Source organism: Centruroides vittatus, unplaced genomic scaffold, assembly GCF_030686945.1.
Source record: "Centruroides vittatus isolate TY-2023 unplaced genomic scaffold, ASM3068694v2 contig_2273, whole genome shotgun sequence".
In the NCBI taxonomy this organism is placed as follows: domain Eukaryota; kingdom Metazoa; phylum Arthropoda; class Arachnida; order Scorpiones; family Buthidae; genus Centruroides; species Centruroides vittatus.
In genome coordinates, this window is record NW_027121419.1 from 2,685 (window position 1) to 291,042 (window position 288,358).

Genomic DNA, 288,358 nt, shown 5'->3' on the forward strand with positions numbered 1-288,358 from the left:
TCCGACATATCCACGACAGGTCGCCTTGAAAAATCTTGGGAAGTTACTCGCTTCGACTCGATCCCGATCGTCCAGAGTGGTAGGTGGATGCTAAACAATAGCGAGGTTGCGGTCGAAGTTTTCAACGCGAAAACGTGAACGTCGGACGTTCACGTTTTCGCGTTGAAAACTTCGGCTGCATCTTCGCTAATCTCAGCCATCTGGCCGTCTAGAGATTATTTAGTGTATTTTATTCAGTCATATAAACAAGGATTTTACTTTCAAATTATTTTTTGGCCGAGTGGATAAAACCACTGAACTAGTAGTTAGTCGTGGGTTCGCGCCTGGCCAACAGTGGAGTTTTCCGGGTTTTCTTCACGTTAGTAATATCCTAAATAGGGGCCAGTTTCCCATAAAAGACTCCCGGGAAGCACTCCCCCTCGGAAGATCGCCCTTGTGTCGCATTGCCGTACATCAATAAAACCAATCTAATTACCTTATTCTGCAGATCGCACTAAACAAAATGATTTTTCATTTTATTTCTTTATCCAAATGGATTCAATTCCAAATAAAAATTGCTATCGAAAATTCCATTTGGAATTTACATGAAGAGATTGGAAATATTTTTGGCCAACTATTAAGAACTCTAACGAACAACTTACAAAAATATCATTGAGTAGAATTCATAGGAAATCTTTGAGTACGAAGATCAAAGATGACGTGAAGAATAACACTCGGATCAGGATTTTTCCTTAATATCCTCTTTTAGTTCTTTCCCCGTGGATACTAAGAGAACCTTATTAGCAAACTCGTTATGGCTTCGTCCAGGCCCACAGTGCGGCGGCCGGGGTATTTTTTTTTTTTTTTTTTAACTCTTTTCCGCCCTGTGGGCACTAAGAGGGCCTCTTTTAGAAGGCCCATTATGGGTTCGGCCAGGCCCACAATGGGGCGACCGGGTAGTGAGATTCACGGCGGGATCCGACAAATCCGTATCCTGGCAAGTTTGAATGGGTAGAAAAATCTCAGGAATTTTTTGTCCCGTTTAAACTTGATCTCATTTTCCCTGCCACCCTAAGCACTCGGCCATCTGATTCTCAGCCTTTCTATTTTTGTTTAATCTTCCTTGTACGCGCTAAGTGAGACTATTTGGGAATGAGAGGGGCCGGAGCAAGAGTTTCATAAACCTGGGTAGTTTTTGATGGTAGATTAGCTCGTTCGCTTGCGACGTTCTGCTTACGAGTGGTTTACACATTGACCAAATGAATAAAACTACTGAACACTGGTCGCAGGTTTGCGCCTTACCTGACCACGGTTTTCTTCACGTGTCTAACACCCAAATAGAGGTCAGATTTCTGTAGAAAGTTCTCCCAGGAGGCACCCTCCCTTGTCAGATCGCTCCAGGTGTTATATTGTCTTACTCACCAATTACCCTTTAAGAATGTTTTCAAAAAAAGTAATCATAAAAGCTGTTTTTTTTTAAAGTTGACTCTTAATTAATTATACTTACAGATTTTCTTAAAATACATTTAAAAATCGGTTTAAACAAATTTGTATTACTTTTTCAGAATTCCAAGTGGTTAGACCGAGATTACTCTTCAATAACTTGTATACGATTTTTCATATGATCGCATTAGTGATGAGCATAATTTACATGATATTTGTTGTGGAAATTCCCGATTATCCTCTTAACCCACTTCAGCAACATCGCGACGAGAATCTCGAAGAAATTATGACGTTTTTGGACGAAACCCGTGACAAATTCTCTTCACCCAACGAACTAAATTCTTTCTTCAAACAAATAAAGCATTAATATATTGTTATAATTTTAATTATAAAACTAACATTATTTTTTATTAAATTGTTATAAATTAAAAATATGATTATTAATGTAACCAATCTTCTAAATTCAGCCATTTTGCTATAAACCATATAAACATTAGTGCCATAAATTATTTTATGTAATATAAATATTATTAAATATTTTTATATAACGATTAATTTGTTACATGTTTTTCATGCCAGAATTTATCACCGACACAAGAAACGAAAATTATTGTATAAAATTAAATTGTTGAAATTCAAATTTGAAAACAAATAAGGAGCGGCACCCACAAGTCTTCATTGCACAGTTATTTTAAGAATTTAATGTATACAATACTCTGGTAACCCGTTAAACCAGAACTCGCGACTACCGAACACTGATAGTGGTCGTGGGTTCGCATCTGACTAACGGGGGCCACATGGTTGTACTGTATTTCATGTCTGACACGTAAATAGTTTCCCATAGAAAGTCTTCCGGAAGGCAGATTATTTGTGTAAGGTGACCAGACGTCCCGCTTTTGGCGGAACAGTCCCGATTTTTAACAATTTGTCCCGCGTCCCGCGGTATCTTAAAAAAAGTCCCGAGTTTTGGAAAACTTAATTTTTTGTCAATTATGTGTCATAAATTTATGTCTTATGTTTAAGATTCGTAAAGACCATTTTGTATCACACGTATCAGTACCAAGGTGTGCGTGAGCATCCGAAATAAAGAATGCTGCGCCGACAAAACTCTTTGTGTTCGTGGTAAAGACCGACAGAAAATGGTTTGAGGCACGCAGATGCCGCAACGGAGTAGCGCGTGTTCACAGGCTGTCCAAACGAGCAAACATTTTGTTCGTTGCATGTTACACAGCGCAAAGCTCTCGTCTGTTGCGGCCTTAGAAAACTAGCGACTAGCGAGAATAAGCACATCGGTTTGAATCTTTCGTTGCTAGCGGTTGGGCTGGGGTTCATTTTGGTTTCGACAGCATTATATAATAAAAAATTATAATAATAAAGTGACACTTAAGGAAATTCAGAGGAAAAGTAATACAAGTTAGTATTATTATTACCGTATTTTACGGACTATAGGACGCACTTTTTTCTTCGAAAAATTGCCTCCAAAATTCAGGTGCCTCTTATAGTCCCTAGCGTCTTATAGTCCGTAAAATACGGTATTTAGAAAGAAATACAGAAGGATTAAGGTTAAGAGTCGTCTTAGGACTCTAATAAAATGTGTTGCTTTATATGGTTATAACGGTCCGTGTTACTCATCGTAACGTCGGTCGTAATAGGAAGGGGGGAAGGTGGTCTTTTTCGTTTCCACTGACCTTTTGACACGTTCCCACTACGTCGTAAAAATTCTACATCATTATTAATTTTAATTATTAATCTCCTACCCTCACATAATCGATACGGCAGGACTAGGAGATGTAAACGAGCAGGATAATAAGGAGTTACAGCAGCTTTCTGGCGAGAGCCTTACCAACGATGACCTTCAAGAACTGGCAGAACTAGGAATTCATGTAGAACTGGAAAACAAAGATTCTGAAAACGAAGAACCCAAAAAATTTCTCTACAGATTTCCTTAGTAAGTTTGGTAACGATAACCAAAATCGTTGATCAAACTGTAGCGAATGATCCAGATTTTGCAACCCGCGGCCCTCGGGCCGCATGCGGCCCGTAGTAATATTTTTTGCTGCCCGCCGTGACATAAAATATGAATAAATATATCAATTTCCCAGCTTAATGAGATATTCAACAAAAATTCAAACGTTATTTTCTACAACTTATATTTGTGAAAAGTTTTTTTGCAATGAATTTAGTAAAAATTAAAACAAGAAACCGACTAACAGACACATGGAAACGAATTTAAAACTAGCAGTGACAAATATTTGGCTAAATATTTCCGATATATTACGTTTAGATCAGTGCCAGAAGCTATATTAAGTATACCTATGCTAATTTATAATTATATATGAATAAAGAATTGTGATTTACCGACAGTACCCCCTCTTTTCTCTTGTGTGCGGCCCGCGTCAGTTCAAAAGTTTCGAAATACGGCCCTTACGTAGAAAAAGGTTGCCCATCCCTGCTGTAGCGAATGATCCAGATTTTGAAAGGAGTGCAAAAGATAAAAGGGGCGTTTTTGTGCGATCTTCTGCTACCGACATTTGCTTAAGGAAAGAAAAAGCGACAAATGAACCTTTACGACTTATATTGCAAAAAAAAAAAAAAAACAAAACAAAACAAGAATTTCAGAAAAGTCTGGACCTTCGTCACAACTTTACATTTCTGTCTGCATGTTTATGTGTTATTTAACATATATTATTATAAAAAATTAATATAAAAATAACTTAAAGTAAAGTTTGTTTATTTTTGGTCGCGTGTTCTCCTATCCCTATTTACTTTATGTTAAAATGACCTCGTTTAACACTGTTTCGTTTAGCGCTTTGTCGTCTGTTTTTTTAACTCTTTCCACCCTGTGGGCACTAAGAGGGCCTCTTTCTGCAAGCCATTATGGGTTCGGCCAGGCCCACAATGGTCGACCGGGTGGTGAGGGACGGGGCCCGACATATCCGGACGGACCACCCCCCGAAAAATTTCTGGGGATTTTTCGACCCGTCGGGATCGAACCCGGGTCCCCAGAGCGGTAGGCTGCACCTTGACCTCTCGACCATCCGGCCTTTCACTTTGTCGTCTAGAAACGCATCCCCCGCGTTAAGCGGGGTCTTACTGTATTTCATTATTTTGAAACAAACTATGTTCTATACATTAATGCATTAAAAATCGTAGAATACGCGCTGTCCTTACCAGGAACTAATGCCGCGACTGAAAGCGTTTTTTCTACAGTAAATAAAGTGTGGACATCTGATAAATCACAATTAAGTATTGAGACTTTGAAAACCATATTATATGTGAAATATAATTTAACAAATTCTTGCGAAAAATTTCATGTCATTTTAAAATTTAGTCTTTTATGTAAGAAAGTGGTGTAAAGTTGCAAAACAGAGCTTTCTATATTGATTTTAATCATACATTTTTATGGATGAGGCCTGACATTTATTACGGGCCTTATTTCATTTCACTTGAGCCTTGATTACATAATCACAAAGAAGCTTATAAATTTCGTGATGTTATATTATATTGTTTTAACAATATTTAAATTACTTCCTTAAACATTTAAGGAAATCATTTAATAATATAAACATAATTGAACATATTGTATAATAACGGCCGACTCCCAACAATTACACACCCTGTAAACGGCGGCCATTTTTTTTTTCATTTTAAACACGTGTTCATACCCGATGTTCGTAAAAACATTGCTTAAACTGTTTTCGCGCGCCCGCTAATTTTGTGTTCGTATTACCGGTAATAAATTAGAGGACTAATATTTTTCCAATTAGTAACAAAGAAATTAAAAGTTTACAGAAATATCTCCAGCAAAAAATTCGCGAAGACCGATCCAAATCTGTCTGTAGTCAAAATTGTTGTGCATGTGCGCTTGTGCAAAATAAAACTGCATCGGCCAGGAATCGAACCCGGGCCGCCCGCGTGCATTCTACCACTGAACCACCGATGCTTGAATAACAAACTTTCAAATTATACATTTATAATGTCATCGACCTGTATCCGCAACCGGTTTTCCTCTTCTGTTGAGAAAAGGAAACGATATTCTATCCGCTTATAATAAGATTACTTTAATATAACAACCGGTTAAATTACATATTGGTGTTATACCAGCGCTTCAGTCATGCTAGGACGTACCAGGGCGGTGCCTTAGTACTTTTTTTATAAGCAGGATGAAGCTTTTTACTTTGTGAACATCTAGGTTGGACTTTAGACTGTGTACTTCGGCCAAAAAACTGAGAAAATTACTTCTTGCACAGCTTTTTGCGCTGATTATGAATATGTAAATCATTTTTGGCTCATTTAAGCCGTTTTGTAGTTATTGCACCACAAAGTTGCGCTCTGCCTATACAGAACTCCATAGACGGTGGCGATTCAATCTCGGGGCGCCGGTTAGAATCCTGACACTTTTTAATTCACGAATACACCAGTGTTGCACGATATCATTTGCACACTAATGGATTACGAACTTCCACGTTAATGGATGTAATGAGAAACATCAAAGAAGCACAAACAAAAGAGAACATCACTTTTAAATGAATTAAAAATCTAGCCACGAGTTACCTAATTATCCTGGCTATTATGAGATTTTATCATAAAAACTGTTTATAGTATTAATTGTAATAAAATGGAAAAACGCTTAATTTTGAGGGTAGAGATGAGTTTTATAAAAACAATTTTTAATTGTTAAAAAGTAGTAAAATCCTTATTAAGTCCGACCCCTCTCTAGATATGACGCATGATTCCCCCCTGTATCTCTTCATCCTCTCGATCTTTAATTAACATCGAAATTTAATAACACCAATGCTCCTTTATACAAGCTACCGTGCCAAATTTCATTTCTTAATCATTACTCCATCCTGAGATATTAAACGAAATAGACCCGAACACAAACATACATACATATCTAAAAACCCTTTTCCGCTTTCTTGACTTTTTTGGGTTCAGGAGATCTCAAAACATGGAGATTTGCAAAAATTCGAAGGGTCAAATTTGATATGATTCCAATACTTTAACTTGTTATGTATACATAACAGCCGAGAAAGTATAAGCAAAATAAGTATAGACTTGCTAATGCCAGAAACAGAAGCATCAATATAAGAATACAGTACCTGAGCAACCTTATTATTTGTCCATGGATAGCTGCGAACTATTTTGGGCCGGCTTTAGGGCCGTGCCGTGCTATGATGCAGAGAGGCGGCATTTCGAAGACTTGCATCATACTGAGAAAATCTACCGCACAATCCTGGCCGGCTTGTCCATTAACCTGGATTTAAGTTCTTGCAGGAAGTATCTACAGTCTGTCTATGGAAAGAATCAACTTGAGAGCGTGATATTCCTTCAGCTAAAACAATCAGCATATTCCCTAATGATATCAGCACTTAATACGTCGGGCAATTTGCAAATTTCATTTTATTTTCTCTCACTAGAAGGCATAACGACTTTTTCGTTAATTACGTTAATATTTTATAGCGTTAATACCAGAACGTGATGCTCTCATAATACTGTTTATAATGGTGGTTACGTGTTTAACAAACGAAAAAAAACCGGAAGTGACGTTCCACAACTAAGCGATTAATGGCTGATGCTCATTGGTTAATACCCAAGTCCATTCTTTCCTTAGACAGACTATTCGCTTGTGCCAACGATAGATCTGACACCTAGCAGTATTAGCGCAAACTACATAATGGCGGCTACTATGGGTATAAAGTAGTTTGTCAGAATAGAAAGTGTCACCCTATCTAATATAGGCCATCGTCTGGTTTAATATTATAACTGTTTCAAAATGGAACATACCGTTTTCGAATATTTTACACATTTAAAATTCAAAAAAATAATTTAACTTTAAAATAAATTGAAAGAAATGTGCATATTAAATAAATAAATAAACAAATAAAACAGAAAACAAAGCTAAGTAGAAAGAAATGATTTAAGGGTTTTTAAGTGCCATTCTTTTTTCTATTACAGTATATATTTCCACACTGTTGGTAGCTCATTAGCAGCCATAGCATTTAGGCAACGGTTTTTCATTTTACTTTTATAAATTTCCACCTTTTTCATCTCCAACACGATGGAGAGTGCACCGTTTAAATGACTTTAGCCTCTTCCCATTTTACAATCGTTCCTTCAGTCTGTACTATAATTGATAATATTGTGTTGTTGTGTCGTTTGTCAACGTTGTATCAGATGCTTTTTCTTATAAAAATCGAGAATGATCTATAAAAGAGCACCTAATATCTGTAGCTTGCTACGGAACGATAAAGACAACGTAAAAAAGGAAGATAAAGCTGGGGTATATAAAATTCCATTTGAAAATCAACAGTTAGGAATCGAAAAAGATTATGTGGGTGTGACTAGAAGAAACCTGGCTGTACGTCTGCGAGAACATACATACAATTTCGACAAAGGACACGACACTATTAGCAATTATGGCACAGACTGAAGGAACGATTGTAAAATGGGAAGAGGCTAAAGTCATTTAAACGGTGCACTCTCCATCCATTGCGTTGGAGATGGAAAAAGTGGAAATTTATAAAAGTAAAATGAAAAATCGTTGCCTATATGCTATGGATGCTAATGCGCTTCCAACAGCGTGGAAATACATAATAGAAAAAAAGAATGGCACTTAAAAACCCTTAAATCATTTCTTTCTACTTAGCTTTGTTTTCTGTTTTATTTGTTTATTTATTTATTTAATATACACACTTCTTTCAATTTATTTTAAAGTTAAATTATTTTTTTGAATTTTAAATATGTAAAATATTCGAAAACGGTACGTTCCATTTTGAAACATTTATAATATTAAACCTGATGATGGCCTATACTAGATAGAATGAAAACATTCGTATAAAAGAATTTTAAGCTCAGAAAATTAGCTGTGGTGAAACTGAAGTGAATTGTTTGCTGAGAAAGAGCTGGATAGATGTGAAGTTATCAGTTTTAGTATTTCCTCTCCTTCTGTAAGACATCTTTTTCGATCAGCCACATATTCTAAAATGTCACAAAGTGTAATCATCGTGACTTAAACAACTACGAAATCAACTAGGATTAATGTCGGATACAAATGCGAATAAAACGTGTTGACTACAAAGAGAAAAGTTATTAAAAAGAAAACACACAAGTAACTCTCGTACATTGTCAAGCACGCTATACCCTTTGTGGCAGCCATTTTGGTCGACTCATACGCCACCTATATTTACTGGCACAAGCGAATAGCGTGTAAGAAAATGGCGTCTTAACACAACAACTTAAATTCACTTTAATTCCTAAATCCCTAATGTTAGTATTAGACAAGTAAAGAAAACCCGGAAAAACTCCACGCTCAGGGCCGGATTAACCCACTTTGGGTCCCTAGACATTTTCTTCTTACCGGGTCCCCTTCCTCTCCCACAAGAAATAGAGCACACAAAAAATATAAAACAATAAATAAAGCAAGACTAAATAATGTGAAAAACTAAAACAAATCTTAAATTTTTATTAATAAAATATATTTAATATACAACAATAAATTTTAGTTTTTCTAGAAAAGTTTGAACAGTTTGTTTATAAATTTAAAAAAATTGAAATTTATTTTTATTAAATGTCTAACAAAAGTTGTTATACAATAACAATATTACCTTAAAATATTGTTTAATTTAACCTTTTTGGTTAATATTTAAATAATGTAATATTTCACCCATGAAAGGTAAATTGAATAATGAAAAAGATAATTTAAGTAAAGGCCAACATAGTTTTAAAAAAGTAAGTATATAAATATGAATAAACTTTATTTAAAAATTCAGAAAAGTAAACTATCTTGTTTATAAATCTTTTCAAACTAGACAGTTTGACCGGGCCCTTCAAAATACCGGGCCCTAGACATTTGTCTATGCGATGATACGGCCCTATCCACGCGACTGGCTTAAATCTACATTCTCTTTGAAATTTCTTTATTCAGAGTAACAAATTTAATCAAAATTTTCAGTAAATTTTCGATTTAGCGCCATCGTTTGTTTGATTTGGCTCTAAAGTGTAATAATACTTAAGAAGCGCTATATCGAGGTTTGACAGTACACATATATTCACACAAATTGTTTTGTTTTGATGAGATAAGACAGCTTAGCAAGTGGGAAATCTGCCAATGGTAAGGTTCTCATGGAAGACTTTTTATAGGAAATTGGCTCCTATTTAGGTACTAGACATGAAAATTTGGAAAATTCTATGTAGCTATACACCATATAAATCTGTTGCCACTCAATTTTAACGTAATGTAATCTGAAACCAATTCCGCCTTTATATTAATTATATGTTATTTAAAAAATTCTACATGTATGTTGCATTCGGAACCAAATTCATTCCTAGCGTAGTCAAATTTGAGGACCAGAATTTCATCCCAAAAATTGACTGTACCTGTGGTGTGCTTAAACATGCGAAACATCCAAAAGGCATTCCCTTGGAAGGTCGTTACTGCATGCATTCCCTTATTCCATCAGTTCAGTCTTGATTAATAACGAATTAAATCATCTTCACAGTGTTGTCTCGAGAATTGTAACATTTCTTTATTAGATAAACCAGCAACGAGTTGCTCAACTTTCCCAGTAACATTTAAATACGAGAATTACTCTCTTTTTTTCTTGTTAGATCAAACATTTCTTTATACGGACGCGACGTTTCCACGTCTTTATACCAATGCACGTAATCATTTTATAAAATTCCTTTATAACGCGTTGTTTCGGCTTTTTCGGGTCCACACAAGGATATACACGGAAACTTTAAAAACAACATATAATTGAAAATAGATTCATGCCATACGTCTTGAATTAGGCCCGACAGCTCAGGATTTCTATGTTTTACGCAGAAAATTGAGACTGAAGAAAATGAAAATTCAGAAAAATTTCAGATTACTCAAAGAAAGAGAACGGAAAATTTTTTATTCGATCAAAAATATGTCTGGTTTTTTTTATTCATTTAAAACAACGATTAAATTGTTGTATTTTCAATATTTTAATGATCAATTTTATCATTTTAATATTTCGCCTCCACGATAAACTGTACAGTACAATACGACCCGATACCGATTAACAATAAATAATGATCCCTTGAAGTTATCCGTGTCATTTAAACTTATATAAATAAAATATAATATTTTATTTCTAAAAAATCTAAACTTTGTACAAATTATAAGAGTAAACGCCGATCGACGTCATTCATGACGTCATTGTTGCAATGCAATGTTTAAACAATTCTTGTAAGATTAACAATGAAATTAAACCATTGTTTAACTCGTCCTCATCGAATCTTCTTTAAACAATTTCCGTCAATTAAAATCATTCCATTCTATGTTCTTTTGGAAAGATTAGGATAAAATATAAGAAGAAATAAGGAAAAAAACAAAATCCAAAATAGAAATGAGGAATTCGAAAAATGCCAATGAAAACAGAGATCAGAGAATTTCAAGAAAGACGAAAACAAATTATTTACAAATTCGAACGGGCAACGAAATTGGCAAATTCGAGAAAGGTCAGAATACAATTAATCACGTGAGTCATTTTATTTTACTTCACGGTTTAAGTAGAGTGACATACGGACGGGAGTCGGGACGCGCTATCGCCTCTCGCTGCGACTGAATGGGGACATATTCCCGACGGGAGTCGGAACTCTAATATCGACCCTCGCTGCGTTGAACGGGGCGATGTTCCGACGGGAGTCGGGACGCGCTATCGCCTCTCGCTGCGACTGAATGGGGACATATTCCCGACGGGAGTCGGGGCTCTAATATCGACCCTCGCTGCGTTGAACGGGGCGATGTTCCGACGGGAGTCGGGACGCGCTATCGCCTCTCGCTGCGACTGAATGGGGAGATATTCCCGACGGGAGTCGGGGCTCAATATCGACCCTCGCTGCGTTGAACGGGGCGATGTTCCGACGGGAGTCGGGACGCGCTATCGCCTCTCGCTGCGACTGAATGGGGACATATTCCCGACGGGAGTCGGGAGCTCAATATCGACCCTCGCTGCGTTGAACGGGGCGATGTTCCGACGGGAGTCGGGACGCGCTATCGCCTCTCGCTGCGACTGAATGGGGACATATTCCCGACGGGAGTCGGGGCTCTAATATCGACCCTCGCTGCGTTGAACGGGGCGATGTTCCGACGGGAGTCGGGACGCGCTATCGCCTCTCGCTGCGACTGAATGGGGACATATTCCCGACGGGAGTCGGGGCTCAATATCGACCCTCGCTGCGTTGAACGGGGCGATGTTCCGACGGGAGTCGGGACGCGCTATCGCCTCTCGCTGCGACTGAATGGGGACATATTCCCGACGGGAGTCGGGGCTCAATATCGACCCTCGCTGCGTTGAACGGGGCGATGTTCCGACGGGAGTCGGGACGCGCTATCGCCTCTCGCTGCGACTGAATGGGGACATATTCCCGACGGGAGTCGGGGCTCTAATATCGACCCTCGCTGCGTTGAACGGGGCGATGTTCCGACGGGAGTCGGGACGCGCTATCGCCTCTCGCTGCGACTGAATGGAGACATATTCCCGACGGGAGTCGGGGCTCTAATATCGACCCTCGCTGCGTTGAACGGGGCGATGTTCCGACGGGAGTCGGGACGCGCTATCGCCTCTCGCTGCGACTGAATGGAGACATATTCCCGACGGGAGTCGGGGCTCTAATATCGACCCTCGCTGCGTTGAACGGGGCGATGTTCCGACGGGAGTCGGGACGCGCTATCGCCTCTCGCTGCGACTGAATGGGGACATATTCCCGACGGGAGTCGGGGCTCTAATATCGACCCTCGCTGCGTTGAACGGGGCGATGTTCCGACGGGAGTCGGGACGCGCTATCGCCTCTCGCTGCGACTGAATGGGGACATATTCCCGACGGGAGTCGGGGCTCTAATATCGACCCTCGCTGCGTTGAACGGGGCGATGTTCCGACGGGAGTCGGGACGCGCTATCGCCTCTCGCTGCGACTGAATGGAGACATATTCCCGACGGGAGTCGGGGCTCTAATATCGACCCTCGCTGCGTTGAACGGGGCGATGTTCCGACGGGAGTCGGGACGCGCTATCGCCTCTCGCTGCGACTGAATGGAGACATATTCCCGACGGGAGTCGGGGCTCTAATATCGACCCTCGCTGCGTTGAACGGGGCGATGTTCCGACGGGAGTCGGGACGCGCTATCGCCTCTCGCTGCGACTGAATGGGGACATATTCCCGACGGGAGTCGGGGCTCTAATATCGACCCTCGCTGCGTTGAACGGGGCGATGTTCCGACGGGAGTCGGGACGCGCTATCGCCTCTCGCTGCGACTGAATGGGGACATATTCCCGACGGGAGTCGGGGCTCTAATATCGACCCTCGCTGCGTTGAACGGGGCGATGTTCCGACGGGAGTCGGGACGCGCTATCGCCTCTCGCTGCGACTGAATGGAGACATATTCCCGACGGGAGTCGGGGCTCTAATATCGACCCTCGCTGCGTTGAACGGGGCGATGTTCCGACGGGAGTCGGGACGCGCTATCGCCTCTCGCTGCGACTGAATGGAGACATATTCCCGACGGGAGTCGGGGCTCTAATATCGACCCTCGCTGCGTTGAACGGGGCGATGTTCCGACGGGAGTCGGGACGCGCTATCGCCTCTCGCTGCGACTGAATGGAGACATATTCCCGACGGGAGTCGGGGCTCTAATATCGACCCTCGCTGCGTTGAACGGGGCGATGTTCCGACGGGAGTCGGGACGCGCTATCGCCTCTCGCTGCGACTGAATGGGGACATATTCCCGACGGGAGTCGGGGCTCTAATATCGACCCTCGCTGCGTTGAACGGGGCGATGTTCCGACGGGAGTCGGGACGCGCTATCGCCTCTCGCTGCGACTGAATGGAGACATATTCCCGACGGGAGTCGGGGCTCTAATATCGACCCTCGCTGCGTTGAACGGGGCGATGTTCCGACGGGAGTCGGGACGCGCTATCGCCTCTCGCTGCGACTGAATGGAGACATATTCCCGACGGGAGTCGGGGCTCTAATATCGACCCTCGCTGCGTTGAACGGGGCGATGTTCCGACGGGAGTCGGGACGCGCTATCGCCTCTCGCTGCGACTGAATGGGGACATATTCCCGACGGGAGTCGGGGCTCTAATATCGACCCTCGCTGCGTTGAACGGGGCGATGTTCCGACGGGAGTCGGGACGCGCTATCGCCTCTCGCTGCGACTGAATGGGGACATATTCCCGACGGGAGTCGGGGCTCTAATATCGACCCTCGCTGCGTTGAACGGGGCGATGTTCCGACGGGAGTCGGGACGCGCTATCGCCTCTCGCTGCGACTGAATGGAGACATATTCCCGACGGGAGTCGGGGCTCTAATATCGACCCTCGCTGCGTTGAACGGGGCGATGTTCCGACGGGAGTCGGGACGCGCTATCGCCTCTCGCTGCGACTGAATGGAGACATATTCCCGACGGGAGTCGGGGCTCTAATATCGACCCTCGCTGCGTTGAACGGGGCGATGTTCCGACGGGAGTCGGGACGCGCTATCGCCTCTCGCTGCGACTGAATGGGGACATATTCCCGACGGGAGTCGGGGCTCTAATATCGACCCTCGCTGCGTTGAACGGGGCGATGTTCCGACGGGAGTCGGGACGCGCTATCGCCTCTCGCTGCGACTGAATGGGGACATATTCCCGACGGGAGTCGGGGCTCTAATATCGACCCTCGCTGCGTTGAACGGGGCGATGTTCCGACGGGAGTCGGGACGCGCTATCGCCTCTCGCTGCGACTGAATGGGGACATATTCCCGACGGGAGTCGGGGCTCTAATATCGACCCTCGCTGCGTTGAACGGGGCGATGTTCCGACGGGAGTCGGGACGCGCTATCGCCTCTCGCTGCGACTGAATGGGGACATATTCCCGACGGGAGTCGGGGCTCTAATATCGACCCTCGCTGCGTTGAACGGGGCGATGTTCCGACGGGAGTCGGGACGCGCTATCGCCTCTCGCTGCGACTGAATGGGGACATATTCCCGACGGGAGTCGGGGCTCTAATATCGACCCTCGCTGCGTTGAACGGGGCGATGTTCCGACGGGAGTCGGGACGCGCTATCGCCTCTCGCTGCGACTGAATGGAGACATATTCCCGACGGGAGTCGGGGCTCTAATATCGACCCTCGCTGCGTTGAACGGGGCGATGTTCCGACGGGAGTCGGGACGCGCTATCGCCTCTCGCTGCGACTGAATGGGGACATATTCCCGACGGGAGTCGGGGCTCTAATATCGACCCTCGCTGCGTTGAACGGGGCGATGTTCCGACGGGAGTCGGGACGCGCTATCGCCTCTCGCTGCGACTGAATGGAGACATATTCCCGACGGGAGTCGGGGCTCTAATATCGACCCTCGCTGCGTTGAACGGGGCGATGTTCCGACGGGAGTCGGGACGCGCTATCGCCTCTCGCTGCGACTGAATGGGGACATATTCCCGACGGGAGTCGGGGCTCTAATATCGACCCTCGCTGCGTTGAACGGGGCGATGTTCCGACGGGAGTCGGGACGCGCTATCGCCTCTCGCTGCGACTGAATGGAACTATTCCCGACGGGAGTCGGGCTCTCATATCGACCCTCGCTGCGTTGAACGGGCGATGTTCGACGGGAGTCGACCGCTATCCCTTCGCTGCGACTGACTGGGGACATATTCCCGACGGAGTCGGGGCTCTAATATCGACCCTCGCTGCGTTGAACGGGGCGATGTTCCGACGGGAGTCGGGACGCGCTATCGCCTCTCGCTGCGACTGAATGGAGACATATTCCCGACGGGAGTCGGGGCTCATATCGACCCTCGCTGCGTTGAACGGGCGATGTCGCGGGGTCGGGACGCGCTATCGACCTCTCGCTGCGACTGAATGAGACATATTCCGACGGGAGCGGGCTTTATCGCCCTCGCTGCGTTGTCGGGCGTGTTCCGACGGGATCGGGACGCGCTATCGCCTCTCGCTGCGACTGAATGGAGACATATTCCGACGGAGTCGGGGCTCTAATATCGACCCTCGCTGCGTTTGAACGGGGCGATGTTCCGACGGGAGTCGGGACGCCGCTATCGCCTCTCGCTGCGACTGAATGGAGACATATTCCCGACGGGAGTCGGGCTCTAATATCGACCCTCGCTGCGTTCTTTCCTTTCTTCTCTTTCGCTTGTTTGATATGGAGATTATAGCCTTTGCGGCTCTTTCTCCGCCGACGTGCCAGTTGCTAAGCGAAACGACCAGTGAGGCCAATGTAGCGCTCCAGTGCCGCCACGTGGTGACTAGGAGTGATGGAGGCCGGCGGCCAGTAGATAGGCGTCAGCTTGCGCACCAGAGACATGTTAAGGGTTATCGTGTTGCCTAGGTTTTTGCGGGCTAAGGCATATTTAGGGTAGTGTAGCCAGTAATGAAGAGTTGTTTCCGCCGCGCCACAATGGGGGCACCCCGGAGAGTCGTGAAGGTGTCGTGAGTGAAGGAAGGCATTTAGCGCGGCCGTCTCGGTCCGGAGCCGGGTCAATAGCGTCTCCGCGTGGCGAGACGACGCGCAACTGTAGCTCCAGGGGGCGAACGGGCGAAGGTGGTCCCGGCCTTTGCTGCGGAGCGCCGCTGACCAGGCATCCGTCAGGGTGGCGATGGTGGTGTCCCGTATGGCCCGGGTGAGGTCCCGTGGCGTGAGGGGTTTCCAGATGGATCCACTGAACGGGTCGCATGGCCCGGTGTCCAACGATGATGATGGGCGCCGTGTGGGCGCAGACGAGAGCTGCGAGATCGATGATGATGGGTGGTGAAGAGAACGAGACGTTGGCCATAGCTTGGATGACCGAGCGGCTGTCAGAAAAGATAACGGTGGGTTTGGCAAGCGGGGCGCTGATGTGGATTGCGCGCAGGATGCCCTGGGCTTCTGCCCCGAAGACGCTACAGTAGTTGTGCAGGGACCAGGCCTCTGTTTTGTTGGTGTTAGAAAAGACAACGCCAATGGCGGTCCGCGTACTGGTTTTGGATGCATCCGCGCCTAGACAGAGCAAGCCCGGCCATTTTGCGGCGACTGTCTCCCGGAAACGGACGCTCGTGACGACTGGTGGGTCGGTGGATGAAGTGGGGTAGTCGTCTAGACTGATGTGTGGATGGACGCTGGCAGTGCTTGGTGGCACGCAGCGCTGGCGATAAATAAGTGACGTCATTTGGCCTTCCCGACGGTATCGGGATATGACCCGGTGTACGTATGGTTCTTGGTGTCGGCGCCAACGATAAAAGTCCAAACTTGAGGCGTTTTGGTAGAGGTCATGTAGTGGGCTGAAACTGCCCCTCGAAATTTGAGCCGCCGCATGGGAGAGTGTTCTGAAGCGTAGCCTCGTGCGTAGCGGCACATAACCAGTCTCTGTGTAGAGGGATAAGAGAGGGGTCGTCCTGGGCACGCCCAGCGCCGTTCGTAATGCAGCGTGGAGCGGTTTTTCAATGCGATTTATGGCTGTGGGCGGGGCGCCATCCAGAAGCGGCGCCCCGAACTCCGCCATAGGACTGAGAACCGTATTTCGCTGCGTTGAACGACAGCAATGTAATAAAAAAAATTTACTCATCTGAGAAATATGCGAAAGAATAAAGAGTTTTTAAAGATTTATGATAGTATATATATTTATTTTATTTGGAAATTTTACAGAGGCCACCTGTCCACAGTGTTTTTTTTTTTTAAATAAAAAAATAAAAAATAAAAATCTAAAAATAAAAAAAATACATGCTAAAATCTAAAAAGATATAATACAATACAATTTTTTCGAAATTTGATAATAAAATTTTGTTACTGTAGAACTATTTTTTTCAACAAGACAACCATTTTCCCTGTCAATTTTGTCCTGCATCACAAATGTTAGAACCTGATCTATGTGTTTCATACCTTACCTATTTGTTTCATGGCGTTATTCCATGAAAATAAGCTTAAACCAAATGGACTTGTTATATCAGGACAAGCCTGAGGCACAGTTCGGTGTTGTTTATGACAGATTATGGGAATCTGTATCGGATCCCACGACTTTATTGAAGAAGTGCCGCCATCTTGCCGGCATTTCTCAGTTATCTTCCAAATTTGGAAAGCGTTACTATAAAAAAATTAATAAAGTATAGTGAATATTTCAATATTAATTGAATTTAAAGCACGAACCGTTTGAATGCCTACAAGGCGAAAAAGGTTAAAATAAATAAATAAATATTCAAAATCGTCATTTTTAGCGCTCCGCTTAGGGGAATCCAAGATGGAATTCGGACGAGCAACCTCGGGAATCTTTTATATGCGGTCTATTCTGGATATTTTTCCCCGTCCCAATCCGCAGGCCACCTCCATTGTAAGCCTGCCGACGAGTTTTAACCAAGACAGTTAAAAAAAGATCTTATAGTGCCCACAGAACGAAAAGAGATTTCGTCTTTTAACTAATTTTCTTTTCAACCATGTATTACAAAAAAAAATATTTATCTATTTATAGGAATAATTATAAAGTTAATTAAATTTCTCGAGAGACTTTTCTTCAAAGCTATTCATATACATAATTGCTAAATAATTATCATCATAACAGTTAATCGATTATTGTTATTATATAATTATTAAACAGCAATTAAGCAAGACCAAAAAAAATACAAAACACAAATATTTTTAATTCCTATCCTTATATAAATATTCAAAAATACATTTAAATAAATAATAAAATATATCTATTCAAATATAACTAAATTAACTTTGGCGTACATTTATAATTTATCTGCCAAATTCCTCATTTTGGGCTATTACGCTACGATTTCCAGGGGGCGTTTCTCAGTAATCCGTCTTTTATTATAATAATGTAGTTAAATGTCCGATCCATTGTCAAATAGATTAGTAAGCAATAATTATGTGAAATGATATAGGATATACAAAACGACTGCATTTATAAAAAGTAAAGCGAAAGAGCGCAAAGAGAATACCTTTTAATACTTCGTATAAAGTAGAATCGAATTAAAAGATTTCATTGGAGTTAAACATGGCCTTCACACAGCATAGTGTAAACTGTAGTCTGGATGACATAGACTTGACAAGTCTCAAGGTAATATATTCGATAGGCGTTAATCAATGAGAAGATTGTAATAAATTTAATAAAAACCTGTTCTATCTTTTAATACGGGAAACTGTCAATGATGCTTTTATTAAATAATTAATAAAAATGATGCTTTGTTAATCTTTAATTCTATTGATGTACAAGCTTTAATGATTTGAATTTCTTGGGTTTTTTTTTGTTAATGGCTCTCCCTCTCACTCTTCTCTTTCTCTGCCTCATTGCTAGCCTGGAAAGTAAACTCTTATGACTTATTTTCGGTTATATTTACAGATAAAATGTGGAAAAATAATTTCATAAATTGAAAAATTGAGAATATATTAACATTATACAATTGAAAATTCTTTTTTTTAATAATACTTCAAATTGTTGGGCTGCAATTTTCAGAGATTGTGGGCATAAATTCTGTCTTTAATCTACAATGGAGTTAGACGAAAGTCGAGACCAGATGCAGAACGTCCCAATTAACTGTGTACGAACTTACGGTTTGGACCTGAAGTTGCATTATTTGATTAAAAAATTTTTTCCTCGAATGAAGGTTAAATGGATGACTGGCGTGACTCTGTTGTTAATGGGAAAAGTATGATGTAAGGGGGAGAGATGCTACTTAAATTGAGAACGTTGCAATGGAGAACTGCAACCCGGCATTATTACAGTGTCATCCTAAATATTTGCTTGTTTGGTAAAATTGGGTTTTAATACGGCTGCGTAATTGAACTGGTTGTGCAGTCGTTTTGAATGAATTAGGCTGTCATTTGTTTTCTTATCCGGCTGCGTTAAAGCCCCTTTACTTGGAATGTGTCTGTTTTTCTTTGGAAAAAACTGACGTTTGGCAGTTTAGTTGTTTGAATTACTCATTATGAGATTAATCGTCCAATCTGACAACTCAACTTTAAATGTGTTTGGTACTTCTATGCAAGTACGTGAAAGGAAATATATGTGATTTTAATTTGGCTAACATAAAAGTAGACGTTACTCGAAGATGGCAAAAATGAAACTAAATGAGGAAAAATGCTGATGGTTGGCAGCTCTGACAATATTTAAATATTGCATTATCCTTGCATTTATGAGCTTATCAAGAATTTTAATAGCGTTTGTGAAATTTTTTTAAACAATTTGAAGTGTCTTATTTTTTTTTCTTTATACATTTAAATGTATAACAAAAAGTTGTATTATAATAATAGATAATGAGATAGCTTGATGCAGAAAAAATATATTAAAATTTATTATTTTTTACTAGAATTTAGTCATTGTTGAATATGTGAGAAGAGAAATGAATAATCACTTTTATTTTCTTATTTCTAACAAACATTCAAAAATGTCTAAAGAATATTAAGTCAGAAATGTATTTATTTAAACATTTTTGAATGTTTGTTGTAAATAAGTGGAGTATGTCTACTATAATATTTAAGATTGGTAAGCTTACAATTGGATTGGCTATCAAGATATTGTATACAAAGAACAGTTGATTTCATTTACTACTATTATAGTTCTGATCAATTACTATGAAACTAATAATGTATTAATATTACTTAATAAATACTTTGCTAAAATTAAAAAAAGGATTTGTCAATTAACTATATCTTTGTATTTAAGTATCTAAGTTATTTAGATCTGAATTATTTGAAAATTATTTTACTGATTTGGATAGAGGAGGAGAATGTTTTTCACTGGTGCAAAAGTAGTAATGGATAAAATTTAATATAATGGTTACAGATTGTAAAAACAATATATTTTTATAAAAAGCTTTACAAACAACCATTTTAAGACAATTGCGACAATCCTCTGACGTTCCTTTGTAGGCTATGTTATTTGTAGATTGATAATGTAACTATTTAACTGGATATGCATTCTTATATTTTACAAGTATTAAAAGAGTAGGTCATTTCAAATAGCTTAAACATGGTCATTAAAAAATTGTGATAGTTTTGTTTTAAAATAACACATTGTTACCTTTTTTTAATGATTTTTAGATTAATAAATATTTTAGGAAATTTTCTTTTTGTGAAGATTAGCTTGCAATTGACTTTTAGCATGTTTTACACAAATTTTAATATAAGCACATTTAGTTATACCTGTTGTGTTTATTTAAAATGCTCAATGGAATTATAAAATATACAGCTTTCATTTAGCATGCTATCTACTGGGATTTCCTGTATGAAGGTTGACATATGTTAGTGCTCATGATGCTTTTTTTGTATTGATTCATTCATCTGCTCACAGCCCTCCATCAATTAACAATATGGATAGACTATCCTGATGAATAAAACAAGATGAAACAATACAAACTTGTTGTTTAGACTAATTATTGATTCATTTGATTCTATTAAATTGGAATATTAATAATTTATAATTGTTCTAATATCTTTAACACTTTAATAATTAAATAATGTTTATAAAGCCAACATGCTAAGTGAATTACTAATAGTGTATGTATATATAAATAGCTATAATCTTCAATATGTAATGAAGTGTTGTTATACAGTATTAACTATAGAAACTTATTATCATTTGGCCTACATCATCATCAAACATAAACATATTATGTTTGATGATGATGTATATATTTATATATAACCCCAGTATATTATGATAAAAATTAAACATTTGAGCTTAAAGTAAAATAATTTTGTGAACTATCATACATTATTGTTTAATTTTAACAAAATATTTTGTGTTACCTATATATTATGCTATGTATAGTAAATAATAAATTGTATAATAATAGTTCTCTAATGAAAGATATATGTTATTGTATAACATTGTAAAATGTTGCAGATAATTTTTAAATTTCATAAATTTGCAATTTTTTATTTTTAAATATGGAAGAACTTGGACAAGTGAATTTTGACATCTTTTACGTTTACAAATATTTTTTTGTAAAGATATTGATGATAGAATTGAAACTAATAAAAATCTGAATTTGGTAGATGGATAAGAACATCTGAAACAAATTCAAATAATATTTTAATATTTTTAATGTCGTTAAAGGAATGTGTGGTTTGATGTAAATCATTTTCCAATTCAAGAACTGCCTGATTTTTGTATACAAATAATATTTCATACATTTATTATTTAATCTGTTTAAATTATTATCAAAATTCACACCTAAATGCTAATTCCAGCAGAAATGAACAATAAACTTTAATGTTCAGCTTCTTTTAGAGTTTTAACATTAAAGTTTATTGTTCATTTCTGCTGGAATTAGCGTTTAGGTGTGAATTTTGTTAGTATAGTTCCAGTTTATATGTACTAATTGTTTTGTCTTAAATTATTATAACTGTATTTAAGGTAAATAGTTATAAATTATACCTCTTCAATTAAACTGAGTCTATCAGATCTTTATAAAACTGCATCAATTTATATATAAATTGATGCAGTTTTATAAAGATCGAACATACACTTTTAAAAGTACGTGTTAGTGAATGTAACGTCAAATGAATTAGATTGGAGGGATGAAGAGAGCAATGCAACATTTGGGCAATCTGCCAAAAGGTGTGCCTCCTGGAAAGACTTTCTATAGAAAACCATCTCCTGTTTAGGTGTTAGACACGAAAAAAAACCCAGAAAACACCACACTGTTCACCAGGTTTAGTAGTTTCATCCATATGGTCACTGATAGACTCAGTTTAATTGAAGACATATAATCTATAACTGTTTACCTTAAATACAGTTATAATAATTTAAACAGATTGAGTAATAAATGTATGAAATATTATTTGTATATTTAAAAATATATATATATATGTATGTGTTATTTTTAAGTATATATATATATATGTTATTTTTTTGTAATCAAAATTCTGATGGCATTGATGACTATTGATCCTGTTGCAATATGTTATGTGAATAAGATATATATTTTTAAAAATTAGTATTAATGAAAATGCTAGGAAAAAAATATATCAAATAAGCTAATTTAGTTATTTCTTAATATTATAATTTACATTTTGTCATATTTGTTTGAGTCATTTATTTTCATCTTATAGATGATGATAGTGTATGGCTTTCTCTTCTAATAACAGAAATTTGAGTGGTATAACAGATTTTAGACTAGCATTTTACTTGCTTCATAATTAGAAATAGAATAACGTAAGTAGCATGTTCTGAAAACGTTTGTTGGAAGAGTAAAACAGTGCTGAAATAGTGAGTTAAGGTCTTGTTATTTCTGTGTTTAAATAGCACAATGTCAGTCTGTTTAAATAAATTATCGAAAAATATGAGTATAAACATCTTAAAGCCCCGATGTATTAATATTACACCAAACAATTGCCATAATTAATTAGTCTATTTTTTGCTACAGTTAATAACTAGAAATTAAATTACAATTAATTAATTTCTAGTTATTAATTGTAGCAAATGTAGGTGTAGAAAAATATGAGTTTTTAATAAGAGCTAATATAGTTTTTATGTATTTTACTTTTTTAACTATGTAGTTTGTTTTATGTATACTGGTTGATTACTTTTATATATTTGTTTTGTAGTGGTGGGAGGATATCGTGTCTCTTTCATGACTTTTCCTGTCTTTTGTAATAATAAATAATCTTCATAATGAGGAAAATGCTGTAATAGTGCATTTGTAAGCAGCAATTATAACATTTCTCTTCGTGACCTATGAATAAAAATGCTATAATGTTGTTTACAAAAGCTTTGTTTACAATATATTTTGTGTATACTTTCTATAAATTATATATGCACTAGCCTATATATAGGTAAAATAAATTTATTCACTTGCAGCATCATAAAAGTATAATTTTTTCAGAATTTAAATAAAACTTTCTTTTAACTCATCAAAAACCAAATCGCAATTCATCTAAACCAAATTTGGTATATATAATACAAGCTATATAAACTGTATATGTAACTTAGAGCAAACCATAGTCAAATATATGTAAAAGCTAGATGATTTTTTTATTAAGCTAATTATTAATTTATGAATTACAAAATTGATTAATTCTACTCTGAAAGTGATCAAACTTCAGGCTATATTGTGGTATTCAGGATAAATTTTTTATATTCTGTACTGATCAAAACAATTAAGGGAGCAAGAGATGTTGCATAGAAAATCATTTTGAATGTCAAATGATGATACGTAAGATACAGTAAAATGTATTGTAATACGTGAAATATGCATTTGAATAAGTTTCCCGCCCTATTTTCATTTATTGTTGGAGGAACACGTGCCGAAGTCACACGCTCCTTCTGTTTCCAGTGTACTTATTAACAAAAACCAAAAGTATGTTAAAATTTATAACTATTAAACAGAAAATGCTTTCAAGACTAATTCCATCTTCAGTTACTCACATTGAATCTTTAGAACGATTTAGTACATTAAAAATTCAGTACAATAATTGTTTTTTTTTTTTTTTTTAATTATGTTGAGTTAACTGTTTCTAAATTGAGTTTAAAATATTTAAAAATATTTGTGGGAGTTTATTTAATTTTTTTTTTTTTTTTGTATATCTACAATAACTATTTATATTTTTATAATTTGTTTTATATAATATTTATAATATATAATTTATATATTTAGTAAATATTCTGACATTTTAAAGACTTTTTTTATTTCTAGCTGATTATCATTGTATGTATTCGTGTTGGAATTTTTATAAAATAATTTATTATTTTGGCTTTAAGGATAAGTGGAATTCCATATTAATTTTTAGTTATTTTGTATTAATTTATCAATAATTTTGTAAGGAAACCATCATCTTAACAGTTAATTCTCACGGAAAAATAAAACAAGTATTTAATGGTAAAAATAGAGAAGTCAAATCGATTAAATTTTAAATATTTTTGAAGTAGAATAACACTTCAGCTTCACAACTTTACAAAATTGAATAAAAGAGTCTGAAAATGTTAGTCTCCATGGCAACAAGTATGCAGAAATGTCCATAAAGAAAATTTATTAGTCATCTTTTGTCATTACATCATCATCCTAGACTTTTTGTTGGCATTCGAAGTTATTTTGAATTTTTTCCTATTCCTCTTTTTAAGTAACTTCTTATTGTCATTTCATTCTCTTTTATTTTCCTTTTACTGTTTTACATCAAATCATCTTTCTCTTTCTCTGTCGTCCTTCCCTGCAATCATTCAACCATTTTATCATTCTGTATATTCTGTTGGTTTTGTCATTTTTTGAAAGTATATAAGACATTTCTTAAAAATATCTCAGTAATTCTCATTGTCATTCTATTATTTAAATCAGATTATAGATGACGTAGAAAAAATTGCAGACGTTAAGAGTGGGATGGAAATATTCAAAAACGAAATAATCATTAAGAAAAAGAACATTTTTAATGAAGAGATGTGTTACTTTATTCTTTTCAACCTTATTTATTATTTGGGTTTTTCTTTAAGTATTCATATAAATGTACGTCTTTTCATTCACGTAACATTATTTATCTGTAAACAAATGCATAATAGAAGCTCATTACCGTTTAGTATTTGTTTAAGTATTCTTGTTCTTCTTAGTCGTATTCTATTTATATTTATACATCTTCTCTTTATAAATTGTTTTTTTTTCCTTTTTTCTTTTATATATCTCTTTAATTAATAATTACTGTACTTAGAGTTTTTAATGTTTTTTTTACCTTAATTTTCTGTAAGTACAATTCTATAATTATGTATTTTAATATATCGTATAATTCTTTTTATCGTAAGCATTCAATAGTATTATTAATAAAAATATAAAAACATTTCAATTATTTTTGTAGTCATTTACGTAATTTCAAAAACGCAAATCAAGATCTACCTTAATTTTGTTAATTGTATATCTATTGCCTTATGCTACATTAAATATTTTTCAATCAAAATAAAGACAATTATTCTTCATTTTTTGTTAATGTTTATGAACAAATTTTCTATTTTTTTTATAATAATAATAATAGTTTTCGGTGATTAAAATTTTTTTTTTAACTTCAAAGCTGATATTTTAAATAGTTTCATAAAGTTAAACTAACCACAGAAAATATTATGTTTGAATATTAAATTTTATTTTTACTTACATTAATTAAGGAAAATTAATTAATTAAATATCTAAATTTATATATTGAATAAGCTGTGTTCCTTTAACATTTTAGAATTTTTTATATACTAATACTGTATATAATTTTGATAAAATCAACAATGTAATATTTACATTTTACTGTTTACCAGTTTTACACATTTTAACGGGTGGAATAAGTTAAATCTTACACAGAAAATCAAACATTAGATAATTTTTTATTGCCGTAGTTTTTGATTTTGTGTCTTATACCTGTATTTGTACACGATGTATGTCAATACACGTATGCATACAGAATGCTAAATTGAATCTGGCAGTGCGAAAATTTGTAAAAATTATTAATTAATATAAAATCGATGTTTAAATTTTTATATTTTTAATTATACCTATAAATTAAACATGACGTATTTATAAATAAATATTTTCAGATATTTTACTGCTTCTATTTGTAAAAATAGCAAAACGACAGAATATCTTAAAAGCAATCTAGTCAAGTAATAATCTTTTCCGAGATAGTATCAAAATATCTACTGACTCTGCAGTTAAGTTTATCATCAAAGTTCATGTATTGATCAGTCACTTTTTCAGGATAAAAGCTTCTGAAAAACATGATTTATCTTCAGATCTAAGAAATATTCATCGTCGAGAATGTGTGGTAGAATATTCAATAGGTCTGATTACTATCTCTGCTAACACAGAAGAAAATGACAATTTTAATATATTGAAGATAGAAATATTTGTGCTTGTTGATAAATTTTGTAACCATTTATTGTTTCTTTTTAATAAAAAAATGTAAGATCAGATTATAATGTCTACAGTGAAATAAAATTATACGGTATAATAAAAACATTATAACCAATACATTAGTTATGTTGATATGTGATGTTTCACAAACAGAAAATACAGATAGTAGTACCAGAAAAACACCTATAGTAGTGCTCTATTATAGATTTATATTGCATCTGAATGTTATAATGCAGAAATTATTTAAAATTGGACAGAAATCTTGACTCACTTTTATGATATAATAATTAGATTATTCCTGTTTATGACAATCTTTGTGTAAAAAAGATTATTCTGATTGACAAGGATGTTTATGTTTTATATGGAAGGAACAAGAATGAATAATAAAGATTGATTAGATAATAAGAAGAGGTGGATTTATAATAAATACATTTGTTAAATATATATACAAAAATAAACATCTCAAAGCCTGATGTTATTAATCAAAGCCGAACAATCACTGTAATGAATCTGGCTATTTTTATGCTACTATTAATAAGTAATTTGGTACTAGAGGTAGATATTAGGTGCCATCTCAGAATATTCTAAATTATTTAATAAAAATATTAATTACACGTATACCTCGAGTTACGTTGTTCTCGATTATACGTCGTTCATCAAAAAAGTATATGGAAAATAAAAATCAAGTTTAAGTCATTTTATTCGACTTTACATCCGTCCGCCACAAATATTAAAGCCGTAATATCACTAGAAAAGCGTTAAAAGCACATAAAATCATATTAAAATATGTACATTTACAGTAAATGTTAATATAATCATCATAAATCCTAGAGAACGAAACACGAAAACATCTGTGTTTCTGTGTTGTCGTCTTATTTAACGGTCTTTAAGTGCTCATTATTGGCGTTTTCCACCGTAGCTTCGACTTACGTCATAACTACACAAGTAAATTCGACTTACGTCGCCTCTCCTGGAACCAATTACCGACATAAGGTGAGGTATACCTGTATAATTATTAAATTTAACAAGAGATTGTATCTAGCACCTATCTCTAGTACCAAATGACTTAGATTATTTTTCCACCACTATTCATAATTAAATTCTAATTCATTAGATCATTTGGCCTTGATATATACAAAAATTTACACTACTGCATTCTAATTTGTCATATTGTTTCTCTTGAATTTTTCACTTCAATTTACTGTAAACTGGATCTGTTTTATAATAGTTGATGATATTTAACTCTGCATTTTCTAATTTTGAGAAAGAAAATTAAAATTGGCATTATTCAGATTCAAAATGAATTTGTAGTAGATTTTTGAGAGGGATGAATCATTTATGTATTATATTGATTAGCATCTTCACTACATAACTAATAGTTAGCATGTAAAGATGACAAACATTATTACAAAATATGTTTCTATAAATTTCCGCTGTCATCCATCCGTCTTTCCTTAATCTCAGAACAGGTTTGGTAGATGAAATTTGAGACTAGATGTGAAAATCTTAGGGGCAAGAGGCCCCAGTTAGCTATATACAGGGTGGTGCAAAAGTAGGTATACAGTTGTTGTTATGGAAAAAACATACAGGGAGAAAATAGGAAGAAAAAACATTTATTTTTATGTACAAATTAAATCACAAATAAGGAATACGAACTAATAAAAGATAATGAAAATAATAATAATGAACACCAAACATTTGTATTTCTCAGATTCTCAACTTTATACCTACTTTTGTACCTCCCTGTATATGCAAACCAGAAGTCACATTATTTCAATTCAGAACTTTTCCCCTGAAAGCAGTTAATAGATGACTGGCATGACTGTATTGTTAAAGGAAAAGTATGATGTACAGGGGCAAGCCACTAATTTGAGGAGGAGAGCATATATTTTAAATTAAATAAAAATATAATTAAAAACTGTAGCTTGGCAATGTGACGATGTTACAATAAATAATTGTTTGTTATTGTATTTAAAAGCTTTTCTATCATAATATAAATGAAAAATAATATATTTCTTACAAACTTAACAAAAAAAATTGTAATAAGTTTATTAATTCAAACACACTTTTATGTAGTTGCTTTAAGGAGTACAATTTCTATTCGATGAAATATTTTCAAGGAGTAAATCTCTTCATATTCAGAATCAAATATTTTAAGATAATTGCGATTATATTCAGTTGTAGAACACGTTAATTATAAATCATGTATTATTATAAACTTGAAAACTAAATTTGCTAGTGCACTACACTATAAAATTCCAGCATAAAAACTCAATCGCAAGCATTTTTAACCTTATTTAAAGGTCATCTTCAGGCTATGTAGATTTGAATAAGCAGTTTGATAATCTGAATCTATGTAGCCTAAAGATGGCCTTTAAATAAGGTTGAAAATGTTTGATTTTAAGTTTTTATGATGGAATCATGTTATAGTGTGCTAGTGTGAATTAATTCTATAGCTATCATTATTGATTTTTATTATTTTCTTTTTTTGTATAAGTATGGACACCTTGAAGACAATGTTCCCTGTAATTTTTTTTGTAGATGAGCAGAACATATACTTCTCTGAGCAAAAAAAAATTTGCTTAGCATATATATATATATATATATATAAAATCTAATTTTTTTCTATAAAAATTAAAATAATTAATTATAAAGTAGAGATTAAAATTCATTTTAAAACATATTTCCATACAAAATATTATCTTTTGTCAATGATTTAATGTATTTAATCGAAATATACATAACAATAATCATGTTGCAGACAGAGTGAGAAATAAGTAAACAATACAAATCAGTGTGTGTGACGCACGGCGCACAAATTCTCGTGTGCAGCAACAATTTCAGCAGTGTGCGGCCGCGCAGCTTAGAGGGAACATTGCTTGAAGATAACCCGTGGTTTTAAAATTTATCAAACACAGTGTGAATTAGTGACATTTGATTTTTTATTAATATTTATGCTAATAAGTATAAAAATATATTAAGAAAGCTTAAATTTGGCATAAATTGCTTTTCCAGACAGAGAATTTTCAAAAATTTGTTTTTAATTAAATACACATTACTTGTTGGGAGATGATTATAGATATTTCCCAATGTGATTAGTTTTTAACATTAAAATTAATTTATACTTAAATTTATCTATTTTTAGAAGGTTTGGCAACAATAGAAATCAAAGAAAATATTTCTCTGAAGACTGAATTTTCATTTTTAGTAGGAGAGAATTTCAAAAGAAACTCACTTTTTGTATTATTTTATTTAAAAAAAAACTTTTTGTAAACTTGAAATGCTCATTGAAACGTGTTTAACTTTTATTTATGGAGACTTGATGTATGCTTACGTTTCCAAGAATGTGGCTCCAATATAAAAAAAAGCGTGTACTGTTAAACTTACTATAATCGAAAAAGATCAGTTTTGATACATGTTAAAAATACATTTTGTTCTCTTGAGGAAAACAAATTTTTTAAAATAAGTCTTGTGTTTAAATTTTTTAACATATATGCATTATTGTTCTATCCGAAGTCTATGTATTATCGTCTATTATTACCTTCCTGGCTGTTATATATAACAGAGAGAAATGAATGGCAATTGATCAAAACGTGACCCTTCCAAGATTTTTATATTTTTGGGCTCGGAACACCTTGAAATGTCGAGAAATGCAAAAAATTTGAGTTTTTTCTGTATGTTTGGATTGTGTATGTGGGTGCCACAGTTTTGTTCACTCCCTTTGAAGATTAATAACTCCTGTGCTTTTTGTCAAGAATTTCTGAAATTTTTCAGTGAGGCTTGTTTATTGGGGGATTGTTGCTATTCTCTACTGTAAAATTCCACTAAACCAATTGGTTTAGTGGAATTTTAGATGATTACAAATACTTGGTGTGGTCTTTGTCATAGATGGTATCTATTGTAAAATATTTGCATAAATATTACTGAGGAGGAATCGACAAACGTTAGATCCGAAATGCATATAAATAAAACATCTGGAAATTAAAATTGTTTGAGTAATTCTTTAACTTCAGTAAAAAGTCAGATTAGAAGGACATAACAATTTGTTTATTAGTTCAAAAAAACCCTTTTAGGTAAGGTTAGATAAGTAACTAGTTATTATTTGTTTTGTAGTACTCATTTGATGTTCATTGTTAATAAAATATTTAAGTATTTATTTATGAAAATTTTGATTTTTTTAAGCAAATTATACTAGAAATGGAAGCTGGGGTTTTTTCGCTCCTCTTTACTATGTGGACACTAAGAAGGCCTTTTTTTAGCAAATCCATTATGAGTTTGGCCAGGGCCACAGTGGACAGCCTGATGGTGAGGGATGGGGCCTGATGTATCCAAATGGACCAGCACCTAAAAAATTCCTGCGGTTTTTTGACTCGTCCGGGGTTCCTTTGGAGTGGTAAGCTGGCTGCCATTTTAGCAGCTTGGCCATCCAGCTGTCCCTTTCTATGAATCAGTAATAAGAAAATAATTTAAAAATATGCCTGCAATAAATAAGAAAAATATGCCTACATTTTGTATATTTTATCTATATAATATTAATTGAAAGAGTGAGTAAGATTGTTTAACTTAGTTTGAGTAAATGGCGTGGGCTAAAAATATGCTTCAGATATCAAATTAAAGCTCTTGTCCTATTGATGATGCTTACAAGATATTGTACATTTTACCTATTTCATTTTCTGTTAAAGTTTGTTATAGATAAATATCTATCCACTGTAGTTTATGGGTTAATTTTGCACTATTTTCTTAAGTTTTCAGAAAACATTTATTTGAATAAAACTGGTATTTCAGATGTTAATTTGTAAATCTACAAACAAACAAAAAATATAAAAGGTTTATATCGTATTAATTGTGTCTTAATTAAGTTTGTATTCTGTTAAAGTTTACAAATAACGATCCGAAAAATTTTAAATTTATTTTATTGGACATTTTAATTTCGTTGATATAGCAAGATCAGAAAATCTTTTTTGACGCTATTTTAGTTAAATCGAACAGAAAATATAATAAGTCCAACTTACATTTCCTAGTATTATATATTCTTTCCATTGTTGGCAACTACTACAAAAGTATAAACAAATCTGGATTATAAAAGATCATCGGGGATAAAGTTTGATAAAACTTTTATATTGGTTCGGGCTTTTGTTATAATAGCATAGCATCAGATATAAAATGTAATAATTATTTGGGTTATATTGTCTAGTTATTCTGTGAGAAGTTAATACTTATGTAGAGAGAGATATGTTCTTAAAGTGCAATACAAATGTCTTTCAAAATCAAAAATATTAATTTTTCCTCACTTACATTCAATTAAATAATAGTGAAGTTTTGTACGGGATGTCCAAAAAGTTACTATGCGGTGAAAAATTTGTAATGACGATAAAGTTATATGGACGGCATTGCATACAAGACCGTAAGTTGTATGTCATGCATTTTTACCTAGTGGTTTTTGGCATTACTGTTTGCTCCTATACATTCTGGTTCTTTGTCAAATGCATAATCTCCTGTGGAATCTGGCCCGCTAGGCCTCCAGACCTCACTCTTCCAGATTTTGGAGCTTCCAGGGATATTTCTGGCATTTGCTACAGGAAAAATTGCAATATTGTATGTAAAACTTTTACTTAAAGCTTTCCACTGAACAGTAACTTTTCAGACACCCTGTATTTTTGACAACTTCAATAGATAAGAGGTTTATTCTAGATGAAATGAATAGTTACTGTTTATTGCTGACATATTTACTTAATGTTATATCAGAAATTTGTGTACTGTTTGCTAAGATTGGCTGTTTTTTTTAATAAATAATTGTTTAACAGTATTTATATAATGTCATTGAAAAAAAATAGTGTAATGCCTGTTGTTTGATTCTACCTCTTTAAATGGGAAAATAAATTTTTGCTCTAAAAGTCATATTCGTATTAACAACAACTACCGTATTTTACGGACTATAAGACGCATTTTTTTCTTCGAAAAATTGCCTCCAAAATTCAGGTGCGTCTTATAGTCCCTAGCGTCTTATAGTTCGTAAAATACGGTAGTAGTTTTTGAAAAAATTAATAACATATAAAAATAATACATGAAATCATAATTACAGTATATTGCATTTGACAAAAAATTCAAATGGTATTTGAAAACAGATAATTATTTATTCTTTCAGAAACAGTTTTTCATCAAGATGTTAATGCATAAAGCTTTAAGCTTTGTTCCTATCTAGGAAATTTGAAATAATCAAACAATGCTGTGAAAAGAAAGAAATTGTAAGGTTATTGTTGAATAACTACTTTAAAAAGATTGACAGTAGATAGCATATAATTTTGGAGAAGAGAGAGAGGTGGAGAATGATGCGATAGTCATCTCATCATTCTTCTCCACTCTCTCTTCTCGAAAATTATTGCTATGAAGATCATTTATTGAAGAGAGTTTATTTAAATTAATGAATTATATTAAGATTTATTTAAATTGAAATATATCTTTGGATATTAAGAGCTAGAATAGTAATTCTGATTAAATTTATTTTTCCTTCTTTTTTAATGTGTGTTCTTGTATAAAGAATTGTGTGGTGTAATTTTATTATAAATTGATTGCATTTAGGCAACTTCTTAATAAACAATAATAATTCTTCAAGCTATTTTTTTTAAAAATAAACATTGAACTTTTATGATAAGCTGTAATTTATTTGCTTTTTTAGTTTACTTGAAGTATATTTAATGTATTGTATATTTATTTTGGTTTAATGTTTAAAAATGTAGAGTTAGGATAGTTTAGATGCATAATGTTTAAGTACGTTGGATTTTTCCTCCCGTTTGTGTAATGTAGGATGATTTTAAGAAGTACGGCATCTGTTTATCATATTAGATGGATGCATTTTTGATTCAATGCATAGATTTTTTCTCTTTTTCCTGTTTAACTTTGATCCATTTGCAAATGATAACCAATAATTATCTTGGAGATTGTATGAAACTAAAACTATATTGAGAAATTGTTAAGGAATTAACAGATTTATTCAAAAATTGGCCCTGTAAAGATAATATTTATAATTACTTCTGATAATTAATTTATTATTGTCTTCAAGCATTCCTAGAAAAATAGAAGAAGAAAAATTCAAGTTTAGAAGAGGTTAGAAAACTTTTTACATAAAATTGTAAAAGTCAAATGTACTGTACTGTACATCATCTGCAATTTCATTATCATGAGTGATTAAACAAAAAGGTTACTTTCAAGGAGTAAACATACAATTCATGAGCTATTCATGTTTGTTACCACCCTAATACATGTTAATAGAAACATTTAAATCTTTAGAAGTTATTTACTATAGTTTCAAAAGATAACATCCAAATCCCCTTCCATGTTACAAAGTGTATTTCTGTTTTTGATTACCTTGGATTACAATAAAGGTAAAGAATTTCATAATATTCTCAAAGTTTTGTAAACTTTTAAACTGACTCTGTAGATAAACATTAACATTAAGGCTTAAGCATGTTTGATAGACTAAGAAATGCAGGATTCCCCCAGAATAGGAAAGCAGGAGTCTTTCAAATTCTGCTTTTTTGCTCCTGCTGTTTGCATCAGAACTGTTTTTTCACCTGCCTGATTGACTAGTGTCACTTGGCATATCAAAGACGACAGGAGTTTTGTCAACATTGCCCATTGCCTTTAAGTCCTAGCTGTCTCTCTTTCTTAAGCTGAGGACTTGTTTCTGAAATGTGAGCAGTTTCTCTTTGTAGGTGTCAGGAAGCTGCTGTGTCATTGAATTTCGACACTGAATCACAAGCTCATGTCACTTCCTTCCTGCTGCTCGATTTCCATTTTCTTGTGCATAATGCACCACTTGCAATTTAAACTTTGCTGTGTAACTCATTCTTACTCGACCCATGTTTAACACTCACTGAACAAGCACTCAACAATAAGCATTAACCATCACTTCATCCCTGTTTGAAATTTGCAGTGTTGCAATATTTCTGTATACCTATGTCTCTACTCTCGTCCCTCAGCAGAATTCTAAGATTTTTATCGTTTTCATAAACAGGGCATGGCTTATATATGCATGCGGTCTATACATGTATAAATACGGTATTATTACGCTCAGTTAACAAAAAATTTGTAATAGTTGCTATGTTAGTACAGTGGGCCCTGTTCATCTGGATTATAAAATATATCTGTCTCAGAAAGATAGACCTATGGACCTATACTATATGGAAAACCTATAAAAGCAAAAAAAGCAAACTCTTAAGTGCATTCTTGTGTGAGTGTAATTCTACAGTTTGCAAGAATAGACTTATTTTCTATGAATTGGTATATGATGTTCATTGTCATGCTTTCCATGGGAGTGTTCTTTGAGTTTACTTAATATCTTGTTGAATCTTTTCTAATCTTTTAAGATTTTCAGTTATAAAAAATTGCTGCCTTCCCGTTGAATAAAAATGATGTATTTATCATGGCAGTCAATGCGTTAGTTATTAAGTTTGTTGTTTGTAACCTTGCGAGTTATTATTTACTTGACACCCCGTCTGTTGTTTTTCTGAGTTTTCATCACTTTCAATCTTTTGTGAAGTAAACATCATGAAAATAATGTCTAAAAGAAAGTGGTTGTTATGACGGAGAAGAAATTAGAAATGTAAAATGTGTAAACTGTATTATTTGTCATCAGTGAATTTTTTGGATTATCTGGATTTTTGGTCATCTAAATTGGGCCTGGTCCCATTTGTGCTAGATAAACAGGTTTTGCTGTATTTATTTTTATGTTATGACTTTTTACTACATATTTACATATAATGTGATGACTCATGATCTTTATTTTGGCAATATTTTGATATAAATATTCTTCATTTAGATACGTAATGTGATTTATTTAATATATAAATAAAACTCACTCACTCCAGCCTGTAACTGGTGTGAAAAATAAACAAACAAATTCGAAGTAACACAGGCTCCAGTAAATGAGTTTTATTTATATATTATACACACCCCGGTGTGCACGAGGAAGGTGTTTTATTTAATTTATAATTTTTATATCTGTTTATAAAATATCTTTTATTGATTCAATAATTATTTTATCAAAGGATCCTGCTGGGATTTTTGAACTAATCGAAGTCGTTGGAAATGGTACTTATGGACAAGTATACAAGGTTTGTCATTTATTTAATAGATTAACATTATAATAATACGACTAAAGGTAATTACCATATTTGTTGGCATATAAGATGCACCTCATTTTCCAAAGGCATTTTTTAAAATAGTTTAGTATATTTCTAATCTACTTTATTTTAAAATTAAAATAAAGTACTGCAATTTTTGTACTTACTATACATTTCCTAAATAAAAAGATATACTGTGTATATTTGCTGGCAAATATAGTATTTAAAGTTTTAATTGTTACTTTTTATTTTACTTTTCTGGCTGTTATGTTAATATCTCTGTATGGGATAAAGATTAAGAAACAAAATTTGACAGCATAACTTGTATATAAGGAACATCAATGCTGTTAAATTTTTGTGGTTATAGTTTAGGGAGTGAAAGATAGAAGGATGGTCTCATCTTGTATCGTCAGTGGGATCAGACTTGATAAGAATTTTAATTGTTGTTGACATTCTTTACCAGTCTACTGTATTACTAAATTTACCCTACTAAATGGGTCAAAAATGTTTGCATGTTTATTAAATCATATGCTGGAGTAAGTACCAAGGTTTTATTTTGAGATAAAAGTTATTTTTTTTTAATAAAATCTCATAACAGCCGGGAAAGTTATGCAACTCATTATTGGATTTTTTTTATTATTGTATAAAATTTATATGAAAAATATATTTAATTATGCTAGATTAACTGAATTGTGTATAATTTTGATTAGATTTTTGGTATTGGCTTATTGTTTTGAGTGAATTTGTCACTACAGATAAATATGCTGTCATCGAGTATAATGGTTTAATAACTAAAACATTCACAATGAATGTTATTTTATATTTAATTGATTTGCGTGAGTGTGCTTGCAGATGCAAATGTCAAATTATATACGAGTATCGAGTATGTTAGCAATGATAAGATCATGCATGTACGAGCGTCAATGTGATCAACAATGAGATCACGCAGTTACATGATCTCATTCTTTTCCTGTTTTCTTTCTTAACTGAAATAATTAATGGAAATTCTACTCTACTACTAGCTAATATTTATCTTAATTCTGATGAATTTATTGTTTACAATAATTTTTTTTTACTAGTTATTTAATCTTTACTTATTAATCTTTCTAGTTGAACTTTCTAACTCTATTTTTCTAATTTTTTTTTTTTTTTTCATTTTATAAAATACATTTACTTATTTAAAAATAAATGAATAAATATTTGAATATTTATGATCTTTGTAGGGATGCCATACAAAAACTGGCCAGTTAGCAGCTATTAAAATAATGGATGTTACAGAGGTAATTTTAAATTAATAACTATATAAATTGTTATAGGATTAGTGTTGTTATTAAAAATAATTTAAAAGGTAACTCCTTATTTTTTACTTTGAAAATACTAAGGTTTCTTTGGGGGGGCTGAAAATTATGTTTACTGTTTTCGAACCACTTTCGACCTTCTCCCTTCTGTTGTGTACAAGGATGTACTTTTGGCAAACTCACTCTCCTTTAATTAGTTATGTCAGAAGAATATTTGTTTTTTTCTATAATTTTTTATGTATGTTCTATAATGGTGTATATTTTCTATAATTGTGAAGTCCTATAAAAATTTGTAAACATATCAATATAATAGAAAGTCACAATTGTAATGCAGATGATTGAAACATGTTCTTAAATTTACCTTATTCAAAGTGGTGTAGTGCTACTGGGAAAGTGTGTGCAATTGATCTACTATGGCGACATTGTGGGATGTGATCAAAAATCATAACACCAATAATAATAATAAAAAAAGAAAGCAGAGGTAGAAATATTTATGGATATTATTTTATATGTTCAATAAAATATTAATATAAAAAAACAGAGTTGTATTAATATAAAGACCAACAACTGCCGAATTATCGGGCTAGCAAATGGCTATAGTAATATTAATAATTTAAGTTAATTTGGTACTAGAGTTAGGCGTTAGGTGCCATTTCTTGCTAAATTTAATAATTAGAATTTTAATTAAATAATTTTAAATAAATTTAGGCTTAACTGGAAGAAAAGAATCGGTCCGAAGCGGGATTCGAACCCGCAACTTCTGCTATCCGTGCAGACACGTTACCAGTTACGCTACCCGGACCTTCGGTCCGATCTTCCCTTCCAGTTGATATAAGACTACCGTACGACCATCGACGGCTATTACAATGCCGGCTGGGGACACATTAATTGCCCACGTCCTCCCAAAGGCACTCAACCGGCCATCGCAAACCCCGGCAAGGCGTATACATATAAATAAACAACAACTAACCCGTTATATATAAAGACCAACAACTGCCGAATTATCGGGCTAGCAAATGGCTATAGTAATATTTTTCATGGTTTATTTCTGCATTAAATGCATTCCAATATTTTATATAGACCTATCAATTACAGTTTTGACCAACTGGCACCCAGTTCCTCAGAATTATTCTATTAGGATATCCAGTACAATGTTTCAGTTTTTTACTATGTTTAAGGTTTAAATGAGTAATCATTTTTGTCTAATTTATGCCAAAATTTTGTAAAAATGTGCCCCAAAAAAAAAACTTTTGTTGTTATAAGTTTTTATTTCATTAAAAAATTTTACACAAGTACTTTCAACAAGTCATTACCATCTCCTTCAGGTAAATGAAGAGAAAAAAATTAGACTATATAACATGCTATTTTTCATCTTTTTCATTTTGTGAAGAAACTTATATCAGGACCCCTTGACTAAACTCTAGCTCAATGAGTTTCCTATTGTTGCATTCTATAATTCCTATATATTTATGTGCTGTATTTTTTAAAACATACACTGTAACACTGCATTTACAACTATTTATGGACCCATGACATTGAAGAAATGAATTTAAAAATTTTTTACTTATTTTCAGTTTTGCGTTATTTGGTCTATGGCAGTACCTTCCCTTTTGGATAAGATTGCTGGAGCTCTTGATAAAATTTAGCTATCTTTTAATAAATTAATTAACTTATACTCAAAATCCTAGCATTGCTAGGATCAAGTTAGGTTTTTCTTTGTTTTTTGAGTCCATCAGATATTTTTATCACTTTATTTTAAATTTCTTAACTACTTTATTTATTCAATTGGCTCTTTTTATGAATACTGTCAAAAATCTACCTCTTTCATCTTGTGTGTTCACTCCTTTTTTTTTGTCTGATTATACAAAAGTCGTTTATGTACAATAAATAAAATAACTTTCTCTAGTAGACAAATGTGTCTTTATACAATCAGTCGTTTCTCATGCAGATGAGGGTTAAGACAGTTCCACGGTGCAGTCGACCTTTTATTTGAGGCTTCTTGTCTGCCTCCAAATACAAAATAGTCCATCATTTCCCTCCTTCCTTCAATAAAGAAAGTTATTTTCTTTATTGTACATTAAATCGTCCTGGCTTAATTTAAAAAAAAGTCATTTATCTACCATATTTCTTGAGATTTAAATAATTTTGATAAATTATTATTTCTTAATTTTACTAGTTTTAAATTAAAATTAAAAATGATTCGTATAATTTTTAATTTTATGCAATTTATTGTCTTTGAAAGACAATCTTCACCCGTGATTACCGGTACATATAAATTCCAATACAGCCTCTTCAACCTTAAAATTCCCGGTACATAAGACGACAGTTAACACATAAACGTTATTGTCTTTGTTTTTTGTGTATATTTGTTAATTGTTGGTGGAAGAATATTGGGACTTTTCCTTTTATTTGTAACAGTAAGTAAATAAATAAATGTTGTTCAAATAGTTTCTAATAGTTTATTCACATACTAGTAAGTAGTAACAATATAACTTATACAATATAACAACTTATAAGTACAATTTCTTTGCTACTTATACCACTAAAAAATGCCACACTGACAATGCTTGATCTTCGTGCCTCATTGTGTAAAATAATATACTTTTCATAATTCCCACTGCTTAAACTATATACATAATTAATGGATGGCTCCTGAGGTAGAATTGTTATAAAATTCTCTAAATAAACAAACAAGGTATGTGTCAAGAAATGTTCTTTGACACATGACGTAGAAAGTATGTATTTAGAAACATCAAAAATTGACAGTTAAGAGTTATATTTTCATGTGTATAACAGAATATTCTGTAATTTAAATGCCGTATACTTTTATCACTATTATTACTTTTTTTATTGTTAAAAGTTAATACTTTATCGAGTTTTCCGCATCTTCTTGAGTCACGCATTCAAACAGTAATATCTAGTAATCAGATAGATAAAAAATTACACATTACATTACTTACTAAAATTATTTCAACTTAAAATTTGCAAAGTTTGTAATAATACTGTAATGTAGATCATCATATTCATTAAAAAAAAAATTTCTGTTTAAAAATAGTTTTTAATTCTAAAATTTTTGAAGATTGAGAGAATTTTAATAATAATAACTATTAAAATATTTCAAAATTATAAGAATCTTATAATTAAAGTGCATATGACGTTTATGGATGCATTCTAAATCAGGATCGTTTAAAATTTACATCATTTCGTTAGCAAATGAAAATATGAAAATGCATTGAGAAGAACAAGATGATAACTTTACGATTCACGTGAAATGGATGCAGTTTCATGTTACGGTACTAAAAGTCATGGATTACCTTGAGCTGTTATGAAAAAAGAAAATTTCTATCTTTAATTGTTAAGTCCTTTGATTATAAATTATAACATAAAAAAATATAAAAGTAATAGCATTTTCAGTAAGCTTAATCTTATCTTTAACATGCTGACTGCCAACTACAAGTTAGCTCGTAGGTGATGGTTTTTTTAGGACACTACCTATGAGTTATCGCCTGAAATGTGATTTGGCCTACAGTGTCAGATACAAATGTACTTGTAGAAAATAAATGTTAATAATGGATAGTTGACGTCTGGATTAAGGATTAAAAATAATCGTGGCCTCACAGAACAGGACATTTATTTTAAGAAAAATGGAAAATTTCACACAACAAAATATATAGTAAAATGTACAAAATCAAACTGGCATTGGAAGAATGATTTTAGTAATGATGGATTGGCAGTCAACATGATAAGTAACCAAACCAAATAAATTGGAAATTCAAACACGGCTGTTTCAGAAAATTTTGCATAGCATGGGGCTAACTCAAAAATGAAAAATATTTGAATAGATAATAAGTACAGTGGGTGATCGGTTAACGAACAAATCAGTTGACAACACTTTCGCGAAAAATTTTTATGTTCGAACAACAAACACTTCACAGAACAAACACAAGAAGAAGCGATGTAAAATAATGAATATTGATTGGTCTTACTTTGTCTTTATCAGGCAACATTTTGAAACTTTTTGGAGAGCTGGAGATGTCGACATCGACGGTCAACCCAGTATATACTGATCGGATAGTATTTCTCTGAACAAGGAATGGAATTACAAGGAAGTGTTTCAAAACTCTTCCTTGTAATTCCAGTCTTTTATTTTTCTGATAGAAACAATTCTTTTATAGTATTCATGAGACTGTCGGGTGGGCACTTGTTAAGTTTTGTGTGGGTTTTTATTTTCAAAAGATGAGAGTATAATAGCAAAGGTAGAGAGAGAGTGGGCAGAAGATGTCTGATGTTGCTGGGCAGTATGGATTGAACAGGTCTACAGTAGGCCACAGTTCAATCTTATCTAAGAAAGATACTGTATAATTAAGAAGGCTCAAGCAGATTAAGGAGTAATAAAAATCACATCTGAGAAATAAAGAACATTGAAGAGCTCATAATGGAACCTGAAATGGATCTGACAACAGAAGAACACCAAGAACTCTTGAATGAAGAACACCAAGAAACTCGGCAAGATATGTTTTCTTCTGAAAAAAAGGATTAATGCCAATATCTGCTATTAAAGATCTTTTGAAGAAGTGGGAGGATGTCAGAACAGTCTTAGATTGGCATCCAAACCAGTTAATAGGCTTAGTGATCTCTACAATTACAATACTATTAATTACTTCTGGAAAATCCTGAAGAAGAGAGAAAAGCAATCAACATTAAACAGATTCTTTAACCCCCCACAAATGGAAAAGACGTGACTAATAAAAATGCAAGGCTGTGTATGTATGTATTTTTATTATTACATATAAATAAATGTAGTAAGAAAGTGTATATTTTTTTAATTTTTTGGAGTTTCCAGAATGAATTAATCAAATTTCCATAAAAACCTATGGTAAGTCGCTAATCGGTTAACAAACAACTCGGATAGCAAACACAATCTTGGTGCAGATTATGTTCATTAACTGATCACCCACTGTACTATACCTTTTATTAACATGTGCGTGATGAGTGGTGGGATGGTCCAATTAGCATTCAAACAAATTTAAATTGATTTTGTCAGTGGGGAGAGTTTAAGTGCACTGTTGCCCATGGATCTGTTGCTGACATCATTCTTAATATTTTAAATGACATTTTTGCTAAAGGTAAAATGTAAAAATAAATAAAAATTTTAAATGTTAAAATTATTCATCTGAGTTCATTTAGAGCACTAGTTTCAACACATCTTTGTTTTCAAGCCACTTTGAACATAAATTTTGTATTCTCAATCCTCTTAAGTGGATTTATTTGATTTAAAAAAATTTTATATTTAATATTATTAAGTAGAATAATTTAAATAATTTCCTTTGAGAAATTTGTACTGGCATTTATTATGATTTTGAGAATTCATATCCAATAATACAGACAAATATCAATTTGTTTCAATAAATCTTTAAGAATTAAAACTAATTATATTGTACACACAATGAAAAGATTGTTCATTAAGTTGTTAAAGATGAATTGATTATTCATTGTTAATGAAATAGTTCTTCCTAATGTAATTAATAAGCTCATTTAAAATCTGGCATACTATACAAAACTCAACAGTATAGCAAGTGTTTTTCAGGTCCCTCTGTAGGAGACTTGTATCTACCTGTTCTCCAGTACCACAAGGCTTCTCCCACTGTCCTATCTCTCCATGGCTTCTTTCAGTTTTGCTTCCAGGTCTCGGGGTGTCAGTTTAGTATTTTTAAGGCTGACAAACTTCAGCTGACGGTGTTTCATGTTAATGGTGATGGCCCTGGCTGTCTGTTTCATAGCAATTTGGCTCTTATAAAAGTTTTAACATACCAACAGTCAGATGTTCAAGTTAAAGTTACCACTGTCCTAAGTAATCATGCTTTTCCATTTGTACTGTGATAGATAAAACCTAATATTAGTATTGATAATAAGGTGGCACAATAGTGGACATACAGAAAATTGCCGACAATTGTTGTTACATAAACCTTTCTAATTTTTTAAATTAATGTATTCTGAAGTCACACTTCTAGCAATAACTTTTTATCATCACAAACATTTTCAGTCTCTTTCAGAGTTCTGCTTTGAAACTGAATTGGGGCTTTGAAAGAGACTGAAAACGTTTACAATGATATAAATGTATTGCTTGAAGTGTGAAAAAGATGCGATCTTATTAAATATCTTGTTCTAGCTTCCGTAAAGTGATAAATTCAGTTAGTTTTAGTTAATTGATTTTTGGATAATCAACACTCTGCTATACTGAATTCTATACTAGAATCTTTGTAGGCCAACATAAAATTACTTGTAATTTTGTTCAAATTCTGAGTTGTTTTATTTTATTTAAGATACATTATCTATTTTATATTAAAATATACCATATATAAATAGTATTATGTATTAAATAAATTATCTATTTAAATGTAGACCCACTTTAACCTTCTTACAGCATCGAGTTATTCTAAAACTCATTGATGTGAGATTGTTCAAAACAACTTATTCTGGAGCAGATAGAAACTGCAAGTGAAGATATTCAAAACTCAAGAAAAAAAAAACTTTTGTTTCCAACAAAACAGTTTAATTACAAACATTTATGTAAATGTTTTGTGATTTAAACTGTTCTACTGCAAATAGCTGATTTTACTTTCCCGACTGTTATATATAACTAGGCTTACCAGACATCCCGCTTTGACCGGGACTGTTCCGGTTTGATGATGTGGACCCCGCATCCCGGCCTGTTTGTCATTTTATCCCCAGTTATTTGGTAAAATTTTAAAAGTGCCAAATATACAAGAAGTAAAAATAGTGCAGCCTCAGATAAAATGGCAATTTGGCAACTAAAAGATCTCCTCTATTACATTCACTGTTGCCAATCTAAATATTTTGTATCTAGATCTAAGTACTTTTAATGTTGTCTAGAAATTTTCCTCCAAAATTTATAGCGTGTGGCCTAGTGAATTTAGATGTTTTATTTTTTCACCCAGATATTTTTCTCACAGAATTTATAATAGCACACAGCCTATGAGATCTAGATATTTTTATTTCATGTTTTAGATATTTTGTTTCAGTTAGAGTTGGCAACATTGAAACTTATTCTGATCACATCATTGTTGCGCATGTCCTATCTTTCACACGTTCAAATTGCTAGTCAGCATTTGCAATTATTTTGTACTGTACATTAAATTAATTTAATCTTCAAAATGCCAAAAATAAATTGTGTTTTTACTGATGGATTAAAAAAGGATTATCCTTTTTCGAAAAAAGTTTGTGACCATATTGACAAAGTGAAATGTGAACTGTGCTTTTCAGAATTTTTAATAACTTGCGGTGAGTGTTCGGACATTAAAAATCACTCGAAATGTGCAAAAGTACATGCTCTTAGCAGCGGAAGGAACTTCCGCAAATATGTTGTCATATTTTAATGGTACCGATTTAAGCGACAAAGAATTTTTAAAGAAAGTTTACACTAGTGATAAATATTAATAAGTTCTTAATAATCGGGTATGTTTAGTTGAGTTATTAAGAATTGCTTTTAACACGTTTTTTGTTAACAACTACTTTATTTAGCCTTTTCAATCATAGGTACTTATCCTAGTAGGCTTTATTTTCTGTTGTGACTATTTTCTCAAAATTATCCCAGTTTGAGAAAAAAATATTATGGTAAGCCTATATATAACAGCAGGAAAGTAGGAAAGTACGGCAATTGGTCAAAAATGACCTCCAAGATTTTTACATTTTTTGATTCGGGACCTCGAAATATCAAGAAATGCAGAATGCATAAAAACATTCAGGGCTTTTTTCCTGTATGTATGAATGTTAGTGTGGGGGCACAATTTTGTTTACCTTGTGTTTTTTTGTTGAAAATTTCCGAAATTTTGCAGGGAGGTACAAACCTCCCTTTATTTACCTTCTCTTTATAAACCCCTAACACAAGTTAGGGGATTGATGCTATTAAATTTTGGTTGTTAAAGGTCGAGGGGTGGGAAGATAGTGGGGGTTGTGTATGTCTCCAGTAGAGTCGGACTTAATGACTATTTTACTCATTATTAGCATTTAGAAAAATATATTTCTTTCCAGACTATACATACAAATTGAGTCCAAATCCTTCAGTCTTTTCACACGTTTGTAGAGGCAATAACAAATCTACGGCGGAACCAATTTTTTATTTTAGGCTACTTGTCCGCCATCGAATGTAAAAAAGTTAAGTCCTCTAGTGGTAGCAAACACAATTATAAAATCAATAATTACATTAAAAAGAAATATATTTTTCTAAATGTGAATTTGTCCTGGCATATTAACAGATGGTGTCACCAAATATTGTCAGGAAAGTTAAGCAACTCGTTGCTGGATTTTTGAATTTTCAGTCTGCTTGCTTCAGTTGTCTGAAGATAAGATTAATTTTCTTAAAAGTTACTAGACAATGTTTTTTATTCTTATATTTTATGTATTATAATTAAGGGATTTAACATATAAAGACAAGTTTTTTTATTCCTTTTCACTGATTAATTTTGATGCTGTCTTGTCCTAAATATTTGTAATGCTTATGCTGTCTTTTCATTTTAAATACATTGAATACTTTAAAATTTAAATACGGAAACAAATTAAAATCTTTTGTAAAGATATTTTTATAATTATGCAATTTTATGATTTTATATTTTAAAATTTTATTTTGTAATAATTTAATTAATCATTCATTATCCTGAAAGTATTTACAAAATCGCTTTTATAAATAACAGTTTTATATTAATAAAATATTTTTTTATTTTATCAATTTTAGGAAGAAGAAGAAGAAATAAAATTAGAAATTAATGTCTTAAAAAAGGTATAACTATTATTAATTGTTTAAAATATTTTTTCATTTTTCAATATTAAATTTGATGATTAATAACTACGATCTAATATGTTTTTAGCACTTAATAACATCTGTTTAAATTTAACCGTCGGAAACAAATACATTTACAGGTATACCTCGTCTTACGTCAGTAATTGGTTCCAGGAGAGGCAATGTAAGTCGAATTTACTTGTGTAGTTACGACGTAAGTCGTAGTTTCGACTTACGTCGTAACTAAACGCCAATAATGGAGGAAACACCAATAATGAGCACTTAAAGATCGCTAAATAAGACGACAACACAGAAACACAGATGTTTTCATGTTTTGTTCTCTAGGATTTATGATGATTATATTAACATTTACTGTAAATATACATATTTTAATATGATTTTGTGCTTTCAACGTTTCTCTAGTGATATTATGACTTCAGTGTTTGTGGCGGACGGATTTAAAGTCGAATAAACTGACTTAAACTTGATTTTTATTTTACCATATATTTTTTTGACAAACGACATATAATCGGAAACGACGTAACTCGAGAGTGACATAACTTGAGGTATACCTGTAATTCAGAATATTTTGAAAGAAAAGATCGGCCTGTAGTGGTATTCAAACTTGCAACTCCCACGTGTTTGAAATTAATCGGTCTGGAAGCAAAGATTGGATAGAGGTTTGATTAGCATAAGTGGTAATGCATCTGTACAGTAAGCAGGAGTTGCAGATTAGAGTTTCGCTATCCGCTAATCTTTTCTTCCAGCATATTGTAATTAATTTCTTCTATGATTTAGCATAAGATTTAGTATCTTAAAAATTAATATTTGTGGAAGCAAAACATTGTTACTTGTAATGATATGTTTAAAAATACTTTATTGATAGTAAATTTCATTTGTAAATAATTAAGTTTCCAAATGTATAGTATGTTTGATAATTGTAAGTTATGAATATGATGATTGTTCTTGTTCTCCATTTTTGTTGTACATAATATAATGCAGTATATCTTTGTATATTACAAAGGTTATGCATTTAAAAATTTGTTCTCTTGTAATGTATTAAATGATCTGTCCATTAATAATAATTTAAATTCAATATTAAAAAATATATTATGTAAAGTACATGCATTAATAAGAAAATATTTTACATTTCTTTCTCAAGTTGAAAGTCTTTTCTGGATTTAATGCTTGTTCAGCATTTTTTTTGTCTTTCATTGTTGTGTCATGTATCAATGGTTTGCATATTGCTTGCATACAATATGCAAGGAGCTACCACATCAACATGGCAGCTCCTTGCGTAATAATGTATTGCCAGTGGTCAGGCTATTGTGGATTTTCGTTGTGATTTTTACAATGGCCTATTTACCTATACTGAATCTACGCAAATCATCAGTGATGAGGGTGACCTGCGCATAGAAATTTATGGCTGTAATGAATTAAATTTATTTATGAATTATTACCATATTTTTACAGATTGACCGGCATGTCACATATAACTTGGGAAGACCAGCATTAACATCTTTAACATTTATTTAACAACTAGTTTTGTTAGATCTGATTATTCTTTTAGTTGCAGTTTAACCAGCATGCTGGTAACTCTGGGGTTACTGACATGCCAGCTAAACTGCATCTAAAAAAATAAAATTAATCAGATCTAACAAAACTAGTTGTTAAATAAAAGTTAAAGAAAACATTCTTCCAAGCACAATAAAATAACAACATTGTAATTTGACAGACTTACAACCGGGAAGAAAGTTTTTGTTGACAAGTAATAAAACAATTAGCAGCTTATTGATGTTACTAGTAGTAGTTAGTCAGTACGGGCTGCACTGACAATATGCCCCAAAAGTAATAGTTTTTTAGTACTGCCCTGACCTTGAAAGTAACACCTTCTTATCAAATTTTACGCAAAGCAGACATTAATCTTGTAAATAGAGAATTTACAGCAAGTTTCTGAAATTTGATATGTTTACTTTTGCATTTTTGGATCAAATTACAATAAAATAAGCATAAAAAAAGCCCTTTTGGCATTCCACAAGTATTTTGTGTTGTTAGAAAGAAAACAAAATGCAGAAATTAAATGTATAATCATAATTTTTGATGTAATACTGATAGTTTCACAGTTTTAGAATAAAAACTGATATCTATGAGAATTGCCATGCAATGTAACTTGTGTTTTATTTATTTTTTTATTTGCCCTTTGGAAAGGGATTTATAACCTTATATAAACCAGCATGCTGGCATTTTCCCGGAATAAACTGGCGTGTGAAAATATCCGATTTCATATTCTCTCCTGGATAGGCCAACATATCAGACAATTTGCAAAAATACATTAGAAATTTTTATTTACTTTATCTACCTTTGTTACTAATAATTTTTCAATTAATATAATCAAGTTAAGTATTTAAATTATTTTAAAATTTTCATTTCTAATTTCCAGTTTTCTCATCATCGTAACATCGCTACATACTATGGAGCTTTTATTCAAAAAAGTCCTCCAGGAAAGGATGATAAGCTATGGGTATGTACAATTGTAAAGTAATAAACTTTACCATAGATTTTGAGTTATTAGACTAAAGTAAATGTTTTAAATATGAATAAAATTATAAATTATCATAAATTTACAGCTTGTTATGGAATATTGTGGAGCTGGATCCATAACAGAATTAGTCAAATGTAAGTAAATGTGAACAGAAGTAAGTGGATATAAATAAAATAAACATTTTAAAAGATTGTTAAATTAATAAAATTTTAATTAAGTTAAACAATAATTTTTTATACAAGAGGAATGTTAGAAGATAAGGTTTTATTCTCTTGAAAGTGAAGCCTGTAGCATACTGTTACTTGGTTTAGTACCTTACCTCTCCACCATGTGGGAGTGGTATCCATCTACACAGATCATGTGTTCTTAACTATGATGGTTTAGCACTGGCAATTGTACTAAATATATGGAGCAAGGAAGAAGAGTCATCTCTTATATAGTTTCAGTGGACAAAAGATATTCAACATATGGAAGCCATGCAGTCTATCATAATTCGTAACAGTCTGCGATCTTTGTTAAATGATGGTAGAATGTGTGTAAAAGTGTTGATATAAAGGGATATGTTAGAAGGAGATAAAAGAAATATTTAAAAAAATTTTTAGAAAAATAATAATTTTTATTGGTTGTATTTTTCAAGAGATTGAGGTGAGGCAACCTCAGTTTGTTTGTTTTGTTAAGTTATGGCAATGCAATACTTGGGCAATCTACCTAGGGGGATTCCTTCCAGGAGGTCTTTTTAAGGTTAACTGGCCCCTGTTTGGGTATTACAGACATGGAGAAAACCTGGAAAACTTCACGTGGCCAGCATGTCCTGGCAAGGCACAAACCCACAACCGAACTCCCAGTATTCGGGAAACGGAATCACTTGACCACTGTGGACTGGGCAACCTCAGTCCCATTGTGTACATCACTAGCAAAGAACGCCCAGTGTTGCCTGGAAATTCAGGAAGACAGTTGAGTTGTCCTTGTTATAAGGTTGTGTATGTTTCTCGCAGGTGGCAAAGAGTTATTATGTAAAATTTGGTGCAAATCAGTTGAAGAGTTTGGTGTCAGATTTGTGGGGAATGAAATTGCAAGAAAGAAGTAGGAGTCCGAGTTTTAAAGTAGTTAATATTTTTTGGAGGATTGTATAATTGTATAGTACTGTTCAAAATTTGTCCAGATCACTTAAAAGGCTTTTGAGTTAAGGGGTAGGGGATTAAATCAGAGTGAGTGATCAGAGTTTTATGGTAATCTATTTTTCCTGCAGGGTACCAGAAAGATATTTGCAACATCTAAGTTTGCATCTTGGTTTAGAACGGATATATTTCATTACAATTGTGACTTTCTTTTAGGCATTTTATCACTGATAAGGCTTACTGACATACATGTACACCTGAAAGGTAACTGAAATAATTCAATTTATGTAGGTAGATATCTCATCATGTAAGACTCATTCTTATTTCCAAACATTGGTATGATAGGATTAATACTAAAACAAATAACACTAAAATACTATAGGCCTACTTAAAAAAGTTTCGTTTCATTTAAGGGAAATAAATTTGCTTCTAATAGTTGTATCCGGTGCCAATCAGAGGGGTGGACATGAGTGAAAGTTGTCCTGGGCCTCGCAACATTAGGGGCCTCAACTTGGCAACTCAATATGTTAGACAAAAATATAGGAGAAGGCAAAATGATTTGATAAATTTTAACATTTATAAAATTAAATTCTAAATTTCTGTAGGAGGAATCAGAAAGGATTGAGAAATATAAACTAGTCTCTGATTGGCTAGAAGTATATCACCCTGACTAACCCCAGACTGGGGATGATATTTTTCTGGCCAATCACTACATACACCCATACTCAAAAGTTACCCCTTCCTCCATCTCTGAATCCCATCCCAAGCAAAAAGGGCATAGAAGCAGAGAACAAGGCCTGTTCAGTCAGTTCTGTGCTAACAGTGTTTTATGATACTAACAGTGCTAGAGTGAATCTACCCTATCCAAGGGCTTTCTTTTTATTCCCTAGTTTTTATTAACTGTATTATAAAGGTTTGAGAGCCTCCTTTAAAAGCTCTCTAGTGCCAGTGTTATTTTTTCCTATAACTCTCTTTCTTTTAATCTTTCCCCACAATTCCCGTGGCTTTGGCTAGGGATATCCAATTTTAAACCCCCTTTCTTTAATTTTTTCTCCTCACTCCTATGTGAGCAACATTAGTGGCAGTGGTGGGATTCCTCTACTCCCCTTCATCTCTTGTGTGGGCAACAGTAGAATGAAATTTAAAACTAATCATAAGACAGAAATTAGGACGATTAGAAAAAATTCAATTTGAAGGGCTTCTAAAATATTAGTTGCCCCGGGCCTTGCATTTTCTTTGAAAGGCCCTGGTTGTATCTGATAACATATGAGTATTATTATAAGAAAGGAACAGTCAAGACTATGTAAAAAAAGCATATACACAACTATCCAAACTGCATGAATGAAAACTGAAACCAAAATCATAAGTTTAATAAAACCTACCAGGTGGCAAAGGAGATGACAGATGCTGTGGTAAAAACATCATTCTCATGTATTTTCTTGTTTTATATGAATATAGTATATAGTTATGTTCATTTGGAAGGAATAAGCTTTCCAATAGAGAGAGAGAGAATTTTAAAAATTGGTTTGGTAGATTCCAAGATTACCTCTAGCAAACAAATAAACATTCTCACTAGTGATGTAACGAATAGTATATTTGGCCTCAGCCAAATACCGAATATTCGGCTAGGGGCATGGCCGAATACCGAATATTCGGCCAGGAGTGTGGCTGAATGGCCGAATATTCGGCCAAACTATTCGGCTTGATTAACGCACGTACGAAAATTGGCGCGCAAACCTCATTATGGCAAGGATCATGCACTCTGCTCTCTATTGGACCGCTGTCACTACGATTTTTTCTTCCAGTATGTCTAAATTATTTAAATTAATTAATTAAATTATAATTATTAAAGTTAATGTGAGATGGAGCCTAACATCTACCTCTAGTGCCGAATTGGTTTATAATTTATGTAATAGCCATAAATAGCCCGATATGATTCGGCAGTTGTTGGTATTTAGATGTAAGTTATAACTTATAAGTTATTTTATTTGCAATCGATCTTTTTAACGCTAAAGTTTTGTTTTTACTACGTATTTGTAGACTGAATAGTGCCCTAAGGATATACTTTAGTGGGGACATATGGTCTAGTTTCTGCCCAGTTGTGGAACAGTTCAAATATATTATTGGGGGTTTTCTATTTGTGAAGTTTTTTGATATTTTAGTGCTATTGTTTTTGTCAATATTTTTAAAATTAACATGATTTCAAATGTTATCTTTTGCATATAATGAAAAATGCTCATTCTTTGCTTTAATTATAAAATAAATTATATATTACTAGCTGACCCGGCCACGCGTTGTTGTGGCTCAAAATGCATCTATTATAAATGTATAACACTTCCCCCGTGGGGGGAATTTCAAAAAATCCCTTCTTAGTGTACATTCTCTTGACGTACCCTATTAAAACGCATCTAAAATAGTATAATAAAAGCCGAGTTCTTCACAGTAAGCCTTAATCCCGTCATTTCCCGCTGGGAAATATCGAAAAATTCCTTTTTAGTGTATATTCTGTTGACGTAACCTATTAAAACGCAATTAAAAATGCAAAAAACCGCATGTAAAATAGTATAATAGAAGCCGAGTTCTTCACGGTAAGCCTTAATCCCGTCCATCTCCCTCCACTGGGGAAAATTTCAACATGTATATTATATAAAAACACGTGCGTATTCGAATGCAACGGTAGGAACAAACGAACGTTATATTTTATTTATATAGATAGATAGAAAATGATCTGCTTCAGTCCATTCTCACAGAAAAGCAGAATGCCTCACAGAAAAGCAAACTTAGGTCGTCGGAAGGTAGCGCCATCTGTTGGACATAAAAGCCTTAATCCATATATAAATATATTTTTGAAAGGGGGAAATGGTATAGGGGTATGAAAAATAGATAGTAGCCGATTCTCAGACCTACTGAGTATGCATACAAAATTTGGTAAAAATCGGTAAAGCCGTTTTGGAGGAGTACGGTAACAAAAATTGTGACAGGAGAATTATATATATAAGATTATTATATTATATATACATCTTCTAGAAATAGATAAATAATTCTTTCATTAAATACGATAAGTTTCAATAAAACGTTTTGTAACTCATTTTAAAATATCGTATAAATATTAAAATATACGGGAATACGAATATGACATAATTAACTAAACAATAACATTGATGCCCGATACATTCTAACCTACACGCCATCAATGCCATAAGATATCGGGCTAGATAAAGGCTATAATATTATTTAATTACGAAATAATTTAATACTAGAGTTAGACGCTATTTCTTATTAACTTTAATAATTATAGATTAATGTTCAGCATTAATAAAAGTTACAAAAATGATTAATTTACTGTGTTTTTGTTATTTCTTACTCCTGTTTTTAGGTATTCGGTATTCGGCCGAATAGTGACTAAATATTCAGTATTCGGCCGAATAGTGATTTAAATATTTGGTATTCGGCCGAATACCGGGTAGTAACCGAATATTCGTTACATCACTAATTCTCACTTTATATATTAGTATATAGATAGGTTACCATGCATTTATACATGCATCATGATTAAACTCTACATTTGGTTATGTTTATCAGGTTTTGGAGTGGGGAGAATGGAGATGGGTCTTCTCCTAAAACATTAAAATGCATTGTTGTCAGACTTAGGCTCATCTTCAAAGTTTCAGTATTCTGTCCTAATTAGAAATGGACGAAATTTGAGAGTGACGTAAAATAAGTTATCTTTAATGTCGTTAAATTTACAATTACGTTGACACTGTGAGATTCATAATGTCAGAAACTTGCAAATATTTAGAAAACTTTTCTCATCATAAGTTTGTTTGATAAAAATTTAAAATTCTAAATAATTCTGTTTGTAAATTTAATGAAGCAGAAATTATGAGAAAATGTTGTAATAAATACATTGGATTTGAAGTATATACTATGAGTACATATTAAAAAGCTTTTATATTATATTACTCATTTACCACCTCACCCTCTAACAAAGTTAGTTTTGGATATACCGTAGGTACAAGATTGAGCAAAACAGATTGAGTGACAGTTACAATTGAGAGTCTGATTTAGTCACATTGGAATGCAAAATCAATCATAGTTTCTATAGATTTAATATGATTTCTTTAGATAACTTTCAAGGATGACTCTAGTTCTCAAAAATATCAAGAGGCATTCATTTTTAACAACTCTGTTAAGACAGTTAAGTGTTTAAGTTTCTGCATTTTCATCAAATGAAGCAAGGTGTTGAAGCAAGAAACAGTACAAGATGTTCGAAAAGTTACCGTATAGGAGAGAAATTTATAATTACATTGAAGTTTTATATACTGTACATTATTGCGTAGCATTGTATGCAGTACTGTGTGTAACTTCAATATCATCATAAATTTCTCACTCTCAGTAACTTCTTGTTATAAACTATCAATAGAAGTCAAGAATAGAGAGAGATTTTTCTATTCTAGGAAGATTAATGTAACCATTTTATATAAAATAATAAACAAAATAAGCAATTACCCACAAACCAGCAATTGAAAAAATTTGTGTAAAAGTGAATTAACAGTTATCGTCGATGTAATGGAATGTTTGTTCGAAATTTAAAAAATACCAAGTTTATATAAAAAATGAAAATCAAACTATACGACGATCTATTGTATGTCAGAGCACACTCTCCATGCAGCTGTTAATGAGTCCATTTCTTTAAAATTAATTGCTGTTTCCCTCCTAAACACTTTAAACATCTCCAGTTGTTTGAGATATTTCAGGTTGGCAGGGTCCAGTAATTGGGCATCATCAAAGTCAACCCGGACATTGTTATCAATGGTGAAAGAAGCCAATTCTGTAGTGGAAGGACCTTTCTGAATGGTGTATTTATGGTCCTTGATCCTCATTTTAAGACCACGTGTGGTAGCACCAATGTATTCAGCAGGATGGTTTACCCTGTGATTGTAAATAGGGATAGCATAGACTCCCAGGATACCATTTCGGTCCACTTGGTCCTTATCATTTCTAATACTAGAGAAAACCATCAGAGATCTCCTATAAGTGATCCTGTTACTTGTAAAGTGGGTATTTCTTCATAGATGTTGGTAAGGACCTTATTGTATGTAACAGGTAAAAAGGACTCTTCTCTCAATAGTAATGTTTCCGCTGGTTGCTCCTGGTGTACAACAAGAGCATTAATAAGGCGTGCAGTGTACTCATTAGCAGCTGCGTGGAGGGCATGCTTTGATGTGCAATAGATCTTCGTCAAGTTTGCTTTTTATATTTTATATGAACTTGGTATTTTTTAAAACTGGAAGCCAGTTTGAAGACTCATTTTTAAACGCGACATTGAGCATGCGCATATCTTTACGACATGCAATTACATCGAAACCTGACGATGACCATTGAAAATGGATGAGAACGTTTATTTAAAAGTGAATTAATTGCTGGTTTGTGGGTAATTGCTTATTTTGTTTAATTTTATGCCAGTAATATTGTGGTGATTGTATAAAATAATAATGCAAAGATAAGATTTTTAAACCAGAAAATGCAATTACTAATGTATTTTAATGGATTTGATTTTATTTATTTGAAAGATCATTTGCGAAGTGGTTGCTCAGAAATTCTTAGGAATGTTTGGAAGAATCATTCCATATTATTTTAGAAATTTATTTTGGATTGTAAAATAATTTTAAATTTTCCATAACATAATTATCTTTTATTTATAAAGAATTTATAAATACACATCAATATATATTCTTTTTTAGCAACTAAAGGACAAGTTTTAAAGGAAGAATGGATTGCCTATGTTTGCAGAGAGATATTAAGGGTATGATTGTGCTAAATTTAAAAAGAATTAAGTAGTAGTAATCTATTGCATTTTTACAAATTACTCCCGTTTGCTTCATTTGGTAGATACTATTGATTTATAAAAACAAAATGATAATTTGAAAAGAAAGCAGTTAAAAAAGTGAGCATTTTGTTTTTACTTATTCATAAATTTGGAATTGAAAACAGTATTTTTTGTGATGTAATTACTCGGATGACACAAGATTATACAGGGTTGTTACTACTCTATTAGATGTCCTTGTGCTAAAATTTTAGTGTTCCTCTAAAGCAGGGGTGTCAAACTCAAACTGCTTAAGTGCCAATTTTTTGTCTCGAGTATGACAGCAGGCCAGATGTTTTGAGCTTTTGTAACCAAAAATTTTCTAAAAAGTAGCCAACTCAAAAAATTCCTTTTTAATAACCCAAGATTTCACAATAAAATAAAAATAAAAATACCATTTGTAGTTTTCCAGCAATAACTTTAATCACAGAATAGACTTTTTCGACCAATTTACAGGCCTGAAGCAGGTCTGTAAAATGATCTGGAAATAAGGATCGCAAGACTCAAAATACAAGCATAAAGTGTAATTTATTAATGTCAAAAACGTGCATTTTGTGTGTAAAATACTGAGTATTGATGTTCAATGTATGATCTTGCCAAGACAGACTTTAATTTGAAATTCAAAAGATGAAATAGAGAAAACATAATGTAAACAAGAAATGAAATACAAAAATAAATATCTCATAAGTAATATGAATAAATAAAAATACAGTATGTCTTGTCAAGAAAAAGACGTAAAATCTATTCGATATTTGTGGATTTGGAAAAGGCTTTTGATAGAATCAATTTTAATATTTTACGGGAAAAGTTACATTTATTAGGAGTTTCAACTTTGTTCATTAAACTACTAAAAAATTTATTTTATAACACAAGATATCATGTGAGAGGCAATCTGGCAAATACTAAAGGTGTCATTTCCGGTAGTGGGTTGCCTCGGGGGAACCTTTAAGCCCCCTGTTGTTTATATTATTTATTAACGATTTACCACAACTGTTTTCTACCTCTGAAACTTTGGAATTTGCTCTTGGAGAATCTGTTGATCTGCATTGCTTAATGTACGCTGATGATGTAGTTCTGGTAGCAGATTCAAAAATGGGTTTGCAACGAAAACTTTCTCTGCTAGTTAATTATGCTAAAAGAAATGATCTTACAGTTAACTTAAAAGAACGAAAGGGAATGGTTTTTCGCAACGAAGGCAGACTACTTAAATCTGATAAGATATTTGTGAATAATACTGAAATTAGTTTTATGTCATATTTTAAGTACCTAGGAATACATTTTTCTTCATCAGGTGCGTATAATCATAATTTCAATTTAATAGCCAAAGACATACAGAATAAGACAGGCTATATGCTTACTCTACAAAAACGAATGAAGCTAAGTTCTATAAATAGTATCTTTAAACTTTTTGACGCTTTTATTGGTTCTAAGATGACTTATTTATTCCCGGTCTGGGGACCGGAGTTTCTGTCTAAACTAGAAAAAGTACAGATGAAATATTTTAAGAGACTTTTTTAAAATAGAACGTTCAGCTTCAAGCTCTGCAGTTTGTCTTGAATTGGAAGACCTCCATTGGAATTGGAATTGAAATTTGTCAAGACTATTCTTCTGTTTTGGTCAAAAGTTATGGAGTTACCCTCATACGACTTGCGCCAAATTACTTATAATGTTTTGCTAACAGCAGTCAAACCTGATAAGAAAAGTTGGCCTGCTTCAGTTAAGAATATTTTTGATAGCTTGGGCTACTCCTTTTTGTTTTCAACACAGTCGGCTTCATTGTCGAGAACTCGCTTAAATGATATAATTCAAACTAAGTCAGACCAGCTGTGAAATCAGATATATCTTCCACTTCAGCTAAACGAGTTAACTTGTTCAAAATGCGCCTGGGTTGGTGTACAAAAAACTACTTAAACTGTGAAACTAATTTTCCCATGAAAAGCCTCATTATGCAACTTAGACTTAATAAATTTTGGATTATGTTAAAGGGCTATCGGATAAATATATCAAGAGAGAAGTTTTGTAGTTATTGCGGTAGTAAAAAGGAAAAGAATCTCTCAATACATTTGTTTGGATCTTGTCGAGTGATATATCAACTAAAATGTTTTGTACTAGGAGAAGAGTTCAAGTATAATTATTTGAAAAATGACGACATGTCAAAAATTACTTTATTTAAGATTTTCTCCTTCTCTAAATCTTTAGAATTTTTGTGTTAATTTATTTTTATGTATATTTAATAACATTATGTAACTAATTTGTTCCTCCATTGTAAGAATTAATTTTAAATCAATAAACATAACATAACATAAATAAAAATAAATACAAAAATAATAATAATGGTTCAACAATTTTATTAATTAATTATTATTTTTAAACAAATAATACTTCATAAACAAAATTGTTGAACTCAAATGTAACGTACTTAAACATACAAAATATCACATTTTCTTTGGTATCAAGATGATAAAAAAATAAACAAATAGTGTTATTGAATTGATGTCGTGGGCCGCAACTAATTGTCTTGCGGGCCGTATCTTTGACGTGCCTGCTCTAAAGGAAGCAAAGTTCCCAAAATTCACAGTTGCTATTTCCAAATGAATAAACCAGACATCGTAAAACTGAGAAGGAATTTTGGAATGTGAATTTTAATCGTTAAATTTCTAATTAGTATTAATAGTGATAAAGTTTCAGGATTTCCTACACAAAGTGTAAGTTTTGTCACATGATGATATTTTTATCTAATGAAATAAGCCAGTAACTAGCAATAAATGGTACACACCATGGAACTAACATGCATACTGATCACAACTCTGGTATTCAGAACAGCAAATATTGTAATACATTATTTTCTATTACAACATTCATCTCTGTTAACGGAATGGATCGGGTCTGGTGCTTTGGTAAATAAGTTTGTCCTTGATGCCACTTTGGAAATGTATTTTCCAGAAGCTGCAATAAAAGATTGTGATGATTCTAATTTCCGAGCCATTACTTGAGATCTGTTAATAATTATATATTGACTGTTGGATGCACTAAATTATATCCAACATGTTTTTTTTAATAGTCTCTACTAATTGATTAATCATATATAAAGAAGCTTAAAAGTGTTACCACATAAAACTTTTACATCTGTAATTTTTAATTCAAAATGGCCACAGTTGTCCATTTTATGAGTTTTCGGTTATCCAACGTAGCATCAATCTGCATTGCATCAGATGATTGGGGTCTACTGTAATAAATAAGTTATAACAACATTATAAACAATGTTTTCTGATAGTGACATGTGACAAAAAGGAGGAGAATTGGAAAAATTGGAAAACATTAATGTGACATTCCTTGTTTTCCCCTTTTGCAATCCAAATGTTTAACGATTCTATAATAATGATTTGAATGTAAATAAATAAATACAAATTACGCCCATACTTAAGTGTATTTAAAAATTTTTATAACTACATTATTATTGCCTTCCTGCCTTTTTAGATTACAATCTTTTTTAATCAGTAGATTCTGAAACCACACGTTCTATCAATTTTGTGCAAGTGCAAATGCATAAAAGTATTACTGGCTGATAAAATTTCAATGATGATGATTAATGTGTGTTGCCTGGTAAAGCACCTTTAATATAGTTAGATAAGCAAGCTAATGACATACTCTGTTTTTCACTTGAATCAGTGACTTGTTTGTCTGGCCATGTTAAAGCCACCTTGCCAGGCAACACACCCAATGATTCTATGCAATTAATTATTAGCTTAATAGATTGTGATCTAACTGATGCCATTTCTCAACTGAAACTTCCATTTGTTATAAAACTTATTCATACCAAACAGCTGGTGACTTAAATAATGCAAATTATTCCATCCTATCAAGTGTGTATCCAGCATATTTTAAGGGGTGCTGATAAATGTTTTACCAGTTATTTGTGTGTTGTTATATAAATTAATTATTGCCTTCACTGGATATAATAGTATACTATTAAGTGTTCAACAGTCAGTTTAGAAAAACTGGTATTTAGATTAAAAATTAAACTAATTCAAAGACACTTAATGAACATTTTTATATTTAATTGAATATTTTTACAAGAAAATTCTGACTTTAAATAATTAAATATTTTTTAGGGACTGAGTCATCTTCATGCCAATAAAATAATTCATAGGGATATTAAAGGCCAAAACGTCTTATTGACAGATAATGCTGAAGTCAAATTAGGTAATTTAATTTTGATACATTTTCCGAAATATTCCAAATAAAATTCACAAATAACCGGAAATTATTTTTCTTAGTGGATTTTGGAGTAAGTGCCCAATTAGATCGTACGGTAGGTCGTCGAAATACGTTCATCGGTACACCTTATTGGTAAGTATTTTTATAGTAAGACATTGAATTTTGATGTAAAAATACATCTAAATAATTTCCCATTTATCAGATTTTAAAATTTTGTCTTCCTATAAATTTAATTTTTTTAAGAGGACATTTGTGCTATATACAAAGATTTTGCATGTCAAAAATTTTTGTAAATTTAACAAATTTTTATTATATTTCAACTTTGATTTATATTTAATGTCCTGGAAAGCAAGTAAACAAACTTGCTTTTAATGAATTGAAGTCTTAATATAGTACTCCATAAACATTATGTTAAACTTTTAAGCTTTCTCTTCAAATATTGAGTGATGGTAATTACGCTACCTCCATATAGTGTCATCTAGAGAGAAATTTAGCAATCCAAATGCAACCAATTCTGGTACGGTGACATTTTGGATGTATGGAAGACATTTTCTTGAATGTAAATTAGTACCAAAACTTGTCACTATAACACTTTTAGTTCATGATTTGTCGGTGTCCCATTTTATTCTTCTAAAGTTATTTAGCAAATACAACCGACCCTATAATTACTTCAAATATTGAACGAACAGCTGGATTCCTTTATCAGGCTACTAAGTCTAAATAAATACTAAGCAGTTTGGCTGGAGGCAGGCTGCCAGGCCATGTCTTTAATTAACTAATTATTTATTTATTTATATATATCAAGAGATGGTGGCTTGGCGGTCTGCCTCCTGCCAAATTTCTTAGTAATTATTTAGCCTTAGTCACTTGATAAAGGAAACTGGTTGTTTGTTTGATATGCAAAATTATCATGTTTATTTAATGTTAACAGATTTCTAAAATAAAAAGTCTTCCCACAATAAAAAAAATATACAAAAATAAAAAAATGGCATTATTATATTATATTATATTACATATATTTTTAGGATGGCTCCAGAAGTGATTGCATGCGATGAGAATCCAGATGCTACTTATGATAATAGAGTAAGTATTAAGAAATTTAATTTGTTAAAAATATGATTTAAAAAAAAGAGAACTTTTTTTATAATTTTAACATATAAATTCACTATGATTCGTACTGATTTAAAATTTGAGATTTATTTTAGTTACTTTTAGTAAAGTTACAGTAGAGTCCCGCTAGTCCGAACTAATTGGGACCGAGCCCTGTTTGGATTAGCAGATTTTCGGATTAGCCGAATAATTGAAATAATGCAGAAGCAAGCAGTAAAACAGGTCCGGTTTATATAGATCCAACACCATCAATGACTTTTGTTTCTGTTTTTGTATGTAAGTACAGTATAGATCTGCTGTTTTAATAGGCCATGTCAAACACTGATTTATTAATTTTGTACAGTATTAATACAGTAATACAATAAAATACAATTTTTTTTTGTTGTGGAATTCTAAATCTTTTTGTACCATTAATACCATTTAAATTCAACTGAAAAATAAAAAAAGGAAAAGAAATTTTCAGTTGGAGGAAAAGAAATTTTTATCTTGCAAGATAAAAATTTCTTTTCCTCCAACTGAAACATGTTTGGATTAGTGGCGTTCGGACTTGTGGGACTCTACCTTATAAGAAAATTAAAAAATATACTTATAAAATTTAAGAAATAAATTTGCCATTGTAGGCAATAAGTTTTAATTTTAAAAATACTCTTTCATTAGAATAAATATTATTTGTCTTCATTTTACTACAAAAAAAATCACAAAAAATTTTTTTAATAAAATATTTGTTAAATACAGTAAAGTCTCTCTAGTCTGATACATTCGGTAATCTGACACTCCGCAGGGCGTTGCACATAAAAGAAGTCTTGTATTATCAATTGTCAATGTATATGATGGAGAGAGACTGATTTGTGTGTATACTGTCAGCTGCTAGTTGTTTGTTACACATTCGGTCAGCAAACAGTCACAGTTAGGATTCATAGATACTAACCTCTGCCCAACTGCGTTTTCTTACCATACGGTGTGTACTTACTTACAAAATCCAGATATCCAACAATCTGCTGTGTTCTATCACCTTCCAGTTCTCAGTATCTCTCCAAAATTGGGATTATATAAACACAGAGCACAAAACCAACACCAGCACTATGAAAAGGAAAAATTTACTAATGTTTTTGTCTATATAAAAATAGATACGATTAGGTAAAAATGATATAGAACAAAATGGCTAAAACAAAAATCAAACACTTTTTTACATGTTCCAATTGACTACATAAATAGAATACATTGCATTTAAAATTTATACGTTACGTTCGGGATGTAATTTCAAAATATGTATATTATTTAAACGATAAACAAATAAATGATCAACTAATTTCACATTAATTATTATGACGTAAATATATGTTGCATTACTCTATCGTATTACCAAATATTTTATGAAAAGGATTTGAAAAACTATTTTCTTATCGGTAGTAAGTGTTTACTGCACGGTACATCCTGTACTTTGCATATTTGCATCAGAAACAAAAAGAAGACTAATTCTCGGAAGTTTATTCTTTAAATCCAAAATTTGTTAACAAAAGATTAATTAAAATCTTTTTTAAACTCTGTTAGAGCTCTGTATTTTAAATTTAAACTGTTTCACTTCAGAACAAATTAATACATTAAAATTTATTGAATAATAATTTAAACCAAGTCTTATCAAATCCCACTAAATAGTTTTAAATAAACCTAAATTTTGATAATTAATGAAATATTTCTCCTTAATTTTAGAAATTATTTAATTAGTATTTTTAATTGAAAAATTATCCAATACAATCAAAAAAAAAAAATAACAACGAAGTATTTGAAAATAACTGTGTATGTTGATTTTATCCATCTTTTTCCCATGCATTTATATTGTGGCATCATTAATTTAGTTTTGTGTAGAGGCATTCAAATGAAAAAATATTTTAACACACATGCAGTAACTACGATTATAAGTTTTGTAGAAAAAGAACTCCATTGGTCCTCGCATAGTAAATATACAGGTATACCTTGACTTACGTCTCTCTCGAGTTATGTCGTTCCCGATTTTATGTAGTTTGTCAAAAAAGTATATGGAAAAACAAAAATCAAGTTTAAGTCAGTTTATTCGACTTTAAATCTGTCCGCCATAAACATTGAAGTCGTAATATCACTAGAAAAGTGTTGAAAGCACATAAAATCATATTAAAATATGTACATTTACAGTAAATGTTAATACAATCATCATAAATCCTAGGGAATGAACCATGAAAACATCTGTGTTTCTGTGTTGTCGTCTTATGTAGCGGTCTTTAAGTGCTCATTATTGGCGTTTCCTCCATTATTGGCGTTTAGTTATGACGTAAGTCAAAACTACGACTTACGTCGTAACTACACAAGTAAATTCAACTTACGTCGCCTCTCCTGGAACCAATTACTGATGTAAGTCGAGGTATACCTGTATATATATAGAGCAAGATTAAACGCAAAATCAATATAAACAATTACTTTTCAATATTTTATTTTTAAATTAAGAAATGAAGAATAACAGGAGAAACAGCTGATTAAATTACAGATGATTTTTTTAATTGAATCAACTTGTATTCTGCAAATTAACTCAAATAAAAGATTAATAAAGTTTTAATCAAAGATCCTACTTACAAATATTTTACTGATCTGCTTTCTTTGCATTACATTAATTTAAGAATTACATTCAATATTACTAGACAATCTTTGTATCCTTTTGTTCCTTTTTGTCGTCTTAATACCACGATTAAATCTTTCTTTCTATCGTTATTATCAGGCAGTCGATAAATTTGAAAATATGTTGTATCTCGAATATCACAAATACAAATTTGTTTTTTTAAAAATTCTTTATACTACTAAATTTTATGTTCTATAATCTTATTTTTGATATTTTTATATATTTGTTGTTGTTGTTGTTGTTGTTGTTATGTATTACTTGTATTTCAATAGAATTTGTTTTGTGTTCATTGTATTGGGGCAGCAACTATTGTCTTAGAGACATTGCTTCCAAAAATAAGAAATAAATAAATAAAATTTTTTTATAAGCATGACTAATGCCGAATATTAGTTAGGTTATATATGTGGGTGCCGGGAGGCGGACAGAGTCTCGTTCCTCCTTTTTACGGCTAACAAGTCCGTTAGACTTGCCCACGTCAAGATGGCGGTTCGAATAAGTTACGCGTTTCGCGTTACGGGAGTGGCGGAAGTGGATAGGTTCGACGTTAGAGCGGCGGATGCTATTCTTCGGATAAAGAACATCACAACTAATTAGAATAATAACAAGGATTTATTTGGACTAACATAATCGATACAGTTCACTAAGTACTGCCGACCAAGAGCGGCTTCGCGGAGGGAGAGTTCACACGATTAGGGGGTCATACCTCGGGGTTGAGTTGATTCAGAAACGGGTCCGGTCGTAGGTAGTCGGAGTCCTTGCGACTTCGGTGTTCTCGCACCTTGTCAAAGGGACTCTACGTAATCGACCCCTCCCTTCCTCCCTCGTCGCCCTTTTATTGAGGTGGTCACGTTGTTCGGGCCCACCAATCCGCACCTTTTGTTGGGTTTTTCCTTCTGTTGCAATTTCGTTTCCTTCTGATTCACATCCCTTTTCCTTCCACCCACACGGAAAAAGGATGTCTTACTACCGGTGAATTTCCGGTGGGTCCGAATTCTCACATATACATTGTTAATTGGATAGCTAAGTACCTGCAAAGTGTATATTCACTTAATATTTATTAATAGTATTTTCCTAACTTTATAACATCTAAAGATTAGACATAATATGGCATAAAAGTTGGAAGTAAGCAAAATTATTGGTAAATATTTAATGTAGTTAGCTATTTAGCTATTAGTTCAGTCTTGAGGAAATTGCCTCCATATTATATGCTGAATTTTTAAGATAATGTTTTGAAAACTGCTCATTTATTTATTCTTCGTTAGGAATATTATTAAACAACACATGATTTAAATATTCATAAACACAGAACTGATTATTATTTGTATAATTGCATCTAAAATAGGTCAAGCTCGTATGTGTGGATTTTTTTAATCAAAATATAGTTGAGGAATTCTTGATTAAATTCCCCATTGTTCAGCATTGAGCATGACTGATAATGGCTCAAGTGATTTTGAAATGACTTTGTTACTTTTTGTATATTTGATTATTTGAGTAAATTTAAGATGTAATTATTTGTAACAAACTGCAAATAGATCTTAAAACTCTTGATATATAGGATGATCATAATTAAAGTGTCCCTGAGATATAAATCAATTCAAGCATAACCAAATTTTGAATATTGATGTTCTGATGTTTTTGGACATTCGGACGAGATTTCTAGGGAAAAATTTAGTTTCAAAACTCACCACTATAAGATTTGTGGCATTGCAAGCAGCAAAAAAAACATGATGATTGTAAGCTGCAAATGATACAATCATTGAAGCACAAAGAAACATGTTTCACATTCAATATGCTTTGTTGTCAGGTGTTTATGGTAAATGCACAAGAGAGGAATATGAATCTTAACTGACACTGCTTAATGTAGCCTTTATTCTGAAGTTGTTGAACAGTATGTTCAAAAGCCAAACATGACTCATCTATCCTTCTCACATGCAATTGATACTGTCTTTCAATGCTACTGGGTTAGGAACTTGATTTTGATAATCCATGCCCTTCAATTACTACAAACCAGAAGTCAACAAGTAAGATCTGATGAGAAAAGTCATAGTATGGGAAATGTGTGACTCTGTTTTCATTTAAATGTTGCTGCAGCAACTGACAATGTGGAGATCCCTTTTCTTACTTAAAAATGGTTGATGCAAGGTGTCACTATTGAAATAGTGGGACAACGAATCTGTTCAATTTTTCTTAATTCCAGTGGGGCAGTAATAGAACAAGTTACAGGACTAATGGACTTATCCTTATCAAAGAAGAATATGCCAACAATAAATGTGGCTGTGAAGCCACATTACATTGTGAATTTAGGCATGTACAGTGGAATCTGTTGACATACATATGGATGCTGCAAAGCCTGAATGCAACAGTTACGAATGTTTGCTGTTATGTCGAGGTAAAAATGCATCTTGTTAGTTTACATGATCTGCCGTGGTCAAGTATTGTCCATTTCCATTGTACCAAAAAAGCTGAATGCAAAAGTAAGAAATTCCTTGTCACATCAAGCAATTATTGAATGTGATTGATCTTTTATAGGAAAAAATACAATGCCATTTTGTTGTGTCTTTCACACTATGCCATTTGGCATGGCCTGATTCCATGACAGTACATGTACAGTACACTGCTGGAGCCTGTTATCAGTTCATTGGGCATTCTTCAGAAGTCATAACATTTTCCACTACTTGTGTAGTCGTAAGTTGTACATTCGGACATCCAGTTCTTTTTAATTGTGTGATAGTTCTTTTGAGAACCCTTTATGTCAAAGACCTCTGAGTAATTTCTTAGGCTTATCACACACTGAAAGCAAAAAAAGTCTGAAGTCTGTTGTGTTGGTGTCTGCTACCATGAATGTTTCTCTTAAGACAAAACTCTATGTGGACAAAAAAATTCAAGAGAGTGGTAAGCATTGGGGCATTGGAAGTCTTAAAGCATACTTGTGGAATTACCACTGTAATAAAACAGCTTGAAAAGAAAAAGTGCATTTATGCAAGATCATGACTATCACAACTGATCTCTCATAATATGAATGGAATTCTGAAAGCTGTGAGCAGTTTTACACCCAGCAATTGCCCATGGTACATGTACAGTACATTATGCATGTAATATGTGTTTTTTTGCTACTTGCGTCATCACAGGTATCATAGTGACAAGTTTTAAAACAATTTTTTCCTGAGAAAATTTCTTCTGTGTGTCCTGAAACCTCAGCATACAAAATTTTGTTGCATTTGGACTGCTAAATCTCCCTCCAGATAGCATCAAACAGGAACACTAATTGTGATCATCCTGTATTTCAATAAGGCAATTGAATTTAACTTGAATAAAGGAGAAATACATCAAAATTTTTGTCCACAGATGCAAATATATTAAAAATGAAATATGTTTAATTACATTGCATTTTTAACTACATTTTATGCACTAAACTATAAAATTGAGGTGTTTGTTAAGTACTAAAAATTAAAGCATGTAATGATTTTATATTTTAGAGTGACCTTTGGTCTCTAGGGATCACAGCTTTGGAAATGGCAGAATCACAACCACGTGAGTATAATTTATCACAGAAAAATATATTTTGAAGAATAGTTTAACACACGCAGTTTTTCTTTAAATATTCATTTCTATGAATTAAGAATTAGGTATTTTTTTCTTTTAGAGGAATAATTTTTCTAATAAATGTGTTGATATTTCAGCTCTTTGTGACATGCATCCCATGAGAGCATTATTTCTCATTCCAAGAAATCTTCCGCCGAGACTAAAGTCGAGAAAATGGTCCAAAAAATTTCATAGCTTTATCGAAACAGTACTAGTCAAAGATTATCAGCAACGTCCGTACACGGATCAATTATTAAAGCATCCGTTTATTCGAGACCAGCCGACAGAAAGACAAGTGCGCATACAGTTAAAAGACCACATCGACAGATGTCGCAAACACAAACAAGGTACATTTACGGAGTTCGACTGAACTTAACATAATTAAATATGTTAGATTTCGTTAACTTTTAAGATGTTTAGTGTAGTTTTAACTTTATAAGTTTGTTTTGTTGCATAATATGCAGTGTACTTGCAATTTATCTGGGAATTGCATTCTTTGAATGCATGCAAAACCAGATTCATGCAATTCGAGACCAGTTATCTGGTAAAAATATATTAATGTGGGGAATTAGTTTTATGGATGTGTTTAAAGTAGTTACTTATTTTATGTGAATAAAAAAATTATGAAAAGATTTTTATAATTAATATACATAAAGTTAATTGTAAAACATAGTAAAAATATATATTTATATTTTATAATACTTTATATATGTAAGCATTAGTAAATATGATTCATAGTGATCTTCTAATTTCAACTTTTGTTTATAAAAAGATTTATTTATCATCAAGATATTTATTAAATGATTTTTGGGCTGCAATTTTCAAAAATTGCAGACCTATAAATTTTCACTGATGTTCCTTCCTGCCTGTCTGTTCTTCCTTTTGTAATCTTGAGAATATATTTTATATTTGACATTTTGAATTTAAAAAGATTTAGATTTTATCTCAGATTACTTTTTCTTTCCCAGCTATTATAGTGTTGTAGATGCACATGGTGAAGAAAAGAGTCCGAGAAAGGGATAGACATAAAAAAAAAACTTTTTAATTTTCATCTGCATTTGATATAATATAGAGGTTCTCGTTTGGATTCCGACACTCCTTGTACAAACAGTTTTAATTATCAGACACCTGTACAGAATCGTTAACCTTAAATCTTGTGACAAAGGGTTGACCGAGGAAGCACAGTGCGATGCGAAAAAAAAAAAAAAAAGATTAAACTATAATTAACTACTTAAAAACTACTTATACTAAAGGAAAGAGAAAATAAGGATAGATGATAGGATAGAAGATTATAAAGAATGAGACAAGAATGGGTACCCAAATTTTAGTTGACGACCTCATGGTGGTGGCTAGAGCTCAAACCTTTGTTTTCCGATAGTACTAATCTTGATGTTGTAGAGTTTGGATTTTCTTTCTTTTCTACTTGTTACTTGACAAGTTTCCGGAGAAGTTGTATAAAATGTTCGAGATCCTCTCTAGTCTCTACTATCTTCAGCTTACTGCCTCTTTCAAATGTCCAGTTGGTGGTAAATTGACCACCTGGAGACCTTCGCAAAGTCCATTCGTACTGCTCGACGTCTAAGCCAAAAGTGACCCTTCTATCTCCTCTTTAGCCCCTCCAGGCTACCCGTTCCCTTTGTCTTACAAATCAGGTCATCGCCACCCACAGAGAGAAGTTTCCAGAAGTAGAGCGCCAAGAAACAAAGGACAGAGGAAGAAGGAAAAATGAAAAATAAATATATATATATATATATATATACAAATAAAATTTACAAAAAAAAGTATGGTGTAAGACCACAATAGACTATAATGTAGGCAATGTGATTGTTCAAATTTTGACCTTCCCAGAATTTATTAAATTTGATAACAACAATACTCCTGTGGTTAAATGTTTTTCTTGTTTTTAGGGGAGATACAAGAGGAATATCGATATAGCGGAAGTGAAGGAGATGATGAAGATTTGCTGATGCAGCATGAATTAAGGTAAACTGTTATAATGGTTGATTTATTATTTTGATTTTGGTTGTTGATGTGCAGATGTGTTAAGGTTACCAGTATGAGAATGATCATCATAAGTTGTTAACACACACGATCAATTATCATAACTTTGAAGCAAGCCATTCAGTTAATAGTTTACAAATGACTTTATGAATGATTCCTGTATGAGTCTAGAATAATCAGTCAGAATCAGCATTTCATCTATGACACCCAGTTTATATTCTGCCAATCATATGAGTTTAATGTGTTGCACTCTGGTAAGCCGAAAGTGCTCCAATAATTTCTGAGATTTCAAAGATTTAACTGAGGTTTCAAGTTTGCAACAGAGCATTTTGATTTAACAGTTGTTTGTAATTTGCGTATATTTTGATAGTAGTTATATATATTTATTAAATACTTTTTAAATTACTTTTATATTTATAGTTGTTTGAGATGAAAATGATTGCTGTTTCTACTCAAAACAATGATAGCTTGTCGTGCATCTGGTTCCATTATGGTGTGACTCTGATTTAAAATTTAAAATTTTTTTAAGTGCTTTTTAATTAAAACTTTTACATTCTATTTTTTTAAATCTTGAATATTCGTCTCTCACATAGCCAATAAAAGTCACTTATCTATCTGCTGCTTATAACACAAGAATCTTAAGAAAAGTTTGAAAAATTTACAATCATTTTCTCCAGAATTGTTAGTTTTTATTTAAAATAATACTTCATTTTATTAAAATGTAATGATTCCAAAATATCTAACTGCAAATGAAAACAAATACAATCCAGATTCAATACTGATTGAGTGATGTATATATTAACTGTGTAATTGCACCTTCTATGTGCCAGTTTAGTTTAAACTTTAAGATCTTTGTGAATCAAAAGTTTTTGATAAATGTTTTGAATGAGTATTTCAATTTTTAAAACATTTGAATATAAACTAATTTGTTTAATGAAAGGTACAGTACAAGTGCACTTTTTTCCAATCTAACATGTTAAAATGCACTGAATTTTGATTACTTTGTCTTAAATATTCCATGTATTAAAAACTGTAAACACCAGAGATAAAGAACAATCATAAACATGTACTGTACAATATGTAATGCTCTATGTATATTTTTTGGAAATTAGCATTAATATCATATGGATAATCTCGAAATTAAAGTTAAGATGTAATTTAATATCTATGATTATTCTCTCTGTTTCATTCATAAAAAATTTATAAATTTTATTTCTTATGAATGAAATTATTAATTAAAATATTAATGAAGATAAAATGAAATTCATCAATATTAAAATGATGTTGATATGAGTTAAAATTTGAAATTTTACGACAAAGTTTTATAGAATATTATTTATTAATTTTTTTTATTACTTTTCAATTACTACTTTTTCTGTTAACAGAAATATTGAAACAATGGATGAAGACGATTCCACATTGAGAAGAGGATATCAGCAGGATTATAATACTTTAACTCCTAGTAATTCTCACGAAGCATTGAGACTCGTTAAAGAAATTCAATCTTCGCAACAACAATCTGCCATTAATCCGACTCCCGCTCAACGTCCACCCGTACCACCTCAAAGATTAATAGGTATTTTAAAATTGTTAAATTCAAATTTATGCATTTTTTTTTCAATAACTTTCTATTTTCTTTTCTATATACTGAATGTTAAATCAATTCTCAAACTTAACACACCAAAATATAACTATAGATAAAATTTTTTTCCATATCATACACTTTCCTCTTTAGAGCAAAATTATTTCTGAAACAATTTTTTAAATTTGTAAAAATTAAATATTAAATAATCATAGATGAAAATAAGTTTTAACTTTTGTTTTTAAAGTTACTTTACATTTATATGGAATATTTATCTTTTTTATCTTTGATTAACATTCATTATATGAAAAATACTAAGATTATTAAATGCAGTAAACTCTCACTAACCTGGACAGATTTTTTTTTTTTCAACAGATTGTACATAATTTAAAATTCCTTGACAGTAGAAAAATTATTATTAACAATATAAAAATCCAGTAACTTGATTATTTAATAAATGCCAAACAAACTGCCGGATATTCTAGCCCAATATAAACTGGCAGTTGGTAATTATTATTAAGTGTTTCTGATATCTAAAAGTCTTCATGATATTGCGAATTATATTACTGTGGTAGATAAGTTACTAAAGACTGTACATTGTTATATACTGCACTGTATTCCAAGTTTTTTGAGATCTTTTCCTGTAATAATAAATTTAACAGTATAACCTATTAAAGCTTGGTAAAACTTCTACAATGAATTAATTGTAATAAACTACTGTATTGTATATCCATCTTATAGTTCTCCACATTGTCAGAGAAAATACCCTGCTAACTCAAAACTTTTGTGCAATTATAAAACTTTTATTCCCTTTTTAAAAACAAAATCTCAGTTGTTTTTGTTTTTTTGACATAATAAAATAAAATAAATTGATATAGTTTAATGCAGATTCATATTAATTTAGTATCAATATTCATTACATCTATACATATAAATTTCTATTAGTTAGGGATTGAAATACACGAATGTATCAATAATTCCGGAAAGATTAATAAAATATTATGTTTTTTAAGTTGTTCCCGGTCCGGCCCCTCCGAGCAAACCATTACCTCCCATTCCCATTGCCGAAAATAGAAAAGAAAAGGAAAGAAAGCCGGCGGCTCCTCCGAGAAATCATCAACCACAACCCTCCCAAGCATTTCACTTACCAAAATCACCATGTAGACCAGATGTGAGTTAATAAAATCTTTATTCTTGGTTTGCTATTTTCACTTAACTTATATATATATATATTTTGTAGGAAATAGAAGGCTTAGCAAATCAGTTCAACGATTTATCCGTAGAAGGAAATAATCAAGTTGGAAGATCTGTGACTGCCGAATCTTCCGGTCTTAACGGAAATTCTCCCGAATATAGTTATATAGAAGAACCGCCCGTTGCATCAGACACTGATTCCGATGACGAAGACGGACAAGTTCAGAATGATGGAACACTTTTAGCTTCCGATCCACCCAGACCTTTGTAAGATTATTAGTTAAATTAATGAAGTTTTAGTTTTTAATTAAATTTTTCTATTTAATTATATGGTATATAACATACATATAAAAAAGTAATTTATATTATACTTATAATATAAAACTTAAAATTTTCAGCAAATAGTGTTAGGATAAAATTAAATTTTTCAATATCCTTGATAGTTTTTTTAAATAGTCTATTGCTGAGCCCAGATTTTTATATTTGGCATTTTACTTTCTCATCTGTTATGTATATGTTAGGCTCAAAAAATGAAAATGTTCATTGAGCGAAAAAAGTCCACAATGCATTGTGATCACTTTAAATCATCCACAATGTGAAATTTGCGTTGGCCACTTGTAAAAACAGCCCAATGCGTTGTGACTAACTCAAAAAGACCACAAAGCGAAATTCACATCATGGCTTTCATTATATTTGACCACTACACATTGCAGAGATTAAGAAAAGCCATAACACATTCTGAATGTTAGCTGATGCAACCACAATAGAGGGTGATACAACGCACAGTGATTTGTAACTTTAAAATGGGTAGTCTAGCCTCGGAACACTTTTATTTACAACTTTTAATGCTGAACAACATTAGTTGTACAATTTTCCTAGAAATTTAATTTTCATACTTAAAAAAATTTCAAAGAAATAAATTGTGTGGAGAAAAATACACATTTGGTTTTTTTGGTTTTGCTTAAAAGTGCTAAAGGTCAAACTTTACAATTTTATTTGAGCATTGATTAAAAAAAATGCAAATTTTGCTCAAAGAACATAAAATGCAACTCGAAATATTACTGTAATAGTTCTCGTAAAAGAAGACTGATTTATTAATAAAAGTTCCTGACAAAGTAATTAATTTTAGTAAATTAGGTGTTTGAAACCGAATCTCGAACACCGCAGTAGATTTTCATGAATAATTAAATGTTGAAAAATAACCAAGTTACATTTCTGTACGTGGTGGATAATTTTGTTACCTACTTATAAAAGATAATTGAAGATATATAAATCATAATGAAAAAGAAAGTTTAATTTTCTTGTAATCACCATGTTATTAGTTAATCTTCAGAACTTGTGCTGGCTTTTAACCATAATAAATCCATCGCAAGTGGTTTTTAACATTAGCAGCTGATTTTTATGTCATTGTGTAGAGTACATCAAGCACCTGCTTAAGTATGAAAATTAAATTTCTAGGAAAATTGTAAAACTAATGTTGTTCAGCTTTAAAAATTGTAAATAAAAGTATTTTGAGGCTAGAACACATATTTTAAAGTTACAAACCACTGTGCATTGTATTACCCTCTAATGTGGTCAGCTAATGTTCAGAATGTGTTATGGCTTTTCTTAATCTATGCAACATGTAGTGGTCAAATATAATGAAAGCCACGACGTGAATTTCACTTTGTGGTCTTTTTGAGTTAGTCACAATGCATTGCGGTTGTGTTTTTACAAGTGGCACGACACGAATTTTGCATTGTGGATAATTTAGAGACCACAATGAATTGTGGATTTTTTTTTTGCTCAATGAACATTTTTGTTCTCTGAGCCTAACATATATAACAAGGAAAAGTGTTATAATTGTCAGATTTGACCCTTTGGGTTTTTGCAAATCTCGACATTTTGAGACTTCTGAACCCAAAAATGTCAAAAAATAAATTCCAGCAATATTTTGCTGGATTTTTCAAATATGCATCTTTTATGATTACAAATATGAACATCAAATAACCTGATTCTTGATTAATACTGAATGATCTGCTAGTTTGTATTGGGTTATATTATGGCTACATTTAATAATTAGATATATACAGTGATCTTGTCTAGAGGTAGGCGATTCAGTCACCATTTCATAATAAATTTAATAATTATAAATAAAGTTATATTTAATATTTAATTTAGAAAGTTATGGAAGATGACCATGCTATGGGCCAATTTCTTTTCTTTTAGAACTTTCTAAATTAATTATTAACCTATCCCACATTGAGATTTTTCTCCGACGCGTGTCGCTTCACGTTGAATTTTTGTCGATGTTAAGCCTAACGAAAATTCCATGTTTTAGAAAAAAATAATCATGGCTATTGTATCATCCAAAATTTTTTTTTATTTTGCACAAACAAAATAGACATATTAATAAATTTAAAAACAAAAAAAATTATGTAAATTTAGTTGCCGTACAGTCCTTAATTGTACTTTATTATAAATTGTCTACGTGGACTTAATGTATTAATAAGACTTCTGTTATTAATAGAAGTTCTGATTATGAGCTCCTTCCTGTGTTGATAACCAATACACTGGTATAAAGTCCACGTAGACAATTTATAATAAAAAAATTATATTTTGGAATTTAGTTTTAATATAAAAATTATGCCGACTAGCGACATCTAGTGTCAAAAACGTCTCAACGCCGAAACGTTATATCTCGGGTCAACCGGTCAAGGTCATTGTGTTTTGACCCAAAATATTTTGGGAATACCACGGAACAGGTTAAAGGTGAGGCAAAATTACTCTCTATCTAATTATTAAATGTAGCACAATATAGCCTGATACAATTTGACAAATCATTTGGTATTAATTTTTCATGATTGATGGTAAGATTATTATTATTATTATTTTACATAATTTTGATCTAATTTTAAAAAAACTTTATGTATTTCATAATTTATCACACAGTGTAAAATGATTTACTTGCTGTCTTGGATAAAAATATGAAATTTTTAAATATATTATATAAATTTAATGTTTTTTTTTCCAACATAGCAAATAAATCATTTAATTTTATAGAGCAAATAAAATTTTAAAAAATATAATGTTCGAGAAGTTTGTGAGAACTAATGTTCTTTGAATCTTTTAGTTAGAATTTTATGTAAGAAAGAACATTGAGCCAATGGAGATTTTTCTTTTTGAGTTCTCAACTTGTAACATTTTTTCCAAGATACTTTATATGTAAAAAAAAAATTTATATGGTTTAAACCTTTCTTAGTTCTCACAGATAGTATTTTTTCTCTAGAATTTTAGTAAGTTTATTAAATACACAACAGTGCAGGATAATACTTTAATTATTTAAAAATTACAGATGATAATTTTGAATAAAATTTTACTTGATTTACTGAGAATCTCAATTTAGTTATTCATTTATTAAACTTTTAATTAATATTTATACAAAGATAATGAAATTTAATCTTTTCTTCATATTTTAGACCTCCCGAATGTAATAACCGTGACACTCTAAGAGCTTTAGTTGCACGAGAAGGTAAGAAGAATTTTAATAACAAATAAGTAAAGAAATTAATGAAAATAATATAATTTCATATATAACCTGACTTTCTCATTATCAATTTTTTACAAATTATTTGTATTATTTCATTTTTTTATTAAATAAAAGTCAATATTAATAATTACATGCAGCTTAAAGTCTATTTTATGTAAAATTATTGTAAATGTAACATCTAATAGATATATTAAACAATACAGTAAATCTGAAAAATTAGATAATAATTGTGTTATTGAAAATATATGGATTTGGTTCAAAAATTATGCATTACTATTTAGTATAAACTACACTTTTTATTATGTAAAATTAAAATTCTAATTCTAGCATTTGTTTTTATTTTGTAATTAAAGTGGAAGCTGCTATAAGTCAAGCACCGGATCGACCATTACCGCCAACTCCCGATGATGATGATAATGACAGAACATTACTTGCAAGAAAGGTAAGTTCAATCAAATTTGCTTATAATTAGGATGAAAGGACCAAATGGTTTTGTTTCTTATGTGTTGCTAGCTATATTCATATTATTAATCTACAATATACCAGGAGTGGCAAACCTATGGCATATGTGCCCAAAGTGACATGTTGGAAGACATCATCTGGCACATAATGTACAATACAATTTCACTCATCATCATCACATTTACTCCAATTAAAGCATATTAATTTTATTTATTTACATATCATAATTTGAAGTCTAAAACTTTGGCATTCATAAGCATTCTTAAACATAAGTATGCTTACTGCATGGTATGCAAACTCAAAAAAGTTACCATTCCTGCCTTATACTACAGTCAGTAGTACGAGGTCTTTCATAAAATACACAGACTGACGTCATAAAACAAAAAATATACTTTATGTAGAAGTTACATGTCTAGGTCCCCTTCAAATTACTCTCGTTCTCAACGCACACACTTATCCCAACAGTGTTTCCACTTGTTGAAACAGTCCTGGTATGCTTCTATTGTAATGTCCTTCAGTGCCTCGTCACATTTGCCTTAATCTCGGGAATCATCTCAAATCTTCTTCCTTTCGAGGGTCTTTTGAGTTTGGGGAACAAGAAAAAGTCACAAGGAGCAAGGTCAGGTTGAGGAGCAAGGTCAGGGGTGGGGAAGAACAATGATCAAGTGTTTGGCCAAAAAGTCACGAGGGCTGAATGGGCTGGAGCATTGTCATGATGGAGAAACCAGTTGCCACTCCTCCACATTTCTGGCCTTTGCGATGGATGGTGTCCCTCAGACGTTTCAGAACTTCAATGTAGTAAGTCTGGTTCACTGTGGAGCCTTGGGGGAGGTAGTCATGGTGAACAACACCCTTAGCATCAAAGAAAACTGTCAACATCACCTTGACATTGGATTGAACTTGGCAAGCTTTTTTGGGTCATGGGGAACGTTTCACCCACCCACTGGAATGATTGGACCTTTGTTTCAATGTCATAACCATAAACCCATGATTCATCACCTGTTATGATCCTTGACAAGAAGTTTTCATCTTTTTCTGAACGATCAAGCAGTTCCTGACAAACCTGGATGCGATTGGCTTTTTGGTCATCCGTCATCAGGCGTGGCACAAATTTTGCAGCAATGCAGTGCATCTTTAATTTTTTGGTAAAAATTTCATAACAAGATTCATCTGATATCCCACATTCTTCAGCAAGCTCCCTGATGGTCAGACGTTGATTTGCCCACACCAGGGTGTTGATTTTGTTGACGTGTGGGTCATCAGTTGACGTGGAAGGACGTCCAGGACGCTCATCATCTTCATTCGACTGTCGACCACCCTTGAAATGTTCATGCCACTTGAAACATGCTGTACGCTTCATAGCAACATCACCATAAGCCATGTTTAAGCATAGCAAATGTTTCAGTTGCAGGTTTTCCAAGTTTAACACAAAATTTCACAGCAAGTCATTGCTCCTTCAGGTCATTCATTCTGAAATCCGACAAACAAAAAAAAATGGCATTTCACTAAAAACTGCGTAGCCAATCAACAAGTAAAGATATCTGTAATCAGGAAATGGCTTTATCACCAGACAATCTGTACAAACCTAGCGACACCAAGCAGATTCCCCTGGAACCAACTGGAGCCACGCAATTCAAACAGTGTGCATATTTTTTGAACAGACTTTGTATAATGCAGGAATGCTATATTGCTAACAATAGATATAGTGAGTATCATTTAATGACTACAGATAACTCATTTACATAAAAACTTTTTATTTGGTTCAATACATTAAAATTTTAAATTACAACAAAATTTTCTAACTTTGTTTTTAAAATGATCATGTTGTAACAAAAAATCTTGATATTTGAACTACAAGTTTTTCTGCTTATGATTTTATTTGCTTGTCAGTTACCAATGCAGCACTTTTTTGAATTCAAAACCATGATATTAATACTTTATTGATATCTTTTAGAATATTATTTTATAAATTTTTTAGTACTCAGGATGTTATTCGCCACTGCACGTAAATAAACATTCTTATTCTTATCCAAATACTTACAAAAGACATTTAAATATATATATTTCTTAGCTATCATGTTTAAAAGCAGAAGAATCTTTTGAATTATTAAATTTATAATATAAAATATAATAATGTTATATAAATAAAAATAATTTGTTTTTATGTATAATATACAGGGTATCCACAAATATCATCTTTGATTTTAAACAAACATAAAGTTGCCATCTATAGTTGTTACATACAACATTGGCATCACTAGAAAGTGAAACCCTTCATATTTTGTTCCTTACCTCAAAGATACTCAATGTACACCCCCATATGTCACACAAAAAATAGCAAGGTGATATTGTTTGTGCTACACAATGCTCAAACATATCCACCAGGATGGACCTGGTGAAAGTAGTGACACATTACTGCAACTGTTGTGATTCTCAGGCAATGGAGTGGGAATACAAAGAAGTGACAGACAGTGAAATGAGGTAACTTGGGTGATGACAGCAGAATACATTGTCATCAGCTCCAGCATAGTTTAATCCATCTGTGTGACACGCATGCATTAAGATATTATGAATGTAGGGATGCCAGTGTGGTAGAACTTTGTCTCACTGAAAGAATTCATTACCCTTCTCATCCAATTGTGAAAACAGTCAGAGTCAGCATGCCCAGATAGCTGAAACCAGTAATTGTTTCTTCCAAAAGAAACAGGATCAATACACTTTCTTCTTCTATATGGCACTAAGAAATATTGAATTTGGAGTCACATTTAATCTCCATAACAATATGTGAGTTCTCCCTACCCCAAATCTTGACATTGAGCTTGTTTACTTTTCCACTGACAAGGAAGTCAACTTGAAAGATCTTAGACATAGTGGATTTATTTAACTCCAATGCCCAGCTAGCTCTGTACCCAGACTACTTAGGGCTATAAGCAAGTGATTCTCAAGCATATTTCACAACTTTACATTGGCAAGTCAAGTGTTCTTTCCTTTGATTGAAAATGCACTCTCCCTTTTCAAAAATTCATTGTACCACTTCACAATTGGTCTTGCACTTTGTATTGTAACATTAAATTTCCATTTGAAAACATGCTATACACTCGCGACAATGTTGTGTCTTCAAATTCCACATATCATCGATTATGTTGTTGAAGGACTAGTGTCATTTTGCTTCACACTTGCTTCTGCCAATGGTGTTGTGCACCACAATGAGGCCTACACCATGGTGTAAAAAACGGTGATTTCATGAGCCCATTCTTTCTTGTGACACCAATAACCAATGTGTAATATCCATCATTACAAAATTTTACTCAATCATTTATGGAAGATATTTGTAGACATCCTGTAAATAAATATTATTATAAAAAAATATGTAATTATTATTACATTTATAACTTTATTTATTTTAAATGAATAACTATTAACTATCCAATATTTTATAAACTAATATATATTTTAATAATTTACCAATAATTTTATCCCTTACGTCAGACTGGTATTGACTATTTCAGAATATTTGTATGTGTAATGAAATGAATTTGTTGCGGTGAAAAAACTTGTTTTTTTAAATAAGAATCTCAAGAATTCCAAATATAAATTGGTACGGTATTATTGACTAATTATAACTTTGTTGTTATTTTATTATTGTGGACTAAAACAAGAAAATAAAAGGCCAAAATATAGTTCATCATATGTTTAATCAAAATTCCATGTATATATATTGATCAATTCAATGAATTAATATCTAAAATCTAATTCTTCAAATGATATTGAGATTCTTGAATAGATATATGACTATTAATTAAAAAAATATTTTGTTAATAGTGTAGGACCAAATATCTGGCTTCCAGAAATTGGGATTACCAGAAAACTGGCTAGTTTTGAATTTGGTGGGCTGCAGTACAGCAGTAATTCACTGCACTGCAACTTTCTTTTGGTTTCCATGGCATACGCTTCACATTGTATGGCAGTTCCAGTGTGACTGCTAGTATATGGTATTAAAAACAGTTCCAATTTTTGTTCCATTGTTTTTAATTTAAGTATATATTTAGCTCATGTCAAAAAACTGAAAAATCCAGAAATATGAACCACTTCTAGTCCCAAGTTTGCTGAATGTTTGGTCTGGTACGGTATAAGTGATAAGAATCAATTTAAAATATTGAAGCTTTTTTTGTTGCTGTTTCTGTTAATAGAATGAGAGAGAGAAAAATAGAATGGATAATCATCAGTCTAATGAAGGTGGAGCTAGATATCCTGGATTGAGAATGGAAAATTCACAAAGCTCACCAAGCAATATTGGTATGTTGGGACCAAATTCTGGTAATCAGATGCCCGATTTACTTCCTACGTACGCTTGTGCTGTAGGACCTCACAAACCATTCGTTCAGTCCAAGTCTCAAGATAAAAATACATCTGAAGAGGTAAAAATTCAATTGTAATTAGTTTATGATATGTAAGATATTTTTATTTAAAATATCTTAATTTCAGGATATAAACAAGGTTCCTTCTCAGTTACATCACAAGCAACGTTCCTTTTTAACATTCGGCTTCGGTGCAGGTGGATTGGCTCATTCTCCATCGCCGAGACGTGAATCTCATCTTAATATTAGTATTACACCGACTCCGCATGAAATTACACCAGAAACACCAGAAATTCGAAAGTATAAAAAACGTTTCAATTCGGAAATTCTCTGTGCCGCATTATGGGGTAAATAATAATATTTTAAATAAATCACGAAAACCTTTATGTTACAGTGTAATAATAAAAATTTCTATAATTTTATAGATGATTAAAGAAGAAAATTTTTCTTCAGATTGCAGTTTATTTTTAATTAAATTCTTATAATTTATTTACCTAGTAATTAAAGTTCACTTGTTGATTTTATATTTTTTTAAAATTACTTCTTTCAGATAATAAAATTTTCATTTTTTAGTAAGATAACTCTTGGTTATCTGTTTAAGTTTCAGTTATGTGATGTATTTCTGGTACACTGAAAATATTTTAATTTGATATGTTGGTTTTTCTAATTGTCAAACCAGTGGTCTTGTTTTTCTTCATTAACATAATCTAATTTTTGACAATGAAGTAAAGAATTTGCAGAAGCATCTTTTTCGTGTGCTATTATGTGAATCATATAAATAAAACTTCACTTCCTTTACATACTTATACTTTTATCTTTCGTTTGGTCTTTCATTTCAAGCTTTGTGAATTTGCTTATTTTTTCCTTGTACAATCATCTACTTTATCATGTTCTTGTCTAAAGCTGTCTGGTTGTTCATCCTTTTAAAAATTAGCTTTTGCTATTGACCCAATCAAAAGCGTACGAAGCTGCCTCTGCACATTTCATATTTGCTGAATACCCAGCAAACATTTGGCCAGTACTGAGAAGTGTGGATGATTCACTTCTGCTTAATATTCGGTATTTGCCATTTCCCACTTTTTGTCGGTATATTGTGCTGAATCAAAAGGATTAATGGGCAATTATTCAGCAAATGTGTGAAGCTGGCTTGACATTTGCCGTATTTTTACAATCAAAAGCATTTCTGTTGTATTATTTTAAAAAAAAATATATAAATTTTATCCTGATGCATAACTAAAGTACAAAATTATAAAATAATAATATATAAACATATTAAAAAATCCTTAATTATTCAGAGCTGTTTTATGTAGCACGATGTGCAAAGTATTTGTGTGTGTTTTCTAGATGACAAGAGCATGTTGGTAAATTTTAAAAACTTACCGATACATTCTTGACAAAATATATATGATATATTCTTCATGGGAAAGTGCAGGGTGTTCCATTTGGTTTATTGTAAAATTAAAAATGTCTAGAAAATAAAGTAATGCAATTATACATCGCTAAGTGTCAGAAGGTTGTCAGTTTTGGACGGTGCGTGTTTGTTTTGGAACTCTGCCATGTTGTGGCGCATGTGCACGGGAATGCAAAATGGCGGTCGCACCACAGAGGGGCTAGTGCTTAGTATAGTATGCAAAATGAGTGTGCGCTACTATTGTTTAGAGGTAGTTCCAAAAAGTTTATAATTTCCATTTGTCTTGTGACATTGTGTAACATTACCAGAAGTTTCATAAATCGGTCTGACTTTTCCTCATGTCAGTAGAAGAGAGTGTTTGTTGGGCCACAATTCAGAGTCCAAAGAAGTTATTTGACATTGGAACATGACATTCTGTATTGCATGTGCCAGAAGACTGTGCTTGATTGAATATGTTTCCGTACCATGTGCAGTAATCTCAAGCATCACAGCAACATGATTATGCATCTGTCCTGTACAAACTGCACACCATCCACCATTACATTCTTGAGTGTTGAATTTTTTTTAAACAGAAACTGGCAACCTTCTAACATGTCGACACAACACTCAATAACCTCAAATTTCATTATTTTCTACGCATTTAATTTTACGACATCTCAAATGGATCACTCTATATATTATTCACAGAATATATTTGTCATCAGATGCAATGGAATGCCAAATTTGTTAATGATAGTCAGTAAAGCTTGATTTCTTTTTTTCAATATGGTTTATTGAATTGGTAGAAATCAGCTCTAATTAAATTCATAATAGAAGACTTTAGAAAAAATAAATAAATATTCAGGAAATCGAATTAAAATTTACTGCCAAATAAAAAATATGAAAACGAGGCTTTTACATTTGCCCTTTACGTAGGTATGGATAACAAAATTACACGATGGAGTTGACCTTTATTTTGAGGTCCTTCTCCACCTATAAGCTAATGCTATATGCTAAATCTTCTGTATTCTAAAATTTAAAAAAAAAAAAAAAAATTACAATTATTAAAAATAAACCCAAACAATAAATTTAGAGGGACTTTTTAAGTAATTTTGTCATAATGAGTTGGGGAAGAGCCTCAAAATAAAGGTCGAGTCTGCCATGTGATATTCCTGTGGTGTGAGATGGATGGATGTGAAGAGAGCTTCTTCCCATAGACTATAACAGAAATTCACGTATGGAAGAATACACGAATTTCTGTTCTAGTCTATTTCATCTTATTTAAGTGATTTTCTATTAGTCTTTATAATGTGCTTTAATATTTATACTTTATTTCACACTTTCTTTTATTTTAGTAAAAAATTACTTATTATTATACAATTAATGTTACGTTAAAAATTCTGTTTAAACCTTATAGTTCCATTATTTATAATACGACAAGAACTTTTTAAAAATTGTAATATCTTTTTTTTTTTTTTAATAATGATTTTAGGTGTGAATCTGTTGATTGGAACAGAAAATGGCTTGATGTTGCTAGATCGAAGCGGACAAGGGAAAGTTTATCAGCTAATATCACGAAGGAGGTTTCAACAAATGGAAGTGCTGGAAGGACAGAATATTTTAATTACCATATCTGGTAAAAAATCTCGAGTGCGTGTCTATTATTTGTCTTGGTTGAAAGGCAAGATTCTTCGAACAGACGGAGTAAGTTTATTTTTTTTTATATAATGTAAAAGCAAAAGGAATAAATCTCAGTTTATGTATTAAATGTGACAAATTACTCACCGAAATAAAAGTTTAATTTTTCTTTGTTAAATGGAAACAATCTTTAAGAAAAGTACTTTTTAAAGGATAAAGAATTTTAAACTGAAGCTTTCTTTTTATAAAATACTATTAGAAAGAAATGTTTACCATTTAGATTTAATATAATTTCCATTTTGAGCTTATTTAATAAAAAATATTTTTATAAAATGGAATTGAAATTCTTTAAAATGAAACTAAAAATATTTAAAATATAAAATTACTATATAATAAATGTTTCTTTTACTATATGTTAAGTTATATTATTTTCGTAATATGTTAATCTTACATTGTTACAGCAAGTGGAAAGAAAGAATGGTTGGATCAATGTAGGAGACTTACAAGGAGCTGTGCATTTTAAAATAGGTAAATAAAATATCTTTTAAACAAACTAATCTTCAGATTTTTTTATTAATTTTTTTTTTTTTTTTTTTTTGTATTGACTCATGTATGTATTTACACTCGTTGACTAAAAAGTTACATATGCAGGTAGAATTGTTTAATCGGCCTTCTCAGACACACAAGTAAATGATTACGGTTGTGTCTGATTACATGCTGGATAATGCCACTAGAGTGCCTTAAAATTGCTACCCTGCTATCCTTTAGGAAACTCATAAAGGCTTGCTGTTTTCAGAATTCATAGTGTATCTGCTGTTTGTAGCTCTTTGAATGTTGAACATGCCTGTACAGTGCAGTCAGGACATTATGCACAGCTGGCAGAGCTTGGCGGATTGCATCATCGGGCCTGAGGGAAGCAGGACAGTTGTTTTGCCAAACTGCTTGCCATCTGCGTCATTCTGACCTGACTGTGAGGTGGTGTTGGAGATAGTGAATATGTCAAGGCACATACACATGGCAGGCAGGCTCTAGATGCTCTAGACTAGCCACCGGGAGAGATGATCTGTGATTGTGAAATAAATGTAAACAGTTGAAAGGCATCTTTGTCTACTATTCAAAGTAGATGGAAGCCTTGTTACAGAATTCTGTCCTTTACTGTTGACAGACAATTAACAGAGGCAAATTTGCATGCATGACAATTTCTGTGTCTCCTATTGTTAGCAGCCCAGAATTGCCAGCTTTGTTTGCAGTAGTATCATGACAAAGAAGCAAAAACTGCTAAAAATTGGCAGCGTATTATTTCTGGCAATGAGTCCTGGTCAGTTTGGGAATGGATGACCACCATGTTAATGCTTTGAGGATTAATAGTGAGCTCTTCAATTCTGCCCCTTTACTTTTCCCGTACTGGCATGCTAATCTGGGAATCCATCTCGTACAACAACCCTAATAGTGGTGTGAAGGACATTGATGGCACAGCAGAATATAGGGAAATCCTGAACCTTTGTTACTTTCCATGACAGGGTTGCAAATAGCCATTTTCCTGCAAGATGATACAGGGCCCCACACATCTAGGTTTTGTGCAAACATCTCTCACATTGTCACACTTACTTGGCCTGGCCAGTCTCCAAATTTGTCACTTATCAAGCATTCGTTGAACTAGATGGGGCATCAACTTTGGGCATTACAAGTTTGAGATATATAAAATAGCAATTACAACATTTGTGGGTAAATCTGTCAAATAGTAGCATAAAGTGCCTTCATACTTGACCATATTGCTGCACATATACAGGCAAGAGGCAATCCTACTAGATACAAAAGGATTTTTTAAATTATATTGTTGCTTCACAGGAATTGCGCCTTTACTCTGTGACATTGTAATCACTTATTCTCATTGTTATTACACTGATAAAGCTATATTTTATTCCAACATTTTCTTCTCTGTGCATAACTTTTTTGTCACTGGGGGATATTTAATGTGAATATTTGAAAATGAAATGAAACAATTAAGTGTTTTTATAAAGTTTGATTTAAAATTTAAATACAATAAATTTCAATTGAAGTAATCAGTTCTAAAATTCCTTACATACATAGTATTGATAGTATCTTTGATTGCAGATGTTCATAAATTGTTCTCAGTTTTTATATTTTCAATAAAAATAGTAATCATTGAAATAGCAATTCCCTCATTTTTCTATTTCACTATAAATCTTTTAAAAAACTTAGGTCATTCTAGACATACAAAATTGACAGAATTTGTGCAGGATAGAATAATACCTCATACAATCTTGTGTTTTGTTCAGTTGATTTAAGAATATATCTCGAGTGATAAGATACCTTTTTGTACATCATGGACTGATTGTTTATTTAATTTGAATTTTTGTAATTTTTATCTCAAATTTTTCTTCAGAAAATATCTAATATGGTAGATTTGTTTGAATTTCTTACTTTCAAGTATTTCAAATGCAAATGTATTAGCATCTCGTGGAATATAATTTATAGTAAAGTGTTTTTTTCTGCAGTTATTCAATGATGGTTACATTTACGTTGTGTTGTATTCTTTTGAATTTATTTTCATTTTAAAATACATAATTACCAGTTTTTGTAATTTGTTTAGAGATTTAAAATTGTTTTTTCTTGTATAGTTTGCTTCTCTTGTAATGATTTTTATAAAATTATCAATTCGAATAATATATAAGATTTCTCATTTTTCCTTTTAGATTTAATGTCACATATAGAAATCGTAGGCTTGAGATATATTGCATTTTAGATGCAATCTTGACAGTCAACTCTATTTTTTTCATATTTTAAGAGATAATTTCTTTTAATTGACTGTATTCATTGATATATGGTTGATATAATTGATATTTTAAGTGATGATTGAGCAAGTAATAACTCGTAATATATTTGGAATGGCCAGAGTATTTTCTGAAATCTAAATTAGCATAAAATTGCGTCCTTAGAATGTGCAAAATTGAAAAACACACGTAAACTGTGACTATCTATTTTATTGAATTTGAAAGATTATCATAGTTTTTAGATAGAATTTTGTCATAACTGACAAAGAAAATAATCTGCTATGAGAAATTATTTATAAATATAATACTTTGTATGTTAAAATGATGATAAATTCTGATACATAAGTAAGAACTGTATAAGACAAGATTAATAATAATTTGGTAACAAGAACTTGTTCATATTTATTTATATCAGAAACAAAATAGGAATAAGACATTTGAGATTATTTTGTACTTTATAATTAATACAGAAAATAAAATAAAAATAATTATACTCTTACAAGTAAGTAGCAGCATACGGTGTCTCATTTTTTGCCAACTTAATGCATACCAATCTTAATTTAATTATTTAAGTAGACATATTAACACTTATTTACATATTACATCCTAATATACGCTTGCAATGTTTTGACGTAATAAGTTATGTAAATAACAAGTTTGTAGAATGTAAATTTTCTTTTGTTTGTATTCTGATTCCTTTTTTTTTTCCTTGAAAAACTTAGAAGCTTGATTATAATGAACAAAATGAAAATTGTGTGATTTTTATGAGTTTTGTTGACATCCTTTTGGATGTAATTGGTTGTTGTGAAAATATTGCCTGATATATTGATTTAATTTAGCCTTACTAGCATTGACTACTACTAACAAAATAGGTTGTGGCTATTTATGCATACCACAATTTATTATTTTTAAAGATATATGTAAGTAATTTTATTTGCTATAGTTTATGTAAAATGCAATAAATAATTATATATATATATATATATATATATATGCCAGAGCTGGCCAACTTTGTCGAGACAGGAGCTGTATATTGTCTATTACATGTACCGTACAAGATCCACAATCTCTATTGAAACTGTATTTTATACAATGAATATGTATTTCTGTTACAATATGTATACAGGAGTTGCCTTAAGGGTGTATAAGTGCTGCAGTTTGGCCACTGACATATATTTTTTGATAAATATTGTTTTTGTGTATAAATAATCTCTATTACTGCATACAGCATTTATTATGATAGCTTTATTGGAAAGATTTCAATAAAGATCATTTAAATGAATCTCTTAAATTTATAAAATTCCTTTGGGTAAATTCTTGTAATTTCTCAGATGTTTAATGCTTAAATAACAATATACTTACTTTACATTTCCAATGTTAAGCGTAACAGTGTGTAGTATACAAACATTTTTAAAATCCCATTACTAATGCGAGAATAAATTCAATTAATTTCAAGAGCATAGGACATTTTAAAGCATATAATTTATTAGCTCGTGTTTACATTTTTAAATTTTATGAATAATAACAAAATTCTTAATAATACATTATCTGGACTCCTTACTTCTAAAAATAATATTAGAAATAATATATCTTATTATAAATTGCAAAGTTTTTGGAATAATTTATATGTAATAAAATATGAATTATTATTTTTATTTCATTTAAATGTTTTTATAGCAAAATTAATATATAAGGGTGGATCAATAAATAATCAGCCGGAGGTGACTGGCCATTTATTTATAGATCCAGCCTTACAAAAAAAAAATGAAAAATGCAACCTTTTGTTTTCATTTTTCTTAGTATTTTTATGATATTTAAAATTAATTTTCTGTTGTCATTGGATAATAATTATTTTCAAGACATATTTATGTACAGAGGAACTATGTTGTTTCAACAATATGTTCTTTTTTTCTGTACAATTCAAGTGGTTTGGTCAATTCCACAACATGGCTTTAAGGATTGGGAAAACACTTTTCGTATTTGGAGTGGAAATGGTAATATATTTCTTCGGTGTTTCTTTTTATTTAAAGATTTCTCGTTTACCGTTACATAATTTACTTTCCATCCATTTCGTGGCATGACGTTAACTTTTTACATTCGTTGCATGACTGTTGCTTGTTTAAAATTGTCTTATTTTTATTATTATGATATTTATTATGAAATCTTTATAAATAATTATTACAGAAAATTTGACACTGAAAGTTTATTTATAAAACTTTGACATTAAAGTTCTTATTTGGAATAAATGCAATTGTAAAGCATTTTATGGTGAGAATAATTTACTCATTACATGTCCTGTTTCTGGCTCTACCAGATTGTTACTGTTACTCACTAATTCGTTCACACTTACAATGAAAATGCCTGCTTTTTCTATAGCAGTAGAAATTTTTCTAAATATTCTATATACGTTTTATAAAGAAATGATTTAAATAGGAATGTTAATTCCAGAATAAGAGTAGCAAAGTTACAATTACTGCCATTCAAAATCAAAAAATGTACTTTGAGAATGCTCTGTTAGTCCGAAGATTATCTCGTCATTACTTTGCGTAAATTAAGGTCTTCCAAAACATTAGACATTAGACAAAAATTAGTAACTTTCTGAAATATCTCTCAGCTTGAAATAGTGTATATTTGTAAAAATTAATGTAAGAAAATTATCAACAAACAGGATTATAAGCATGTATCAGAAATATATCTAATTTTCTTATAAATAGATAACACTTTGGTTTTAAAAGTGTTGTGGAATGTATGCTACAGAAGTTAAGATTTCTAGAAATTTAGTTTTTGCATTTCTATTTATCCATGGTTAAAATTTCTAAATTAAAGGGAGGAGGTCCCTATGAGAGATAAACTACAGTTTTCTGTAGGTGGCATACCATTCTAAAATAAATCAATCAATCTTTAGTAGACCTACCCATAGGCAAATAGGAAATACCATTCTAGCCAAATGTGAATGGGAGTAATTAAAGGGTTGACAAGGGAAAAGTACCGTGTCCGTAACCTAAGCAATACCTTGGACAAAAAGGAAGTTGATAGAATTCGCCAAGATATAAAAGAAATTTTTGAGTAAACTTTGAATGCGAGTACATTGACCAATTACGGTTGATATATTAAACAGAAAAAAAGGAGAAATATACAAAATAAATCTACAAAGGAGGTTTCCAAAGCTAAGAAGACTTATAACAGAGTATTCTTCCAACAAAGATGCCAGCAAGATTACTTATTTTAATGTTATCCTACATTTTTAATGCCTTTTTCTTTATTTCTTAAATCCTGATATCTGGAAAATAAATACATGCTAGTTTACTGTGTGTATATATTTTCCAGACAAGTGAAACTCAATGACAATGACTTTCTGACAAATGAATGATAATTTGAAATCTGTAGAAGAAAATTATGAAAATTTATAATACTGATTTTCAAATTCTCATCATACACTGCATTATATAATAATGTATATTCATACTCTGTTCCAAGGTCTTCCTTTGCCTGCAAAGGTGTGGGATGATAGTCTTACACTATCTTTCATCATTTGTTACTTGTATTTTTTAATTATTTCAATAATTTAGATTAACATACAACTAAATGGTTGTATATTTGAGAGATCCAATCTGAAATTCTTTGAAAATGCCAAGAATAATAAAGCTGAATTCCATTCTGAAACATTTCTTTATCAAATTAAACTGTGTGGTATTAGTTCTGTCATAAAACAGATTTGTATGAAGGCCTGGAAAGAAATTATTAACAAATTAAAATATTTAAAAAAAATCAGTTTTAAATTTCCCTTTCAAGAATAACATTTGCTTTCAAAATAAGAGTTAATACTGTCTATTTTTAGACATTGTGTAATGAATGAATAGGGTGATTCAATTGATAATAGAAAAAAGCCATTGTCCTGCTTTTATTATCCTGTCTTTAATTACAGACACTTACAGTGCCCTTGTGTAACACTATTGAGACAAGGATTGATTTTATATTCGGATGAAATCAGATTTCATAAGCAAATCCACTATCTAAAATAATAATACTAGTTTTTACAATCTCAGTTGAACCAAATATTTTTATGTAGGGAAAAAAACTGAAAATTTCGGCAAGATTGGTGACAATAATCATATTTTTAAATTTAATTTAAACAAAATTGAGTGAAAAAAAATTACCGAATATAAAGAATTGTAGAATTAATGGGATAAGACAATGCAGCATGAGGGCAGTCTTCTGTGAGGGGTACCTCCTGGGGACTTTGTGTGGAAACTGGCCCCTATTTAGGTGTTAGGCGTGCGAAGAAAACCCAGAAAATGCCACTTATCCCAGTATTCTATTGCAAGTCCGTCCCTTTGACGGAATAGTGGGAGTTGGTCATCCACAACTCCCGATGTTTGGTGATTTTATCTGCTCAGCCATCAGTAAACAAAGGAATGTTAAATATGGATAAATTAATAATTAAATAGTTTAACATTCTGATAAGTTGGTAATTAATGCCATTTGCCTTGTAATCAATATTCTTAGTACTTTATTAATTAATTTATATTCTTGGAAGATTCGAACACTAAGAACTAGAAATATAAAAAGATGCATTAATCACAGTGTCAAATTTTACTGTATTTTATATATAATTTTTAATATTAGTATCAGCTCTTAATCTTTTATTAATTAATTATATATATTTTTAACTATCAAAACTATTACTCTTCTTATATTTGTTTATTTTTTTTCCTTCTGTGGATTCTGCTTCTCTTCATCAGCACACCAGACAACAGGTGAGAATTCTTCCTATTGGTTATACTATTTAAGTTACAATATTTAAAAAACATGAAGTATCTTGCATCCATTGGTTCTGTTATATACTATGAAACATGCAGCAACTTCAAAATTTCAAATGGAATCATTTCAATTTTTTTACATTTTCAAAGAGAAACCAAAAGATATTAAAAATTGGGCTGGATTCATTTGAACTTTTGAAGTTGCCCCTCGTTCCAGAAGGGGAACAGAAGGCCTCGGAAACTTTAACCTTTCATTATCAATTTTTTTATTATGAATCTATTTTCTGAATTACCGACTTGAAACCACTTACAGGAAACACAGTATGCACACAGAAGTACACTTATACAGAGTGATTCAGAATGTATTAACAGAACTTAGTAAGTTGCTACTACGGCATATTTTGAGGAAAAAATCCCATATGAACACTGGTCTCGTTGTCAGTAGTTAAAGAACTAAAGCTTTGCAATGAAGAAATTACCTATACATGTTTAGGGAAGCAGTAAACAAAATGAACGACAAGTAGAATGCAGCTTGGTTTTGAAAACAAGTTTATTAAACACAGCAACAGTGTAAACTGATGGTACAGAAAGAATTTGAAATGTACTTCCCCGTCTGGATTCACTTTGCAGTATGCGCACGTATTGCTTGCATAGAAGGAAAGAAGAGAGCATGTCAGCCAATACTCAACATGTACAGTATGTGTACATATAAAATGTAATAAGAAAACCACTAACAAACAAAGCGGGGGTTTTCAACATTATGTAATTAATAATTAGATACTACGTGTCTGTTCTGAATGTTAGTGTTACATAGTTTTTACATTTAAACTGAAATAATGTTGAATGTAAGGCCTGTGTTTATATGGGATTTTTTCCTTCAGATGTATGATAGCTCATGTTTCCTAAGTACTGTTCATAATTCTGAATCACTATTAAAACTAAGTGTCATATATCTTTGTGCCTATCCTCGGCACGCTTTTGGACTCAACATCGAATCCGGACGGGTCAAAAACCCCAGATATTCTTTGGGATGTTGGCTGTCCCGTAGTGGGTTGACCCAACCCTTAAGGGATTCGATAAGAAGGTCCTCTAATATCCACAGGATGATTGAAACAAAAAAAAAACATGGAAAACACTAACAAAATTAACTTGAATAGCATTTTACAGTCTGTTAAACTGTTCTTTTTCTTTGTGACTGTTAAAAGTAAATTAAAAATTTATGTTTAAAGTGAATTTGCTTATTGTTCTTGAATTTGTAAACGCGAAGAGAAGTAAATTCTCGAGCCATAAGCAGCGACAGTTTGCTACAAATTACATTCTCTGCAGAGAAGCTTAGGATAGAAGCAAAGCAGCGCCAACAACCACGATATAAAATGTACAGTAGGGCACTAAAGCCAAAGATTAAGTTTTTCCAGAAAAAAATATTCATGCAAAATCAGTAATTAATCGTATATAATTATCGACTTAATGTAATTAATGACGGGAATGAAGACACAACGCCGATCAAGCTGTAAAATTTACCGCCTTGAATCCTTGCAGGTTTTTATTTTTGTCAATTATTCAAAATACGTCCCAGGCATTCCGTCTGACTTAGCTTAATTTGTATGGTTGTATTAGTCCTAAATTCTTGTTCTTGTTTAGATTTCCCATTGATAATATAGCTGCTAACGTCTTTGCATCTCGCTGGTAGTCGTGGTCTTTGCCTCTGAACTTTCCAATTATTAACGTGCTTTGTCAACTCTGGGTTATTAAATTGATATTGTTTATAATATGGTCGATTTTTATCGTTAGAGAAGTGACGGGAATCCATTGTGACGTAATTTTGTGCGTTACTATCCATTTCCAGCACAGTGTAATTTTTTGTCTTCCTCGTATTTTCTTGCCTGGCCGACGTGCACTCTCGGTAATCCGAACGATACCGTGCCGTAATTGGTTTCAATTATCGAGAGTGTACCATAATTATTCTTTGAAAATCATATTATATTTGAGCTTCGTATATTTTCGGTTAGAAAACGTCCATTAATTGCGTTTACGGTTTAACGGGGGATGGTGTACACAAAAAGTACGTCGTCGCACACGATAGGGAAGGGAGGGGTCGAGGTATGGCCACGTGGACTTTCCGGTGGTGTTAGTGGCGCATGAATTTGGAGGTAGGAGGTAAACCACTACCTCTAATTACGTGTACAATAATAAGAGGAGGGAAAGGAAGATGTTTACTCTCCTCCTCTTCCTCCCGCTGCGTACAATGGAAGCCGTCATTGTACGCAACTCAAAAACCGTACACCTAATTAATGGACGGCCCCTTATTGCATTCTGAATCTTTCAATAATTTCGTAATCGAGTTACGCAGCATTAAAAAAACAATAAATTCTGTCTTTTATCATTGTTACCTTTTCAAAATTTACTAACGACTGCAATGCTTTATTTATTTATTTGCCGTTAATAATTGTATTAATACAGGTGTACATCGCTTAACGACGAATTACTTAAACAAGGTTCCGTAAGATTATAATGGAGTCAAAAAATTCCTAGCCACATTCTATCTTTTCTGTTTATACACAAATACTTACTATTATGTTACGTATAGCCTATACCGTGTAGTGTAATACTCGCACTCTGTGACGGTTGCATAATGACGTATTTCTCGGAATGTATACCTGTGCATACTTGTAAAATTTGTGTGTGTATATATAAGTTTTCTAACGTTATCGTATAGGTGTATTTATAAATTTAACAAGACCCACTCGATTGAGATTGCCAAAATTATTCGTTAAAAACATTTTAGGTGTCGGTTCCGGCCGTCTTCCGCGTGTATTCCTCGTTTCGCAGAAATGAGCGAGCGACCTTTCTCCGGATATCACGAAAACACCCCTGTTGTTGCCGAGTTTCTGTGGCAAGCAAGCCATACATACGACGACGTCTGCATTAATGATTTAGGGCCGATTGCAGGGGCGACTGTTCTTGTTTGCCACAGTTTATAGTCTGTCTACGGAAAGAATCGACTCGAGATCGACGTCACGCGTGACGTCGCTTCGGTTAAACCAATCGGCGTGTTCTTAAGCTTTGTGTTAGTTTTTCTTAAAGGTTAACTTTGTTGCGTGACAACGAGTGAAATTGTCCAGCGACCGGAAGCGGAGAATGGCCTCTCGTGTAGTTTTTGTAGAAATTGGTAAATGTGAAGTGTAAATCGTATTTTCGGGGACTCACGCTCACTGGTTTACGAATCCGGTATACCAAATAACGCGTGATTTTCGTTCCTAATTTCCACGAGTCAGACGTTATCTCCAGCCATCTACGAATAATTTATTCTATGTTGTTTGATTTACACGAAAAATAAGAATCCCAATTAATTTCTCTCGGAATTTACGAATTCCGCTTGCTCGCCAACCATTCTGCAAATGCCGCGTACGATTTACAAATAATTCTTGCACGTGGTAATTTCGCTTACGAATGAAACTAAATACCGCAATTTTTAACGAAATATTTCAGTGAAATACGAGAAGATAAAATTTTTGGTGATAGCACTGAAGGAAAGGATAGAAATCTACGCCTGGGCTCCCAAACCATATCACAAATTCATGGCCTTCAAGTCGTTCCCGGATCTCTTACACAAACCCCTTCTGGTCGACATGACGATCGAAGAAGGAGTTCGACTGAAAGTAGTTTATGGCTCTCAGACGGGATTCCACGCCGTAGATTTGGATTCCAGCACTCTCTACGACGTATATCTTCCGGTTCATGTGAGTAATTGTAATAATTATCCCGAAAATTCTTACACAATTGAAAGTGTTACTCGTGATGAGCTCTTCGTAGAATGCCGCTTTTCTAAAAGTGAATGGGCCAACGGGTGGTGAGAGCGCCTTCCGACGAAATAAGGAAAGTTGCCAACCTTCTGTCGTGTAAATCCCCTAAACAGACCCGAGATTCCCCCTGAATAGTTTTGCTCCGGGTGCAGTGACTATCGAAAAAATATTGGTCTCTCGACGATTCGGACAAACAGATTTTCACTTCAGGGCCTCTAAATTTAGGGGGAAAATTTAAATTGGCATCACTGACTGTAAATGTCGAGTACCTCAACCTTTTGCCTTTAATTACAGTTACCAAATTGCTATGAGCAAATTATTCCTGTGATTAAGATGAATATATTGCGTTTAATAAATTGTTAATTGCAATATTTAAAATGTAAATTCCGATTTTCTGGTGGCGAAATTCTGCAGTTTGGAGTGTTCTTTACTTAGAATCATTATATGCATACACGACCAGGGTGTAGTGTTTGGTCAAGTGCTCACGAGGCCAATGGGCATCGAACACTATACACGTGGCGAATAGACTCCTCGATGTCCCTGCAATCCGTCAATAAATGCTAGTGGGCACTTTGCAAGGCGCTAAACTTCCATCGCCCGGCGTTTATCGGGGGAATATTAATTTGTAAAATATTTTCTTTATGGCTCAATAAAATCTCAAGTACTTTTCTATTATCTCCGGTAGAATCAAGGACCCATTACACCCTACGCCATCGTCACTTTGCCAAATTCGAATGGACTGCAGTTGTTACTTTGCTACGATAGTGAGTAGAATTTACGCTCGTTGCAATTTTTAATTATCCAAATATAATATCTGAAAACATTCATTTGTTTTTGTACAGACGAAGGAATTTACGTCAACACTTCCGGTAAAGTTATCAAGAACATCGTGTTGCAGTGGGGCGAAATGCCATCGTCGGTCGGTAAGTTACGTGTAATCGTAAGTACGGTATCTTTTTTACGTGATTTGATTAAATCGGTTCGTTCTTTCATTCAAAACGTAAAGTGTTCGACTTTTCCGGGGAATTTTGCCTCCAAAGTCGAACCTTTTTTTTTGGAAACTTGAACGCCAACGAAGACGGCCTTCCAGTGCGGTCACTCACTACGCTGAAGTGTTGCCACATCGGGTTAAGTTATAAATTTTTATTTTGGGCTACAAACAACGAAAAATCCGTCGATACTCGTGCCAATTTCTTACGCGTTTTATTGCATTAATTACTTTTTCCGTTGTTTTTAAATCCATTATAGTTTTATGCATTAACTAAGGTCGTTCTAAATTTATTTATTTAAATTAATATTATTATTAATTTAGATAAGAGATGGCGCCTAACGTCTATCTCCAATGGCAAATTACTTAATATCTAATTATTAATAATAGCAAAATATTGATAATACCCAATTAATTACGGTTTAGTATTAACTAGAGCATTTACTTGCGTTATTTCAGCACAAATTGTGAATTAAAACGGGCTTTTTTGGGGTTAGGGAACGGGTTAATTTCCTTTAACTTTTTTTATGGGGGAAAAAAAATGGCTTTGAATTGGAGTACCGCCGTAACCGGTAAACAGAATAAAAATCTATTGTTTCTTTTTTCAGCTTATATTGGAACTGAGCAAATCATGGGATGGGGAAATAAAGCGATCGAAATAAGGAGCGTGGAAAACGGCCATTTAGACGGCGTCTTCATGCATAAAAAAGCTCAGAGATTAAAATTTCTATGCGAAAAAAATGATAAGGTATGAAACTTTTTTCTTTTCTCTCTCTCTCTTTAAAACGCTTAGTTTTACGGTATTAAACTTAAGTTAAGACGGCCTTTTACAAACCGGAAAAGGGACGGACCGCCCCAAAAAATTTGCGGTTTCTTTTCGACCTTGACTCGATTTATACGCCGAAAAATATTTCAATTGTTTGTATCGTCGACTTCATTCGCTTCGACAATTGAAATAGTGAAAATTAGATTTAAAAAGCGGCTTTCCCCGGTTGTAAAGACAAAACCCGATGTTCGAAGCGCCTTAGAACTCATCGGACGCGGGTGATACACCAGTCGACCACTAGGTGGAGAATCATTACACGGGTTCGTGAACCATCCGCGTCCCGTATAATTTGTATTTGGACGGTAAAGAATTCATATTATAGATTATTACTTATATTTTCGTACTAAATCGATAATTATAAGTGACGTCATCGTTTTCTTGTATTTCAGGTGTTTTTTTCGTCGGCCAAAGGCAGTTCTTCGTGTCAGATATATTTTATGTCATTGAGTAAGCCGGGAATGGCTAAGTGGTAATCGAATTTAGTTTAGTCCGTATTTAATTTTTCCATTCCAGAAAACCACGAGTCGATATTTTAAGACGTATTCGTACCTCTTATTTTTCTTTGTCTTTAACAAATACGTTATAAAGAAAGAAAAGAAAAAAATATATATACAAAAGAAGGTCGCGTAATCTCGAACCTTTAGAGTAATCGTCCTGTAAATGCTGAAATGTCATTGGGATTTTCGTAAGTGTTTAAAACGTTTTAAATCTGTCGAACGTTTGTACTCGTACGACGTAAATAGAGGCTCGTTTACGTATATTTAATGTCGTAACAATTAATTAAAATGCAAGCCAATTTTGTTACGTATTCGCAATTACGCAGCCGCGTGCCCGCCCAATCCGTTTGTTTCCACCGTATTTACTCGTATATATATATATAAATAAATATACTTATTATATATGTATATATATATATAATAAGTAAGAAACGGTTTATAAAATAGAAACACTTTAAAAAAAGTAACGAAATCATAATAGCACTAGTGACGTCAAACAGAAAGTTTGCGTAATCGGATCCGAAAGTCGAACGGGATTTCCACTCGAACTTTCCGTCAAGCGTAATTATTAGCCTCTGTTTTTTAATTGTAATTAATTAATTTTCTTTTATAGTCAGCGAGTGGATCGAGAAACCGGAAATTCCGGTTTGTTTTCTGGGTCGTGTGTGTGAATCGTAAGCATTTCCCCCCCCCCCCAAAGAAATTTCAGCATTGCAGCATTCGTTACAATTGAGTTTATTATTGTTTTTATTTGTATTTTTGATGCGTTTGTTATTTTTATTATTATTATTATTATTATTTAATATATTTTAATTGTTTATTTTTATATTATAGGAGGTTTTCTGTTCATATGGTGGAAATTTAGTAGTATTATTAAAAAAAAAAAAACAAAGACAATACTGTCGTGCCCGGTTGCAGTAGTTATTTTTATACTGTGATATTTTATATTATTTATATCGTTGTTTTATAAAGTGCCAATTTCAGTATTTTATATTTTAAAAAAATTCACGTTCTATTTTATTTTACACGTTTTTTTTTATTATTTATTATCTTTACTCCTTTTAATTTATTGTTGGTAGTGTTCAGAATAGCCGCAATTTAACTATGCACCGTATTCGTTGGTTTAACGATTCCCCAAAGATTTTTTAGGGTATAATTTAAGCGTAAGGTTTCACGAAAAAGCCATTATTAAAGAGACAAAAAAAAAACTTGGTGAAATTTTCTACATTTGTGAATTTAGAATTTATGGACATTTAGAAATATCACTTAAAATATGCTTGATTGATAGAGTGCAACTTTTTTTACACGTGAATGTTACATAAAAGTTTTTCATACTCTTGCTGAGTTGTGTACGAGAATGACAGAAACTCCCCCCCCCCAAAAAAGTATCAATAAGTATCGATGGAAATCAATTTTTTAGAAGCATTTTATAATAATATGTAAAATTCATCTTTCTACGGATGGATTATGTATCATACTTTTTGATATATCATCTGTGAAAAGTTTTTCTTTTACTCGTTTTACTCGAACCCTTTGGTTTATATAAATAAAATGCAGTAACTTGAGCTCTGTCTGTTGTTACGCTGGTTATTTCCCGACGGCATGTGACGCGGTCTTTGGGTTGTTTCCTTTGTAAACTACTGTAAAAAGCCGTGCGCGAGAAACCGTAAATAGTCGTTACGGTTTGTCTCCGAGCGTAATTATCGCGGTCGATAACAATAGCACGGGCTATTGTTATCGAAGTTTAGCTCGTGTCCCGAAATGGCCGACGTCGACCGCTTTTTACCGGGTTTCAAATTTGTAAATCATTCGAAATAATGTTGATAAACATTAATGTAGATGTTTAAATATGTTCATAATGACGGACATCGACCAGGAGTGACAAGTTTGTCCTTAAGAGGTCACACGACTTTTAGGACGACAAAATTAGAAAAAGCGATCGGTCGTTTCCCAGCTTAAAATATATACATTTAACAGTTAATTATAAAGATAATATATCATTTTAATAGAACGTGTATAATTTTTTTAAAAATCTTTACATTATTACTTTATTGAAGTTAACACAAAGGTTCAATTAGCAATTGTTGCTAGTAGTAATCAATGGTAAAAATTGGATTTGTACAGAACATCGTCGCGACATCTGGTGGATAGTCGAGTAAGCTTGACCACTTCACCAACGTGGAGTGGTGATGGAGAATGGTATCACCCATTGTCCCTCGCACCTGGTCGTAACCGAAGTTTACCGACGAGCACGAGGCTGCCAGAAATCACAGCACCCAGAAGAAAAGAAATCCAATTTAGACGGGCCGACTGTTGGCACCCATCCGTACCGCCGTAATAATTTAATTACATCCGTGACGGGCACTTTATTACTACTCTCCTTACCTCCAGCGCAGGTTTTCTGGATTAGCAAAGATGTCAACGGTTGCCGGGTCCGATTTGTATTTAGACAGTCTCGTCCTTTGCGAGCAGCAAAGTGCTCGGTTTAAAACAAAAATATAAATGCCGCTAACGAGAAAGCCTTAAGAAGGATGCACCATGCGGCGCAGCAAGGAAAAGCGGCAGCGCAACCGCACAAACGGCAAATCCGCTTACATTTCTGCGAATGAGTTCAGTATTCAAGATGGCGAACGATACCGACACTGCCGCTGTCCACGTGTTTACAAAGTTTGTTTTGTACGGCTTGCTTTATTTAGCTAGAAGATTTTGAATTAGATTTTCTTGGATCGAGAAAGGACTGGTGTACAAAATATGCTTATTCCTCGATCGAGATCTCTCGATAAAGAATACTATTTCGAGTAATATTCGGTTGTTTTGTTCTTTGAATTAGTTAAATTATATATGACTTTTTGTGTTAACATCTGAATAAAGAGGAAAGGGTAAATTTATCTCGGTTAACCGCGTCGAACTTTCCACCATTAAAAACACCGCGTGGTTGTATTTTCTCACGTGACTACCAGACGAACTGTTATTGGCTCAAAATTAACGCGTCTTGGGCACGAGAAAAGCGGCACAAAATGACTTCTGCGGCGACGTCATTCTGCCGCTTTTCCTTGTTACGCCGCATGTGCGCATCCTCCTTTTAAGGATCGCGCGTCATATCTTACAAAATTTTGGTGGTTAAAGGCAGAAATAGGTATGTCGGGACCAACGAACCGTAGAGTGGCTTATACTTCTACTTATAGACAATATAGTTCCTGGAGTGGCTGTAGCCACTCCATGTCTAAAGAAAATTGAATATACGTCCGCCATTTTCCTTTTAGTCAAGGAACGTGGCATTTGTGTTGTGTAAAGGCAATGAGCTGGAATAATTAACTCGTGTAAAAGTACAAAAGTAAAGAAGTTTTAACTCGTCATTTTTTTGTTTTTTTTTTTAATTTTGAAAGGAAAAACAAGACATTTCTTAAACCGGACAAAATATTCCTATAGCAATAAGTTTAGAAATGCACTTCACATTCTTAATTTTACTTCCCTGGCAATTATACACAACATGATTTGCAAAAAACCCTTGTTGAGACCTCTTGAACCCAAAAAAGTATTTAAAAAAATAAAAAAAATGAAAAAATATTTCGCGCGTGTATGTTGGAATCTACAAGAATCGAAATTTGGCACGATAGCTTGTGTATAAGGAGCATTGATGCCATTAAATTTAATAACAACAACCAATTTCATTTAAATTGAATTAAGTTAAAGAGGAAGAGAGAGATGACACAACACCCCTCTATCTCGAGACAGGTCTGACTTAACAAATTAATCTAAAATATTTTTTATAAAACTCGCCGCTACCCTCAAAATTATTGTCGAATGACAAAAAGTTATAAGTAAAGGTTTCTTCGGATAGGGAGACTAGTGATATTTACCACGTCTAACGCCTAAATAGGGGCCAGTTTCCCTTAAAGAGACCCCGGAAGGCATCCCCCAGGCAGATCGCCCAAGTGCGCGTTGCCATAACAAACAAGCTTCGGTTAAGGTTGTCTACGACATAAGAATTAACTTTTGTTATCCAGAATGATGCATATTTAGTGCACAATTTGTACACATCCTAATGATGTAGTTTCTATATCAAGTGAAAGACTCGCATGTATCAATTTTTAACGGGAAAATGCGACACTTCCATTTCCTACAATTATTAGTTCCTTATTTTATCTTACTAATTTGTCACGTTAAAATGCTTTTTTTTTTCGTTGTAATTATTTTCAAAAGTTGAAACCAAAATTTTCAAACTACGTAATAAAGATGGAGATATGCGAGTAATCGTTACGAGGGGGTCGAGAACATTTACGAAACGTTACGTAATGCAGGCTGTCCACCTTCCGGTTTGACGTAGCGAACCGTATCGCTTACGTCTTTGCTTTTGTACAGTACGTTATACACAATTAGTACATTAATTGTATCATTTAAGGGGTGGCGTCACTAAAGCAGCTGCGTATAGAAAATTATACTACGCGCTGCCGAATTTGACAAACCGTAATCGGACGACGCCATTTTTAGTCCCGGTCGCGGTCCTTTCGGCAAAATGGCGTCTGCTAGCACTCGTATTGCCGCTGCGCCTTTGCCGAGGGCAGAATCGTCGTACCCAAAGTGTTTACGGGTATTGCCGCAGGTATACGTTAAAAAAGTGAAGGTAATAATGCGCCATTCGGATTACGTAATCGAGTAATAACATGCCCCTCCATGGTTTGGGCAACGTTTAATTCGCATGGTAATGTTTAAGCGCGTGAAATTTTTTTGGTTATAAATTAATTTCGTTAATTTTATCCGAATCGTTTGAAGAAATACAAAGTCGATTTTTACATTATTAAGAGAGCAGTCATTTAAATTCAAGGATTTCGTTCGTTAGCGTTAATTGTAGTCTACGCTCTTCCATAGAATTATGAAAGCTTTACCTCACGCGTGCAAAATCGTGTCAGCTTTATCTATTAAAAGGTATTTAAAAATAAGAATGTTACCCTTGGTGCCAAGATGGCGGCTCATCTCTGATTCCATCAAGGAAACAGTGAGACGCACGTTCTAACCTAACTTATTCTGTTAGGTTAGAACGTGCGTCTCACTGTTTCCTTGATAGAATCAGAGACGAGCCGCCATCTTGGCACTAAGGGTAACATTAACCAAAAATAATTTTCGCTTTCCCTAAGCTATATTCCATAACTGAAAGTCGGGGATGGAAATTTAACCGATCTTCGTTTTCTATACTTAAAATATACAATTAAATATATCAATGGTGCGGTTTTACTTTTTAATATATTTTTAAAATTTTAGAAACGTTAAAGGTTAAAAGGAATAAATAACCGTTTTTTTACATTTATAACCGCATTTAATGTAAAGCACCAAATAAAAGGAGATATTGAAAAATTAGGGGAAAAAAAGGCGAGAAGAAACAAATTACTAACTTTAATGGCATTAGATATCCACACCTTAAAACTAGGCTTAAGACTCAAATTTGGGCAAATATGTATGGGCAGTGATTGGCCCTAAACTAGCCGAAATATGTATGATAGAAATAGATAAAAAGTTAGCAAAATATGTCGACGATGATATATTAACGTATCATATATTATTAACAAATGATAGAGTATTGGCTAAAGATGATAAATTCAACTTACACGCTATTGGACAGAAATCTTGGATCCATTCCTCCGTTTATACCGGCATAACACCTTGTTTTGTTGCGCAACATTTTTGTATTCGTTCCAAAATGTTGTAATAAATCCTTCGCAAAATGTCCCATCCACAAAGACTAATTTGCATATTAACGCATAATATTGGTACGTTCGATGTCGCGCGGTCAAACACGCGATTTACGTAATTTCCTTTGTGAAGCGACGCATACGTCGTGTTGCAATGCCACAAGCACCAAGTTCGGAAAAGAAATCCCTCCAGAAAAAGATGTTTTCCTTCGACGAGAAACCAAGATGCAAAAGAAATTATTCGTGTAATAATAGAGCGTTTAGCATTGTTGGAAAAAACGCAACGACCGATTTTCCATTGTTAAATACACCAGGAAGCCATTTTTCCTCATCACGCGGAATACAGAAATCTTGTTTACAAGTTGAATTAATCTCTTCCGGCAGAATTTTCTACTTTAAGTACTTCCTACAGCGCAATGCTACCCAGCCACCATATTTAGTCCACTTTTTACAATATTCGGCTCGGGTATCGCGTTGACACATTCGTTTCAGTTAAATACCTATCGCCTCCTGCCTTCTACAAAGGCGATTTCACATAGCCGGCCACTTGCGAGAAGAGATTTACGATAATCACCATTATTTCGTAATTGTAATAAATAAAAATATATATATAGCAACTTGCGTTACAAAATACTTTGTCGGAATATAAAAATGAAACGGCTTTTCAAATGTTAAATGTTCTCCGATGGCCGCCATGTTGTCCGTTTACTCGCGGTAGCAAATGGAAAATATTGCGATAGGATAGCTTATCGCGGCGATAATTGCAGCAACTTCTCTCTCGAACACGCAACTCGCTACTTTTATCGCCAGTCCGGAGTGACGATTCGATTTCTATCCCTGTTAAACACGTGCCATTGGTCGATTCACAATTCAATTCGTATGACGTCGCTGCCAACGTTTAATTCAGTTTTAATATAATTGAATAAATACAACGAAACCAATTTTATTTACTTTAATTCACTTTTTTCAATTAAAAAATGAACTTAAAGTTTTTAAATACAAATTTAAATTTTATAATTAACAACAACAATGGAAAACAATATAATTAACAATACTATCGTTTTTTTTTTCATTCGAATTAATTTTGGAAAATCATATAAAGTTCATATTCATTCTTTCCGTTCTTAATGAAGTCTCGAAAACGTGGGAGCCAAATGTCGTTAAATCGGAGTCCGAATCCCCGGCAAATGGTGGCAAAATACGAATCGATTTAACGTGGAATGTGGGGGTTATTTTTCTCTTCTCGAGTTACGCATTACGAACCGTAATTGCTCTGTTCTATCAATTGTTTGTATGTTCCTCGAATAGCAATTTTATGCTTGGTTCCGAGGAACGTACAGTACAGTATAACCAATTGAGAAAACAGCAAGCAATCGGGTACTTGGAATTGCTCTATTGTGAAGTAGTGTGTAGCAGAATTAAGTGTCCTGATCGAACGAATTCGAACCAAAAACGAACTTAAACAAGAAATATCTAAACCAAAAGATTAAAATAAAAAGTCCAATTTAATACGGGAAGACCCTTTTTATTGTATTAACAGGGGATTCTACCAGCCAAATTCTTTGTTTTTTGATATCGAAACCGCCTCCAGGCATCTAAAATCTACAGACCGAGAGCGCCGGGTTTCGTAGCTTCACGGAAGCTTAAAAATATGAACACGGATATGCATTTTGTACATACGATCGACTGTATATGTAATATACACAATATGGGGCCTACCATAAATTACGAAATGTAAAATTAATTCACTTAGTCCATTTCTAGCGAGCTGCTCGTCGAAGTCCTGTTTCTCTGTAACTGAAAGCTTCCGGTCCTCATTGCCAATTGGCTGGTTCGGGTGGTCAGATCCGTGCTGAACGCCGACTCCGTTAGATCTAGCAACTTCTGTTTGCACTGATCGTAGCTGTCGTCGTCACACTGGGGGATGAAGTTGCTCTCGTGCAGGCCGGAGATGTTTTCCTTCCACTTTTCCGAATCGATTTCCACGTTGCTCGACTTGTCCTGGGCCTGCTCTTCGTCCGAATTGTTACGAGAACCCCCCATGGTCCAGACGGCCAGAGGGGGAGGACGGTGCTGTTTCTCGTCTCCGGAGCTGAGCGCCTCCTCTTCTAGAGAAGAATGGGACATACTAGCAGCCAGATTGGGCACGCTCGAGTGATAATGGCCCTGTCCTAGCGTCCGGATTTTGCTCTTTAGTCTTCCGCTTTCTATATTGTTGTTGTTCCAATTCTTTGCCTGCAATTGGTTGAAAGTTTTGATGTCGTTGAGGCCCTTGTCCAGAGAACAGCTCAAGTTTGCACTGTTGATGTCGACGCCGGTTAATTTTGGAGGAATGTTCTCTTCGGGTGCATTCTTTGGTATCATTTCTTCCATTTCCTTTTTTAGCTCTTCCATCATTTGGCTGTGTGTGTTCTCCTTGTCGGACAGCGTTTCGTTCGTGGTGTTTGTCGACAGCTCGACACCGAAACTGTCGTTAGGAAACGTCTGAACACCCGAATCTGTCTGCAGACTGGCCGAATACGAGGAAGTAAGTGAAACGTTCGAAGGGGGCAAGTACAACAGGGATGCTGGTATTCCTACCAATTGTTCGCTGAAATTTCAAGAATTCATATTATACATTCCAGTTTTTAATAATTTAGGCATAAAAATAATTTATGTATGTTGTTTAAAACTTAAGTTTTAAACAAAAATGTTTTATTAAAACAGTAATAATAGCGTGACTGCAGACACAGAAATATTTATAATAATAATAAAACAAACATAGGTGTCTAATATCTAAAATACACCATTCGACCCGACCCGACATCTAAAACACGGAAAATTTCTGACCCAGGTCATTTAGAATGACAGGTTTTACCATTCTGGGTCAGTATCATAAAATCCCAGGCAAGAAAGATACTCTGGCAGCAGGCCAAACACCTTTGCCATCCTGGCCTTCTGGATAATCAAATGAAACTTAAGAGTGTAAGAAAAATATACCGAAGAAAATATTCAAGTAAAGCTTTTATTTTAATAAATAATTCGAATAAATTTTATATGTAGTCCATTCTGGACTCATTACAAGTCATAATCTTTGGGTATATGATATTGGTATCATTTATTAATAGATTTGGTTGTTTAGTATTTAAGTGCAATAGAAACATACAAAAATATAAAAAAATATTTTTAATTTTGCCAAACTGTATGAATTACAGGATGACTGTCACTAATCCAGCAATCAGTGATCCAATTCCACTATTAATCCGGCACTACAGTCCGTGCAGGGAAAGAGTAGATACCAGTCGGTCCAAACTGCAACAGACTGACTCGTGTCTACCCTTTTGCCATGCAGATTATAATTTCGGCTAGCATAATTTCAAATTTTCCACTGCCACTGTTTGGGGTGCTCAATGTTACAGGTGTACAGTATAATTATTTGACAAGAAACTTCATTTCATATGTGTTTTTCTTTATTGAACAACTTGTACTGATTTTACAGGGTGTTTTTAAGGGTAAAATGAGATGGTTAGCTGTTGGGTGTGTGTATTCTAACCTAGCATCAGTTATTTGACAAAAGTCACTTTTCTGGCACCCTACAGATCCCAACGATGCCAGATTAGTAACAATCAACCTGTACTTGTTTTTAAAGATATCAGTATCTATTCTAATACAAATCATCATTCACTTCAAAACTAAGAACAATGATTTGTCACAAACCAAATCTCACAAAATGTATTTTGTATAGATTTGAACGATTAAATCTTGAAAGTACCGTATATCTCGGCAGATGAGACGAGGTATAAATTTTTGTCAAAGTTTTTGAAACTAAAACTTTGACGAAAATTTATACCTCGTCTCATCTGCCGAGATATACGGTACTTTCAAGATTTAATCGTTCTCGTTTGAATATTGAATAGGAGCATATGTACAGATTAAATTTCATTTGTCGTATATGCTAAACAGATATATGCAGTTTTAGCATATATCTGTCGATATCTGTCCCATAAGACGACCCCCAAACTATCAACGGCCTATGAATTTATTTTAGATCGGCGATCATCATCTGAATAATAATACTGTATAGCGTATACAGAATTATGTTTTATTTGTAATTTTTCAAATGAACAAATTTTATTTTCTTGCATCTGGCAGCACTGCCTTGCGATTGTTGCAAACATTCGCACTGATTCGGCATTCGGGTAATAACCTTGACTATTCACAAAACGCCGTACGGGCTATTCTATTTTGTGCACATACCCTACTCTCTACTAGTAAATAATTACAGTTTGTCAGTTTTTTTATAATGGTTTTAACTTATATAAATTTCAATCTAATTATTTTGTATCTGTCCTCTAAGACGACCCCGGATTTTGGGGGCCCTTTTTTATGATTCAACTATCGTCTTATCTGCCGAGATATACGGTAATTTATTTGCGTAACAATTACCCCACAAAAGGCATCGTCTATATATATTTGTAATCTGTTTTATTGAAATTTAGAAATTCTGAATAATTCTAATTAGTTAGCTTTGACATGTGTGTGTAGACTTTCACACGATACCTAACACAGACATTTTGACACATCTTGCACATTTTAGGCTCGTTATTTATATATGTTTTTAAAAAATGTTTGATTTGTTTTAGTTATTATAGTATGGTAGACCCTTGATTTAATGGACTAAAAGATGATCCTACAGGAAAACTTTAAAACCTTCTTTATTTGCAAGTGCAATGTGCTAAAAGATTGAATCAGTCTGTTGGTTGGTATAAATTACTTAATGTATATTATGTGTGATACATTCAAAAACTTTGCAGAAAAGATTTTTAATCGTATTTTTTATTGATTATATATATATATACTTTTCAGTGGCAATCATCTTGTGTGCATTGACAAATTTTCAGCCTTTTGTGCATGTTTCTGTGCAGGGAAAGAGATTGAACCTGTAAGCTGCAGATAATATTTCCCGAGTTTGTTGGGGGTATCTCCTTCAAAAGGACACAAAATTTGACGTTTATTTTTTATTTCATACTGGACATTTTTTGGTTAAACCATACTCTGAAATCTCACTTTCACCATGTCGTGAAATGCATGCATTAACATAGTAACAACATAATTGGTTTGCAACATCTCATGCACTGTGACTCGCTAGTCAGCAAGAATTTAGAAAAGTCCGAGTTGCTCTCAACTCCACTTACAAGCAAACGTATTCTGCAAACTTTTTGAATGTATTATGTATTACTATTTTATTCATATTTACACATTATAACAAGATTTTAACATATCTTGTGTACATTTAAGTTTATTATTATACATTTTTAAAGCACATTTGATTTAACAAATTTTCGCAATGGCGGACATCTCTTCCCCAATTACGCCATTAAATCGAGGATCTACTTTATTGAATTTCGGACAATAAATGTCTTAACACAAATTCGATACAAACTATCTTTAAAATATAAAGAAGAAATAAATAAAAAACTTATGTTACTTTTAACTGAAATAAATACCTGTGAACATTTAATTTAAGTTCAATAAGACTGTGAAGATTAGGAAGGGTGGCTCTCAAATCTTGAGTGCTTAGATTAAAATAGTGTCGAAGCTAGAAAATAATTTCAATTAATTAAAACAACAATAGAATTAAAATGTATCAAATAATAATTAAGTCATTCATACTTGCGCAATGTTTTTATTTAAAAGATATACACCATATTTGAAATGCATCTGCGATTTGCCTTTTGCATACAAGGGAAATCTGCAAATATAACTCAAATTATAAATTCATCTGCATTATAAAATTTATAATTATTACACAATTATTATTATTATTATTATTATTATTATTATTATAAAAATCTTACTCTCTCTCTTTAATTGATATTTTATCAGTTATATGGTCGATAATAGTGGAACGTGAACCGAAATGATGTACGGGATATCGAAGAGGCACGTTTAAAAAATGCGACATCATTGAAATAATATGACATACGTATCCTAATGCCACGGATAACATTTTTTCATCTCTCCCTAAAAATAAATTTTTATCTGTATTAAAGATATCATAAACAACAAATATTAATTGTAATTTTGTATAAAAATAGCTCAAAATATTTTAAAATTCTATTTATGCACAGGTTGGTAAATGGTCTAAAATTAAGGGACTTAAATAAATTTAAAATATATCAAATTTTAATTAAAAGTAATTCCCAGATTGTTAGAAAAATGCAAAAACTTAATCTTATATAATAACAGGTTTAAAGTCTTGGCTATTTTCCTGTTTAAAGCCATTTTTTTCCAAGTCTCATAACTATATTATATAAAAATTTTCAATTAAAATAACAGGTTTAATTATGAATTTTATTTTGAATTAATGCATACAAAAGTAAACAAAAAAAAAATAGGGCATATCATCATTAATTACAGCATGTTTATTATTGATTACAAACTGAAGAATATGAAAATTTATATCAAATGCAAACAAAATGTTTCACATTTAACAAACTGTCTGATAAGAAGGATAACTGAATACGCTAACTTAGAGGGATAAGTTTAATAAATATTTGTCCATTATTTTAACTTATTATGCCTTGTGGTACTAAGAGGTTCTTTTTGTGTTTTTTTCGTTAATTATGGCAATGCAACACTTGGGCAATTTGCCTAGGGGAAATGCCTTCTGGGAGGTCTTTTAAGGATAACTGGCCCCTATTTAGGTGTTAGAGATGAGGAGAAAACCTGAAAAACTCTACATGGCCATCCCATCCTGGCGAGATGTGAACCCACAACTGAACTACCAGCATTCAGGGAAAGGAACCACTTGGCCACTGGTGAGCCCAAGAGGTCCTTTTTACTCATACCTGTCATGGGTTTAGCCAGGCCCACAATGGAAATGGTAAAATTGTGAAGGATGTGACCCAACATCCATAACATGGAAAATTCCCAGAAATTTTGACCTAGGTCATCCAGAATGGCAGGTTTTACCATTCTGGGTCAGTATGGTAAAGTCTGAGGCAAGAAAGGTACTCTGGCAGCAGGCCAAATACCTTCATTACCTTAGCTTTCTAGCTAAACAAATGAAACTTAAGTGTAAGAAAAATATACTAAAGAAAATATTCAAGTAAAGCCTAGTATCATGTAAATATCACATTTCATCATGTTGAATAAATAAAGCTTTTATTTTAATAAATAATCTAATAAATTTTATCTGTACTCTGATTTGAACTTATTACAATCTTCGAGTGTACGATATTGGTACCATTTATTAATAGATTTGGTGGCTTAGTATTTAAGTGCCATAGAAACACACTTACAAAAATAAAAAAAATATATACCAACAACAATGGATACCTGCAAAATCTTCAGAGTCAGGTAAAAAAACACCACATATACTAAAACTCTTTTTGTCAGGAAACTGAAAATAAAATTTAAATATTTCAATATATAAATTCAGTTTATTAATGTCAAAAATTTTATCATCATTGCAAAAGACTACCACAAATAAATGCAATTTTTATTTCCATCAAAATGAATATATCAAACCTGAAAAAATATAGTTTTATAACTAAAATACTTTATTGTAACAAGATGAAAGTATTTTACTATAGCTCTGTATAAAAATTTTTTCCTGCTTTGAATAAAATCTCACAAGCTCTTTATAGTAACGAGGATGAGTTATTTCAAAAGAATTAAAAATGATAAATTAATACTGCTCTTTAACTTTTATTTTTGACAGATTTAAACCTAAGGAATCATTTACTGATGTACAATATGTTTCTTTTAAATTATACTTTTTCAAATGGAATATATTCAAGGTGAATCTTTTACTGTTACTGAAGCAGACATTTTTCTACTATTCAAACAATGTTTATTTAAAATAGAAAAATTTAATTGTGAAAATTCACTATGTAAGGATTATTAAGAAATTAAAATTTATAAATTATTATTATTCTACAAGATAAAATTAACTATCAAATGTTTTCTAAATAAAAACATTACTTACTTGCACCATTGGATATATGTCGGATAATTCGGATATTAGTTGTTTTTGACGGAATAAAAGTTTTGCATTTGTTTTTAAAAGATTCTCTCTGGATTCGGTATGATATTTTTGCATTTCTATTAATTTTTCCTTATCTTTTTGTAATTGCTGAAGTCTGTCTAATAAATCTGAACCTGAAATAAGTTAAACAATTATTATATTATAACATAACAATTTTGATTCTTAAGTGATTCTTCTTCTCTTTAAAATTTTATTATATTCTAATTTTTTGTGTTCAGATCTAAAAGTGGGTTAAAGCAGTTCTGAAAAATGTATAATTCAATAACAAAGTGTGACTTATAATTATAGAAATAAATGTTTTGATCCTTTATTACAGGGGTGGCCAACAAGTCGATCGCCAAGCCAATTTTGGTCGATCGCTAGCGATGTCTTGACTTAATGTATTATATTTGTAACCAAACGCAACTGTATGCACGCAGTTATGACTCGACTCATAAGCAGTGAGTGCACTTCGTACTGAAACAGTGTATAAACATAGTATGTATTTCATTCACACTTTCCCCTCCCCACTTAGACTATGCCTATGACAACGAGTCGATCGCGATACATTTTTACGATAAAAAGTAGATCTTATGTGCACAAAAGTTGGCCACCCCTGCTTTATTATATTATAGTAAAACATATTCAGATTCTTATCTCAAACAGCAATTCATTAAAATGATAAACCGTAAACATGCCATTAATAAAATCAGCTCTTTATTATTTTAACGATAAGCAACAAAAATTAATTATTTTTTCAGTTTGTTTTGTAAAATTATATGCAATCTGTTGGTTTTAAGACTTTCTTATTCACAAGGATTTCAATATTTCTCAGAATTAATAAGAAATTATTGAAATATAAATTCCAGTGAATCAGAAACAGAACAAGTCAGAGAAATTTCTACAAAGTTATACAGATTTCCAGAATTTAAAAAGGAAATCATCATTTTTATGAATAAAATTGTAAATTAAAATGCTGTTATATATAGAACTTCTCAAAAATTCGGGTAAATTTCCAAAACAATAATATTAAGAAATTCCAACATTTTACAACAATCATTGTATGAACTTTCTAGGTGTGAATGGCAAGTATTTTGTAAAATAAAATTTCTGTAAATTGTTAACTTAGATTTAACAATCTAAAGTATTTGTAATTTTATTCAAGTAAAACAGATTTACATCAAGTTTTATTTGAGAAGTCTCACAGATTAAGACCTGAAAAAGTTTGATACTGTGTATAATAAATTACTGACTCCCAAACTCTTTAAAATTGTTACTCATTTTTTAAAAAACAAAGATTTGATGTTTTATTTAGTTTAAAAATTTATTATAAATGTGCTAATAAAATTCTATAGAAGTAAAAATATAAACTGCGCAACAATTAAGGGATGGATTTGCGTGAGTGCATTTTGTTTTGTTAAATACTATGTTAAAACCTCGACATAAGCATGATTTGAGTCCAAGACAAATTAAAGTTATCTGATAATGCATGTAACATGCATTTATGATTTTTATTGCATATTTTGCAGATGTCACCATTTTCAGAACTAAACAAGTAGTTTATAAACTTGTTGCGTGATTACAATACTACTGTTTCTGCTATCTATACATTGAATCTTTATTGAGCATGTACAATTAACATGAGATTTATCACCCTGCCGTCTAATCACAAATGTGGTTGCAAATTTCAAATGTCTTAAATTTGAACCATCTAACTTGTATTCTTTTAAAGTCCTACAAGTAGCCACGTTTTGGTTGCCACAGAAATCTCTCATTTTTCATATTCTCAAAATCCTTTGAGTTAGTTGGACTAAAGTTACTGTAAATGTTACATTTATTAATTTAATAATGTCCAATTTAACATCTTCAAAAAAAATCGCAAATATAATACTTAATTAAATAAAAAGCATATCACTTCTTGCCAGTAAAGTAATCAAACTTTCACACACACGGCATGCAAAGAAAAAGTTCTATTATATAGAGTTCTGTTCAACCAACAATATGGGTACAATAGCAAAAACTTACACTGAACTGATAAGAAAATACATACAGGAGCTTGGATCCTACACATTTATAAATGTGGAAAAATTCTTTATTGTAATATATGCCACAAATCATATCCCGTTAAAAAATGGTTTCAGTGTTGAAAAGTGCTTCCATCAGTGCAATATGAAGCATCAAAACAGCCACAGGAAAGTTCTACTTACTGTAGTAGAGTTTATGACATGAATTAGAAACAAAACATCACTATCAACTTTGACATTAAATCTACCATTAATTAATAACTTAATAAGAGCATTTATTCATTTCTCATCACTTTTACAGGACTATAAACAAAAATATAATGACTACCTTAAACCACTGACAAAACTACAGGAGAAGATTAACTAAGTTAACCCAGTTATCCTCAAGCATCTTGTAAAGAATGTTTGTATATAGCAATAAATTCAATGATTGATTGATTAGATAGCATAGAAAGTTATAAAATTTTATTGAGCATGTAATTTTATTCATAATTGACTTGTTTGCACACTACTATATGAAACATTACTCTAATTCATGTTTTATGATGTCAGAATAGTAGTCATTTTCAAATCCCTTGTTACCTATTGTCACACATACCTTCCTACCTAAAACATGTGATGTAATAGACATTAGTAAGATTTTTCACAGACAGAAGAATAAATGCATTTCAACCTACAAATTTGTGTATATTATTGGTACTTTTACATGTCTAATTCATTCTTCAGGTATTTTAACATGCATGTAGCTGTGCATATATCTGGCAATTTTGTGCGCCTATGTATGAGCATTAATTACAATTTAAAATGTGTGAATAAATCCAGTCCCTGTAAATAACTATCATAAATATTAATAAAAGTATTCAAAATCATTATTTTGTAAATACAAATCATATTGTTAATTTATATGAAATTTTATAAACAACTTTTTAATTCATTAAAATTTGACACTTATCAGTTTATATAAATAAATAATTTAGTAAACATTTTTAGTTTCATCAAAAATGTGTTTTTTAGTTAGTTATTTTGTTAAAATGTTTTATAATCTAATTTTTAATCAATATTTCATGTTAAAAAAATTTACGTTTTCCTTCTCCAAGCTGATCCAGATTTCTTTTCTGCTGCCGAAGCTTCTCGATCCTCTTGCACTGCGTACAAAGTTCTGCTCGTAGCATACTTATTTTCAATTTTAATAATTCTATTTCTGACTGCAGAAGCTGTAAATTTCCTGTACTTTTTAATCTTTCTTCAATCTTGGCTCGAATCCTTTGTACCGAAGCTTGGGTCTGAACGATAGCTCTTTCGACTGTCCTGATTCTAATGAAAAATATAGAAAGTTCAAAATGGATGTAAATGATATAATAAAGTATCCAAGTTCAATGATAGTCAAAATATGACTTTTAAACTTAGAATTTGATAATTAATTAATCTCAAAATATAAAAATGTAAATTTTAAGAAAATATTGACAATTAGCTACAAATATTTTTTAGTAGTTATGTTTAATATTTCCTGCATTTTTATCTGATATATCCATTTGCAATATCAAAATTTAACTGTTTTTTTTTTTTTTAAATCTTTCTGCTCTGTAGGCTGTAAGAGACTTTTTAATCAAGCCCATCATGGGCTTGGCCGGGTCCACAACTGTGGTGAGGGATGGGACCCGAAATATCCGAATGGACCATCACCTGAAAAATTCCCGGGGGCATTTTTTATCTGTCTATATTTATTCTGAGACCCCAAAGCAACAGGCTGATAGCTTAACCCAGGGTTTACAATCAGGGTGCCACAATACTTCTATATAACTGCCTACATGTAACTTTACAATAACAACAACATATCCAAATTACATAAAATCTTCAGAACTGCTTGAGAAGCTTAAACTTCAAATAAACTTTCAAGCTCTTTAAACAATTTAAAATAACTCGCTTCACAATTTTGAAACTTCAATTATTCTCTGTCTTAAATAGTCAAAATTTAATTACTACTGCTGCTTTCAAAATTAAATCAAAGTATTAAAAATTTTCACTTATAAATTACTTATATGCTGCAAATTTTCTGGATCATTTTTATTAATTTCTGACAGATTTTTAAATCAATTCTGACTTGAAAAAAACAAATTAATTTTCAAATTTCAACTCAAAAAAGTTTGTAAAAGTTGTATCGTATTAACTGAAAGTTATGCTAAACTCAAATATTAATCTACTAGCGGGTGGGCCCGGCGTTGCTCGGGCAAAAGTAACGATACCGAAGATTACCGATACGAAGATTAAAAATATTACCTTACCCGTTTTCACAGAATGCAAGAATTGGGTCCCTTTGTTTCCAGACTAATTAGAGAATTTTTAGATGGGTCTAAAAATATGTTCGATTTCCCACAAAAACGAAAAAAACTGCACCTGCGTCTTGCACATCGCTTTCTCTTAACAATTCCATTGTTACGTAACACTTTCATTGTCATTTAACGCTTCCATTGTTATGTAACACATCTATTGTTGATGGAAGTGTTAAGCCTTAATCCAGTCCCTCTCCCCCGTGGGGAGGAATTTCGAAAAATCCCTTCTTAGTGTGCGTTCTTGTGACGTACCCTAACTGTGTACCAAATTTCAACTTCCAACTCCTAATTGTTTGGGCTCCGAGCTGATTATTATTATTATCAACTCGTCTCGATTATATATATATAGATTAAGAATCTCTCTCCCTAGTTCATAAATATAACAATTACTCTTACTTCCTCTGACAATGATTAGAAGAGAAATATCCCTAAAGAATATATGTTATAATAATTTAATTCATGGAATGTACATGTAAAAATTACATTTACTTACATACTAGCAGCTATTATAATATTCAAAATAACTTCCTTGTGCAGATATCAGTCAAAACTTAAAAGGGGCAAGGTCTGGCAAAGAGAGAAAATGCTTAAATTTTCTAATTTATTTTTTAGCCAAAAACTTGCAGATAGCTATTTCATCAATAATGAGGCATTATCACAATGCAAGATCCAACTGTTAGCCCAAAATTCAGGTCTCATTAAAGATGAACATCAACCTTATTATTATTTCTAAATAGAGTAATGTTAGTTAAATTGAAATATCTTTTTGATAGTAACAGCACAAACATAGGCATTGTCTTGACTTATGGCGATGACATTTTCACCTCTCTTGCTCTTAAAGATGCTGTTTTCCATTGCATGCTTTGGCATTTTGTTTCAGGGTATACTAAAAGCACCAAATTTCATCATACTTCTGTTAAAAGCATCCAATTATGAAGATGGATCAGATGAAATACCAACTTGTCACTGCTTTTGTTCCTCACTCAAAATTCACTTTTGCTCAAATTTTTCATTCTCAAATCCTGGAAACAGTGAGGAAGATTTTAACATGTTTAAACTTAGTTCTTCAGCTGTAAATTTACATCAAACTAAATTGAAAATGCAGAAAGTGTGCAATATTGTTTGAGTTTTTGGTTACCCAGTTATTACATTGTTTTTCAAATCAACTCATTCCAAGAACTCTCTTCATGCTATCATCATAAATCACTTTTAACATGTCTGCAGTCTCACTTGCACTTCTGCCTAACTTTACACAAAATTTGGTATTAATATGCTATTCTAAATTCCTGTCAATCATTCTTTTATTGAAAGGAACGATTTTAATACTGTCTTTCAACAACTGACTTGATCACTTCATTATTTCAAGGTAATTCCCCACACTTGTCTGAATATGTCCAGTCATATGATTCTGCCCAATTTGGCATCATCATGATGCTATGCAACTGTTCAGAGAATTAACCATAGATTGGACAAAGAGCATACTTCAAAAACTGGTGAACATTTCCAATACACCATAAAACTGATAATTATAACCTCTTGATTAGGTCATACAAGCAGGCCTCTGGTTAGTTACAATATTTTTTTATATTCTTCCAATATGGTGAACTTTAAAAACCAAGAGGGACATTTGTACATTTTTAAAATGTCAGACTGAGATTGTTGTGGGTATGCATGTTCCTGCCATCTTCAAAATCACAACTGACCAAAGTAGCTAATCAATCTACGAATGCCAAGGGATTCTTTGCAAGACCATCAAACCTATCTCCTAAACTATGTCAAGATCAGGCAGATATGTGCCATGCTTGGCATCTATAATGAGTATCAACAGCATCAACAAAAATGCATTATGTGATGATGATCAGATTGTTTTCTATATCATGTTGAACATAAAATTTCCAACAAGTAGGAAATAGTTTGTAAATTACAAAATGTCATTGAGGTTCAGGAGTTATAACTTGCCCTTTAACATTGCTTTATGTTTGGATATATTCTTTTCAGTTTCTCTTTTTTGATTTAATCCGAACATGTTTTTAAGTGGACAGTTTGATTAATAAAACATAATGAACATGTTATTTCTAATTTTGTTAGATAAGCATCATGTTTAATAACAGTTTCTACTAATTACTTACTGCAAAATGTTAGAATGCAGCATTCAAAATTATCACTGCTGAGTCTACTGGTAAATCCTAGCAATGTGGTTTGAATACCCACAGCAAGTTCATTTATTGGCTCAGAGAAAGGACAAACTTGCAGGCCCCAACTGAGTTCTATTGGCAGATAGGACCTTTATTGATCCAAATTATTAAACTGTAATAACTACATATATTTTTGAATGAATCCTTTATTGTAAATATAATTAAGGATTTTTTTTTCATCAGTATCTAAAAGTTTTTCGATTTGCTAAACAAAAGGAGAAATAAGATTTATTATTTACCTTCTTAAAGTATTTACTGAATAGGATGTATGAACAATAGAAGGATCTACTTCCATATAATATCCTGGATTTTCCCATTTTTCTTCATCTTGCCAATGCTAAATAATGTTTTGAATAAACCAGTATATAAAGTTTTCATTTTTTTTTTAACTTATTTGAAAAAATTCATTATAAAAATTACCTGAAAACTATCTCTACTCCCATAATATCCTTCTAGCATTCCAAACAGTAATGTATTTGATTTAAAGTTTTTCCCTTCTTTGGGAATCTGTAATATAAATTCATATATAATCTAAAATTAATGATATTTAATTCTGTAATCGATAATGTATATATAAAATACAAATTAACACTGAATAAAGATATACCTGATTTATTACAATATAGTGAATATATACATCAGACATTATTATAGTAAGAATTAAAAATAAAACTTCAAACAAAAATTACATATAGATTTATAGGGTGTACAATGTCAAGTAATTAATCAATATGTTTTAATTCATGAGAAGATGGAAATTTTAAGCTGGTTTCTAAGTATTGCCATGCTTCTGAAGTGTAGCAAGGCAACATATTTATATAAACTGTTTAATTCAGGGTGTCATCAACAAATATTACAATAAAGGAAAAAATGTTCAGCAGTGGCAATCCAAGAGGATACAGAGACCATAGACAGAACTTATAACAAAAATTTAGTATTTATATGAGATAATGACTAGGATCACAGGTGCCTGGATCACATACAGAAGAAACTCCATGGTTTTCTTGTTGTTCAGAACTGATAAGAGCCACTTGGATATATTGCAAATTCTGGGAATTTATAGGGTGCCAGTTAGACATCCAATTTGGATAAAACCTCAAATACACTGACTCTACATCATAATCTTTATGAGTGAAGGTCAGAGAACAAGTATACAATCAAAAAAGGTAAACAAGAGAACTATATTGACTATGTTGTGTTAGAAGTAGATATTTATGTCAAGTTACGAGAGAAGCAACTTATCCAACACACACATTGTTTCAGTTAAGAGTATGAAACACACTGAAAATATATAAATCCTCCAGGAAGGGAAGGGGTGTTTTGTTAATTATTCAATTTTTGCTAATGTTTAAAATTATTCATTTCTAATATTTAATGAATTTAATTTGTATCTCATTTGAATTTCATGTGTCTGGAGCACATTTCAAATACTCAAATTTTGTATTTGTTTTGAAGTGTATGCATTCCAAAAGTTTGTTTGTTCTAATTTTTGTTCTTTTCCAATTTGTTTTTGCTAATGGGATCATTCAAATATGATGTCACTAATTTTAAGTCCTTTATGACTACCTACCTCCTACCTGTCAAATATTTCCCCAGTTTTTACTCTCTCTCCATGCTGATGTCGTGCTTGATCTTTCACAGATATTAAAGTCAAAGTGTAAAACAGATCTACTGTAATCAATTTACCTATATTTCCTAACAAGGTAAGGCTAATTTTAAAAATAGGCAATAGAAAAAACAAAAAAAAAAAAAAACACCATAGAAGACCATTCATTTACCATAGAAGAGTCTCATGACATCAGCTTAGTAATCATCTAGTGCAAAGTTAATATAATTTATCTTTTGCTTCTATTCCACTTCTTTAATCTCAATATGTCAATTTTATTTTTCTCACTTGAGTAAAATAAAGTTCCTATGTCCTTCTAATCCAAAAATTTTTCTTGGTAGACGATCTCACAGCTTTCTGGTCAGAAAACTACAGCTTTATTTCAAAAATTGAACTACAAATGCATTTCAGGTTCATGTACAAATGCATATCCATACATAGAAATTGAATAAACAGCAACCATACTATATTTAAAATAAAGTTGTTGATTAACTAGTAATTACAGTCTGTGGATGTGATAATTCCTAGAATATAAGTGTTTGAACCGGTAACATATATTTAGATTAAAGTTAATATGTTATAGATCTTTCAGTGATATCTTTATCTGTAATTTATATCCATAAAAGTTAAATTGTTGCCATTGCTATCTACAGTAAATTTAAAATTATGATTGGATTGGATGCATGTCACATCTACATGCTGAAATTTGCCAATTCAAGAAATGCATAGCCATTTCTTGAAGCTCTAGTACAACCTGTAATAACATCTGTTTCAGAATTTGTCTAGTTTTTCTGATCACCTCTTGAAATGCTAATCTTATTCCTGCAAATGTTAAAGCAGATGAATACATCTGTCTCACAAAACTAGGCATTCTGTATAATGTATAACAACTTATTTTCTTAAGCTATAAATAGACCACATAATTTAAATGTCTGAGATGTGACAGCTGGATGGCAAAAGTGATCAAGGTGTCAGCCTAACACTTTAGATTCAGGATTAAATCTAGATAAGCAACTCCAGAAATTTATTGAGGAAAGTAAGTTCAAGATATGTCGAGCCCTGTCCCTCAACCATTCAGTCATTACTATTGTGGGTCTGGCCAAACCTACACAAATATGAAAAAAGACTGTAGTGCCAGCAGGGTAAAAACAAGCCAAAAACTTTTAAAAACTAAAATGTGAAAATTCCTATTGATAACAAGTTTATTCAGGAATCTGCATGTTATAATTTACAGAAGTGTGGAAATATTCAGCTGTTTTGATTTATGCCATGTAGCTAATAAGCCATTGCAAATTATACAAAATGCATAGTTTCATTAGACAGATTCTGAAATATAAACCCATTTCAACATCTGCAGAAATCAGGGTAGCACTCAAAAAGTGACCAAAAAAACTAGACAGATTTGGAAACAAATGTCAGAACTTCCAGAAATAGCTTCTTGAATTGGCAAATTTCAGAATTGGGATTGTGTATACATGTAGCTATGACATGTATACACAATCCAGACTTAATTTTAAATTCACTGTAGAAATGTCAATGTTAAAAAATTCTTGGGCTGAGTGTGCATAATGAATAAAGCTCATTTCTTTATACTCAAATGTCATTGGATTTAAATAAACTCCACTGAAACTACTTGAATGTCAAGTCCAGATCTGAATGTTGTAGGCTATTTGGAATCCTAATCAGATCATGTCCTTGAGGACTACCAAAGGAAAATCTGCCATAGATTTAAGCTGGAATATTGAACTGCTGTGTGCTTACAAAGTGCACACAGCAGTTCAAGTTCTGTTTACAAGAACGAACACACACACCATTCAATTTTGTCTTGACATTCCTCAAGTTTTTAAACAATTTAATGTGACAATTGAGTCTAAACTCCAGCATATAAAGTATAAACATCTCAAAGCTTGATGTTATTAAAGCCAAACAATTTGGTACTAGTTTAATAATTTAAATTAACATCTATCTAATTAAATTAACTAATTCAAACCTAATTAAATTGTTTAATAAATAATTTAATTATAATTATTAAATTTAATAAGAGATGGAGCTTAACATCTACCACTAGTACCAAATTTAGAATTTAATCATTAATCATAGCAGAAAATAGCCCAATTCATTACGAAAATCATTTAGCTTTGATTGAACTCCAGCTTAACAGTTCTATATTCATTGGTATATTCATAAACATCACTGACTGACAACATTGAATTGCTCAAAAACTGAATTAAGTCCTTCCAAAGAAGTTTGAAAGGAATAGAGTTTCCAAAAGCAGCCACCAAATCAGATATTACATCTATTTTGAAACGCTAAAAAAAGTCTAGATTTAAGCATAAATCCCACTCAGTTCAATTTGCAGACATTAAAAACAATGAATGTGATCCTAGTTGTTATTTATTTATAAGAATATAACAAAAGCAGATAAATTTTAATTGACAATATAATAATCATATTGTAATCATCGACTATTATAATTTAACACCAACAAAATGCCGAAATTCTATCGGGCTAGTATAAGGCTAATTACTAAATAAATTACGTAAGCAATTTGACTCTAGAGGGAAGCGTTAGGCGCCATCTTGTATTAACATTAATAATTATAATTTTTAATTAATTAATTAAAATAAATAATAGTAATTTATTTAGTAATTTGCCTTATACTAGCCCGATAGAATTTCGGCATTTGGTTGGCGTTTAGCTTTAATATATCGGTTCAGTGATGATGTTTAATATATTATAATTTAATCAGATAAATTCAAATTTATCTTATATTTATTTATAGTTTTAAAAAAGTACATACTTGTTCCCCAATATATGATAAACCACTGAAATGCACAGTCCATTCAGTTAAACAGAAGACTTCATCATTCTTATGATACCAAACTTTGACTGTTATATCTTATATTCAATTAAGATAAATAATTCATTAGTAAAATTTAAATATCATAACTATCACAACTGAAATGATTATAATGAATTTGTATTACAATTAAGAATGGCATATAAATGTTATTTAATGATTCATACAATTTGATTTTTTTACTAATACACATTTCCAGAAGTGTGTATTAGTAAAAAAATCAAAATGATAAATAATTATAAAAATTTATCGAGATTTTTTTCAGAAATTACAAAAGCATATATTTACATATATAAGAATTTATAATTTTATCTAACTGTCCATTTTTTAAACTGTACAAAAAAAAAATAATAATAATAATGCCTAAAAACTTTGAGGAGTTCAATTATTTATTTAAATGGAATGTTAAAGGTCCAAAAAGCATTTACTTTTCATACTAAGGTTACTTCTTTGACTAATCAACATTTAAAAATTTATGTATGATGTTATAAAACCTATTGAGTACTCACAACTCTATAGATGGGTTTATTAATTTGACAAAGCTGTTCCTGAAAAATAAAAACAAAACCTTTAAATACCAGTAACATTACTTTTTGTTAAAGTAATGTTACTGGTATTTAAAGGTTTTGTTTTTGTTTGCTTAACTCTAGTAATTCAAAAAGGAGATATTTTTAATCTGTTCCTGAACACATTACAAATTAATTTTATCTCTGTGTGTAATTTATCCTTTCTTTTTGTAAAAATATGAATATTTAAGTTCTTACATGACAATAAAGAATTATAACATTAGTAAACGATATAGGATATAATTTCAATATTGAATACACTATTAAATATATGTTCTGTAGTGCATGTGTGTGAGCGTGTGTTAGTCATAGTATACTGAAAATAATATATGGATAAATTTGTATGTAATCAGGAGCATATCCACAGATGCTTAAGCCCTTCTCATTGACAAAAAAAAAAAAAAAAAATTAAAAATTTGTTTGAAAACTTAAAAACCATATTTTTAAAAAACATTGGCAAATTTGGTTTATTGGGCAATCCACAATACAACTGACTTGCACATGCTAATAAAACAAACTTATAATTACCGTATTTTACGGACTATAAGACGCACCCGAATTTTGGAAGCAATTTTTCGAAGAAAAAAGTGCATCTTATAGTCCGTAAAATACGGTATACAAATATTTTTGAGTTAGTCTTCTCTTTGGTCTCTCTGGATCTGAAACTGAAATTAATCATATCATCAAAAGATAATTTATATGATCTAGATATTTAAAATCTTTACAGATTTTAATTTTTTGTAGTTTTACTCTACAGATTGCAAAATCTATAGAATAAAACTTCAGAAAATTATTAATTACTACTACTACTACTATTATAAAATATTAGAAAAAATAATTTTAAGTTTCACTATATTTTTAACAAAATAGATCAATATGATTTGATAATAATGTACTCATATCAATATTTTTGTTTAAAGGATACAAGATATAGTTTTATTCACATTGTCTGGAAAACTAGATACTTCAAAACTCTTCCAAGATGGATTCTGAATTAAGAGAATATCTACTATAAATTTTAAAAACCATCATATTTAAAAAATTATTTTATCCTATCCAACATTAAATACATTCAAATCGTAATCTAAAGCAATGATTCACAAAATTATTTGATCTGTGGACCACTTAAACCAAGTCACAGATGAACCGTGAATCACCTACGCTCCCTTCACTTCTTATCCTGTAATCACCACCTTAGATGTGCGTCATTCATTTTGTCTAGCCAGTAAACTAAAATAAAAGTTGTGCGATACATAAAAATTTTCTTTCCTCTAATAGCATAAAGTTGCATTTTTGAAAAATAAGTATTTCAGTTAGCAGTGAATGCTACCCAATACAGACCACCAGTGGTCCATGGACCATAATTTGAGAACCACTAGTCTAAAACACTTCTAATCTAAATAATTAATTTTATAATAATTTAAAACTTACAAAATACAGCATAATATAATTTTACAGTAAAAATTACAGTCAAACTTCAAATCATAATATATTATGATTTTACCTTTGAAACTGTATTTCCTGTTTATATTTCACGAATTCCTTTAAATGTTTTATCATTTTATACTAATGTAATATTAGTTATATTATTGATATGGATGGAAGTGTTTTTACGATAACAATGAAGCATATAATAACTAATATAATTGAAAACAAATATTTCATCTTGTTTTAATCTATCTGTTTCAAATACAAGAGTAATTTCTTGATTAACTGTGGTCTATTTGTATATTTTAATGTTTTCCACTTTAGAAGTCTCTTAATTATTAATAATATTTAACATTCAACTTACCTGAGAATTATAAATTACTTCACTTTTATAACAAGCTAGAAAAAAAATTTAATGTTAATAAAATATGTAGAAAATAATCTTGTTATAAATCATATACTTTTTAAAATCTAAAAGATCTCAGACTCTTAACAATTCAAAAATGTTCATTTAATAATTTTCTAATTAACTAGCATCTCAACCAAATATTTGAAAATTCCACAAATTCTAACAAATAATTCATTCATTACATGTTATGTAATGTATCTGTATGTATGTATATTAATACATACATACAAAGACAACCCATAAGTAGACACCTTTATTTTCAGACACAGTCTTATCTCACAGTTTCTATTTGATACAAATAACACATGCATATTAAAACCTAGTTGAAGAAAGCAAGTGGGGGGACAAAGTCTCAATCCAGTCAAATGTGGAAACAATGAGTTCTGCTATCTTGATATCTTGGCTTGTGGAATGTTGAACCATTTGGCATGCAAACAATCTAAAAGCTCTCCACAGAAAGCAGGTTTTTGTGAAAGTCATTGCACTGTACTATCTGGCAGATTTCAGACGTGTTTGATGGGATTCATGTCAGGTGACTGACTGGCCCACAAAAGCTTACAGATGTTTTGTGTTGCCAGCCAATTCCAGGTCTTTTTAGCAGCATGAGGAGAAGCTATGTCATCTGTAAACAATGGACATTGGCCCACCAGAGAATATTGGCAGAAGACTCTTCTCAAATACGGCAATGTATATTTTGGAGTTAATACTGTTGAAATTTAGTGTATCTATTTACTTATGAGTTATCTCTGTATAAATACAGAATATTTAAAATTTGCTAAATGTATCATCAATTAATTGTTAACACATTTAGCAAAAATCAGACAATAAATTGATATTTTTCAATACAATACTACTATCTTTACTCAATTTTAACTCAAAAATTTTTGAGTCAAATTAAAAACTTTCCAAGATACTGGAATAAATGAGGCATATCACCAGATGCTAGTATCTGGTTGTCAGATTATTGCAATTCTATGGATTTAAATTCTCAATCAGTTATTAATGAAGCATTTAAATATCAAATATATTTTAAACGTTACATGTCATTGTTCCCATGTTTAAATGACAAATATCTAAAGTATTAAATATAACTCTTTGGTATTAACAACATAATAATGTAGCAAAAATTAATATCAATTCTAACTTAGCATTCATACAGATCAAAATACTTAAAACATGTACTTCATTGATGATTGTTAGTCCTGCTGAAGATAATATATTTGAAAATATCAGCATTTCAGTTAAAACTTCTAAAAGAAAAATAATAGAAAGCTACTTTTCTAGTATCAGATGCAAAATTTATGCATAAATACAGAATAATCTTTACTTACTTTAACTTTCTTAACATTCATAACTAAAATCTTACTGTTTATTAATCAAATACTTTATTCATCATTGTCTGTAACTGCTACATATGTGAAGACAACACTTTGCAGAGAAAGAAACTGTTATTATAATGTGAATTTAACAGTATAAAATATACATCTTGTTATTGTATAATTCTTATTCAATTATTTAATTATTCTTAATAGAATAATTAAATAATTAAACACACATGATGACAATTTACAGAAACTGTTACAAGGATGATGGATTAATAACCTGATAACAACAGTAATGTTATTTCAGTACTGAATTTCAAATTTAACTTTATAACAGAAAAATAACTGACTGAATAAAATAATCAAATTAAAACTAAGATTTAAAATATGGATACCTTGAATATGAAAAGAATAGTTCATTGAATGATGTTTAGTTCTCTTATCGATGCAATATTTAAAAGTTTATGACACTAGAATTTATTTATTTATTATGTTTAAGTAGAAAATTTTCAACAAAAAGTTCTTCTATGCATTATATTCCTATCTTTAGGAATAGGTAATATTTCCGAACGCATCAGGTGAGTATATCTGTACTTTTTAAAGTACCTTTCTTTGTAAATACTAAAAGTATTTCTTTGTAATAACAAATTTAAAAGTTCACCACAGATTTCTTTACTAATGTTCTTCACATTTTCTTACAACTAATATGTAACAAAATAATTATCCAAACATTCCAAAGAAAACACTGTTATAAGTACATTTATTATTGATATTTTTAGTAGTTATAGTATAATCCAATACAGTGAATTGGATTATACAGTATCTACTGAAAATAATATCAAATCAAAAATAGAAAAACTGAAAATATGATCCAAAATTCAAACTTTAATCCTCCAAAAAAGTAGAAAAGAAATTAAAATTTGTATTATTCAGTGCAAGAAATCATGTCCTAGTTCAATCCTTGATAATCAAAATAAAATAGTCATGCTTCGGAATCCAATTTTAAGATTATTTAAATTTAGCACCGAAAAGTTTATTCTATAAAAATAGTGAATTAAAACAAATTTTGAGTAAATAGATTAAAATACGAAACTGAAAACTCCTAATTATTTATCGTCCTTTACACTGTCTGCATTAGATTATCCATTTGCAGAAAGAACCATTTGTAAATTAATTGTATGAATCATGCTTAATATAGAAGAAACTATAACTTTTAAACTTTCTAACTAAATATTGAATTTAAAAAATGATGATTCACAAATATAATCATATATCATGATTACTCATTAAGGGGAATTTTTAGTGATTTTATATTTTAAATACTTAAGACCTTATCAAACACAACTTACACTTAATGAATTAACAAATTGAAAATAATTTTAGTATATAGCTTCATATGAAAGAAAATATACACTATATATTAACATAACAGTTAAACAAGACAATATTAAACCCTACTTTAATTAATTTTTTCCACATTTTTATTATTTTATTGATTTGCTATTAAACTGTTATTACTATTAGCAATTTTTGTGTGTATGGATGAATCTGATAAAATTGTTAAGTTAATTCTGAAAATATATTTTGCAACCTTCCTTTTATTGATTTTAGTTTATTACAGAGTTTAAAAATAAATTACAAAAATTATTTTTAGTTGTAGAATTTTTCATCAGAAATTAATAACGGTACAAATCACTTTATATTATTCGTGTGTGTTTGTTCTGTTCTAGATTATAAATATAGTGGGTTTAGGGTCTCGACAGTAATCTTATGGTGTTTTTCATTAAAAATTGTGATTTAATTTAATAGTTTCCATCAGATAATCAAGTTTTTATCACAAAAAACCACATGATCACAAAGATAAGAATATTTTATCTCCTTGTGATCAATAATTGTACCTAAAAACAAAATGTAATTCAGATAGTTATAATTAATTTAATTAAAATTAATCAAATTTGATTACCTGGTGATACACAATTATCATGTAGAGTAAAATGTAGCCCAGTTTTTGAATCACAGTCAGCTGTATGAGAGGGTAGTGAAAGATTTCTCAAAGCAATATTATGCAAGTGATGTAAACGATGCTGGAAAAAAAAAATAATAATAATTTGTAACAGCACTTAATTAAATTATAAAGGGATAGATTAATAATTTTTATATATTAAAAATAGCAGTAAATTTATGATTGAAATAACTTTATCGATGTTTCGATAATAGCGAGGTTGAGGCCAAAGTTTTAAACGTGAAAACGTGTACGTCGGACGTTCAGCGCTGCTTTCCTGTAAGCCCAGAAGATTGACAGTGGCATTTGGAATGTCGAGCATGATTCCACCGACTTTCCAAACACCATTGTCAAACTTCTAGGCTTACAGGAAAGCAATGCTGAACGTCCGACGTACACGTTTTCGTGTTTAAAACTTCAACCTCGCTAATATAAAAACCATCATTTAAAATATTTTCATTTAATTTATTAAACAAAAAAATTTCAAATATTTTGTGTTATTTAAAGCAAAGAAAAATGTATTTTTGATTTTAAATAATGCTGAAAAGAATTTAATTTTGCACCTTTATAGGGAAATCTAAAGGAATTTTTAAAATATTTTTAGATTAATTTACAATTAATTTTCAAATTAAACAAAACTAAAACTGAACACAATTAAGTTTTTCTCTGTTTCTTTATACATTTTTAATTTTAAGTAAATTAATGTAAAAAATTTCATTAATGTAAATATATTTATAAAATTCTTTTTTGTCTCTAAATCTAACAGATTCTCCAGTATTAAACAAAAGCTAACAAATTTTCCATTGCCATAATTCGATGCATTTATCAAATAAACAAAGAAAATATTTGACAATTCAAAATCTTCCACACTGCAGGGAGTTCTAAACCATAAATGATTTTATCATCAATACAGAAAAAATAGTTAACGAGACTACTGAATTGGTAATTGATAATTACTCTATTAGCAAGTAAATAGTTTGTCAAAGCATTTTTATTTCTTATTTATAAGTTTTTGTAAAGTTTTTGAAAAAATATACATAAGAATTAAAGTTAATTTAAGAGAGTACATTTGTAATTTTCATAATTATAAAAATTGTCTAATTTTTCTGAACACACATTAATTTTAAAAAATATTTATGGAATTTAGCTGAAAGGCAGATGAATATTCCATCAGCTACCTTTGCACAATCCAATCTGGATTGAATTTGTAGCAATCCAAAGGTAGATTGGCATACCAGTTTAAGTTATGATCATTTATTGGAAACTTTTGAATTTAATTAATTTAGAAACCGTTATTCTACCAGCAATCTTGGTAATGTAACTGGTATTGCTTCTGTACAGCATGCAGACATTACATATATGGGTTAAATTTACATCAAAGTAAATTGATAAACATTAATCTTAACCTAAGATGCTAGCGTGCTAATGAAATTTATTCTAAAGATTGGTAATTAATTTAATTAAAAATAGACTGAAAATCCAACAGTTAAATTTATGATTAATTTAATCCAGGCATTGATTATTGTTTGTTTATACATATAAACATCCCTACAAACCCCAATGTAATGCAATAACTCACCAACACCTGCCGTAAATCGTTGAACTATAATTTGGAATAAATAATTCTAAATTACGAAAGTATTTGGTATTATTAGATGCCATCCACAATGCCAGATTCATTTGTAATTTAGAATTATTTATTCCAAATTATAGCCTAATGATTTACAGCAGTTGTTGGTGAGTTGTTTATGTTATTTCGATTTCTTTTTAAATTGAACTGACTTATTTAAAGAAAAAATTTTGATAATTAAATAAAAAATTTATTTTTATGACAACTAAGTTTCTTTGTTGACACTCCACCTCATAAACACCTTTTAACTCATACCTATCATGGGTTTGCAGATTGGAGGCAGCCAGGTGGTGAGGAAGAGGACCTGACAAATTCAAAACAAACCATCCCCAAAAGATTCCAGGGGTTTTCAATCATCTAGATTTGATCCCCAATCCCTAGAGTAGGGTGGATGCCTTAACCACATTGGCCAGCTGTCCATCTACTAAGCTATTTTTTATTATTGATAAATTCTATGCAACAAACAACATTACTTATAATGTTAGTTTTTATAATTTGTTAACTGATCATAATTCAAAAGTTTTTAAATTATTACTGAAGTGAATTTAAATAATATATTGGTTCTAAATTTAAGAAATAACATCGTGGTTAATAAACTATGCATAATAAAAATATTAAAGGATTGTTATTACATACAAATACAACAAATCTTCACTAAACATCATTTAATTTAACGTCATTTTGTTATACTGTTGAGGAAAGTACTGTTGTAATCATTTACAATTTTATTGCTGCTAAATTTTCTTTATAAAAAATAAATTGATTCTACAAGATGGGAATTAAGTACGGTAGGTTTGCAACAACTCAATATCATTCAGTCTATGGTAAAATTGGTTTTGTTACATGTTTCACTTTACACCAAAATTTCCAAGAATCTATTGAAAACATTAAACAAAGACTTGCAGTATATCAAAATATCACCATTTTTAAAAAGAATAACAGCCTTAATAATGAATTGAATATGACAATAAATTGATATAAAACAAATCAAATCACACTAGACAAAGCATCTACATATATTTCTAGTCATTACTTTGAATCAAGTAATCACTAATACTCACTTGCTGTGTAATTAATGGAACGTAGCATCGTCTAATTCTTGTATCAAAATGAAATTCAGTTCCCATGTTTCTCTTCAGAAAGTAATTAGATGATTATAACATTATTCTTTCTATAGGAAAATACATTCGAACACTGAATATGAACATCTATATTATAAAAATTGCATTTCGGATGATTTGATATTGTCTCTGTGTCTTTTTCTTAATTCTTTGAAATTCATTTCCTGAAACAGAAAAAAATATTTTTAAGTATTTTATTAAAGTTAATAGATGTTTCGCAATCGTAAAAATACTAATTTTCAATAAATTCTAAAATTAAACAAAGTGGTTTTCATTAAAATTTTGTTTTGCAATTAACAGGATGCATATTTAAATTCTACTTTGGGGGAAGATTTCTTTTTAAGGCATCTGTAATATCAAGAGCTTATAACCATGCGATTTTACTATCATATTTAGTAAATTAATACATTATAAAGACCTTAAATTGGTCTTGATTAACTTTATATGCAGTTCAATTACATATTATTGTTCATTAGAATAGTCAATTGAATTAAGCAAATAAGTTTTTGAAACTCAAAATGATAATTAAAATATACTGTACATAATGTGTTTATTAATAATCTTTAATAAAATAAAAATCAATAATTCAAGAATCATTGAACAAAAATTAACAGCAAATTAAATGTGACACCAGATATTTTGCTAAGCAATAAAAAGACATATCATCAAATAAGCCACTGGATTTTTATTTATTGGGATATAATAAAAGTAATTATCAGACTCAGAGCAATTTGGCTAGAAGCAGGCAATGAAGCAATCATCTCATGTTAAATAATTAGATATAAATTAACTTTCAATTTTGAATATTCCGGAAGGAAAGATCAACCTGGAGTGAGACATAAACCCGCAACTCCTGCTTACTACGCAAATGCATTGCCAGTTATGCTAAGCAAACCTCCAATCTCTGCTTCCAGAGCTTTAGAGGAAGAGAAAGATTAAATGAATCAATTAATGATATATTAATTGACTTGCTGAAATTCTTAATATATTAAAGTTTAAATATTCATTTATTAACTATAAAATTATTATTTAACATAGTAAAGTGTGTAACGTATTACCTAACATATCAAACAACACATCCATCACATCTGGTAAGTTACAATTCTTCAGTTGGTTGGTTAAAACTGTGTCTCTTTACACAAGAAAATTTTCAGTTAGTTTCTTGCTAAACTATAGAAATAAATCCTGCTATTTGAGATTTTTCCGACAACATATACACAACTAAAAGAGCAAAAATGCACTCTCGTTCGTTGTACAGGGTGTCGATTGAGTGACATTTTGAAAGTAAAATTAGTATAAACTACAACAGAACTATGATTTACAATTTGAAGACAAACACAATTATACAAACTTTTTATACAATTATAAAATCTCCATATGTACTCCTCTCATATCTACTAAATATTCAATTCCTTGACATAGAACCAACAGCATCCTATATGCATATACAAAGTTCATTGCAGTCACTGATTTTGGTGCCAGCATAAACCCTGTACTTCACTTATTCTTAGAGGAGGAAGTTTGGATGAATAATACCAGGATCATATAGCACAACAACTCAATTTTAGGAAAAACTTATGAAATTGCTCTTACACACAAAACACATTAAATGCATTTATCTTTATGCGCTGAAATTTGGGAGCGATTTAAAATGTGTCAGTCTCAATCGGGATACACTGTTTATATGATAAAAATTGTGCATAATGATCTCTCACACACACAATTCATTTTAAAATCAATGTGAAATATTAGTTTTTTTTTTTCAAAGATTTGTTTACGTGTTGTACAACTGTATAAGCAGATAAAATTTAAAATGCAGATATGTAATAACTCAAAATAGAATATAAAAAAACCTATTAACTAATCAAATTATCAGCATTACAAAAAATATTCAAAAATAAAACTGACATCAGAAACTTCACAAATTTATATTTAATATTCTCTGCAAATAAATAAATAAAAGTCAAATTAACAAATAATTGTTTATCAGGAAATAAAAGACAACTGTGAAATATTTTAAAATTTTTTTAAACGACCTTTTACTCGCATAAATATTTCCGAATTAGAAATTTCATCTGCAGAAGATTCAAAATGTCGACATTAAAATATTTTTAAAAAACTAAATACAAAATCAAATTATAACTTAATATTTTACATAATTTATACACACAATTTTAAGTTCTTGGTAATTGTTTTTTTTTAGTATTATTATAAAATAGATATTCATATTCTCTTTTAATTCTTTGACTAAATATGCTAGTGCGAAAGTTCAAAGTTTACACATTACAATATTTAAATAATATTAATGAAAGATTACAAATTTATTGTCTAATTTTGTATTTTTGTTTTGAAAATAATCTGCGACTACAATCGTTATTTCATATAAAACTGCAGTCGTCTAAATTTGTTATTTCTTACTTCTTGATCAATAGTTTTAAGTTTAAAACTTAGAAATGCTCTTTTAATCTTTTTAACTAATATTCTTCATGTATTAATCTTTTTTACTTTATTTTTTAAAGCATCTATATTATTATTGAACCGACTAGTATCATACTACGATTTATAGTTTAATATTTTTGACATCTTATATTATCCAAGCTACGAGGAGATTATTTCTATTTGTTCTGTCGTTTTTTCTAGGTCATTCAAAATAATATTGCTTTGCTTTCTCCACTAATTCATTTTTTAATTATGAGAATTTTTTGTCCTATAAATGTGCTCCAAATAGAGTTCTCTGATGGTATATTAAAAATTAATTAAATCTTTATGGCAAAAATAGAAGAAACAGGAAAAAAAGCCATAAATTTTTTCATAAAATATCTAAAAAGTATGTTTGTCTTCTTGTCTCTTTCAAAATTGCTTTTATTGTATATAACTCATTTTTTTTAATAATTTAAATACTTTGTTGTTCTTAACAGATAATTTATAAGCAATTAATAGCTTGTTAATTGCTTATAAATTATCTGTTAAGAACAGAAAAGTATTTAAATTATATAAAAAAAATGAGTTACATGTAAAACTTTAAGAGTTATTCTATTAAGTACAAGCTAATGCTTAATCACAAAAAACAAATTACTGTATTTGATAAATTATAATTTGTATATTTTGTTTTTATTTTTATTTTCCTTAAAGGATTATTCATTAGCAAAACTGAATGTAATCTCAGGCACTTCCCTTGCCAAAGTTGGAAACCAATAGACAAACATTTATCATTTCAGTTATAATTCCATATATTTAAGACAAAAATATGTAAAATATTTCTCAAATAAAACTACAAATAATTAATAATCCTCTTAATAAATAAAATTCATTTCTACCACCTCCATTTTTTACATTTTAATAACAGCAATTAATTTCAACGACAAAAATTAAACGTCGGTCTCATTCTCATCCCTCTCTTGCATCACTAGTAAAACATAAAACTACATAAAATAAGATTTTAAAAGCGATTTTTGTAATTATTATGAATTTTTTTCTAACAAAGATTTTGAAAAAATTTCTCTGGAAGTTTATCATCACTTATTTTTGTAATAACCTATAAAAATCTGTTTCAACCCATTCCAAAAGACTATAAAATAATACCTTTGAGTCACTAAACAGTAGTGTGATGAAATTTAGTCAGAATATTTATAGGTAGCTATTTTCCCCCCTTCCATTTAAACTTTGGATTATGAACAAAATTAAATGTTGGTCATTCACTTCCATTTTTAAACTGTAAACAAAGAACTGCTTTATCTCAGAAATGACTACTGAATTCTATTACTAGAAATCAACAATCCAATAGCAAATGAATTAGTTCAATTTTAACATAATTTTTTTTATTCTCAGACTAATATTAAAAATTTATAGAAAATAAAAGCTTAGTGACATGTTCAAAGTACAAAATTCTTACGAAACAACTCTGAATTAAATATAACAACCAAATGTTTTCATGCAAGAGACCATATCTGTCAGTAATTTGATATTATCTGATAAATTCCAAAATTCTGTTAAAATGCCGCGTTTCGTAGTTACCAATCACAAAATTATATCTAATTGAAAATTAAGTTAAATACTAGACTCAAATATAAATAACAAAGTCAAGAAATATTAAATTCATTTAAGGGGATATCCATTAATTGTGTATAGTACGAGCCACTTTTGACTCCGCTCGCGACATGTACAATACAATGTACAGTACATTTTGCATCCCCCCTCTCCCCCTTAAACTGTACACCGACTCTGGAAAGACTCGAAAAAGTAGAGAATTTCTGCTGTTTACCTATAAACAAAACGCAATCAATTTTGTTTAAGTTTTTCTATTTTAGATTAGTGTCAAAGTTTTAAAGTTGCAGCTATTATAAATGGGCTATAACAACGTGAAAATAATTGAAACAATACATATGAAATTCTTTAAACAATTCCGTAAAATTTACATATTGTTTTTAATAATTTATGTATTTATGTAATTTATATATGTATTAATTGATGTTGTTTCTATTCTTATGAGAGCATTTTAACTGTTTCATCAATAAGTAGTGATCTCTTACTGTATAACCTTAATGAGCATACATAAATTAAACTTGCACAAAATTTATGTTCTAAATAAAATATTTGAATTTTGTTTTTATGTAATTTAATCCAATATTAAAGTACGTTAGAAAACTCAACAAAATAAAATACGAACAGCAAGTAAAAATGACACAAGTTAGACAATTTGTACAAAGAAGTCAGCTAAATTAATTCCTCCTCAACTCCTTAAATTTCATCATCTCAAAAAACTTCAATTATAATCAATTATTAAACTCACAAATCAGCAAAATAAATGAAATTCGATTTATATTCGTTTATTTTGCCAGCTATGTACAAAAATTAAGACACATTCAAAACACTTTCACATATAAGATACTGTCAATGAATAAATTAAAACTTATTATTTTAAAATAGACAAACTATAGACTAGACTATTAGTTGGTTACTTTTGGATAACATAATGTAATTGACAATACACCTGTATTATCAGTGCAACAAGAGACTGCACTCTATAAATATTAACCATGCCCATTTTATGGGAGATATGGTGGCAGGACAAGATAGTTTCGTGGTAATTTTGCAAGTACGAGAGTACTTATGCCATAAGAGTTTTATGTTACAATACATCAATTTTCTTCATAAAGACCATTTGCATAGACAAAAAACCCTTTATAACCTGGGTGATAATTGGGAAAGTAGGGGAGATTACGGATTTAAAGTTGGCCACATGTGTCGTTACTTCGACGAAGACCATTTTCCAGAGAGTCTCGGAATTTTTTCCAAAATAAGGAGCACCTCCATTGAAAAAAGGAAAACCTTTAGACGGGCCTCCCTTTTTTATGCCAGGCCGGCAAAACTGTACACAACACACACAGATTTACAGAGTTGACAAAACATCGACGACGGGAAGAAGGTTCAGAAAGTCTACAGTGCTAATGGTAACGTTCAAGCGCCAAGCAAGTTTAAGCCCCGAAAAGAAGTTTAAAACAAAACCAGTAGGGAAAATTTTCGACGGAATCATCCCGTCCCATCGTCCCGCTTCCCCAAAAACCAGACCGGTTAGCGCAATCTCTCATTGCACCAACCAGTAACAGTAACTTCTACCATAATTCCCATTAGCTCAGATACAAATGCAGTTCTGAATGATGCAGTTGGAACCTTACCAGAGCCACAGGAGTAACAAACTGTAAAATTTTGGGGGTCCAAACAACTCATTCAGAACTGCAATCATCATTACTTAAATTGCAATCATATAACCTTTAAAGAATAAAATATGTAACGTAATGATGATATATATATTAATTAAGTAATATTTCTTGAAAAATAAACGAGTTTGTAAAAATAACTCTTTTCTATCCGACTTCGAAAGAGCTAAGAACTGAGATGGACACCTTGGAAATTAATAAATACTTCTTACTTTATTATTCACCAACCATGCGTTATCATTCAAAATATCCAAATGCATTTCGCAAGATTTTCTTTGCCTCTTCAGTGGATATTTTTAATATAGTATTATTTATAAGAATTTTATTAATTTTCCAAGGTGTCCATCTCAGTTCTTAGCTCTTTCGAAGTCGGATACAAATGCAGTTCTGTAATGACTGCAGTTGGAACCTTACCAGAGCCACAGGAGTTACAAACTGTAAAATTTTGGGGGTCCAAACAACTCATTCAGAACTGCAATCATCATTACTTAAATTGCAATCATATAACCTTTAAAGAATAAAATATGTAACGTAATGATGATATATATATTAATTAAGTAATATTTTATGCAAATTGAGGGATAAATCTAAGTGTATCTGCGTGTGCTAAGTATAAAACCTGATTAAATAACCTACTGACACACATATACTGTTTCCTAATTAGCATAATTGAAGCGGGTAACGGATATATAATAAACTATACGAACCATTTTATAAATACGTAAGTTATTATACAATTTTGATTAATTTCTTAAATAATTTATTCGGTTTACTCCGAGGTTACGGAAGAAACATCGCAACCTGCACATTTAACGACTTCTATCATCCACCCACTGCTGCACGGTACACATACGAAGTGACCAGACGATAGCATCGGTAAAAATAGCCAAATATTATAAATATTCCGAATATTTTTTACTTGCAAAACATTAGATAATAAATGTTTATTATTTAATGACGCGTAATTTGCAAATTTTATAAATATAAAGTATTAATTTTTAGAAAGTTTAAAAAAAAAATCGATTGTATGGCGGCGAGGAATATCGTGGATGCGTAAGCGAGCCAATAGTGTAATCGTTTCGCGTGCAACGGATTCTTTTATTGGTTTGCTTGCTTAGTTTCGTGTGAAACGGACTACTCTATTGGTTTGTGTACTTAGCTGTTTGTTACTTATATGTTAGGTTTCATTCCTTTTCATTTGACTTAGAAACTAATAACAAAACCGTGTTGCGTATGATAAAACAATGTTTTGGACAAATTTATTGAATTATTTTATTTTTGACTTTTTCCTCGCGCAAAATCCTGCACGAACAAAATTTTGAGCTTTTGTGCCGGTGCAAAATAAAAATGCATCGGCCGGGAATCGAACCCGGGCCGCCCGCGTGGCAGGCGAGCATTCTACCACTGAACCACCGATGCTTGAATATTATTCTTTCAAATTATACTTTTATAATGTCATTGACCAATATTTAAAACTGGTTTTCCTCTCTTTTACGTGAAAATAATCCGTTTTTCCCCCGCTTATATTAACATTAGTTATAGCAACCGGTTAAATTACACTGCACAACAAAACATAAACAAATGTTTTTGAATGTTTCCTTTATTTCATGAGTGAAATCTTGCTAATTTTGGGGTGAGAAAGTCGAATATGACAAAGAAAAATTTTTATTAGCTCTAGTTTCTATGATATACAATAGGTGGCAGTATGTGATTTTAATGGCTTAAGAGAAAATGATACGTTTTAATTACATATGCTAACAACATTGAAAATGCTTTTGAATTTTTGAAAATGTTTGACATTTCATCAAGCCATTAATGTCACAGCAAACAACCAGATTGTTTTTTTTTCCTCAAAAAAAGGAAGCAGATCCCTCTGACGTTCTCTGTAATGTGAGACCCTGACATCACGTTGGAGAAGATTCCATTGCTGTAGTCTTGACCTTAGAAGTTCCGCCCTATTCTTTGACAATTCTAGGTCTTTAATGAAATCACTCAATTCCAGTCTGTGTGGTGTATCATCTTGTACCTTAAAATCAGTGTCATGGAATATGGAAGGCTTGTTGGGTTCTTCTTCTCCCACACTTTCTTCATTTTTTTACTTCATAATGTTGGAGTGGAGTAGTAACTGGTAAACTATCTGAATGTGGAATAGGTCGAATAGCAGATGGAAAATTTGGGTATTGAACTGTTTCTTTCTTCTTCATTGACAATCTTACCTTTATAGGTAGAGTCAAGCAGAAATAGCAGTCATCTGTATGGTTTGTAAGCTCCCGCCAAACCTTAGGCACGGCAAAAGCCATAAATCGTTTTTTTTTTTTTTTTTCAGCCATTCTCGTAGTATAACGGAACAAGAGTTGCAACATATATGTGGAGCCCATGACATATCCTGGTCCCCTACTTCATACCAAAATAATGGTGATAGGCAGTCTTCACAAGAGGCGTCAGATTGCGTTTCTGTGACAAAAATGTTTTTTCACTACAAATATAACAAAAATTGTTCAGTAAATTTACACATTTTCGTGGAATTTTGGTATAACCAGTATTTATTACACTTCAATAGCACTCCAAAACCAGGAATATTAGCAAAGAAAAACAGAAACAATATTAAACTCAGAGTCATAGCTATATTTATTATGTTTATAACCTACAAACATATGAAGAATGTTGTGATATGTCAGATGAGAGGTGTGACAACTCCCAAAAAATAAATTTTCCCCCAAAATACAAATGTAAACACTAAAAAATGACATGTCACCGATCTCCAAAGCAAGAGCTAATCAGTCATTTTTTTTGATGATTTTTGAATTCAGCAGATGGAAATACATAAGAATACGCTAATTTTGAGCCCGAAACATTTTTATTGTTGTGCAGTGTTATCGGTGTTGTATGATATTACTCGCAAATAACGAATTACAAATTGCCTTGTAACCGATCTGACAGTTTAATGTAGTACATATGGCCGGGAATATAACATTATAATGTAACTGGTCCGTCATTTTAACTAATTAATTAATCAATAAGTTGGCCAGCAGTACATCAAACTCCGGCCAGATCACAAAAAAACCTTTAAATTTAGTCTTTTATGTAAGAAAGTGGTGTAAATAAAGTTGCAAACAGGAGTTCGGGAAAGTTGCAAAACAGAGTTTTCTATATTGATTTTAAACATACATTTTTATGGATGAGGCCTGACATTTGTTACGGGCCTTATTTCATTTCACTTGAGCCTTGATTACATAATTACAAAGAAGCTTATAAATTTCGTGATGTTATATTATAATGTTTTAACAATATTTAAATTACTTCCTTAAAGCTTTAAGAAAATCATTTAATAATATAAACATAATCGAACATATTGTATAATAACGGCTGACTCCCAACAACTACACCCTGTAAACGGCGGCCATTTTTTTTTTCATTTTAAACACGTGTTCATACCCGATGTTCGTAAAAACATTGCTTAAACTGTTTTCGCGCGCCCGCTGATTTTGTGTTCGTATTACCGGTAATAAATTAGAGTATTAATATTTTTCCAACTGGTAACAAAGAAATTAAAAGTTTACAGAAATATTTCCAGCAAAAAATTCGCGAAGACCGATCCAAATCTGTTTGTAGTCAAAATTGTTGTGCATGTGCGCTTGTGCAAAATAAAACTGCATTGGCCGGGAATCGAACCCGGGCCGCCCGCGTGGCAGGCGAGCATTCTACCACTGAACCACCGATGCTTGAATAACATTCTTTCAAATTATACATTTATAATGTCATCGACCTGTATCCGCAACTTGTTTTCCTTTTCTGTAGAGAAAAGCAAACGATATTCTATCCGCTTATAAGATTACTTTAATATAACAACCGGTTAAATTACATATTGGTGTTATACCAACGCTGCAGTCATGCTAGGACATACCAGGGCGGTGCCTTAGTACTTTTTTATAAGCAGGGTGAAGCTTTTTACTTTGTGAACATCTAGGTTAAACTTTAGACTGTGTATTTCGGCCAAAAAACTGAGAAAATTACTTCTTGCACAGCTTTTTGCGCTGATTATGAATACATAAATCATTTTTGTCTCATTTAAGCCGTTTTGTAGTTATTGCACCACAAAGTTGCGCTCTGCCTACACAGAACTCTACAGACGGTGGCGATTCAAACTCTGGGCGCCGGTTAGAATCCTGACTTTTTAATTCACGACTACACCCCTGTAGCGGCCGGATGGCCGAGCGGTTAAGGTGGCAGCCTACCGCTCTGGGGGACCCGGGATCGAATCCGAACGGGTCGAAAAATCCCCAGGAATTTTTCGGGGGGTGGTCCGTTCGGATATGTCGGGCCCCGTCCCTCACCACCCGGTCGCCCCATTGTGGGCCTGGCCGAACCCATAATGGGCCTACTAAAAGAGGCCCTCTTAGTGCCCACAAAGCGGAAAGAGTTAAAAAAAAAAAAAAAAAAAGACTACACCCCTATGTTGCACGATATCATTTGCACACTAATGGATTACGAACTTTCACGTTAGTGGATGTAATGAGAAACATCAAAGAAGCACAAACAAAAGGGAACATCACCTTTAAACAAGTAATATAAAAAAATTTTTTTAAGTCAATTTCTACTTAGGTCAACAAAGAAAAATTTTATTTTAGTTACTTTTTAATACAAATGTATTCTGACAGTATATGATTTAATTGTACTTTCTATTTGCAAAATGTTTTCAACCTTAACACAAAATAAGAATAAAGTGAACTTTTAAGAAATTTGCGGGATTTCCGGGGTTAATATTTATATTTCACGATTTTAGACTTTAAATCGATTAGACAGTTTGTGTTCATTTTTAAACATTTTTGGAAGCTTTCGTAAAAAGAAAGAAAAAATAGTCAAAATATATATAGTTAAGCCTGTACATAAATTATTAATATGGGATGCCTTCGAGATTCCCGAGAACTCGGGACGAAAAGGGATTGATGGGAATTATACACATTTAATTATGGACATGTTAGCGTTAAGATAGGATTGATTAAAGAGTTACAATAATGGAGATTTTGGATTTAGTGTTTATCCGTGTTAAGCCCGTATCTTTTTTTTCGTATTAGGCAAATCACTGTAGTTTTCGTTAAAAACGGAGATACGATATAGGTTATTCACATTATTTATTATATTGGTAATTAGAAAATGTTTTCGTTCGTGTAATGGCAAAAAATTGATCTAATTATTCAAAATTACATTTTCTCTGATCAGAAACTTTGAATCTTATAAACAAAATGTAACTTTTGTTTGTTGCGGTGTTGTACTATTTATAAACGAGTTTGTTTGGAAATTTGTAGTAGAATTTCGAGTTCTCCATAAAATTATCATTCATTTTGGGTTTATTTACATACTCTTTTATGGTCCTGTTACATCTAATTTTATAGAAAAGTTCCCGAAATTCAATTCGTTTCCGCAAATGACGAGAAAAATTCATTATAGCAATTGAATATGTGACGTCGCTGCTTAAAGACAGAAAACATCATAACGTATTTAGATTTACGTTTAGGTATTTTCCGGTATATTTTACTGTATATACCGTAAATATATACCAGGGGTGCCCAACCCGCGGCTCAATAAATGCGTAAACAAAACCGACAAATTTTTGAAATTTTATTTTTATTTATTCATTTTAACGGCATAAACTCAAAAAAGAAGTTTCGCAAAGCCGTAACCCTTTATAAATATTTTATATTTGAGTGGAAAGGAAATGTTTTCAAATACTTGGAAATGTGCGAATGAGGAAAGAATACTAAATAAAGCTAGAGTCGTAACTCAAAGGATTATAGACCCAATTCGGTGAAAGGAGAGAAAGGCCAAAAGATAAAAAGTAGTGAGAAAGGTTAAATAGATCTTCCGTTATGCAAATATTGACCCTTAATTTTCCAACCTTTTTCATTTCATCTTTTGTTTTTTCTCTCCTTTCCCCGCATTTGGGCCTATAATCTTTTGAGTTCCAACTCCAGCTTTATTTAGTATTCCTTCCAGCGTTGCAAAATTTGGCTATCTTTTTTTTAGTTTGGCGTAAAAAAAATATCATTTGGCGCATTGGATACTTCCTGGGTTACATATTTATAAATATATTAGTTGAATAAAAATGCACTTTAAAATGGTGTTTCGTCGTTTTTTATTAATTAGAGACCCAAATAAAACAAATATTTGTTTTTTTCAAATAAATTTTTGTTTGTCTCCTTTAAAATAAATGAATTTATCTACAGTATTTCTAAGTAAAAATTGAAAGTGTCTGTAGAAGTAATTTTCTAAAATATCCTTTTTCGTGATAAAGTTTTAATACTTATTACTATAATCTAGACATGTTAATCCTTAAATATACAAGTATATTTAAGGATTGGGCCACAAGTATACTCCACGACTCTTCTAATGTGGCCCAGAGAAACAAAAACGTTGGACACTCCTGATCTATACCGAGATTTATGATGTGTTCCATCTTGATGCGTCACGAATATTGATATTGCACGATGATTGCCTTTGTACGACGTTTTGCTATGTTAATACTTCTTTTGTTAAGGTACATTGTCTTTTTCTCACCATACTGAATATTTTTTCTTTTTACCATACAGCATTGCATAGCCTCTCCTGCATTACTGTTCGTCAAAACCATCATAAACCTTACCATTTTACAAAGTCGACCTTTTACCATTGTTTGATTGTATAATGTCTTAAAAAATTTTTTTCAGTTCCAACCAAGGTAATTTTTCCCAGCATAAGCCAAAAAAATTGCATATTGCTAGAAAGGAGGGATTTTCTGTTTCCTCACTTGGCATTATAATTCCTTTTGCACTTTGAAATAAATGTTAAAGGTCTATTTCTAAGAGTTCGCATTTTTTGACTCCCCGAGAACAAATAATATATTTTGAAAGCTGTAAATCAAAATAACACGTGTCCGGCATTATTAAATTATTTTGTTTCTTATTTTAAAACCATCTTGTATAGTAAAAATCATTGTTTTTATATATATAGTTTTTCAGAAAAACTGATTTTGTTTTAAACTATATTCTCGCCAGTTCTAACGAAATTATCGCCTTTTTTCTTTTATTCATTCCAGGAAAGGAACTGCTTGCTATTTTAATAAGAAAAGTGGCTAAAATTCCGTAAATACTCTGAAGTAGAACGTAAAATGTCGGTAAACTCACGAAAGTAAACAAAAACAAGCTACCGTAATTTTATTGGTTTATTATAGGGTCACGTGTTCCGAGTTGCAACGTCAACGAACAATGTGTGACCACGAGAAAACGCGCGCGACTCGCGCTTGTTGCGGTTGCAGTCGCCTGCGCGGCTGGAAATCGCATAGTGTGACCAGGGCTTTAGGAAGCGTTGGGTATAACTTTATGGAACAAAGGGGGCAGTGGATCGAAAAAGTTTGAGAATCACTGCTTTAAATAAATAAATTATTAATCCATTAACATTAAGATAATTAAAAAGGCAGGATTAACTATGTACAGGGTTCCTCCCGACAATCTCTCGACCCTTCTGCTTGTGCAAAATAAAAATGCATCGGCCGGGAATCGAACCCGGGCCGCCCGCGTGGCAGGCGAGCATTCTACCACTGAACCACCGATGCTGGACGCAATGGCACCTCTATTTATACATTTATAATGTCGTCGACCCGTATTCCAAACTGGTTTTCCACTCGTCAACGGAAAAACGATCTGTCTTCTTCCCGCTTACGTTAATTAAAATTACTTTAATATAACACTGCTCGAATTACTTACGGGTGTTTCACAATAATGCATAACGGACAACCTCGTTTACTAGCAAATGCATACGTGACGTCGCTGCTTAAAGACAGAAAACATCATAACGTATATTTAGATTCACGTCTAGGTATTTTCGTTTTGAAATTAGTAAATTAAAAAAACAAATTAAGTTACCGGAACAAGCGATATAAATTAGAAATTGCACTTAAATTGCGTAATAGGTTAAGTGTTGTTATGGAAATAACTGTTATTAGGTTGAAAAGTATTTAGAAATTTAAAGATCCACAATTACTGATTTAGATGCAGGTGTTCGAAAGTTGCGCCTTATTCTGTTTTGCACTAAATAAATATTGAAAAAAATTAAGAAAACTTAAGCCACATTTGTCATCAAAGTCAATAATTTTATTTACAACTAAACATCAGTTTTTTGCCAGTAAAAAACACTATACAGCATCTGTAAGGCGACCTTCTCACCGGAAAGTGTATTAGAACAATAACGTTGATTATTTTAGATTATCTGTTTACTGGTAATCACATACAAATTAAAACTCTGCACGCTTTCGTCACATCAAACATGGAAATATGATTTCAGAAGAATCCGTAAAATGTGCTTATGTGTATAAAATGCCAACTCGAGGTTGCTCGAAATTTACAAAAATGCACTTAATATAAAAAGCTTCGGGATCATCCTTCGTGTCTATTTTACACGGCTCTATTCCATACGTGGAAATTTCTATTGTTTTTAAACGATATTCCTTTTACAAAGTTGACAAAATATGCAAAATTTTACGGCTCAAGTCGTACCCGAGGACTCAATCCTGTTCGAGTTTTTCGATTTGGTCCACGTCTTCGGCATCCAATAGGGTGATCTTGCGCTCTGAAACAGAAAATTCGCAACGTTTAAAATTTTCGTTCGTGTTCAAACTTAAAAATCGTCTAACTACTAAACAAAAATACAAAAATTTACTATAGTATTTGTTTAAATTAATTTAACAAAAGTCGAGAAATAAAAAATATTTTTGAGTGTGCAGTATAACAATTAAAACATTTGTTTTTCTGCACACATTTACGTGTTAAAGAAAACACGAAAACTTACTGAAGTAATCTTCAATTTTTTCTAACATGTCCATTGTTCTTTTTCCATCTATCATGTTTATGGCAATTCCAGGTTTTCCGAACCTGCCCGTACGCCCAATTCGATGAAGGTAGGTCTGGCAATCCACGTGACCATGCTGATCGACGGGCAAATCAAAGTTTACCACTAAAGTAACTTGTTCGATATCGATACCTATGGAAAAAAATTGCATCTTATTAATATTATGTCCAAGTGAATGCAATTTCCATTAATTTAACAATAATAAGAACTCGCATACCTCTCGCACAAACGTTGGTCGTAATGAGGACCTTCACTTTTGCATCTCTAAACATCTCGATGACAGCAATTCGTTGCTCGATGGACAAATCGCCGGATAAAAGGCCAACTGCGTGTCCCTCTTTTCTCATCTTTTCGGACAGCCAAGCAGCGGCTCGTCTCGTCTGCAATATTAATTTAAAATATTTCAACTTTTTATTATAGGAAATGAAATATCTAATGAGTATTTTCTCATTTCTCTGCTCGTTACGCAAACTTTTGCCTTAAATATAAATGATATTCAACGGCGTATTAACAATTCCTTACAAAAACATTTTAAATACAAGTTTAATTTTCGTCTAATTTTCCATAATTAATTAATTCGCGATTACTAGTTTACAATATACACGAATAAACAAAACTTACCTGGCAAAATATAATTGCCTGGCCAATGGATAAAACTCCGTAAATATTCGCTAACGCATTAAATTTCTCCTCGATATTTCGGCAAAGCACGTAATACTGTTTGATGTTGTTCAGGCTCTCGTCTTCTTTCTTCAGCCGTAAAACAACTGCATTAGGCACAATCAATTCGGCAAAAGCCACGATTTCTTCGGTGTAAGTGGCAGAAAACATCATCACCTGGCACTCGGGTGAAAGTTGACTGTTAAAAACACAAGCCATTAATTCTTTCATCGACCACTCGCAGGCCGTATTTAAAAAGCTAAAAATAACTTAATGTCTCGCTAATGTCCTAGGTAAGAGGCGAAGACTCTCTTTTTAATTTTACAGGGGATTTCATTAAAAAAAGGCTAACTTACTTGTGAATTCGGATCGATTGATCGTGATAGCCGTGGGTGGCGATCATGATATCGGCTTCATCCAGTACAAACACCTTAATTTTCTTCGGGTCGAACAATTTGAATCTCCTGCTCCAATCTAACATTTTGCCGGGGGTTCCAATAATAACTTGCTCCGATATCTTTTCACCTCTGCCCACTAAAGGCAAAAAATAAGCGATTATTTCACGATTACTTTCGTAAATGTAAAGGTTCCAGTGGCCCTCCTCGTTGCCCAATACTCATCAGTGAAGCAGGAATATTGGTGAGTAAGAGGCTGTCGGATGGATCGTTACTCGGACAGAAAGACGATAATATTTTAAAACAAGACTTACGTGTTTGTCCTTTTACTCCAAGACGAATTCCAATTTTCGGACAGAACTTTGTCATTTGCTTTGCAACACATCCGGTCTGTTCTGCTAACTCGTAGGTTGGCGACAGAATTAATAACTGAATTCGAAATAAAATGAATTCAATTTACAAATTTTAAAAGTTTCTATTTGCTTTCCAAATTTAATTCTTTGACAAGTTTCTTATATTAAATAAAATTAACATAAATTACCTGTGGAAATCTCTTATGTGGATCCACTCTGTTCAAACCGGCCAGCAAAAAAGCGGCAGTTTTTCCAGTACCACTCTGAGACTGAGCAATCAGATTTTGAGGTCTGTTTTATGACAAAAATTATCGAAATTACGTACTTTATAATTACAAACTGCACATTTATAAATAAAGTAGAAAAGTAAATGTACTTACGGATCCGCCAGTAACGTCGGAACTGTTGTTTCTTGTATTTTAGATGGCGCATTGAATCCCATTTCGTAAACACCTCTCAGAAGTTCTGGACGCCTGCACATGCGAATAGAAATGTGTAATTTGTATTATCACGTTACTAAAATATAACAAAATAATTGTAAAAGTAACAATTGATGAGATATTATGTACAATTTACAGTCAAAATTTCTAATTGTTTACTGCATTCCGTTTACGCTTTAAAGTCATTTCCTTCGCGTATTTACAGAAATATCCAATAAAGAATTGAAAAACTCATCTAAAATTATACCGTTTTGAACATAAATTTATAGCCACGTCAATTAATACTATAAGGAATAACACTTTTCACTTAAATATATGCCCGATACATAATATTTATTTTAAAGTGTTGAAAATTACACTTACAAGTTTAATTCTTCGAAAGATTTGACGGAAAATAAAGGAGAATTTGGGTTCTTTCTCTCGACTTCCAAGTTTTGAGAGGTACGAACAAGTTTCGTATGTAGAAATTTTCTCATTAACGATGTTTCGGCAAGGGAAATTTCTAAAAACGTAAGAAAAATATTCAATTTCTTCAATAGAATAATATTCGTGTAATACGGTTAATCGCTTTAGCATTAATATGTGAAAAATTGCTAGAATTTAGAAAAAACAAAGAAATTTAATGGATTTAAATCACTTCGTTGCTAATTTTTAAGCGATAACAACAAAATTCATCGTACCAGCTTCGTCGGGTTCGCCATTAACAATAGAATTTTCAGGAAAAACGTTTGCTGCAATCTTCACCGCGGGTGCCAAGTCATTTGCAGATTCGATCTTTATACTTTCAATCTGTAAAATATAATTAAAAAGTATTTAAACTCTCATCTCTTCATTATTAAAATTAAGGAAGGATTTTGTTCGATTTGACTCTAAGTTGGACTTTTTTAAAGTACACATCATACAGGAAGCATCTATGTTTGGTTTAACCGCTTACCTTCTGCGATAGACTTTTCTCTCGATCTTCTGTCCGTAGACCGCAACCTGCCATCTTTCCATCCATATTTAGCTTCCAAATAACAGATTAAAAGATATTTTAAAGAACTTCTTCAATCACAGACAACTATCGAAGTGAACTCCGTAGATTCTCGCTCCCAACTGACCAACGTCACTCTCTCGAAAGACAGACAATGTCACCTGGCGTCAAAAAGTTATTGTAGGGGCTCGAACAAAGCCTTTCGGTGCCGTGTGCAAAAGTGTGTCTCGCATACGTTAATTAGTTAAACGAACTAAGACCCCCAACTAAGCAAAACACCTGGAGCGTGAAAATACGCACAAGTAGCATTGTCTTTAAGCCTAGCCATAAGTAAATGGCCTTTTCTTTTCCATTAAATAATAATATGCTTAAAAGCACGAGGCCTTAATTGATCTATAACCTTCGTAGGGTGAAGCGGTATACGCGAATATCTTCAGCTTTGAATCAAGCTCTATACAGAGGAAAGTTAGAAATTAACTAATGAATATCGAATGAAATTTTGACGAAAACGAGTTTTATTCTCCAAATTTAACGTAATTAATGTGATTGAAATTATTATTACACTTAAAAGCCTTAAAATATCACAGAGATATTCTGTATACATTACATAGAATGTATTATGAATTCAAAAAAATATGTTATTAAAGTATCCGAGGAGTTTCTGTTCCTAGATATTGATCTGTATTTATGAGGTGAAAGTAAATTGCTCCTTTTACAGACACCCACGAATCAAGAATATTTTTATTTGTTTTAAAATGCATTCTATTGTTCTATTCGCAAGCCCCTTGCGGCTAAATCCACTTATCTCACTGGTCACAGGTGGGATACGGTTGCCTTCGACCCGCCATTAAAATGAGAAATTTCTGGAATGGCACGTAGTTTCCTGGAATGTATTTTCCGGAAATCTTTTTCGACTCGGGGTAGGGCACGAAGTTACAATTGGCGAAAATATAGAAAATAGTATTGTCTTTCTCACAATACAACAATTCTTTGGCAATCCGTTAATTCAGCCGGAGCGTATAATTCTAATATTATTAAACATATTTGTTTTTACAACAACAAAAGAGTCTTAAACAATACGTCAGGACTTATCATACACTAGCAAGCAAATATCTAAAACACTTATTAAGCTTTGGTTATCGCAAAACGCTATAATTTAAATACTACAATTATTACGATTATTACGAACTTTAGCCCTTTCTTCAGTTTAAATATTTTTACACATAAAACCGATGAACTTTATAAAAATCCAGCAACGAGTTGCATTAACTACATTTAAAACTTTTACCATTTAACAATAAGCCATTAATCTCTTCATTATAGAGAACCAATCGAACGACCGAGTACGTGTGGTCAGTGCAGTTCGTGGGGTTACGGTATAAGCGAATTTGAAACGGTAATAATCTATAAGCTGAAAAACTTACACATGAAGCGACTAAAATGGTGATATTGAGGTATATTCTACACGTTCGTGCAAGTATTAAAGTTCAATACACTACTCGAAATGGGGAAGGTCAACATGTATGATCTTTCGAAAGAAGTAGTTAGGGTTCGGTGAAGTACGAGAAGTAAAATATCCACAAAGCTCTTTGACAACAACACCCGTTTTAAATAACCCCCCGTGTGACGTAATATATTGTCGAGATGTTTACAGCGCAATTGTAAAGTTGTCGACACGGTTTTTTAAATATTTGATTGTTAATAGTTTTATCATTTTATCGTTTTGTAATATGTTTCTTCGGTTGTTCAGTTGCGGCAACGCAACACTTGGCGATCTGCCTAGGGGGATGCCTTCCGGGAGATCTTTTTAAGGGTAACTGGCCCTTATTCGGGCGTTACAGAGGTGGGAAAAACCCGGAAAACTCCGCGTGACCAGCTCGTCTTGGCGAATCCACGACCCAACTCCCGGTGTTCGGGGAACGGAACCGCTCGGCCACCGGTAGCCCGACTCTTGTAATAAATTCTTTAGGACAATTTTTTTTCCTTATATTTGACAGATGCTCACTTAACTGACCAGGGCTATTAACAACGTTGTCGAAGTGCATTTTAAAAGATACATAAAACATTAATTGTTTCCCGTGTGTGACAACCCTTTCATTGTAATAATATTCTACGTATGCGTAATAAAATATATTTGTTTTTAAAAATCTTTTAATACTTTTCATTATTATAAAATGGGAAAAAGCTTAGTTTCGAAGTTTGACAAAAAATAAAATAAAATAAATGCTAATAACGAGTAAAACCTTTATTAAGCCGGACCCCACTGGAAATACGACGAACAACACCACTATATCTGCCCACCCGTCGACCTTTAACCACTAAAATTTAACAGCATTAATTCACCTAATACACAGACCTCGCTGCCAAATTTCACAAATTTTGAACAGGACCTTTTATGCTTTAAAGTGAATGAACAAAATCGTTCTCTCCTACTCACACATACACGAATTTTTTGCATGTTAGCGACGTTACGAGGTTCCATGACACGAAAAATATAAAAAAAATTTCGGCGGGTCATATTTTGACCATTCGGCATACTTTCACTCTTATATACAATAGATCCTGAAAAGTGAAAGTGCTGAAGTAAACTTAATTCTTTTAGATCACACTCGGTAGATTTTACTTTCTATTTTTTGTCATAGAATCCAGTTTGTTTCTCATTTCCCGGTATTTTGCTTGTCCCGGGATACGATTAATTATTTTCAAGATATACAAAATATCACGAAATCAAGAGATATGATTATTTTTAATTTTTTAAAGTAATTTAAAACGTTCCGCAACCTCCAAAATCATATTAATAATGCCGTGTAAGATATATATTAAAAATTTCCTTTGAATTACGTAGAAATTTTCACAAATGGAGAAAAGTTTGCTAGAAACTGCATACAACAAAATGCTTTGAATTGAGTTGAAAATTTGAAAAAAAAATTGAACTTAGATCAAACTTCTAACTTAAAAGGTAATTTTCGTTTTTTAAATAAAACATAATAGAAAATATTATTGTAAATTTTTATAATAAGATTTTAAAAAGCAAAGATGGTCAATTCTCCAATCACTCGATCTGGTTCTTATTTAATTAATAAAAAGTCTTGCTACCAAGAATTCCCTTGCCGATTCAATCGATGTGGGTGGAATCGTTTTTAATGCATTTAAGAGAAGACGGATGTTATGTGTTTTTTCACCCGTAGCCTGAAAGATTTCTACTTCTTTTGCTCTCTAGTATTCGCGATCTGTTTACCTCGGCTGCTTTAATAGAAACATCAAGCTTATAGCCCGATAACTCGGCAGTTGGTCTGTCTTTAATAATCGGGTTTATGAAGAAAAACTTCATACTCGCAGACTCCGTACTCGTTTGTATCCTGGCCCAATTTGCACAACTTGACGTTACGCAGTTATAAGAAGCTACCGGGCATGGTTAAAAATTAAGACAGCGTAAGCGCAATTATTACAGTTTCCGACAAGTAAAGAATTTTCAGAGTCCTGCAACAAATAAGCTACGTATCGATTATTGACCATTTGTGACGTGCCATAACGAGGAGAAATGGAAAAAAAACTAAGTAGGTTTAAAATTAATAAATACAAATTTATTCTGACAGTTTATGAGTTAATTATACTTTCTATTTGCAAAATTTCCTCGACTTTAACACAAAATAAGAAAAAAAAATGAACTTTTAAGAAATTTGCGGGATTTCCCAGGATGAGAAAAATTTCCCGGGTTAATAAAACAACCGGGATCCCGGGATCCCGTTTGAGAAACCTTACTGGTAAGTAAACAGAATACCAATAAAATCCAAATAGGAGTTACGTGATTCTCAAGACATAATTAGAAAAATCTGAAAGCAAACTTAATTGTCTGCTAATCTTAATCTAAATCTTAAAGCAAAACTGTCTGCTAATCTAAATTAAAATAATGTGAGAACACTACAAATCCTGTATGAATCCATTTTTTCAATAGAATTGAATATTTTCATCCACTATTCATGCAGCTAGTCAGATGAGTGAGGCAAAAGTATGTGTGTTTTGAGAAATTTGATTCGAAAACAACTATTGATTTTTGGAAATTTTAGATACATTTTGTGGCCCAGACATTTTAGGCTTTGTTCACTGTTAGGCTGACTCCATTGCAAATTACGCTCAATCACAACAGACAGAATTGAACTGATTCTATAATCTACACTGCTGGAAATAAAGAAATAGATTAATAAATTAGTTTAATTGTCAGAAAAACAAAATTAAAGATCTTTATTTTAATACATGACAAACGTTAATTTTATTCATTTTATTTATTTAGGATATGAATCTAATGGTCCAATTGATTCCATCCAAGGCATTGATATAGGAAATGTTTGTTCCGTTGGTGGAGGAGCTTACGGCCTAATGGATCTCGGCAATCTTGATTTTGAAGGTTTAGATCCTGGACTTCAGCATCAACAGCAACAAGATGCAAATCATCAGATTACAGCTTGGTATGATACTGATCTGTAGATGCCAAAATTTCATGCATTCCATTATTTGTGCATTATTTCCATTTGAAAGCTACCAAATTAAATATACATTGCTTTAAATTTTATAATTTTAATTCAGCAAGGCTTCCAGATAAGTAATCTTTCTAATTATACATTGATATATGTGATATTTTTGTCTTTATCATAGAGCCAAAGGTATATACTCATTTTACAGCAATCTTATATTGATTGTTGGTTTTTTTTATAATAATCATCAGAATAAAAACAGTATTGTTTTGTGTTTTTGTATTTGTAAAAAGTCTTCATTTTGTCATAGAAAAAATTTTAATCCAATTATTATGAATCATACTATTATCATTTCATAATTTGAATACACTATTTTATAACTATACATTTATAACATCATCAATAGAAAATGAAATTTTTTTATTCCTTTTAAAAAAAAACAAAGAATAAACTGCTTTTGCTACTATTCTCTTGAAAAAGTATTTTTATATTTCATAGACAAATTTTAATCACCATGTTTGTGTAATTACTTATTTTTTGACTAATTCACATATTTGAAAATTTTAAAAAAATATTTGTAATAAACAATATTTTGATAATATTTTAAAATTAAAGACAAATGAGTGTTCTCAAATTTGTAGTTTGTTACATTATTTTTTCACTTTTGCAGCTTATATTATCCAAAAATTCATTGAATTAGCGCCTTTTAAAAGTGCACTTACTTTATTTCAATGAATGAATAAAGAATAATTTGTCAAATTTGATATTATTTGATTATTATTCTTTTGCATTCTAAAATGTAGTTGACGTTTATTAATTTTTAGATACATTTTTGTTTATTATTTCATATGACAATATCTACTCTCAAGAAATCCCATTCGAACTTCACACCATCACTTTTAGAAAACTGTTGGTCTGATCTGCATGACAAATGATTTAATTTTGTTCTTTATATTGGCCAAATTGTTTTTGTTCTTTTGTTCATTCATTTAGATAGTTTAAGTGTACTTTAATCAGCTGAAATAACGTAATATTGCTGTTAATGATTTATATTGATAGTTTGTAAACAAATAAGACAGAAAAAAAAACATGTATGACATACTGATACTTTGTCTTCCATCCATCTTTGTGCCTGTATTTTATATGTTACATTTATTTGTAAAGATTTATAAACTTGCTTACAATCGAGAAAACGTCTAAATATAATGCTTACATTTTTATCATATATTTTCTTAAAGAATTTAGAGACTATTTAATTAGTTATTTAAGTTAGTTTGATGCAAAATAAACAAATCACGTTGGCTATTATGCTTTATGTAATTTAGCGCGCACATGATAATTTCTCTCTCAATTTATTTCAATAATAAATTCTGCTGAGAGCTCTAATACATCTAATATGAATAATTAATAAAATCATAAGAATTTAAAACCTTTTTGTTAGACTTTACAGCTAATTTACACGATGTAATATTTTAATTATCGTTCGTGTTATTTTCTGAATACATTTCTTCTAAAATTAATTAAAATTTTAAAAAAGCAGACAAGGATATAAACACATTAGAGTATGTAATTATTTGAAAATAATTCTGTAATAATTCTCCATTCCAAATAATTTTTGAAATATTTATTTCAAATAAATTTTTCAAAAATAATTAATGCAGGTAGATGGATAGACAAATACTAATATTAAATTATTTAAAAATGAAATTCGGTAAGAATTATATTGTCTCAATAGCATGCAATTTGATGATAAATATTGTCTTTGTCAATAAAATAAAGTGAATTTGTACATTGCAGTTCGGTACATTTCAGATATTTTTAATCGGCCTTTCTATTTCTAAATTAAATCAGTAAATTACATAATATTTTTTCTCGGCTTACAATATGCCATTTTATTAATTTCAGTACTCAAAATTTAAAGTGAAAAAAGATAAAATATTTTCAAGCATTTAGAATGTTTTGATTAATAAAATATAAAATAATGAAGGACAAATGTTTGATTTCCTGATTTGATTTGGAAAACTTTACAAGACAGTTTAACTACTATAAATAATAATTGATGTAATGTTATCAAAGCCTTATGAATCTGTGTGTGATGGATAAAATTACAAATATATTTCATAAAAGAAAATAATTAATTGTAAAAAATTTTATAATTTTTATCAGAAAATAATAATTATTTTTTCTATATATATATAAATGAATATATCTTGCTTGATATACATTTCAAAATCAATTCTGATGTATTTTATATTTCATATTTTTATACAGTGTTTTATTTTATCACGTGAAAAAACAAATAAAACATTTTTATACTAAATAATTCGTAAATAAAAATAGAAAAGAAAAAAAAGGTATACTTAAATATACCTTGTCTTTTATATTTATACATTTTAAATATTAATATAGAACTTTTATTCTAAATCATTCGAAATGTTCACAAAGAAAATTTTATATCAAAACATTTTGCTGTGAATATATGTAGTGTGCTTTCATAATTTATTAATAATGTAGAAACAAATGCAAAATATTTTAAAATTTTCAAATAGAATGCTATCAAAACTTTTAAATGGCAAAATTCTTACTCTTGCCATAAGTATCAGAAGTATTAATGAGTGTGTTGTCTGGTATAATGGCTTCAGTACAGCTAGACGAACAAGCCAATGATGTAGTTTGTTTCGTTGGAAACAAGTTTTGTCGGTGGCTCGTTTATCCAATTGTATTAAAGCCGCTTTACTGGGCAACACGTCCAATATAAAATACAATTTAGCCATTAAATTAAGCAGCTTATATCATTGAATTATGTTTTATGTTATACTATTACTCCTAATTAAATTTTTATATATAAAAAAATGATAACAATTGGATAAAATTTTTGTTTTTAATTATGTATTTTTTAAAATTTAAAATCAATCTAAATGTTCTATTCAATTTTGTTTTTTGTATATTGTCTATTATATATGGCAATGTGTTGTCTCAGTAAGAATGTAAGCAATCTTTTATTTAGAAGAAATACAATTCTTTTTTTTATATTTAAATATAAAATAAAAATGTAAAACAATAGCACAATTTTTTATAGATATGAATGTTCCTATTTATGGCTTTTTTATATATACTACGGAGATGCAATTTTTATATTAAAATAATGTATACTGGTGCTGCTAATAAATATCTATAAAATAATTGTATCTGTTTTATTCAGAATGAGATGATCTGTCACTACTTTATATCCATTGTTTCTAATATTGTTCATAATATTTTAACACTTACATCGTCACGGTTGTTAAATGTCGGCCTAAGTGTAGGGTACATTCGGTGGGAACAACGCGCTTCATGTGGTAAACATAATTTTTTCGATATTAATTTAATAAATCGACTGTTAAAATGATAATAATCCATCAAATACGTGTTGTAATTATAACTGTCTATACAACCACAACACGTGGAATTAGAAAGGTAATTCATTCCCTCTACCCATATAAATCATGTAGTGACAAGTTATTTGTTGCTATAAAGCTGAATGGAGTAGATTCAAAATCCAATAATCGTGATTTAAATATTGATATAAATTCCCTCCGGTGTCCGTCTATCTGTGTGTCCTATAATTTCTAGAATTAGATACATGAAAGTCGAAAGCAGATATGGAAAGCTTTGGGGGAGGAGGTCGCATTAGCTATATATGAACTTCCGAAATCAGGTTATTTCAATTCAAATATTTTCTACTGAATGCCAGTCATTTATTTAGATGACCGGCATTCAATTTAATTCTATTGTCAACAGAAAAACTACGATGTACAGAGACAAGATATTGTGACGTTATCAAAATAAATAACTGCTGCTTCTATTATTCCTACGCGAAAATAAGCCAATGCTTATATTCATCCTTTCTTATAATAATAAAATAAACGAAAACACGCAACTCTTCGCTTGCCCTTCGTTATTTTCAAACGAATGGCAACCCAGAACTCACCACGGGGAGGTGGCTGCGTCAGAGTTCCACTGAGAGTTGGAAAGAATGCAACTCCACACGTGATTAACATCACTTGTGCAGTTTTATTCGTCCTAACTCACACTTGAATAACAAGTGCTTAACGATAACGATTCTTCGTCTTCTCTTCGCGGTTCAGTATTTTCTCCTCCAACAATGGATTCTAACAATTGGTTACTTTCGACAAATACGTGACGTGTTACTTCATAGCATTAATCGAGTTGAATTATTTTACTTTAAAAATTAAAATTTTTCTATTTTCTAATAAATAGAATTATAAAAATCTACAGATGTCAAGTGAATCCACTTATTCTAATGTTATCTTGTGTTTTGGAAAGTTCAAACAGCAATTCGTATTACACAACTACACATGGATTTTTTTTTCTTTTATTGACATTTTGGGTTCAGGGGCTCCGAAAATGTGGAAATTTGCAAATAACTCTGAAAGGCAAATTTGACAAGATTTCAGAACTTTGCCTTGTTATGTGTACCAGTACACGAAACATCAGTGAAAATAAAACGTATTTTTAACCCACGAGTATTTTCACCATTAAAAAGGAAACGATATGCAAAAATTAAAAATATAATCGTATATTTTAATGTCATGCCGATAATTTCACTATTTTAAAATAAAAACTGGCCTCAGTAAGACACTACGTGGCCCAACTCATATTTTAGACACCCTTTGGATGGTCAACATAAACATTGGCGCATCAAAGCTATAGTTGCCAAGTAAAATTAAAATTTTACTTGGCAACCATAGCTTTGAGCTCTTTAAATTTCCCAAAAGCTACGCAACTAAAATTCCCTAAATCTAGGGTAAATCTGTAGATTTTTATGTCTGGTGTCGACTCCAACATGAACGTCGAGACCAGATATGGAAATCGTAAGAGAAAGGGGACCAGATTAACTATTTAGGAACTTAGATTTGTACCGCAAGTCACATTATTTCAATTCAAAAATTTGATCCGAACGGAATTAGATACATAACCGGCAGGACTCTATTTCTAATAGGAAAAATATGATGTACGGAGGACATAACACTACTACTACTACACTCCAGGAAGACAAGTGCTGTGCGCTACCTCTCGCAGTAATGGCATAATGGCATGTCTATTTCGCGCTAAATCATTGTGGCAGTAATTCAATGAATATAATATACATTTTTTAAAATTATATCCTTTTTTGTAAGAATTATATTTAGTTAATTATTTTTAAATTTTTCCGATAGATGGCGATACTTGTAAGAACAGCAATCGAAAGTAGACAGAAATTAATCCATAGATACAATATATAGATCCACAGATTAATCCAGTGGCGTGCCGTCATTGGAAGCGGTGGAAGCGCCGCATCCACCTTCCAATGACCTTCCCTTGTATTTTCTAAAATATAAATTTTCATATTTTAACGTACTTTGAATTAATTAAAATTAATATTTTATTATAACTGCATTATGTATCTTATTAAAAAATTCTATACTACATTTGAAACATGTGAAAAAAACGATAAGATTGCTATTGTATATTCGAATATCAGTGGCGGAATGGAAGCGTTTTCGAGACACCTTTCGGGTGTACTATAGATTACCCCCTATGGAATTTCAGGACTTTGATTATATATTGGAACTCAGGGGACCGAGTTCGACGGTACCCTATTTTTGAACCGGAGACGAAAAATAAAAAAAGTTATCATACTTTTTCACTTACCATACTTTTTTAATGCTCTCATGAAGACGGCACCATAGTTGCTAGTACTGCCATCTTGCGGTAAAGTCTGCAAATCATGACGTCGGACTACGGTCATCTCCAGTAGGGTTAAACACGCGATACGAGAGCGGAGAGAGCGACGCGACTTCCGATCATCGAGCGATCGCCATTTCGGTTAATGTTACTTATGGCAGCGAACGTGGCGGCCGTTCCGACTGTTCGTGCTCTCGACTGACCTCCCGGAGGGGAGCCGCCGGCATGCCACCATGTGCTAAACGTCACTAGTTATTGATTCACGGTAGTTATTGAACAAAGTAAAAAAGGGGGAAAACGTCTACTAAAGGCGATTTTAACGGCGACGCGACTACCGATCGCGATAGCGAGACCGACTTAGCATTGAAAGCGACGCGACTCCCTATCATCGCGCGATCGCTGAAAAAAAGTATGATAACTTTTTAATTTTTCGTCTCCGGTTCAAAAGTAGGGTATCGTTGAACTCGTCTCGGTCTCCTGAGTTCAGATATATACTCAAAGTCCCGAAATTCCATAGCTAGTAATCTATAGTATCCCCAGCTTTCAAAGCGAGAATAACTGAATGATGTAAAGCAGCCAGAGGGCATTGGTGCATGCGCTTTACAGAGCACCAACCTCAGCCGGTTTAGCCAGTGGAAGCTATACACGTGTAACGCTTCCAACGATTCTATCTCTTAGCCACTGGCAGGGAGCTATCCAAGTGAATTGTTTATGAATGCTCTTTACTTTTTAAATCTATGTTATTTTTATGTACGTTTTTTGCAAAGTTATATTTAATTACAGTATAATTAAAAGAAAATTATAATTATATTGACAGATTTTCAGACAAAATCTTCGCAATTTTTATCACTTTTACATGTTTTTCATAATATTAAAATTATTAACAATTTTTTTCCGAGCGTGTTCTAATTCTTTAATTTAAGTAAATTTTATGAAAAATTTTTTGATTTATCTAAATTACGTAGCGAATCGCAATATTTATATTCGTGTCCGGACTATATTGACAAGTGACTGTTAAACATAAAACATATTATAATTAATGTCGATCCGAACAAAGACGTACTAAAAGAATTATATGATTTAATATCATTAATATTTACGGTACCATCTACCGGTGGGTCTCTTGAGCGCAGTTGTTCGACCACGGAGCGAATTCATACATTGGCCAGGAACATCCGGTCAGAAGAAAGATTGTCGTCGCTTGCGTTGCTTTCGATATAAAAAGTGCTTTTAAATATGTTGATGGAGTCGACGAACTGCGACTTTTATGATAAAGTAATTAACGACTTTGCGGAAAAAATCGTGAATAGAGTTAGTTTATAAAAAATTAATAAAACGAAGTTTTCTATCATTGTATCATATCAATTTGTATTATTTGTATTTTAGAACTAAAATACATAAACTGTTTATTTTTGTCATTTCCAGTATTTGTTTAAAACTTTTATGGAAATGTCATGTACCGGACAAGTCTGACCCGTCACGAAAGACGCGAAAAAACGGTTAATTTAGAGAAAAATTTATTAGTTTAAAAAAACACAGGAAAAAGTCGTTTGTAGTCCGACACCCATTGTTTATATCAAACTGCCAGGCAGAAACCATAAATCGCGGAAGGAAGTCGTCCTATGATCGGTGGAAGATCGAATTCGTCTTCGATTTTGACTTTTCTCACTCTCCAGGTAAGTCTCGTTGCGTTTAGTAACCATGAACCAACCACTCGGGAAGCGTGATTGAGGGAGAACGACCAATCAAAATGGATGAAAGAAAGAACGGAGATTGATATAATATCCGACAATCGAAAACACCTGGCACTTGGTTAACGTTCCGAATAACCAAAACGCCGTGTGTCAACGAGCAAAAAAAAAAAAACAACAATTTCTTGTCTATTGTGCCAACCTCTAACCCGTGCCACATCGGACTTAGACCGTCTCCCCCGACGCCAACGGACAAAGTCTCTCCGTGCCTTACAGACTCGTCAATGCCACTGTCCCGGGGCCACCTTCGATCGACCATCAAAGAACCACATCGACGCTAAGGACGTCCGAACGGCTGATTGTCCTAAAGCAAACAATTTTGTACATGTTAAAATAAATAATTTTTGTCAGTTATTTGTCGTCTTTGTCTCTACAGCCACCACCCATGTACGAATGGACCCTAGACTATTACTGACGTGCAATTAACTGATTGTCCCTGAAAGTCGGCTTCTTACAGAAACACAGCGTCCCTATCATCAAATGTCACGGCACGCCACTGGATTAAGTGGCAAATAGAAAGAGAAATCGGAATTAACCCAAAGCATAAAATTTCTTCAATTTTATTTTTTGAGAAAGATCCTTCATTCTAACCACTAAGCCAGTGTTTCTCAAACTTTTTGGACCGCGACCCCCCTTCTGCTCTTAAAAATTTCAAAGGACCCCGAAGAATAAGTATGTGTCGAAAAACATCCCGGAGGGAGGGGGTTAGGCTCGTATTTAAATATTATTTATATGTGCAATTTATTTAAGTAAAAATTATTTTATATATTTTTTATTTTTATTATTTCTAAACATGAATCCATAGTAAATTTATAAAATATTTGAAAAAATTGATCTGGCATCAATTTTTCAGCGACCCCTCAAATATTTTTCACGACCCCCACTTTGAGAATCACTGCACTAAGCCACAACTGCTAACTCACTCTCGAAAATCATTTGGATAAAACGTCTACTTAAAGCAAAAATTTTCAAAAATTTATCGATTTTCGCGAGAATTGAACTCGCATTTTTCACCTTTACGTGAAAAATACTGAAATCCTTGCATTTTACCAATTGAGCTACTGCCCGTTGATTTCAATTTTCATTACAAACTGCTAAAACTCTATTTAAAGTATTAATAATTAGGTTAATGTTACCCGCGGTATCGAAGATGGCGACGGGGAAATTTTTTTCCCTAGATACTAAACAGCGACGGGCAAATTTATTAATTTGCATAATGCGACAGATAGTACGGATACGCCCCTAACGTTTAGATCACTCGGTATTCTACTACGAGATTATCTATTGTTAATCTGCTTCCAGATTATCACTCGATAATCTGATTCGAGATTACCAGAAACGCGGCCATCTCGAACGTAAGGGAAAAAAATTTCCCCGTCGCCGTCCAGTATCTAGGGAAAAAATTCCCCGTCGCCATTTCGATACCACAGGTAATATTAACCAATAATTAAGTTTAATTAATGAGTTAATATTTGAAAAGAACTGTATTAACATCAAGTGTCATCAACTACAAGTTTTAAAAAAATGTATTTGAACTTGAGTGGATGAATAAAAAGTGTTTTATTAACGATTGAAAATTTGAACACGATATATATATATATATATATAGGAAGAGTGTGAACTAATAGTAGGAATTTAATTAATGAAATGAAAATCTAGCCACGAGTTACGTAATTATCCCGGCTATTATGAGATTTTATCATAAAAACTGTTTATAGTATTAATTGTAATAAAATGGAAAAACGCTTAATTTTGAGGGTAGAGATGAGTTTTACAAAAAAACAAAAAAAAAAAGTTTTATTTGTTAATAAGTAGTAAAATCTTTATTAAGTCCGACCCCTATCTAGATATGACACATGATTCCTCCCCCTGTATCTCTTCATCCTTTCGATCTTTAACACCGAAATTTAATAACATCAATGCCCCTTTATACAAGCTACCGTGCCAAATTTCATTTCTTAATCATTACTCCATCCTGAGATATTAAACGAAATAGACCCGAACACAAACATACATACATATCTAAAAACCTTTTTCCGCTTTCTTGACTTTTTTGGGTTCAGGAGATCTCAAAACATGGAGATTTGCAAAAATTCAAAGGGTCAAATTTGATATGATTCCAATACTTTCCCGTGTTTAATTATTATGCCTGTACTAGTATACCCAATAAATATTAAACTTTTCCTTGTTATGTATACATAACAGCCGAGAAAATATAAGCAAAATAAGTATAAACTTGCTAATGCCAGAAACATACAGAAGCATCAATACGAGCAGTCCTCTAATTAAGAACTTAATCCGTTCGTAGCGGTTGTTCGCAAGTCAAACAGTTCGTAACTCGAAAAGACGATGTTTGGCGCAAAAACTCAAATACAACGTTGTTTTTACAATTATGTAATGTTTAGGCTACTTGAATAATGTTGAATTAAGATTGTTAAAGGGAAGTATAAATTCAAATCAATCACATGTACTGTACATTATTTATTAAAATTACTCATTTAAAACAACTACAAATGTACATATGTATGTACTGTGAACGTTTTTAACATGAAACTTGGCTGTACATAAAAAATAACCAACTGCACTTTAATAGTAAACAAATAACACTACACCCGATTGACACACGACTACAGTCCAAACTCAACTCAGAGCCTCTCACCTACCTCTCACGCTTAGAGTACCTAGATATCAGAGTAGCGACACACGAGTCATCGCCGCCATGTTCTGTCGATCGACTGCCATCACGTGGTCTATGGGTTTACATTAAAAAATAACGATTTTTTAGTTTAATAAAGCATTTTATTCGTAAAAATGTTTTATTATTAAACTAGACCACATGATGACAGTCGATCGACAGAACATGGCGGCGATGACTCGTGTGTCGCTACTCTGATATCAAGGTACTTTACTCACGCTCATGTTAACCCGCCGTCTGTCGGCTTTGTTCGTAACTTCGAAAGTTCGGAAGTCGAATGTTCATAAGTAGAGGACTGCCCGTATAAGAATACAGTACATTAACTGAGCAACCTTATTATTTCCCCATGGATAGATGCGAACTATTTAGGACTGACTTCAGGACCGTGCCGTGCTATGATGCAAAGAGGCGGCACCGTAAAGAGCCGGCATAAAAAACATTTAAGGGACGGCATTTCGAAGACGTGCATCATACTGAGAAAATCTACCGCACGATCCTGGCCGGCTTGTCCATTAACCTGGATTTACGTTCTTGCAGGAAGTATCTATAGCCTGTCTATGGAAAGAATCAACTTGAGAACGTGATGTTCCTTCAGCTAAAACAATCAGCACATTCCCTAATGATATCAGCACTTAATATGTCGAGCAATTTGCAAATTTTATTTTATTTTCTCTCACTAGATGGCATAACGACTTTTCCGTTAATTAATTATGTTAATATTTTATAGCATTCATACCAGAACGTGACGCTTTCATAATATTGTTTATAATGGTGGTTACGTGTTTAACAAACAAAGAAAAACCGGAAGTGACGTGCCACAACTAAGCGATCAATGGCTGACGCTCATTGGTTAATACCCAAGTCCATTCTTTCCTTACACAGACTGTAGCGTGTAAAAAAATGGCGTCTTAACACGACAACTTAAATTCACTTTAATTCCTAAATCCCTAATATTAGTATTAGACACGTAAAGAAAACCCGGAAAAACTCCACGCTACTGGCTTGAATCTACATTTTCTTTGAAATTTTTTCATTCTGAATTTTCGATTTAGCGCCATCGTTTGTTTGATTTGGCTCTAAAGTGTAATAATACTTAAGAAGCACTATATCGAGGTTTGACAGTACACATATATTCACACAAATTGTTTTGTTTTGATGAGATAAGACAGCTTAGCACGTGGGAAAGCTGCCAATGGTAAGGTTCTCATAGAGGACTTTTTATAGGAAATTGGCTTTTATTTAGGTACTAGACATGAAAATTTGGAAAATTCTATGTAGCTAGACACCATATAAATCTGTTTCCACTCAATTTTAACGTAATGTAATCTGAAACCCATATGGCGATAAGGAAAAAATGAACGCAATGCCTTCCGCTTATATATTAATTATATCTTATTTAAAAAATTCTACATGTATGTTGCATTCGGAACCAAATTCATTCCTAGCGTAGTCAAATTTGAGGACCAGAATTTCATCCCAAAAATTGACTGTACCTGTGGTGTGCTTAAACATGCGAAACACCCAAAAGGCATTCCCTTGGCAGGTCGTTACTGCACGCATTCCCTTATTCCATCAGTTCAGTCTTGATTAATAACGAATTAAATAATCTTCATGTCCCGAAAATTGTAACATTTTTTTATTAGATAAATCAGCAACGAGTTGCTCAACTTTCCCAGTAACATTTAAATACGAGAATTACTCTCTTTTTTTCTTGTTAGATCAAACATTTCTTTATACGGACGCGACGTTTCCACGTCTTTATACCAATGCACGTAATCATTTTATAAAATTCCTTTATAACGCGTTGTTTCGGCTTTTTCGGGTCCACATAAGGGTATACACGGAAACTTTAAAAACATATAATTGAGAACAGATTCATGCCATACGTCTTGAATTAGGCCCGACAGCTCAAGATTTCTATGTTTTAGGCAGAAAATTGAGACTAAAGGAATTGAAAATTCAGAAAAATTTCAGATTACTCAAAGAAAGAGAACGGAAAATTTATTGTTCGATCAAAAATATGTCTGATTTTTTATACATTTAAAGCAACGATTAAATTGTTGTATTTTCAATATTTTAATGACCAATTTATCATTTCAACATTTCGCCTCCGCAATAAATTATACAGTACGATCCAATAGCGATTAACAATAAATAATGATCTCTTGAAGTTATCCGTGTCATTTAAACTTATATAAATAAAATGTAATATTTTATTTATAAAAAATCTAAATTTTGTACAAATTATAAGAGTAAACGCCGACGACGTCATTCATGACGTCATTGTTACAACGCAATATTTAAACAATTCTTGTAAGATTAACAATGAAATAAAACAATTGTTTAACTCGTCCTCATCGAATCTTTTTTAAACAATTTCTGTCAATTAAAATCATTCAATTCTATATTCTATTGGAAAGATTAAAATAAAAAATAATAAGAAATAAGGAAAAAAACGAAATCCACAATAGAAATGAGGAATTCGAAAAATGCCAGTGAAAACAGAAATCAGAGAATTTCAATAAAGACGGAAACAAATTATTAACAAATTCGAACGGGATACGAAATTGGCAAATTCGAGAAAGGTCAGAATACAATTAATCACGTGAGTCATTTTATTTTACTTTACGGTTTAAGTAGAATGACATCCGGACGGGAGTCGGGACGCGCTATCGCCTCTCGCTGCGACTGAATGGGGACATATTCCCGACGGGAGTCGGGGCTCAACATCGACCCTCGCTGCGTTGAACGGGGCGATGTTCCGATGGGAGTCGGGACGCGCTATCGCCTCTCGCTGCGACTGAATGGGGACATATTCCCGACGGGAGTCGGGGCTCAACATCGACCCTCGCTGCGTTGAACGGGGCGATGTTCCGACGGGAGTCGGGACGCGCTATCGCCTCTCGCTGCGACTGAATGGGGACATATTCTTGAATAATTCTTGGGTTCGACAACCGGAATTCGATCTTAGCTCTTCCAGAACGGTAAGTTGACTCTTTAACAGCTTCGGTATAAACTTTAACAGAATAATTCAAATAATCTTATTTTATGAATTATTCTGTCTAAGTTTATATTAAAGATACATATACATGTGTTACTGCAGTGTATTTAATCAAAAATTTATATTATTGATGCCAAAGATATGGCCTGACAAATTGTAACATATTCAGAATTACAATTTCTGGATACGAATGAAATATGTTTTAAGACAATTCGAAATGCACAATCACTTTTCATGACGGCCATGTGTGCTGTTTAAATTGAAAAACTTATGTGAGTATCTGAATTATGGATATACAGTATATTTGCCATGACGTCATAGTTGTCGTCTTTTTGTCAACTGCCTAACGACTAACTGTCAACTTTCGATATGAGAATGTATCCTCCGTTTAGTTCTCAGACGCAGTTTTCATCACCTTCGCCCTAAAGTGCATCGAAAGGAAAACAATACTACTAGAGTTCGGGCAGTGGCCGCTCGGATCGCCTCTCGCCCAGTAACAAACTTTACTTGGTGCGCTATCTTTCCTTGTGTTTTTGTGCCGGTTTCCGTAGAGTATCGATATCGACACCGGTATTAACACTGCGGCTTACGCCTGCCAACAACGCCGTTACCGAAATCGTCGTTAGTGCCAGAACGCCAGGACTAAGACGCTCGTTATTAGGTCCAGAAACGTCGCCCTCCGCCCGATGGATTCACCGAACATCCTTTCAACAAGGTATTTATCGCCACGCGAACTCTCTTGTAAGCTCTCTCTCTCGTAATCGCGTCATTAGTTCCCTTTTCCCTTGATGATGTACATAAATCATGCTCAAAATAAATATACGTTATGTTTTAGTTAAAGTGGCCTCTGTTATTTCCGGGGCATTGTCTCGTCCTCCATCCCGAATCCGATCGCCCTAAACGCGACCGCTCGCGCGTCCGTTCGTGGAACCGCCGCAGCTTCCGTGTCAGCTGAGACACGGTGGTGTCAGTCCTGACGTGACACCAAAGAGGTGCCGACCCCCGGTCACACTTACCATGATTGGCTAGTGTTCTGATCTGTAACACGCGTTCCGATTGGTCCTTACGAGTCGGCCACCGACATAATCGTACTCAGTGTGAATGCTTTTACTACTAGTCGGTCGGTCGAGTCGGTCATAGTGTGAAACAGCCCTTACACGTGTGTAGCTTTCACCAGCTAAACCGGGTGAGGTTGATGCTCTGTAAAGCTCATGCGCCAATGCCCTCTGGCTGCTTTACACCATTCAGTTATTCTCGCCGTGGAAGCTGTCTCGTAAGCGCTTCCATTCCGCCACTAATGTTCGAATATACAATAGCAATCTTATCGTTTTTTTCACATGTAGTATAGAAATTTGTAATAAGATACATAATGCAGTTGTAATAAAATATTAATTTTAATTAATTCAAAGTACGTTAAAATATGAAAATTTATATTTTAGAAACTACAAGGGAAGGTCATTGGAAGGTGGAAGCGGCGCTTCCACCGCTTTCAATGACGGCACGCCACTGTAAAATAGGCAAATAAATATTTATAAATGTAATTAAGTGTAGTTATTTTAAATAAATACTTTAGTAAAGTCAACCAAATAATTAACTTCAGTTTTTGAAATATTTAAATTAGGTCCATGTTCATCCTACGAGATGGCGTCACACGAAACTTACTTTATTATATTTTTTTTTTTTACGAGAAACATAAAATATAATCATAAATAAATAATGTAATAAATACTTCTTTTAAAATTTAAAGTACAGTTATATTTATAACAGATGAATGCGATTAATTGAATCATTTACTTCGTAATACGTAAATTTACAAACGACAAATTAAAGACTCGCGATATTGTGTAGTACACGTTATACACTCGATGTACTGTACTGTACGTTATAATAATGTTTTAATGTATCCCGTACATTGTAAATTCATTACAAAATACGTTGAAATATATTCGATTTAACGGATTTTTAACAATAGAGAACACTTCTTTTCCCAATTAGTCCGTTAAATCGAAGGCTTACCTACCTACCGTACGTAACTCGAAAATGGCTACGAATTTAGCGATGAAAACAAATTGAATTGGAAATCTCTGTGATATAAAATATCATATGTCGTTTTATTTTCAAAATTTGATAATACAGTTCGGAATATTCCTGTAATATTTGTTATAGGCCTACCAATTGTAATTTTTAATTAGATGTAAGTTTGTGTCAGTGACCAGCTGAGCTCGTTAAAAGTATTCCTATCGGTATCTCTAGTCTAGCTACTGTTATTGATCGTGTACAGTACCTGCATTTGTACGTTCCCCGCACTGTTCGCGCATTGTACCTGTTTCTCTGCTGATCAATCAGCTGTTGATCTCCCCGTTGATCAAACAATCATTGATTCCTCCCCGTTAATCAAACAATCATTAATTCTTCCATGTTAATCAAACAATCATTGATTCCTCCCTATTGATCAAGAACTATTCATACTTCCCTGTTGATCAAACAGCTGTTAAAGCTTCCTGTTGATCAATCAGCTATTGATGTCGCCCTATTGCTTAAGCAGTTGTTGATTCCTACCTGTTGATCGCGCACTGTCTGTTGATCGATGCCCTGGCCAAGGTTACTTCTGTTGACATTAATCTCCCCGTCTCCTACGACAAATTCAACATCAAGACTCTCAAAATCATCCTCTGGCAGGATCTGCTTCTTACTTGGCAGCATGATTGGGACAACCGCAACCATCCTGTCACCCACAAATTCATTCCCTGCATCAGTAACTTTATGTCCTTCAATTGGTACAAACCAAGTCATTACATCACGCAGTTTCTCACCGGCCATGGCCGTTTTCAGTCTTATCTCTCCAGATTTGCTGGTGCGAACAACTCTACCTGCTCTCTTTGTGGTGTCAGTGACAGTAGTGTACATTACATCTATGACTGCCCCTTGCTCGAACTAGAACGCCATTTTCTAAGGACGACAATCGACTCCCATGGGCACAACTGGACCAACCATGACTCCTGCCTACGCGACAAAGACTTTTATGAAGCCTTCTTTAACCTCATCTCTATGTATTTCTGCCGCACCACTGTGAGTGGCTACTAGTTCTGCAGTGTAATCTACATGTATACTTTGTTTAGTCTGTCCTGTTCACGTCCCTTCTACCTGTAACCACAGGCTAGTCATGTATATATTGTATATTTTCATGGTTCTTTTGTATTTTATGTCTTTTATGTTTATGTACTGTTTTCATGTTCTGCTTATTAATTTTAGTCTTAGTTTAATTCTGCATTTATTCTCTTTGTTTTTTTCAACTCTTTTATTGTAACTTTTATTCATTGTACACCAACTGTTCAAATCCTGTACACCTGTTCTGTGCCAACACTTGGTTATGCGAAAGCGGCACCAAGTATATACTGTTTGTAGTATGTTTTATTTAATAAAAAAATCTGAAAATCTGAAAAAATCTGTCTGTTGATCGATCAGCTGTCGCTACCTTCATGTGTTTATCTATCGTTCTATTGATAATATACCTGTAATTTATTCCTGATACAATATGAATACAGAAGATCACTACTACAAAATGTAATAATTGCATATTCACTGATCATATTTCTCGCAGTCCTTTAGACTATATTTACCATCAAATTGTCTAATTAAACTTTATGACAATCAATAAACAATAATCTACAAGAGCTGATTATGGGTCCATTTAATTTATTATGATTAGTATAATTAATAAAAAAAAAACACTAAATAAATTATTTTTAAATTTAAAATTTTCTAAAATTTTTTAGTTTTTTTTTACTTAAAAAATATAACAACTGGCCCAAAAATTCAAAAAAATTACTGTTTTCACAGTATTTACAACAGAAGAAAATAGTACCGAAATCCACGATTTAGGACAGAATAAAGTCCTAAATTAAGGATTTTAGGACTATTTTCCTCTTAATCGTTTAATTAAATACTCATTTTTTTAAAATATTTGCTAACGTAAAACAACGCTATTTATATAAGAATAAACAGAGACAAACAAATTATACACACAAAATTAATTTACGACTGTTATTTTACGGTATAAATAAACGATTTTTGGAGCTATTTGGAGTATAAAAAAAATCGTTTTAATTTACTTCTACAGTTTCGTATTATAATAATTAAACCCTTTAAAGGGGTTTTCTCCGCATTAAAGTCTCGGATTCAGTGGGACTTGAGCCAACATCAGTTAAGTAGCCTATACATTTTATGTATAGAGTAGTCATGGCTGCTAATGGGGAAACACCAGACTATTGCGCCGATGTCGAAGCAGAAACATCTTTCGACGTTCAACTTTATATCTACGATTTAGCAAGGGGATTGAGAAAATCTTTAAAGGAACTACTATCAGGTAAGACGTGCATAAATGTATTGCAGGGTGGAAACTATTTTTAGACATAACTTGACTTATGCAGTCGCAATAATAATATTCAAAAATAAACTAATGACGTCGGATGGAATTTCGAATTGTAGTGTCGAAAATACGTACTTTAATTAAGTCTACCGTTGAATAAATTGAATTATCATCTGTAGTAGTGTTATAATTGTTATTTTTTCAGCCGTTCTATACGCCTCGTAACTAATTAGCATATTTTAAAAAATGTATTTTGTAAGTAAGTGCGCATCAAATATGTTATTTTAAATAAGTTGCAAAGTGTTTTTCAACCCAAATATTTGCCCTCTTTTCTAAAAAGAGTAATAGGGCATTGTCAACAATGTGCACGAGCACAGCCAGATGTGTCAGGTGATTGTCCTCTCTCTACTCTTTCAATGAATTACTCTTATCGTCCCTAATCAATTTGACACTGTTCCAACGATATTGCCGGCCATATTAATTAAAAATATAATTTATCCGTCAGGTAAAGAAATTCCTACAATATGGCACACGGGCATCGTAGCTTATGGAAGAGAATATTTTTTCTTATCGCCTGGAGTTGAAAGTTGCAGACCGGTAAGTGACCATTTTTTCTTTTTCATTTCTCACATAAAGATTTATCGGTTACACTACTTAATTTTCGAAATTTATAAGGATTTAATTAAGGAAAATAAACGTTTAAAATGTGATTTGTTTATACAGCGAACTGTTAAAGATGATTTATTTACGGTTCATTCAATACGTTCTTTACAGGGAGGGACTATTTTAGGAGAACCGGATCAAATCCTGACATTAGGTAAAACCGAACTCCCTTACAGTGTTTTCTTAGAGTATATTTTTGGATTGGGCGAATCGAATTATAGGTAAATCCATTATAGATACGTTTGTATGTTTAGAAATTTCTATCGAATTTTTAAATAATTTCTAAAAAAAAACATTTAGGCCGGGATGCTACGATTTTCAAACTCACAACTGTAATAATTTCACTCAAGAAGTAGCCATATTCTTGACGGGTAAACCAATTCCCGAAGATTTTCGAGAGATTCCCTCCGAGATACTTGATCCGTAAGTTATGAGATTTTTTTTTTCATTTCTTTTTTTTAATTTATAGGCGTTAAAAGCGGTGCATTTACCTCGACAGCCGTCAGTATTGTCGAGTGTAGAATTTTAACTTTCCAAATGCCACGTGACAGATGGAATTTTGGCTCTTATTCTGGGCCTCTTTCCGTTCATGTGATCTATATTTAACATATGACGTTGCTTTTTTATACACGGAAGGAGTGTATTTTTTAAATTATACTTTACCCTATATTATTTTATAAATAATTTTTGCTACATCACTCGTAAATTATGTGAATTTTTTTTTAAAGGAATTTGAAGCTAATTTCTGTAATTTAAAAAAAAAAAAATAAATAAAATACAGCGTGTAATTATAGATTTTAATAATAAAATAAATCATATAAAAATGAATTATTCCCCCCCCCCTGTATTTGTTTAAAATATACTTTTAAAGTAGACACGTCTGAGGAAACTTCAAAAAAATTAATAATAATAAATTATCTGTTGAATAATGACGTCAATTTTTCTCGTCTTGTCAAACTGTGACGTCACTCCCAACCGTAAGACATGTCTGGTTTAAATTTCGAAGTTGAGTCACATGCAGTTTATTTTAAGATATCTTTGAGAGTAGAGTCAGGAGTTAATAAGATAGAAAGATGCCACTTCACTGAGAACGTAAAAGTGTAAAGGTAAGTTTTGTTACAAAGATAAAAAAAAACAAAACAAAAAAATAACGTGGTACCCAAGAAAAAGGAGGTGGGGGAATACCCTTCGTTACACGGTTTAATTAATCAATCGGAAAATATGAAATAATTGCTTGTATATGTCGAAAAATGAACCAAATGCTTAAGCATTTTTGAATGAATCGGCAAATTTTTTTTGGCCTATTGCCTGTATTTGCATAGTCATACTCAATTGTCAACTTCACTTCGTTACAGTTTACTTACTTGTTACTTCATTTCTTAATATAATTCGTTTCGTAATACTACAGAAAAAGAAATAAATGGTGTGAACCATTTGTTAGCTAAGGTTCTCATAGTTTCCTATATAAACAAAGTTGCCGCTTTTGTATCCAATAGATGGATTCCCTTAGTTTTCTACATACACAGAATTGTTCCGTAAGTATATCTCGTAGTGTTCTATCAAATAATAGTCGTTCGTATAGTTCTGTATATAATCAACCTGGCTCTAATGGGCAGGCTCTCCATTAAAAAAAAACTGCTCCTTGTGATATCACAGAATGTATTATTTTCAGTTTGCTGACGTCAGTTGGCCTTATAGTAGTGTTTATTATTCAGTCCTTTAGGTGACAGCCTTAAAGAATACTTCAAAAAACTTAATCTTCGCGTAGAAGGATCGAAAGGATTGAGTTTTGGAGCTACAGCACGTGAAGTGGAGCGTATAAACAGAGAACAAGAAAGAGCTGATTCGGCATCCTCGTCTGCTACAGTCCAGAACGGCATCAATCACGAAATGGCGGAACAAGTGAACGTTGTAGAAGTACAGAACACGGAATCGCCTAAAGTAAAAGCTGAAAAACCTGCCGAAACACCACAAGTCAATGGACACAGTGAGAATGAACCGTCTGTAAAACAACAGGAGGAAAAAAATGATTCGCCATCTGCTCCCGTGGCGCAACAAACAGAAAATCCAGCTCCAGCTCAAGAAAACGAAGCTGCAGCATCATCAATAAAGGATAACGAAGATGCTTGCCCCTCGCAACCGGAAGCTGCTGCTCCCTTACAATCAGAAGAGGCAAAGCAAACACCGGAAGTAACACGGTGTACTTCGATTTCTTCGGATAATCAGGATGAATCGGTTCCTTCAACTCCCTACGTTTCTACGAGAAAATCCAGAAGATACGAAGATCCTCCTATTGTTTTCCAAGATGTAAATGTAAGTTTATAAACGATAAAACAACCTCTTTACGTGATACGATATTAGTAATGAACACATTACTCTCTTTAAGGGGAAGGAAGCAATCAACAAATTAAGTGAAATGATAGGAAGCCATTTAGGAGAAGAAGAAAAACAATGTTTAAAGGATCTTCAGGAATATCTATCAACTGATGGAGGAGCATGGGCTTTAGGTTCCAATCATCTAGACTTAATGGGTAAGTGTGTAAATTTTTATACGAATCGTTAATATTGTTTGCTATAATTAAATTTCTAGTGCGATAACTTAAATATATGATGACAATTTACGATAAACAAGCAATTTTATTATTGTTCAATTAGTGTAAATACAAAAGAAAAACCTTAAAAGACAATAAAATCTGTTTCCAAAACGAAATTCCTTGTTTAAAACACGATTATATAAACCATACCCGATGACATCACCCTTATATAACCAATTGGCACGATTCGTTTTTGAAATGTACCTTATAAGTCCAACGTTACCGAAATTCCTTATTTAACCCCCAATATAATTATTCTTGTGATATTTAAGGTCGATTGCTGAATGATAAAAACTTCTCTGCCGAAATTCCTGTTATTACATTGCATATGATGCAAGAAGCTGCATTGAAGGATGACGTTATTCTATTATTACACCAAGATCGAAAAGATCATCATATCATGAGTTATTTATATAAAATCGAGACTCTGACGCCAGAAGAACAAGAAGAAATTGCTAAATTGGTAAGCCGTGTCTTTCTTATTATTATTATTTTGTGTATTATTATTATTATTATAACAAAATTTCATAACTGGCAGATGTGCAATCTTTGCTTCTATCCCAATACCTTCGATTGGCTGATGTACATTTCTGAATGGCAAGAGGGTGGTTATCCTTGCAACAACAATAAAGTTACAGTTCGCGTGGCCGTTCACGCATTGCTCAGCGATACTCCAACATTGCAAGACAAAGGAGCAGCTCTTATGTATAATTTAGCACTGAAAGAGGTAACGAAATGCTCGTTTTTAACACGTTTATGGTGAAATTTCATTTTAATTAACTTAAAACTCTCATCGACAGCTGTTCGACGATACTGCAACAGAACTAGCAACAGCGATACTTCAGTATCTTCACGGTGACATCAAAGAAGAAACAGGTAATTCTAACACGTACAAAACGAAACGTCCCTAATCTCATCCTAATTAATCGCTATTTTTAATATATTTTTAAAGCTTTCTGGTGCTTGACAGCATTGCTACGATTCATATACATCAGTTACAATGACGTAAGTAATCTTTTTATATATGTATTTGTAACAATAAAGCATTGTGTATTTAGATAAATGTGGTATTATAGGTACCTGCTCTGGTAAAGATGTTGGGACCAGATTTAAAGAAATTTCTCAAAATGTCTGCGAGAGTTGACGAAATTTTAGAACAGATATTTTTCAAACTGAACGTCAATATTTCCACTTAAAAATATATATTATTTTGCCATAAAAATACATAAATATGATCATCTTGATCATTTCTTTTTTTCCAAAATGGATACGAGCTGCACTTTGTAAAAAAAAAAAAAAAAAATAAGATGAATTTTATCCAGTTAAATATGGATAATAATCAGTAAAGTATTGCTCTTTTGTAACTGTTTATTTAGATATTATTATTATTATTATTGTCATATTTTCAACATTTTTTTTTATCTTGTAAGAAACCTTTTTTATATACATAAAAAAGTATGGATTGTTTAAAACGTGTACAAAATTCAACGCTGATGCTTATGTAAATATATTGTCCTCGATATAACCCATAAATTAGACCTTAATTAATTAAATATATTCAAATTTGTATAATAAAATTTACAACTAATCCATAATTTATAGCCATAGCTTCTCAATAAATAAAAATTCAAATCCGTTCTGTTTACTGTTTTAAAAAATGCTTTTAATTGTTTATAAAAATCATAATATATAAATAAAAAAAAATACCCTGGTTTGTCAAGCTGTAGAGTTTAATTTCCTTAAACTTTGATTGTAATTCGAAGTTCCAAAAAATTCTTCGATGGTGTAATCGAAGAGTTCGAAATCCAGTTTATACAATGAATACAATTTGCTTAGTTCTTCGGCGGTTAAATTGTAAAAATAATTTCGATTGGTGAATCGATCTTCCTTTTTTACCTTAAATGGTAAATAGTCGATGTCTAATTTACGCGAAACCTGCCAAAAATCTTCTTGGGCGCTCTCCAGTTTGCCTATGAAATCGTATTGCACTAAACACGGCTCGCATCTGCTCCAATAAAATGCCCAATGGTTATCGTAATGAGAAGGATTCGTTTCTAATAAATACCTTGTAAATTCTCGGAACGTAGGCTTTGAATTATCGTCTAATTTGTCACTCGAACGATACTTCTTCATTATCTGCAATAACGATTTTTCGTATGTAAATTGAATAAGGAGAAATTAAAATAATAATTAAAAAAAAAAAAAAATGCAAGGATTGTAGACGTGAATTCCTCCCTAGACCAGTAGAAAAGAGACTAAAGCCGAAAACGGGGGAGTGTAAAGGACCCCACAATGTAACGGCGACAGCATTATCATTGGAAATAAATCTTTACAGGGGCACCAACGAGGTAAAAGACCTTCGGGAAGGCCATTTGTCAGATGGGAGGATGAAGATCACTCGCATCCTTCCTGAACTATCTGGAGAAGAGGGATGCTACTAACACGAGCTCCAGTGGGTGATCACATGACTATTATATGAAAATAAACTTCTTATCGGTTTTTTTTTCGTCTCATTGTTGTGTGAATTACGATAAGAAATGATGCGAGGAAGGTAGTTAAATGTACAAAAAGAAATGTAGAAGTAAAGAATGTAAGTAAATGTAGAGCTGCAGGGGGGAAAAAATGTGTGAAAAGAATGTTTAGAAATGCAGAACTAGGAATTTTTTCTGAAGTTTTTTACGTAAAATTAGTCAAGAATGCAGGTAATATTCATCTTAAAATGTAAAAATTCTTTTTGAAAAATAAAAAATACTTACAGGATCCCAATATTTTTCATAAAAATACAATTTCTCCTTTCTAGATTTTTCAGCTTTATCTCTAAAAGCAGAAACCAATCTATCGAAGGGATGACGTACAAACATAACTTTATAATATCTTCTTAAAATATATTTAGGATATAATAATGGCGATATCCTCTTGAAAACTTCATTAGCTTCCGAATGAAATGCGGAACTGTTCGTGGAAACTGAGAAATTATGAGGAAGAGACGAAATATTATAAAATAACTGCTTAATGAACGTAGATGCCACCTGGAAATAGAAATTTAAGTTAATGTATTGTTTTTTTTTTTAAATTAGGATGAGTATTTAAATTGTTTACAACGGTACCTTTGGAATGAAGCAGAAGTAGAACAGGTTATCATCGTCGACTAAAACGGGACATTGTTTGGTCGTACACGACGTTCTCTTGTCGTTTTTTAACCTATTTGATGTGGCCTTTTTAAATATTCTATAATAAGGTATGCTGTATTTATCACAGACTTCGTTAACTCGATCCAATCTGGATTCGTATATATCGGATGGTAGAGATGAATCTAATGTTGTAGGAATTGCCTTGATAGAACGTAGAAAAGTATTTTAAAAAAATAAATATAATAATAATTAATATAATGTAAAAAATTACAGAAGTCTCGGTTAAATATTCAAATTTTATTTTTTAAAAATTAAATAAATTTAATCCAAAAGGGGCGTAATTGAGATGCCATATTTTACACCGTGTCACGTTGAGACAAAAGAGGTCACACGGGAAGCGAATTTATAATCGAGTGAACCTTATTTTCCTTTTTTTAAATGTATTTCCTCTTAGAACAGCAATTATCAACAAGTGGTACGGGTACACAAGAAGGATTTCCAAGTCTATACACATAAAGCTCGGGAGGGTACGCGAGTGAAAAAAGGTTGAAAAGGGTAAAAAATTACTCTTTAAATGTCGTTTTTTCTACTCTAATCGACCTATTTGGAAGGAGGATTGGTTATTTTAACTATAAAACTGGTATAAAAAGTGTATTTTATACGTTAAAATTAAAAAAACTTCTATCTTAATTACGATGGTTTATGAAAGAACATTAATGTAGATAACTTACAAACAATTCTCACGTTCTCAGTGACAGGAAACGTAATCAATTCGATTCTTATTGTATAGTCACACTATAGTCGAACAATAGAATAGAAACATTATACGCGACAACAGTCGAAACACGAGAATCACGAATGACTCCATCCGTTTGTATTTTACAAGTCAAGAGAGTTAGTCCGAGTTATTTATTTAGTAAAAAAAAAAAACTTTCAATCCTCAAATTGTCTAACAACAGCTTGCCACCTATCTTAAATTATATTTTACCATAAAATACACTAAAACATAAGAATACCTTACCGCTTACTTGAGTGTTAAGAGTAATTCTTACTTTGGTAGATGAATAGGTGTGGGAAATGTTCTTAAATTTTGGCCCTTTTGTGGGTGTGGGTAGGAAAAGGTAGATAATCCAAGTAGCTATGGCAATTAGCAATATGCTAGAACACAAACATTTTATCCAGTGCCTCTTGTGTTGAGTGGACAACATAACAAAAAGCGCCTATTAAGCCCTACATTCGAGTAATAACTGATACAAGATCCAAGGTCAGTGGAGTTCTTATGACGTGGTCGATGCATACGTACCCTGTACATCATAAAACCTGTTGTGGGTTTACGGAAAAGACGACAATATATATATATATATATATATACACCTAGCATTAAGAACCTATTTTTTCTAATTTTAAAACGTGAAAAATCCCTTAATTCTATTGTAGTTTGAGTGAAGAGACGTGTGAAGGGTGTAAAAAATTTGATTTTTTCTTATCAACTAATTAAATTTTACACGAAAAAATGGTGTTAAATATATCTGTAGATAGTTTCGAAATTATAATATTGTTGCTTTTGGCTACAGAACTGAATGAAAATTTAAAAAAACCGATTTTTTTTCCCCTCCCCTTAAAGAATTTTGGCTTTGTGTCAGGATTATATTTAATATTTAAAAGGAATTCTTAATTTTTCACTCGTTTTATCTTTTACAAATTAAATAAACGCTTGTAACAATTAATACACGTAATAAATTTATTTATTTTCCAAAGTGTATCTTTAATTCGTTATGAATTGTATCTATACCATTATTAATGATTTGGGTGATAAATCAGGACCGTCGAGAAGGGAAAAGATGGGGATTTTTCTCCAATCCTAGGGAAAATTTAGGTGCCCGTAATGGTTCCTACCTCCATCAGTAAAGATTGATTGAGATAGGGGAGGATAATTCGTCAGTATTTTATTTTATTTTAAATAAGTGTCGTTTAAAACGAAACGTTTTATTATAGGCCGTAGAAACAATGCAAGACACATCATCTAAATAACTCGCGTAATTAATTGTTTTTATATCACGTGATGAGAGACTGCCCAACTGTGTCTAGTTCGGTGTTTCCCAACGGAACAAAATCCTTCTTTTGTGGACGAAAATAGACTTTTGACAGGAGTAAAGAGTAATTTCTGGTGCTAAATTTTGGTTGCAGACCAAAGCAATTTTGTTAACTGCTTGAGCGATTTTTCCTTTAAGTTCAAAACACCAGAAGAAAGACGTGAATCACTAGAATGTTCTTTAAATTATTAGAAATAATTTGTGAATTATCTGTTATTTTGTATTCCAATGAATCCATCGCTAGTATTTTACGGTATCCAAAAATATGTGAATAGTCACTATTTATATATAAACAATCAACATTTATCAAAGACATATTAAAAAAAAAAAAAAAAAAAAAAAATTCCAGCAACGAGTTGCTTAACTTTCTCGGCAAAATTTGGTGGCGCCATCTGTTATCATACTTTTTTAAAAAGCACTTTTTATATTTTTAACTATTATAAAATAGCAAAAAGGTTAATTTTCGGAATAGGAATGGGTTTTATAAAAATTGTAAATGCTAATAACGAGTAAAATCGTCATTAAGTCCGACCCTATTAGAGATACACACGACTCCCTTTATCCCTCCACCCTCTCGACCTTTAACAACCAAAATTTGATAGCATCAATCCCCCTAATAGACAAACCTATCTGCAAAATTTCAGAAACTTTTGACAAAAAGCACGGGAGTTATTAAGCTTCAAGAACGGTGAACAAAATGGTGACCCCCTCCGTACACGGATCTTCTGTTATATATAACAGCCGGGAAAGTAAAAGTCTCCTAATTAATGTTCGTCACAAAAAACGCCTTAATTACGAGGCCATAAATCTGAAATATTAAATAGTATTTTCTCTGCAATATTATAGAATAACAAATATTGAATATTGCGTATTAACAGATCAATTAATGTATTAGTTAAATGGAATTTGAAAATAAAAGATGGACCTCGTCTATATAGATTTATGGATAGGGATGGTTTATCTTTAGCGTAGTTACTAGTAAAAAATGTCGCGTAGTCTGTGGTAAATGCCACTCGTCAATATAAATGTCCTTTGTCTATTCTTCGAAGATAAATGTTTGACTCATCAAAAGTTTTATCCTTGATGATGCGATAATATCTACGCAGCAGAAAATGCCTGCCAGCTAAATAAGTGACAGTACAAAGTCACCAAAAAGTTGAAATATTCTATTTAAAAAGGAGCGTGTAAGACAAATGACAATGTTGATGAATAGAATATCTGTGATTATTCACGAAGACACTGGAATGATACCAAGGACAAAGAAGAGACAGTACTACAATGAGACAGGCGAATACCTGACAGATAAAAATCACACAAATCCCAATAATTTGCAGTCGTAAATTCCTAATTCTCTAACAAAAAATTAGACAAGTTGCAAACTTGGCAGTTTCCTTTAACCTTGACAGAATAACTAGCATTCGTTTTTTTTTTTTTTTTTTTTTTTTTCTTTTTGCCATTAGGAATAATGTAATTTCGGTGGTAAATTTAGTTATATTTGAATAATCGATGAATTGATCCTGGACGGAAACGAACAAACATTTAAAGAATAGATTTACAAATTAAAAAATAAATTCAATTTAAATATCTTAAATCATTTAATAAAGTGTGGATACTGGTATACGTGTATTCTAACACGTACGTATTTTATAAATCTAAACAATTAAATAGCGACAATTTTCCTTAGAATATCCTCCAAGCAGGTACTGTACTCCCATGTATTAACTTCCATGTATTGATTCTCCTTTTGATTATGAATCCCATGTATTGATTCCAATTTATTCCATCTACCCTGCTCCCCCGAATTTACGGTTTTATGATTGTTTCAGTTACACATTACTACTCTGTGATAGTCACGAATACAATAACATGAAAGTATCAATTAACATCATATTAAACACGTAGAATTTTGTTAGAAAAGATGTTAAGTTACTTGAAGAATGCTATTTCCGTACGTGCTATTTTAAAGTAGATTGTCGAGTAATTGAAAAAAACACAAGAGAAAAAAGTGTACAATATGCGATTTCATAGTATTGGACTGTGAAGAAAACACGTGTTTTATGAATTTAAAACAAGATGCTGTGTCAAAAACAATCTAGGAAAGTAGTAATAAATTAAAGCAATAAATTTTCTACTTTCAACTATGTACACTAAGAAAATTGCATTATTATTATTTTTATAATATAATATAATTAACAATAACACAGTTACAGTTATGTGCCGCTTAACGAAGAGGACCTATACGATTATAATGGAGCTGAAAAACTTCGTACTCACCTGTACCTCTTCTGTGTTAACATACGCAAATACTTATTGTGTTATAATTGTATTCTTTATAATTTATATAAACAGAAGTCTATATCACATTTGTAGGGCCCAAAGCTAAACATGTTGCAGCTTAGGGCCTCGTGTTATGAGTCTATTGCTTAGGGCAGTGGTTTGTGTAAAAAATTAGAGAAATATGTATATATTTAATTATAAATAGCTGTGTCCCATAATAATTGCTATTCTGTAAACTATAGAGAATCCAATAATTTATCATCGGTGTAAGTTATAACTAAAGGGTTTATTCTCAGTTTTACTTTTCCGGTTCTTTTATCTATAACAGAGGAAATATATGGCGATCGGTCGAAAATTTACTTAAACTTGTTACTGGAATTTTTGTAAAGCCTTTTTATGAAAACAACGGCAATGCTGCACTCACTTCCGGAACTTTGCCTTTAAACTGAGATCTCTCTACGCAGTCAGAAAAATGATCACTCTATTCGAAGAAAGTGAATAAGGGATTCAACCCACTCTCAAGCGGATTAACCCCAGGTTTAATCTATCACTTCACAAGTCATTGAAAACGTTGCCATATCTGTTCTTGAACAGCCAATGAATAATGTTGCAGGCTCCAGTAGGGCATAAACAATATCACTGCAATTAAATTATCCTTTGACACTGTGTTGAAAGTACTGAGAAACTTCCTACGCTGTCATCTATGCAGTGGTGATATTCGAAATATTTAACAAGGGGTTCGCTAGCAGAAAATTTTTCCCTGACAATCACCGACAAACGAAATGGAAGTTTTGGCTAGAAATAAATACAATACCTTTTCTTGCAACCATATATCTAACAATCAGTGGCGTATTTAGAACGTAACGAGCCATGGGAGAAGGCCAGGTAACAATAGTATTTTAGGGCTGTCGACCTTTTTTTTTTTTTTCAAGACAGAGAAATTCTTTACCGCAATATGGCGCTTCTAGAAATAGGCACATGTCATCATCTCTCGAGATACATTATACTTTTTCTTTCGCTGTCCATAGCCCGACACGTGTTCCACAGCCATCTTGTCTCGCGCGCGTGGCATTCTGGGATCTCTCTTATGACTGGATCTACTTTCAAGAACACTCTTGAATCGATCGCGATTAAACCTCGATTAAAACGGTCGAGAGAGATCGCACCAAGACATACTCCCTGACCTTGTTCACAATCTAGATTGAAATGCTCGGTGCAAACGGGGTATAAGGCCCTAGTTTGGTAGTATTACAGAGTATAATACGCATATTTTAATATATTTTTTGAAAAAAACAAACCCACTGAGAAATGTTCCGTGTGTTTAACAAGTTCGGGAAACTGAAAATTTTAACAACGGGTTCGGCCGAACCTGTGCGAACCCGCCGAATATCACCACTGCATCTATGTAAGATGAACCATCGACTGACTTTTCCATTGATCTTCTTTGTCACAACAGGATATATGTATCGCGCTCATAAAGCCACGACACAGCCACTTCATTCTGTCAAGGAAGGTCCTGTGAAGCGACGAGGCACCTTAGTGAAACAACGAACACTCGCAACTGTTGTATTTGGGCCACGAAAAACCCTCAAATTTTCTGTGATTACTCGTGCATTTCCTACCGCCTGCCCATCTCTTTTTCCGGATAACCACACTTTTTAAGTGTTTCCACAACCAAAAATCACAAGGATGAACGCTTGTATTTTTTTTTATTGTGGAGACACTTTAAAAAGTGGTTTATCGACGAGACGACATTTTTTCAAATTTGGCAGTCTCAGTCTCGAAAGAAAGTATCACACACTGCATTTGAGAAGCATCACAGCGGCTCAATTATTATCAATTATTACATCATCCGGCCGACAGGCGGTTAAGATGCCAACTTACTGCTCTAAAGGGCGCAGGATCCAAAATAGCTGCATGTCTCTTAGTAAATTAGAAGAGTACAACATTATCTAAGAATATGATTTATGTATTTCCATAAATGCAAACACACTGACTTGGCAATGTATCTATAAAATTACAAGTGTAAGTTTATAATAAATGCCAACGTAAACACAGCTTTCTTCTGGTAACACGTGACTAAAAATAGCTTTCTGATCTCTTTAGTTAACAAGTAGACGTTTGATGATTTCATAACTGCGTGATAAAACAATTAATGTGATTGGCTGCTATCTCAACTCTATTTTTAAATAGCTCAAATTATTTAATATCTTATTTATAATTTATGAACTGTGGAAAATTAATTACAACGCGATAATATTAAATTGTATAATTTAAAAATAATAAATTATTTTCATACATCATTATGATATTTTTTGAACTATATTTATAATAATTATATGCCATATTTATCCTCTAGAGGGCTTCTGTTTTGGCCGACATCGCTATTCGGCGAAAGCTACGTCATCAAAGATCTTGATTCGTAATTGTCTGTGACGTCATAAAAGGTAAAGGCAAATAGATAAAATTAAAAAGAAAAGTTTTATTATTGTACTGCTTACAAACAGAAAATTAGAAAATTTATTTTAATTCTGTTTTCTATAAATTTCATTAATTATTTTTTTCTAGATTAACGAGTAAATCAGTAAGTTGGCAACATAATAAAAATTTTAATGTAATTAAACAATTTCACGCTAGAGGGACGGGTGAAAATTTCAACATAAACGAACCTAACTCGAATATTCGAAGTTTTATTCACGGTAACTACAAAAGACAGTTTACGTCGGTTATTTGGTACAAAATTCTTATTTCTGTGTATTTATAAGTGAATGAATGAATATCTTGAATTGAAGAAGAGGAACTGCAATTAACGAAACATGCCTATTACTTACGTTGGTCGAAGCACAAATTGTGTAGGAAAACCTCTTTTTCATATTCTTTTGAATCTTAAGAATTATGGAATTGGAAGAATGTTCATTAGAGGATCCTTGAAACGTTACGCGGAACCTACTTACTATGTAATCAGAAGAGTACATCCAATAATGGATGAAGTAAGTATATTGTGTACAGTGCTTTACTTTAAGCTTCTGAATGAGACAGTGGCGCCCCCAGGTGTGTTCACATTCTGAACCTTTGAGGGACCTTGCAAAGACCCATGGTTAAGATCAACTTAACCATGGCTCTTTGCAAGATGTTCGGCTCTGTAGAGCTAGAATCTGGATTTGATTTCAACCCAGATTTCGTCTGGCATATAGATCCTACTGTTGTAGGTTTAGGTACTTTAATGCCTAATCATCTGCCTGATTACTTTTTGAATGTCATATTTATCATCCAGAATTGATTAAGTATACTTAAATTCATAGAAACACTCCAGAATAAAAAGGGTGTGTTCATAATTCCTCCTTTTCACACATCGTGAACACAGTGAAGTTAGGTAAATGTTTACCTAGGTAGTCCCAATGGTGGCACCTCCATTAGCAGAGTGACGGTCGTTTTCGCTACTTTTTTTTAGCAAAATCAATGTTTTATTTTGTATTTTTTACATAAATCAAATCACCCCACAGTTGTCGACCCTTCACGTGATATTCATCTCCAAAGGTCGGTTTTTAACATGTATCGTCCTCCGTGCTTTGCATTTAGGTATGCACTCGGTGCTTGCTAACGCTCGCATTATAGCCTCCAGGTGGAGGCTTGCCCCCACCCCCTCTGAAACTATATAACATAGAGTACTCCACGAACAGTCAAGTCGGCTACTCAAAGCTGGCACAGTTGCGTGGGCTAAGTTATTAAATACAATACCACCATTGGGTCTACCTAGGTGAACATCTACCCAAAGTTACATGGCAGAGTAGACCTTTATTTTGAGGTTCTTCTCCACAATATACAAAACTTATTTTAAAAATCCCCTGATGATGGCACAGTATAAAAGCGTATCATTGATAAGTTATCTAGGCTGATAAATATGTAATTAACATTTACAGAAAAACTTATTATTCACCAGAAGGAATTTTTATCCTATTGAAGAATTTATGTGAATAAACAAAGAAGCATTGTTTCTTGTCAGATAATTTTAAAATGTTTTGATGGGCATTTAATATCCTGCGAAAAAGTGCATAATCTTACACAAGGAATGAATTCTAATGAGAATAAATGGCTAAGAAAAACATACATTAAAAACATCTTGAAATATATTCAATCAACAAAACACATTTTATTTGTAGACAAAACAATTTTCAGTTTATATTGCAGACATAGCAAGGGACATGTTCCTATTGGAACACACACTTGTTAAAATACCAAACAGTAAAGGACAAACCTGTCTATTTTAGGCTTATACACTCAACTAGCTTGAAATTTAGGAAAGGAAGCAAGGTGCTTTTAAGAGAAGATTTTATCTTTATTTTATGTGTCATTGTTTAAGATTGGTAAAACAAAATGGGTAAAATGTGCAAGATTTTATCATTTTGCTAATGCCCCCTGTCCATTCTTGCTTTGAAGAAATAATAGCAAAAGAAGGATTCCATTTAAATTTAATTGAATGTATTTGCAGTGTTGTTAAAGTACATATAAAAAGACAGCTGCAGGAGATGATGGATAGTTTGATTAGTGGAGACCCAGAAGGAATGTCCACGCAATGCAAGTTTTATCTGCATTATCTCGAAATTATTGTAGATGCTGCAATGGAAGCTGCTACAGATCAAATATGTTTGCATTTGTTTGACCATGTACCCCTGCAACAACCATGAGAATAGATAGTTTCAAATACAAAAAGAAAGGAAAATGGAAATTAGTAACATTTTATATTTATAAAATACTTATCATAATTACACATAAAAGAATAGCATCCTTCAATTGATTTTTTCTGTTGATGTACATTGTTGAACGGTTCATTATAAGATTAAAATTCAGTTTAAAATTAGCAATTGGAAAAATTAAACATTTCGGCATTGAAACTCAAGCTGTTATTTTTCTTTCTTTCAGTAAAAGCTTTCACTTTTATAATAATCATTAATCTTAAATTATCTTTCTACTTAAACTGGAGTTCATAAAAATCAAATCACCAAAATGACAAGTGCTTTTATGCTTTCTTCAGTCCACGTCATCAAAATTGAAGAAAAATAAAAAGCACTTAAGTCATTTGGCGATTTGACTTTTTATGAACTCCAGTTTAGGTAGAAAGGTAATGAGAGATTTATGATATTATGGAGCTAGATTGTACATATGATGATGATCTAGAGTAGTGGTTCTTATACTCCTTTAAGCCATGTTTTAATGAGAACAATAGTTATGACTTGCAGATCTGTATACAGTATACTCCATGACACCTGTTCCATTGAATAAATTTGTTTAATTTTTCTTTTTAGTATTTTTTATTTTTAATCCTTTTAAAATTATATAATAATGTCACATTATACCCAAACAATTTTAATGAAAATGTTGTTTTTGTTTCCAGTTTTCCCTTAGGATATCTTGTGGCTCTGTAGATCATAGTCTCTTTAAGATGCTCTGATATGGAGAGTTGTATATAAGATAATTGAATTCAGATAAGGAATCTAGGCAATTGAATTTACTCATCTTTAAATCTAGATATAAATTAAACACAATTTTTTATAGGCAATTTGTAACATCATGTATCCTTATCGCAAATCAAATAGCCACTTTGTGTTTTATGTAGCCACATCTACTCTATATATATACAGCAGCATCAGGAGTCAATAAATTTTCACTAAATTTTTAATAAGTGAGTAGTCATGGGTGTGTGCAATACTCACTTACAGTAACATATGTATACACATTATCATAGGATATGTAATCTTCCTGTTTCTAGTTGCCTATGGGTTTCAGCCCAAATCACACACAAGAACAGCAGTAGTCACCAAATGCCATCACCAAATCCCAGCACTCTTGGGCATGCTGTCACCATTATCATGTCTCACCACTTGCAGAAGCCTGCGGGTCATTTCAAAATCATATGATAGAGCTAAGGCAGGATCCTTCTGCTAAAAAATAAAAATTTTATTTTTCCCACCTTTATTGACTACCAACTCTGCTTTGCTCGATTACTAGCTACATATACTGTAACGTGTTTATTTTATAATTATAATGTATTTTAAATAAATTTAAATCTTTTATCTACATTTATACAAATTATAACTTTTATAATTTCAGAAAAATTTATTTGGAGTTGTATGGGCAGAACAAGTTTTCCGAGGTGAGTAGAAAGGCATCGTAATGCTTATAGCAATGTAATTGTATTGGTGCTGTTCTTACGCTTGCATCAGGCACCAAATTATATAGAATAGTCCTGGACGGTTTCTTGGCTAGTCAAAAACGTAGATACTACAGCCTGTTTAGTACAAAATGATTGACAAAATACAAGAATATTTATTATTATAAAATTAAAATTCTATCTTTTTAAAAATTCCTCATCAGAGTAAACTCTTTCTGAAACATCACACTCTTTTGAATACTGGGCATCATCTGGGCAAGATTTGTGAAATAAACTGTACTACAACTACTTGTCTTCAATGATAAAATATACTCTTCCACAGTTTGTCTCGGATAATAGAATCTCGGTTAATGGACTCTACTGTACTATTAAAAACAGTTTTATATTTGTTTATTACTCAATGCATTTTGTCTTACAAAACAAAAGCATTATTAAAAATTATTCTGTTTGCTTTCCCTCTTTCCAGTATTCTATCTTCTTTATTCTCAAATTCTGCTAGCTGTGTTTCTCTTTTCCTAAAGTTTCAGTTTCGATACAATCAAAACCAGTTTAATGTGTCTTAAGAGTGTCTGTTGCTTAAAACTTTGACTATAGGTATTGTTTGTAATGTACCGAGTATTGTAATTTACGGAGAATACAGTTTATAATGTATTGCACCCCATTTCACTTGCTCCTACTGATCTACATAACACTACTAAACATCTAAACAGTAAATCAAAGGGATGTTGATTTAATATCAAGAATTTAAAAATTTCAGATGAATCAGTTTAAACCTCGTTAATATTTTGTTCATTAATATTAATTTATTAATAATCTGTGTTACATTTCCTGTTCCAAATGTACATATTTACATTATATTCATTCTTATTTGTCTTATCAGATTGCCAGATTTGAATTTTTAGTGAAGAGAAAAGTGCAGTCCGTTAGTTTTCGAATCATTTATTACATATCAAATAGTTTCTTTCGGTATCATTTTCTTTATTGTTAGCCTCTGCAAGACAGACAAACATATTTTTAATGAAAATTTCACATTCGTATTGACCATAGATAATTTGTGCTCACATATGTTTGCGGAAATTTGATTTATAGTTTAGTCTGTTGAGCTTAACACAAAAGAAATTAAACTTTGTCTGCTTATGGGTTTTCCCTCCTCTTTTCATCCCACAAATACTAAGGAGGACATTTTTCTGTAATTGTCGCAGGTTTGGATGAGCCTGCAACGGTGTCAATCGGTTGGCGAGGGACAGGGACTTTTGATATGGGTCCCCTGAGCTATAGTATTCTTCAATCTTTTTATTCAAATTCCAAAACATAATTTCTTGGGTTTTGAAATCACCACAACAATAGAAGAGGAGACAGGTTCGAAACCCAAAAGCGTTGTTATAAAACCACAACAGGCACCATCAATAAGGATTTGAAAACTGAGTTCCTCGTCCAACATTCAGTTCTGACAGTTAATAATGTGTTGAAAGAACTATCGAAGAGGAGGAGGACCGCAATTTCCCCGAAACATTGAAATCTCCCATAGTTACAATCTAATAGATTTTACGAAATGTTAAACATAATGTTTATTTTAATACATTAGCAAAAATTTTGATGGACAGGGAATGAATTATGAAAATTTCTTTGTCCTCAGGAAGAAAAGTTCCCGGATTACAACGCATGCATTGTAGTTACAAAGCCGACTGGCAACTGGTTCCGAGAGACGAAGAAGAAAAGTATTACTCGCTTCCAGTGGAGGAAGTTCCCGTAAGAGTCAGGCCCAAATATAAACTGTTGCCTCCTGTGATGGAGATGTCGCTGAGACAGCAGATGCAGATGAAAGGTAAAAATGTAGAAGACGAACTCAAAATGGAAATGGTATACAAAGAAGACATCCGGTTTTACAGGGTGGAAACTGTGGAAGAGAGGCCCCTGCCGTCTTCTTACACTTCTAGTTTAAAACCAGAGTTTCTAGTCGGGATTAAAAACATAGAGAAGTGAGAAAAACATTACTATAAATGGTAGATATGTGTGCCATCATACAAAGTTGTAAATAAAACACAGATTTTGAATTAGAAACGTGTGAAATCTTAAATTCAATATACGGACGCCCCCGATTGTGAATTTTACAAATATAAAAATAGGAATTCTTAAAGCTAGGACTTGACACATTAGAGGGGTCAACCTGTGCACACTCCCGGTAATGGAGGAGTGTTAAGCTTCTGTAACATTCATATGTTATAGGAACTTAGGGCATTCCATTCGTTTAGAATTTTGTGTTGGATCCATCAATGTAGTCTAAAATATTAGTCACCCTGTCCTTTGCTGGAAGGGTGCGTAGGTCGATTCTGATACATATAAAAATAAGAAAATTACAGAATTTTCCACGACTAGTGGCCATTTTATTACTAGTATGCATCCATTAATATAAAGATGCTATGAAAACATTCCGGCCGTAAACTGCAAAAATCGTTTTAGTTTTGGCTGGAACTTTCACAAATGCAGGTATGAAAATAATAACCATTTATTGAAAAAGAAAGTAACAATTTTAAAGAATTACAATTATTTTGACGGCTCCAACGTGCCATTGTTTCAATGGCACGTTAATAATTTATATTTAACAATAACCTTACATCCAAGGAAGTCTCTAGTTAAACTTTAGCACAGGTTGTACAAGTTTTTGGAGGACGGGCGCACGCACGTACGTGTTTCTTCCAGGTGACGAATTACGGCTTGTTTTACTTCCATACCTAAATTTCCCGTGGAATAAGACTGTGAGATGGATCCGGCCAATCTTTATGCCAAGGGTACGCTCGGGCATTGCATCTGAAGAATGTGCTCATTGAAAATACACAATTCCATGCGATTTTGAAGAAAAATGAAGAGAATAATTCATATTACGGTCAACGATTGACGACCTTAACATTGTATTATTAACAAAGAAAATGCTATTGTATTTTCTTGTCTTGTAGTAGGTAGTTGGGCGTGAGTTTCTAGGCTATATCGCCCCGTGGTAAAGTGTGACGTAATTGTCATGTAATAGTAGTTGTATGCATTTATGATGGTCGTTACACGGAGAATAATGCCTTCCGGGAGGTCTTTTAAGGGTAACTGGACCCTATTCAGGCATTACACACGTGTAGAAAACTTCACGTGGCCAGCCCCCGGGCGAGGCGCAAACCCGAGACCGAACTCCCAAGTGTTCAGGACACGGAACCGTTTGGCCACTAGTGGGCCCGCTATCGTATTCCTCGAAAAGCGAAATCGTGACCGGTGGTGTGGCAAAATCGAGTGTGATTTCACCAGGTTTTAAAATAACTATGCGACTCCATTACTGTGTTTTAATTCCGTCGTGTAAATCATCACCTTTCCTTGGTGATAAATTAAATCCACACGATGATTGGTATGGACGGTCGTCTTTAATGTAGAAATATTGTAAAGGAAACCAAAAATGGCGATTCGTTTAAACCTCTCTTCGGTACAGATTTCGTCCGTCTGCTATAGTGGAACCCGGTTAACTCGAATTGGGTTTGGATACACTATTTTCAATACTCCCCGGAATTTTAATTTAAATAAAATAATCAACCGTCTATCGAACAAACTAATCGGACACTTTCTACAAAGCGCGGGAAACACGTATGACTAAAAATGAGCATGGCGTGGTGTGACTTCCGGGCGGCCTATGTGACGTAGATACTGCCATTCGAACATTTATTCGTTTCCTCAATCTGTCTTAGAATACAAGAGGAATACTAAACCAAATGAATCTGGCTATTAATTTGTTGTTTTTATTAATTAGGTATTAAGTAATTTGGCATTAGAGGTAGGCGTTAGCGCCATCTGTTATGTAACTGTGGTTAAACGTTGGTACCCCATTGGCCATCCACCATTCGAATATTAACGGACCTCTGTAAACGAATAACGAACTTGTGATTTTCGTGGTGGTGCCCACCTAGACACCACATTGCAGAATCCCAGTGTCGCGTTACGTGAGGCCCTGGGCTGGGACGAAAAACATTCTTTTAACCAAAAATCGAAACAAACGAATCTCGATCTTCGCGATTAATTAAAATTAAGGAAAACTGAATTATAAAGGAAGAGGGAAAAAATAAAATTTTAATATCAAAACTGCGCGAAAAAAGGAGAAAAATTACTAAATTAAATTATTTATAAGGCAAGGCGAACAAAAGGGAATGTCAGTTAAGGTACAAGGTTCGTTCAACACCGAACGAAAGACGGTGTCGAATGTATTAATAAACAATCGTCTTTGTCGGGAACCGATCTGGTCCAATTTCACTCGGCAACGGAGAAAGATGAATCTGGGACCGAGAAAGGAGATTAAAACCAATAAATTGACGATTTGCGAGACGAAAACATATTTAAGCCCAGGGCACAAGGATCTTCGTTCTTTGCCGTGGCGTCCCTCGTCGCTGGACTTTCTTATTCTTCTTTGAAGACTACGCGCCGAAGTATACAAGGACTTAAACCCTCTGTGACTATGAACTTTTTGTAAGTTAAATTGTCTAATAAACGGTTTGTGTTTTTTGTAAACAAGGCCTCGATCTCTGACTCCACCGCTCCACATGTCGTTGTTGACTGTTACCGCTCGGCAATGGGGACGATAATGATATCGCATATAATCTTTATTTTTCGTTTTGAAATCTCCCCCCTCGGCCTCCTCAGTTATCCTATGGGCAAAAAAAAAATGCCTGGGAACCCAAACCAATCTTTTATTTAAAAAAAAGTACTTTCCCGAAAAATATCTGAAGGCAACACTGTACGTGGGAACTCCTAATTCAAATTCGCCTGGGCCCCGTGAAGTTATAACGAGGGGGCCTGCCACTGCGGGAACCTTTTCGTGGACCCAGCCGTGCTCACCGTGGGCAAAGAATAACGACCCTTTCGATGACCCTTCCTTAAAATTCTCTCTCCACCCTGAAATTTTCTGAATGTTAAACAAATTACAATTTCACATTTTCAATTGGAAGGATCCCTGTAATTTTGACTACCTATTAATGAAGGGTGCCTTTCGCGCCCGTAGGGTATCCTGTGATGGTGTCCAACGTGTTATATTGCAACGATGCCCAAACTGTCGCTCGCGCCTCAAGAGCTTATTTGTGGCTCTTACCACAAAAAATCTGGGCACCCGTTATATTGTATTAATGATACTCCCCACTGAAGATATCGATTAAAAGTGGCACTTGTGGCACCCTTTTCGCACTAAATGTGAAGTTTTGTAGATTTTTAATGGCGAAAGGGTGCAATGCTCGGGCAATCTGTCAAGGGCCCACCTCTCAGAAGGACTCTGTGGGAAATCTGGCCCCCTATTTAGGTGTTATACAGTGAAGAAAATCACGAAATCGTCGGTGAGGTCCGAACCCGCAACGGTTTCGTCCACTGAGCCACGGGAGAGTTCCGTGACGAAGAGGAGGAAACTATTTAGAATTTCACGGAGTAAATATTTAAAATTTGTATAAATAATTCCGACTAAAATTGGAATTTATAAATATTTAGAGGCGGAAGTTCGGCAAAACGATCGATTACGTAAACAGTCTGCGAAAACAAATGCCACCCCCAGCTTAGTGGCATGGGAAACTTAAGTTTCGAAATCATCAATAAAAGATTTTAACTAATCCAAATTTTAAAAAACGGACGTTTTAGATGCAAAAAGTTGATCGAAAATCAAAAAAAAACCCACCGATTTTTTGGTAGAAAGATAGAGATTTGTTTACCACAGACAATTTACCCGAGACATTCTAAAATTAGCACACGAGGCACTTGCCAAAAACAAAACAAGAATGTCACAAAATCGAAGCGTAAAAATCTAGAACAAAACTTGCAGAAGATTAATGCCGCGCGGAGTACTTCGCGTATTAATTTGCATATTCGCTTACGTCACTGGAGATTTGGCGCACGAATTTATTTATTTATCTTTTTTTCTTTTGGAACGACGGTCACGTGATTAGCCCGGAGATTATCGCAATATTTGATTGGCAAAACGGAAATAATTGATTCGTGGTAGGTGCTATCAGAACGTTCGTTGTAAACACGACAATCAAGGAGAGGCGGTTATCGGCGGAGGGTACAAAGTCCGATCCTTTGTAAGCTATGAGATGACACCTCGGTACTGTACCTGGGTATTATGGTCACTTAAATCCAATTGTTGCACCGATTTTTAAAGGTGAGTAACGTATTATTTTCAAATTTAACAGGCCCTTCTTCCCCCCTTACTTAAAATATCACGTGGTCTTCGAGAGAGGGTTCTTTTATTTTAAACTCGTATAACGTAGTGTTGGGAAATTGATACTTACATTCGACTCACCCCCGTTTAAAGTTATTTAATAGTTATATAAGACACTAATTTTAGTTTACGACCTTCGATAGGTACGAAATTTTCTCTTGGGGTCGTAAAATTCATGTGTTTGGACACCATCCAATGGTAGGGTATCTATCGATTTCTCTATCGTTTTATATATATACATATATAAGCTACACACAGACACACACACACACACACGTCTTTCGCCTGTTATTCTAATCTTGAAACGTGTTACGAAATGGGCGCATACCTGCAGATAACACTGGAATACATCCCATTTTGAAAATAAAGACAAAACTTAGTCCGAATTTGTCCTATTTTTACTCCTTCCTTCTTGACAGATGCGTAACGTCCTATTGTTTAGGTAGTTATGCTTTACACGGCATAAACTTCAATATTTTTTCTTTTTTTTTTTTTATTGGTCTTTACAGAGTCATGGTGCAGTTATGCTTCCACATGTTACATGTATGCTTTGTCTTACTAATTAGCACATTCCAGATGTGTAGAGGTGTGGAAACGCAGAACTGGAGTCGTGAACGGTATCCGAACCCACTCCTGACTCCGTCGAACTGTTCGCGTAACGATCCGTCCTACGTCTGTGATCCGGATAACGTACTGGCAGATGGAGAAGGTGATCAATTTTCGGTTTATCCCCCGATTTAACGTCATTTTACACGTGTGTTTTTTTTAAAATGTTTACAGCCGATAAATTGGACTTCATTATAACGAGGATACGTAACGACACGACATGCATCTGTTCCGGGTGCGAGTTACGCCATCCCGGAATTACAATAGCCGTGGCTCTGATGAAAAGCATGGAAAACGATGAGAGGTAAGTTACGCTCGCTGACGTAACCGCGACGCTTTGTGATTTAAAGCAATTAAGTGGATTTCTTGCAGCAAATCGGGTGAGGAAAATGCGAAGGATTTTGCAGTTTATTTGCTGGAAAAGTGGAATTTCGGGCGATGCGACGACGTCGTCGTCATCCTTGTTTCGTCCGTCGATCATCAGGTACGACGTTATGCCGCTCGAATTTGTCGTTACGGTAGCGTTAACGGTCCCGAACTGTTTTAAAATTCGTCCGTCCGAACGGCAATAATAATAAATAGCGTTATCGTGCGAATATTCACACGTTCGGGGGGAGATTTGTCGTGTTTTGTTCGCTGTTACGCCGCTTTAAATGTGTAACGTTCAAGGTCGCGTGCACTTTAAACCAGACTTTCAAAACCGATGCATTATTAAACATTGGATATTCGCCGCGATGATTATTCATACGTTTGTATGACACATACGGTTCGAGTGCACAATTCATTTTCCAGAATAGGGTAATTAAATTGTAATTAACACTCCACAGAACCGTCCGAAGGTTACGTTTTTACTTAACTTGTAAACACGTAAGTTCCTCCCGTAGTGTTACCATAGAATAGTTACTATGTATAGTGTTATTTAAATATCCGGTAAAAACGTTTTAAAACGGCTCGTAACTGTTTATTTTTAACGATAATTCAAATTGATAAGGTTAATTTATTCGAAAACTGTTGCCAGTCGCTATGACGACTCTCGCAAAGGGAAATATTCGAAGAAATTGTGTTTGTGTTAGAGTAACAACTGTTGGGCAAAAGGAAGGGCCTCTTACCTGTTAATTTAGATGCCAGGCCTTAAACTATAAGTGTAAGTGACGAGGAAACATTTGAATGAAGTGTAACGTTGTACTACATTTCATGGTAACGAGTGTATTTCTCTTTTTACGTTCATTACCTAATTCTCAATTTTAAGTGGCCATTTTTTTACACCTCTAAACGTCGAGAAATGAAAAAAATTCGAAGAGGGGTTTCTGTGTGTATGGATATTTGTGGAGGAGCAAGATTTTGCTCATTCTGTTTGAAGCTTAATAACTCTTGTGCGTTTTGTCGAAAATTTCAGAAATTTTGCAGGGAGGTTTGTTTCTTAGGGGAATCGATGCTATTAAATGTTGGTGATTAAATGTCGACGGGGTGGGAAGATAAAGGAGGTCCTGTGTATCTCCAGTAGGGTCTGACTTAATGAACATTTTACTCGTTATTAGCATTTACAATTTTTCATAAAACCCATCCCTACCCTTAAAATTATATGCTTTTTACCATTTTATAATATTTTTAAAATATTATAACAGATCGCGCCACCAAAATGTTGCCGGAAAAGTTAAGCAACTCGTTGCTGGATTTGTTTTTACATTTTGTCTTTGGAGATCTGTTGTGGAACTTGTATGCTGCATCATGCAGCACTACTACAATTCTGAGAAGCGCAGGCGGGGTATCAATTTTCTTGCCGTGGCAAAGAATTGGAATCCAAATCCTGGGTTCCTAGTTTTCTATATCTAGCGTAGACGAACACTACTATTAGCAGCGAGCATTGTTAATTCGAATTTTGTATCTTTCAGTCATACGTGGCTACGGGATTGACTGTGTTCTCCGTGCTGTCCAAAGAATTGTCCGATAAGATCTTCGAATCTAGCAGGGCTCACTTCAACAATGGGTATTTTTATCAGGGATTGGAGTCCATCGTGGAATCTTATTACGACGTCCTGAGACGAAGGCAGCAGCAGCAACAGCCCGTCGCGACGTACAAAGAAAACAGAAGAACCGTTAACGACAGAGACATCACCATCGCCCTGGTGGTGTCCGTGGCCACATTAGCGGCGCTGCTTATATTCTTGGCCATACTGCTGTACAGGATGAAGAAGAGACAACGGAAGACAATTTTGAGAACTAACTTAACGAGATGGCACAATACCAAACAGACGAAGTCAAACGATTACAGAATCTGCGACACAGACGACTGTTCTGACTGCAACAGCGAGGCGGAATCCATCGAAGAGAAAGACGATGCGAATCGGACGGTCGGAATGTTCCCTCCTACCAAAAGGCAGTTGAGTGCGGTTATTGAAGAATCCGAAAATGAAGAGGAGGAGGAAGATGAAGATGCGGAAAGCGAAGAGAGATCGAGGACATTGAGTTGTGATCAGAAGAATAATGTTAACAATATACCCAGAATACCTCGTTTTCAGCATTGCGACAACCAGTCTTCTGCAGAAAAAGATTTATAAAAGTTTTTTTTTGGATAAGATATAATAAATTTTAGAACCACACAAATTTGTATATGTATAATGAAACATACCAAATTAGAGTTTCCCAATTGTTAAATTCTTTAAATGAGTCCTAGATGCAAAAGATGATACAGGGTATAAGAATGCAACGTATTCATTTCCTTTATATTATGGCAAAACCTATTGTAAAATGGAATCAAACACGTTGGCTAGAATTTTCCATTTTGTGAAGGGGTAGTGCATTTATTAATTTTATACTTGAGAGTGAAAGAGAATGACATTTGGCATTGTCATTCTCTCTTGATTGTAATTTTGTTGTCTGGAAAGTAGCAGTGACAAACGAATTGAAAATCCATTGTTGAGGAGTGGCGAGCCCATGGATTAGGGCATTGTGATTTAGAACTTAGCCACTGTTGTCGAAAAATTTTGCTTTACTTGGATAATGTTACACAGTGGGTTCCCAAAAAACTTTCCGACCAATACTACTACACTATAAATCTTGGAATGGAACTGTTTGGAGATTTAATTTTCATTTTATGGCCAGTCTGCTTTAGATGGTTTTTACTGTGTAAATATTACTAAGTTTGTGTAGTAAAATTGATAGTGTAAAAAGCAATTTGGCCCAGTAAATTAGGATTAGACAGGTATTTTCTGTATAAATTGTCCTCTTCCATCATTTTTAATTGATCCATCCTATATCTAAATCATACTCTTTGCCAAATTTGCTTCCTTCCTTGTCACGAGAGGTAATTGTCTTAATATTTTTCAACACAAACCACCTCAATCCGTACATTAGTTTTATAACTTACATCTATTTTTAATAATACAACTCAGTTTCTTACTTAAATAGTATTGTACAATATTTTGATTTGGTAGTATTTAAACTTTCAGGAAACGAGATCTCAAAAAGAGGTGTACATATTCCTCATTTCCTACAAATCAGAATGGAGATCTTTCTCAAAAAATGAACATAAGTTTAGTCAGAGTATGTCGGCAGCTATTCAAATGAACAAATTAATAAATATTGTTTTATTTTTTAAAAAGTAAGATAAATCATAATGTGGATAATAAAACACATGAACTTTACATGTTATGATATGTCAATTATTTCTTCTTTTCAACTTTAAAAAAGCCTGAAGTGTTGGAAAAGTATTTTCCACTGGTCTCGTTCAATTTCTTTTCTGCAGCTTGAGGATTTACAATTTCTAAACCCTAAAAAGAAAAAAAAATGTACATAAGCGGTCCATATTTTATTTTAGTCTGAAGACGCAACTATTTACCTGAAGTGGTGTGAATGCCACACTGGATGCCGTTCCAGAAATCTGTCTCCTGACGGAGGTGCTGCCTCCCCACACTTGTTGCTTTTGAAGATTTTTCTAAAAATTATTATGAAACAAAAATTAATTATAAAAATGCCCTAAAATATAGCACACACTTATTAATATCGACACAGAAATCTATGTTTGGTGTATGCCAAACTCTGCTTAAGAAAAATTGGGTTGATGATTAATGTTAAAGTATGTGCATAGTATACTAAATAATAATGGTTAACTGAAGCGAAACAATTGTCAACACATCTATTAGAATTATTGTTATTGATTTCATAAAGTTTTCGACAAAATGTAAGAAATTTTGGATTTTGGCTGATTTCCATGTTCAGAATTTCAAGAGATTTGTCTAGAAACACTTATATACAGTACTTTCCCACAATATATTTATAATGTAAAAATATTCTCTTAGATACCAAACAAAATATAATTGAAGATTCTGGTACTTTTTTTAGTGTTCTCAATTCAACAAAAGCTGCAGGACAAATAAGAACTGCAGTTTTATGGTAATACTAAACTACAAAATTGCAGAATACTCGTTAATGTCTGTCTTATGGACGGATGGTCCGGCTGCTCGTCTCTAACAGGAATCTTATTAGCATGTATGTATTTTCTCATTGATTGAATTTGGAGAAGGCAAAATCAAATTATTGAAAGGCACAAGCACATTATAAGCTAGATGGCCAGTCACTGTAATACATCTCTGTTGTTGTGACCATAATAAATTATAGAGATTTGGATTAAGTTCCCCATGGTAATTAGCTACTGCCCTACCGTGTGCCTATCTAACTGACCTGTTTGATAATTTAATTCTGTGATAATACAGGTATACCTCAAGTTACATTGTTCTCGATTATACGTTATTTGTCAAAAAAGTATATGGAAAAATAAAAATCAAGTTTAAGTCACTTTATTTGACTTTACATCCGTCCGCCCACAAATATTGAAGTCGTAATATCACTAGAAAAGTGTTAAAAGCACATAAAATCATATTAAAATATGTACATTTACAGTAAATGTTAATATAATCATCATAAATCCTAGAAAACAAAACATGAAAACATCTGTTGTCATCTTATTTAGTGGTCTTTAAGTGCTCATTATTGGCGTTTTCCACTGTAGTTTCGACTTACGTCGTAACTACACAAGTAAATTCGACTTACGTCGCCTCTCCTGAAACCAATTACCGACGTAAGGCGAGGTATACCTGTATATGTTGCAAGTGGCCGGTGAACAATACACAACATTTCCCAAACTGGGGTCTGCAGACTAGTTCAAAATGATCCACAAAACATAGAATATTACTAGATACTATATAAATCAGTATATTTTGAGTGGAAAGATACATAACAGTTTTGATATAAAAAAATTACTTATTTTCAATATGATACATTACAAGTCAGTTCATTGCATCCCTACCAGTATGTGTGTATGATCCTTTGTGCATTTGGCTAGTAGAGAACAGCTGGCAAACTGAAGCAAAGCTTTTGTATGGCAGGTTATGTGATTTTATAAGGCCCTATGCAATAAATTTTTAAAATATCTAAAGAATTTAATGTAGCGTTTTTCATGAAATTTGCAATTTGTATAAAGATTATGCTTGTACAAACACTACATTTATGCATAGACACAAAGGATCCCCATGTCTTGATGGTTTGAGAGTTACTAATACAAAAAAACTCACATTGTACTGTTCAAGTTTTTCCCATGTTAAATTTGTACGAGATTAATTAAATATTAATTTGATATCCAGTACAGTAAGACCCCGCTTAACGCTGCCCCACTTAACACTGTTTCGGTATTATACGGTAGTATTGGAATTACCTGAGATCGCACAGTGTTGGGATCAAGGCGTAATATGAAATTTTAAAGCTTATTATATGTGGCGGACATTCTGACAATTGACTGATAAAACACATGGAACAGATAAACAATCCATTAGAAATTTTTGGAAAAACTATATCATCGTGGACGCTGTAGACAACATCAATCTTTCCTGGAATGAGGTGACCGAGAAATGTTTTGAAAGGAGTATGGAAGAATGTATGGCTGGAGCTAAGCAAGGATGTTGACACAAGAGAATCCATTGTTGATGTCGACGAAATTGTCAAGCTAGCTAATGAAACAGGGTTGGATAATATAAATGCGCAGGATATTGAAGAATTATTGCAAGTTACAACTGGAGAAAGTTTTTCCAACGATGATCTTAAAGAATTAGTACAACAACAGGTGCACGAAGATGACGAAATTAGTGTTTCTGAAGATGAGGAACAAAAGGAACTTTCAACGGATTTTCTAAAAAAAGTTTAGCCACTGTAACGGAAATAATGGATCAGTTTATACAAAATGATTTCAATTTTTGATAGATGTTCAAAGGCAAGACGAAGTGGCACAGTGTGATGTCTTGCTATCGACAACTGTTTGCTGAACGAAACAGGAAAAGGCAAACGACGTTAGATGACTTCTTCACAAAGAAACAAAAGATGTCAAATGAGGAAGGTTCTTCCTCATCACAAACATAACTTCTTTACTCGAACTTTATTTTTTATTTTCATGAATGTTTTATGAATAAATTTCAATATTAGCAATAAATAAGTCTAAAATTAATGTAATAAAAAAGTATTTAACAATAAATGTTACAAAATAAAACAAAAAAAAAACTGATAAATTTTCCTATTCTCTGTTCTGTTTCACGTATCCCCCTTACTTACATGTTAAGATGACCCCGTTTAACGCTGTTTTGTTTAGCGCTCTGTCATCTAGGAATGCATCCTCCGCGTTAACCGGGGTCTTACTGTATTATGTTTTATACAGCTTAATTCATTATACAAAAAATATTCCTATTTCTTCTTACAAAATTCATGTTATAACAAACTGGCAACTGAATTATTTTTCTATAACGAAGTGCAAAGTTTCATTTCTAAAGAGTTATTTACAAATTAGAAGTAACCAATTAGTTTTTCCCATTACTAAACTGATTACTATCTGAACCCTGAATTATAATTTGATGTGTGTTCCATATTATTCATATTTTTACCTGTAGGGTCTTGGATATTCGAACTTTGGTCTTTTCATCAATCTGGGGAGCTCTTATTCTGCCAGTTCCGGATTTTCCAACTTGACCTAAACTAAATCCTAAATCGTCCTGATAAGCATCTTCCTCTATCTGGAATGAAATATTTGAAAAATTCAATTACTATATAAATCTTAGTACTAAGTGGGGAAAAAGGTATGTTAAAACAATTGAACATTAAATTGATAATTAACTGACTCAAATGCCAAATTATTTAAATTTATGTGACTTCAACTAATGCAAACTTTTTAAGACTAAACAGTGCATCTCCATACACAATTTATTTTTCAATCTAGAATTCACATGAGATAATTCTGTTGATAATTTAAGTTAATACATTCTAAAAATATAAAATAAGAGGCATTTACTGCAAAATAGGACATATATAGAATCCAGAATCCAGACAGATTACACATTTTTGCCAAACGTATTTTTTATTGCAAAAACGAAAAGGTTTACAATTTTTTTTAACCACATTGTTTGTAAGGTCGTAAAGAATACATTTACTCAATATGACCACCTCCATTCTTGGTCTGAAGCATGCGCATGCACACTTTAAATGTGTCACGGTCCATATCGGCAAATGCCAAAACAATAGCAGCTCTCAGTGATGCGATGTTTGAATGTCTGGACTTGTTCATGAATCTTTCAACTACGCTCCATACATAGAAGTCCAAAGGATTTAAATCTGGGCTGTTGGGAGGCCAGAATTCTTTCAACCAAAACATGTTGACGTTGTCCGACAACCAATTTTCCACCAATGACTTGTGTTGGTAGGCACACCGTCCTGCTGGAAAACATATGACTTTCCAGATGACACAGTTTCCATCCACGGCTTTACTACATTTGACAAAACATGCAAATAAACTTCTTTTGTGACATTTTCCCTTTTGTTAAAGAAATATGATGGCATGTCATCACCCTCACTGGACACAACACCTAGCATGTGAACATTTGCTGAAAATTTTGTTTTTGCAATAATGGGGACATCTTTTGGGTTGTGGGTGAGCCAGCGGTCATTCCTTCAATTGATTTTCGCATCAACAGTAAAAATTTTCTTGTCAGAAAAGAATCTGAGTTGTCTGGCAACATTGTTTCTTAAGGAACACAAAAGCAGGTTGCAACATTCAACTTGCTTTGTCCTGGTGGCTTCGAAAAGCATCTGTCTCACTTTAATTATGTAAGACTTGTAGCAGAGGTTCTCCTCAATGATCCTCTGCATAGTTTTCTCGCTCACACCAACAACCAATGACAATTTTTGGATCGACTGACCTGGTTCCTCAAAAATCAGTTCCTGAGCCCGTTGAATGATTTTGGGCGTCCTGACAATGCACTCCTTCAAGTGAGTTTTCCTCGCCGGTGTTGTAAAACCTTCATTGGACTTCTCCGACCGATTGTACATTGTGATGACATCATACACAGTGGATCTTGGGTACCCAAAGAACTGAATGATTTCTGTCACCGAGTGCTCAGCGCAAACACTTGTGATAATCGCAGCTTTTCGGTTATACTCTGCACTTGGTTTCAACATGGTGACTATTTCGCAGTTATGATGGTTTAGTATACATGTCAAGCTATTTGAATGCCAAACATGACATCTACCGGTAGTATAGAATGGAGGGAATTTGAAATTGAATTTTGTCCGGATTTTGGTGCTGCATCATGTAGTCATAATTTATCTGTATGAAAGTAAAAATATGATTGCATCTTTTCACTTATGCTATTGATTAATAACTTGTATTTTGTTCCTAACACCACCAATAAATGCTACAAAAATGAGAAGAAAAAACATGCAAATATTCATACAGTGAACTAATATACCACACATGCAGTGGGGGAAAAGCTGATATCAACATTCAAATATCCACACAAAAGCAAAGAACCTATGGTGTTTCTGTCATTTAAAATTATTGACTTTACACCAATAATGATTAATTAGTTTAGGATAATTTTGCTTTCATATATAAAAGACAATAAGGATTGCAAATTGTTCCGTCGGAATGAGTATTCACAGTTCGTTCATCTAACAGCAGAAAAGCTTTCTGTCATGAATACCTCTAATTTTGTGCATGTCGATATTATATATTTTATTTCACCTATTGCAAATAAAATGGGTGTTTTTTTTTTTTAAATCTATATGCTTTGTTTCTAGCTTTTACTATACATTCTTATATTTTGCAATAAAATCTATAGCTATTGGGAACTTTTGACAAATATATTTAAATTTCCTTTTTGTCAAGCTATTTGCAAATTTTCCTTATAAATGTTAACAATCATTCATCTAAAGTTAATTGCTTGTACTTATTCTACATGAAGGAGAAATAACTATTAAATTCTCTCTCCTCCTCCTCTAAATTACAGATCATCATCAAAACATAACACAGTTAAGGAATACAGATGTAGATTTTTGGGTATAAAAGCAATAAATGCCATAATACCAATATATTTAAAATGGCAAAAATGAAGTACAAGATATAGTTATATATGTATATAATGTACAGTACAATACTTAAAAATATCTTCTAGTTATTTTGAATGACTGACACAGAATAATGATACAATCAAACTACTACAAATTTTAAAATACACTGAATTTATATTATTATTATTTGGCACCAAATGAACAGCTGGATTCTTTATCGGCTCTAAGGCTAAATGACTACTAAGCAATTCGGCACGAGGCAGGTCACCTCGTGCCAAATTGCTTAGTAGTCATTTAGCCTTAGAGCCGATAAAGAATCTGGTAGTTCATCTGGTATTTGTAATAACTATCGGGTTAATTATATTCTTTATATATATTATTTAGTCTGTAACACATTCCTATAAATATGCATGATCCATTTGAAATACTACAATTATATTTCTTATACTTCTTTGATTTATCAGTTAACAAAAAACTGATAAATCAAAGAAGTATAAGAAACATAATTATATTGTATTTATTGGTTTATTCTAGTTCATTTCTTTCTAATAGTAAATTTACTTTTGGAAAATTCTGTGTGTTTACCTTGATAACTTGTTTTTAGTATAATTTTAAATGAAAATGATAATTAATAAATTTTTTATAAGAGAAAAAAAAAATTGAAGCAATAAGTATATTTAGTTAGTCATCTTACCTCGCCAAAATTCATTCTGTTTGCCTGTTTTCTAAGCTCCGTAATTGCGTATCTTTCTTTCATTCTTCGAACCCTAAAAAATTTGAAAATTTATTTTTAGTACTTTTAATTTTAGATAAGATACTGATATTTTCCTATCCTATAAATAGCATAATTTATATTCCTTAAAATTCCAAGGATTTTATGAAACAATACCAATGAGTGATATTTACTAGATAAAATAATTGGTTGAAGACAAATAAAGATTCTACAGAATATGAAAGTAGCAGTCTCTCCCTTTGGTAACTTCATATTTATTGAAAAAATAAATGATTAAAAGTTTAAAAATACCTTAAAGACACTGCTTATTGCATCAAAAGACTGGCGGAAGCAGGCTAAATCCAAAACTGTGATGTCTAGAACTGTGCTTACAACAATTGCTTCCAAATTATGGAAATTTCAAGAGTTGAAACATATTGTAACATTTAGCAGTTATTTTATAAAGAAACAACAGCATAACATTTCTCTTGCAACTTGAATACTTACTAAAATAGTACTGTTTCAAAATTAATTGTGCCTTAAAGACAAAAAAAAAACACATCATACAATTTCTATGGTATTTGCTCCATTGCTATCCTTTTGTAGAAAGTCTTATATACATTAAATCATTAACACTGTAAATAGACTCAAGACCAGTGGATAAGATTTAGCTTTCGGAGTAAATCTTGGCAGGTTTCCAATTTTCTTTATATCGAAACACTATCGTCCTCCTAACATCGAAGAAAGGGATCGCCACAAATGTGGTCATTTAACGATTTTATAAGAAATTACGTTGAATAGAGAGATTTAATTTTGAAAATTAATAATTACTCAATGGTATATTCACAAGACAATGAAACTGAATACTACATCTTTTTAAGAAAAAGATGTAGTATTTAGTTTCACAATCAGTCCTAATTTTATTTTTAATGATTAAAATAGTCAACTATTTTAAATCCAAAAGGATATTTGTAGAATGTAGACAAAAAGATACATAGCAGCTATGTGCTGTCTGTAATCTTCCAGAATTTTTGTTTTTATAGAAAACTCAGAATGAATCACTGCTGTGGAGTCTATGATTTCCAACAGTTAATTATATACTGTATTTTATAGCATATAAGATACAACTTTTATTCAGAAAAAAGGCTTTAAAAATCACCCCGTGTTGTATACATGAAGTGATCTCTAGAGGCCCCAAATGGCTTTCAATGAGTTACAGCTTTCATGAAACACCTTTTTCCTAAATATTCTGTTCCAAAAGGGGACATATCTTATACACTGTAAAATAAAGTAATTTATAAATTAGATATTTAGTAAATAAACTAAGTAAGTACAAAAACATGCAAAATAGTTATCGAAATAAATTGAAAAAACGAATATTCCTTTTTATTGTATTATACAGTGCAATCGTAAAGTCCCTCTGTAGTGAACCATGCCATATCTCAGCTGAGCGACAACGTCATAACTTTAACTATTGACACATGGGGACCTATTCTGAGCTCTTCCGATAACTGAATGAGAGTGATACACGGGACATTCGATAAGTCCCTTAGCGAAAGGCAGTTAACGAACCTTAGACAAATCGCTATTCTGTGCTCCACGTTAAGTGGGTTTCGCTACGGGTAGTTGGTCGAGATGCATCTGGGTTCCATGCTATCGATATCTATTACGCTTTAACCAATCACAGTTTAGTTAACATTGTATTTTGTCACGTGACTGCAACCTGCCATTTTCTAAGCAAAGCACGTGCTTTTAGCATTGTCGTGTACTGATATAGTTTTGTTTTGTTTTAAAATGTCTGGGTCTATTTTGTCAGCCCATCCGTTAAGCAAATATTTGTTTTTAAAAATTATAATTTATGTGATAGATAGTCATTTATGTATAGTGTATAGTTTACTGTTAAGTTACGTATATAGAATGCATTTTTTTTTATACTAAAACTAATGAATTAAAGCCCACATTAAACTTAGATAAAATCTACAAAATAAAGATTTCTATTGTTATATAATGCTAACATTTTACAATTATACAAAGTATGTCTAAGTTTCTTTGTATATTTCTATATAACTTCATGTAATTAATGTATTTTTTAATTCATTCATTAAGAATAAAATGACAAACTTAATTTTGCCACAAGTTCTACTTCTATAAACCTTATAACCAAATTAGAATTAGTATTATGATTAAATGTCAAATGCAATACATCTTATTAAATGTAAATATTATTTGCAGAGACATGGAGTGACTGGAAAGCAAACATTAAAAGTAAAGTCTCACAAATAAAAAAAAATCAACGTTTCAAACAGGAGGTGGGCCTTCAGTTAATCAAAAATTAACTGAAGTTGAAGAAAGCGTATTAAATTTAATCGGTGTTACTGCTGTCCCCTCTCTCCAATTGCTCGTGAAGTAAAATCATTCTTACACGATAAGATGCCATGTTGTTTTCACTTTCGTTACGTTCCTAACGGCAGCTCGAGAGTGACCGATAACAAAAGCTTAGTTATCGCACGTGGCTATCGGCACCGAAAACGAAACGTACGGCTCAGAATAGCATTTTCACAGTTGATTAGACGCGAATTACGTGGTTCCGATAGAAACTGGTTTTATCGCATTCGTTAGCTTAATGATACAACAACTCAGAATAGGTCCCATGGTCTGCTTGCAATATCATTTCTTCGTTCGTAGAAGCACCTCCTATTTTCCCACCTGCTGCAGAGGGATTTTATGATTGCACTGTATATATATTAACTTTATTTGATAAACAATTGGCATTTTTGTTCTATTAATTTGAAGAAGAGCATTTTAATTATTGTTCAGTTTTCTATAATGACTTAAATTAAATAAATTATTTACATATTGAATAGTTTGCAAACTACTCATAAACAAATCTTACAACATAAATTTATTTCTGCTTCCCTTTTATGTAATATTACGAGAGAAAAGAATATCTCGAAATGATGAAAACAAAATAATAATAGACTAACATTACAATAAACCCTCAATTTTAAACTATTTAAATGCTTTTAATATATAATTAAATTAACAGGCAATTAATATATAATTAATTGTGGCAATCTTGAATTTTGAAACACATATCAATCAAATTTAACCTGCAGTATACAAGCTGCAAATTACGAATTAAATATAGAATATATGCAACAGTTTATATGAAAAGATATTTCATATTAATCGCGTAGCAAAAAATATATTCAGGATTAAAAGGAGTAAATTTTTAAAAATATTCCTACCTCCTTCCGCCTCTCTTCTTTCTGGTCTGATCGATTGGAGCGGGAAGAGGTTTCACCTGCTTGACAGGTGGTGGTTCTTGCAGTTTGTCAAGTTTCCTTTCGACCTCTTCTCGTAAGTTGTGACCGATGTGACCATCGACGGATTCGTGAAAGCTATCGACTCTGCCCGCCAGAGTACATTTGGCAGCAATCAACCTTGCTGCTTTTCTTCTTAAATCCTATAGAACATTAATCATATTTGAGTTATTTCCTATTAATTTTCAGACAAAAATATAGAAAAAAATTACAACATTCATTTGTCAACATAAACAGGTTGGGAAATTCATATATCGGATAGATTAGTCTATAAACTGAATGTTAGAGGCAATACATTATCCTCATTTCTTGCATAATCTAATTGTATTTTACAGCTCAACTCTTGCATTATTTGTTAAAAAAAAATAGCAAAAAGCATGTATTTAAAATGTTTGAGTATGCTACATTGTCTTTAATACTTTTATATTACTTCATTTTTAATTTTTTCATAAATATTTTAATACAATAACTACAACTAGATTAATTTGTTTTTGTATACATTTACATCAAAGTAATTACATATGCTTACAAAAATCAATAAGAAGCCATTTTGTATTTGTTGGAATTGTTGAAAAAAGTTTAAAGTTAAAAAAGTAGAACTTATAAATGGAAATAAATTATAAAATTAATGCACAGCAGTAATACTATAACACTAATATATATTTACATATCCTAATACTGACAAACAATTTTAGTCAATTCTTGCACAAAAAAGTAGCACTATAATAAGCAATCACTACAAATAGTTAAGTTAAATTATTATTATTAAAAACGTTTAAAACTGTACTTGGTGAGTGAGATTTCAAAATTTTTTACAGTCATTAATAAGGCCTTTTTAGATTTATTATAAAAGATTTTCCTTTCTAATCAACCTTTCAATTCATTTTATTTTTATAATTTGTCAATACATAGTTTATTCACCTAGTGGTCACTAATATAGTCAGAGATCTGCAATAAAGGAATGAGAGATAGAAATACCCAATTCCTGGTACAATACAGTTTGCATAGTCAATTACTGGCGTGTTCCCTGTGTGATTAGTCCCCTTCAGCATAATTTATGTTTATCACTAAATAATCTTGTTTTAGATGATTATATGATGCACTGGAATATGACTTGCAAATTGTTTTAAGCATACGCAAGAGCATTCATTTCTCTCAAGTGATAAGAATGTGATCTAACATGTGATTCCAATCTCATCATTGATTAGTTCATGATGCAACAAGTAAAGAAATCTGACAAAGTAGGTTTTGTGGAATACGCTGCAACTTGTCAAACCAAAGTTGCCAACACGTCAAGAGTTTGTTCAAATGCATATTATGGTTACAAATGACAAAATGTCAGTAGTAGTTGTATCATGTAAACTAGTACAGGTATCAAATGATTTTACAATAATAACAGTGACATATAGCTAATAATAATAATAATAATAATAAAATGTATCAAAAATATAAGTTAATTTTTTAATATCATTTACATTTATGCATTATTAACAGCTCATTTTAATGGTATTTTAAAGAAGCTAATATTGTATTTACTTACTGGAGGAGTGTTTTGTACAATATCAGAATAGTATACAAATCCAGTATGTGGCATAATGGCTGTTGTCGAAAATCCTGTTAGAGTTTTTTTTTGCGAACCAAGAACTAGAACATTACATGCAGGCATTTTAGCTAATTTAGTTAAACCACCAGCAACACCTGAAAAAATGAAGAAAATTAATTTAATATTGTTCATAATACCAGGTATTTCTACATAAATTATTACCAGTATTTTGAATGTACAGTACATACCCATTAATTTGGCAGCTATTGAAGCTCCGACTATTATGGACAGATTTGGCGCAATAAAGGACATCCGAGACTCCACATAATTATAAATTTGCTGTTTAAAATTATTCATTTCTATTGCCTGTAATAAAATTTTGTTGAATTTTTTTAAAGTTTAGATTTAGTATTCAATTTTAAATGTTTATTAGTTACATAAATGATTGTACAAACTGTGTTTATTGATTAATATACTTATTCTTAATTATAGAGATGGATATAATGAATAAGAATTTATTTAAATATGTCAAACTTGCTGTGACATTTTGTACAAGGATGTCTCCAATTCTCAAACCACGTTATACGGGAGATTTCCTCAATTCTTGAACTGTTTTGTAGGAATGCCATGTTGTACAAATGGTGATCTGTATTTTTTAAATTTTATGAGTTATGATCATCATTAATGTAATTAGAAAATTCTTAAGAATTCTGGAATCCTGCATCTGCAATGTGATCCCAACAAGAAAGGAATCATTAATGCACATTATTTTTAAATTCTTCTACTTAATACACTTTACGACTGCATTACATATAGCCTATAAGAGCAGTAGACCACACAACATAACGTTTGTCTAAGTAAATCTGAGTGTGCTCTGTAATATTTGTTTACTGATGTATTTCTTGGTACAATTAAGTGCTACATATCTGTACAATATCAGGTTGCATATTGTCATGTTTAAAGTAAATACTAAATCATTTTAGGTTTTACTGAATGTTAATCAATTTTCTTGCATAATAATTAAGATGCCATTTTCAAAATAAGATTAGTTTATTTTATTTAAAATTAAAATGATGTTTAGCTTACCATTTCACAAGCTTCAAAAACAATTTTCAGTTCATCATCAGACAGAAGCTGGCTAAAAAACAAATCAAAAAATCTTATTAGAAAATTTAGTTAGTTATGCAATATAGTTAGCATTGTTATTTTTAACATAGCTTAAATAAAATCATTAGAAGCAATTGTTATAAGAGATTAATAAAGATAATCAACACATAATGAGTGATTGGGTTGCAATTTTCCAACTGCAGACTTTACATTCCTACTGTTGTCCATCTGTATGTGTCTGTCTGTCATTTGTTAATCTCAAGAACAACGTTAGATACATGAAAATTGAGAGCAGATATGAAAAGCTTTGGGGCCAGAGGCCCTGATTAACTACATACGAACTTCTGGTTTGGAATAAAAGTCACGTAATTTTTTAAAATTAAATAATGATTAAAAATTGCAGCCTAGTATTGTGAGGATGTCACAATAAATAATTGTTGATTATTGCATGTATCTTTGTAATTTATATTGATTACATTACATAGATATTTCATAAGCCAAAAACTAAACTTTTATTTAAATTTAATGTATTTACATTTATATAATATATGAGATTATAATTATTTTCCTAAATTAAAAATAAAATATTACTTAAAGAATTTAAAAAATACATGTTAATATTTTTATAAGAAAAATACATAATTTCTTGAAGATATGAAATTAAGAAAATAAAAATATTATACTGGCACAATAAAATGTAATATGCTCTTGCACATCAGGATAATGTTATTATATACTAAACATTGAAATTATGTCCGACACTAACCCTTGCGTTGTTGATGCTGTTACACTTACAACCATTATAGTGGCAGGTGTCAAAAACTGCAGAAGTGTTTCGTTATTTTTAGCTTTGTCAAGTTCGTTACCGAGTTCCTAGAATAAAATATATAAGTATAAGACAATTAAATTATACAATAAATTTATAATTTATATATAATTACTATTCAGTCAAAGTCATCTGTTTAATCCAAATACAGTAAAAATTAACAAATTTTTCCTGTTAGCATGAACATACATGTCAATATTATTAGTACTATTATAAACAGAGTTATTCAAGAAGTTTGGTGCTATTTTGTGCCAATTAAGTCACATTAGACAATCGCATTGTCACAATTTATACAAAGCCAAAAGAATCAATCTATGAGTTATAGTCTGTATCATCTGTGAGATTGTGATGAATTGGAAGGGCTACGTACACAATTTACGTGTGCACGCATTGCAACTTTTTATTGTGAGATTTTATCGTGGAAATTGCACGAGTCCCTCATTATCGATAACAATCATAAAATTGAAGCGGTATATCTAAATGGCCAGGGGCATGTTACATAGAGAATAAGAGGAGCCGTAATACTGTATTGTGTTACTTGTGGCACATATATCAAATCACTGTAAAGTACGAAACAACTTGAAAAGTTACTCTAACTGTCCATATGGCATATACTTGTCATACCAACAATAGTATCTATGTATTGACTATCTCAAATTGAGCCAATCTTTTTGAGTAACACAATGTAAAAATGAATTTTTATCAAATTATGATTTTTCTAAATTAAATAAATGTAACTGAACCAAAACATAACAATTCTATGAAAATGAAACTGTTTAAATTAGATTACTTTCAAAAATACTTAATTTAAGCTACTTTAAGATAGACTTTTGGAAACAGTTCAGATTACCATGGATCCTCACTACCATTCAATGAGATTCTCAACAATAAAATAAGATTTATTGTGCAATACAATAGATTTGGACTTATACTGTAATAATTTAATTTACAAATAAATAAATGTAGTAAAAGAAATGGCTCCATCAGATATTTTAAGTTTTAATTATTTATTTATTTAATATTTTATATGAAAAATCATCTTTTTGAGAGAGAAACAATTTAGTTGTGTGACAAATATTTCAATATATAAGATCCTGGAATTAATTACACAAAATAATGAGCTAGTAGGTTTGAAATATGATAATTTTACAACAGAATGGCTTCTCTGGAATGGATTAATAGTAAAATGAATTACACTATAACAGGATATCCATCAAACAGATTACACTGTATTAAAATGTATCTGAATAATACAAACTTAAAGACAATTTTTTAAAACTCTTTCTGCTTAGGCATTGTTAGCAAGTCTTTGGATGCATTCTTTTATTCCTCCGTGTAACTCCGCGCAAGCGACATGCATTTAAAAATTCCTGCAGAATGCGTTCCTAAACTCTGGTGGGAATGTGCGCCGTCAAACGGCAAAAATGGTCATTCGTAGCAGTAGTTTATGGTAGAAAGCAACATGGTGTCCTCCATGGCTCAGATAGTTTCGTTTTGGGGTCCATTATATGGTTTTATGAATGAAAATTTAGAAGTTGTGAAAGCAAGTTAGTGCACATGGTGATGTAAGTGTCTTTTCGAATTTTTTTCGAATGGTAGCCAGCATTCTAATTTTTTTCGTGGCTATTTTGAATGCTCTTTCAACAAATAATCCATTTTATGGTTAAATTTTACAATTGGGACCCTTCTTTTGCCTTTTAAAGCTCATATTTTAGAATTATAGATTCCTCTATCACCATGCTATCGATAGTGCAGGCGCCGCCATCTTTCTTTCTTTCACCATCATTCCTAAATGTCTACAAACAGCAGCGCACTCCCATAGTAGTGGCGACATGGAACGACCGCTATTAAAGAACGCACCCCATTATAGGTTTGGCCAGGCCCACAATAGAGCACCCAGGTGGTAATGGATGGATGAATGGGCTTGATATTTCAGGACAGATACTCCCCGAAAAATTCCTGCAATTTTTCAACTCATCCACATTTGATTCCAGGTCCCCAGAGTGCCAGGCTGCATTCCTTATTTTAATACATGTTATATTTCACATAAGAAAAATAAATTAATAGACACCAGAACTTGCATTTTGTTTATCTGTTTATTGTATTAAATTTAAAAAACAGCCTCACTCTAATTCAGGCAATAAACTGCTGTGGTGTGGCCCATGCAAACTGACATCTGACTGCCACAGCATACATTTTGTAACCATTTATAAATTGGACCATAGACTGGACCAATATTGGACAATTGCCTGGATTGAATTCTAGGACTCACAGAGTGGTATGCCAGTGCTTTAACTGCCTTGGCCACTCAGTCAGCAGTTAAGATATTGGCTCTGTAAGGCATACTTTCTTGGCTGTTAAAGAATCTAACATAGGAAAAGTATGGTGATCAGTCAAAATTTGTCCCCCAAGTGTTTTTTTTTTATTTTTTGATGCTTTGACACTCCAATAGCCCAAAATTGTAAATGTAAAAATCTCCTTACAGAATTTTGTGCACATGTGTCAGCATCTATTTTACATACTTCAAGACTGGATGATTCAAAACTTTTGAAATGTAACAAAGTTATTTATACAGGGCGATTTGTTTTTATGAAATTTTTCACATAAAAAATGAATCATCCTGTAAACATAAAGCATTTATTAAATTTGGATTTTCTTCCCGGTCCCTTTAAATTCCAGTTTGTCGGGAAAATCAAGAAAGTCCTTGCCAGTTTATATTGTAATGTAAAGAACCTGAAGATGTTCTACATTACACCAAAATTGTTTAATATTGACGTACCCCAGTAATTTGATCTTAAAATTATAATTGATCTTAAACTTTAAGATAAGCATAACTGTCATTTATTTATATATAAATAATTATTTGTTATATTTATAAATAATTGAAATAAAACATTTCTTCAGAAATACCTTAACTGTTGAAACATATTCAAGAGCACCTGGAACTAGGGACTCTAATTCTGGAAATCTCTTTGAATATTTATCTCTTGTAAATTTATGTATAATATCTGTAAATATATATAAATTGTAAAATAAGTCTTTCAAATTATTATAAAATATTAATTATAAACGATTAAAACAATCACTTAAAAGAAATTAAATGTCATTTAATGTTAACCAAAGTATTCTTTTTGATGATTTGCACTCTCTCAACATATGTACAAGTGCAAAACTAGAAGAATTCAAGAATAGAATGCTACCATTTTAACTTATATTCATAAAATAATTAAACTTATTTATATAAATAAGTTTAATCATTTTAATTAATCATTTTAAATTTCTGAAATTTAATACAAAAACTTTTAATACAAAATATTTTTCTTACTTACTGACTTCATTATCTATTTCCACAGCTAAATTATTAGCTTCGACAATTAACTGGTATTCGGGATCCGCTTCGACTGGACCTATTACTGAATTATCAAAAATGAAAAGCTAATTAACATAGGAAATTAAATAATTTTAAAAATTTGTTTGAAATTGAAAATAATTATTAAATATTGGCATCATCATAAAATTATTTTAGAAAGTATATGTCTATGTATCAACTTCGAAAGAATAGTTCACACGATAGACTACTGCAATCATTTTGTAGCTTGAAACAGCATAATGCACAGATTTGCCCCATTCAAACAAACTCATGACTTACTGGCAACTTGGTTTGACAAGTCACAATTATTTTATGGGAAATCTCAGATTTTTCACTTGTTGCATCGTCAAACCAATCAACGATGGGATAAAGACACAGTCACAATCACTAGAACACAATCAACATTGATGGAGTTGACCTCTGCCAATGTTGATTGTGTTCCGGCGATTGAGAAAGGACATTTAAGACGACTTCAAACGTTTTTATTTTTGTATAAAATCTTAAATGTTGTATATCTTTCTTACATTTTTTTAAATATATATTTCGTCCTGGATTCTTAAAATTTTTTTCCTTAACAAATATGTATTTACAGGATCTTCCAAAAAGAATTCCACCATTTTAAATTATTGTAATTACATTAATTATTATCCAAGAACATATTAATCTACATTATAATATTAAAAAACTGTCAAAGTTTCACATTTGCCCATTGCAATTTCTCAATGTGCGCCCTTGTTTCTCACAGCACATATTCAACTGATATACAAATTCTTCCTATGCTCATTACAGTATATCCATTGTCACTCCTCCAATGGCAGCCACAATTCTACAGATTAGTATATTGCACAGTGACTAGTGATTCCAACTTTGTGAACTATGTCATCTATGTTGCACAGTCACTGTTTTTATTTATGGTGCTTCCGAAAGGTAGTAGACGAGACATTTGAACACAGATGGGAGATGAAACTATCAATTGGTGTATTTCACATACTTCTCAAATAATAAATGTAATTACGGTAATTAAGAAAAGAATATTTAAAAAAAAATAATAATAATATATTTGAATTTAACAATTCCATTTGTAAAACTGTTTAATAAGACATGAAAATTTAATTATTATAATTAAATAGTTTAGAAAAACAAAACAAACCTTCATCTTTTCTTTCATTTTTACTTCTAACTTCTATTGCTTTCATTATTTTTTCTAACTGAAAGAAATTTGATAATAATGAAATAAATAAAATGGCAAAAATCAAATAGTATTAATACTGTATTATATTTAACAATTTCAATTATTAGCAAATTATTTTTAGAATTTTGCTATGATTTGATAGGATAAGGCAATATGACAAGTCAGCAATCTGCCAAGGAGAAATGCCACCCGGAAGGACTTGGAAACTTGCCCATATTTAGAGGTTAGACATGTGAAGAAAACCAGAAAAATTCATGTGGCCAGCCCACTGTTGAGGTGTAAACTCATGACTAACTACCAGCTTTCAAAGTTTTATCCTTCAATCCCTGAAGGGCTTAGATTTTTGGAAATATATGTCTAATTAGCATTTATTTAAAGAAATCTTAATATAAAAATGATTCATCAAATTAAAGATTCAGCGTGACATTTTCATTGATCTGATAAATTTGAAGAACAAATGTATTCATTTTTATTATATAGTTTTGTTTAATTCATAATTTTCTGTAAGTGTAATGAAAAAAACTATATACAGTAGAGTGTCGAAAATTGGAACGTCGGTAATTGAAATGGCCGGAAACTGGAACGATTTTCAGTCGGACTGTGTCGTGCTGAATCGAACGTTTTTGATACTAAATTTACTTCTAAAGTATAATTTTCATGTTTTTTTATATTTTTCAATATATTTATTTTGTTTGTACAAAATAAAGAAATAATTTTTAACGATACGATAGCCTCGATTATTATTATAAAAATTTTCGTTAGGCTTAAAATCGACGAAAATTCAACACGAAGCGACACGCAACGGAGAAAAATTCAACAGGAAGCGATACGCAATGGAGAAAAATTTGAACATCGGACAGGTTAATATATTTTTTCGTACATAATCGGAAATTGGAAAAAATCACTACTTGGAACGACCCCAGTCCCCAATTGGTTCCAGTTATCGACACTCTACTGTATTTAATTATTTTTGTGATATTACTAACATAAGGAATAATTCACTACTTAAAATCTTTAAATTTTGAAATTTTAAGACATGTTACAAGTATTTAAATCAAATTAAATATAGACTTGCAACTTCAACTTCATTTTTGTATTAGCATTTTTGTTCTTTGTTTACCAAACTGAGTTCAAATTTCCAATTTCAGTACTGACATTTGAGTTGCAATTTTTAATGGAAACACCTTTTGCAGAAGAAATACTGCAGATATTACAATGTTTCTTCTTATAGTCTTGTTTTTACATAATTAAAATAAAACAGAAAATTTATGGCTTCTGTGGTTTGGATACCGAGAAGAATTAAATTCATAGAGTCGACGTTTTGGAACCGACTTCCTCGTGTCTTTTCAATTTATCTACATATTGCTAATAAAATTTCATTCTAAAATAGTTTGACTTACTATCAGATACATTAACAAATTTATAAAACAAATCTCTACCAAATTCATTTAAAAAAGTCCAAAGACATTTGTTTTGATTAAATTTAGTAATGCTGTGACTTATGTCAGTAAAGGTTAACTCAGTTATTAGAATATTAATCAGAATAGCTTAACTCCATTCTGTTCAAATGACAAAAGTTGATTAACTCTCTTCAAGTGAAAATACTGTTAGAAACACAAGGTTTCTTCTATGGCCAATCATTTATATTAATATAAAAACTCTAAAATAAAATTCAATTAAATCATTAAATGTATTTTGATTATATAACAGTATTCTAAATTGATCTTTGGTAAAATAAAACAAGAAACAGAAAACATACTTCTTCGCTGTCTCTTAATTTTGCTATGGCACGAACCGACATCAAAGTAATTTCAGGTTCCATGGCAATATCGTCCACTTCCTGGATGTTGGCATCCTGGTGGAAAAACTGTTCGTCGTCATTATCTCCCGCATCTTCCAAATCTGCTAACAGTTCGTCGGCCAGAGACATCTTTAATAGTATTAATTATTCTGCAAGAAATGAAGAAAAATGAAAGCAATGATTGCATACAAATTTTTAATATTCAACTATATAATGACCATAAATTAAAAAACTTGTTACAGAAATCATATTCCTTTAACAGCACGTAAAATACTCACTAAGTTTTTAATGTTTGAACTTAATAAATATAATTGCGATTAATTTGATGTTAATTCAGCATATATAATTGTCATTTATTGTATATTGATCTTTAGATAATTAACCATTAGTTGCAAAATCTTGTTCTTTTATTCTTTTCATCCTGTGAGCATTAAAAGATCCTTTTTACACAGCCTCCCATTGTGAGATTAATGGTGAGGCTGAGTGGCAATGGATGAGACTAAGATAGATCACCCTTCAAAAAATTCCCAGGGTGTTTCAACTGCCTGAATTAAATCCCACGTCCCCAGAGCAGTAGGCCAATGCTTAACTGCTTAGGTCATCTAGCCTTCAATTAAAGTATTAACTATTAAAAGAATAACCTGAAGATTTATATTTACTTTTACCATTCTGTATATCAGCAGCAGTCAAACTATAGACCCCAGGCCAATCAGTCCTCATGAACAAATTTGACACATCACTTAAAAATGATAGAAATGGGTGTAATACAGTCGATTCCACTTAATTGGGACACATTGGGATTAATCCATTTTGGCCCAATTAAGCAGCTGCCCCAATTTAAATGAACTAATAATAAATTCTGAAATAAAATATTTAATACATAGGTAAATAAATAAGTAGGTAAAAAAATAATAATTAGATATCTCTTTTCATGCTTTATTAAACCAAAATACAGAAAATATTTGTACTATAAATTTGTCAGACTCAAGATGACAGATAACTGATTCACATCACACCAGTGTTGCCAAATACAGTATTAGTAGTGTTGTACACAAGGGTTGACATCTTTCCTTTCTCCTTTTATAGTTAGAACATGTCTGAGTTTGTCCAAACCTCTCTTACCAGAGAGGGTATAAGGAGGCCATTAAGAAGGCAAAACTTGATTCTTGGAAGTCCTTCTGCGCAGGTGCAGGTAAAGACCCATGGGGGTTTATATATAAGCTATGTGTAAACAAACTCAAAACTCCTAGTTTTTTTAGTAGTAATATTGACAGCCCTGCCAGTCTTGAGACCACAGTTTCCGGCCTTTTCGATTATTTCTGTCCTTCTGACTCCCTCGTGGAGGACACTCCCGAGCACTCTGCAATTAGAAGATGCAGGAATGATGGTGAGCTCTCAGAGGATGACCCGCCTTTTACCTTTTCTGAGGTCAATGACTCTATAAACCGTCTCCCAAGGAACAAAGCCACGGGTCTAGATGGGATAAACAAAGACATTATTCTAACAATATGGAAAACCTGCCCAGATCTACTTCTCAGCATTCTCAACTTTTGCCTCAAGTTCGGTATCTTCCCTCAGCCATGGAAGAGGGCTCTTTTTGTTTTAAATCCGAAAAATTGGGGAAAACCTGTTGACATTCAAAACATGCGAAATATCTCCTTGTTGTCAATCTTGGGGAAGATCTTAGATAGGCTCCTTTTTAATCGCATTTATTGGTTTTGGGAATCCAGAGGACTGTTCCATGATTCCCAATATGGTTTCCGGTGCCAGCGTGGAGCTGTTGATGCATTGATGGACTTAGTTGGGCACATCAAACATTTGCTACGAAGCAACAAATTTGTCTTTGGCCTCAGCCTAGATCTGAAAAATGCATTCAATTCGGCCTGGTGGCCGCAAATTTTACGCAGATTGGGTGAGAGCAATTGTCCGGCTAACTTATTCCATCTTGCTGCTAATTATTTTAAGGATAGAGAAGCAATTATCTCTCTGGGGCATCTTCAATTTACACGTAAGCTACAACGTGGCTGTCCACAGGGGTCTGTTTGTGGGCCCCTGTTCTGGGATATTTTATTCGATAACTTCTTCCGTACTGATTTCGGCTACCAATGTCGTGTCTATGCATATGCAGATGATGCCTTCTTGGTTTTTCCTGCTCCATCAAGAAACTACATAGAAAGGGCAGCTACTGACATTCTTAAGAAAGTGTACAACTGGGGTATGAGTAATAAACTCAGTTTTAACATGGCAAAAACTAAGGGAATCGTTTTCTCCTCTCCGGGTGCCTCCGATCTTTACAGACGTGTACCTTGTATCAGGTTTCGTAATGAATCGATAAAGGTTGTAAGTCATCTCACTTTCCTTGGGGTTGTGATTGATCATAAACTCTCTTGGAAACAGCATATAAAACACATTACTAGTCGAAGTAACTTGACCTTTAATGGTCTTTTAAGGGTCGCTAGATGTAATTGGGGCCTCGGTCTTGAGGCAACTAATGCCATATATGATTGCCTGTTTTTACCAACCATTTCATATGCATCTGCTGTTTGGAGCGCTGCTGCCTCTCAATCTCATAACCATCGGCTTCTGAGGTCTGCACAACGGATTGCCTTATTACGACTTACCAGGTGCTATTCCACTGTTTCAAATGCAGCCCTCCCTGTTGTGGCTGGGAAGCTCCCCATCCTACAGTTTCTCCAATTTAATAGCAAACGTTTCTGTATCTCTAGGGGCAGGGATGTTGATATTAATGGAACCATCTTTAATGCCACCATGTTTGAATTAGACAGGCCTGTATCTACACTCCCACATCCTGCTTTAAGGAAGGGACTCTCTCCTCGCGTTACCTCTACAGAGATTGAAGCTTTTACAGATGGATCCAAATCGACGGATGGCACGGCAAGTGCCTTTGTGATCTTTCAGGCCGGTGAAGAGGTCTACAATAATTCCTTTGCTCTACACCCAGAATGCTCTGTCTTCCAAGCTGAGATCTTTGCTGTGCTGATGGCAATCAACTGGTGCAACACTAACTTTGTGAACAAACTGATAAACATCTTCACAGACAGTGCTGCGACTGTTGCTGTTTTGGGGAATAAAGATAACACTCACCCTGTTGCGAACGACATCTTCGCTGCAGCTTCTACGTCTTTTAACAAATATGCCATCAATTGGATCAAAGGACACAGCGGCATTCCGGGTAATGAACGGGCTGACTTTCTGGCACGAAACGTAACGCCTAATCCTGATACCCCTCCTGCCTACAATCTCATTCCTAAGTCAAGACTTAAATACCTTATCTGGGACAATGCCTTGGAGACCTGGCAACTGGATTGGGACAAGATCCCAGAACAACACATAACAAGACGTTTTATCCCAAAGGTCAAGGAACGTATTCAAAGCAAATGGATTCAACCCACACATGATTTAGTCCAATTTTTGACTGAACACGGGCGCTTTCGTGCTTACCTGAAAAGGTTTCACCATTCTAATTCTGACTGCTGTCAGCTCTGTGGGGTGCGGGACGGTGTCATGCACTATTTATACAACTGTCCTATGCTGGATGACATTAGGCATCAGTGCATGCAGCATGCCAATATAAGCAATCTAGACTGGCCAGTAAAGCCTGATTTTTTTCTACAAAACAACAGCAACTTTAACTTGTTAAAGAAATTTGTTGCACTCTACTCCATTAGATGTGGGATCCGTTGACCTGCTCTCTTGTGATCCGATTCACTCTAGCCTTGATGCCAATGTTTTTACATGCCTTGCTCTGCTATTACAGCATTTAGACTTTGATGTACAGTAATTTTATTTTAGTTATAGTGCACTTTTATTTTTTTTTAATCATTTATTTAATTTTTATTCTTTTTTATTTTAATTCATTTATGTTATTTATTTTATTTCCCTTTTCTCTGCCATTTTATTGTATCCCTTGTATGACTAACGGCATGTATCTACTATGTACTTTTTGTATTTCTGCCTGGCTGTGCTCAGCGGTGCCAGAGAATAAAGATTATTTGACTGACTGACTGTCTCTGCCAACTGTTAGGCCTACATGACATTAGTGTACAGTGTGTTGACATATTTTTGGAAGATCCCTAAAATATATCAAAAATTGCTAAATTCTTTTTCTGCTACTGTCCTAATTAAGCATTTAAATTATGTATTAATTTATTAGTTTGGTTTCTGTTCTTTGAAATTTGGCCCAATAAAGCAACTGCCCCAATTGACTGGTGGTCCAATTAAACGGAATTGACTGTATATAAAATATATTTAGGTAATATTTAATATAAGGAATATAAAAAATATCTATGGCTTGCCTTATGTGCAATTAGGCCTGCAAACCAAGAAGTTTGGACAAAAGGTAAGATCTAGCTCTAAATGAGGAGTTTCACACCCCCAATAATTGCAGACCCCCTACAGAGTCAAAACAGTCAAAGAACTATACCTGCACATGTGACCCTTTGTGAGATATTTGCCTCCAAAGGTCAGTTATTAACATGTATCAGTATACTGCCTATTCTCCATGCTTCATATCGTCAAGGTGAGTAATAACAAGCCTTGACTGATGCTCTGCATATAGTCATGCACTTCAGTGTGAGCAATAGCGAACACCCCAGATGAGGGTGAGCCCCCACACCCCTAAAACTATATAACATCAAGTCAAGTGGGATACTCGAAACCGGCATAGTTGCATGGGCTAACTAGCTAAATACAATAGTCTTAGCACAGCAATGCAACTTGCGAGACCCGATTTTGGAGGGCTGTAACTCACAAAGGGTCACTTGTGGAGGTATGATTCCTTTGACTTTTTTGCTCCTATGGGTATGCTCTACAGCTCTGATAAGACCCCAACAGTCTCATTCAGAGCTTGAATTGAACCAGACGAAATAACCATATACAGTCAAGATCATTTCAAAGTTGACAACTGAAAAAATTGTTTTTCTTTAACATTTTAAGGAAAAAAATGCATTTCTGATCTGTTAACTACTCTGCATATTGCTATAGCCTTGTTAATTGGCATAAAACAATAGAAAACTGATTAGTTTGTTTCACCAATAAACAATTGAAGAGCAACAAGTAAAATGTTGTATCAATTGAAGAAAGCGTGCAGATTGTACGAGTGGAAATGGCAATTCTCTTTCTATTATTGCATAAAAGCATCAAATATCACAAAAATGAATCAGAAAAATAGTGGTCAAATATTTAAATAGCAATACAGTGAGAAATTTACCACAGGGAACTGTCCTAAGGCCACAACATCAAGAGAAAATGCCATAATTTTCTGAGACCACCAAAAACTCTTTCATAACAGCTAAATAAATAAAAGAAGAGCTTAAGCTTGAAGCCAGTGTTTCAACTATTAAGAAAAGAATAAATAAAAAAAAGTTTCCATGGAAAAGTGGCTCGTAGAAAATCAATGATTTCTGCAGTAAATCAGAAGAAAAGATTGGCTTTCGCCAAAAAATTTGTGGACAAGCCCCTAGAGTTTTGGAAGCATGTTATTTGGAGTGATGAGTTAAAACAAGAGTTGTAGCATGCTAAAAGACGGAAATTTGTTTGGAGAAAGAAAAATCAAGCATTCAATAAAAATATAACTATGGGAGCAATAAAACACTCACCTTACATAATGGTTTGGTGGTGTTTTTCAGGGTTCGAAATGGGCAATATTGTTCAAATTCACGATCTCATGAAAGCAGTGGATTACAAACAGATACTTAGAGACAATTTAATGGCATCAGCAAGGAAAATGGGGACTGAAAATAAATTTGTCTTTTAACAAGACAATGATCCCAAACATACAGCATTGCTTCTCAAAAAATATTTCGATGAAAATGATATCAAAGTTCTTGAATGACCACCGCAGTTGCCAGACTTAAATTTAATAGAACATCTGTGGGACAAATTAGACCACTGTATTCCTCTTAGCCATAGAAAATCTTTATTATTGTACAAAGAAGAATTATTTAAGATTTGGTCAGAAATTGGGTGGGATATCATTCATAAATTAATTAACAGTATGCAAAGTTGACTTCGTATAATTCAAACGAAAGGTGGCCCAACAAAGTTCTGATTTGACTCTTTCTGAATGTTTTATTTCATGTTAGCTTTGAAATAGTTTTGCCTTACAACACAAATTTACAATTTGTAAAACATAAATAATATTTTCTTCAGAATTTTATGATGGATTTAATAAAAACTTAAGTCTTAAAAGTAAAATTAGGTTAATTTAATTTTTAAATATTGATATGATGATGATAAACTCAAAAGTTCAAAAAAACAGGCTATGTCAACTTTGAAACAATCTTGACTGTACCTGGAGTCGGCAACCTTTCAGCAGTGTTGTGCCAAACATAGGTTATAGTGTTATTCCAAGTGTCGACATGATTCTACTCAGTTTATTATATATGTTATCAAAATTAGTTTGGTTATAACGGACTTCAAAAATGTATAATTTTGAAGTTAAGTTGTTAATTAAATTATGTTCTTACATGTGAAATGTTTGCATAACACATAGATGGCAACATGGAGCATAAATGTATGCACTGTAATAGAAATATACAAACAAGAGATTCATGTGTAATGTACATGGCCTTTGCTGAACTATGACTTCCATTTAAGTGTAATTAATAATTAAAATGTAATTTTTACTATATTTCTATTCAATCAGAATGCCACTGAAAATTGTCCCGCATGTCACAGGTTGCTGACCCCTGCCATATACAATACAAAGTAAAAAGAAAGGTTTGGTCATGTACAGCTATTTGTTAAATTGTAAATTTTGGCTATCCAATGGGGTTAAAGTTTACCTAGGGAACCCCAGCACTTCCAAAATCTCGATAGTATTTATGATTATAAATGCAAATTTTTAATTTTCGTTTTAATTTACCAAAATTATTGGTAATTTATTAGGGAATAGAATAGGTTAGGTTAGGTTAGAACATGTTTCCTGATTCCAGCAAACAGAAGAAAAGAATAATTGGGTAATTTATTAGAATAGGTTAGGTTAGGTTAGGTTAGAACGTGTGTACTAGGGCCCACGAAAATTAAAAATTTGCATTTCTAATCGAAAATGCTATCGAGATTCTAGAAGTGCAGCCGTTGGGGTTCCCTAGGTAAACTTTAACCTCAAAGGGTTCACATTAACCCTCACAAAACACAATCTCTGTCCATATGTCCATTTGCTTTCCAATCAAAAATAAAACATATAATTATATTCTTTCCACTATCAGAAATGAAAATTGTATAATATCTTTGACCAGAGGCAGATTTAGGGTAGTGCACAAAAATAACTCTATTGTGGCTGTACACCTTTATTTATGTATAGTTTTGTGGCTGTATGCCTTTATTTATGTATAGTTTTTAATTTAATTTATATTCTATTTATATTCTATTTATAAATCTATCCTTCTTTCCAATTTTCTTTGTCTCATTGTCTCGAACTTCCGAGAACTCGGACTTACCCGTAGCCCACCAGGAGGTAGGGGAAAACAATAGACGGCGACGAGCCTGGAGGGAAAAGGAACTTCCACTGGACATTCTTTGGCTGGACACGAACGAAGAAAGACGTGTGGCTGCGAACCTCGAGATTGAGAAATTGGCGAGCTCTGTGGAATAGGGCCAAAAGGAATAGATCGAGAAGAGAATCCGATCACTTGAAGAAAACGCTAAGAAACCGTCATTTAAGAGAGAGCATACAAGTATTATAAGTCGAGACAAGGATCTGCGTCCAACAACAGCCAAGAAATTGGGTACCCATCTATCCTATAATCCTTCTTACTTCCCTTTTTTCTTCTATCCCTTTCTATTAGTTTAAGTCCGATTAAATTTTGCGCGCGTTAGTTAAGTAGTATTGTCGGATGGCATTGGTAATGGAACTGTACTACACGGATTACGGTTACGATACGAACACCGAGGAACAACGGGAATCTATAAAGAATTTGTACCATTTATTTCCAACGCGAAATTAAATTTATTTTAATTGATCAACACGTGTACGTGTTTTTCTTTCGCGTCGTACTTTTCACACTATAATGGCGAAATTCCAATTTATATTCAACACATAATCAAATTATGTTAATTATAATTTAAAAAATAATGCTTTATACAGGATGTAGCTCTGTGTAACTCTCAATTAACTTCACACTTTCATTTAATTCGCAACAAAGCATGAGTTACTTTTAGATAAATGGCACGTATACTTGTATATACATCATTTCTCTAAAAGTAACCTCCTCTAAAAACAATTGTATAATGTCTTGGAACTACTTCCACGTAAGCTAATAATATAATAAATCATCCTTAATTGTTTATAAATTATCCAAAATTGAGATTTTTATTAGATTTAGTATAAAATATCTCATTTTAAAAGAATTATAAGCACCTACCTCTTCTTGTCGTTTGTTAAAATACGCGGTTACTGCGCCCTCTATACGACATGAATTCTGTAAGTGTTGCCAACTTCATATGCTAGAATTTTGATACGTTTTTACAAACATACAAATTAACCAATATAATATTCAGAAGCGGTAGGTCACTGAGGCTGTAGACCTCAATATGTCGGTCTGGGGATCCGGGTTCGAAGCCGAGTCTGATGTCTCATAAATTACAAATAGGCTGTCTGTCCCGGAAATATCGAGCCTGTTCCGGACCGTCCGGCTGTACTCAATATTGGGCCAAACATGAGCGGAAAATGTTTAAAATTAATTAAACTACCTGTACAAAAGTAATGTGAATCACTGACACGAATATTCTCAATCATGATAAAATGTGGATGAATTTATAGATTTATAAAGAAGAATCGGGCGATAGAGTTGTAACACTTTCAACCTATACAGTCTTTATCAGATACCTGACTGTTTGAAGCGGCAACAGCACCAGTCTGCCGCTCTAGAAATTCGGGTTCGAATTCAGGACGATTCAGTAACTTTCATAAGTGAATTGATCCGAAAATGTCGGATTCCGTACCTCATTATCCAATTGTTCTATTGTGAGGTTGGCCGAATCTACTTTGTGCACGCAGAATTAGATATTTACATAGATTCATATTCGTTATCATTTAGAAAGTCCGAGAAAATAAAAAATAAAACATGTTTGAAGTTTGATCGTATAAATTTTCAAGCTGGTCCGATTTCGATAGGAAAAATAATTAAAGGAAAATTATTTGCAGGTGCCGCTGCGTCTTACCGCTTTTCTAAGGCCAATTGAATGATGGTATTCGTCCGACGTCAGAGCAACGGAATCTATCCCACATGGATAGACCGATAAAATGGGGATGACATTGATAGGAAAGAACTGTTAGAGGTATGAAAAAGGTTGTGTCTGTGCCTAATTAAAAAAAAAAAAAATGTTTGGCATGAAATGCCATTTTCTTTATACAACGACAGAAAATGTGTTCATTCGTTTCTGATTGACTTCTTTTTTATAGCCTAAAACAATATGGCTTTTAAATGGAATGACTGATACCAACCAACTTAGGAGTTTTCCCCTGAATTAAAGGTGATATGTAGTCTGTCCGCATTGTTTAGTGAAGTTTCAGCGGCGAGTAGGAGCTTCCAAGTCATACGATTCGTGTTATTGCGGCGAGATCTGAAGTACGTCGCTTCATCACAATGTTTTTTTGAATTCTTTCCGCCCCGTAGACACTAAAAGGCAAGCCCATTATGGGTTCGGCCAGGCTCACAATGAGGAGGCAGGCTGGGAGGAGCGGGGCACGGAGATTTCACAATTTATTTTTTTACCAAAGTTTTTGAAATCAAACCGTGCAGAAATTATCCTCCCTTAAAAATGCCGGGTTTGTCTCTTATAAATTTGGAAACGTCTTCATATTTTCATTTGTGACTTGTGTTATGTAATATGGCTAAGAGTTCAATTTTGAGCAAAGATGTAACACCAAGTATCAATCTGGACTGATTGTACGAGGATATATTGTAAAGACAATACGTTCCTTATACCTTATAAGATACTGTTGCAAGGGCGTCGCCAGAGGGGGGCAGAGGGGCAGTTGCCCCTCCCTAGACATGCGAAAAAAATTATTTAAATGCTAAGTCATTTATTGCCCGATTTATAATTCCCGCAGCGAAAAACCCAAGAAGATTATGTTTTAATTAAAATAATCTTCTTAAGCTTCTTAAAATTTATGAATCGTTTTTATTTTACCTACATACAATTCATATCCTCTATCAATTTATATCATCTTGCCCCCCTGGCCCATTGGCTGGCGACGCCTTTGTACTGTTGGAATGTTTATAGTGACTACATTTTGGCAATTTTGGTTTCTTTTGTTTTGAGAATCTTTTCTTAACGTGACCTGGGAGCGATTTTGTTAAGAACGTTGATGGTATGGTCAATCGTCTCCATTGTGTTTATGAAGTTTCTAGTGAGAAATTCAATATTTTTGGAAAAATGATCTGAAAAATTTTAAATTTTCAGGAGTTTTTTTAAAATTTATTTTTTTATTTTTCTATTAAACTTTAAGGCATTCGAAAACTGTGTTCATCACCCCATTGTTTTCTATTAAGTTTTACAGAAAAATGTTAAATACTTCATACATCTTAGGAGAGTCGCCATTTTGAACTGAGATTATATCCTTTGCTTCCTTCCACATCTTGTAGCTTTATTTCAACAAACAATAAGATAGAAGAACACGAAAATTTCATAATTTATTTTTCTACACAAGTTTTTGAAATTAAACCGTGCAGAAATAAATAAATGTACGAGTATATATTTGTTTTTAAATTATAACAAGAATTTTTATATAAAAGAAATACACAGGATAAATACTTGGCTGGGAGACACCACCGTATTTTCAATTCCGAATGAACTGCTTCTTAATTACATACTTAATATTATCACATTCATTTAAATTTTTAATGTGCAGAACTTTAATATGGCGATTGTCTCGTGCAAAGTTAAGCAATTCAAACGCATGATAGTACTACTACCCTTCACGTTGTAAGTTGTTGTTTCTGTAGAATAAATAATAATTTACAATAGCAATATGAGGAGTGGCTTCATTTAATTACTTGAATCACTGAATTAGTGCCGTTGGGATGTTTCTGTAGAAATTTCTATTGAGAAGTTGATAGCTGCGTGTTTCTATTATTGGTAAGACAAGTGGAAGGTTACTATTTTGTCTTGCCGAGAAGCGGAACAAATAAGATTTTCTTAACAGCTTCGATGGAGTACATATTTAAATAATAAGTAACCAAATGAAAAAGAATTTGCAGAATTAAAGTATTAAATGAATGGTAAAGCTAAAAGTTTTCTGAGTATTTCACGCTTTATCGAAAGGCACGGATTCAGATCCGACGACTTCTGATCAGATTTTATCCGCGTCATTTTTTCAAAATGGACGCGAAGTGATTATATTAACGGTGTATGATTTTGGTGTAATTTGTTGGACATAACGTTTATTAATATTCGTTGATCCTTATTGAAGAACAAGGCCACGTCTTCAGCAGAAACTGTTGATAGTCCGATTGTTATTGCATCAACTTAAGCATTAAGCCGGCCACAACAGTTGCTATTGTGTTTAGGATATTTCTAACACGAAACCACATCACCGAGTTGAATATATTGGATGGAATTTGGATCCAATAAACCGAACGGCACCATACAACACACCTGAACAAAAATTCATTAACAGGTGCTATTTTATTAACTAGATTATCTCTCGTTTCCTATAATCGTCGGCGATATTATTTTCAGTTTGCGTGTAGTATTCTAATAATACTTTTCTTATATTTTTCATCTTTTTTCAGTAATTAATAGTAGTGTTTTAATAATGCACTGGATACCATACAAAAATCAGAAACTTTTTCGTAATGACTATGTGAAAAGCCGTATTGACGACTTTAACCGCTCATTAAGTATCCATATCTTATGATGGATTCGAACCCGGGAATCTGAAGTATTATTAGCAGCAACGTCTTAAAATATTCTGCCGCCAAATCGGCAAATAATGGAACGAAATTTAACACATCAGGCTATAACAATTAATTACATCATAAAATTATATTCGGCGATTGCTATTATGAATAAAAATAATTTTTTACCTTTTGACATTTAAAATTTGTTCGAATTATTGTTTGAAATTTTCCAGACAAAGTCTTTTTAATTCGATTATTAATTAATTATAATATTTGTGCCAAATTTACTTGATAATAATGCGCGGAAATATAACAGCCAAGTATTGTTCGATCGCGAATTAGTTCAATTGTTGACGAACAGATGGCGTCACAAACCTGATAGTAGTAACACGTGGTCTTCTATCAAGTTCTTAAATCTGCAGGTTTCGCTTCAAAGAATTATTATTATTCATATTTTGTAATGAAAAGAATACAGAAAACAGGTTCGAGAACAGTAGTATATACATAGTGGATCATGTAGCCTATTTTCTTTATGGAAGAACCCTTTTTCATACTCTGAAATTAGAAAAAAAAACTCATAATAGTGATTTAGTTATACATACAAACATTAGTTATTATTGTTGTTAGTACACATACATACATACATATATGAGGTACTGTACAACAGTGGCATAGCGTGGGTGTCAGCCGCCCGGGGCGGAGGAAAATTTCGCCGCCCCATTATTTAGGAATCTCAATTTAAAAGACTAAAATATACAGCAATTCTAAAGAACTTTTCGGCAAGAATAATCATCATTATTGTGTATTGTACACGTGTGTATTGTATTATTATTATTTATTGTGAAATTTTGCCGCCCCCTAAAAGTGCCGCCCGGGGCGGGCCGCCCCTGCCGCCCCGCCGCCCCCACTACGCTACGCCACTGCTGTACAAGCATCGTTTGAGTGTTCCTCCGTGTTCTAGAGTATACGTAGCGCTTGAATTGTTTTTTGTATATGTGCGATCTGCAGAGGGGAATGCCTCCCGGGTGGACTTTCTATGGGAAAACTGGTCCATATTTAGGTGTTACTGATGTGAAGGAAACCCGGAAAACTCCACTTGGCCAGGCGCGAACCCACGACCAACCATCAATGTTCAGTGGTTTTATCTACGACCACTGGTGAGCGTATGCACATGTTAGAAAACAAGAGCCAATTATTTTTTAGTTAAACAATAGCTTAGATAATGTGTTACGACATACCGAATGATGATAGATATCGCTGTTGATGAACATTAATGTCACACTTCTTTACAAAACTTACAGGAATTTACGGAAAGATTTCCTTCTGACAGAAAATTCTGACATTCGGCATCATCCTACGGGATAATTTTGTTTATAGGATAGTTACAGATTAACTGGATTACATAGTTACGTATCTCGATACCTATTGGATAAAAATGCTGGTAGCGTAAGCGGATCGGAGATTGGTTATAGAAGATTTCATTTTAATTCCAAAAAAAATTGTAGAATTTTGGAATAAATCAAATAGAAACTTGGAAATTGTTTTCGTTTTCCTTGTAAAAGACTTTATAAAATAATATTTTTAATAAATTCTACAAAAATTTGTGAATTTGAGTTATTAAAAGCATTGTTTATATCTATATATATATATATAGGCCTATATGAAACCTGCAACAATTCCAAAAAATTACGTCAGGAACTGTAGAGCAATGACAATTAATTGAATAAATGTGTGCAGCAATCTCAGCAAATACTTTAGTGATGTCAACAATAGTGAATAATAGCAAACTTAACGTGTATTTACTGTATATAAGTGAATTATATAAGATACTTTTATATAATGCCTGAACTAATAATTGATATTTAACGAAGTAAACCTAATTTGTATGATAATCTAGTGTTGAGATAGTGTATACGGGTTAAGATTTTTATATTTTATAACACGGGGCGTAAAAATGGCGTTGTTTACTTTCAAATTAATGGAAATTTCAAGATTGAACTTATAAAATTCGTAATTGACGTCGATATTGTGTTTTATTATAGCCTACGTTTACTTTATATGAAGCTTGTATATAATTTAATCATTTCATATATATATACAATTTATCGGGAGCATCATCATAACACTTAATGAAAATTTGAGATTAAGTAACAATCCTATAAAATAATCCTTCCTTAAAATAAAGTTTTCCTTCTTGTACTGACATTTTCCAGTTACATCGGTACATATTTTGATATTATATTTCTTATTGGACACTTGAAATTTCAACTAAACAGCGTGTTCTGTATTCATTTCGCTTTACTTATCGTGAATTTAGTATATTATTATTTCAAAAAACAGATTAATAGTTTGTAAAATCATAAAAATACATCTAAAGGCGAAAATATTTCAATAATTTAATCGAATTTCCAACGGATTCTTTTGATTCTGAAACCTCTTCACGGGTGTTTTCTTGAATAAGTCATCCCATTGTTTAGGAATATCTAAAACAATTTTACGTATTTATATAATATAATAAATATAACTCTTAATACCAAACTCTACAACGAAATCTCTAAGGATTCGGCTATTTATACTATTCAAAACGATTATCCTTCTATCTAAAGTGCCTTATTTTCTTCTAACGACAACTTCCGAAATTAATTTGACTGAGAGAAATTTATTTTAACTTAAACGCTTACAAAAGTACGAAAATCTATTTTAAAAATACCATTTAAAATAGGAAAAGAAGTGTTAAATATTTGAAAAATATGCACCTATATGCAAACGTACGGTCAGATATGCGAACACACATCGATATTCTAATTTATTTATAGTTAGAGACAGATTTCATTATATAAATATATAATTTATAAGTAAACAAAACAAAATTAAGATTTCAAAATGTATTTTGAAGATTAACAATCACACAAATATACTACGATATTACACACATTAATATATACTAATCTTAAGGTGTTCGGAATAAAAAACACATAAAGATAATAATAATCTGCCCTCTTCCATAATAATAATGTAAAATAAGCAGGTTTAGCAATAAAGCGTAGTTTCTACTTAATACATCACCATCATCATCATCATCATAAGTGTACCTATCATCTATAAAATCAGCAAACACACTTGTACTTATATATAAATATCCTAAGAGCAGAATAATTAAATAATATTACAGATTCTTTTGATCATCCATGCGAATAAAATTCACGTTTTTGTACATAAAAACAAACTAAAATTGTACTTTTTAATGAATAATATAACGATTAATTTTTTTATTTGTGTTTAAGTATAATTTTAAAAGCAAATGCAGGCGTAGAAACGTCTCGATTTTGATTTTAGATACTAGAATCTATTTACAATGTGTGAATGCGTGTTCAAGAATCATCATAGATGATGATGTTTACAGATTATGGTTCAAAAAAACTTACTCCCAATCTTTATCAATGTATAAATTATTGTGTTACGGTCATACCAACATTTATTATAAATTTTTAAATCATATTCCATACATCGATCATACATGATACCTCTTGAATTAATATTTGAACTTGTTTTCATTCGTTTATGGGTGTTTTTAACTAGATTAGAAGCAAATCTGCTGTTTGTATAAACGATGTTTAATATAAATGGATATATTTTGATGATATCCGTTGATAAAATGATACTTAAACTCACTTGATACATGCAGGATGACCCTATAGTCCTTATGTAGTCTGAATCTTTAATAACTTCACTTCTATACGAGTTATAAACGATCTGTAAAATGAAATAAAGCAGCAATTTATTCAAGATTTAAAATATTTAATTATAATAATAATAACTTTCAACGTCTCTAGGTTCGTGGCTTAATTGCTCAAGTATATCTTTACACTAAAATTTTAACTTTCAGGTTAACCACTAGCTTTTAAGAAAGCCTGCGTAAAAATTTCATCTTAAAGAATGAGAAATTGCCTATCTATATATATAATCGAGACGAGTTGATAATAATAATAATAATAATAATACAGAAGGCCACTATATTGAATACATGTCATATTGTGAGAAAATTCCTGAATACAGACACACACACTGATACACTTCTTTAATTTCTGTTTTGGTTACTATGCCTTGACTTTGGTCCGGCATAGTACACAGCCACCGGTGTTAACCGAGTATATCTCACTTAACCAACATAATAATAATAATAATAATCAGCGCAGAGCCCAAACGGTTAGGAGTTGAAAGTTGAAATTTGGTACACAGAGTACGTCACGAAAACGCACACTAAGAAGGGATTTTTCGAAATTCCTCCCCACGGGGGAGAGGGACAGGATTAAGTCTTAACACTTCCATCAACAATGGAAGTGTTAAGTAACAATGGAAGTGTCAACAATGGAAGCGTTAAGAATGGAAGTGTCAACAATGGAAGCGTTAAGATGGAATGTCAACAATGGAAGCGTTAAGAATGGAAGAGTCAACAATGGAAGTGTTACGTAACAATGGAAATGTTAAGAGCACAAACGGTTAGGAGTTGAAAGTTGAAATTTGGTACATAGTTAGGGTACGTCACGAGAACGCACACTATACAGGGATTTTTCGAAATACCTCCCCACGGGGGAGAGGGATAGGATTAAGGCTTAACACTTCCATCAACAATGGAAGTGTTAAGTAACAATGGAAGTGTCAAGTAACAATGGAAGTGTCAAGTAACAATGGAAGTGTCAAGCAACAATGGAAGTGTCAAGTAACAATGGAAGTGTCAAGTACCAATGAAAGTGTCAAGTAACAACGGAAATGTCAACAATGGTAGTGTTACGTAGCAATGGAATTGTTAAGAGAAAGCGACGTGCAAGACGCAGATGCAGTTTTTTTCGTTTTTGCGGGAAATCGAACATATTTTTAGACCCATCTAAAAATTCTGTAATTAGTTTGGAAACAGGGGGGACCCAATTCTTGCATTCTGTGAAAACGGGTAAGGTTGACTGTAACGTAACAATCTTAATTTTCGCTAAAACGGTTAGGCGTTGAAAGTTGAAATTTGGTACACAGTTAGGGTAACAAATTTAAGTACCAAAGTGTTAAGTAACGATGATACTGTGAAATATCAATGGAGAACAAGAGAAAGCGACATGCAAGATTTACGGGCTCTGGTAAAAAAAAAAAAAAAAAAAAAAAAAAAAAAAAAAAAGGTAATATGTTAGAACACATTCGATTTTCAAATTTAAACAGATTAGTTCGGTTTTTCTCGATCTTTCTTCTTTAGAACATTCGATGAAAATCGAACGATATAACCAGAACACGTCGTGAAAATCGAACAATATTAGAACATTCGATTTTCAAATTCGACCTTTCTTTAGAAATACTTAGTTTGTTGATGAAATTACTCTTTTTCTTTTGTGATTATAACGTAATAATCTTAATCTTCGCTATCGTTACTTTTGCCCGAGCAACGCCGGGCCTACCTGCTAGTTAAAACATAACTGTAATTTTATTAATTATATTTATAGTTATACGACGGCTTCAGAGCAGAAAAATAAAGATTTTAGGGCAGTGACAACACGTTAATAGTATCAATAGAGTGTAGGGAGGGTCACAATTCTCGTGCAAGAGGGAGGTTTCACGCTTCATTATATACACTCTATTGACTATTGATGCGGCGAGAGGATCAATCGTCAGAAAAATTCAAGCTAAACCTCGTCTCTAGAATGTAAAAGCGGTCCAAAGCATTACACAACATAGTTTTACTGCTTTTGAGATGAAAAAAAAAATTAACTTATATTAAACTGACTGAGATTTTTGTTGAAAATTATCCAATTTGTTAATTTATTTTCGTACAGTTCAATACGAAAATAGTTTAATAAGATTAAAAGCTGAATTTTCTGTATATGTCAGCGACTTTACAAGTTTTCTACGAAATTAAATTAATAATTTCTAGTGAAAATTAATAAAATAAGAGTAAATATATAATGAAATGGAAAGGATATTATAATATTAACTAAAATTATTTTGTAAATCATTCTAGAAGCCCGAATATCGAGAGATAAACGTTAAATTCTGCTACTGTTCAGGCGAAATGTATATCCTTCAACGCCACTAACAAACAGAAAAGATTATAATGATGACAAAAAAATAAACAAGAAACAAGTAAACAACAAGAGTAATAATTAAATAATAAATAAAGGGTCATATTTTTCGAGTGTTTGAAGTAGGGGTGGGTTCATCCCCAGCATATACATCACTACAATGAATTTACACACACACACACACACCATAATTAAATTCTACATTTGGTTATGCTTATCGGGTTTAGGAGTGAGAAGAACAGTGGGAGTGGGGCCACTCCCTAAAACATCATTAAAATGCATTAGGTATGTCCTCAAAGTTGCAGCCTTATATCTTAATTAGAAGTGGATGAAATTTAGGGAAATAATACAAAGGAAATTAAATAAAAAAGAGTAAAGTAAAAATAAAAACAACAGGTAACATAATATTAATAAAATTATTAATAAGCAGCAATGCAATAAGCAATGAAGAAGGAAGCAAACCAACAATTCAAACAATAATAAATCAATAAAAGCAACAAACAGCAGCAGAAAAACATAAAAATAACACAAGCACCAACACTAGAGTAAACCAACTTAAGAAAATAATTAATTCTCAGTAAATTAAGTAAAACAATAATCGATCTTTTAACATTTTATGCAAATTTTCCAACGTGTAAACATTAAAATAAACAACTTTAAAGCATCATTGTGCTTAAAATGGATATTTAATACCTTTTAAATAATTGCAAATAGCAACAGACCAATTACCAATTACAAATTTATAATTCATTTGCTAAATAACTAATCAATTAATTGCAATTTACGCTTTTTTTTAATAAAATAATAATAAAAAAAATTAAAACGAGTTATATGCGTTAATTATTCATTTAAATGACGAATTTTATAAGGAAATAACCTTATATGGTATATAAAATTCCATATTAAATCACCGATAAATTACAATTAAATTTTCGGATAAGTTATTTAAAAATCAGTTTTTATAGGATAATTTCTTGTATTTTATTGGAACATTTCGATGTTTAAAAGCTATTTTTATTTCTACCGAGGCGTGTGATAATTTATAAATTTTTAAATTAAAATTTTAAGCTATAAATTTTTTAGTTATTAAATTTATTTAATAAAATTCACTTCAACTCTTGAATTATTAATATACAAAGGTCGCGTAATATAAAAATACTATATTTTATATTACTCCATATACATAAAGTCATTAAAGTAGCTGAATGGTAAGTTCTTTTAGTAAATTTTACTGCTTTTTTAAAATAAAATTAATACAACTATAATTAATTGAAACCATTTAATACTTAATTACAATCAATTTTGATTCGTTTGTACTTTTTTAAGTTTATAAATATGATTGTTTTTTTTCTTTTGGTTGTTTGTTGTTACTAATTTAAATTTTTCCCCCATAAATTTAGCAGAAAATCCATGGAAAAAGTGATTTTAACGTTACTAACCGGAATTTTATCGATTTTATCATCATCTTCATTCGAAACAGGTAAATAAATTCTGTTTAAATGAATGATTAAGGCTTATCTTTTGATTTTTAAAAAGTATTTTAGCTTAATGTAATCTAAAAATTTCTGTATCTTACTTTAACAGGTGATGATGATTTCGGGTTTAAAAATAAAAGATTTACAGAATATAATCAAATTTTCAACGAGAATTTAATTAAAATTGACGGAGGAAGTGATAAATTATGGAGTAATTCGTCTATTTATCAATTTGCAAAGGTAGATCCGTCTAAAAATAATTTTATAGAGAAATCATACGGAGAAATATTAGTTAAATTTGCAAAAAATAACTCAAATTCGCCTTCTAAAAAGTCAAATAAAATGGAAAAGTCTAAATGGAACCGTGGAAGAAACTATTTAAAAAATAAGCTTAATTTTAACTCAATTCAGAGATTAATTAACAATATAAATCGGTATAAAAGTTCTATAATTGATGATGATGATAACGAATTAAAGAACGTTCTCGTATCAGTAGCGTCTAAAAAATCAGCTGGAAATGGAAGAAGAAAGATGGAGGTGAAAGCTAACGACAAGTTGGAAGCATTTTCAAGTACAAAAAACGATTATGATTTCAAATTTTACACAATTACAGCAATAAAAAGGCCAATTTCTACAATTGAATATGCCTTTTTGAATGGAAATAGTGTTATAAACACGTCAGACGGATCTAAAATTGCTTATCCTGAGGAGAAATTAGAAAGATCCTCGGTTCCAAAAATACAGTATTTAAAGAAAGACGTCAAAAATGCAAAAATTTCGGACGAAGTTTCAAGTCTACGAAGTAAAATTATGAAAAATTTTCTAAATTTTAATGGAATAAATCATCTTTTATACTTTAAACAATTGCTTCAACGATTTAAGAGGAAGAGAAGCGAATCGAATAGAAAAGAACCAAAGAAAATTAAGAATATTAATTTTAAAAAATTAAAAATCGGTACAAATACTAATGGTGGAGACGACTTTGGATCATTGTATGAATATAACAGTGAAAAGCTACGAAAATACAGGAAAAATTCGAATAAAACTATAAAATTTTTAAGAAAAATTGGTAAGCGAAGCATTTTTTACTTTCCTAGAAAACATTTACATAAAAATGAGTTAAATAAAACAAGAAATAATGTGATAAAGTACAAGAAAACACCGAATTTACCATTAATTATCGCATCCAAAATGAGTGGAGAAAGAAAAATAATGCAAATAAATAATAAATTCAGTGAAAATTTAATTTTTAAGCAATCTAATGTATCGAATTTACACCAGAATAGACATAAAAGATCACTTATTAAATCTATACTTAGCGACGTTTCTGACAGATCTCGCAAGAGACTTCGACCTTTAACCAATCTGAGAGAGACTTTGTTTGACTCCAAAAAACATATTCGACTTCCAGAAATATCAATGAGAGTCAAAGAAAAAAATAAATTGTCACATAAACTTTCTGATGAAAATACTAAATACATGAGTGTGTTTCGTTTATGCATTTTAAATTTAAATTGTACAAAAGGTAAAGGTGAGAGAAAAAGTATAGATTTTGATCAGAAAGAGTTAAAAGTAATACCGAAATTTCATATAAAATATAAAGATCATTCAAACAAAATTAAAAGTGTTATTTCTAAAAAAATAAAAACAGAAGAAAATACTGATAAAAGCGAAAATCTTTACGTTCCTGTAGTTAGTGATGCTCGCGTGGATGCTGATTATCCTTTAAAAATGATTCCAAGTGAATCCAAGTTTCCAAAATCCTTCCAATATGGTGGCATGGGTGCTGATTATCATTCTAAAATGATTCCAAGTGAATCCAGGTTTCTAAAATCCTTCCAATATGGTGGCATGGGTGCTGATTATCTTTCTAAAATGGTTCCAAGTGAATCCGAGTTTCCAAAATCCTTCCATGATGGTATGAATGCTCGATTATCTTTCTAAAATGATTCCAAGTGAATCCAAGTTTCCAAAATCCTTCCATGATGGTATGAATGCTCGATTATCTTTCTAAAATGATTCCAAGTGAATCCAGGTTTCCAAAATCCTTCCAATATGGTGGCATGGGTGCTGATTATCTTTCTAAAATGGTTCCAAGTGAATCCGAGTTTCCAAAATCCTTCCATGATGGTATGAATGCTGATTATCTTTCTAAAATGATTCCAAGTGAATCCAAGTTTCTAAAATCCTTCCATGATGGTATGAATGCTGATTATCTTTCTAAAATGGTTCCAAGTGAATCCGAGTTTCCAAAATCCTTCCATGATAATATGAATGCTGATTATCTTTCTAAAATGATTCCAAGTGAATCCAAGTTTCCAAAATCCTTCCATGATGGTATGAATGCTGATTATCTTTCTAAAATGATTCCAAGTGAATCCAGGTTTCCAAAATCCTTCCAATATGGTGGCATGGGTGCTGATTATCTTTCTAAAATGATTCCAAGTGAATCCAAGTTTCCAAAATCTTTCCATGATGGTATGAATGTCGATTATCTTTCTAAAATGATTCCAAGTGAATCCAGGTTTCCAAAATCCTTCCAATATGGTGGTATGGGTGCTGATTATCTTTCTAAAATGATTCCAAGTGAATCCAAGTTTCCAAAATCTTTCCATGATGGTATGAATGTCGATTATCTTTCTAAAATGATTCCAAGTGAATCCAGGTTTCCAAAATCCTTCCAATATGGTGGCATGGGTGCTGATTATCTTTCTAAAATGATTCCAAGTGAATCCAAGTTTCCAAAATCCTTCCATGATGGTATGAATGTCGATTATCTTTCTAAAATGATTTCAAGTGAATCCAGGTTTCCAAAATCCTTCCAATATGGTGGCATGGGTGCTGATTATCTTTCTAAAATGATTCCAAGTGAATCCAGGTTTCCAAAATCTTTCCATGATGGTATGAATGTCGATTATCTTTCTAAAATGATTTCAAGTGAATCCAGGTTTCCAAAATCCTTCCAATATGGTGGCATGGGTGCTGATTATCTTTCTAAAATGATTCCAAGTGAATCCAGGTTTCCAAAATCTTTCCATGATGGTATGAATGTCGATTATCTTTCTAAAATGATTCCAAGTGAATCCAGGTTTCCAAAATCCTTCCAATATGGTGGCATGGGTGCTGATTATCTTTCTAAAATGATTCCAAGTGAATCCAAGTTTCCAAAATCCTTCCATGATGGTATGAATGTCGATTATCTTTCTAAAATGATTCCAAGTGAATCCAGGTTTCCAAAATCCTTCCAATATGGTGGCATGGGTGCTGATTATCTTTCTAAAATGATTCCAAGTGAATCCAAGTTTCCAAAATCCTTCCATGATGGTATGAATGTCGATTATCTTTCTAAAATGATTCCAAGTGAATCCAGGTTTCCAAAATCCTTCCAATATGGTGGCATGGGTGCTGATTATCTTTCTAAAATGGTTCCAAGTGAATCCAAGTTTCCAAAATCCTTCCATGATGGTATGAATGCTGATTATCTTTCTAAAATGATTCCAAGTGAATCCAAGTTTCCAAAATCCTTCCATGATGGTATGAATGCTGATTATCTTTCTAAAATGATTCCAAGTGAATCCAGGTTTCCAAAATCCTTCCATGATGGTATGAATGCTGATTATCTTTCTAAAATGATTCCAAGTGAATCCAAGTTTCCAAAATCCTTCCATGATGGTATGAATGCTCGATTATCTTTCTAAAATGATTCCAAGTGAATCCAGGTTTCCAAAATCCTTCCAATATGGTGGCATGGGTGCTGATTATCTTTCTAAAATGATTCCAAGTGAATCCAAGTTTCCAAAATCCTTCCATGATGGTATGAATGTCGATTATCTTTCTAAAATGATTCCAAGTGAATCCAGGTTTCCAAAATCCTTCCAATATGGTGGCATGGGTGCTGATTATCTTTCTAAAATGATTCCAAGTGAATCCAAGTTTCCAAAATCCTTCCATGATGGTATGAATGTCGATTATCTTTCTAAAATGATTTCAAGTGAATCCAGGTTTCCAAAATCCTTCCAATATGGTGGCATGGGTGCTGATTATCTTTCTAAAATGATTCCAAGTGAATCCAAGTTTCCAAAATCCTTCCATGATGGTATGAATGTCGATTATCTTTCTAAAATGATTCCAAGTGAATCCAGGTTTCCAAAATCCTTCCAATATGGTGGCATGGGTGCTGATTATCTTTCTAAAATGATTCCAAGTGAATCCAAGTTTCCAAAATCCTTCCATGATGGTATGAATGTCGATTATCTTTCTAAAATGATTCCAAGTGAATCCAGGTTTCCAAAATCCTTCCAATATGGTGGCATGGGTGCTGATTATCTTTCTAAAATGATTCCAAGTGAATCCAAGTTTCCAAAATCCTTCCATGATGGTATGAATGTCGATTATCTTTCTAAAATGATTCCAAGTGAATCCAGGTTTCCAAAATCCTTCCAATATGGTGGCATGGGTGCTGATTATCTTTCTAAAATGATTCCAAGTGAATCCAAGTTTCCAAAATCCTTCCATGATGGTATGAATGCTCGATTATCTTTCTAAAATGATTCCAAGTGAATCCAGGTTTCCAAAATCCTTCCAATATGGTGGCATGGGTGCTGATTATCTTTCTAAAATGATTCCAAGTGAATCCAAGTTTCCAAAATCCTTCCATGATGGTATGAATGCTGATTATCTTTCTAAAATGATTCCAAGTGAATCCAAGTTTCCAAAATCTTTCCATGATGGTATGAATGTCGATTATCTTTCTAAAATGATTCCAAGTGAATCCAGGTTTCCAAAATCCTTCCAATATGGTGGCATGGGTGCTGATTATCTTTCTAAAATGATTCCAAGTGAATCCAAGTTTCCAAAATCCTTCCATGATGGTATGAATGTCGATTATCTTTCTAAAATGATTCCAAGTGAATCCAGGTTTCCAAAATCCTTCCAATATGGTGGCATGGGTGCTGATTATCTTTCTAAAATGATTCCAAGTGAATCCAAGTTTCCAAAATCCTTCCATGATGGTATGAATGTCGATTATCTTTCTAAAATGATTCCAAGTGAATCCAGGTTTCCAAAATCCTTCCAATATGGTGGCATGGGTGCTGATTATCTTTCTAAAATGATTCCAAGTGAATCCAAGTTTCCAAAATCCTTCCATGATGGTATGAATGTCGATTATCTTTCTAAAATGATTCCAAGTGAATCCAGGTTTCCAAAATCCTTCCAATATGGTGGCATGGGTGCTGATTATCTTTCTAAAATGATTCCAAGTGAATCCAAGTTTCCAAAATCCTTCCATGATGGTATGAATGCTGATTATCTTTCTAAAATGATTCCAAGTGAATCCAAGTTTCCAAAATCCTTCCATGATGGTATGAATGTCGATTATCTTTCTAAAATGATTCCAAGTGAATCCAGGTTTCCAAAATCCTTCCAATATGGTGGCATGGGTGCTGATTATCTTTCTAAAATGATTCCAAGTGAATCCAAGTTTCCAAAATCCTTCCATGATGGTATGAATGTCGATTATCTTTCTAAAATGATTCCAAGTGAATCCAGGTTTCCAAAATCCTTCCAATATGGTGGCATGGGTGCTGATTATCTTTCTAAAATGATTCCAAGTGAATCCAAGTTTCCAAAATCCTTCCATGATGGTATGAATGCTGATTATCTTTCTAAAATGATTCCAAGTGAATCCAAGTTTCCAAAATCCTTCCATGATGGTATGAATGTCGATTATCTTTCTAAAATGATTCCAAGTGAATCCAGGTTTCCAAAATCCTTCCAATATAGTGGCATGGGTGCTGATTATCTTTCTAAAATGATTCCAAGTGAATCCAAGTTTCCAAAATCCTTCCATGATGGTATGAATGCTCGATTATCTTTCTAAAATGATTCCAAGTGAATCCAAGTTTCCAAAATCCTTCCAATATGGTGGCATGGGTGCTGATTATCTTTCTAAAATGATTCCAAGTGAATCCAAGTTTCCAAAATCCTTCCATGATGGTATGAATGCTGATTATCTTTCTAAAATGATTCCAAGTGAATCCAAGTTTCCAAAATCCTTCCATGATGGTATGAATGCTGATTATCTTTCTAAAATGATTCCAAGTGAATCCAAGTTTCCAAAATCCTTCCATGATGGTATGAATGCTGATTATCTTTCTAAAATGATTCCAAGTGAATCCAAGTTTCCAAAATCCTTCCATGATGGTATGAATGCTGATTATCTTTCTAAAATGATTCCAGGTGAATACAAGTTTCCAAAATCCTTCCAATATGGTGGCATGGATGCTGAATATCTTTCCAAAATGATTCCAAGGGAATTCAAGTTCTCTGAACCTTATGAAATGAATTCATTAGACACTACTAATCTGAAAAATTATGGAATTTTCCTCCCCAATAAACCTTATCACAGATTTAGCTTTGATCGAAATCTTCCTAATCATTTGGCTAACCAAAATGATTTTGGTGTAGGAGCCGGTGTAAGATTTGAAGATGGTGAAGTTCGAAGTCAATTCTTAATATCACCTTTCCAATACTTTAAATATTTTCCAGCTTGGTCCTTTAAAATTTTCCATGGAAATTTATTTGGTTTGGTTGTCTATAATGATAACGTAAATGGAAATAACAATATCATCATCCCTACCAAAATTAAATATAGAAGATGGTACCCTGGAGGGCCTGTCTTTGCTTATCCTCTGAACCAAGATGGAACTCGCAAAGAATTTTTCTTAATTTTGTTTCCAAGTTCGGATGATTATTTGTACTATAAAAATAAAATTTTTAATAATATTGAAAGGTTAAATTTGCCAATATCTATTAATGATAAGGACGAACAAGTAGCATATTCGATGGGGAATATAGTGAACGACGTTGAACATACCAGTAAATCTGATGATGGTAAGACAGATAAAATAGACGATTTCAATTCTAGTAAAGAGAAATTTACGAATAATTCTGAAATTTCTAAAAATATCGAAGAAGATAGTAATATAAACGATATTTTCTTAAAGTTTTCAAAGAATATACACCGACTCGACGATAGTAAAATGGCCGAATTGCTTAAAAAACTAAATCGTTTTTCTAAAACGGAAAGAGACGATTTCAAAAATAAATTACAGATTATTTTGGATAAATTAAAAGGGAAGAAAAAAGGTTCTAAGGATGATTCTGTAGAAGATCAAAAGAATTCAGATGCTGTGAAGTGTGACTGCAAAGGAGCTGAGGAAACAAGTAAAGATGTGTCTAAATCTGAGCAAAATATAAGTCCTAAAGATGAGAAACAAACAGAAAAGAAACTATCTGTATAGTTAAAATGATAATTAAAGATAAATTTCTGAAGTGTACCACAATTCTTTTTCCAAACTCATCAACTGTTATAGATATTTTTGGACGTTTCTAAGATATATAAAGAATAATTTTAGGTGTAAACATCGAAGAAATTAAATTTTCAATACGTTAAAAATGTGTTATTATAGAATAAGGCCTACGTATTTACATCAATAGAATCTTCCAAAAAATCATTCTTTACTTTGAATTGCGTTTTATTAGAAGCTTTTTGAATTTCAATAGCAATTCTGTTGAATACACTTTATTCTTCTTCTATTCTTTAACGTTTCTGTTAGCCTTTATCATCTCGTATCTCTTCGTTAAATTGGTTTTTCTAAAAAAAAATAATAAATGTCTTTTTTTAGTAAAAGACTCAAAAAATTTCATGTACTACGTGTACTTTTCAATAAATTCGACAATTTGTTTACGATACGTTCCTATTAATTACTGATTAAATTGGTTTTTTAGAATAGAAATTCGTGTTTAACGTCTCATAATTAAGAAAATTCTTAAGAAATATTTTCCGAATAATTGTTTTATATTATTAATATTCAAAAGAATTTTTCCGTTGTTCACTTTTTTTTTAGATAAAATGCGCTTTTAGTTATTAATTTCCGTCACTTACCATTATTAACTCGTTGATTCTTGCAAGTTTAATTTGGATCTGAAATTAATAGTGTAAATGATCATATTAATCGTAGTAAAATCTTTATAGAGAGGCATATATATTAAATATCCATTTGAATGTATAACAGATTCTATGTGCATTATAAGATTTAAATATTCTATGAGATAAACTGTTTCTCTTATATATAAAGTTAGTTCAATATGTATTAAAGTAGCTGAACTACAGCTCAATATTTTAGATATTACAATTTTACAAATAATCCATCCATTCTACGGTTCCTTCCAGCATCCAATGAGGCAAAAATTGTTTAAATTATTTTACCATACTATCGAATTAACACTATATTAGGACAGTTGGTGTCATGTATACTTAACACATTTTACAGAATAATACATAACAACTACTCCATAATATAATTATATCGTCTCTCTTAAGGTCTAACCTTGCCTATAAGTTTACTCATAATTACTATAGGGCTTATAGACCTTAAAGCTATGGTCCTTAAGAATGAAATGTTCTTCTCAGAGTGAGAGGTTGTCTCCTATAAAATGTTTAAATTTATTTTTATGTGCAATATTACGAATTCTTGTATTTTAGGTTCTAGGGACGTCGATAGGGGTCTAGGGAATTTCCCGACTGGAGAAAACTTATAGCGGTTATTACCCATATAAATTAATGCTAATTTTACTAACAAAACTGCTTTTTATAAACGTTTTACGTATCTCATTTGTTAAAAAAAAAAAGGCAAAAGGGGCTCTCTCTACCCGGGCTCGATATAAGTTCTCGACAGTTCTATAGTGAATGCAATTACACATAACCTTAAAACATAAGGTAGTTCAACACTACAGGGAAGCCAATATTGTAAAGTTAGAGTGTTAAATTATAATTAGTCCTTCAACCAAGCAAACTATTATTAATTATTCAAAACAAGGATATTGTAATCTTTAAATTCCACGGGAGAAAAGTTGATTTCCTGTAATTCAATTAACTGAAATTTAATTTAATTTTAAATACGTTATATTACATATCCTTTTAATTTTTGTTTTCTTTCTTTTCATTTTTTTTAAATAAATGTAAGACAAGTCAGTTACTTGAATATCGAATTCGAATGCTAATCCAACGTTAGAAAAGATTTCTTGGAAACTAAAAGCAGAGAATGAATTTATTACAAAAGTTTTGTAAGTTCCAACAAAGAAGTCTTATAGATCACAAAACACGATTTTCAAAATTCTTAAACAAATTTAATGAAAGACTGAACGGGATTAACGTCGAGAAGGTAAATGAATAGAAATGGGATAAGAATTAACAATTAATTGCTGCATCTGATTGTTTAGCAATACTTTAAACCTTTCTATTGAATATTCCTGTAAACTGTATTATTGTTAAGAAAATTATTTTCAATCCTATTGTTAGTCGCTACACAAACTTTTGCCAATATATTACTAATATCAGTTTTATATACATCTATACACCCGATATAATAATTAAAACTATCTGATATCGTCTTATAATATTTATTTTTCTTATATTAAAAGGTATTAAAAATATATGAAAGTGGAAACGTGCAGTTTCGACAATTTTACTTATCGTTTTCTTAATTTTGTGATTTTATTACATCCGAATGAAGCAAATATATTTCTCTTATACATTTTTATCTTTTTTTAATTAAAAATATGTAAAATTTAAACTTATTTTCTACTCCTATGCTCTTCAGAGATGTGGGAGATGCAACTGCAGATAAAAATCATAAAATTATTAACGTTTTTATATCAAGTTACTAGTAATTTTTATCGCTTTTGAAACTTTGATAACCTATGTTAATATTTTATTAATAATTTAATTGAAAAATAAAGCTTAAAAATGTAAGAAATTAAAAATATATTAACATTACATATACAGAGGTCCAATAGGGCAGTTAAAGATTTCGCATACATAATTTATGTGCAGAATATAACACAAACAAAACAGTATAGTTAGCTGTTTGAAGTGTATTAACCCATAGCTCTTATCTTACATTATTTAGAAATTTTGAAATATGAATAAACTAAATGATTTTCAACTAATCTGATTATCAATAATAACGTAACTGTAGATTCTCTGACTGTATAAACAAACGGAATTCAGTAAATAAATCTTTTCCTAAGGCTCTAACATAAAAGGAAGCCTGTAAGAGGTATTGTAGACTTCCTTTGTTATTTGTGTAAGCTCTAGGATGGGACTGAATCAATCCTACAGCTTACACGAGTGCAGTCGTATCCTACATCGTGTTTATATAATAACGAATTTTTATTTGTTTAAAATAAATAAACGTAGACGATTACGCATAGATTTTTTTCATTACTGTAGCTCCCTGCGATAATATTTTAAACATTTTGAAATTATCTAGCTATATTATAGAGCTATACTACCATTCTAGAGAAGATTTAGATCATATTCTCTCTCCATTATTTAAATCAGTTAATAATTATTATAATTTATTCATTGTTCTTTCTGTCGTTCAGTATCAATAATTTTAAATAATTAAATATTCTTACTGCGGGAATATTTAATTATTTAATAAGGAAACCGTTCTATAATTTGAATAATTGGATAATTAAACTAATTGGAAGATTTATAATGTTGATATAAATGTAATTCAATGAATGAGTATCTTACTAAAGGCACTAACATGAAAGGAGATAGCATTCCTGCGACTTTTATATTTGTATAGGCTCTAGGATAAGACTGAAAATCAATTCTAGAGCTTATACAAGAGCTATCCTATAATCCTACGACGATCTATTCAAGTAAGATTACTCCTATCGTAGAGCTTACACAAGATTATCCTAGACAATTATCGAGAATATTTACAAATAATAAATAAATTATTCCCTTAAATTAAGAAAATATTCTTTTATAAGTCAGTTATAGTTTATATTTTTGATAAAACATTTGTTCTGATCAGACTCAAACCACTAAAATTGTGTTTTTGAGGATGCAAATTAAAATGTAATTACATTATTTTATGTAAAAGTTCCTGAGAAAAACGATTTTCCTTTAAAATATATCTTAATTTTTATTATTAATACAAACATTAACAGTGTCTTTATCTAACGAAAGATAAAAGTAATATGTTTTGTATTCGATTGAGGTCTGAACCCATGCCCTTAAGTGATGTATCGAAAGCTCTAACCTGAAGAAACACATTTATCTTGTCTTCTAATCCTCTTAACCTATTCTGGAAACGTTTATCGTAAAGCGTGGGTTCCGATCTCATCAGGTTTTCGGCGTGTACAAAAGCTTTCTATATTTTCCTACATAAAAGACAAACTTTCTCTTCCATACGCTCAACTTTTCTTACATAAAAGCTTAATTTTTTTCCTATTTAAAAGACTGATTTTTTCCCTATAGCCTAAATACAGAAAAACCTAATTTTTCTCAAGTAAAATGTACACAAATAAAACTTGTCTTAATTACTTCTAATATATAATACAACTGTACACTTGTAATTATAAAGCCATTCTAAAAATACTAGCATTAATTTACAGCGCATTGCTTTTCAAACTTGCTAAAATGTTTCATAAAAAGTCATTTTTAGATTAAAAAAAAATATATATATACAAATATAATAAAATTCTAACATTTTTTAAATTGTATTTTTGTCCAATTTTTAAATACGTTCGATAGAAATTAATTCTAAAATCGAGCGATATAACTACGAATGAATTAAGAGTTTTCATTTACTCACCGCTTAATTTAACACGTCTAACACCGCATTAACAGCTTATTAATTGTTGTCAATCCAAGAAAACACGCACCGACATCTAAAAAATTCCGATTATTCCATCTATCAACTGTCTGAGGGACTACAGTTACAGATTTCGATATTGAAAGTAAATTTATAAGTGCGAATCTGCTCGTCTTTCATCTAAAAAAATCGTCAAAAAAAGGGGGAAAAATTAATTAATAAGTAGAAAAATTCCAATATGACTGCTTAAACTCTTTCTTTAAAATTTATAGAGTTTAAGCAGTTATATTTTAAGATCAGAATGTAAAAATATGCAATTTATTCTATAAACGTGCATTTTTAAGTGTTAAAATGTTGATTTTATGTAATTTTTTAAAATTATTTTTTAGCATTTGTACACGTTTAATTAATTTAAACTAAAAAAATAAAATTAATATATTATAATTAATTAAAATACATAACAATACACGTTACAATAATACAAATTACAGTAAATTATTGTATTTTGTAAGCGTGTTGGAGGTATATAAATTTAAAAAAAAAAAACAAAGATTTTAAAGGCTTTTGGAATTTAAATTTACAATTCGACAGTTTAAAATCTCCTTTATAAACAATAAAACACAAGATTTTAAGCATATTGAACAGTTTATAATTTAAAATTCGAATTGTAGAAACTCATTTTTAACGTGAAATACTCTTCACACCCGTCGATATATCTGAGGAAAGAGAGAGAGAGAGAGAGAGAGAGAGAGAGAGAGAGAGCTAAGAAAATATTTTATTTTATAAAAAAAAAAAAAAAAAGGAAACAATACGACAAATAAAAATAAATAATTTACAGATCCCACTTTACATAAAGATCCTAAAAACGATATATTAAGTATTGATACGGGCCATACATCATGCAAGTTTACACGCATTGATCCTTGTAGCAAGTTGAAAGGGGGATGGAGAGCGGTGGTGTTGTAGAAAGAGCCATCTACTAGGGTTGGAAGCGCGACAGTCTTTGCCACATGACGTAGAAATATAAATTAAAGAAGATATCTAGGTTTTTCCCCCTTCGTGCAGTTTGTGGTCAGTTTTGTATGGGGTAGCCCGGGGACAGAAGGACTACGAGATCTACCTCTCCACAGGTTGAAAGGGAACGGGAAATATAAAAACATTTTTCAAGCCTTAATAGTCTTGATGTATTCTATAGGTTGTGCACAACAACTCATGTGTCAGCACAATACGTGTTAGAATCTTTACTAAAGATGGTGATAAACACGAAATGCAATAAAAGTGGCAGAGTAGGGAGGTAGGAAATAAAAAAATAAAATAAAAATAAAATAACAAAAAAAAGGGAGGCAAAAATTCCCGATGGTTCCTTGTGTGATAGTGAAAAATTTTGTTACTGACGATTGTAGAAATGGCTTAGTAACTGTCCCTTACTCGCTTGGATGTTCTGTTATTATATAGGAAGGTACTTTATGTCTGGTGTAGACGGGGGGTACCATTTGTTGTGTAAGAACATGATACATTGTTAAGGAGAAGATAGCGGGTTTGTATAGAAAGTTCGAGCGTTGTGTTATCTCGTAGTAAATTGCCTTCAGTGAAAGGTTTGTCAATAATGTGTAGAGCGATGTGGCCACAGAAAAGAGTTTGTTGAAATGTAAGAACGTTTGTGTTTGGTCACATAGGGATTGGCCACACAATCGAACCGTTTCTATTGTTAAACTAATTGTTTGGCGACTTTTTGCATTGAAAAGGGCACCAAATCCTTTCGATTTTACAATCCTTGAAGTTGTTGTCGTTGTTGTTGTTGTCGCTTTACGCTCTTTTCGACAATGAATCGTGCAGCAATGCTTGCTTACTACTAGAGATTACGGCTCGCTACAACTTACGAAAATATTACAAAACTTACGGTTAATTACGATCTCTGCACGATTCCTCGAAGAAATTTAAATAATTTCTTATCTGGAATCAATAAATTAAAAAATTAATTAATTATAAAAATGTTTAAAGTTTAATTAAAGTCAATAGAAAGACATTAAAACAACCCTTTACGCTTCCTTACTACAGAGTAAATTAATCGCATATAATGCGCTTTTTGAGTCTTTTGAATAAATTAACGTATTTTAAATGCTCTAAAAATTTTTTAAGATCAGAATTTAAGATAAACTTTCTCTAAAATTGTTTATACAAAGAACAAAAACGCAACAAAAGACTTCTAAAATAAGACGTTTCTTCCTGATAACGTCGAAAATAGTAGATTGTTTGGAAATAAATTCTAAAAAAAAAAAAAAGTAAATCATAAATAATAAATTTACAATTGATTAAATCACCTGTAGACCAAACCGTTGTAAACATTAAAGTGCCGCCTTATTCATGTAAATTAATCTTTACAAGTTGAATTAGAGCACAGACAGCTAATCACAGAAAACAGAGTATAGGCAAGGTTATTAGTATGAAGAAAAGGGGTGCAAGTGGGGAATAGCAAACCAATTTTGCTACGTTTAAAAACTTCCTTTGAATGTACAGTACAGTACAGTACGATTTCTAATGTGTGGAAGTATAGCTTAGGGTGAAGCTGTAGTTTCTTGAACAGAACACGTGACTAAAAAAACGTGACGTGTGTGTTTACATTCTAGAAACGTGTCTGTAAACAAAAGCAAATTAGTAAATTAGGGCATGCAGACATTTAACTAATTACCAGAACAGTTATAATAATGTAGAGAAAAGGTTATAAAGTCAAAGAAGGAATTAGTATGAAGGAAGTGCGTGTGTTTGTGGGGAAGGGATGTTGGCAAAGGATGAAGATGGCGAACCAATTATTCGACTTTGCATGGTCTTCTATTGTAGAATGCCGATTCCATTTGGAAAAGTGAATGAGACGTCTTGGGGAAAAATGGAAAACGTCTTCCTTTATTATGTTGTATTTGAAACCGCAAAAACCTGTAAAGAAGATGATTCTATTTTTTTGCGGAACAACAAAACTTGGAGCCTTATCCAATGTTTAGAAAATTTTAAATTCCGTTACCGAAAATTATATTTTTTGTTGGTCTAACAATAACTCTTTTTTCTTTTTATATTATTTATTCCTTCCCTATTCTAAAAAAATTCGCCTAACACTTGAATAACTTTTTATTTATTTTTATTCTTAGACTCGAATTTAATTCTATTTTTCTTCCTTTTTAAACTAAATTTTAATTTATTGTTTAGTAAAATAGAATTTTATAATACACCCCTTTTTTGCTATTTTACAGCGCTTAAATTATGTAAATATTAAGTTTCTGATAGTATAAAACAGTAAAAAAATATTTATAATTAATTAACATTAAAATTTTAAATGTACTTTATTCGATTAATGCGGCAATAAAGATAATTATTTAAGATTTAAGCGCGTGTATATAATTAAAAATGTGTTAAAATAATTTCAAATTAATTATTTTAATGTAATTTGTCATAATTAAATTTTATAAAACTTATTTTAATCAAATATGATTTGTTTTTAAGCCTCTTAGGAACGTTTTAAGCTTAAAATAATTAAAGATTATGACTAATAATATGTAAATTAGTGTAAATGTTTAACAGTTTCCTCGTGTTTTTGGTTGTAATGTCCGATGTAATGTTAAACAGTTTAAAATTTTAAATCGATAAGGTAAAGGTCCCATCGACTGTTACAAAGGGAGAATAAGACTTGTTGACTCTTTGGATGTCGCCTACAATGTTTCAAGCCAATGAACGAGTCAGTGGAGAAACAAGAGGAAGCGTCATTGGTTGAATACTTCACCTCTGACTCCATCTTGACGATTCGACCGCTCGTCAATCGAGTGTGACGTCGAAGCGCGTACGAAAAGAGCCACGAAAGTATTCGAAGCGCGGTCCAGAGGCCATCCTGTGATAAATGGTCAATGAATCATTTGGAAATTGGTACAAAGTTATAAGAATTTTCTTGTTTTGTATGGAGAATTTTATGATATGAAATAAGATAATTAGAAATAAATGAATATGAACTCTTTATTGAGTGTAAAAATTAATTTGGAAGAATTAAAATCGTTCGAATTTAAGTTGAAAATGTCTATTATTTATTAATTTTTAAGAAATAAGAAAAATATGTGATGTAAACAGAAAATAAGGGTCTAGGATAGGAAGTGTTTATAAAGTATAGTATATAGATACTTACTTGAAGTACATGCATACTACAGTATAAGATCATACTTATAGTATATAAAGTACTGTACTTAAACTGACAGAATAGTCAGCTTATTTAACAAAGTAAATTATATAACTTGTTTACCAAAACCTAAATTTAATGCTTTCGAACTGGTAGGTCGCACCCTCTTGGGAGTCACTCGTCATATTCTTCGGTTGTGTCACGATTTTCGAGGGGTAACCAACTAATAAAGTTTGGAAAAACGAATTAAAAATGTAGGCATTCCCTTTATCTACTTCTATATTTCTTCATTTTTGTGAAAATTGGCTTCAAAACACTTGAAACTGGTTTAAAATCGCACTTATAGGTTAGCTACTTAACCGTTTTAAGAATAATGTGCGCTATTGCACTACACTAACTTACAAAGAGCACTAAGCATTGCACTATCTGCAAAGAGCTGTGTAGCACAAATACTAAGCTTTACAGTGCTTTACAAAGGACACTATAAATCACACTGTCCTATAAAGAGCATTGTGTATCATATACAGGATTGAAAGCAGCACACTACTAAGAACAACACGCAGTAATAAGCATCGCGCTATCTGCAAAGAGAGCTGTGTAGCACAGAACACTAAGCTTCACAGTACTCTACAAAAGACATTATAAATCACACTGTCCTGTAAAGAGCATTGTGTATCATATACAAGATTGTAAGCGGCATACTACTAAGAACAATAAACAACTCATCGTCCTACAAAAAACACTAAACATCACACTATCCTACAAAAGACATTTCCACCGTTTATTCTACAAAGAAGTAAATTTACAGAAGAGGCATTTTCTCTAACAAAAGTGGGGTCGAGTTATTGTCGAACGTCGTCGTCGTCTTCTTAACAAAAGTATAGTCGACGCCCCCGGTAGGACTATTTGGTTCGGTTGTAAAAGAAAAGGTCACGACCTCAATTTGGAAAGGTCGTTCCACCGATGACAAGCATAGCAAAGTCAGATGTGCGCGAGATAAGCGAGCAAACGTGACTACGGGGTGGAGATTCAAATCGGGGAGAGAGAAAAAAAACATCGTAATTAATAATGACATAGGCTTTAAAAGGCCGTAATGTAATTTATTGAAGACGTTGTCAACCAGGTAATATGATCTATGCAACTAAAACGTATCGCCCGTTGCACGATTCGTGACGTCACTCTTCCACCGCTCTTTTCTCCCTGGTGGACGATTCGAACATTAATCACGGTGGCCTTTAGACAGGTAATAATTGTTCGCATTAATTTTCTCCATTCTTCTTCTGTATCGCTCCTTAATCGGGAATGCATCGGCTAGCTTTTGTTTTTTAAAAACTGATTTCCTTTTCTTGTTTTTTCACAAAGGAGATAATATATAAAGAGGTGTGGATGCCGAATGCAAAGGAGAATAATGTCAATTTTTGACCTTCCCTCTATTTCCATCGTGATTGTCGAACGTGAAAATGATACTTAAAATGTATGTAATATTTATATATACAAACACACGCGAGTTAAATGTAAAATGAGATGAGAAGAAACCTGTTTGGGGTTCGATCACGTGCGATAGCCACTCTTTTAACTCTATCCATTCCCCTCTCCTACTGCATTCTTTCTTCGTATTTCTCGTACTACCGAATGGCAAACCTATTAAATAAAATAAATAAATTCCTACAGGAGATTCTTATTAAATTATCACATTAATTATTTAATTAAAATTTACAATGATTTGTATGTAACTCTGAAATGATGTTAGAAATTAGTCTTTTACCTCATTATTCATAATAATGAGGTAAAAGACTAAAGTAACCTATTCTTGGTGACAGTATTCAAAATTATAAAGCAAAGAATAACTCTTATTTACTAATGAGGCAAACATTATTTATCTTAAATAGTTATGTTCTGAACTACTGAGGAAAAGCTTAATCTGGGATGAGGTAAGATTTAGAAAATTGAGGAAAAGATGAGGATGCAAGTCTTCAATCTCGTCTTGGAATAAAATTTAAAAAAACGAGATTTACAACGTATCTGTCTGTGCCTCTGTTTGCCTGATCGTGATGGATCGTGAGGCGCGAGATGGATCAGTCCTTCAATTGTATTCTCGCTTTAAATCAATTTGTACACAGATGTACAACAACATTCTTTTTCTAAAAACTTTTATATAATTTCTAAACATGATATTCATAATCTTTTTATTGTGTGTTAAAATTACGGTTGGAAAAAGAAATAAATAATGAAGCAAGAAATATGCTGAGACAACAAACAAGTGTGGAAAAAGTACTGTCTTGCCTCATAATGCCTCAAGTAATCACGAAATTGAGGAAAATATTGTATTTAGAGTAGAACTTTCACTTATTTGTTTTGGATACCAATTAAAATAGGAAGTAAATGCACAGTACTTTTAAAGAAACTTTTGTTACAATCTATTTTATAATGTAATTTAATTCAAGATTTAAAAAAATTAAATCGATTAAAAGGAATAATAATTAACGATAAGAAAAAACTAGATAAAATATAAATCTCGAGTAAAATATACTATTAAATCTCTACTTTAATAGGGATTTAATAGTAGGTTTATTTTACTCTTAATTCTATTAATTTATTACTAGTAATTATTAAATCCCTATTTCCTAACTTTTCACTTATGTTTTTTGCAAAAAAAAAAATTAGTTAAAATAACAATGGAGGATAATTACAGAAAAAATAAGGATTTGAAAGCGGAAGAATAAGGTAAATAAAGATCAACAACTGAAAAATTCAGTAAAAAAAATAAAATAGAAGATACACGATAAAAAAGATTTAAATTAATCGATTAAAACCAGAAAAAATAGGGCGAAAATTAGAAAAAAAATCTGCTAAACGAAAATTACTTTTAAAAAAACACAATGAAATGTAGAGACCGCGCGCAGGAAGTCATAAATTTCATCCTTCTCTTCACACCAGAATTAAATTTGTCACATATTAAAGGGGACAAACAAAAAATTTATAAAAACTTAAACTGCATTATCGCCATTTCTTCCCATTATAATCGAATACATGCAAATCTTTGAGGTGAAATTTTCATTTCAGAAGATACGAGATAAATATATATATATATATATATATATATATACATATCATCAGTGATAAGAAAAAAAATGGATATTGTCATACTTAAAAATAAAATTTTAAAGGTTTATTATAATTTGCATAGGACTATTGATGAATATAACAAATATTTAGCTTATATTCATTTAAAAATATATATATTTTAATCAGAAAAAAATCTATTTTGACATGAAGAAAATTTCTAGTCTTTTACAATATTTTAAATAGAATGAAAAAATATTTATATTACTTTATTTTTGATAAATAAATTAGGGATAAATTTTACTATTTATATAATAAAGAGAATTTTCGATATTAACTATCAAATCCCTTATCAATAAATCAAAACGTTTCATTAATTTCTGCTTAATTTTCATGATAAAAGTAGAAAGTTTATCATCATGAATGATAAGAATTATCATCTCCCTCGTAATAATGATAATCAGTGGTTTATTTACCAGTAAGGGAATAAAAGAATAGCCAAGATCGACTATAATTATGTGTATAGAGGATGATAAGAGGTACAGTAAATACTAGCCTACTTATGTACACATAGACTGTACTAATAGTAGAATAATACGGGATAGCCAGTTTATTTTATCAGTAGCCACCCTATATTAATCACTCTACTGTAAAAACTCTCACTAATAATAATCATTAGTGATAGTGATACTGCTCACCTTATACCATTCTCACTATCACTAGGCACTTTAATCACACTGTCACTAGTTACATATCTAGTCAACTTACATTATTCTATCATTAGTCATCCTATATTAATCTGTTCTCTAGACACCCTCCTTATATAAGTTGCTAGTGATAGAGTGATGTATAGGCAAGATAACAGCAGCTGAAATAATGTGTAAAGACCTGTCGTTTTCGATATTTGTTTTCAGGAAATATAACAATACAGAAACGAATTCAGCGCTTGCAAATAGGGGAGAAAAATGAAATGAAATAAAATAAAGACACTCGGACCGTTGTTGTTCATTTTTAAATATTGCAAACAAGCCGGGAGTGACGTCAATCGGCCAACTGTTGACAAAACACTAGCCACAAATCACCATGGCAACCAGGTAACCTCACTCGTGACGTCTCTCGGGTGTTTTGTTTTTCTATTTAAACTGGAAATCCGCCAAAAGATTTGTTTGCTTTATTATTCCCAAACGGTCAGAAACCATTATAGAATATTCACGATTGATATTCGCTAAGTCGTGCCCCCCCCTTTTATCGACTGTAAAAAAAAGGCACGTGTCACAATAGTAGTAAGACAAACATTTTAGATAAAGTGTCGGCAAATTTAAGAGTATGCAAAAAGGCATTAAAATTGGCGAGTAGAAGAATAAGAAGGAGAGAAAAGAAAGGCAAAAAACACCAATAAGTTTAGTAGCGTCACACAATAGAGATTCGAGGTTAGCGCCTGACAGATTGATCTATACACAGTATATATTGCAGAAGTAGAAGGGGCCGATAATGGCCGGCAACTTCTGTCCACCCCTAGATAAATGAAGCAACCGTCTTCTATCATGCACACACCACATAAGTTGGACGATCTGCATTTTAGGTTTGCTTGTATGCATCGTTTCTTCTTTCGGACGTAGTTTCTTTGTGGTATTTTTCATTTGTAAGTCACCAGGACCACTCGTCGGCGCCAAACGTCCAACAATAGGATGGGGGTAGACGGACAAAAGTTGGCAGACTCATTCACAACATCTCCTTTTGCAATACGCATAATAGAATTGCGAGGTTTTACGTTTTGCCGTAAGAAAAAAGACCAGACACCTTTTGATAGAAGTGGATTTCGCTTGGCTATTGTAGACGACTTCATAATAGATGATTGCAGTGTCGTCTTCGTTGCTTTTCTCTCCTTCTCTCTTTCTTATTTTATTTTATTTTTTTCCTTCACTTCTCTTCCACACATTGGTCTAAAGTGGTCTCTCTTTTGCTGTGGATATTCCAATCTTTCTTTTCATTCTTACGTTCGAGTGGAAGAAATCGTTCCGGGTAATGTAAATGGATACAGTGGTCCTCTTCTACGACTTATAATCAAATAAATACATATAGTTTCCTTGGCCACAACGTTTTTATTCCACTAAACGGCTTTCACTACACTTAATTTTCGACAACCTGCTTATACGGCCCTATAATAAATAGTAACGGTGTTATAAAATCACTACAAATCGTAGAAGTTGTTTACGATCTGCAATGTCCATTGTCGGTACTGTATGTCGGTAACTGTAAATAGTAACTCAGAAAATCACTTGGTTCCTATCGACCGAAGCTAAGAAATTTGCTGAATTTCCGATATAAAGAACTAGATGCTAAGCTATTAAATAACCTTAAAGTTAATTAACCATTTGAACTAATTTATTAAAAGATAAACTCGACTTACGCTCCATATTCGTAAGTGTATTATGAACACGCAAAACTCCTTAACTAACTTCTGGATCATCCTGTATTATAATTATAATATTGTTTACTGTTATTAATAATAAATCTGATTTATTATAAATTTTAAAAAATTAATTTATCGTTTCCAAATGAAAAGTATTGACGTGAGGGCGAGTACAGGAGAGTTTAAATAAATTTTACACAACTCGATTGATCGATTTGTAATAAACAGTAATTGTAATATTTGTTAACAATGGCAACTAATGTATTTTTTATACGAATAATTACATAAACCTTCATTAAAAGATGCAATAAAATAAATTAGTTCCTTTCTTTTGAAACTACGGAACTCGTTAGGAATATATTACAATAAATAACCTTACGTAATTCTTAAAAGTTTAAATAGTTTTATGAAATTTGTCAAAAAGAATTCTAAATTATAACCACGTTTCGTGTGCAATTTTGAATTAATATATTATATTTTATGCCCCCCTTTTATTTAATATAACAAAGAGGCGCCAAAACCTTTGATAGAGTTTATATCAATTACACGAAACCAATGTCAACGAGATGTGATCTTCAATGAGGACGACTCTGGTTGATAATATTGCGGTGACCAGAAACACTTCTCTCTCTGAATCATATAAGTTGTCATAGCAACTACAAAGCGACTTCTGTACAACCGTCATAATGGCATTCGACACAAGCACTTGATCAGCTACCCAACTCAGCAATATCTTTGATACAATATTGTTCGGAAATATTCTTTTTTTTTTATGAATCTTTTAATGGCCATACCAAATTATGTGTTTAATATATATGTAAAGTTGAATCACCTTTATTCGTGAGGGTGACCTTTCTGTGATGTTTGGGAACGTTTTCTTCATACCATATTGCGAGTTTTTACTGATTTGTGTATTTTTCCTTTGGAAATTAGTAATTTAACCCCTTATTTACGCACATAATTCGTGCGAGAAACCATTCTGACCTCCTGTTGAGATTCAAACTCGCATGAATACAGAGTAAACGACCAAATCCAAATTTTAAAAACGTAATTGGGTGTTTCGTTTTGAATCCGAACTCACGTCTTTTAGTAATATGCATTCGCTATGTTAAAAAAAAAGTCGTTGGTTCGAACCTAGTACGAATCGAAACACGTGTTAAATCTGGATTTTGATTTTCCCTTTGGATACGGGTGCAATTAACACTGGATAGTTATACATTCTTTATTACACCGTGAGTATTTTTGAGGTTGTTTGTTTCTTTTGCGACATTCATAAACGGGCCTTTATATCCTACACAAAAATTTAATGAAGCCATTTAACCGAGTCAATTCATTAAAAACCATAAAGATGCAAGGTTTATGCTAAGAAAAATCCAACATAAGCGCAATTAATAGCATACAAACTTTTGATTCTTTTACTTCACTTTGCTCAAATGGTTTGCTTTTATTCCCTGAATTGGTTCGAATTCAATAGCTCACTTCTTGTACATCTTTCCGCGACAGAATCGACAATGGCGACGTGTTTTGGGGGATAGAAAAAAAAGACAGAAAAGAAAAGAAAATCGAGGGGCGTACCAAATATTGGCTTCTTCATCCAGCGGGAGACGACTTCTTTTTTTTTTATTATTATTATTTTCTTTTTTGATCTTTCTCTTTGAAGACAGTTAACGTTGGTTGGACAAAAGATGGGCAATAAAAAACGTTTTGTCAACCACTCGAACGTTCAAAGCTACGCTATAGAAAAGAGAAAGGCTACATAAATGATGTCTACTTTAGAATCCTTACTGTTGAAAGAATGTGACAAGAGTAGATGAGAGAAAAAGATTATTGACAGCTGCTCACACAGACCACACAATAGAACTGGCTAATCCCATTACAAGCATTGACAGATGGCAAGACTGTTGTCAAATTGTAACATCAGAGTAGTTAAAAGGGGAAGAGAGAGAGAGAGAGAGAGAAAGAAAGAATATAAAATAAAAAAACAACGTTGGTCACAATTGTGTAATCTGCATTTTTCCAAACGTTACTTTTCGCCTTTTTTTTAAATTCACTTGAATTTCATTCGCATTATTATCGTTCTTATCTAGAGAAGCGCTACATCTTCCCCCCTTCCGATGCCGATTTTCTTTTCTCTGCAAGGTTTGATGTCTCATTGCTACAAGTGTTTGCTTGTAAATAGCACTCGAGGCGAGCAAATTCCCTCGGATGTAATTGGAAGGATTTTTACAGCAGTTGTCATTCCTTCTTACATTTTATATCAAACGGGATGTTACGTTAATCAAAGAAGACTTTAATATGTATGATAAAGGTTGGCAATCAAATTTACAAATGATTAACTTTAAACGCCGAGCCTACCGTTGGCGAAAGTCTCGATTCTTGATAAAAGAAAAAAAAAACAATTTTTCTAATGTTTTCGATCAAAAATTGAAGTTCGATTCCTTAAAAATTGCCTGTTTTAAAAAGTTTTTATATGAAAACTTATAAAAATTAAAAAAAAAGAAGTTTAATTCTTGAAAAATTCAATTTCCTAAATTCAGTTTTATTCTATGGATCAAAATTCTCACATTTTCAGTAACGAAAATGGAAATTTTCTTAAAATTTCACGAAAATTTCCTAACTTTTAATTCTAAATATTAATTAAAAAAAAAAAATTCAATTCATTAAACAGAACTTGATACATTAAAAACTGTTAAGTTTCAACATCTAAAATTTAAAAAATTCACAGGAATAAATTTTTAAGGAATAAAATCATTAAAAAAAACAAAATTTTAATCCTTAAAAATAATTGATTTTATCAAAAGAAAAACTGAATTTTTCTATCGACTTTCCGTATCGAAAAGTGGAGAAATTTCGTCAAATTTCCAAAGAAATTAATTAAATTTGAAGGCATTAACTCGGCCATTTTATTCGGAACAGTTTTAATGATTTAATAGTACAGTTTAATGAGTTAAAAAGATCAGAATTATTAATTAGAAAGGGGACAAATGAATTCAGTTAGGGACAAAAGGAAGGAAACAAAACGGTACCATTTGTGAAAAGTGATCACCTCGAGAGCTCTCTCTGTCAAAAAAAGCAAAACGGGGTTATGACGACTAACAAAGCTGAACCAATTAAATCATCTCACGAGAATTTAAGCGAATTGACTCTCTTCAACTAAATCAAATGAACATTTTTATGAACAAAACCTATTTATTAACGTATTAATAATCTCTCTGACCCGTTATTCCATCGAATATTTTGAGAATTTATTTCATTTTATCCTATTAAAACGTCCTAAAAATTAATTGCAATTTAACGCTAATTAAATTTATGGAAAAGTAACACTTGTTTCTAGGTTTATCAGATAAACTTAATGAATATTTCATCGTTTGGTGGTGCCAAATGATGAAATTATTCTCATAAACGATTCTAAAAATAAAACATTCAGATCCTCCGCATCTTCACAAGGATGAGGATGATCTAGTATATCTTTATGTAATGATGATGCGGAGGATCTGATAAATCTTCCTGTATTTATGTTATATATTGATAAGTTTGTACCGAATTATTATGTCAATCCAAAATTGTAAAAAAATAATAATAAGTGTCTACTCTATCAAAAATGTAATTTTCTATCTACTCGAACTAATTTAAAAAATCAGCCTGTCTGTCAGTAATCAGACTACGTAAATTAACTGAAACTAATGAAAAAAGGCAGAGATTAATGTGTAAAAAATATATTTATAACATAGGTCTAAATGAAATATTTGTATAGAAAAACCACTGTCAGAGGTAAAATTTACTACAGATAAATTCAGCAAGTTAATTAGCATTATAAGGACCGAAAAAATCAACCGTAATGGTAGTATTTTTTAAAGATTTTTATTTAAAAAGTACTATCATTACCATCGATATTTGTATTTGTAATATCCAAGTTTCTTGATTGTTACACTTTTCAATAATTTCTATAATTTTCGTCATAAAATTTAAATAAATTTTGGATTAATTGAATTGTAATATTGTAGAATGAGTTGGAATTTCGAACTTTAATAAGTGAAATCGAATTCAATATTTAAATATTTAGCGGTTTTATTACGTTTCGAATCATTTTAATCACTGTTTCCTATATTTAATCTCTTCCGTATTTACTTTTCTATAAATTTTTTATGTTTATTTTTCTCTGCTGTGTACATATTTGATTATATAGAGATGAGAAATGCAAAGAAAATTAAATTTAAATTAATAATAATTAAAAAATTCCAAAAGTATTTATTAAAATACTTGTAGGAGTTTTTATAAATCGCAATTTTTCGTGGATAAATTTTACTAGGCGAACTAAATAATAATCAAAAGAACAGATTTAAAATAAATGCAGGATTTCAGAGAATATACGATCTGGTACATGTATAAATATGCATATATAGGACCTGTATATAAATGTTATGTACAGTATATACGCCTACATACCATATATATATATATATATATATATATAATCTTCAAAAATGACTGTTTGTACATGCATACAATATTCATAAACATAATTTATGTACAGTACGTAAGCTTACGTGTATATTGTGTATAATTTATATACATATATTGTCACGAAACCGCTTTAAATATTCACCTGACACTATATTTTCACATTTTACGTGAATAATATATCGTTTATACAATTTATCATTGTATATTTTATACATTTTACTGCATTATTAACTGTGTTACCGTATATTATTTTACTGTATCAAATGAACTCTCGAAAATTATACAATTATACACGTATATACGGTATTTTTAATGTATTTTAGTGTTTCTAAACTATGAATAAAGGAACCAGATGGGAAACGATTCCGGCTCTTTCGGAATGTCAAGCGAATTAACCAATTTACATTAACAGGAGCACTTCTCCCACCCTTATATAAACCTATTTAACTTGGAAATAGTATTAACCACGCCTACGTGGGGTTTATTTTAAAGCTCTCTCTTATAAAAAAAATAAGAGTTTAAAATATTAACAATATATTTAACTTAAAAATAATTATAATAATGTGGTTTTTAGGTTGTTAATTATATATATATATATTTTAATAAATGACGTATGTTTATATGTATAACAACTGACAAGAATTGTTTATTGTTGTTCTAACCTGAAGTAAATTGATTGTTCGGAGCGGTCCACAATGTTTTTAATTCACAGTAAAGGGGTCAATATCGGTTACGTCAGCGTTTAAACCGGTTCTTCGCTCGACAGTGACTCTTCTATCTCGTCACCTGTTTCTCCAATTCCTCGCCTAGTATATGCACAAAAAGTAGATTTAAATTAAAAATAAATTTAAAAATTAATTATTTATTCTTAATATATGAAGTATAACTATGTATAATACAGAATAAGCCAGTATTTAGTATGTTTTAGGCGCGTGTCAGTTATTAAAATTTGAAATATTTTAAAATTACTATTGTTTATATTAACGTTATTTATCCTTACCTCGATTTATGAATGTCGATATAACAAAATTGTACATTGATACTTTAGTTGAGGATGCTTCAAGTATAAATATCGCCACTTCATCATGTTGAGTGAGGACACACGGAAATCACAACCATCGAGCAATCAAGAGTAAAACCTATCAGAATATAGGGCGAACAAAGAGCAACCAATGAGACGCGTTCGATTTAACAGTGGGTCGAGCCTCCTTTGAAACGTTGCGGTGATGGACGTGAAAACGTTCAATCACTGCACACTACACGTGACGGTCGACTATAAAGTTAAGGTTTACAAAAGTTTGAAGTGGTTGAACGGCATGTGAAGGATAGTGAAGGGTAGGCATGTCGAAAACCAGCGGAGATCACGTCAAACGTCCCATGAACGCGTTCATGGTGTGGTCTAGAGGTCAGAGGAGGAAATTGGCTCAAGAAAATCCAAAAATGCATAACTCGGAAATTAGCAAGAGACTAGGAGCAGAATGGAAACAACTAACAGAATCCGATAAGAGACCTTTTATAGACGAGGCCAAACGTCTGAGAGCTCTACACATGAAGGAACATCCCGACTATAAATACAGACCTAGAAGGAAACCTAAACCTTTGTTAAAGAAGGATCATAATTACTTAACAGTACCACCCTGCTTTCCATCTCCGTTAGAACCTCTGACAAGGTTCCCATCGTTGGATAGTGAGAAAGCTGTAACTGCACGTACTTTTCCACTTCCTCTAGCACCCCCGACCATAGGTCCGTATTTTGGGAATATGTACAAGAGCCGAGAATTGACTGAACCCTACTACAACACGGCAGCTAGCAGTTTATTGTCTTCGTTGTCACATTCACACAATACTTCTTACGGTATGGTGTCGTGTGGATGCTCACCTTACTTTTCCAACATTCCTAACACGGTGACGGATCTGCAACCTACTTACTTATTCGTCAAACCGGACATCTAGTCTTCATAATGTTCCTGTGGAAAGTGGTGACTAATGTACAGTGGTGGATATTTAGTTGCAATTTAGACTTGAGACAAACTTTCTAGTCTTCGGGATCATGCTACTATATTTTGTTGTGTCTAAGTAAGTACTGTGTTGAATTTCTTTTGTTGAAAACAAAATATTTATAGAGATAATCAAACTGTTGACATTTATTTACTATTTTTTTTAAAATAGGGCTAACGTATATATACACACATATAAATACAATTATTCTTTCAAAATACAGATCAAATCTGTAAATTACCCATTTTTTCGTCCTTTTTTTTAAAGTTTTACGAATGTAAAGAAGGCAGAGTCCTTGACTAACGTCAAGTTTTTGCTGTTCCTTGGGGGGATGAATATAAAACCATGTATTTTGATGTAACATATATTGAATAGATGCAGTTGTACTAAGTGATGTATATAAATTAATAAGCTATCAATCGATAGCCATTGTTATTAATTTTAATTTTTGAGTGGTGTATTAGTTCTGTTAATAAAAATTGATTGTGTCGAAATTACTTGTAATCTTTATTTAAAATAATATTCCAGAATTTGGAAAATAAATCAGTGAACTGATATCAACCACTTACAGTTAATTATTGTTACGATTTTTTTTAATTAGAATTTAAAAAGAAGAAAATTAAAATTGTCTTTTAAGCGTAATCAATTCTTTTATAGAATTTATAATTATATATAAGTATTAGAAACGGGTTTATAAATCATAAAATACAGAAGAAAAGGCGCAAAAATTGATTTAAACACTCCTTCTGTATGCAATTATAGCGAATATTTTAATATAATTACGGAGAATTTTAAATAAAATCATGAATTTTAATAACAGAATCGCTCATCATTGATAGCTTCCTGTTTCAATATTGACAATTGGAAGATAACGATTCTATTTTTCCTCCCATTTTATTTGACGAAATCTATCAACCGAATTGCTGTAAATGCATACAAATATTGTTAAGTAAGCGCTCGTAAAACTAATTCTCCCCCAATTAAACAGCAAAGGAAAGCAGAATTGTCCAGCATCTATCGTTTATTCATTGCCAAAGGCGCTTCGTCTGGTCAATCGAGAGTCGTTTGTCCTCCTATCTATGCCTTCTAATGTCGTTTGACGCCACCTAACTTCTTGATTAAAGAACATCAAAAGTACCGCGCCATCCCACCCCCCCGATTGTCTGACTAACTTTTTATTACGTTATCTACCACCCGAATGACTCTTTATTTATAAAATGATATTTATTTACCAATTTAAGATACAAATGTTCGGTTTTTATTTACAAAATTTCTTCGTATTTAGTATTAAAATAAAGTAATTGTGGGCGATTTCGGACGGCATGGCGGGTCCCCGTACACACTGTAAAAGAAAAGAATTAAAACATTTTTTACCAATGTCCGAAACTGTTGTTTATGTTCGAAATTAAGTACGAGGCGCGGGACAACTCTATTTGGTGCTACCACCTGTCAGGAGGGGACGTCAATCAAGCAGACACCAAACGGAGCACAACAATAGCCCCCTTCTATAGGGCTCAGTGGGCGGAAAGAGAACTACTTCAGAGCTAATCGGATGGGAGGATAGGAAAGTCTAACGCTCTCGCCGCTAGTTACAACAGCGAAAACTTCTACTACGCGTAGCCAGCTTTACGCGTTAGAAACTCGGAAAGACCGAATTAAAACGGAATTCGAACGATAAAAGTGGTTTAATAGTCTCGAGACTTTACTAATGACACGTTCTTAAGCTATGCAAAAAAAGGAGCGAGAGTGCGCGCATCGGAGCCCACGTATACGAGAGGACTAAAGCTTTAGTTTAGTGGAGCGGCGTGCAGCAGGGAAGGACGGAGGAGGAGGAGGAGGAAAGGGGGATTGTGCCACGGTGCAATGCTTATTTACCTTCTATTCACCACTGAATAGGGAGATTCAATAGACGTCTGTAGTGCTTTTCAACAGCGTTCGCTTCTAGGCGGGATCCAGTGAATGGTTTTCAATTTTACCTCAGACAATAGCCAAATCAGAGTGAATGGGGTGCGCGTTGATCTCGTTACACCCGGTAATAATAAACGTCGATTCCCTGTGAATAGATGGTATTTGTCCCGTGTCTTTCATTATGTCACGGACAAAAGCCTCCCTTTCAGCCGCCAGTCTTCCCTATTCATGGATCCTTCTTTCCACCACTTTTGTTGCCAGCCGCGACCAGGCACGGTTTCCATATGTGTTCAAACTACATGTATTACGCCTCACCTCAGCTTTTCAAACCATCCAGTGCTCCACAATGCTCCCACTGAGAACGGTCGGTGTGAGGTCCTATTCACCCTTCTTTTCTCACTCGGGAGAGGGGAGAAAGGGGGTTTTAAGAAGAAGGAAAGAAGGGAGAAAACCTCCACCCGAGTTGAATTATAAATGGAAAATGCTAGAGCTGTATTAGTTTCCGACTCTATATGTTTTTATGCTATCCTATCCTTTATATATATATGTATATATATATAAACGGTGTATATGCGGGAAATATGTAATTTACCGCTACCAGAATAAAAATGAACTTTTAGTTTCGCACAACTATCAAATTCTCTACCGACTACTAGCGAACTAGTGTGTAGCAATTAAAACACCGGTCAACAAAACAGAGTAAAAAAGTATATAAATATATAAATAAAAAAAAAGAGTCGAGGTTCTACGAAGCGTGACAAAGCGTCTGTGCCGCAGTTTAGAAATCCATTTGCTTACAGGCCATTACATGATGCCGATATGGTTTGCTATTGTGAAGCAGAGACAATGATTTGAATGACGTCTATTGTAGGCGGACCAGGTAACAAAGAGCCTGTCACATAATACCGACGTTTGTTGCAAGAGGACATAAATTGCAGTCCTATGCCTCAGTCACTTACTCTATACAACGTTTTGGTCTATTGTACCGTTGGCCATCTATTGATTATGAATATCGCATAAAAGGGAGACACTCTGACTTGGCCTTCGGAGATTAAACATAGTAGATGGAACAATGGACGTCGCCACCTATTTGCTAGGTAGAAATGAATGCTTCACAATGTTTCATTTCTCTATATACCTAATAATCGCCAGAATACTTGGCCTTATCCAATAAAATTTTATACTATTAAACCATATCGTCGCTCTCTTTAAACTATTCTTGTAATTTGTTTCATTAAGAATAATTATTTTTAAATAAGTTTGACTTGTGACCTCCATAATTAACCTTCCGTTACAATCAATTTTACTATATTTTTCTATTATGTAAGTCGTTTGTAACGAGACGAGCGCTTCGGATTCGTAGTAATCAGACTGTTACCAGACCGATACGCACTTAAAATTTGAAAGTGCGGAGACTTATTTAAAAACTGTTTCTAAATCGGCATTTTAGGCAGAAAAAAAAACGGTGTCCAAAACTTGAATTATCCAATTTAATGAGCTAAATTGGATAATTCTAATTGCGTGTTAACGCAATTTTATAAATACTTCCGGCCAAATTACGCCCTAAAATAAAACGTCATGTTACAAAAAATATGAATCTACACGTCTGTACTCAAATATAACTAAAGATTTAAGCGCAAATTAAATAAAAAAAAAGCTTAGTAAAACTGCTTTTTATAGGAGCTAACAGTTCGAAATATGAATTCCTCAAACACCGTCTCGAGGGACCAGGAAAATTTGGGGACCATAAAGCTGAACGTTACAAACTTACGTGCCCGTAACTAAATTACAATTAAGGTAGCGATTAATGGAATGAATAACGGACAAGGTCAACGATACTCACCGTCACGCTAAAGTTACTCTCTTCTTCTCCGCTCTAGGTAACAAGTCGGATCCCCCACGGAAAGAATCGTAACTGAAATTAAAAAAAAAGATATATATATGTATATATATTAAAAATTATAAACCGATATGTAAAGGTAACCAATAGACTCAGCTGTTCAAAGTGATTTTTGGTGCTCTAGAAAAAAAATTTAGTTACGACCGTCAGGTGTTCAAACATCGGGTGGCAACTGTAGTTGTGTGTCAACATGGCGGGACTTAGAAAATTCACTTACTGGGCATCTGGTTATGTAGATAAACTATTTGGCTTAGTAGACGAGAGTGAATCGTCTGATTGTCGAAAATCCGAGCTTCGAGTTCTCGGTAAATATTCGTATTCTAATAATATTCGATAGCGTATCTCTTAGGGGATGAGATCCTCTCTGATTGGTATTCAAATATAGTTTCTTCTATTCAGATTTTTTCTATTTCCTACACCCTATTTAAATCCATTTTTTAACGTTTAATGTCTTTTAATAACCTTCCGCCTTTCTTATTAAAGTTATAAACAATATTAAATCATTTCTCGAAACCGAATTAGTTTACAGGGAAAGGCTTCCTTCTTTCATTTTTATCAATTACTAACTATAAATTAATTTCCTTACGGAGAAATTTGGTTTAAAAACCGAAATTTCGAATGGTATAGTAAGAGAATTTCTGTATTATTCCCCGAAAAGATAGCTTTAATTTCCTGAACTTTATAATAAAATCTTTATAAGCAAATTCAAAGCGATCTGAAGCATAAAATATGGTGCTTATGGAAGTGGTTCACTATTTCTTGGTGTTAATCAACTTTAAAGTGTTATTTTATTTGCTTGAACGTAAAGTTATCGAGTGTATTGCACTACGGTAGGGTCCGAACGAAGAAGTATCAACCCATCAAGGTCGTGGGTTCAGTTCCAAATGTAACCAAACACTTTCATTTAAAGGATATACACTTATTCCTTTAAACTTATACCCCTTAAATGAAAGTGTCTTACTATCATTTATCATAATTAGCTTAAAATAAGTAGTAGTTTCGATTTTAATAATGATATAAAACAATATTACTTACATTATTTGGTATCTTAATCTCTCGTTTTGAGAAACCGATGGCTTCATTTTAGAAAGAACGTTAATTAAATTACTTTGAGTAATACAGGGAATCTGATTAATCATCTGATCGTCGATAATTTCGACATAATTCTGTTTCCCGAAGATATTATTTTGAATTTCGGCGACCTGAAAAAAAATCACGGTATAGAAATTTAAAACGAATAATAAATTTGAATATTCAAGAGTTTATAATTACTTCTTTTAAGATTTTATCTTTATGCTCTTCGGTGATTCCAACCACACCCTGTTCCAGTGACGGGACATATATTATATCAGAGAATTCGTGGATATTTTCACTTTTATTCTGCTTTCTTTCATCGTCTGATTAATTTTACCAGAAGTTAATTATAAGTTAAGTTAATGATAATTAAGAAAACAGCTTTAATTTTACTTACTTAAACGGTGCAGGCTTTCAATTTGGGCGCTGTATAGCAGCGATTGTAAATCTGCCCCCGAAAAATTGGCTGTAACAGCAGCTAAATATTCGAAATCGACGTCGGAAGATAGATGAAGTTTTCGGCTGAGAGCTTGAAAGATTTCTAATCTCTCTTCCTGCGCAAGTAAAAAAGGAATTTGAACGTTATTTCGTTTCCGTTATAAAGAGGCTAAACTTCAATTTAATTTATTGAAATTCTTAATTGACGTTAACCAATCTCGTGAGCAAATAAACATTACTAGAATTTTAATACGTGAATAAATATTTAAACGTTCCAAACCCCAATTGATGTTTTCGTATTTTTTTAATGTTAAAAGCAAAGAAAAACTTTAAAGAATCCAGCACGAGTTGCGTAACTTTCCCGGCAAAAACATTAAACTTGTGCGTATGCCATCTGTTACGAGATTTTATTTTTTAAAACTTTTTATATTAATTATTATAAAATGGCAAAAAGGTTAATTTTGAGTGTAGATATGAATTTTATAAAAAGTTGTAAATGTTAGTGACAAGTAAAATCTTGTTTGTTTGTTTTGTCGAAACCGTGTCTTCTTTTTCTTGTTTTGTTTGGTGTCACGACTTGGTGAATTTATAGACACTTGGCAAATTCATTCTCTGTAAAGTTACGAATTAAACAGATGAATTTGCCAAGTGTCTATAAATTCACCAAGTCGTGACACCAAACAAAACAAGAGTAAAATCTTCATTAAGTCTGACCCCACTCGAGATAGGATGCGCTACCCCCTCGATATTTAACCACCAAAATTTAATAGAAACAATACCCCTCATACACGAATCTCCCTGCGAAATTTCAGAAATTTTCGACAAAAAGCACGGGAGTTATCAAGCTTCAGAGCCGGTCATTTTTTGACCAATCGCCATACTTCCCCTCTGTTCCATATAACAGGGGGGAAGATGCTTGCAAAAACATTGTAACCGCGAAAATGACACTTTACTACACATTTTAATCGAACTTACTTCATTTGGTAGAGGACAGAAAAGATGTTTATCAAATCTCCCCGGTCTTAACAAAGCTGGATCGATGAGATCGGGTCTACTTGTTGCGGCCAAGATGTAAACCCCTATTAAAATAAACCACATTAAAAGATATCAAATTCAACATTTAATTTTTTCCCCTCTATTTCTTAATTACCTTTAAGATCACTAACCTTTTAAAATCTCCACCCCGTCCATTTGTGTCAGTAATTGATTAACAATGCGATCCGTAACGCCGGTACTGTCGTGACCCCTCCTACAAAATTAATGAAAACTTCGTTACTTGACAATCTATTAAAATATCGTCTTGTAAACCGTTTTAAAAATATTAAGTCACTTCTAAAGCTTCCGCGATGACAATTAATAATCCGGATGTGGGTTTTAAGCGCAGGGGCGAGGTGTATGATCAATTAAACCTTCAACGTTTGGAATGAATTTCAAAGATTTTTACGAGAGATTCGGGCTTAATAGCCTCATTTCACGTATAACGCGCAGAATGTTTTCATTGTTTAAACCAGAGACACTACCCCTTGCAACTAGAAAACCTGGAGAATCAATGTATGAAGAGTTTACCAATCGAGTAATTCGTCAGAACGGGAAATTATCAGGTGATTTATCTGTTTAGCGGCTTGAATTAAACGATTAGTAAACAGATTCGATAAAAAGCTAATTAAACAATCGAACTACAGGTTATATTTATGAAAATTTGTAAAAAAAAACCGCACCAATTTGCAAGAAAACACTGTAAAACCTGTGTAAGCCGGAACGGCACGGTACCGGATACTTTTTCCGGTTTAGCCAGTTTCCGTTTCGAACCGGTTTCTTTTCTTAGCATAGAAAATCGCTTCGTTCCGAACAATTTTCTTTCCGTTTTATTCAGGTTCCGCTTTGGACAGGTTTTACTGCATTTAATAACGTTCAACTCCTTAAACATACAGATGACGTTGATGGTTTGTATTCATTGCTGGAGGCTAATGAAAGAATGATAACAAATTATTATTATTATTATTCACAATTGAATAATTAAATAAAGTCAAATAATTATATACAAAAACGTAACTATTATATGTTAAAAGCAAGCAGCAGTTTTATAACATACGAACGCTTAAGTATGATAATGATGATGATACTAAATCTTAAAGGAATATTTAAATTAAATTAAATATCAAAACTTTCGAATCTAACTCGTGTTTTTTCGTAATTAAATAACTTAATTGTCATTAAGAATTCATTTTTCTAATTTTAATGAGTGGTTTGAAGGTGTTTAAATTAATAAATTCTGGAAAAACGCACAGTTAAATGAGCCAATGAGCTAAAAATCCTTTTATATTGTAATTTAAAAATTACTTATCGATCAATAACGAAATGGCAACGTCTTCTAACGACTTTTCTTATTGGTTACTTTCTTTGAATGGATACGTTTTAAAGATTTAAGTGTAATTCTGTATCAAAAAATAGTATTTTGACTAACAACAAAGTGTATTATGTAATATATCGGATTATTATATAACTAAATCGCGTGTTTAATGTTAATAGCGTGAATGTATAGTCGTAAAGAACGAAATTAAATCATTTTAAACGAACAAAAATCTACGAAAGTAAGTGTTTAATGTGTATTAACGCATACATTTCTTAATTTATATACACGTAACGCCAATCTTCCCACGAAGATCGCGTATAATTTTATAGAAAGTTACACATAATCAAAGGTTTGTGTATACACGGTGTTATACTGTATATGAAGATTATTTAACACGATTTAGTTAGATTTAATTGGCAAGTTTTGCTCATTTTTGCATGTAAAGTGAAATGCTACTGATTATAATGAGAATATCCTCACTGATATTAATTTATTTTATATTATTTTAAAAACAAAGGAATTTAAGCGTGTACGAATGAGATAGGGATGAGGATGAGGGACGAAAGGAATGAGATAAATGAAGTACTGTACATAAGGTACCGAGTTGCTCTATATTCAAGGCCTAGCGAGTGGATACATTCGGAGGTGGGTTCGAATCCAAGCTGTGGCTTATTTGTCTGGGTCCTAGCGTGTTTCTAACGTGCATAAAATACAGTTTTATACTTATTCTTCATAGCATTCGTCCTTCTCTCGCCATCTAGTGCTAGAAAATATAATTATTCACCGTCGTGACACTCGAACCACGTGCTCTAATTGAATCAGTAAACACAGGATAGTAATTTATGCAAACAACAAATCGATCGTTAAAAAAAAAAAATCGAATTACTTTCTACACTTTTGAACTAACTTACGTTAAACCCTTTTAATTAACAAATTATCAATTGGAACAACAGAATCGATATTAATAACATGAAGAAAGAGAGTTAATCAGGTTTCTCGTAAGCCGAAAAAATCGATTAATCTGAGATTTCTGGTTAAAAATCGCACCTGACTGACTAAATTTATGCCTAAAATTAAATCGATGAAGTTAACGGAGGTTAGTTGTGTTAATTATTTAAATACTACGTCGATTACGATTCCAAATAATACTAATAATATTAAAATTACGCTCTAACACAAGTGTATTACGTAGTTTACTTTCGCGCGATGTTTACACGAATGCCTTCGTGCCTGGTTTTTACACGTAATGTCTTCTCGCAACGACAGTTTTTGAGGTATTATATTATCGTAACTTCCTTCCACGTAATTATTACGTGTAACAAATGAATAATACTCGAATTGATCTAAAATCGCACGCCAAAATACTGCCGTTACGCTCGGTCGATCGTCAATGTGGCTGCCATATTAAAAAAAAAAAAAGTTTATCTAGTGATGAAATCGCAAAATTTCTTGCTGGTCATGTAAACAAATCAAAAACTGTCCTTCCTATCGCTAATATTTCTCGTGTGCTTTGTTTTTTAATTAAATTTACAGCAAAACCTGTCCAAAACGGAACCTTAATAAAACGTAAACCTGCCTAAACGGGAAGAATTCTTTGGAATGTTCGAAACAAAAAGCTGCAAAACCGGAAAAAATATTTGGTATCGTGCGAGTCCGGTTTACACAGGTTTTACTGTATTTATTTTATATATTTGTCGTTGGAAGAAATTACATTTTTAGTAAACTATTTTGCTTCTATTTATTTATTTATCTTTCTAACAATTGAAATATACAATACAGTAGAAACCTGTCCAAAACGGAAAAATATTCGATTCCAGTTTACTCAGGTTTCTCTGTAAATAATCTCATATCGCCATCTGTTAGTATATTACTGAACTATTATAGTTATTGCTAACCAGAAAATAAATTTTATACGATTTGATATCTATTAAAACGATCTATACGATAAAAACATTTATTAATGTTTTTATCGTTTTCTCAAGTCAACGCGAATGAAGTACGGCACAATTATCGCTAAAACAATAGCATCGAGAGAAGAGCGACAGTAAAAATCTATTTGTTTAGCATAAAATGGTAAACATATAATGTGGATTTTTACAGTTTTGGACTTAGAACACCTTTAAACGTCCAGAAATGCAAAAAATTCGAGTTTTCCCCCCTGTATGTGTGTGTTTTGCACGATTTTGTTCACCCTCTTTGAAGATTAGTAACTCCTGCGCTTTTTGTCAAAATTTCTGAAATTTTATTCGGATTAAAGAGACTACCACCTAATAAACATAAAATACAGCTACTAAAAAATTTAATAAAAATTTTAGAAAAAAGTTTGTAGATTAGGGAAAAATCGGGCCATTGGTTCGGGAAATATGGCCTAATATCTGGAAAATCAATCTGAAGACTTAAAGATAGTGGTGGCAATTACTAGAAATGAAAACAAATAAAATACACTTGGAGAGTCCGGAAATAACGCTGCCAGCTTTTAATTAATGGTAATGTTAAAATATTGAAAGTTTCAATATATATATATATATATTTTAAATACTCCAATAAATCATTTTTTGATATAGATTTTATTTCTTTCTTTATATATTGATTAATCATGATATAACCATAACTGATTTTAGTTTTTACGTACATTTTTAGTTTTATTTCTACCTTCTTTACGTATAAATCAAAGAGATTTCAAACAGGGAATTAAATTTTGTTTAATTTGATTCTGATGATTTTGTATGCAAAATATGGAAGTGTGTTTTATATTCAGCATTTAAGTAACGTACATAGTAGGGTCCATAAGTTTCCAGCCTGACTGATTTACTGGAGGAAAATACATATTTTTTTTATAGTAGAAGAGAAAGATAAAATGATTCCTACGTTTTCAAACAGCAAATACGACAAACTGCAGAACCTTCCATTTGAACTTTAATTAACTTGCATTTTATACATATGCATTTCGAGTTGCATGCAAGTTAATTAACTTGGAAGTTAATTAATTTGGAAACATAGGCGTCGTTTTATTCTTCTTTTCTACTAAATTGGCTTTATCTGAATCCCTGTAAACACAAATATTTGTTTGTTTATTTTTTGATTTAGTCTCCTCGTATGTCAATTTATTTCTTACAGTGCTTTATTAATAGTTTTATCCTTAAAAAAAAATACACCCCTTTCTTTTCAAAATTTGCCATTGCTACAATTCATCAGCCTTGAATTTCCCCCAAATCTTATTTCAATTTTGAGAACAAATAGTAATCAACTTGAAGCCAGATCTGAGCTTTAAGGTGAGTGATTTAGTTATTACAAGCCACAATTTTAAATAGCAGCATTTGTTAAAATTGATATGTGTACTAGTGCATTATTGTGAAATGGTAACACACTGATAGACAGCTTGTCACATCATTTTTTAATGGCATCCCCATGTTTCTTCAATCAATAACAGCTTCAGTACACCTCCATGCCATGGTTTGTCTTCAATGGTCTCTTCCTAATTGGAATTGTTTTGATCATTCTTTTAAAATGGAATATATATGAGAAGTGTCTCCATAAACAGCATCCAGATGCTCTTTAGTCTCTGATGAACGTTTTTCCTCTTTTGTTCAAAATTTAATCAACTTCTCGATACTAAATTTTAAATGGAGTGCAATTTTAATTTCAAATTGCACTCCACCTATGCATCTTAAGTTGATGATCTTGATAACAAATTAACGGATTTTGATGAAATTTTTATTTTAATGTATTAAAGCAGTGGTTTCTAACCTCTCTTGACTTGCATACACTCTTGGCAGCACATTTTCCTAAGTTTTATTTTGTATGTTCTTCAAACAGTGGTGTTTTGGTCAATTATACAGCACTGTACACTTACACTAAAAAAATTTATTTAAATCAAAAAGCACTGGAGGAAGGACACAGATATATATAATAAAAATATATCGCTATTTAACACTAAACATCAAACTGGAAATTTTGGACCTATTTACTTCTGTAGTGAAGAAGAAAACAATAAATATTGTGTGACTTAAAAGTTATACATTTTCTCAACTTTAATTGCAAAATTTATCTTATTAATTTTAATTTTCAGTATTTAAAATTTAAATTTATAAAGCTGATACAAAACACTTATTCCAGAGCAAAACAACTTAAAAATCAAAAGCGTTTTTGTGTTAAATTGGATAGCTTTGTGACAAGGATGTTTAAATACTGTAAAATCAATATATACTAGTATTTCTTATAGAATTGATTATAGTATTAAATTATGATTAGTAAACAAGTATCATTTGATTAAATAAACTTGTCTACATTGTAAGATTTCTGTATTTTTCTAATTTTAAGTTCTACATGGTAGAATCCAAAAGTCTGAGAATTTTCCTTGAATCAGTGTTTTAAACTTGAATAGTTTAAAACACTGATACACAACCATCTTCAAAATAATCCCCTTCGATGGCAATACACTTTTTGCAATACTGATACAGTTTTCGGAAGCATTGCTGTAAGCCACCTTTTGCAACTACCGTGCGTCTTGCAATGCTGCCATTACCTCATTTGATGACTCAAAATGACATCCCTGCAGATGTCTCATCAATAAAAAGAAGTAAAAATCACATGGGCTAAGTCAGGTGAATAGGCAGTATGTGGAGCACATTAGTACTATTCTGGCAAGTAGCTCTGACCATTATGGACCAATGTATAGGTGTGTTGTCATGAAAAAGGTACCAATGTCTACTTCACCACAAATGTGGACATTTTATATCATTTGCATGAGTCCATTCACAATAAACGGTCCGAGATGTGATGCTTCCACATCCTGCCTATTCACCTGACTTAGCCTCCTGCATTTTTCTCTCTTTCCACTGATGAAACACCTGCAAATATTTTAATGTCATTTTGAGTCATCAAATGAGATCAAAGCAGCATTTCAGGAGGCATTACAAGTGGTTGCAAAAGATGACTTACAGCAATGCTTCCAAAAGGTGTACAAGCACTAGAAAAAGTGTATTGTAACTCAAGGAGATTATTCTGAAAGGGATTCTGCATCAGAATTTTAAGTATTCAAGGCTACAAACTATATGCCAAATCTCAGAACTTTTGGATCCTACTATATAAATTAATATTACAATAAATTTTTACCTGGGTGCCAGAGCATCAAATTCATCAAAAAATAGTATGCAAGGTTTTGCACTTTGAGCACTGTAAAAAATAAAATAAACTTCAATTAGCAAATATTAAGTATAATTTCTAAAATAATTTTATTTTTAGTATTTAAAATTATTTGAAATGGAACTCAATATTTAACTGTAATTTGACCATAAAAATGCTTACTTTTCAAAAAGGTTTCTTAGAGCTTGTTCACTTGCTCCTATATATTTTGATAAGATTTCTGGGCCCTAAATATGTAGAAAACAATAATTTGAAATTTGTAGAAATATAAATTATTAATAAAAAATTTAAATATCAAAATAGATAAAAACTGTTTTTATTGTTTTCTAAATAATGTCGATTTTATTATATTTTAATTGTATAGTTTTTTATTGCAACAAATAAAAAATAAAACTTTAAAGTAATTAAATATCCATATATTAAAAAATTAAAGTGCATGATAATTATAAACATTATATTAAACCTGACTTCAAGGTCTGATATATTTGATATATATAAAATATAAAGCTATTTCTAAATGACTACAGCCAATAAAACTAATTTTCTTCTTCCAAAACTTTCATAAATAAAATGTTAATTCATGAAAACAAGAAAAATATTCAATTAAGCTTACTAATAAATATCTAGTACTTGTATAGATGATATTAACATACATACTGCTTTGTATTTCATCTGTATTCATTATGATATGTGAAATTTATGTTCTGGAAATAGTTGTAATTCTTACATAGAGATTTTCAAGACAGTTCTTGTTTCAATAGACTAAAACACAATTATATTTTCAGTAAAACACAAGAAAATTCTTTGATGCAAATTTGGTAAATGCTTGAATATGACAACAAAATCCAGTGGTTCATATATTTACATCCTTTATCAATTATGCAACTTTCAATTCTAAAAAGCATGAAAGATCAAAATCATACTTTCTTAGTTGAGAGTGACTTTCACAAACTCTAACTTAGCAGTGATGTATGAAAGAAGAATTGCATAAATACTAAATAAAAACAGATCATATATTGATAATCATGTGACAAACTTGATAATTTGAATGTAAGTTCTGACATAATAAGTTCTCTTAATATTTACAGTAATTCAATATATATCAAATCCTAATTTTTATCTTATTTAATATTGTCTCTGATTTAAGCTGCAGAAATAAAAAAACCCAAATTTTTCATTATTAATATTTTTTGAAATGTACTTAAAGTTCATTGAACAAGACAATTGAAATTCTTGTAAATAATGCTTAATACATTTTAATGTATTAAAATTATTTTATAACTTCTTTTGTGCCCTGTTATATTTAGAACATAATTAAACTGTTGTTTCTCAAAAACATTTTATTCATTTTCAAAACATGCTTAAGAAACAGCATTAATACATTTATTAGAAAGAGTACCTTTACAGTAATAAAATTATATCCACTTTCTTTAGCTATAACACTAGCTAACAAAGTTTTTCCTGTTCCCGGAGGCCCATACAAAAGAATCCCTGACTGAAGACGTATTGGACAGTTTGCAAACAACGTAGGATACTAGAAAAAATAATTCATAAATTAATTGTTATTATTTTTACAGTTCATTTGCAATTATTAATGTAAGAAAATAACATACTTTTAATGGCCAAAAAAGAATTTCATATAGTGTTTTTTTTATATCAGACAACCCACCGACATCAGACCAAGATTTACTTTCACTTTTATATAAATTAATTCCTCGTAGATGTAAAGGAAGATAATTTTTCAAAGCTGTATCAAAATCAATTTCTGTTAAATGTAGTTCCTTATCGGTTGTTTTTTTATTCTCTGAAAAAAAAAAATATCTGTAATAAATTGTGTTAAAATTAATAAATGACAAAACATTGGTTTATTTGAATATTTCTAAATATTTAATATTTTTATGAAGAATTTACATGAAATTTTATGATCAATTAAGATAGTTCTTCCACTTCTGCCAATGTTTCCAAACAATACAAGAATAATTATTAAACATAAGATTACTGAAGACAAAGAACAACTTTGAATTCACTAAAGATTTTAAAGGCTGCACCACTTATTTAGTATTTGGCAACTGGCAGATAATTGCCTGTCTGTCTGTTAAAATTTGGCACAATATATCAACAAGGAGTGAGAAATGGCAAGTACCGATATTTGTCACAAGTAAATCATTTACATTATTTAGTATAGACTGAATGTTTGCTCTGCATTCAGTGAATATTGAATATGCAGAGCCACTTTAAGATTAAGTAAACTATTCAAATATAAACAAACATAACTGAAATATAAGTTTAAAAGATTAAAATCATTCAATATTACAGTTTGTCACATTATGAACCAAACATTTTTAATAACAAAATCTTTAAGATAATAATAATAATAATAGAATGACATTTCTGAACTAATTTAACCATATTCTTTTTATTTTCTTTTTTGAAATAATCTCTAACTTAACAACTAAGGATACAAACAATTTTTTTTTTTTTCTATAATAAATAAATTTTTTTCACTCTATTTTACTTATCTTTAGCTCCTCAGTACATTTATAATTAATTTAAATAAAATATTACATATCTTTATTTTTTCATTAAAATACAGTTTTTATTTTCAGATTTCAGTTAAATTGTCTGTTAATATATAAAATAAAGAACTAACTGATTTCAATTCTTGGCATAATTTATCATTTCCAAAATATATCTTTGAACACAAACACACAAAAATATATTTTTAATATACTTTTTTATTTAAAATTGAAATAATTTTGTTTTATTTAACTAAAATGATAAAAATCATATTTATTCCGCATTATTTTTTTTTTGTTCATAGTATTATTATTTGATCTTTAAATATTAAATTTAGCAACTAAAATGTATTTCCCTAGTTTTAAAATGCTATTTAAACTAATTGTTCTAAAATAAACAAATGTAATGTAATGTTTTGTAATTGTTTTACTTATGTTACATATTATCTATTATTATTCTTAATAAACAAGTTTAAAGTATTAATGATTGTATACAGTCTTCAAAATCTTGTTTACATTTAATATAACTAAAGTATATTTTTTCCATTTAGAATTTTTGATATCCTTAAGTAATAAACATATTTCATTTATCTTTTCCCAATTATAAAACATAGCATTTGTTGCATGTAAGATGCATTTTTAAATTATTTGTTCAAAATAGAAACTGCTTACAGACTACCAGATAGGGGCCCACAAGGCCCAGATCCTCTTTTTGTAAAGATAAAATCAAGTAAGTACAAGAAAATGATTTGTATGTGACAAACACACTTATACAGTTATATATACAATATCTAAGAGTTTACTCTTCATCCACAGCACTAGTGACTGGATCAACTGTAATATAGATGTGAAAATAGGTTTGCGTGTTCTAATTTGGGTCTCTCATAAAATCTGTTTTAGTTACTCTATTGAGACATTTATTGTTTAAAGTTATTTATCTTGTTTATATTATTATTGTTTTTCCTTCTGAATAAAATTTGTTTAAAAAAAAAAAAATTCACTTTTATTTCTTGTATTTTCCCTTTACACTTAAGAGCATTAAAGCCCTCTTCATACTGACCACTTTTGTATAACAAATGAAATAATGTGAATTAATATACAACATATAAAGATTATTATTTAATTATATGCAATAAAATCACAATGCAAATAGTTGTATATGAATATTTTAATCATACAATATCAAAAACAATTTACTATATAGGTAATATCTATTCTTTTATGGAAGATAAATGGTTATTTATTTACAATTACAAATATCCATGGTACTTCGAAATTATACATACAACTTCATCTTTACATGAAAATTACTATATGTGCATCTATTTCTGTGTGAGCAATTTTTTACGTGCACATTTATGACAGTGCAGTTTTTTCTGTATACAATTTTCTTGTCGGCATTTTTCATGTGCATTTTTTCATAAAACCGTAAGATTATAATAAAAGATGTTCATAAAGGCTTTCCCTGATTACAAACATTTATTGTGTAAAAACTATACTAGGTAGAAACATGCAGTTTGTGGCATAATTTATGGTGATTCCCAGTTTTTTTTACTATAATATTGCACAATTTCAAACTGTGTAAGTGGCACTTTGCAAGAGAAAGATCAATGTGTTCTGAGATTTTACAAAACAAAACCAATTACAGTTCAGCAAAACTTCAGAAAACGTTATTAAAAATTGGTATGTAAAGTTGAAAGAAACTGGTAGTGTTGGTGACCTAAAAAGAACTGCAGTTTCCAACAGTTCTTTTTGTACATTTTCATAAGTTTATAGTATAAACAAATAAAAAAAATCAAATATCCAATTATAAATAAAGAAAACTGAATTATAAATTTATATTTACATTTGAATCTTATGAATTTATAAGTATTTCAGGAGAGAACCCTTAGGACTTTTTCTCCTAAAGTTTATGATAATTTTTCTGACATTATACCATCTGTATGCAATATTTTTATTTAGTAATGAATCCTTTTTTTTTAATGTTAAAATCGCTAATTTAAATATTTTTTAATTTACTGAGATTTTTTAATATACTAATATATTTCATTGATGATTTCAATTAACTTCAGAAAATATAAATAAAGAATTTTGTTCTAAAATTTTCAATGTTATACCACTTTACACTGAAAATAAAGAAAACAATTTATCAAAATTTATTTACCAACTCTCATCCATGCAGAGTGAGTAGCTCTGTTCAATAATATATTTAAATCTTCAGCAACACAGCCTTCTGTCTTAAAAGCAAACTTGGATAAATATTCTTTACAATCCACTATTAAGTAAGGTTTTGATTCAATTAATGCTTTCACTATAGATTCCCTTTGTTCCTGTAAATATTTATCAAAATTACAATTAAATTTTATTTTTATATATTGTAATTCAATAATAATAAATTAAATTCCTGCTATATATAACTTAAAAGTATTATCATTTTTTGCAAGTCAGTCACTTAAAATATTGCTATTATGTGACTCCCATGCATTAAATTTTTAATATAAACTAAGAAATAACAGAATCCTAGAATAACCAGAATATCTGTACAACAGACACAACCAATTTCCAGTGCATATAATACAAAAAATGAACATTGTACAAACGTTTTCCAATTCCTTCCAAATTCTTCTTCAAGTGTGACTGAACAGTTAAAACAATATAAAAATTTTACAAATAGATATTAGTTCTTATAATGTTCCATCAGGTAACTGTTCAGTTGCATCTGAAAAAGAACTTGAAAGGAGTTGGAAAACGTTTCTGGAGTGTTCATATTTTGTATTATATGCAATGAAATTTGGTTCTGTGTCTGTTGTAAATACATGTATAGTTTGTAAAGTACATTTAATGATATAAATAAACTATACAATTTTGTTTAAACTGTTAATAAGTTTAAAAAATTATTTATTGTTCTGTGCTTTTAATTTTCTATTTTTTGTAGAATGCTTGTTTCTCAGAATCACCAGATTTAGAAACTAATATATGCTGTCTTGGGCAATGTATTATATTAGAATTGGATTTCCATAGTAATTCATTCAGAAACTTATACTTTGGGAACTGTTAGGCAGAGTTTTTATACTAGAATCTAGATCTGACACTGGTAATTCTAAAAAACAAGCATAAAAAATTGGTACTATTCCGTTAACTGGGTGCCAGTCAATCAATCAAATCCAATTTGCGTTTACATCCTAATATTTGCTTTCTTTTAGTTTTAATTGTATGCAAAGATAATTTAAATGAAAACTTACCTTTTCCTTTAAGTTTGTATAAAAGTTATAAAAATCGATTATGAATTTAAACAATGATGAACGTGTTGATACACGTTTGATATCGAAAACGATTAGCATAATTTTGCATTGGTATAATTAAAAAGGTTAAATTTCAACTTCTAGTTGTATATTTTACATATAACTTGTTATTTTATGTTATTTGGTTGTAAATTCAAAATTAAAATATTAAAAATTAAAATTGCTTTTATAATTTTATTTTCAACCTATTTCGCATAGTTTCATATCTCATAGTTGCATCATTCAACATCATGTGGTTATGAAAATTACATTTTGATAAAAGTGATGTACATCATAGATTCTGTAATATTTTTTTCAAAGTTCCCTGTAATTGTTCCTTTTGGTCAGTTTGTTATTCTTCAATTCAAAATGAATTTTAGAATAAGGCATTTGCCAAATGACGAAAAAATTGCATTTCGTTTTTCCAGAAATTGAAATCTTACAGTAAGGGAATAATCCCAGCATGTTTGTTGATTGGAATAATTATATGCGTTATGTTTGTACCAATTCTTTAATATCTCTAATCATTGTAAAATTAGGTGGTGCAAACAAGAGTGATTGAGGCTTACAGAAGTTGATTTACACGAAGAAAACAAAATGTCAGACGTGTTCTTCCGCAGCAGTGGGTATTCAGTGGAATTTGCCATGAGTTGAAAGAGTGTTTTTCAGTCAATGTGTGAGACCGTTCAACTAAAACATCAATCGATGCAATACAAAATAATGTGAAAGAAGGTAGTATAATATTTTCAGACTGTTAGAAATCATACAAAATTGTCGAGTTAGAAGACGGATATGAACATTTGTGACTAAACCACAGGTATAAACTTTGTAGACTGTGAAACTTGATGTCATAGTCAAAACATAACGGAATAGTACCGAACAATCTTTACCAACCAAAATTTCTAATGTTTATTGCTATATAACAAACCTTTTCATATAAAATTTTCTTATTTTAAATCATTTATATATAGTAAATCTGTCTAAAATGGAAACCTGCCTAAATGGAAAATAATCTTCAGAACAGAGATTTTCTACATTCAATTTTACTATAAGCCAGAAACCTGTCCAATGTGAAAATGAGAGATTTTTCAGTATAAAGAAAATAGGTTAATCTGTATAAAGCAGAAAATTAAGACTGTACTTTAGATAAGTACGCAAAATTGCCTTTGGGTATAATAGTCATCACAGAGCATACTTGTATTTGGAAAATGCTTTTAAATCTTGTCAGAGAAACAAAGATCATGTAACAAAGTGATATAGACACAAGGTCTTTGTTAGAATTAATTAGAGACAGAATCAAATGAGTTTCCAAGAAAAACAAACAAATATAATTCATGAAAATAATGAAAATAAGACAAGTGCTGCCAGCTTGCCTTGTATAGAATAGTTAGCTACTAACTAGCATTGAGTATACAAAAGAAGTTGATTAACATATTAATAATTACAGAGACTTAAGTTAATGATCAATTAGAGTATTAAAATTCCTGCAGAAGCCAGATCATAGAATAACTTCATCTCTGTATTGCTGTAATACAAGTAGAATTTCTGACAGAAAAGCTGGAACTAGTTTTTGGAACTCAAATTGGCTTGTTTGCTGTTCTATAAGCTCATAAAAATCACATCCAAGAGCACATATGACTATTAATATCTTGGGATGGGATAAAGATTAAGTAACAAAATATGGGATGGTAGTTTGTATATGAGGGGCATTGATGTTATTAAATTTTTGTGGTTAAACATTGAGGGGGTGGGGAGATAGAGAGGGGTCATATATCTCGAGGGGTAGGACTTAATTAAGATTACATTTTTACAAAATAGTCATATATTTAGCACAAGTTCTTGGAAACAATAAGAACTTTTTGCAATAGAATAGTACTCAACTCTTGTATTTGAAAATGGCTATCTTTAATTTGAATCAGTTTGAATTAAACCTTGAAATAAAATTTTTTATGTATATTAAAATGATTTTACTATAAAAAAATAAATGTAACTGTGTAATATTTATCTGGTCTGGTTTAAAGATAAAAAAAAATCTAGCAACAAGAGTTCTATAACTTTCCCAGCTGTTACAAGTTTTTATTTTTTAAAAAAAAAACTTATATTATTAAGCAAAAAAAAATAAAATAAAATAGTGTAACACCATCTGTTATCAATTTTGTTATAAAAATTTTTATATTTTTAATTAATATAAAATGGCAAAAGGCTTAATTTGAAGGTAGGGGTGAGTTTTATAAAAAACAAAAGTGTAAATGTTAATAAAAAATGTAATCTTAATTAAGTCCTACCCCTCGAGATATATGACCCCTCTCTATCTCCCCACCCCCTCAATGTTTAACCACAAAAATTTAATAACATCAATGCCCCTCATATACAAACTACCATCCCACATTTTGTTACTTAATCTTTATCCCATCCCAAGATATTAAACAAAATAGATGCCAGCACACACACGAGCATTTTTTTGCCTTTTTTTTTTTTACTTTTTTGGATTTAGGAGGTCTCAAAACGTGGAGATTTGCAAACAGCTTGGATGATCAAATGTGACATGATTCCAATACCCTCGTTATGTATATATAACAGCCAGAAAAGTAAAAAAAAAAAAATTAAAACCTGTTCAAAGTGAAAAAAAATAATTTGGTACTGTGTGATTCTGATTTACTATATTAGATTTTTACTTTCCTGGCTCTATTATGTATATAGCAGAGGAAAAGTATGTCAATCAGTCAAAAAAGACCTAAAAATTTTTACATTTTTGAACTCGGGATCTTCAAATGTTAGGAAATACAAAAAAATTTGGAGTTTTTTCTGTATATATGGATGTTTGTGTTTGTTTGTTTGTTTGTTTGTGTGTGTGTACGTGTTTCTCTCAATTTTGTTCACCCTCTTTGAAGATTAATAACTCCTGTGCTCTCAGTCAAAAATTTCTTAAATTTTGCAGTAATGTTTCTGTATCAGGGGGATTGATGCTATTAAATTTTGGCAATTAAAGGCTAAGGGGGTGAGAAAATTGTGGGGGTTGTGTGTCATATCTCGAGTAGGATCAGACTTAATTACAATTTCAAAACCCATCCCTACTCTCCAAATTATGGTCTTTGCTATTTTATATTAATTAAAAATATATAAAGCTTTTTTTAATGTAATATCATAACAGATAGCAACACACACGCAATTTTAAATGTTGCCAGAAAAGTTAAGCAACTTGTTGCTGGATTTTTTAAAACAGAAAACAAAGATAAAATTGCAAATAATTATATAAAATAATGAAATGAGTTATTAATATACAGGTACTCCTCACTTTACGACCAAGTTCCGTTCTGACGACTACGTCTTTAAGCGAATTGGTCGATAAGCGAGGAGCTTGCGCTGGGAATAAAGGATCGTTGTAAAATTATCCAAATTATGCAACAAACTTCAAATTTATTCATAAAAAGACTATTATAGTACGCTATTAGCCTATTACAGTACTATAGGACTATTATAGTACGAGCAAGCCTATTATAGTACGCTTAGTGCGCATGTCACCATTCGCCACTGACCGACACTCAAGCTGAAAAAGGGGATTCCCCGAATTGCAGGTCGAAACTCAATTGGTCGTAAGTGCGAGTGGTCGTTAAGCAGATAGGTTGTAAAGTGAGGAGTACCTGTATATATATTACAATATTAAATAAGTATTCATATAATTATATCTAAAATAATTATTTTATCATAAAAAATTATTTATTTAATTATATATTATTTTAGTAAATAACAATTCTTACTTTATTTGGAATATTAATTTCTAAAGTAAGCTGAAAAATATGATTTCCTCTTGTAGAAGTTAACAGAGGATGAAGTGATTGAAGAGACTTAGCCGTAACAATAATACATATTTTAGATTCAGAATATCTGATAAGTTCAATCAAATTTAAAAATGCTATAAAAATACAAAATAAAAATATATTAATATATTTTTACATATTTTTTTAAAGGAAATGAAACTATTAATTTAAAACAAATAAAACCTCTAGCATAAGTGAGAATATTTGGAAATTCTTGCTATATAAATTATTTTGCAAATAAAATTTAATATTGAATTTAAAGTATCTATTTATGTAAAAATAAGTCTACTTTTACAGAATCAGAGATAAACAAATATTTCAATTGGTAAATTTTTATCAAATGTATTTATTATTTTTTAATTGTGCTATTGCCAGAGGGATGTTTTTAACGCTTTACATATTAAGGCAGATGAGTAGCCTCAAATGAAAGGTTGACTCTGCCGTGGAACTGTTAATTTCCTCATATGTGTGCAAAGGAACAATGTGAGAAAACACTTATGTATTGTCTACTTTAATGAATTTTCTTAAATTTTGTAAATAATTCAATCTTTCCTAACCAATATCTAGATCAATAACATACCTAATAATCTCATAACATATCAATGAGTACAACAGACCATCTTATAATGAATTTTTTAAACTGATTAATCAATACAGTCAAACTGTTTTTATGCGGTGGATAGGGACCCGCATAAAAAAAAAAAAAAAAAAAAATCGCACGAAATTTCACGAGTGGCTATAAAAAATAGTTTTCACAATACAATTAAAAAAATATTTTTTTATGTAGTCAATAGGGACTGCATAAAAAAAGTCTCACATAGAAAATAACTCGTTTTAAAATCGTAGTCTTAGTCTCTAAGGAAATTACTTTCCTCTTCGCTTTGTTTTTGCCCTTATTCATTTTCAGGGATTATGTCTAAACATAAAATAAAAATCCTAAAATTTTATATCTAAATAGAAAAAATAATAAAGTACATTTAAGCTTTGAAATGAATCTTATCTTAATGGTCCAGGAATGTGAAAGCACTTTGAAGGTTTAATTAACGTAATTAAAACAGACGTAGAATTTATTGACAACAAATGTCAGCACTTGACTGCATCGTCTTGTCTATCGTCTGTTTAACATATTTTTGTCCAGGTGGTGTTTTGTTGACTTAAAAAATAACTTATTTCATTTTTCGCATATTCATGCAATAATATTACTATAATAAGTTCATTTATGCTATAATAAGTTTATTTAGCTATAATAAGTCAACGTGAGACATGACAAAACGCATGAGACTAGTCGCCAACTATACCGCACAAATAAAAAATCGCATAAAAAAAGACCACATAAAAACAGGTTTGACTGTATTTACTTCTATAACATTTTAGCTGACTTAAGACTTTTTTCCAGATTTAGCATATACAGTATTACTCCCTCAAGTTGTTAATTTAAAATCACCTGTCGCTTATTACAGAAAAGTCATCAATTATCATATTGATGACATCAAGATTATTAACTTTATTAAACTGGAATGAGATAAAAATTAAAGTAGCCTTATTTATTTAGAAAATTATTTCTATCAAATTTTTTATAAGATTATTCACAAGTATTGTCGTCAAACATATGATTAAAATAAAAACTGAGAAATTAAATATTTGTATATTCACTAATAACTAAATATCTAATTTTATTAATAAAAAAACAAATAACACTTAAATTATGATCTTTATAAATTAACATAGTTACTTAAAAAAATTAAAATTTAAAAAAGGAAAAGAAAAAAATTATCTGGATCTTAGAACTAGATTATTATAAATTTTAAAACTTACTATTAATTATTTTATGATAGTGTAATCCATCTGTAGATCTTTCTTGTTCAGGATTTAATGGTGCAGGTGCAATTATATCAAAATCATCAATTAGCAGTATTGAAGGTTGCCGATGAATTATTTCATTACATTCCTTCCTCCAGCTTTCCAAATTACTTCAGCTCTTTTACCTACAATTTTTAAAATTTTGAACAAATTAACTGAAATTTATATTTTTATATATACAGTATTTATCAAACTTTAATTGGACTTGAATAAAAATTTATTAAAATCAAAAAGTCATATCTACTAAAGTCATAGATTTTGAATTTAAATTTCTTTCCCTTAAAACATTAAAAAATAAAACATTAAACATATCTCAAAAATACTCTTATAATTCTAAGAAATTTAAGTAATAAATTTATTAGCAGTAAGCTACACTGACAATCTGCTGCAAACATAATAAAGTTTTAATACCAAAACCTTGAAAACAACCTATCAATCTGCCTTTATAAACAAATCTGATGTAAATCCATAAAACTTGAGATAATTCTGAAATTTAATAAGTTTATTTTCTGCATTTTGGATCAAATTACAATAAAACAAACATAAAAAGAAATAACTTTTGGCATTCCATGAACATTTTACATCATTAAAAAGAAGACAAAATTCAAAACTTAAACATATAATTGTAGTTTTTTGATATGATGCTGATAATTTCACAATTTTAGATTAAAATCTCGCATCTGTGATCCTAACTCATTCATTTTTTCATGTGCTGTCTAGAGAGGGATGTATAACCTCACTTAAACCAGCATGCCAGCATTTTCTGGGGTAAACGTGCATGCTGGTTTTTACCATGCAGAAATATCTAATTTCATAGTTTCCCTGGATAAACTGGCATGCTGGTTAATCCGTGAAAATATGGTACAGTAGAACCTTGCTTAACAAAGCCCCTCGCATA

The 288,358-nt window shown here is 32.2% G+C and overlaps 11 protein-coding genes, 2 long non-coding RNA genes and 3 other non-coding genes across 25 annotated transcripts in view; 6 read left to right on the top strand and 10 right to left on the bottom strand.

The window, feature by feature from the left end:
* The first annotated feature begins 18,226 nt into the window (after window positions 1–18,226).
* LOC136971022 (serine/threonine-protein kinase mig-15-like) lies at window positions 18,227–97,927 on the top strand. Of its 5 annotated transcripts, XM_067265506.1 has the most exons (30): window positions 18,227–18,480; window positions 35,287–35,352; window positions 36,585–36,641; window positions 45,412–45,456; window positions 47,897–47,977; window positions 48,084–48,132; window positions 54,861–54,922; window positions 59,095–59,185; window positions 59,260–59,332; window positions 60,226–60,283; window positions 66,434–66,488; window positions 66,638–66,886; window positions 68,447–68,522; window positions 69,926–70,116; window positions 71,136–71,293; window positions 71,363–71,583; window positions 74,775–74,827; window positions 75,199–75,287; window positions 79,498–79,725; window positions 79,793–80,012; window positions 82,548–82,759; window positions 83,155–83,221; window positions 87,414–87,482; window positions 90,231–90,245; window positions 93,738–93,988; window positions 94,737–94,815; window positions 94,894–94,974; window positions 95,648–95,787; window positions 96,255–96,334; window positions 97,197–97,927. In XM_067265506.1, exons 1-30 carry the CDS (start codon window positions 18,418–18,420, stop codon window positions 97,225–97,227), a joined length of 3,210 nt encoding a protein of 1,069 aa, XP_067121607.1. In that variant the 5' UTR covers window positions 18,227–18,417; the 3' UTR covers window positions 97,228–97,927. The 5 variants fall into 5 exon arrangements, with proteins under 5 accessions (XP_067121607.1, XP_067121608.1, XP_067121610.1 ...); XM_067265507.1 differs by having other exon boundaries at window positions 96,255–97,927; XM_067265509.1 differs by lacking the exon at window positions 87,414–87,482.
* A 5,059-nt stretch (window positions 97,928–102,986) lies between these two features.
* Uvrag (UV-resistance associated gene) lies at window positions 102,987–136,125 on the bottom strand. Of its 2 annotated transcripts, none has more exons than XM_067265512.1 (15): window positions 135,978–136,125; window positions 129,494–129,717; window positions 126,764–126,884; window positions 123,434–123,468; window positions 122,567–122,630; window positions 121,016–121,113; window positions 117,030–117,116; window positions 116,849–116,946; window positions 113,166–113,398; window positions 110,022–110,194; window positions 109,370–109,433; window positions 107,887–108,052; window positions 107,702–107,780; window positions 107,536–107,627; window positions 102,987–104,639 (listed from the first exon to the last, which is right to left on the bottom strand). In XM_067265512.1, exons 2-15 carry the CDS (start codon window positions 129,557–129,559, stop codon window positions 103,799–103,801), a joined length of 2,217 nt encoding a protein of 738 aa, XP_067121613.1. In that variant the 5' UTR covers window positions 129,560–129,717; window positions 135,978–136,125; the 3' UTR covers window positions 102,987–103,798. The 2 variants fall into 2 exon arrangements, with proteins under 2 accessions (XP_067121613.1, XP_067121614.1); XM_067265513.1 differs by having other exon boundaries at window positions 129,494–129,603; window positions 135,978–136,122.
* A 493-nt stretch (window positions 136,126–136,618) lies between these two features.
* Window positions 136,619–136,689, bottom strand: TRNAG-GCC (transfer RNA glycine (anticodon GCC)). Its single transcript has one exon. It is a non-coding gene; the product is annotated as a tRNA-Gly (tRNA).
* Window positions 136,690–138,921: 2,232 nt separating this feature from the next.
* Window positions 138,922–138,992, bottom strand: TRNAG-GCC (transfer RNA glycine (anticodon GCC)). The gene has a single exon. It is a non-coding gene; the product is annotated as a tRNA-Gly (tRNA).
* Window positions 138,993–142,787: 3,795 nt separating this feature from the next.
* TRNAG-GCC (transfer RNA glycine (anticodon GCC)) lies at window positions 142,788–142,858 on the bottom strand. The gene has a single exon. It is a non-coding gene; the product is annotated as a tRNA-Gly (tRNA).
* Window positions 142,859–143,726: 868 nt separating this feature from the next.
* LOC136971033 (ATP-dependent RNA helicase DDX19A-like) lies at window positions 143,727–146,474 on the bottom strand. Its single transcript, XM_067265526.1, has 9 exons — window positions 146,362–146,474; window positions 145,939–146,031; window positions 145,747–145,849; window positions 145,520–145,634; window positions 145,167–145,344; window positions 144,772–145,009; window positions 144,368–144,530; window positions 144,091–144,282; window positions 143,727–143,871 (listed from the first exon to the last, which is right to left on the bottom strand). Exons 1-9 carry the CDS (start codon window positions 146,472–146,474, stop codon window positions 143,807–143,809), a joined length of 1,260 nt encoding a protein of 419 aa, XP_067121627.1. The 3' UTR covers window positions 143,727–143,806.
* A 2,939-nt stretch (window positions 146,475–149,413) lies between these two features.
* mRpS34 (mitochondrial ribosomal protein S34) lies at window positions 149,414–187,974 on the top strand. The gene is made up of 4 exons (XM_067265527.1): window positions 149,414–149,423; window positions 182,430–182,734; window positions 185,853–185,895; window positions 187,550–187,974. Exons 2-4 carry the CDS (start codon window positions 182,561–182,563, stop codon window positions 187,894–187,896), a joined length of 564 nt encoding a protein of 187 aa, XP_067121628.1. The 5' UTR covers window positions 149,414–149,423; window positions 182,430–182,560; the 3' UTR covers window positions 187,897–187,974.
* Window positions 168,796–173,879, top strand: LOC136971024 (uncharacterized). The gene is made up of 11 exons (XM_067265514.1): window positions 168,796–168,983; window positions 169,492–169,583; window positions 169,761–169,870; window positions 169,950–170,072; window positions 171,365–171,962; window positions 172,036–172,180; window positions 172,516–172,706; window positions 172,782–172,970; window positions 173,044–173,119; window positions 173,196–173,248; window positions 173,320–173,879. The coding sequence occupies exons 1-11, from the start codon at window positions 168,842–168,844 to the stop codon at window positions 173,437–173,439; spliced, it is 1,839 nt and encodes a 612-aa protein (XP_067121615.1). The 5' UTR covers window positions 168,796–168,841; the 3' UTR covers window positions 173,440–173,879.
* LOC136971025 (carbohydrate sulfotransferase 11-like) lies at window positions 173,951–176,690 on the bottom strand. Of its 3 annotated transcripts, none has more exons than XM_067265515.1 (4): window positions 176,391–176,690; window positions 175,351–175,575; window positions 175,000–175,272; window positions 173,951–174,379 (listed from the first exon to the last, which is right to left on the bottom strand). In XM_067265515.1, exons 1-4 carry the CDS (start codon window positions 176,580–176,582, stop codon window positions 173,960–173,962), a joined length of 1,110 nt encoding a protein of 369 aa, XP_067121616.1. In that variant the 5' UTR covers window positions 176,583–176,690; the 3' UTR covers window positions 173,951–173,959. The 3 variants fall into 3 exon arrangements, with proteins under 3 accessions (XP_067121616.1, XP_067121617.1, XP_067121618.1); XM_067265516.1 differs by having other exon boundaries at window positions 176,403–176,689; XM_067265517.1 differs by having other exon boundaries at window positions 176,427–176,687.
* A 3,774-nt stretch (window positions 187,975–191,748) lies between the features above and the next one.
* On the top strand, window positions 191,749–196,386 carry LOC136971028 (uncharacterized). 3 transcript variants are annotated; one of them, XM_067265521.1, is made up of 5 exons: window positions 191,749–192,076; window positions 192,703–192,845; window positions 192,917–193,046; window positions 193,115–193,226; window positions 194,635–196,386. In XM_067265521.1, exons 2-5 carry the CDS (start codon window positions 192,713–192,715, stop codon window positions 195,298–195,300), a joined length of 1,041 nt encoding a protein of 346 aa, XP_067121622.1. In that variant the 5' UTR covers window positions 191,749–192,076; window positions 192,703–192,712; the 3' UTR covers window positions 195,301–196,386. The 3 variants fall into 3 exon arrangements, with proteins under 3 accessions (XP_067121622.1, XP_067121620.1, XP_067121621.1); XM_067265519.1 differs by having other exon boundaries at window positions 191,750–192,076; window positions 192,646–192,845; XM_067265520.1 differs by lacking the exon at window positions 191,749–192,076 and adding an exon at window positions 192,455–192,578.
* Window positions 196,315–224,445, bottom strand: Prp31 (pre-mRNA processing factor 31). The gene is made up of 14 exons (XM_067265518.1): window positions 224,382–224,445; window positions 215,956–216,146; window positions 214,155–214,212; window positions 212,964–213,047; window positions 212,545–212,642; window positions 209,575–209,681; window positions 208,788–208,839; window positions 207,950–208,067; window positions 207,699–207,856; window positions 206,084–206,301; window positions 202,818–202,890; window positions 199,666–199,794; window positions 196,581–196,676; window positions 196,315–196,512 (listed from the first exon to the last, which is right to left on the bottom strand). Exons 2-14 carry the CDS (start codon window positions 216,124–216,126, stop codon window positions 196,405–196,407), a joined length of 1,470 nt encoding a protein of 489 aa, XP_067121619.1. The 5' UTR covers window positions 216,127–216,146; window positions 224,382–224,445; the 3' UTR covers window positions 196,315–196,404.
* A 3,326-nt stretch (window positions 224,446–227,771) lies between these two features.
* LOC136971031 (uncharacterized) lies at window positions 227,772–243,388 on the bottom strand. Its single transcript, XR_010880089.1, has 4 exons — window positions 243,347–243,388; window positions 242,891–243,055; window positions 231,537–231,617; window positions 227,772–228,419 (listed from the first exon to the last, which is right to left on the bottom strand). It is a non-coding gene; the product is annotated as an uncharacterized lncRNA (long non-coding RNA).
* Window positions 235,110–237,342, top strand: LOC136971032 (putative uncharacterized protein DDB_G0282499). Its single transcript, XM_067265525.1, has 3 exons — window positions 235,110–235,131; window positions 235,327–235,403; window positions 235,508–237,342. Exons 2-3 carry the CDS (start codon window positions 235,334–235,336, stop codon window positions 237,340–237,342), a joined length of 1,905 nt encoding a protein of 634 aa, XP_067121626.1. The 5' UTR covers window positions 235,110–235,131; window positions 235,327–235,333.
* Window positions 243,389–247,088: 3,700 nt separating the features above from the next.
* Window positions 247,089–262,050, bottom strand: LOC136971030 (uncharacterized). Its single transcript, XR_010880088.1, has 3 exons — window positions 261,832–262,050; window positions 252,766–252,870; window positions 247,089–247,256 (listed from the first exon to the last, which is right to left on the bottom strand). It is a non-coding gene; the product is annotated as an uncharacterized lncRNA (long non-coding RNA).
* Window positions 262,051–262,482: 432 nt separating this feature from the next.
* Window positions 262,483–263,654, top strand: LOC136971029 (transcription factor Sox-14-like). Its single transcript, XM_067265524.1, has one exon. The coding sequence runs from the start codon at window positions 262,511–262,513 to the stop codon at window positions 263,120–263,122; it is 612 nt and encodes a 203-aa protein (XP_067121625.1). The 5' UTR covers window positions 262,483–262,510; the 3' UTR covers window positions 263,123–263,654.
* A 718-nt stretch (window positions 263,655–264,372) lies between these two features.
* LOC136971021 (peroxisomal ATPase PEX1-like) overlaps window positions 264,373–288,358 on the bottom strand; it is a 57,080-nt gene continuing 33,094 nt past the window's right edge. Inside the window, exons 11-24 of the mRNA XM_067265505.1 lie at window positions 287,416–287,572; window positions 285,541–285,695; window positions 280,666–280,831; window positions 277,599–277,789; window positions 277,385–277,519; window positions 276,148–276,212; window positions 275,956–276,015; window positions 269,654–269,736; window positions 269,463–269,566; window positions 268,447–268,603; window positions 268,248–268,372; window positions 268,011–268,177; window positions 266,919–266,990; window positions 264,373–264,509 (exon numbers count right to left, since the gene is read on the bottom strand). Coding sequence (XP_067121606.1) covers window positions 266,921–266,990; window positions 268,011–268,177; window positions 268,248–268,372; window positions 268,447–268,603; window positions 269,463–269,566; window positions 269,654–269,736; window positions 275,956–276,015; window positions 276,148–276,212; window positions 277,385–277,519; window positions 277,599–277,789; window positions 280,666–280,831; window positions 285,541–285,695; window positions 287,416–287,572 — 1,635 coding nt within the window. The 3' untranslated portion in view covers window positions 264,373–264,509; window positions 266,919–266,920. The remainder of the gene's footprint in view (window positions 264,510–266,918; window positions 266,991–268,010; window positions 268,178–268,247; window positions 268,373–268,446; window positions 268,604–269,462; window positions 269,567–269,653; window positions 269,737–275,955; window positions 276,016–276,147; window positions 276,213–277,384; window positions 277,520–277,598; window positions 277,790–280,665; window positions 280,832–285,540; window positions 285,696–287,415; window positions 287,573–288,358) is intronic.

What these genes read in the sequence shown, in the direction of transcription:
- LOC136971025 (XM_067265515.1), bottom strand. Translation starts at nt 176,582, where the DNA reads ATGTTGTCCACTCAACACAAGAGGCACTGGATAAAATGTTTGTGTTCT. An exon ending in ACACTCAAGTAAGCGGTAAG is followed by an intron (nt 175,576 to 176,390) that starts GTATTCTTATGT and finishes CGTTCTATCAAG; the next exon opens with GCAATTCCTACAACATTAGA. An exon ending in ACTTCTGCTTCATTCCAAAG is followed by an intron (nt 175,273 to 175,350) that starts GTACCGTTGTAA and finishes TTCTATTTCCAG; the next exon opens with GTGGCATCTACGTTCATTAA.
- LOC136971028 (XM_067265519.1), top strand. Translation starts at nt 192,650, where the DNA reads ATGGTGCAGTTATGCTTCCACATGTTACATGTATGCTTTGTCTTACTA. An exon ending in AGCATGGAAAACGATGAGAG is followed by an intron (nt 193,047 to 193,114) that starts GTAAGTTACGCT and finishes GATTTCTTGCAG; the next exon opens with CAAATCGGGTGAGGAAAATG. An exon ending in TTTCGTCCGTCGATCATCAG is followed by an intron (nt 193,227 to 194,634) that starts GTACGACGTTAT and finishes TGTATCTTTCAG; the next exon opens with TCATACGTGGCTACGGGATT.
- Prp31 (XM_067265518.1), bottom strand. Translation starts at nt 216,126, where the DNA reads ATGTCTCTGGCCGACGAACTGTTAGCAGATTTGGAAGATGCGGGAGAT. An exon ending in AATTAAGAGACAGCGAAGAA is followed by an intron (nt 214,213 to 215,955) that starts GTATGTTTTCTG and finishes AATTTCTTTCAG; the next exon opens with TTAGAAAAAATAATGAAAGC. An exon ending in TGGCATTCACACCACTTCAG is followed by an intron (nt 196,513 to 196,580) that starts GTAAATAGTTGC and finishes TTTTCTTTTTAG; the next exon opens with GGTTTAGAAATTGTAAATCC.
- LOC136971032 (XM_067265525.1), top strand. Translation starts at nt 235,334, where the DNA reads ATGGAAAAAGTGATTTTAACGTTACTAACCGGAATTTTATCGATTTTA. An exon ending in ATCATCTTCATTCGAAACAG is followed by an intron (nt 235,404 to 235,507) that starts GTAAATAAATTC and finishes TTACTTTAACAG; the next exon opens with GTGATGATGATTTCGGGTTT.
- LOC136971022 (XM_067265506.1), top strand. Translation starts at nt 18,418, where the DNA reads ATGGCCTTCACACAGCATAGTGTAAACTGTAGTCTGGATGACATAGAC. An exon ending in TTCATCGGTACACCTTATTG is followed by an intron (nt 59,333 to 60,225) that starts GTAAGTATTTTT and finishes ATATATTTTTAG; the next exon opens with GATGGCTCCAGAAGTGATTG. An exon ending in AGATTCTTCGAACAGACGGA is followed by an intron (nt 82,760 to 83,154) that starts GTAAGTTTATTT and finishes ACATTGTTACAG; the next exon opens with CAAGTGGAAAGAAAGAATGG.
- Uvrag (XM_067265512.1), bottom strand. Translation starts at nt 129,559, where the DNA reads ATGGGAACTGAATTTCATTTTGATACAAGAATTAGACGATGCTACGTT. An exon ending in TGATAATTGTGTATCACCAG is followed by an intron (nt 123,469 to 126,763) that starts GTAATCAAATTT and finishes TTTTTTTTCTAG; the next exon opens with CTTGTTATAAAAGTGAAGTA. An exon ending in CTTAAATTAAATGTTCACAG is followed by an intron (nt 104,640 to 107,535) that starts GTATTTATTTCA and finishes TTGAAATTTCAG; the next exon opens with CGAACAATTGGTAGGAATAC.
- LOC136971029 (XM_067265524.1), top strand. Translation starts at nt 262,511, where the DNA reads ATGTCGAAAACCAGCGGAGATCACGTCAAACGTCCCATGAACGCGTTC.
- mRpS34 (XM_067265527.1), top strand. Translation starts at nt 182,561, where the DNA reads ATGCCTATTACTTACGTTGGTCGAAGCACAAATTGTGTAGGAAAACCT. An exon ending in TACATCCAATAATGGATGAA is followed by an intron (nt 182,735 to 185,852) that starts GTAAGTATATTG and finishes TTATAATTTCAG; the next exon opens with AAAAATTTATTTGGAGTTGT. An exon ending in GGCAGAACAAGTTTTCCGAG is followed by an intron (nt 185,896 to 187,549) that starts GTGAGTAGAAAG and finishes CTTTGTCCTCAG; the next exon opens with GAAGAAAAGTTCCCGGATTA.
- LOC136971033 (XM_067265526.1), bottom strand. Translation starts at nt 146,474, where the DNA reads ATGAGAAAATTTCTACATACGAAACTTGTTCGTACCTCTCAAAACTTG. An exon ending in TCTTTCGAAGAATTAAACTT is followed by an intron (nt 146,032 to 146,361) that starts GTAAGTGTAATT and finishes TCGCATGTGCAG; the next exon opens with GCGTCCAGAACTTCTGAGAG. An exon ending in CAATCGATCCGAATTCACAA is followed by an intron (nt 145,010 to 145,166) that starts GTAAGTTAGCCT and finishes TGTTTTTAACAG; the next exon opens with TCAACTTTCACCCGAGTGCC.
- LOC136971024 (XM_067265514.1), top strand. Translation starts at nt 168,842, where the DNA reads ATGTATAGAGTAGTCATGGCTGCTAATGGGGAAACACCAGACTATTGC. An exon ending in TTGGGCGAATCGAATTATAG is followed by an intron (nt 169,871 to 169,949) that starts GTAAATCCATTA and finishes AAAAACATTTAG; the next exon opens with GCCGGGATGCTACGATTTTC. An exon ending in TATACATCAGTTACAATGAC is followed by an intron (nt 173,249 to 173,319) that starts GTAAGTAATCTT and finishes GTGGTATTATAG; the next exon opens with GTACCTGCTCTGGTAAAGAT.